We start from the raw sequence: 288,358 nt of genomic DNA on the forward strand, positions 1-288,358 counted from the left end.
TCAAACACACGGAATATTTAAGACGACATTGAATTAGGGAATACAACATAAGTAAGTCCTTTAACTTTCAATTAAGAATATAAAATTATTATCACTTGCGAAGGTAAAGAAAAACATCGTGAGAAAATGTACACGCCTGAGTTAAAAAAAAATTGTGTAAAGATTAACTATATATTTACGTTGGGACAGCGCGGTACACTATACCCCCTTACTCTGAGGTCTTCTACCTGCACCCAGCAGTGGAATAATAATGGGTTGACAACGGTTTTAATATTGCAATGGAAGCAACCGCTGATCTAACTATGTTGACTCCCTTATGAAATTGAAGTAAGAAATAGCACACATTTCAAATGATGTTAAGTAATCACTGCCATTTATGGAGATCTATAATCAACGTCTTTTAGAATTGGATTCGTAGGATATCTATTTGTCGGTTGACCACTGATAAGTTCCTATTACTTAGAAGTAAGTTGGAATGCCTCACATAAGCCTTACAACACTCTTCAAACTAAAAAAGTCCTATTCTTGTAAAAAGCAATAAACGCTTGTAGAATATTCGTTAAAAATTAATATACGTTACAAAACTCCGACGGACCCAAAAGGGCATTAGTGAAAATCTCATTAAGTTGGTTGAAGCGCGAACTGGGGCTGGAGCAAGTATCAGATGGTCGGGCGGAACGTATTGCTGTACCGAGGGCCTCGCCGGAAATTATACTCGACAGAACACCGCGATATCGGCGAATTAGCTTTGCCTAGTATTTGAGCGGTGGAAACTTGGTGTCAGACGGCAGTGGCAGCGGCTATTTCTGCGATATAACATCAACACGAACGAGGGGTTCAAATCCTAGGCACCGCACCTCTGATTATTCAAAGTTATGTGCATATTACAAATTCATTATCACTTACTTAAAACAGTGAAGGAAAACATCGTGAGGAAACCTGCATACCTGAGAGATTTATATTAAAAAAATCTGAGGTATGTGAAGTTTACGAATACGCGCTTTCGCCTATTTCTGTGGTGTGACAGCAACACACGAACACAGCTTTTCGAAGATGGCAGAACCATGTGTGGCTTGAAACCGACGGTACCACCACGCCTATTTCTGCCTAAATGCAGCAGCATTAAGCGCTACTGTGTTCTGGTTTGAAGGGTATGATAAGGTTTAGATTATTCCACAGGGGTAGCGGCGGAACTACAGCAGGAATCTCATCTTATCTGGGGTTGATTTTAGATGTCCGTGGGTTACTACCCAGTAGCCACTTACCATCAGGTGGACTGTATACTCGGCTGCTACGCATATTATAAAAAGGCGCACGAACTCAAACATACACACACTCTTTCTTACACACACTATTCAACACATTCCACACATTGCAATTACATAATGATTACACTTCTCCGGGAAACTTTATTTGTTTAATATTAAGTTTCACATTATTTAGGGAAATGTAAATATAGTTCAGCAGAAGTGTAATGTTGCTGAGTTGTGATTTACACAGTAATCCATTAAACTTCAAAGGATAGAGCTGAGATGCTGAGATAAGAGAGTAGGTATACGTTTACAATTTAACTAAGTAACTTAACTTCAATTTACAAATCCATGTGTAATAATTATCACTTATCATCGAGTAGGTTTAGGCGGGTATTTGCCTGTTTCGTACTACAGCGCATGGAGGATTGCAGACTTTCCAAAGCCATACTCTATTCTCAGCTATCTAGTGGTAAACGGAATCAAGGCGGGCAATACCTAAGCTATAAAGATATCATTAAGCGCCACTTAAATACGTGAAACGTTATTCCACCAGATGATTGGGTTAATATGGATAAGCGTAGACCAGAATGGCGCCGTGCAGTACAAAGGGGTGTGTGGAGACCTTTGAAAAAACTCGCATAAAAAATCTTGAAGATAAACGCCAAAAAAGAAAGGCGCAACCGAGACCAATATATGTTTATACTTATTTATAGTAGTTTATATTTATAATAGTTTATAATAGCTCTGGCCAGCTCTATTGTGAACAGTGTAATAGAGTTTTCAAAAACAAATTTGGCTTTGCGAGTCATCTTCGAGCACATGCTCGAGCAAACACATAGCAGGGGTCGCCGTCATCGGACACGATGAGGACATCATCACATTTCGGCGTTACTACATAATCAGCAAAAGAAATTAAATACGTATTGAACTTTCTCCTTTCTTCTTTACACATCTTTATCGTATGTTCGAATTTAATATAACGAATTACAGCCATCTGTTACATTAAATTACGAGTGTTAGATCCAATTTTCTCGTTGAATGCCTCTCAACGGTGCCAGTAAGCCAGTAAGATGTGTGCAAAAGCTATCGCAGACAGTCTGAACGAAATAGACGTACAAATATATTGACAATTGCTTTGAGATAAGAATTTTAGAAGTCGTAAAAGTCGAGCCAAGTTTTATGGTTTAACTCCGAGGACATCACGAACAAGTACAAAGCGCTGCTGTGTTCTGTACCCTTACCATGAGTTTTACATATGTATACAATTTCCTATCAGTGCCCCTAGCGGATGATATCAGAACTTGGCAATTGTATGGGCCAATACGTAAACAAATACCACAACAGTCATATTTGTCAAAACGTAAAAACTCATGGTAAGGGTACTGATTTGAAGTAGTAGAAGGTGTTGTAAGAGAGACACACTTGAACGAGACGTTCAAACTAACGTGTCGGACCTTAGATAAGGTTCTAATCCTATCTGTATTTATTACAGATGTCCATGTCCATGGGCGGCAGTTGCCACTTATAATTAGAGTTCATGCTCGTTTGTTAATTTTATATTATGAAAGATACGCCGTCGATGAGTCTTTATAATCAAAAAATACACGAATAGTTCACCTAAATACATGAAACATATTCCTTCTGTAAACGCTATTGTTTGAATCAAAACACAGCACAAACAAAACTTCTAATATAATATATGTATAAGGTATGCCGTCGCAGTAAAACCACAAAGAATTCCTTTAAATTATTATTCAAACCGTTTTCAGGCTGTTTTCAGTTTTCAGCTTTGAGACCTCACCTCACCGTACCTGTTGAACCGACGATTTACGCTTCGCAGTGTTTTCGACAGTTAGGCTTCGTTAAATACGTTGAAGGAAATTGCCAGGTTAAATATTTTTCCCAAAACAGACACTTAACGGACATTATAAAATATTGTCATAGATCTTTTAAACTTAACAGATATTATAAAATGGAAAAAAATAATTTGGCAAATTTTCTTTAGTAGCTTCGTAACTTTTTATTAAATATCAATTTTTACTTATTTCGGATGTATTTACATACAAGTTATAATTCATTCACTAAAAGTTTAATCTAAAAACGAAAAATCTTCTACCTACAAAATTTCTTTACGCATTTTTTTTAGTTTGATATTATCGCGCCTTATCAAAACCGAAATAGTACAATTAAATACGTATTTTACCCTACTATAAGTTACATTGTAACATTTTTCAAAAAATTAGCTTCTACTCTGAAAACACCATTTTAAACTGCCTCATAAGTTTAACAATATTACAGAACCATGTTTCAGAGTCAACACGCTTTCATAATCATAATGGTCCTTTTATTTTCCCCTTGTGGCTTTATTTTTGTAATAATGTAGTTATTACTTTAATAGGGTACTTAGAAACAGCGGTGGAGGTGATTTATACGCGTCCGCGGCGTACGAGTAAGACTTATATATTTAGAGTGACTCCTGTTTTCACTTACAAGTAAATGACGTTTGAAAGTGGGTCTCAACACTCATGGCTCTATACTATAATTTTGTTTATTGTGGAAAGGACACATGCTACTAGATAATTATTATAAAAAACAAAAAGCAGACAAAGCAGACAAAAGCAGATCAAACATATACTAGAACAGGGACCTACATTAGAAGCCCGCCTGGTCGATGATCGAATGTGTCAAACTCGTAAAATTTGCTACTCCAACCCGCCTATCGAAGCATTACGTGGAGTGCGCATTACATACTTTCTAAAAGTCAATACTCTTAAAAGTAGTTTTCACTACACTTTTTGTAGTTAAAGTAAAGGCTTAAATATATAAAAGAAATTCAGTGCGGGTATTTCTAAATCCATACGTTTTAAGACCGCAAGACGCTCGTTCATAGTCGATATTAAACGGGAATCCGACTTTTGTTGCCGGCCGTAAAGACTTCAGTTGCAAGATTGCAGCTTTGCAGCCCGGATCAAAGAAGACCGGTATATTCTGCAAAATATAGCGGTCTTCTTTGATCGCTATATTTTTATATTGTGGAAGAGATTAAATAGAATAGACATTGTCAAGAGTTTCATACAAAACCTTTCATACCGCATTACACTGACGCCATCTCGGTTTTTTTATACCTAATATAGAGGTAGCAAAAGATAGCCTGTTCTTACAGATAGTCTGTGACACTCCCACAATTTAGAGGAACCCTAATGACATTTTAAATGTTAAAATCTGTTAAGACGTTTTGTCTGTTGGGTATATCAAATAATGGGACATACATAAATAAGCTCGAAAAACATTGCATTCGTCATTCAAACGATCAAACAAGTACTAGAATAAAAACCTAAATTAGAAGTCCACTTGGTCAATGATCGAATATGGCAGACTCATAAAAGGCCTATTCCACCCAACCTATCACAGCATAACGTGGAGTGCACATTACATGCTTTCTAAAAGTCAATACTCCTAAAAGTCGTTTCCCTACACTATTCCCAGTTTCGTTAAAGTAAAGGCTTAAAAATGTAAAAGAAATCAGTGCGGGTATTTCTAAATCCATACGTTTTAAGACCGCAAGACGCTCGTTCATAGTCGATATTAAACGAGAATCCGACTTTTGTTGCCGGCCGTAAAGACTTCAGTTGCAAGATTGCAGCTTTGCAGCCCGGATCAAAGAAGACCGCTACTGCAAAATGTAGACTTAGGTTTTGTTAGTATTGTATATTGTAGACTATAGGGCTATGGAGACATTGTCATGATTTTAATACAAAAACTTTCATAGCGGACTACACTGACACCGTCTTGGTTTTGATGTGAAACATCTATAGCCGCACGTAAAAAAGATTTCTGGCGTGGCGACGCTTACCTTTAACTACATAGACAAATGTTCTATAAGGGACAGAGCTATTAGAACAATGTGATAAAAAAGACAACTAGTGTTTGACCTTGCGTTTCAAGTGTACGCAAACGTAAATATTGACAATGGAATATAGTGACCAATGATTACTTCAGTCAAAACAGGACATCGATTTTTATATGTCAAATACTTTTTACTTGAAAAAATATAGTTAAAAATAATAAAAAACACGATTTTATGATAAAATTAACTAAAAAGTAGAGAATAATTTTCAATCTAGGAATCATTTAAGGAAAAGTAAATAGTATAATTGTGCAAAAAATGTGGGGCGCTTTATGAAAACTGAAAAATGGAGCACCCCATGTTTTTTTCATAATTATAATATTTACTGTTACTTAATTGACAATGGCAACGGTTCATTTCGGAGACAACGGCACGAAGCATCGAAAAAAGGGACTGTCCCGTTAAAAACGGGACGTATGGTGGTTTTCCCATTGATACGCATGCTTGTCAAAGACAATGAAATAATGGAACAGAAGGTAAAAAATGTCCAAAACTGTCGATAATAGTTTTAGTACATCGTTTACGTAGAAATGTTATAGTACAGTTTAACTAAATAAATTATTATTATATAAATATATAATTTGAAAGAATGTATCTATACAGATGTATCGACTGGTTTAAAATATACGATTTAAAAATTGTTTATATTTATTATCATAGATTAGTAAAGATTACTCACTCCTAACAAGAAAATGTACCCAGTTTTGAGAATTGAAATAGTTGCGTAAAAAAGTTTTGCCACGTCTCCGTGCTAAAATGTCCCTAAAATATTTGAAATAATTATTTATTTATTATGTAAATTACGCAGTATTAGTTATTTATTTGTAAATTTTCTCTAAAAATGTTTTTATTTCTCAAGAATTAAAAAAAAGAACTTACTAATAAGCCGTTTGTGGCTTCATTCAATTTCAAGGCGGCGAAGTATCTTCACTAATTTATGTTTATTATTTTCAGTTTTATTTTACACACGACCATTAATTGCAAAGTTGTGTTGTGTTTTATAAATGTTATGTACTAGCTGACCCAGCAAACATTGTGTTGCCATATAAATAAAAAAAATGTTAAGGGTGAACAACCCTTATCACTTAAGAGATATGAAAAATAGATAGTAGCCAATTCTCAGACTTACTGAATATGCATATAAATTTTGATGAAAATCAGTAAAGCCGTTTCGCAGGAGTAAAGTAACTAACATCGTGACATGCGAATTTTATATATAAGATTCGAATCTTACCGTGGTCTTTTTGAGGATTAATTTCTGGCTATACAAAGATTGTTTATTAAATTATGTTTAGGTTAATTTATTCAATTAAAGAAATTTTAAAATACCGTATACTATCCTATATAAATTTTATGGTAATATTTTTTTATTATTTACCACAGGTATCGAAGAAAATTTAGAGATTAGGATACAGAATTTCCCATATATCGCTTTTATTTTATTAAAATAAACTATAAAAAGTTATATTTTGACTAAAAACACACTAATATAAAAATTAAGCAGTGGGATCTTAAACTATAACATACGACATATGAACATCGTGAGCTTCAATAAAATGTCACTTCTGTTCTGTTGATCTATGACCATGCATTTTGCGTCTTTATCACTTTCATTGACAAAAACATACTTTGTCTCTTTCTGGTTACTCACGTAATCATGGCGGATCGAACACGAAAAATAAACAAAATTTAATAATTTCTCTTTATTTACGTGTGATAGGTGATTCCATGAAGCTTGTTTCTTTTTCGAGCATAATTTTTGCATTTACGCATTGCACAAGAAGGCATTTTGAGGCTTAAAATTCAAAATAATGACGTTTAACGTGTTCAGTGACATTAGTGTGTATTACTACGCCGCGCGAGAGCGACTGGAGTCGTTTTAACTCGTTTTACACCACTTGACGTATTTTGTATGTTTCAAGTTTTGCCCGCTTGCGGCGTAACTTCAGGTTATAGATCAATGCTTGAAAACAAATTATTTTTCTAATAATAAAATGTCTGACCGTGATAATTTAGAGAGTGAAAGTGATCAGCCTCCTGCAAAGAAAGCAAAATCACACTATGACACACCATCAAGTCATCAGTAAGTTAATTATTTTTTTATAATTAAAGTATGCATTTATCTGTGCATTAAGCACGCGTATATTTGGTGTGTTTTGAGCGCCAGCAAATGTAAAATCTACTATCTTGGTAGATTAAAATTCACATAAATTTCATTGCATACAATGTTTTTAAATTATTAATTAATTTTAATTTCATTCTTCTCAGAGAATAAATTTATTAAGACTGACAGAATTGTATTTCAAAATCGATGGCGTGCAGCGCATGAAAGTTTTTTCTTATTTGTTATAAATATGAACATTAAAAAATTAATTAATTTTTCTAATCATAGTGGCATTTATTGTGAAACATTCATTATTGATACTTATAATTTACGATTTTAGTAATATATTGAAATAACTAGCTAAGATTCTTGAGTTTACTAATATATTGGAGCCAATTTAAATTTTTCTGTATATTTTAATAACATATTTTTTATAAATATTTCAGAACCCAACAATCATCACAGGGGTCACAAAATATTATTATTGAAACTGGACGTCACCAAGATCAACAATAGATGCTGTATTTATTAGATCTCTTGATAATGTTATGTCCAATACTTTTGTAACATACTTCAGTTACCATCGACCAATTGTCACAGTAATACCGTCCTCAGAGGCAACATCGAATATAACTATTACCGAAGTCACTGATTAAACGAATTAAGTAGTCACGATTTGAAATAAATTCGTAATTTTTTGTATTTAATGAAAATAAATGTCTATTCAAGAAATAGTCATCGTTATCTGGAAAAAAATCGTAATATTTTATTTTATCATTATGACATATTTAGTTCCTATCACAATATGTTCTTTTCTGCATATTACTTTTACAAAATAATGTCGATGTTTCACATCTGCCAGGCGTCCCGTGACGGCTCACATTTTTTTTTTTATAAGATACTGGTAGCAAACGGGCATGCAGTCCACCTAATAGTGTGTGGTCTCTACCGCTCATGAATTATCTTATCTGTAATTAACCCCAGATAATATTAAAGATCTACCTGAGGTAAGTAAGAACTAAGTTGGTATATCTCGAATATTGTCTCCCTCACCATACCTTTCAAACTGGCATTGCGTAACACTGCTATTTTTAGGCAGAAATAGGTATGGCGGTGGAGCTTCAGGAGACGAACCACAGACAGACGGCTCCACCCCTCAAGTTGATTTGATTGATTAACATTTGACATAATAATATTTTCCTAATAGCTCGGCCAGGTCTTTTCCTACTATATAATCGAATGTCTTTGGTCCCTACATATTAATCTACACAAAATATTTTCTTATTTCCTTTAAATTTGCATTCTCATTATTTAGATCTTTTTAAATACAGATAGATAAATATATTTCAATAATGTTATTATAGCAGCTAAATCGGTATAGATACTCGTAGTAGCTCTATATAGATAGATGTAGCTATCATAATAATATTAATTCCACTTGAGATACGCTAATAAGATACTAACTCGAGGAATTGATTGCATGCTAAATATAGTCACCGATTAAACGCAGATTGATAACTTCGATGAGATTCTAAGATCTACCTAACAACTATTAATTAAGAGAAATGCTCATTATATTTTTTTATTGATGATGAACCCGCGTAATAATATTTTATTTAGTAAAAAACATCATCCATAATCTAATTAGCTTTTAAGAACCAAATGGAGTGAGTGAGTGAAAAATGGAGTAAAGTAAATATAATAAAAAAATCCCTGGAGTCGTCATCTATACAATTATTTAACATCATCTTCATCGACATATTTTAATTTAATTTACATAATAGCTTTTTGGAAGAGGAAAATCTTACTAAAAGGACCACTAAAAGGACCTACAGATAATAACAATATATTCTGTCATTATTGTAATAAGTTGTTGTTGTTGTCATTGTTTTAATAAGCTTGAAAAATCGCCAAACCATGGAATCAAAATCTTTCAACCATCGGGGCGTAACATAGGTACATATACCCTATCAATGCGTTCAAGAAAAATATTATCACAAAATTTTGCGAGCTTATTTTCCTCCCAAAAGTTATAATTGACACCAGTCAAAGCCTGCTTGTGTGTGACACACAGGAAATATTTGACGACTTGCTCTATATATTTACTTGAGAGAGATGGTAAAAAATAGGTAAAAGTGAAAAATATTTGCATACGTGTTACTGTCACATTTTATCAAAGCTCGAATCTGATAAACTCGAATTTATCTCGAGATCAACCATACTTCAATAATTTATCGTGGGTAATAACTTTTAGGAATATATTTCACAAACTAGGAATAGCAAACGGTAGCTTCAAGGTTCCAGGTTCAAAATTAATTGCGGTGACGTCACCGCCACACCTATTTCTATTTTCTACCCAGCAGTGGTAAGTGCTGTTTCTGTTCTGTTTAAAAAGGTGTTAGTGACACGAGATGTTCTCCTGATTTTGTGACCAATTTCAGATAGAACATGATTCCCCCTAAAGAGAAACTTTTTCTTTTAGTAGTTTATTAATTAAGTAGGCAACGATGCGCCTGTCGAAGTCACTACACCGATCAGACATTTAAGGAGTTCTGGGTTCGATCACCGGCCAGCCAGATATATAAATGAAAAATTCAGATTTCTGTTATGTGTATGGGTATGTGTGCATTTTTATTTGTGTGTCTACAACAATAATCCAACAACAATCGTAGTGTGAAGTATATGTGTAGTGAGGGTTAATTACGTAGATTAGTAAAGATACTTCGCCGCCTTGAAATTGAATGAAGCCACAAACGGCTTATTATCGTAAGTTCTTTTTTTGAATTTTTGACAAATAAACACATTTTTAGAGACAATTTACGAATAAATAACTAATACTGCGTAATTTACATGAATTTACATAATAAATAAATAATTATATCGAATATTTTAGGGATATTTTAGCACGGAGACGTGGCAAAACTTTTTTACGCAAGTATTTCAATTATCAAAACTGGGTACATTTTCTTGTTAGGAGTGAGTAATCTTTACTAATCTATGGTTAATTATATTAAATTTATTACAACTCAATAGCTTAACAAAATTAGACACACGCGCGTAATCTTTCCCAAGTTCTATTTTTATATCCCTACAGTACAGTATAACAAAAGGTTCTATTCACTCAAAGGTCGTGTAGATATAAAAAGGACCTCATAAGAAACCCTTACTTCGACGTACTTACAACTAGCTGAATGACATAATGTTCATTGAGACCCTTAAGGAATCCCTTTTCTACGCACATTTGTTACTGAGAGATAGCAATTTTTCCCACATTACGGCCATGTACGACGACCTGTATCCCACGATTAGAATGGTAGTGTAATCTTTATATAAATCATATAGATAATATATTTTTTTTATAATATGGAAGTAGCAAAGGACCATGCAGTCTATCTATATGTGGCTCCTGCTCCCATGGACATCAAATAAACTAACAAAGCCACAGATGCGTTCTTATTCCTCACGACTAAGTTGGAACGTCTCGGATAAGTCTCCCTGGCAAGGGTCTACATCAAATTAAAAAAATATTACAAAAAAAAAAAAAACAAAAACCCGACGGCAAGCCATTTGGAATGCAAGGCGATCCAAAGAATGAAGCATACATACATACGGACGCCCGAAGAACATTATTCTTAAAAGTAAAAAAAAACCCTTAAGAACATGTGAGGCATACCTACACCTATTCTCTGTACAATAACATTATGTTCATTACTTACGAAACGTCGGATTCTTTCCACGTTTGCTTCAATTTCCACCTCCTTTGTGCTAATTACCGCACTCGTTAATCACTGTCTATTTGCTAATACTCAGTGTACTATTTAGTCTTACAAACTACTTAGGGTCTTACAAGAAATACTCGTACCCGTTAAGACCTCATCGAGGTACGTTTTATGACGTCGGGTAATGCTCTGAGTTTGTGGCTATGGCCGTTACCTCTGGTAATTACCATACTCACTAACATTACACATTATCCTTTATTCTAAGCATTAGTATTATACTGTAGTAGATTACGGTACATTCTACTTTAATGCCTTATTTTTTCCCGTAAAAGTATTGGTTGAATGTCGTGGATCAAACAATAGGGCAATTAATAGATTAAAATTTATGCTATTTACAGCGTAATTTGTCAAACTAGTAGTACCTCTGAGCTGTAATCTCGTAGCTCACATTACCCGCTTCAACTCCACTAGTATCGGATCCATTTGCGTCCCGTGGAGCACTGCACTGCGACCGAGACGAAGTAATAGCACTTCATAGACGTAGCGGTGCTTGTTTTTTTTTTATATAATATAAGAGTAGCAGACGAGCATGCAGTCCACCTGATGGTAAGTGGCTACTGCCGCCCATGGACATCTGTAATCAACCCCAGATAGGATTAGATATTCCTACCTGAGGTCGGCCACAGATGCGCCGCTACCCCTGAGGACTAAGCTGGAACGCCTCGGAAAAGTCTGTCTCCCTTACCACACAAATAATACCGCTTGTAATAAAATCGTACCTAGATGGGCTAAAGAAATAGTTCCATGCACAAATCAATCAAGCGAACTATCTTAAATAGTAACATATTTCATGCTATTTTCATGCTATTGCGTTATTTGTCAAACATGTGGTACATCTGAGCTATAATTGCGTAGCTCAAGTTACCCGCTTCAACTCCACTAATATCGGATCCATTTGCGTCCCGTGGAGCACTGCACTGCGACCGAGACGAAGTAATAGCACTTCATAGACGTAGCGGTGCTTGTAATAAAAGCGTACTCAGATGAACAAGAGAACCATTCTGTGCACAAATCAATAAATCGAGCTATCTTAAATAGTCATATATTTTATGCTATTTTCACGCTACTACACCGTTATTTGTTAAACTTGTGATACATCTGAACTATAATTGCGTAGCTCAAGTTACCCGCTTCAACTCCACTAATATCGAATCCATTTGCGTCCCGTGGAGCCCTGCACTGCGACCGAGACGAAGTAATAGCACTTCATAGACGTAGCGGTGCTTGTAATAAAAGCGTACTCAGATGAACAAGAGAACCATTCTGTGCACAAATCAATAAATCGAGCTATCTTAAATAGTCATATATTTTATGCTATTTTCACGCTACTACACCGTTATTTGTTAAATTTGTGGTACATCTGAGCTATAATTGCGTAGCTCAAGTTACCCGCTTCAACTCCACTAATATCGAATCCATTTGCGTCCCGTGGAGCACTGCACTGCGACCGAGACGAAGTAATAGCACTTCATAGACGTAGCGGTGCTTGTAATAAAAGCGTACCCAGATGGGCTAACGAGCAGTTCTATGCAGAGGCACTACACTGATTTAATTGAATTCGAGGAATGGAACGGATTTTGGTCGTGTTTCATTTACTACCATTATTTATAGCTCTCAGGGAGAGCTATTCAGTTAAGTGACAACCTAGTTACGCGTATATATTCGAATAAATGAAATTGAAGCTTCGGCCTGTGCCACGTATTTACACGATGCAAACCATATGTATTTGGATAAAGTTTTGAGTACGAGGTTTTCAGACAGTGTTCGCAAACAGAAGAATTGATTATAACGTGTTTAATTCCAGAAATTAAAAAATAAATAGAATGCCACTATTGAGCTGGATACGTTTTACCACGAAAATTTTTGGCAAATATTTGGCAAAAAAAATAACACTAAACGTGTTATTTTTTGCACACGAAATTCCATCCATGATACATATGATTGCTAATGTGACAATACTTAGGATATTTCTTATTTACGACATTATTTACAGTCTACCATCTCTTACGTAATACGCTTTATTACTACACGATAAGTATTGATTTCTTTCTCAATTATGTTTCTACGTTGAGATTAGGATTTATCTATCTATTTAAAATTCTTTAAAAAATAAGTTAATTTTGTTACGCTAACCCAGTCCACATACGTCCTACTACAAAATTTATTAAATCTGTACTTCAAGTAGCGAGCATCCACTCGGCAAGTTTTTTACCCCACTCTGAGGCAACTCGAGAGCCCTTTCCCTTAGCTTAACCTCAAATTCCAAGGTCAAAAGTTAAAAATGTGAGTGTCCACTCAAAGCATAAGATAAGAAATTTCGTGACAGCACCGTGTCTTTGAAGTAGTTCCGTTAAAAAGTTTTTATACCATACCGTTCTTATAAAGTTGAAGCTTTAAAATTTAATAAAGTTAAAAGGTACTGTGCTTTTCGGAATAGTTTACTTTAAAGAACATTTTATATATCATTATCGTCTTCATCATAATTATTCGACGTCTGGGCATGGACAGTTTCCTCTCAGAATAATAAAGAGTTACTTCTGAAAAATATTTTTAAACATTCTCCAGATATGTAGGTTCCTTTGACGTTTGTTTCATCATTGAAGTATGTGATAATTATTTTTAATACAAAAACAAATGCATGGCTTTGATAGGATCCCCTGGCGTGAAAAGCTGAAGCCCATATCACTAGGCTGTCATTGCTTTATTGTATCACTAACTGACCCGGCAAACTTTGTACCGCCTCAAAATCTATTTATCAAATATATTTCATATAAAATATAGCCTATGTTACTCGTGGATAATGTAGCTTTCGAATGGTGAAAGAATTTTAAAAATCGGTCCAGTAGTTTTTGAGCCTATTCATTACAACCAAACTAACAAACAAAGTTTTCCTCTTTATAATATTAGTATAGATATTATATTATAAGTGTAGATTATTATTTCATATTTACTCATGTTTCCTTTGTACCCAAAAAGGATAACATTGATTTATTTTTCCATTCCTTATGAAATAAAAACAAATAATTAAATACAAAGATGTGTATACAAAAACCAATAAACCAATAAATATGTAGCTTAAATGAATGTATTAAGACATCTATGATACCAATTACGGCTATAATTATTATGATACTAGTTCTCGAAGAAAATGTGACCCGACGGTGATTAACGATTACCGTAATTAGTTCCACAGAGGGCGCAGGATAAGGCTAAGGTAGAACGTCGACTTGTACAGAAAAGGATTAACTTTATCTTAACCTAAACATTAATGTAAGAAGGCTAATTCTCGCATCGTACATTAGTTTCAATTGGATAATTCTCGACGCGAAAATTGGCCTCCTTTTCTGCTACTTAACGAAACTTTATATCAGTTGAGTTCACAGTGAAGATAAAAAATATAGTGCGGAATTTATTATCAACTCCTTTGTTTTTTAATTAAAAGGGGGAAACCTTCAAAAGGTACCCTATGACGTGGGAGCGAAACGGGGGGTTATGTGGGATTCTTCCGCACTAAAACCCCCCCAGTGACCGTCCTCGGCGGTGTGTAGAGGACTCCGAGATCTCAAAAGGAACGCAACCGGAGTCCTCTTAGCGCGTTGCCCCGTCGGGCTCCGCCCAGGTGAGCGCTCGCCACTCCGTCTGGTGCTCACGACGGTATACGAACACACATACCGCCGTACTTCCCGGGGTCGCTGGCCGGGCGGTTAGAGCTAGAGTTACTGTCAGATATACATATGTGATATCTAATAGTCCTTCTGACAAGATTATGATTATTATAAGTGTAATGATTACAACTTGGGGCGACAAGACCAATTTGAAAAGTAAAAATATGTGTAATTAATTTTATTTAATTTTATCTCTTAGTACCATTAAGTAAAGGGTGTAATAACAAAGTTTCAATAAACATTATCCCGTTACTTAGCCGAGATCCACTTAATGTTAGTATGTCGGGCCAAAGCAGGCTTCTTGTTAAATCCATAATATATGTTAAGTAAGATAAATATTTTAGCTTCAAAGTAAACTGGCGCGGATAATAGAGATAATATATTGACGGCCTAAAGTAATGGTTGCTTAAATTAATATGGTATTTTGCAGCTATTTTTGCACCGTCCCTTTGCTGGACATGAGAACTGAACCTCACAAATGAAGGGAATAATAGTTAAATATGCAATTTGGAATATTCCTTAGTATCAAAAAATCTTTTTAAAATTTTACCACTAATACCTACTTTTAAAAAGATTGGTTAAAAAAGGTGTCTTCATTGATTTTCCTACACATACATTTTATGGTCATCTTCGACACACACATACACTAATAAAATAGCCAAAGCTTGGAAAAGATTTGATTCCGTTAGATCGAGTATAAAATCTAAGACTTCTAGCAATATGTCATGTATGAATTATTCCGGCAATACGAAAAATGGAATAGAATTTTGGTCGGTCATACATAACCGGCTTTCACAATACCCCGCTCGACCAAACATCAAAAATAAACGAACATTAAAAACTTCAAACCATTCTTCGATCGAAGCCGCAATCTTACAAGTGAAGATGTCGTCGAAAGCTCCGTAAGCTCGTAACAAAAGGCGGATCCGCGCTTAATATCGACTATGAACGAGCGCCCTTATAACGAAAGCTCTTTTAGTCCGCAGACACCGGAGTAAATCCGCTCTAATCCTGGACGGCCCATTTTAAGATGTTAGTTCCGTAATATCAAAGATATTATTATACTCATATAAAAAGTAATTATAGTTTAATGATGTGAATATCATGGTCCTAAGATACTAGAATCGGTTCTACGTGAAGCCAATTACAGTTACTTCCTAAGGACTAAAATGGTCACCTTAAAGGTATATACGCCCAGTATCTATAGTATGGATTCCATACCTTTCCACCGACACGTAAATGGTAGTACAGTAGCATGCGTAAGTTTACGTTTCACGTTTATTCCCCAATCAAACTATATTACAGAACCTTTGACACTTTAAGAGTACATAAAATATTAAAAAACATAAACCTAAACCTGAAGTAACTTAGTTAAGATTAAGAAGATCGAATTTCACTAGAATATTTTTAATTTAAGGGGAGTTCTGTGCCTAGCAGTGGGACAGTGATGGGATGAAGACGAGGTACTCGTACCTGACGAAGCATATCTAATTTATGATCATCGAAAATATTCACAAAAACGTAGTTCCTGTATAGTAAATTGATGCTTTCGTCGTCTCCGAAAAATTATTGAATTTTGGAACAACATGACAAAAGCGGACATAACAACTCTGTGAGTAATTTACATCCACTTACAAAGGTATCTTATCCAAGACAGTGTGTAATGGGATGAGAGCTTTTGTTGAAAACGTAAACAATAACAAACCAACGAGGGCGCTTTTAAATAATTAAACTGAAAGATATTGCTCAAGTTTCTTTGTGGTGCGTAGAAAAAGACGGGAAATACTAAGTGAAGGCAGAAGTCATTTTATTTACGCGGAACGGACGCTTATAAATCGTGCCGTACGCTGTTACTAAGCACCCTATTAAAAATAATAGCGTGAATGTATGGAGTCCACCTGGCGAGTGGCGATAGCTATTGGTATCAATTTCAGCTTGTCATGCCATCCTACGGACTGTGGGTCGAATACGACTTTTACTCTAAATAAAATTATGGTAAATCAGCTTGAACATTCTTTTTTTTAACTGCGTTAAGACCTCTAACCTGAATCAGACTAATATGTAGTGGACCATTATTTTAGTCCTTCTCTTTCACCGTAATAGTGTGGTCCTTGTGGAAGACGATGTATGGAGAATGGCTACGCTACTACTACTTCTATAATAGGACAAGGGATATAAAAGTAGTTACTTTGAAAAGAGACCAAACGCAGGATAGTAAAGAGTTAGTGATAGAGTCTACCTAGAGGAATTATGGACCTCTCATTGGGGCAACTACTCAAGGGACTTGATTGTAGATACTACTGAAACCTCAAAAGTTGAAACCTATGGGTAACTGGCATAGGATAGAATTCACAAAAAATATACATATTTGCCAAATTACAACACTACATAAAAATTATATTCTACGTGATTCTACCGAGAAAGGCTTCCAAAAATATCCACTTATCGTAATCCAAGATTCCCTTCACATAATTCTCGCAAGAAACAACCTAGATTCCTGTTTGCAAAACATCAAAGTTTGCAATTTCCTTAAGTATTTGAATAGGCTCACAATCCAAGCAACGCGGCGAGCGCTAGACACAAATCGTCCGTTCAACAGGTACGGTGAGCAAGCAAAAAGTTGTTGTCTCAAGCCGTACAGTCAGCAACCTTATTCTATTTGTACAATTACTCAGATTAGGGATGGTGATTTCAGACGGATTAATCGTATCGATTTTTTGGTTCGTTTTCAAAAAAGCTATATCTTTGCATCGATTCATCAATCAGCTTATTTAAACTACACAAGCAGTGAATCCATTTCAAATACTAAAAAAATATAGCAATCTTTGTTATAATAAAATGTATATTTAATTCCACACTGAGGACTGATGACTTTTTTGCCAATGTATTCCCACAGGAAAACAGAAAAATCGAAAATGTATACTTTTGAGTGTAAATTCTTCAAACTTCGAGTAGAATCGTTTTAAAAATCGATCTTTTTAGGACGTATCGCCTTCCCTATCCACCGCGCTCCAACGGATTGTCTCTGCGCTCTCACACACACCTTATCGGTTTCTTATTGGTTTTACCGTTGTAACGTAGCCGAGGAGAAAATTAGATCTTACGTTACGCTCGTTTGCGATCTCATGAGCCCACTCCGTTCGGATGTATATATAAAACACATTGTTAGGGAAAAGTATGCTATAAAGAAGGCTTCGTTTTACTCTAAATTCTTTGCTTCTAAATCATGGGTTTTTGTTCCAACTGAGCCATCCAAGCTGTTACACTTGATGAAGCTATAAAGTATGCTTGAGCCAAGAGCACAGATTTTAGTATTACTTTCACATAAGAATTGAATTTGTATACATGACTTTATTTACCTGTCTATATTTTTGGTTCAGTATTTTCAAAAGCAAATTCCTCTTGGAAACACATTATTATTTTTTCTGCTCAACAAAAAATTAAGGGATTATTATAAAAAAAACCAACTGCTTGAAAATAAAAACTTATGACACTTTGGAATTGGAATTTAATGGCACCTTACTTGTTAAAATCCGCCAAGCCGTTTAGGCTACAGGGTGTTCCAAACAATGAAACATTTATACATAAACGCTCGAAAAACATTACCCTCGGCAGTCGGGTAAAAACAATTGAAGATTGTTGAAGGAAAGTTCAATCTAGTAACAGAAATCTTTCACGTTACTTAATTCTAATTTTAGATACCTAATCATTAATCTAGAAACATCAACTCCGAAACTAATCCGTAAGGGATAATTTGTATTCTGCATATTTTATTAGGACGGATACAAAGGTAGGTACTGTTCTGGCAAGTACAAACGTTGCTTCTAAATGTTTAACGAGCCTCTTTTCCAGGGCGAAATGAGATGAATAAATAAAGCGTTGATCAACACAGATTTGTGTAAGTCCGTTCCTTACCCTCGTTGACCTTGCTTAACTGTGTTACGACAATCTGAGTATGGTCAATTAGCGTTAGTTTTACATTATTTTATATGTTATAAGTAGAGCTCGTTATAATTTTCCAAATGTAATAATGACTTGCATGTTTACATTTATAAACGTTAAATTAGTGATAAGCAACCCATACAACATTGTATGGACTCTTATCAAAGTGAAATGTAAAGAAAACTCATGCTGTTCCAAACTCGGAACATCGACGTGTATTCAATCAGCAATCTAAACAAGTTGTTGAAATGCTGCCTGCCTAGACTTCCTTATCTCACTTTAATATCGGACAGTTATTTCCGATACCTTTCACACTAAGTAGTGACGCTGTAAAAATGTTTTTTCACGTTAATTTCGTCTTTAATAAGTATGTAATTTACTACAGATTCCAGGAAATATAATTTAACATTTTGTGAAAAAATGTGTGCCTAATAAGTGAATTTAACTCAGTCTCGACTTTACGTCTAATATGTGTTTATTTTAGCAACATACATTTATAAGTATAATTTTTGTTTTTATACTATTTATAAGAATAAGGAAAACATTAAAATGTGTATCGTACTTCATTATTATTAGTTTAAGACATAGATACAAACAGCCAACTACATACCAATATATCAAATTCCATATAACCGATAACATAAAGTAAGAACAAGTAAAAACGTATATAATTTTTCTACACTTCCTAACCATTGTAAAGTATGACAAAAGACGATCAAAAGAATATTGCTCCCCGAGGACTACGTTTCATTAAATTTTTCAAAACTGCGCTACGTTGCATAAAGTTTTAAATTATCAAATATATTTTTCGTATTCGCATTTTACCGTGAGTTATAGACTGCTAGTGTGGTGCGGGGAACAAATGGTCTGTTCTCAGAAACACGTTGCAATTTTCTCGAAATATGAAGGAGTAAGTGGTTCATTTTTAAAATATCCTCGGTATGATTACTTTAGAAATTGAAATATTTCGTTTATTATAAAGAGTTGGTGTCTTCAATAAGAATCAAAAACGTGATGTTCAAGGACTAAATTTGTCTCATATTAAAAGGAGTTATCTCGTAATTCAATTTTAAAACTTATAAAGAATTATTTTGTTGGTAAGTATTTTCAAAACTGTTTTGTCTTTGGTTAGATTTTTCGGCTTTAGTTATTTGATAGATTTGTTACTTTGAAATGTTAGAAATCTATTCAAAAAATTCTATGATAGTATTATCATAATTAATTGTTTTGTGTTATTTTCATCAAGTGTTATTTTTATAATATTAAATTCTCATGTATATAGTTACTGGCTGGTACGATTGTCTGAGTTAACAAAAAAAAAGAACTCTCTTGACGTTGAGAATGTATTTTGCGCGGGAATTATAAAAGTTGTAAATTGAATGGATCAAGAAATATGTATAGTTCTATTCTTTTACAAACAATTGTAAAATATTTTAAATACTTGTTGTTGACTACATACTGTTCACTAAAAATGAAAATATTATTCATACTGTTACCGTAAAACGTGTCCCGCAAGGATTATAATATATGATGCTGTTTTCCCGCTACAAAAGAGCATTACCATAACAAATCTGTTCGGAGTTCAGAACAGTGAAGTTTTGGGTCGGATTTAAAAGGTGAAGAGGCCTTGACAAACATTGATCCACGCCAACTTGGAGGACTTTCGCAAACACTACTAATGGTCGGCAGATATCAGCGCGCTTTCTGAACTCTGACATATTCAATAATCCCATTTGATTTTTATTTGCAATTGAATAAAGGAAACAAACTACGGTAAAACATTTATTACTTTCGAAGGAGCATAAATTTATCATTAAATATTTTTGTATATAAATAATGCAAACTTTGTTTGACGCAATATTTTTCTTGCATTGCAAAATAGTCAATTAATTGAAACAATAATATAAGAAATAATAAAGCTTAAGGTAATATAAAAATTTAAATATAAAACAATAAGTTCAAATCAATTTCTTCTTGTATATTAATGGTATGGAAGTCTAGAAATATAAGAAAAAACAATACGCGACAGACATCAAATCTACCAGCCCTACAAAAATAAAGGTGTCAATGGATATTTCTAAGAATTTGTAATCTCCAACTTTTCCATTATGTAGATCAACTTTTCTGTTATTTCTCCTTTACCCGCGTTTCTTAAATTTATAAAGGTACGTAATAAAATATACGTAAACTTCCTTTATATCAAAAATAATATAACTTATAAAATACTACATGGAAATAAATGGCTATCTATCTAAGAAATTCCCATGGGTTTTCGCATTAAAAACAAAGAATAACCATTTCAGGCGATGTCACAAAATAATCAATAGACGCTAGCTGAAATAACGTGGAAAAGTGGAACATTGAAAATTACATAAAAGAGTTTTCTACAAAACGAACGCGTAATCGTTAGCTTGTTCGGTTTAATGGGAAAAATCGCACGGTACTTTAAACCTTACCCTTTATACATAGAGCTGAGAGTATAGAACCAACTGACTATGCAACTACGTAAGTTGGCCGTATTGTCCCGGCTCGTAGCTAGAACGTAGCCAATCACGTAGCGGGTCTACGTACGTAGCACTCAGGTAACGCTACAACAAAACGTAGAGCGTTACAAACTGCAAATTGAAACAACTCGAGGCCCGTATAAGTAATCAGGCATTTTGCAATCGAGCAAAAAGGATCGACAACTAGTAGGTGAAATAAATTTGTTAGTGAAATTTAGTAGAAAGGTTTCACACTACTTGTTGTCTATATTATTTAAATAAAGATGATAATGAGCCAATACTTTCCAGAATAATTACGTTACTAACTTTAAGTCCGGACGTAGTACTACGGTACCCATTTCTAGCTTATCAGCATTAAAGATATCGAATGCTACGCATAAAAGGTTTTTATAATAGAGAAGTAAAAAACAAGCATACATTCCACCTAATAGTAAATACCACGTAAAAGTCCTATCTGAGATCGGATACAGCTGTATTGCGCGGTAAGTATTTATTTCTAAAAATCCTCCCTTATACCTGCCAAGGTACAACAGCACATATCACTGCTGTTATTATTAAGTACCCATAGTGCCTCCGGAGTAGAGCTATAACGGGTTCTACCACCGTTACAAAAGGTAATCCTTATCCTTACTAATATTATAAATCCGAAAGTAACTCTGTCTGTCTGTCTGGTTGTCTTTTCTTTACGCCTAAACCACTGAACCGATTTTAATGAAATTTTGTACAAAGATAGTCGAAAACCCGAGAAAGGCCATAGGATAGTTTTTATCCCGGAAATCCCACGGGAACTAGGGATGGCGATCTAAGATCGATTAATCGGAGAATCGATCTTTTGGACCAAAAAGTCGATTATTTTAAAAAATATTAGTAAGGATTGAAACGTAAACTATGCATTTGATCAAGTGATGATCTTTAGCAAAGTTGTCCATGAGCCCACGAAGGTTTCAGAGTTGATACGACCAATTTTCGTCGGATGGCGCCACTGTCATTCCAATAAAGGTACGAATTTTCAGTTTTATGTATGTTAGTATGTCATATTATTTTCTTTTAAACGCGGGCGAAGCCGCGGGCAAAAACTAGTTTACCATAATTCACTTTCCGATGAAACGCATACGTACCTACTACGTTTATTCTATAAAAAGTGCAAATGTACAAGTCATCTACTCTGCATCTGATCTACAAACCTCGCTCGCGCATAAAACAATTATGTCAAGAAGCCTCGAAGAAGTACTGAAAAAATACTGTTGCTCGCAAAGCAGAGCAAACGACGGGTTAAGCCTCGAAACTTCCAGAGGTTTTGCAACGGGCTCAACAAGTTGCCTTTGAAGAGACTTCGCTATATGTTGGATTGCAACTTTGCTGTTCCACGGAGTAATTATATACCTCCAGCCTTCCACTTGTGAGAGTAAGAGAGTGTAATGCAACATACGTTGAGTGCAGAGTTTATGGCTATCGCAATCTGTCATATTATTATGATTTTGTAACATTATGAAATTGAATTGTATACAGAATTATTGTTATAAGACAATGTGTTTCAAATTGTTTGATTAGTCACTCATAATTTTTGCATCTAATATTTTATTAGATTAAATAAAAAAAAGATATCAATTATGGAAGAAGCACTGTTAATTTATTGAACTTATCAATTTCTATTGAATTAAAGTGCCAACACTGTAGTTCAAAGATGAAAAATAGTAATTTGTAACATCATAATCATAAAGTTAAGTGAAGTGGGTAATTTTTATCGTTTAAACGCTGCTTACATTTCAACGCTGTTTCATCATAATAATCATTGTATATTATAGTTTTACTTTTATAGCCAGCAGTAAATTATATACAAAAATAATGTTTTATATTTAGCTTTTGTACCTACAAAAAACCATCTGACATTATTTCTTTAACAACAGCAATGCGCTGCAATATTTCCTTTCACCATGACATTTCACTCATTATGCAGCAAACAATTCTCATATTCACATTTATTGAACCGAAAACTTTCAATTACATGCAACGATTACGGCCGGAACACAGGGATTATTGGAAAAATGAGAGCTGGCCGAGCAGCTTTGTTAAAATACATACTTTTTGCATTTAACGTGAAATTGTAAAAGATTTTGTGGTGAATTCTTACATTATATGATTTCAGAATTACGTTATCGCAGAACTCATACATTATTAAAATTAACATATTATTTTTTTTTATAATTATACCTAAACGATGAGGCAGGCGGGCTACCTGATGGAAAGTAGTCACCGTCGCCTATGGACATTTGCAACACCAGAGGAGTCGCCAATGCATCGCCGGCTTTGGAGGAGAGCTCTTTTTACACCTTACATATGCTAGAGATACGTTTAATTATCCGACTGCGGAGAGTAATGTTTTTCGAGCGTATGTATTCTTATTCTTTAGCACGCTCTGCAGCCTAACGGGTTGATAGATTTTAACATCCGAGGCGCCATTGGACTTGCTTAAGTCAATCAATTTTGTGAAATATAGAATATATTATTTATATAGAATATATTTTACAAAGGAACTAAAACTACCGGTCTTAATTACCCGTAACTACAAAATAAAATGTAATATATGTAATTTAATACAAGTAAAATTGCCAAAGTAGTAAAATTTTGGTTCACTGTTAGATCAGGATATAACGTTCATGTCGTAATACATATATTGTTTTGTGTCTCCTATGTTGGGTGTTCTAAAATTTATTGAATACGTAAATATGTAACACACATGGCGACTGCAATCAAATACAATTTATCCAACTATTTGAATTTATTGTTTTTACAGCTAAAACCAAATCTTATACGGACCATTACTGTGTTTTTAAAAAGTTGTTTCATATAACAAGGCATTGAAAATAAAAATTGGTGATTATAATGAAAAAGATAAAATGTAAAGATAAACCGCGTATAGTCGTAATCCGATACTTTAATAGTATAAGAAAAAATGTAACTGACAATTGGTACGTGCCTCCGTGCTTAAATAAACGAATTTAAATTCGAGATGTTTGGATGAAAGCATCGTAACATTATTGGAAATTATCGTAAAGAGCATATGCATTACTCGCCAACGGCAGTGTGCCGAGCTCTTATCGCCGATAGCGAAGCGGTCAAGCCTTTTCGAACAAGCCAAGTGTTTCCAAACGAGCTGCAGGAAACTCACATTGATTTCAGTATAGAATACTAATAATAATAAGTGTATAATAAGTACTTACGTATGATAAGTAAATAATAAAATTAGGGACCTCTTACATTAGGTGTTCGGATTTGGATTCCCAATGCAGTGGCCATTTTTCAATATCATAACATGCTTTCAAAATGTGAGAAAAACTTACTTTAAATCAGCTACAAAAAATGGCAAAATAGCGGAGGTTTGTTTAAAAACAATATTTATTAAAAGTATGTGAAGTCAGAAAAGAAGTTTAAAGTTTCGGCTTTTACTCCAAACTCATAATATTTTGACTTGGCACTTTGTTGAGATAATAATAAAAAAGGCTCTGTACACTGTAAGATTGTAAGCAACGCAAAATACAATACACTAGTGGACATAGGTCAATATAGAAATAGGTATTTAACAATAATTTCACGACCCGGAAGATTCGATAGATATGAACAATAATAATACTCTGTACAAATCGGATTTAAATAGAACGAACTTTATTCATACAATTAATATGAACCGCAGCACCGCCCAGGAAACCATATTCATTGAGACCTCAAATCAAAATTTTATCATAAAATGAATATCAAATTACAGTATAAATGATCGATAATAGCCTTCGTGTGGCTGTGCAAATGAACGATTTCCATTTTCTGAACCACTTTTCCGTTTAATAAAGTTTGAATAAAATTTATCTTCAAGCGACCATGGCGAGATTAACTGACACTCTGACAGTGACAATTCACTTTTTAAATTTCTTTTTTTAAGGACTGGATTTGATAGCACTGAAATCCTGAGTCTATAAAATTAAGTTATGGTAATAATCGTTTATGAAAATTTTAATCAAAGTAATAATTAATTTTATATTAATAAATTAAATTTTCAAATTGGTTTTAGTTATGTATATATGTGGTTTTAAAAACATTTCAGTCTTGGAAAAAGCAAGTGAAACGAAACTTTCGCACAGATTAAGATATTTAGAAAAAAATGGGAATGGGAATGGATTGGTTTTCATGGGAAAGTTGTTAGAAACTTTGCATGGGTATCAAAGACACTCGTTGGTGGTGCTGAAGTATATGTTCGATTAAAAAAAATAGAGGTTACGTATAAGATAATTCCCATAAAAATATTATGATTTTATTAAAATTTGATTTAACTGAAGTCGCTATTACAAATCCAACCAATTACAGAAGCATAGCACTAAAATCTGAATATTAATTAAAACACAATACTCATTTAAACTTTCCGAGCCTGGCTCGCCTCTGGCACTGTATAAATCTACTGAGTTTTGCTAGTTCGCGCTACACGAATATAAATCATTGCTAACATGAATACTTAATTATGCATTGTGACATTACGTTTCAACATAAATTTTTGATACTCTATTGCAGTGGTGTGTTTATGGGAGTTACAAAAAAGGGAAAACATTCGTGGATAGTCTTCGGAAACACAACCGCTACACCTAACAGCAGTGGTCAGTAACTATATTCTGATTTGATAATAATGGTAAGGGATGGATTCTTAAATGAAACTTAAATTATAGCTACGCATGTGTACATCTGTACGATTTCAAACTTACCTGAGATTGATTACATATGTCCAAGGGCGGCAGCTTTCACGTTCAGATGGACAACATACACAATTGCTAAGTAAATATATTATGAGAGAAAAAACGGATGAGAAAAATACGCTCTAGAGCAGATTCGGTTTACAAAATTTGAAATTTCCAATAAATCCGTTTGTGTACGAACTAAATCATAGTGTGAAAACAGACGTGCCCGACTTCACTTAAACCGGCTTTCCACACATTAACGAGCGTTTAAACTTCGCTAACTCACAGAGTAGAGATGTTCCACTGGTTATTCAGTTAGCGTTTGGACACGCTTTGTCGTTCCAATTTATTGAAACGAGCAACTTTAATCAACGATACTTATATGTACTTGTATGTTACTTATCGAATGTTGTACCTGCCAAACATCTACATTTAATAGTATTTTTTATAATATAGGAGTAGCAGACGAGCATGCGTCCACCACCCACGTACATCTGTAATCAACCCCAGATAGGAATAAATATTCCTACCTCAGGTCGGCCACAGATGCGCCGCTACCCTTGAGGACTAAGCTAGAACACCTCGGAAAAGTATGTCTCCCTTACCACACCCTTCAAAACGGAACACAGCGGCGCCTAACACTGCTGTTATTAGGCAGAAATAGGTGTGGCGGTGGTGCCGCCGGAGTCGAACCACAAAGGGTTCTACCACCTTCAAGATAGTCACTCCATACGCCCTTTTTTAGTTATCAATCTTACTTTTACCTGTATGAGATAAAAATGCGATCTCAGGTAGATAAAATTTGTATAGATTGAGTATTGATAACGGAAATTATCGTACACTTTTAAAAAAGACTGTTTATATATTTTCCTAAAAAACCAACCAACTATAGGTATAAGGAGTATACTTGGAGCCCAAATTATTTCATCCTAAAATAACAGTGACAGAACGTAGGTACGTTCTGTCACTGTTATTTTATCTGTAAGATAGGTATCTTATATATAAAATTCTCGTGTCACAATGTTAGTTGCCGTGCTCCTCCGAAACGGCTTTACCGATTTTCACCAAATTTTATATGCATATTCAGTAGGTCTGAGAATCGACTACTATCTATTTTTCATACCCCTTAGTGATAAGGGTTGTTCACCCAGCACACCAGCTAGTATTTTATAAATATAGACGGTGTGTTGAACTCAAAGGATGACATAACAAAAGGCCGAAAATACAAATATTTTTATAATATTGGAATAGCAAACGAGCTGGCAGTCTACCTGATGGTCAGTAATCACTGCCGGCTATGAACATTTATAATTAACCCCAGATAAGATTAGAGTTGCACCTGAGGTCGACCACAGTTACGTTACTATCTCTCAGAACCCTAAGTTGCTACTCTCTAAGTTATAAAAAGTGTATGACTTAGGAATCTGCTGGGTAGGTGATCAGATGGGCCACATACTCGTTTGCTATATACCTCATTTGCTATAAATACGAAAGCCAACAGTAAAAATGTACCACGAAAATCAATGACAACTGCTTTCAGTGTAGTAAAAGAATTGAATATTGCTTCGGGGAGAAAGATAACAGACTGCGGTGACATCTGGAGTGCGAATTGAACGCGAATAAATCAGAGATTCAACTTTTTTGAAAGTTACATAAACTTGACGTTTTTCTGCAATTTTCATTTTGTTTTAAATAAGTCTAGTGGAAATTCGACTTATTTATAGACAAGAATTGTCGTATTACGAATCCTATCTAGGCTAGAGGCTACGATCGCCATACTTTTCATATGCTATTTAGTACGGTGTACGTAACTTTGAGAACCTCATGGAGATTTCTTAGGCATGTTGGTTAGGCAGCGAAGAATAATTAATTTCCAAATACATAAACTATAAAATATTTCACACATTTTTTTTTCTTGCATATATAAAGTACCAAGGGAGTAGTAGTACGGTACTTTATATAAATTACAATCTAGCCTAATTTAAGACTAATGAGTAATTCTACGCTAACTTAAACTGCTAAATATTCATATAATGAAGGCAGCGTCTTCTGACACTGCACTTCTTTGTCTTATCAAATAAGGGAGTAGACACATTGTTCTTGTGTTCTATAGTATTTCAAACATGAAATCAAATTTAAATCTCTAGAGAATTATACTCTGATTCATAATTAGGTGTCCAAAATGTAAACAAAGGTGTTGACCTATCAAGAAAATACGTTAGAAATGGTAGTTTTTATTTTTGTCGATATTTAAGTAATACAACAATAATAAAATAATAATCTAAATAAATTAAGATTAATTCACATTTTCTAATATTTATATCACCTCAATTTCGTTTCATACTGTAATAATAATAAAAAACAAAGTTTATGGTAGAAAATTAAAATGTGATAATGGTAACACAATCGGAATCCAAGACATTTCTTGTGCTGTCATTTTTAGTTTCGTAACTGATATTATTCATTTACGTGATTGTGATCAAACTCTAATGTTTTCTCGTTTACATAATGCGTTTGTTAAATTGTGTATATTTGTTAAATTTTCGTTTTTTGTTGAGTTTGTTAAAGTTTGTGTTTCTTGTTAATTTTGACAGTGACATTTCTTTGTTTACATTTTGGACACCTAATTATGAATCAGACTATAGGTCAAATTTTGTAACATTTCGGCCAGTTATTATATCACTATCATCATGTAAACCACGATTGTAAATTAACATTGTAGGAACTGGCATTCCATTATCTAACTTTTGTGCGTGCCTTTTAAGTTTTGCTACTTTCGAAAAATGAGTAAATTTTCTTAATAGTGGAGCGCCTGGGGCTTTTTACCTCGGATTAGAGTTATAGTGAATGAATTAATATGATCGATGTTGGATATTGTTTTTAAAACTATAAATTGCAATGTTTACCCAAAATTTTTTTGTGCACTTCATTTTTTCATTGTTTAAAAAAATATTTAAAAAAAAACTATGTTTGACCATATATTTTCACTTTAAACAGTAATATTTTTTATTTATATGTTAAATATTACCTGAGTAGACATATAGGAACATTTTTCAAAGATACCTGTGTATAAAAATAGCCGAACCTAGGGATCTCGAACAGGTAGAAAAACGCGGAAGGGAGAGCGGAGCGACAGCTGCTATGTACAATGGAATTTCTCGGCCAGTTTAGTTGCAAGTAAGACGTGTTCTGTGAATATTGTGCTTCTATAACAGTGAAAATTTGGTTTATTAGTGAAAAAGTCTTGTATATTTTTGTACTGGAAGGTGTATTGAAGACGCCGTTTTTATATTGAACTATTACAAATTATTTTGTATTGCTTAATTTGTTAAGTGATTAGATTGAAAACTACAGTTCATTATTGAATTAATTAAATAATAAATAAATCGAAAATTCAAGATCAGTTTCAATAAAAAAATATATATGATTAAAAAAATGCATTTAAATATATGATAATAATGAATCAAATGCAATTAATTAATTAATAATTGTTTTTTATTAGATTTCAAACAATGGATAAACCAACGGCTAGCAGTATGGCTGATGAAAATAGCTACATAATATGTATACACCTGGGTTCATCTTCCCAAACAAATTCAAATTTAGGTGAAATTATAAAAATTAGTCGAGGAGTAACCTCTTTACAAGCTGCTTCAATCGAACGACAAGATGGATTGTTACCTTACCTACAAACTGAATTTGTTTATGCTCATTCAAATTGTCGACAAAAATATAGTAATAAAGAGTATTTTGGAATGTATAAAAATAAGTTACGTGAAAATCTCTAATTATCGCCTCCGAAAAAAAAACTTCGAAGTAGCATGAATTTCAATAACTTCAATTGGGAAAAAAACTGTTTTCTTTGCGGACAAGAAGCTGATAAAACAAAAAAGTATAATTAAATAAAGCTTGGCGTAGGCAGATTTCATACATCAACACTCCAACTTTAAATGAATCCGTCACGAATTTTATAGCTGTCCAGAAAACTGCTTATTATCAAGATATCCATAAAAGGATTTCTGATATACTTAACCGACTTACAGACACTTGCAGCAAAATATCATTCGGATTGTTATAATTTGCTGAAAAATTCAATTCACCTCAGTAATGTTGAAAAGAAAATTAATCCGAGAATTTCGATGGTAGATGCAGCAATGGAGTTAATATACAAGTACATAGAAGAGAATGATGATTGCCAATTTACCATGCAAGAGTTGAAAAACGTCATCACTACAGAGCATATCCCGGATGAAAAAACTATTAAAATAAGACTAATAGAACGCTTTCACGATATTATCATTTCACAAATCACATTTGACAAATCGAGTGTAAAATAATATTGAGAGCCTTTAATGCCTCTTCAAATAGCTTTATTTACATACATATTTGTAAACAAGTAAATATATGTATCCTATAAAACCCCTCAAACCAAAATTAATTATTTAACTACTGTTAAATAAAGGCAACGTGGTAGAAAAACTATAGGATTTAAAACATTTTCTTAAAAATAACTGTTATCTATTAATTTTAAGGTTTCAATTTCCTACTTAACATATTTGTAATTAAATTATCTATAGCGTACTAAATATATACAGGTAAAATGAGTTACAGAAAACTTACAGCAGAAGGACGTTAAAGAATGTAAGACGTTTATTAAAAATGTTATCGCTAGGTACGTGTTGTTTTCGTCGCCGTCTAAATTATTACCTCAGATAACTTAATTAAGACACAAGGTCCAAGAAAAAATTATCTGTTTTCGTTATAATTCTGATTATGTACGAAGTTCTTTGGTTGGCATTTATACAGCAGTTGGCAGTGATAGCCTAGTGGTTAAGAAACTCGGACTCTCGATCGAGGGGTCCGTGGTTCAAATCCCAGGCACACACCTCTGATTTCTAAGTTATGTGTGTATTAGAAATTAATTATTACTTGCTAAACGGTGAAGGAAAACATCGTGAGGAAACCTGCATACAAGAGAGATTTAAAAAAAATCTCAAAGGTATGTGAAGTCTACTAATACGCACTTGGCCAGCGCGGTGGACTATGGCCTAATCCTTCTCATTCTGAGAGGAGACTCGTGCCCAGCAGTGGGACAGTAATGGGTTGATGATGACGAAGTTCTTAACTGAAACAGGAAAAGAGGATCCATCTGATAGTAAATGGTCACTGACAACGGACATCTGTAATTAACCCGAAGCTCCAATTAGGATTAGAATCCTACATGAAATCGGGTGCCAAATTGTAACCCTAAGGACTACCTGAGAATACCTTACGCGAGTACTTTTCCTACGACCTTTAAACTAATACCCATTGGCTTATACTAGTGTTATAATGCAAAAGTACACGTGGTAAGAATAAAAAATCAGCAAATCGTCAGTTTTACGGATTCTCTGATGAAAACCTCAATCTTTACTAATATTATAAATCCGGAAGTAACTCTGTATGTCTGGTTGTCTTTTCTTCACGCCTAAACCACAGAACCGATTTTAATGAAATTTTGTACAAAGATAAACTAACATCCGAGAAAGGACACAGGATAGTTTTTATCCCGGAAATTCCACGGGAACTAGGAATGGCGATCTAAGATCAATTAATCGGAGAATCGATCTTTTGGACCAGAAAGTCGATTACTTTAATCGATATTAGTAAGGATTTAATCGTAAACTATGCATTTGATCAAGTGATGATCTTTAGTAAAGTTGATGTCCATGAGCCCACGAAGGTTTCAGAGTTAGTATGACCAATTTTCGCCAGATGGCGTCACTGTCATTCCAATGAAGGTAGGAATTTTCAGTTTAATGTATGTTAGTATGTCATATTATTTTCTTTTAAACGCGGGCGAAGCCGCGGGCAAAAAATAGTTACGTATATGATATAAAATAACTACAAATAATTATTAAATTCAATCGAATATGGAACTTTTTGTTTCATTAGTCTACTACCCTAATTACCATAACAAGCTCGTAGTTTTCTCAACTACTATTTATACAGGGACACGTATAATAAACTCACTGAACTACAACTTCCTGTTAATAATACGCACATAATATCATTATGATCTTATTCGTATGTGTTATACACGTCGACTCATCCACATGAAATAAAATTAAGACGAGCTGAGCTGGCGTAATTGAGAAAGGTCGCGCGACTATTACACACAGATATTTTCTTGTAATTTAACTAATTGGGTTGGGTCCGGGTTAATTAATATAATGATGTGTGTATGGCAACATAGATCCGGCTCCCGAATTAATTTGCTGAGATCACAAATACCTATCCGTTGGTTTTAACAAGTATACTCCATTCGCCTCTTATACTCGTATTTATTCAGTGCCGGATTATGCCTACTTGATCTAAGCAACCTATGCTTGTGAGCCCTCTGTCAATAAGTACTATATCAATAAGTAGTTTTGGAGGTGATAGAAGGTGGCTACTGCCACCCATGGACATTTGTAATCAAACCCAGGTAATATTAGATTATTTTTTTTTATAATATGGATTAGCAGACGAGCATGCAGTCCACCTGATGGTAAGTGGTTACTGCCGCCCATGGACAACTGTAATCGAGTCCAGATAGGACTAGATATTCGTACGTGAGGTCGGCCACAGATGCGCAGCTACCCCTGAGGACTAAGCTGGAACGCCTATTGCTGCTATTAGGCAGAATACGTGTAGCGAGGGTGCCGCCGGAGTCAAACCTTTGTGGTTTGACTCCGGCGGCACCCTCGCCCTTTGTGGGCTCTACCACGTTCAAAACGTTGTTATAAAGCGACGGATGCTAGTCACTATCTCCACACGACAGTACGACAATCTTCCAGTTGTCCGGCAGCAGAATCAAATCGGTGAAATTGAACGCCCTGGTAAGCAACCGCGTCGCCCTACGGACTTGTTGCTCCATCGATTCGCGCACTGTACCGCGCACTGAGTTACCTACTTACCCTAATGTTATGGAAATGCAAAGATGAGGACTTTCATTTACATCATTTACGGGAAACAAGAGCCTATCTAAAGGATGTATGAAAAATACACACGGTGTTTAACAACAAAATCGGGTAAGTAATTACATGACAAGCATAGATTAGTAAAGATTACTCATCTATGCTTGTCATGTAATTACTAACAAGAAAATGTAACCAGTTGAAATTGTCACTGTCATCTATTTTTTTGTTTGAAAAATATTAAAAAAATGTAGTTTTTAGATCATTTACGAATGAAACGATAATTTTCCGCACTTTTTCTTCGATTTCGTGTCTTAACAGCGCATGTTGGCATTGTTTCGCGTAAATTACACCATGACAGCCATTAAACGGCTGATAGAATTGTCAGCCGTTTAAGCCTTTTAAATGTCTTCCTTCAATTACAAGGCGGTGAGATATCTATACTTATCTATGTTGGTAAGCTAATTTAGTTTCGTATGTTATGGTTAATAAAGTTAAAGTGTATGTTTATAGGAATAAGTGTATTAATTAGTACCTACTTGTTTTAGGTAATATAATCTTTAGTTTGATTATATGTAATATTTTGGTCCCTGATGCTGTGTTTTTTTTTCTGTTTGTTCTTGTTTTATTTGCCGTGAATAAATTATTATTACATTCTAAGTGCGGTTGTAACCACGCTCCACCGCGATAATATTGATGAAGTAGGTATTCCTAACTCAATTTTGCTATCAATTTTTTATTTACATTCATTCCGTGGCATTCCCAAAGCGCTTTGGGAGTTTTTAATAAAGATGTAAATAGAACTCTTCCTGTTGCATTGAGCTGGCGAGGCATTGACAACTCTTGTATTGCAAATGTCCATCGACGACAGTGACTACATTCGATTAACAACTGCCTTGTCACTGGGTTTTTAAATCCATGTTTATAGCGTGCAATAGCGCTCTCTTTTGCTCACATAGTAAAAGGAGCATTATAGATCAATAAAACTAATATTAAACTTTGTAATTATAAACCTTCTAAAGTTGTACCTACTAACTACTGATATTACAGTAACACGTCAACTGCTGAAACTGGCAATAAGGAACTAAAAGTTATTACTGGCCGCAATTTTGGGACCTGTGATATAAGTTCCGAGGCAATTATCCTTCATCCCGCTCGTAACAAGGAAATCTGAGGGTCCAAAAATGGGATATTCTACGTTTTAAGTTTATATTGCGTGATATCTCGGTAATTTCAGTCAACGTAGTAACTTTGGTTTTGTGATCAGTACCCTTACCGTGAGTTTTTACGTTTTGACAAATATGACTGTTTTGGTATGTGTTATGTATTTGCCCATACAAATTCCAATCAGCGCCCCTAGCGGATTGTATCAGAAGTATAGTGTCAGTAACGTAACATTAAATGTCTAAATTGACAAAAGGGCGCTTTATGTTATGTCTCTCTTTTTTGCGAACATATAAGGCAGACAAAACGACTTGAGCACTTATTTACTCAGTATTCATTTAAATAAACTACTGTTTTTTTTTCACTAAATATAAACTCCTTGAATCTAATTTAATCAAGCCATCTGTGCTTACAGTACCTACCTACTGAGTAGACTACCTACCTACATAAATAAGATTCAATGTTATAAAAACTATTTTTATGTTTTTTTAATCATTATATGCATTGATATCAACGTATATTGAGCGTGAGTTAATATCGTTTCAAACCACTGCTCAGTAACGTTAATAAATAATTAGATTGTGACCTGTTAACTAGTTACTAAATTCTGACGTCACAGTTTAGATAATAATTTCAACACAAAATCCATTTCGATAACGTGCATATGACATTAATAGTAAATACATAACCATTGAATGCCTATAATGAAGTCATAACATAATAATATAAGGCGCTGCCTCACTATCGTTGCAAAATGTTTTGAATCATTATTATTGATCACTTACTAATATAATACGTTACGTTTAGATACGTTACTATATATTTTTTAAATATTTGCAACCCTGCCACTCTGATGAAAACGTTGTAACGTTGTTATTTACGCATTTTATCACCTGTAAATTTTATTGATCAAGTAAATATAGTTTATTTCACGAATGTTGCATAATATGAAAACATATTTTGAAATTATAGTAACGAATAAAAGATCACGCTAACGCACATTGGAACAAAAAACATATTATATCATACGAAAAAAATAATAAACAGCAACATAACATAAAATCACTTTGTATAAATTTGTTACAATATGCGATAAAATATCAAGTAAACGGTTTTTGTTGTATTGAAATATTTTGTAACTGCAGTGTGGCGGCACCATAAGAGCTTATAACCGGCAGATTCGGTCATATCAGCAGACACGGGCATATGGGCAGTATTAATTAATCACTCCGGTATGCAATTAGGCTTACAGTCCGCCTTTACTGCGTATTGACGTGCGTATTGAATAGGGGTAAATTACAGACAAAAACATGACAGATACTGCCGTTAGATATGTATAGACAACGATCATTTGACAGTCAAAAAAATTGATGTTTTTTATCTTATCACATAGATATATTATCCTACTGACATAAGCATAGTTGTATGTCATTGGACGTAAGTATAATAAATATATGACCTTTCAGCTACTTTTTAGTAGTAACATAAATTTCGTTTAATTTTGTGCCTACGTCCCTATAGCCATCTTTCCCTAATATTATCTTTCCACTTAAAATGCATACCTATAAGGTAATAAATATGAACTGTAAAAATGTAACATCCAAAACCATGCTGTACCTATGCCGGTCAACGGCATGAGACATATGAATGACGAATTTATTTATTCATAAAAATAAATAATTATTAGTCTAGGTACTTACCAGCGGCCCTCTTTTTCATTCTTCGTGAAAACTCCGATAGCCGGAAACAACGCCGGTCCCGGGGTAATGCGTAAGATGCGATCGCGCCTAAAAGCCTTACGAATAACATTTTTAAGTTAAAAAAGCTACTTTTTAGGTAGGTACCTATATTTTATATATTTAGACCCTAACTTTAGTCGAAATACATTTATTTAAAGTATCAAAAATATACATCAACCAAAGGGCGTGAAAATATTTTTTTACTTATTTTACTTTAATTTTACTAACCTATGGCCGGTGGCAGAGCTCACTGGAAAATTACTATTTCCTGATATACAAATTAACATTGCACTTACTGCACTGCACTGTAGAACACTGCATTTCACTGGCACTATTTTGCACTTTTTTTCCACGGCTTGTCTAAAATATTAACATATTAAACTTCACAAGACTAATAAATTTCCAGGCAGTTCTATCTTCTTCACGTCTTTTAAACGTACCCGTAACTTTATTAAGAAAATACAAATTAACTTTCGAAGGTAGGTACGAGTACGAACTCCACGTTTAAGGAGTTTACGTTTTGAACGAATTAAGTACCAAGTTCTCTTAGCTTATTGCTTCTTAAGGCTTTTAGTTGAAAGCTAAAGTACGAGCGTAGGCTTTTTGCAGTTTGCTCAGAATTTTTAAGTTAATATATTTTATATGTATGGTTGGCAATTTAGAGGCGCCAATTGCTCGGTAGTTACCGAGAATAATTAATTTTTGAATTTAAAAAATAAATTAACTATTTCACTTTTGCGCTTTAAACAGGCTCACAAAAGCTTATACTCAGGCCAAATTTTAATATTCAAATTTAGGAAACGGAAATCGAACCTGGAATCCTTAACACGGCAAACCAATATGTGACCACTAACAACAGACGCACGAGTTTTAATACAAAAAATGTATAAAAATAACCAATACTATCCATTTAAATATTTTTTAATCTTCTCTATTTTTGATACCGACACTCCAAACATCCATCATAAAATTTTCATCTCAACTGCATGCGGTTTTACCAAAAAAATCAATAACCAACCAGTAGGTACACAACTGTTTTAAGCCATCCGTTCGGTTATTTCACTGTCGCCCATCCATGTCGGAGCTTACGGCAAAATTGAAAAATGTTTGTGTTCCTGGCGGTCAGTTATCTGTATGAAACCCACATGTTTTTGTTTTTTACGAATACAGTATTTTGCAAACTGCGTGGTTTATTTTAGAGTATTTTGCGAGCGACTATAGAGTATTTTCCGGGATCAAACGAAATAGCTACCTACATTTTGTTTAAATAAGTAATTAAAAAAAAAACACTTGTGTGTGGAAGCCGACCTATGATAACATAAACTTATCAATCATGGTCAGGGCCGGATTTAAGGGAGGGCAACCGGGGTGGCAGCCCCGGGGCCTCCACAAAAGAGGGGCCCCACAATAGAGACGTCGGAATTTTTTTTTATTCCGACTAAGTAGTAAACACTAGTAAAAAAAAACTTTTCCTTTGATATTTTTTTGCTGCTTTACCTTTATCTACAGTACTTTGTACAAACATGAATACTAGAAGAATCTACATGCATTTCACAATAAAATATTTATTGAAAAACTCAACTGAAAAAATTGTTCATTTTATTCGGAATATAATTTGGGGCCAGGAGGCCTCCACTCCTTTGTTGCCCCAAGGCCTCTAGACCTGTAAATCCGGCCCTGATCATGGTTCCCCTGCGATAGTAGTATAACTAGCATTCTGTACCAATTATGTTCTTACAGATTAGTTCTAGGCTCTGTTGATTTAAACGAATAATTGAATGAGTTCCGATCTATAGATTCGGTGCGTTAAATATATCTGGGCAACAATTTCAATGCTACAGTAGTTAAGTATATAATAAAGTACATGCTATCGATACTTCTATTGTATACCAGTAGACACAAACGAAAATACCGATAATACCTGCCTACAGTACCTACGCAAGGTTTCGTACAAACCGTGGTGAATTTTTATTTATTTTTTCAATGGCTACTTTCGTTTCCTGTGCATTCATTTGTACGGGACAAACGGAAACAACGTTAGGACGTCGCCGCAACAATAGGAAATACCCATGTTTTTTTGTTTAAGGTCTCTATGAAGTAGATATCTAATCTACCTGCCATTTACCTACCTATTGTTTATTGTCGTACAAAAAAGGTACAAATATTTATTTATCTTTCAATACAACTATTACGTTAGGTACGCGTTCTTTAACAACTTACATGAAATAAGCCTGTCCTACATCCTACATTAGAACTATTATAATATATTATCACAGTATTACGCCTACTTCTAATAATTGGAGTTCGCTATTCGTAAGCCTTAACACACCTTAAGTAGGGTAAGGTACCTTTTAAAATCGATAGCACCTTAATTCCCAAGACTCTAATCTCCGCCTCTCTGCCACCTTTTTCCGATCCCATTCCGGTTCCCAGGCCCCTTGATTGAGCAGAAAAAATTCAATTAGAATGGACGGTCGTACGCACTCTGTCCCGGGATTACGAACTAATCTTGGCAGAACGAATGTGTGGATAATGGATTGTTATATGGGACGCAAAAAAGAAAGCTGCGACTTGAATATAACTTCAGCCTTTTGCTTGTACACTAGATCGTTATTTCCTTAGTTTAAATATGTAAAATTATGGTGTGTCGAATTGTCGACTTTGTGTCATGGCTTGTGGTCTAATAGTTAATTTCAAAAAGGTCTAAAGAAATCAGAGATGATATCTACTAACACTATAGGTACAGAGTCAACAAATCTATTTAATACTGACGTTAATACTTAGTTCACAGTGATATTAAAATATCTTTATGATAATCCTATGCGGCCTGTGCCCCTATGTACCTATTATAAGTAGTTAACTTACAAAAAAATCCAGTTTATCATAAAAATAAGCTATGACAGGACATTGTTATGTAAATAGCGAAATGCTAGTGTTCAAATCAAGCGAGCGATTTTCAGGCGTTTTAACAAATAAAAAAATATAGTTAAAAGGAACTTACAAACACCTTTAATAAAATCTTTAGTTAAATTATTTTCACTGTTCTGTTATTCAAACTATAATATTTTTTTTACAAATCAGTAATCAGTAAGCCACCCAGATAACAAAAAAATATTGAATTGTAAGATTCAGTTAAAAAATGAAATAATTATCTACAATTAAACAAATTACTTAAAAATGATATGTTTTAATCTTATATGACTTAAGGAACACATTTTTGCAAAATACAACAATTAGGGCAACAATACAGGATTATCAAACTGTATTGATAAAATGTCAGGAGTCCGGAGGAGAGCTGACTGCATGCAGATATTTGCCGGTGTCTTCAGATCCCGGACCAACACCTCGCTGCCGTCCGGTTTCCATCCAGCAAATGTAGCGTGTAACATTGTTTTCTCATATGTTAATATGTTACACGGTTGCCCTGTAATAATAAACACATTGTTCAATCTATGAATTCGAAGAAACAAGCTAGCATAATCATTGTGGTTTAAATCCGGTGGCGCCACCCGGACACCTCTTTCTGCCTAATAACAGCAATGTTAAGGACTGCTATATTCTGGTCTGAAGGACATTGTAAAGGAGACATACATTTCTGAGGTATTCCAGTTTAGTCCTCAGGGCTAGCGAGGCATCTGTGTCCAACCTGAAGTAGAAATCTAATCTTATCTAGGGTTGATTCCAGGTGTCCACGGGCAACAGTAGCCACTTACCATCAGGTTAAATGCTGATATATTATAAAAAAATGTTACTGTTCCTGATCATATCTAAATAAAGTATTGTAACACAGTCCACTTTGTAAATGCACATGTGATAATCTTCATGTGTTATCATTAATGCATCACATTGGTTTATTTAATGCAATAATCTCATAAGAAAAAAACTTTAAAATTGCTGATTTCCGTAAATTTTACTTTAGTTTTAAACATTTGAGTACCAGATTATCATCTTAAATAAAGAAATGCTATAAATTCATTTTAATTTTTTGTACATTATTATTAATTTTTATAAATTGTATTGTTTAAGTTTTAAAAGCCAATTTTAATGAAGAATTTGTTTTCAGCTTTTCTAAACGCTTATCGTTACTTTTTTATGTTGTTTAAATATAGGTTATATTTACTGTACTCTTGTACGCTGTATTCTTCATATTTAGTAAATGAAACATACCATTTAACTCATTCATTGCACTTAAGAAGGATTCCCGAAGTTTAGCTCTAGCTTCCTGCTGTGGTGTTGAAGTCTCCTGATCCATGTTTAATAGTTTCATGAGATAATTAAGTGCAATGAATAAATGTCTATAATAATGTTTTGAATACTGACACGATTTTTATAACATAGAATATCTTCTGGAGTTTTTTCAATAATATTCAATAACTTTAATGATCTGACTTTAATACATTTAACGAAGTTTTATTCATTACTTTATTTTATGAACTTAATAAACAAAACTCAAACCAAAACATGAAATAACTGTCAGTTGAATCAGTTCAATTTGACTTTGACTTCAAATTGACAATGACGTTGATATAACAATGACATAAAATCAGGTATATTCCACATGGCGCCTACAACGATTGATAACATCATTGGTATCGTAAATCGTTACTCTTAAGCCAGTGGAACTCGCGAGCGATCGCTGAATGTTATGGATGAAGTCACTGTTCGCGATATCAAAACGCACGCAACCTTTTTACGATATTAGAACAGGAATTTTAGCAGTAGCGGACGTGCGCATTAAGTGGAACGCACTAATCATAGACTAAAATAAGATGCCAAAAATTATCTGTGTGAACTCTATAATATTCTGTGCTTCGTATTTAAGTGCCTTGCACACATAAGAAATAACCTAAAATAAGCTAGTCCATAATACCTAGATAAGTTAGAGATCTATGAAGAAGGTCCAGATTACTTAGTCTTTATATTAAAATGCATCGTTATATAAAATAGAAATCCTTGAACAATCATGTACAAAATAATTTTAAGTTCCAGCGATTCACAATTAAAGTATAATATTGGAAAGGAAAGGATAAATAAAACGAAAACAACATTCCCGAAAGTCATATTAATTTATTAAATTATAATCCCTACCATAGGTACATATAAAATAAATCACATTAACATCATTACGGTGGAATAAAAAAGTGATAAATACCTGAATTACTCCTGTGGTATCTGGTTTACCTACAGTAATAACCTCCCTAGGGATAAAATATTTTCAGAGGTAGCTACACATTACAAGTGCTTTAATTCTAAACCAAATTAATAACAAAATTAAGTATGCGGACATACTACATGCATATTGAAATTTTTTTTAGAATTAGAAATATTATTATAAAATTGTTATGCGCGTTTATCCTAGGTCACCTCAAAACCGAAGGCGTTGTGACGTTGTTTTCCTGTAGTGCGGGACCAATCTCTTCCCGTTCCGGCCCAGGGGTGCCTTAATTCAAAAGTACCTCTTTTCTGGGGTCCCGATGATCCGCCATCTTCGTCTATGGGTTGCCAACTGAAAAGCCCATCCAGATGCTAATACCAAAACATAAAGAATTAACATGGAATAGACTGCAATGATTGAATTGGTTGTTGAAAAATGTTACTTTAAAAGTATATTGAATTATTTCATTAGGTAATACATACAAAACAGATAAACAATTTGACTATTCATTCTCAATCATTGTCAGTTGTCTTCCAGAACGGGAAACAGGGTTTTTATAAAGTGATATGGCAACAAGTGAATTTTTGTTTCGAATTATGTGATTTTGGAATGTAACACATAACTTGTTGCCATATGTGGGTACCTGGAAACACACGGAAGATGATGTGATATCGGCATCCTTTGACAAGGACATATGGCTCACGCTCCACGTTCACAACTCCGACACATGGCATCGTTTGTCATTTAAATATCATTTGAAAAAGTTGCTTCTCATTAACTCAAGGCAATTTGATATTCAATGTATGTCATGACCATTTATCCATCTAAACATATATAAAATGAAAACACCGATTTAAATACAGGAATTAAGCAATTACTAATTAAACATCAATTCTATTTCAGCCCCTATTCCCTGATCTATCTGAGTGTGTAGAAAAATAAAAACATCGATTTTAATGTTGGAATAAAATAATAAATAATTTAACATTAACGTTGTTTCATCGCCTATTCCTCCATCGAATCACAGTAACCTAACAAATACCTGGCATCATTTCACGATTGCGATCCACGAGAACGCCGACTCGACCGACTATTCGCGACTCCGAAACATACACATATTAGGTACCTCAAAACAACGACGCCGCGGACTGCTCATCTAAAAAGGCAGCTATCGGCCAATCTGCCTCTCCAACGAGCCAATATCTGAACAAATATTGGCCGCAAGAGAAGTTACGATCGCCCGATAACCCTTTTCATGCTGTCGGCTCCCAGCAGCTATTCAAAATACCAATCAAATACCTGCCAAGTCCGTCGGTGTGACGACAACTACCAAATCGAGAATGCAACTGGGTGAACATTCCCCATATGTTTGCCATATACCGAAGTTTTATTTTGGTATGTAACATATAGCTGTAAAACAACAGTGTTCACTTTATTACTGATCAATGTATGTACATTACATTTTCGGGTTGAGTTTAGTGTTAGGTAGTGGTAAGAAGCCGTCATCTAGTGTTGACTATGGTGACGTACAAGTCGTGTTATGTTGTAAAGTATTGGGTGTTGGTCATGTTGTGATGGAATGTAAAATATTTATGATAAAAGCTATTTACCGGTTCCAGGCGCATTTGTGATACCTCAGTGACTGCTAGTGGCGGTCGCGGGAACGCCGGCGAGACCGCTCGTGAGGGGATCCTGAAATATAATTAATATGATATACAGTCACTGCAGTTCAACTCAAGTGTGAAGAACTACATAGGGCGAAGTAAAAATATGTTTTAGAAAAAAATAGCTAATATAGTATGACGAAAACCTCGCATCATATAATATAAAATACGCATTCCATACTTCTATATTTATCCATTCCTCTATTCTGACATTAACGCATATATCGTTCATTTTCGACGACAACGTGATATTTGGAAATATGTAATATTTCGTTTTATAGAAATCTGAATCGCCTTATCGCGATCTTTTATCTGCAAAAACGTGGTATTTTATTCATACATATTACGTATTCATGTCATTTAGTAATCTCATATTAATAATGAAAATAACTCACTTCTATCCTTCCGGTGTCGCCTGTCGCGGTCGCGTTCCCGCTCCTTGTCACGGTCCCGTTCACGATCCCTGTCCCTGTCCCTGTCCCGCTCCTTGTCCCGATCCTTCTCCCGTTCCTTGTCCCGGTCCTTGTCCCGATCCCTTTCCCGTTCCTTGTCCCTGTCCTTGTCGCGGTCCTTATCGCGTTCCTTGTCGCGGTCCTTATCGCGTTCCTTATCGCGTTCCTTGTCGCGTTCCTTATCCCGGTCTTTCTCGCGTTCTTTATCGCGGTCCTTATCCCGATCCTTGTCCCGGTCCTTGTCGCGCTCCTTGTCACGATCGTGGTTACGGTCGTCGTGACGGTGGTTCTTCTCTTTATCATCCCGGCTGGATCTGTAGTAAATGAATAATAGTCATATACATGTGAACATTTAGTGCAGAAAATAGAAGTTATAATTTGGTAACAGTAATGACAGACAAACAGGCAGTTTAAATGGTTTCGGGAACAAAATCGGTCGTAACTAATTTAAATTAGAACTACTGTGCCACTCCAACCTCTCAAGGTCGGTGGTCGAAACAGCGTCGATAGGAATCTATTATTCTTAAAGACCTACTCACCGATGACGGTTCCGCTCTCGATCGCGCTCCCTATCCCTGTCGCTCTTGGTACCCTTGCCGTCCTTCTCTTTCTCCCGCTCCCGCTCCCTGTCCCGCTCCATCCGCTCAAGGTCCCATTATTCGCGAAGACCTACTCACCGATGGCGCTCCCGTTCTCGATCGCGCTCCCTATCCCTGTCGCTCTTGGTGTCCTTGCCGCCCTTCTCTTTCTCCCGCTCCCGCTCCCTGTCCCGCTCCATCCACTCGAGGTCCCGTTATTCGCAAAGATCTACTCACCGATGACGTTCCCGTTCGCGATCGCGCCCGCTATCCCTGTCGCTCTTGGTGTCCTTGCCGTCCTTCTCCTTCTCCCGCTCCCGCTCCCTGTCCCGCTCCATCCGCTCGCGGTCCCGGCGGTCGGAGCCGAGGCCGCCGCCGCGCATGGTGCGCTCCCGGTCGCGCTCCTCGCGCCGCCGCCGCTCCTTCTCCTGTTGCTCCTTCTCGCGGGCCTCGTTCATCTCCTCGTACGCTTGGCGTAGTTTGAAATAGCTAAAAAAATTGATAAATAATTAAAATGCAGTACGAAAAGTAAACATTGAAAGGGTGCTTTTATTGCGGTACTGTCCATAAATATTGACCACAGAGTAGAAGCTGCGACCTAGTTTAGTACACTGCTCTTTTGCAACATTGTGTAATTAGACATATGAAATTAAAAGATGTAACAATTTTATTTTATCAACAATAAAGTATCCATACATACTACTTACATTACATACTTTCCAAATTTTCCAACACTAAATTAATAAAGAACATATCAACATTGTAATTGTTTTATTACCTTTAATTTTATAGAGAAGCCTAAATAAACATATTTTATAACACCAAAAATTTGTCAGGATTAAAAAATATGAACCTTTTTAACTATTTTTATTTCTAATATGTATGTAGACTGGTAGATCTTACACTCACCCCACATGTTGCTTCCCAGATAGATGGTCATCAATTCTCTGCTGAGCATCTCCAACAATTAAAAAAGCCCCACACACTGGACACACTTCCATCTGCTTCTCTTGGGCCGCTGCTAACTCAGCTGTCATTGACCAGTGGCTGTGTTGATAAACAATATTGTAAATTAATTTAAAAATATGTCTTAAAACATAACTGAAAACAGCTTGAACAACAATGAAGAAAACATATGGACAAAACCTTCATGCCTGAATTCTTCTAAAATTTTTCAAGTCAAGTGCACTATGACCATGAAATATTGAAAATATCAGGACTTCAGGTGAAAATAGATCTACACAGCTGGGGATACAATGGAAGTATAATGAATGCTATGGACCCGCGTTTCCCAACCTGTGGTCCGCGGACCCCTGGGGGTCCGCGAGTATATGTATGGGGGTCCTCGGTGTCATCTCTGGACCGTACATAAATCGCTCATTAAATGCAAAAGGGCCGCTTTACTGCTTTTCCAACCACATAACTATGTGAAAAGGCATTCTCTACTCTTGTTTATACAAAAAACAAATACAGAAACAGATAACAAGTAGAATCTGATTTGAGATTACAGCTTAGTAGAAACATCAACCTGAATATCCCTGATTTAGTTGCAAAAAAGCAACACCCATCATCACATTAATTTTCTTTCTAATGTTTCATAATTAACAGTTATAATTACCTTTTGTATTTATTTTATTTTATATGTAAAAACTAAAATAAATACCTAATCCGTTTTTTTTTGCTGTTTATTTTATTAAGGGGGTCCGTGAAAACTGTGCTTGATTTCCTAAGGGTCCGTGGACTGAACGCTGGGAAACGCTGCTATAGACACAAATGTTGCATCTAAAACATAAAACTATTGTTCTTCAATAATTTTATACAAACCTATTCTCCTGTTGTTTAAGGAGTTGTTCTTTCTCTTCTTTAAGTCTATCACACAGTTTCATGAGTCCCTGAGCCTGTTCAACATTGCCGCAAGTGCCCGCCTCCTCTGCCTCTTGCACAAGTGATGATATCTTTTCAGATAACAGTTTTACCTAGAAAAAAATGTCAATTTAAATATGCCAGCACCATTGTACTTAAACTGGTTAGATATCACAGCCACAATTATTCTTAGGGTGACGGGTACTTGGTACAGTTCTTGCATTGCGATGGTAGTGTTGATACTAGTTGACTTACATATGAAGCAACCTGATAGTACTGTGTCCATCTGTGATAGGCTTCAGGTGGGATCAGAATTTGGTTAGAAATATATATAAACAGCAGTGACCACTTATGATCAGGTGGACTGCATTCTCTACCACTACTTGAATGTTATAAGAAAAAAGTTTATTGATATACATTATATCATATCAACTTGGGAATGGGCTTTTGGAATAGGTATTAAAAATTTTGTTACCTGTTCCTGATTTTTCTCTGTTTGAGCCTGAGTCATGGGTGGACCTTCAGGTTTGGAGTTCATTAGCTCCAATCTCTGTTTGCCTTTTAAGATTTTCCCTGGAACAATTACATTTGGAATAAATATTTTCCTTACCATTTTCCATGATACCTTATGTACATATAGACAAACTGCAAATGATATAAATATACAGCTCTCCCCAATTATGGGGAGAAACCAGTGCCCAACAATAGGGCATAAAGAGAATTCAAACAACAAATATACATATGAAACCATTCATGTTGCATGTTGTATAACCATAATCTTACTACTTTGCGAGACATTTACATCATATTGCAATAGAAATAAGATTACAATATATTATTCCTAAAGGTCACACATGATAATCCTATATATGCCACAAACAATAACTAAACTACAGCTTTTCTAGCAATACAGCATTCATTAACATTTGCATAAATTTGTATTCTATTTAGAATAAGTTGAATACATAAATAATTATGACCAATGACATTGCATAGTTCTGCCTAGGGTAGAAGTTGAATTTGTCATACCTTACAAGGAAATGGTCTGCAATAAAAATTACTCTGTACTGAAACCTACTTGTACAATATGTTGATATACCTTACTTAAAACTTCTCTTATAAAAAAAGTGACTTTACCTGCCTCCAAACCATACTACCCAGAACAGACTGCCCTCTCTGCCTCCGGCATGCTACACCACTTTCTGACCATTTAAATTACAGTCTCTTGATACCTCTACTACTTAAACGATATAATAAATAGAAGATACTTACTCTCAACATCACCGATCATGTGCCGGCAAAATCGCAGGAACTCTTCAACATATTGAGCCTTTTTGTAGGAAGTGTCAGCTTTCTCAAACAAGTCTTTAACCTCATCATCATGTACCTTCGGACACACGCCGAGGTCCGCCCGGGTGTTCACAAACAGGTCGTGAGGACAGAATTTCACCATGTAATATTTGCAGTACTGTAGGAAGAGCAAATTTGTATTATATTTAAGATGAATGTATTGTAAGTTGCGCATGTATGTGAATTGCATGAGTTTCGGCTTACAGGCTTGTTATTTTGGTGATTTAATTAAAAATATACACTTATACAGATGCTTGATGTAAGTGCATATTAAACATTGTGAAAATGAGGAAATGTGCTCTACTCCCTCAATTACAGGAAAAAAGTCGATCCTTTCCTAAAAGTGACATGCGGAAGCTATTCCTATAAAATACATTCAAACAACATATTAAAATTATACTAAAGCCTGGCGTACGTTAACTGTGATTGAGGTTATAATAAAAAAGTCATATTATACATTATTGCAATTATTATTTTAAACGCTTACCTCTGGATCCTCCCAGTTAGGTTTCTTTATTTTCTCATTTGGGTTTGTATTTCGATGTCTCCCCATCAACTCATCTAGCAACTGAGCGGCCGCTAGCACCGCCATGGTGTAAAACTACTATATCTACACCAAACCCGCAAACAGGCATATAATAAAATATCTTACAACTAAGTATAATTATCTGCAGAACAACTAATTTGCTACGCAATGCACAAGAAATTATTTAGTACAAACATTTGACGCCACCAACGCATAATTTCCAACATAAATGATGCATGCATGTGACATTGTGATGCATGTTTCATGCAAAGCATATTTCATGTCACAGTTTCAGTACTGTTATAACCCAAAGAGTATAGTAACATTAGTAACCTATATAGGTTATAACATTATTTGTATAAGGTATGGTCATAAGAGAATTTTAATTAAATATCTCAATAAAAATGTGTAATTTCGTAAAACATTTTAATCCAACAAATTGTCTTTGATAATGTTAGTCCGAAAAAAAAGGAATGCAAGGCCAAAACGATTTAAAAAAATATAACAATCAGCTGACTCAGCTGATAGTTTATCTGTCACTGTCATTGCTGTCAATAACTATTGACTGAGAGAAAGTATAATTCTTTTTTAATACGATAAAATTATGTTTATGTTATGGTATATAAATACATTATATTTTGATATTTGTAAGTAAGATTATCTAAAAAATAAAATCAGTCCGTAAAGAGGAATAGTAACAGAAATCACGATGGGTTCACTATTTAGTAAAAGTAAAAAGCCAGTCAGTAGAGTTACAGAACAAGATAAGGCTGTTTTACAACTGAAACAGCAGAGAGATAAGCTGAAGCAATACCAAAAGAAAATAGAATTAAATTTAGAAAGAGATCGACAACTAGCCAAGAAGCTTCTTGCTGAAAACAAACGTGAGAAAGCAAAATCTCTATTACAAAAGAAGAGATACCAAGAGAAACTTCTACAAAACACAGACGCGCAGTTAGATAAGTTAGAACAACTGACTCATGATCTTGAGTTTGCGCAGGTTGAAATACAGGTATGTTTCATTTTTTATATCAAAAAATATTAAATAAGTTATTTGTATACTCCTTTGTATCTTTAAATCTAAAATAGAAAGTTGTTACATTACTTTGTATAAAAACGTTAAAACATTGTATTTCTAGGTCCTTGATGGCTTGAAGAATGGTAATGCAGCTCTGAAAAAGGTCCATGATATTCTTAGTATAGACGAAATTGAGACCATAATGGAAGAGACGAAGGAAGGTATTGAGAAACAAAGGGAGATTGATGAGCTTATATCTGGTCAATTGACTGAAGAAGATGATGAAGCCATTGAAGCTGAGCTGGAAGCAATACTTGATGTCAAGGATCAACTTCCGGAGGTTCCTACTGATGAGCTCCCTACTCCAGTTGGAGAAGGAGCACCAGAAAAGCCACAAAGAACAAAGTCTGCTGCAAAGAAAATTGCCGTTGAAGCTTAATATTTTTCCATGCAATATATTGTATATACAAGTCTAAGCATATTATATTTTTACTTTTATTTTCGTATTTTATTACAATATTATATTGAATACTATGTAATTTTTATAAATAAGGCACTATTATTTTAACATAAGAATAAAGTTGCATGTATCATAACGTTAAAAAAATATCTTCGAACATTTGTTTTATTAGACATGTGGGAAGATCCTTTAGATTTAGATTTTTTATATAAACAATTATTATGTTAAACATTTCTCTAGATCATAATAAATTATTATTATGGAGAAGTTATATTCTGAGAAACATTAACAGACTGCTTATCATAGTCTGTTCTCAATTCCTTTGAGGAACTTTACAAACATCTATTTCATCTATTTTTAACTAACTTCGAAGAGGAGGTTTAATATATGGCTGCATAGATTATTTTTTACTAGGAAGTAATTAAGAAATTGTGCTACACAGTGACGTAGCATATTTTAGATTGACCCTGTATAAACAATTCTTGGGGGTGCCCAAAAAATGTTTCCTTCTTATTCATTTTTGAAGCTAAAACTTCTTTTTATCATGTGTTTCTCCCAATACGTACAGCCTACTAATCTATGATGCACCCTAAGAGTTTCAGAGTTAAATTGTGAATAACATCATTTAACACACTGGGGGGCCCCTATCGCTCGAGGGCCCTGTATCATTGATTCGGCGGTAGCTACGCCCCTGGTGCTAAATCTCACAGGATTTGTTATTACGCTGCTTCGCCACACATGTTCGTCACATTGGCACATCTCTATACTTGAGATTTGCCGCCCAGTCTCTTTGAGGCGTTGAGTTTTTATCAAGAAAGAGCAGAGATGTGCAGGGAACTTGGCAGGTGGACTTTCCAGCAGTGCGGAAGCGATGTGTTAGCGCAAAATTTAGTGGGTGAATGTGTGGTAGGCAAGGCAGGTATCAAGAATGGATACGCGCACCGCCCCCGTGGTCTCCGCCGCGACCCGCTTCTATTTCTGTTACACATAAGATGATGCAGTGAAGGCGACCGAATCAAGACACCGAGATTGGGCATTGTTTAAAAACGACTATATTTGAATGGTTATTTGAAACCATGTCTTCTCTGCTCGTGTTTTGGAAACCGGCCCTAATCCATGGCTCTAGATCACAGAGACCACGAAACATCATGGTCCACATGTTCTTTATAAATGTAATGTAATAACTTATTAAGTTAACATGCAATAATATATTGCAGGGATTATGGGTCAGAAAAAGGCTAAAAGAAATCAACACGAACTTTTGTCATATTTTAATCTCATTCATATCAAATTACTGAACATAACTTAATGTTTTAGTACATACTATATTGTGTCTAAGAATGATTTTCTATAAAATATAAATAAACGTGGCACCATTGAAGATAAAATATTATACCATTGGCCCTGTTATTAAGTTATCTCAATGATTAATCACACCTTAGAGAAATCTTAAAGACGATTTAAAATCGTACATCCCATCTTTTTAGTACTAGCATGTTCCTCCATTTTTCGCCAGTTAAGTTAACATAAATGATATATCTCATTACACTTAATTTAACTAAAGGATATAACTATGGGTTACAAACTAACTATATACATGTAAATACAAGCTATTTTATAAAGTTTTACAAGCTGTGTTAAAATAATCACAAAGTGATTACAACACCACTTCGTGTTCTGGTGATATAGCTAAGCTAAGCAATACAGTCACCAGTAAGACATTTACAATTATATTTAAACTTACAAATTTATCACACATTGTACTGTACATAAATGGCAAAGGACACCTATATATTCTTAAGTTGTGGTTAAAATGACGAAATAAACAAGAAAGTAAATAAGTTAACATTATTAGAGATGAAGCGAGGTACTTCTGTTTGAATGCAAATCTCGCCTTGTTATGGTTATAGTCCTTAGAAAAGTGTAAAAATAAAATGTTTACAATTCTACATTTTTACAATTATACATTAAATTATAAAACCAATAAAAGCATTATAAGGTACATAACAACGTAATCATAGTGATTATCGAAAATAAGATATGGTTAAAATCATTAAAAGCTATTAAATTTAAGTCACAAAATGAGGAAAATTTAAAGCAATAATGATTTGTGTAAAATATAACAGGTATCGTTATTTAATTAAGTAGAAATCTGACTATATTGTGATCGCAGGAAAGACCTAATTAAATTATGACGAACCTAAATAATTCAAAATCCTAGATTCGGAAACCTCAAGAATAACAAAGAGTGATTCCTTCTCGTAACGTAATTCTAGTATATTTAATACTGGCTATAGAATAAAAATCAACCTTTAAAGTGTCCCATAATTTTGTTAGTGACATACCTAACAATTTATCCAGAAGGAATGTATGATTTAACAACAAATAAAAAAAAAAACTAAAAGATAAGAAAAAAACATGATTTTGCTACAAATCTGAATTTTTGCCGCAACCCCTAAATAACTATAAAAATCTGTACATACATACAGGTAAGTAATGAATAATTGCAAAATATTGAAAAATACACATACAGTAATATAGCAAAATCTTATTACCGATACTGAAGAAAATAATGTAAAATATGTCGTTTATATTCATTTGAAAACGGATTTACTTTAAAAACGTTAATTATTTACAGTTATTATTACATATCATACAGGACTCTAGTAACATATTCTGCAATAACATTATTTACATTGGCCCTAAAGAATTTTAAAAGGTCACGGGGACTGAGGCTGCAGATTATAATGATGAGCTTAAAAGCTTAAGATTTTTGAGACATTTTTACGTTTTATGGGCTAATTTCAGTGGTCTCTGTGATATCATTTTATACTTTATTCTCTTTTTAGTGTGAAGACGAAACTATATAATTTTTAAAATCATAACTTTTGAATTGAGTTTGCTGTGTATTTGTGACATAAAAACATTCAGGAACGTTGAAATGCTTGTATACAAATTTAAACATATCTTATTGGCAGGTAATGAGATAGTTTCACCACCGCGACCTTTTCGTAATTATTTACAGAGTAAAGTGATGCCCATTTTCTTCTTTTAATAATTAACATAGAAACGACTTCTTATTACCAGTCTTCAAGAATAACACGATATTTGATATGAACTAATATTAGGACATAATTCATATTTTACGAGAATTTAATAAACCTTTCACCTATCAATATAAAATTACGACTATGGCAGCATCTAAGTCTTATTGCGTTAGTTTCAATCAACACTTGAGGACTTTATGTTTCACAGAAAATACTATACTATTATTGAACAAAAACATTTATCATAATGTTATATGTACTTTCGACCTAAATTAACAAAGGTAATATCATATTTCAACATGCATATGGTAGGTTTAAAACTAGAGTCAAAACTGTTAGTTTGTAGTCTATACATCCATAACGAAGTTTGTAGATATTTAAGGCAAACAGATTTAAGGCAAATTTTATAGAATTCAAAATCTCACTTTCTTGTAATACTTATTATGGTCTAAGATCCGAAGCTAAATCGAACTGGACCGAGCTGATAATAGAATGAAACTCATTTTATAATGAAATTAGTACATTGGGTAATACATTAAAAATGGGTTTGCTAAAAAAATCCTGGACAGGATAATTTTAATTATTTTTTGAAAAATTAAAATTTAATTGAAAATTAAATTTTGCAACATCAAGATAATAAGAAAATTCTATTCTGAGTGAATGTTAAAAACATACAGAATGTGCAGGCTTTGGGTTGCCTATTATTTACGTGGACGAACTACTGGGTTGTCAGGTATAAACAGGTATTTCGCTGGCAACTACTTTCACTCATGATGATAATAGATAAAATTTTATATCAGTAGAAGCGCTGTTTTATTGTGAACACGTTGATATAGGGTTGTCTGCAAAATGAAAATTAATTTTTCAAAAAATAATTAAAATTATCCTGTCCAGGATTTTTTTAGCAAACCCATTTTTAATGTATTACCCAATGTACTAATTTCGTTATAAAATGAGTTTCATTCTATTATCAGCTCGGTCCAGTTCGATTTAGCTTCGGATCTTCTACTATTAGTTGCAATGTACAGTTCTCTTACAGATTTACTTAAGATTGTAATCTGATGACAAATAATACAAGTATACATATGTTTCCACAGAAAATCAAATATAGACAAGATAAACTATGTAAATTGAAACCAAATGTGATTATAAGGCAGATTTGGTGAAATTCACTCTCACATAAGATTTTTGTAGTATCATAAGTATTCATCACAATGTGCGAAAATATATATTTACATTTAAATGTGATTTACAATAGATAGTTGACTGCGCCTGTATGGCATAATAATAATCAGGGCAAAAACAAGATTTCTCAACAAAAAAAGACATACCAGGTACAAAATACCTGGTACTGAGGTCCGTGCCAATGGAAGTCTTCGTGGTAGCCCTCTCAATCTGTCAACTGTCAATAAACAGTTGAAGGTCATGAGAGGAACTGTCTTCTGTGTATCCAGTTTGAGCAAGTGCTAGTAGTTGACCGTGACCGGATGGTGCGCTATCGCGGTGCTGGCGTGGTGTTGCGAGGTCGCCGTGTGTGTGAACGTGGCGGTGGCCTCACTTGCAGCGTTACTCGTTGTTCCCGTTCGGACTTGCTGTAATAAACAAATAAACGTTTTCTATACTCATTCTAAGATTCATATAGACAAAATTTATAATTTCCTAATGGTTGGTTATTAGATCCAGGTCTATGTTTAAAGGATTCATCGTTTTACGTTATGCTAAGTTTACACAAGTATAGTCCGCGTAAAACTGCTAGTCCGCTCTGAATGTAGAAACGAATCGCGTCGCCATAGCAAATTGTATGACTACACGTGCTCGCAACAATTTCAGAGCGGACTAGCAGTTTGGCACGGACTATATTTAATACAACGATAAAAAATGACACTCGCATAGCATCATTTAATAAAACTTTTGCATCATTGCTTGCATTACATGGATGGAAACTTAATTGCGTAAATTAGTGTTGATTTAACAATTACTTACTTGACTTGTTATTTGCATCACAGCTGTGTTCGTTTGTTGAGTTTGTGCTACATTGCTTTCTGGAGGTCTACTTTCGGATGTCGCCCTGTAAAGTAAAATAACGTTATATTTTCTAAAATGAAAAATAATAATTATCTTTGTTATTGGTATCTGAATTTAATTATTATTTCAATTTAACATTATAAATAAAAGAAGTATCTTTTATAAAGATAATATATGATAGTGTTGAACCCCGGAAGTATCCGGCTCAACACTATCATTACGCTGTTTGTCCACCGCAACCGTGACCGAGCCGATAACGATAAGTAATGACGGCGCCGAAGTAGCGTACATACATTTACTATAGCAGCTTGTCCACTGCACGCCAGTCACCCGAGCACCGTCATTCCGGCTGCCAATATTTCGAGTAGATCGGCGTGACCGCTAGATCGGCACCGAGTTTTTGTCGGACCGATGTGCCGGCAATATAAAACACGTTGAAACTTGTCCATACACTGCCTTCACACGCCGATATCGATCGAACAAAATAAACCGCCGATATCGATCGCGGTGGACAAATTATCGCCGTCACGACATAATTAAAATCGGCCTGAAATAATCTCGTTCTCGGTATCGGCTTGGTGATGGTGCAGTGGACAACCAGCCTTACTATGAAAAAGTGAGAAATGCATTTACGCCAAAATAGTCTTGGAGCCTCAAAAAGTCGTTAGTGTTCTATTCTGAATTATCTATGTTGTGAGTTGAAGCGTTCTCAACAAATTATTAGTCTCTTAATTATTACCGATTAAAATCTGACGATAATTTATGACAAAGCTTCGCAGACGGTCACTGTAGTTAAAGTGCGATTAGATGTTTTCATTAACAAGAAGAACATATTAACGTGTTGTCTTGTTAAGTTCTAAGTAAGATAAAGTATGTTTGGTACCTAGTGTCGTGTTTCCGTTCGGGCCGCTCGGGTGCTTCTTTCTCGCACTTATTGCAGTCCCCACAGTCTTCGCTCTCGGCCGCCGGCTCGGTGCTCGCTCCGCTGTCCGTCGCCTCCGTATGCGTCCGTCGGTGTGACACTAGGTGACCTGAAAATAATACATAAATAAATAATGTTAACTTGTTATAAAATCGAGATAATAGATTATCTCAATATGTTAACTTGTTATAACATCAATAAATTTGTTTAAACATGTAAATTAAAGAAATAAAAATGTTATGGTAATAAATTATTATCATGTAAAGTAAATTTATCGTGCGTATGCTTTATTTCAAATATTGCAAAATATCTTTGCTAATTAAAAGAAAAAATCAAGGTCTAGGGTGTTTCGCCTTTTGGACGATTAAAAAAAATCTTATGAAAACCCTACAAGTATTGCTAGAATATGATCATTAAATATCTATGTGGACAGCATCAAAACATTGCTGCTAAAAGCACAGTATTGAATTTACATAGTAATGGTCACAACCCTTATTATAATAGGGATACAAATAAGATGGAAGCATATATGTACCTAAAGAATAGAAAACGTTCGCATAATGTGCGACCTTTCTATATACATACTCACCTTTACACATAAAATCTTTCGAACAGACATCACATCGGAACGGTCTAGAACTACTTGACTTATTGTGTGATCTTTCATGGAAGAGTAAGTTGCCTTTCAATGGAAAAGATTTGCCACACTCCCCACAACTGAAAGGTCGTTCGCCACAACTGTGTGATCTGTAAGCGACACGTAATATACTTGTAATAAACATTTATATTAATCAAAGTCTACTTTCTTACTAATTTAAAGCTGTTGTTTGTCTGTTTAAACAAGTATAACGCCAAAACTACAGGACTGATTTGGAAAAAGAATTTAAAGCTTTTGATTATATTTTAACGGGAATTAATAAGTTAATGGAATCGGAGATATAGGAAAAAAATGCAAAGTCAAATAAATTCGTAACAAAATGTTTAATTGTAGTCACTACCCATAACACCATTAGTGTCATATGATGGCAACGCAGACAAATTGCGCAGATTAGCTAGTATAACATATTCTCAAATAAATAAATAAATATATATATATATATATATATATCTAAATATACATAACTCAAAGGTGACTGACTGACATAGTGATCTATCAACGCACAACCCAAACCACTGGACGGATCGGGCTGAAATTTGGCATGCAGGTAGATGTTATGACGTAGGCATCCGCTAAGAAAGGATTTTGATCAATTCTACCCCCAAGGGGATAAAACAGGGGATGAAAATATTACTTCGTAACGCGAGCGAAGCCGCGGGCAAAAGCTCGTGTTATATAAAACACCTATTACGGAATTAGTGATTGGATGATAAATAACAACACTTTATAATAAATGGTTGGTAGAACGGTTACACGCAGCGACTTCGTACAGCGATGCAGTCGCATCTTCCCAAGCTCTACCCCATATCATTCAAATCGGTCGCGCGTTAGTATCGATGCAGGCGCGTGTTTATAAAACGCAATACTGAATTGCTGCAGAAAGCCGCCGTATGTACCAACCCCACAGCCACCCTAAGAATTTAAAGGTTACCTTTGCTTCACATCAGTACTAAACAACTTACCTCATATGTGTACTAAGGTGTTCTTTTCTCGTAAACGGTTTCAAGCACACCTTACACGCGTGTGGCGTGTCACCTGTATGCTGTTTCATGTGATTTAATAGATGTTCCTTGCGCGTAAACGTCTTGTGGCAAAACTCACACCGATGAGGAGATTCCCCGGTATGTATCCTGTAAAAGAATAGCTAACTACATTATTGAGGCCCAATTTTCATTTTATTATTTATGAGTCCTCATGGTAAGAGGCCATGCCCCCGATGGACATCTGTAATCAATCCTAAATTAAATAACACCCTAAAGTTGATAATTTTGACAATTCTATAAACCATTAGGTAATCAGTAATTTGAGGCGGTTCTTAAAATTTAGCGCTTTTCTTTTGTTTGTCATAATTACTTTCCAAAATGCATCTATTATAGCGACATTATCGGATGGCTCATTAAAACAGGGCGAGCTTCACATATTCTAAAATAAATTTGTTACATTAAATCTTGTTTTTAATAAAATCCTCTGAGGATTTTTTACTACAAAATACTTGGCCACGCCAATTGAAAATCATGTATACAGCAACATCGTTTAGTTCCAGTTGAAAGTCGCATCAGCACAGATAATATAACAAACAACAGCTTTAAAATAGTATAGACATAAATTTCGATACTTACTTACCCATATCAATTTAATATATTTGAACCATAACTATACAAATAGCTGACCTGACATGATTGGTGAGATGTTCCTTCCTGGAGAAAGTTTTCGTACAGAACGGACACTTGTGCGGGGTTTCCCCCGTGTGCAAGTGTACGTGGTTCGTGAGGTGCTCCTTGCGCGAGAACGACTTCGTGCAGAACGTACACTTGAACGGAGTCTCGCCCGTGTGTTGCCTGTAGCGAAATCAATTTGAATTATTAAAATATTTACGATAGTTTGGTTTTATCTAAGCCTCAACCAATTAATCAACAAGACAAAAAATACATAATATGTTATACAAAGAGTTTGTATTCATTTTATTATTTTCAACAATACTTAGTTATATGATACAACAATAGATGGCGTTGGGGTGATGATTAATGATACGTAAATTTTCGATAATACCTAAGTATTACTTGCCCCAACGCCTTCTATTTTTGTGTGACATAACTATTTATGGTACAAAAGTATAGATGGCGTTGGGGTGATGATGAATGATACGTAAACAACGTATAATAAAATTAAATAAGTATATTAAGATATGTTTTATGGTTCTTACTTGTATTTATTATAATACCAGTTATAGTAGTAAACGGATTGTAAAAATCTCAACAGTCTTCCTAGCACGGTTTAACAGTTAGATCGAAAAATGCCGAAAAAATCTGGTTTGTTGTATGGAAACCCACTTTAATATTAAATATTTTATTTTTAGTATTTGTTGTTATAGCTGCCACCGTTATGCATCCTCTGTAATAATTTAATGTGTCTATCTATTACGGTTCCAGAGATATAGCCCTGTGACAGACGGACAGGCAGCGAAGTCTTAGTAATAGGGTTCCGTTTTTACCCTTTGGGTACGGAACCCTAGAAAATTACAACGCCCGGCGACAAGAACGCCGAGCGCCGCGCTAGAACGCCGCACGCATACGCGCTGTGTGTCCGCTCTCTACTAAGCGCGAGGCTAGAACGCGGCGTAAATTACGCCGTACGCTGCGCTAAAATACGCGTCCTGTTTGGCCGGGCCTTCATTGTTCATCGAACGTACCGCGTATGGTTGACGAGATGTTCCTTGCGCGTGAAACTCTTGTTGCAGTAGGTGCACGAGTGCGGCGTGTCGCCGGTGTGTTGCCGCACGTGGTTGTTGAGGTGCCCCTTGCGCGAGAACGCGCGCGGGCAGAACGTACACTTGTGCGGAGTTTCGCCCGTGTGCCGTCTGCGCAACAACATTACAGTACATTCCGATTGGATCCGTTGATTACATGTATACACGACAATCTCGCATGTTGCAATAATGTTATTTTGTAATTTTAAAGTCCAAATCGGAATGCACAATGCTGTGCTACAGATAGTACGGTGAAACTTCACACAAACGCTCATTTCTGTTTATTTCTTTATGGGGGACGGCCCTCTTTATTTTTTTTATTTAATTTAGAAATTTGTTTTACCTTACCTTGATTACGTTGTACGCAAGGAACATGCTATTCACATGCGAACCGAAAGAAAGACATGCCTCGGATATGTGAACAATCTACGATTTTTGAAACTTAGTTTATCGCGGTCGATTGTAGCACAGCATTGTCAAGTTATTGCAACATTGAATATTCAATATTATAAATAAGGCAAATACAATCAGTTTGAAGATATAATATGTTTTAATAAATGAAATAAAAGTTCCATACATGTATTATAAATTACACTACATGCACTATTTGCTCTATGCAATATTTTAAAATACAATACACAAAACTACTATTAAAATTAGAATTAGTATAAATGACTCAGAGGAATAATTCATAAAAAACCTTACAAACTTACCTGACTATACTGTAGTAAAATTGTAGAACCTACTATATTCGATATGTTAAAATATAACTAGAACTAATTGTACATACCACCTTCATATATACTAATATACTTTCAGATACACAAAACAACACTTTTTCAATAGGCAATACTGGTGACCCATATTTACCTATAGGCTGTAAGATGTATATCCATATGCTATCTGAAAATTCATTGAGGTAGAATCTCGTCCAACAATAATTGTTAGCATCCACATGCTGAAAGCAAACTTACCATCATTACCTATAACCATTAATCCTCGTATATCTCACCTGATATGGTTCGTAAGATGTTCTTTCCTGGTGAACGACTTCGCACAGTATGTACACCTGTGCGGCGACTCGCCCGTGTGTTGCCGCACGTGGTTCGTGAGGTGCTCCTTGCGCGTGAACGACTTCGTGCAGAACGAACACTTGTGCGGAGACTCGCCCGTGTGCTGGCGGACGTGGTTTACTGCAAATTCAATATACAACCGACTTTGATTGAGTCGATAATAGTGCTTGCCGTCTGATTCTATGTCTGTTTTATGTTTATAGCGATTTCGGTTTTCTTTACACTTATCCTGTGCAGTGTAAATTTTAAACAATAAATCAATAGGTTGTAAAAGGAATAAATAATGCGGATTAGGTGCTTCTTCTGTTATCTCTACCAGCTGATAACTTAAAGATTTTATTTGCTATATTTTATGTTACACAATAATTATCTTCTTTCAAAAGTTAAAGAGAAAATAAGCAGACCTGAGAAGGGCGAAAAATATTGTAATCAAAATGGTAATTCCTATTCCTATTGAAAGTGGTTTATGAGGTGTTCGCAGCATGTAATGATTTGGTACAGCAATTGTTCCAACGTCTTCATGGCTAGGTATATTAATGTGGCTGATCTTAGTTAGGATTCTAGTCCTATCTGAGGTTAATTAGATCCATGGGCAATATTTGTCATTTACCTTCATGGACTGACATGCTAGTTTGCTACTTCTATAACAAAGAATAAAATAAAACGGTAAACATAATCTCACCGAGATGATCTTTTCTGGTGAACGCCTTCGGACAGTAGCCACACTGGAAGGGCGTTTCGCCCGTGTGCTGGCGTACGTGGTTGACGAGATGTTCCCGACGCGTGAAAGACTTGGAACAGAAGTTGCAGCGGTGCGGCGATTCGCCAGTGTGTTGCCGCACGTGATTCAACAGGTGTTCCTTGCGCGTGAACGTCTTAGAACAGAAGTCGCATCTGTGCGGCGTTTCGCCTGGAATAAACAATCGCGTACGTAAGAAACGACTTGTTAACTTTTGTTTGTAAGTTACATAGTGCAGTGTTATAATTAACATTTCAAAATTTGTGACGTAAAAAATAACGTCAATCTTTGCATTATTTAGTCGATTTAAGGTGATATACTTGATAAGAAAGGACAGTTTACACACAGAAATTTAAAACTTCAATGCTTTCGTAAATTTTCTTATGTTCCTATTTTCTTTCGTATCATTCAACAATTTTTGTTTTTCCTTGCATACTGTATACATAGAATAGCAAAAAACATTCAAGAAAAATAACTGAAAGGCAGCACAATAATACAATTACAAAAGTAAATAAAATAATATTATCATAATATTAATACATGCATAGTATAAAATAAACCTAGACACAAACACAACACCAATGAAAATCCAAGCCTGACACCAAAAGCACTTCTCATTTGGAGTGCACAATCGGAGAAAAAAACAAATATATCAATAGTACTGCTTATTTGAGTGGACACACAATATGTTCAGATAGTCTTGACAGCAAACGCAGCATTTAATAAAATATGAGCATTCAAATGCACATCGTACATTGCGCCAAGTTCTTGTGGTGTACAAAATGAAAGCTATACTAACCCGTATGCCACAATATGTGATTGGAGAAGTGTTCCTTTCTCGTGAAGGACTTGCCACACAGTTCGCAGCGGAACGGGGAATCGTTTGTATGTGACCTCATATGGCTCACTAAATGCTCCCTCCTAGTATACTTCTTGCCGCATATTTGACAATGGTGCGGCGTTTCACCTATTTGTGTGGGGCAGAAAATAAAATGTTAACATTAAATGATGCAACTATGTCACTCGAGACAATGTTTGGCAGATCACTGGTTATTTAGTCTCCCAACACGTTTTTGAAAGATTAATTAGGTAAGTTACGAAACTTGAGTTACAAAGTGAGACTTTAGAGTCACACAGAATTGCTCTTTATACACATATTTTCGGATGTTAGGCTAATAGTTGAATCATTCAATTATTGTCTTTTTTTCTGCACCACTCGCATAATTTGTTTGTTTTGGTGCAGGCTTGGATATTTCATACAAACTGAACACTAACATTTTCACAATAAGACTTAATTTATAGTAAATCTAAAGAACAGGTAAACCTTACTACCAAAATTAGGTACAAAATAATATGAAAACCTAAATTATTAATAGCATTCATATTTGTTTAAAAAAGCAATAGTGTGAGACCTATTGATAAAAACATGTTAAATTAGAAACAAACTACATATATTAAGATGAAACTACATATATTAAACAAATGGTAGATAAAGTCACTATTTATTATTTGGATAAAGAAAGTTTGTACAAATTATCAATTTGCTCACATTTATTCATCCAAAAAGTAACGAATGACCTTTTTTACCTGGGTCATGAAAAAACACTAATGATATCTATTAAATAATTACTAAGTTTAAACTACTTTTGTTCTGTTTTAGACATTTACACTCTTACAGGACCAGGTGCAGGTAAAATGACCGACAGAGTGACAAAAAACAATAGCTGAAGTGCATGGACAACTAAGTTCACAGGAATCTACTACAGGAGTTCTACAGGTGAGATGCACAGGGTTGGTGAATGACTATGTCAAACCATGCTAAGTGAAATTGTATTAACAGTAACATACAATGAAAATAATAATAAAAATAAATCATAAGTTAAATAGGATTTGCCTTTACCATTGATCAATGGTATAGCGTTATTTGTAAAAATGTATAAGTTGCTGGGTCAAAAATACAATCCAAAATTTCTATTATCAAACTGCATTACTAAAGTAATAGTTTAATAATGTAGATGACATGACGCGAGTTACTTTAGTTAAAACAGATGAATGTTACAAAAAAAAGTTCAATTCATCAACTCCTACAACATTAAAATATTCCTGAAATAAACTTTGACGTTTATAAATAATATCAACCCCATTATTCATTATCTCATAATAATATTCTGTATTTGATCCATTAAGAATTAATAAGTAAAGCCATAAACTCACGCATGTGATGCTCATGACATTCATATATGTGAAGTATTATGGTGTTATATTACGTCAGTTCTGTTGACCTTGACACAATTTTTTGAATGCAATCATCATGTTAAAATAGTCAAAAACAATAGTTATTTATATAAGTTAATAACACATTATTGTGTTCTCTGTATAAAAATTAATAAACATGCAAAATCTCCATTCATAAAATATTTAAACTTTTAAATTACCATCAATATGCTACCAACACTATACAAAATTATGTAAATTTTATGAAAAGCAGGCTTATCTTGAATCTGGAATATGCAGTAACTAGAAGTTATTTATAGCACTTAATGTAAATGTAAAAATAATATTATTAGAATAGTAACTAAAGGCTATATCCGCATAGTGTAAAAGGGGGCCTTAAGCAACAAACATGACGCGATATTACGAATCCGACGAACCGGAACATAACAACGGCATTTATTATTTATGATGTATATAGCCTACAACCAGCCCACAATGAAATACGTCGTATACTTTTGTCGATTCGCGTGTCTTGTCACGTCACTCCCTTAGAACATCGTAACGTAAAACACCCCGTAAGTGATGAACGTGACGTGATGCATAAGAAAGAGATTTCCTAGGTGCTCTATGTCGCACGTTCGTATGGCTCGTCGTGTCCCACCACATCACATTACTTGCTTATGGCCCAAACAGACATGGTACTCTTAGCATCGGCAATTCGCGTTTTCGCCACTGCACTGATGCAGCTTCATGTTAACGAACACGTGTCCTGTAACGACTGCTTTAACATAACTGCGTCGCTTTTTTGTATACAATTACTGCGCCAAGGACCTAAAAGTAACAACGTCCAGTGCTGAAATGTGAGCGGACAGTAGCATTTGATGGCTACATCTAGCTTCCAGAAAGCAGCCCAATCGTCAAACGCCGGTGCTAAAAGCAGAATGTCTACTGAGGCCCTCAACTATTAATGTTCATTTACGTTTATGGACAAAGCATGTCAGGCGCGTGCTGCGGCGAACAAAGCATTAAGTACAATATTAACTGTAACACAACACTGGCTGTGCTTGTCAAAATACTGTATAGAAAAATTTGATGTTGTCTGCCAAGCCGTGTCTGACTGGTTAAAATTAATGTCCATAGATATAAATGTGACCTAACACGTCATAACGAAAGCATAGGCGGTATACGATGCGAGTGCGACATACCGGTATGCCACATGACGTGGTTCATGAAGTGCTCCTTGCGCGTGAAGCTCTTCTTGCAGATGTCGCAGCGGTGCGGCGTCTCGCCAGTGTGCTTGCGCACGTGGTTCACCATGTGCTCCTTGCGCGTGAACGTCTTCGCACAGTACTGGCATCTGGATATAGAATACGTTGCGTCAAGCTTAGTGTGGTGATGAGTTACAGTTGATGTTCAATGATGAAACTAACGTCAGTTGTAGTCCGCGTAAAACTGCTAGTCCGCTCTGAATATAGAAATGAATCGCGTCGCCATAGCAAATTGTATGTTTACACTTGCTCGCAACAACTTCAGAGCGGACTAGCAGTTTGGCGCGGACTGTACTAATAATCAATTTGTGTACCAGATATTGTAAATTTTCGTTCTTTGGTTTCGCCGGTCAATATTTCGGATATGTTGATTATTACATATATATTTTTAAGATGAAGGCGAAGAGGCAAATTTTGTTCCCTTCCGATTATAAGTATGGTATGGATTCAAAAACGAATACAACCTGATACTGCTTAAAGCAAACGTGATAACTAGGCTTTAATCTTCTTAAACTACATCATTAGACTTATTAGAAATATATATGGCTAATTGCTGGCCAATTACAAAATGATACACCTGGACGTTAAAAAATTGAGACAATTTCGTAAAAAGCTACACAAGGTTCTTTCACATTTTGCAACTAAAACATTCAAACTGCATGCAGTTTTTATGTCAGACATATGAAAATTACCTGTATGGTGTTTCGCCCGTATGACTCCGTACGTGGTTGTCGAGGTGTTCTTTCCGCGAGAATGTTTTATGACACGTTGTGCACGCATACGGCTTGTCTTGTGTTAACCTCTTCGTTTGTCTTTCGGCCGGATCACCCGCTGTCATGAAATAAACAAATTAATTTTAAACAATTGAATATTGTTATTTATATAATTGAAATCAAAAAGTGGTAGAGGTAGTACACTTAAACTGTTACCACCGACACACCTATTTCTACCATTAAGCAGTTGCGTTTCGGTGAAAGGGTGTGAACACTTGCTAATTATATTTGAGTTGACTAAAACTTAGTCCTCAGGAATATATGGTATTAAGTAAAGATAGAAACCGCTCTTCTAATTGAAGTTGATTACAGATTGTCATGGGCTACAGTGACCATTTACTATCAGGTCGTCTGTATACTTAATATCTTATCGATCTTAAAAAAACTCACCTAAATGACATTTCCCATGTTTTGATAACTCTGCAGGATTGGCAAATGCTGAGCCACAAACTTGACACATATATGGTTTGCTTTCTCCGTGATATCGCCTGTGAAACAATAAACATTCTATTTACTTTAAAAGAAAAAATACTCATTTTGCACGACTCATGATGCGAAGCATCAAAGAGTGCTTTACGATCGAAAAATTTTTTTCGCTTCATTTTGGCGGCTATTTTTATTACTATATCCTTGATAGTTCACGGAATCAAGATATTTTGCATACTATTGTCGAGATAATTTAATGGAGATTAATTCCATACTTTTTAAAAATCGATTTACTGCAATAGAATTGGAAAAAAACACCAAAATAGCTCAAAAAAAATTCCTGTCCGTCATGTGTGAAACCTGAAAACACTGTAACTTGTGAAAAAATCCATCATTTGAGTTAAATTTTTTTTTTAAAAAATTCTAATGGACGATTGTAGGTCACTGAATGCGAATGATTAATTAATTCAGTGTCGTTTAATTGCAATTAATAAAAAACGAAAACTACAAGACTGTATATCTATAGATATTATGTACATTTATTCCACCAGGGGCGCTTGTGCAGTACCTTCTTCCTACTACAGCTGTTTTTGCGGCAATTAATTTTGAACGACTTAAGTTTTTTTTTTTTTATATTTCATAATTAAATGAGCATTATGAGTCGTGCACTTTTGGATTTTCCAAACTTTAATTTAAACTTTACTAGCATACGTTCTGTTGCGTTTATGGATGTTCGGGCAAAAACGAAATAAATAACATTGTCTCACCTATGTACAATAAGTTGATAACGAAATTGAAATATTTTCCCGCATATATCACACGCGTGATGACCGGGCGACGAGTCCGCTTCTGACATCGCCGCGCTGGTACCAGCCTCCGCTTCCACCTCGCTAATGACCTGCTGTGGAATTTTAACATTGTAGTCACATTATATAAAATGTAACAAGATTATTTGTATTTTGATTGAATACAGGCATTTATCCAATATACATGAGGCAAACATGCACCAAATCTATAATATTCTGTCCTCTAGAATGTTAATAAACACAAAACTTAAGTTTAGGAGTAGTAAGAATAATAATGACCAATACTCAATACACATTGAACTTAATAAGGCTTTTTTACCCATAAATCTGACAGGGTCTATGCATAACGCGATATTAGAGATTAGATATTTCGGCGTGTATAAATCAGACATGTACTTAATACCTTAGCTTGTTGTTGACCCTCCGCGTTAAGTTTGCCGAACACTTCGTGATAGGCAAGCAGCTGCGAAAGATCCTCCACATTCACTTTGTACATCGCATGTAGATCGTGTTCACTTGCGCCCGCTGATATCTTAACTACCGCGCCTTCCATGCCCATGGCTCCAACACTCTATAACAAATATGGTTTTAAATTAATTATACAATCAACATATTTTTCATAGAATAATTAAGGCTCTGTAAACTTTGATGGTTTGTAAAATAATTACTGATTAAAGCAAGATCTAAAATTGAGTCAAGTTATGTTAAAAAATGTGAATAGGTCAAAATTTTCGACCAACTATCGATTTTGATCTGATCTGATGATCACTATATCTAAAATTCATTTATATTGATATGAAGTAAAAAACGGACGTATCAAAAGTATATTACACTATAATCAGTGAAATTCCCGACGATAGCTATTGTCAATCTTCCCATTACATAGAATCCCAACTGAATCTACACAAAAACAAACATGTAGTGATAATCGAAATAAAAACGGTCAGTTTAATACCTTAAGATCTTTGATCTCCTTGATCTCTGCGGGTATCGCAAACTGGGCGGCTTCGATCTTAGCTACGGCCTTTTCGTCTTTGACGATAGAGAGCGGGTCCGCTGCGCTCGTCTCTATCGAGGTGGTTCCGTCGGGGTTCTGCGTCACCAGGATGTTGGCGGGCTCGCCCGTCGCCTGCTCTATTCTTACTACGCTGTCTATCACCTGCGAAACAATTTCTAATTAGAATACACTTTTCAATGGACATCTGGGCAATTTTTTTAACCAACTTTAAAAAAAGGATGTTCTGTATTCGACTGCTATGTATGTTGTCCCATTTAAAACAACTTTCAATTGGAATACACTTTTCAAAGGACATTTTTTAAACAGACTTCAAAAAATGAGGTTCTGTGTTCAACCAACATTCAAATGTGTGTTATCATTGCCATTAATTTTAAAGGTGTCATAGTTACACAAGGTCATCTGAAACTGACTTCTAATAAGAAAGTAGGATGATCAAAGGACTGTAGGCAAATAACAAAATTGAGTGTTAAAAACAACAAAAAAAACCATCTAAGGTCAACAATATTGGCTTACAAACAGTGAAATAAATATTATTGTTTAAGTTGCTATAATTACCATCAAAAACTGCTCTGTGTTGAAAATTTAATAGTAATATTTTAAGTTATCACGATTTTAATTTTTCATATACCTGATGATGCCCAACAATCTGTTGCAACTGATGGACAGTCAAAGTATGGTCTGTCGGCATCTTGATGGTCTCATGAAGATCCTCCTTATCCACAAGCTTGCCCGCGCCGGGTTCCACCACCGTTACAATTCCATCTTCACTTACAGTCAATTGGATCTATAGATAAAGTAACATATGTACAGGATGTTATTTAGATAGAACTTGTTAAGCACATGGTACTTCAATTTGTGTAAAGTTGTTTGAGGGACACTTCTATAAAAAATAAAGCATTTTTGCAAATAATTGTCATGTATTTAATAGGTAAAATTAAAGAAAAAAATGCAACAAAAATTACTTAATAAGACATATAAGGAAAATATTGTCAAAATTCAAAAGCAAACTTGCAATGCATTTTAATCTACACATAACCTAACAACACAATAAATTATAAGTTCTACATTAAACTTTTTCCCAATTATCTAATATTGGTCTCAAACTCACCTCACTAACCTGCTGTATTAAGCAGCGTAAAGGCAAAGACATTTTTATATTACAATTTCAAACTTTCGATACTTAATTTCGGTTATAAAACAGTTTTCCAATACATATGACGTACACATATAATAAATAAAAAAAAAAGGGCAACAACCTGATTTTTCGTAAAATAAGACATAAACATGACACAAGATTATATCCAAGCATTTGTTTCAATTATAATTGGTAAATTAATTGTTTGACAACTTTTTTTCACAAATGGTTGTTGTTTTTTTAAACCTTCATTATTTATTAAACAATACAGTTGACAGAAGCTTAACATTTTCACTTTATTTATTTTATAACTGTCTTTACAGACACAGATTGTATACTGATAGTAAAGATAGGTTAAGATATCTACATACATAATTATCGCATTTCTATACATAATTATTTGTATTAACATCAAGTAATAAATGTCTATTTAACAAACCTGTTGATTGGCATGGTCTGCCCGGGTAGCTGCCAAAAGCTGTTGTTGAAGTAAGTGTTGTTGCTGTTGTTGTTGTGAATGATGACCCTAAACACACAAATCAATTGGTTTTACAGTTGCCCCACAAGTTCCTAAAAAGTATCAATACTAAAATATACTATAACGAAATATATAATAAGAATTTCACGAAATTATAGTGTAAGAACGAAAATGCTATATATAATAAACACTTACGTAATTTTCATATCTATTACAAAATTCATTTGCTGTTAATTTGCTTACCCACTGAATATACAGATGAAGTCCAAAATTTATCAAGTGTCATATATTTGACATAGTTAAATCTAGTAGTTTCTGAATTTCTTCAGGATCATTAAGATTAATAGCGTAATTTAAAAAGGATTTTAACAACATGCACTGAAGTATCTACCAAATTACTAATTAATAAAACCTCTGCATGCAACATGAAAGTTTTAAATCTTATCTCACCTACAGGAATTAAAGAAAGATTGTTAAGAGAGTAAAAAAATCCTACTAAATAGCCATTTTTAGTTTGACTATGTAATTGTTCATGCAGATGGACATATCTAACCACATATAGTTAAAAGTTAATATATTAGTTCTATCATCTACATAACAGCAACATGTCTTAGCATTCCCGCTAGTATCAGAGTGGGTTACCACATGATTTACCATGTCAATGTTATGGTGTTGTACAAACTCGACCCGATTATTGGGTACCTGCTGGTGGGTGGCTTGGCTTGCGCTCACTGTCACCTGTGCCCCACTAGAAGCCTGCTGTGTTGTAAGCTCCTGTTGTTGACCATGTGTCACAAGCGCTTCTAGAAAATTAATATAACAATTCAATTTAAATAAATCATTCAACTAAAAATGGATTTATTCAAAACAAGCTTTTATGCCATAACTAATACAACTAATAAGATTGGATATAAGAAATTAAATTTTCATAACATTGTCAAACTGAATTAATTAAGTAAAGCTTTGTAATAGTAGAATTTCATACCTGATGTCCATAGTAATTCTTGGATTTAAAATTTTAATTTCAGATTTTACTTCCATATTATAATGTTACACAATATAAAGTTCAGTAGGGACTACAAAAGTATTATGTGAAATAATAAACATGTTGTTAACAGATATACTAATATACATAAATAGCATTTGAAACATTTTTTTAAAACAGATCATATACTTTGTATAATGTAATGATGATTCTGGTCAGGCTAAAAATGAGGTGAATGCAAAATATAAGAACACTATACAGTGAATTTGTTCAAATTTGTGCCAAGCCCAAACCACTCAGTAAACTTTAAGTCAAGCATTATATGTAAAGAGATGACATCACTATTAAGTTTAGAACAATGAGCTATTTACAAAAAAAAGTTTAAACATTACTTTTCCTGGTAGTGCGACGATATTGTTAAACTATACAAGTGATAAAAACATTTATATGGTCATGTCCTTTCAATTTACAGATTACTCAACACACATACTTGCAGTTAAGTCAAACACACTAATTTTAGACATACCAACTTTGTTCGCACAATAGTCACACAATAGTGCACACATTTTTTTTGTGATAAATTACTTCATAACCAAAGCATTGTAATGAGTTAAGATGAGAAAAAAAATTGACAACAAAGGATCTATACTCTATCATTAACAAAACGTAATAAAATTAATAGTGGTTAAATACTCCACAATGATTTATACAAATAAAAGAAATAGCTAAACAAATGTATGATTACAATTAATCATTCACACTTCTTTTTTATCTTATTCTCATGGTATGAGTAACAAGTAGATAAGTATAAACTTTGTGTTGTATACTTTTTTTATGTATTTTGAGTTAACTTAGTTTTTAACAGTTTTATGAGTTCAAAATGTTCAATTTGAACAGTGGATAATTGAACTACAACACTGTTTATGACATTTGGCTAATAAACAATAACATAATTATTAATGTGAATATCCATTGATTAATTATCGTTAAACCCCTGAATATAAGCTGGCTAGTGAAGATGTTTAACAAAATCATATATTACTTTTAATTATTTTTGTAAATAATTGTTTAAAATCTTTGTAATTTGTTTTTCATTTTATTTCCCATTGCTGTCTTCTTACAAGTCTTTTTTACAGAACAATGAATAAAAGATGTTTTTTTTGCAATATCATAAATATATACAGCAAAAAAAATATTTACATCACTAGCATGTATGATAATGAACACACAATTCCAACACATACTTATATTACAAAAGATACATATAAACATATTAAACATACTATAAAGTATTTCTTACCGTGTGTTTGTCCAGACTGAGTTGCAATAATTTGTGGTACTGGTATCTGCTGACCTGCCGCAGAAACGGTAACCTGTGGTTGCCCTGCATGGTGTCCAAGTATGATATTTGGATCACCATTAAGAATACCATGAGTCTGACCGAGGTCCTGTAACAGCTTGCATAGTTAACACAACATCAGATTAGTTTCATTTGCCTGTTGCCATTATTACAATAACAATATAGTGACAATGACAAAAGCATGAATGAAACTGGTATGTTATGATGGTTATGAGATAGAATGAGGGTTAGATACCATGAACAAGGTTATGTATAAAAAATAATTAAGAAAATGGTAACAATTCTATTTGTTAGTGTAGTACTACTAATTTGTAAAATATTCAATTTTGTTTATATGAGATCTTGACGAAAATGGAAATGTTAGATGAATATGAAAATGGATTATTTGCAAACAAAACTATATCAGAATATGTTGTCATATATACCTGTACAGGTTTGCCATTTTCAATTCTTGCGTTTGTAGGCAAATTATATACAGAAACTTGTGGTAATGGTCCAGGGAATAAATTTGTAAACACCCAATACTTGGCAACGCTCGACAAAGCGACGTTCACGGCTGCCGAATTAACTCTCAAGTCAGTAGCTGACGTTGTAGGTGGCAGATTCGAGCCTTGCTGTTGTTGCTGCGTAGTTTGCACTCTTTGATTCTGGGACTGTAATTTATTACATTCAGGTATAAACACAAAGTATATCCGATAAACAATTCGCAAATAATTCTCTCAAAATCACTCGAACCTCCGAATTGCCAGGCGGTTGGCCACCACCCGTATTGATATTGTGGTGTTCTTGATTCATTTTCAGTCCTTACAAAACTATACACTTATAACTCTAGTAAAATTATTTACAAAAACATAACATATTTTAGAATTCTACGTATCGGCATTGTCATAATTTGACTGTCATCGAAATGGAGGCGCGGGGGACGCGACGGGCCGCCATTATGAAACTTATCACACAATAACATTTTTCGAACTGTCCTTGTAATCCTGTATTTTTCAACACAATGACCGATAATCTAAATAGTTATAAAAATAATTATTTTCTATACACTGATAAACACTTTTTACTACTTTTTATTAAACAGAATCAAAGTTTAAGCATATTTTCATCACATATCGCCATGGAAGAACGAAACGAACGAAAGTTTGTCAGAAGCAGGACTACCAACATTGATGAAAAAGTATTAGGTGAAGCGATAGAATAAAACTATTTTGTAAGAACACCTAAATGGATAAGTTATTTATACAGTGAACTTTGTAGAAGATAATAAATTAATAAAATTAAAAATATAAAAGACACGTACATTCTAGTTTTTGTATTTAAAATAATGTTAAAAACTTAAAATATTTAAAAAAGTTTTTACTACCCCAATAGATGGCGTGTTTATCAAGCAATATTAGCAAGTATGACAACTTACAGTTCGTAAATAATGCGTTCAAATTAACAAAAATTCATTTATTATGTAGTTATTATTATTTAACATTAATTATTATTTAAATCTTGTTTGGTGGTTACTTTGTATCTTATGTTTGCTTTTATTTTATATAAAAGAACTATACATTATTTTGGCGGGAATAATATATGTTATCTTATCTGTATTAGCCAAATATTTCAATTAAATATTGTTTTAATTCGTGAGTTTGACTAAAAGTAAAATGGCGGTGAATAAGTTTGTTATATTTCACCATATTTAACAAATAAATTCGTTCCTTTCTTGCTTTTATATGGTGATCTCAACGTAGAATAAGAATACCTATTATGGTCGTATTCAATACGTATTATGGTCTTAGTCTTATTTAGCGTATTTTTTTAACATCTGTAATCAACTTCGTTTGATTAATTTAGATCATAGAGTATTATTATTTAGATATACATGAGTCATGAGTGCATTAATGGGTTCCATGACCATATACAGGTCAGGTGGGTTACTATTCATTAACTGGGCACTGAGAAAAATGGTAAGTGTCTTCTACCAGTTCTACCCGTCTAACATAGACCGTCTAAATAGACAAAATAATTTCAAGAAGATTTGTGACTTCATCTCTAATCTATGCTTGATGTACAATTTATCACAAAAAAGAACGAACGGTAACCATCTACGTATAATCCATTTTTTTATAATATAATAGTTGCAGACGGGCATGCAGTCCACCTGATGGTAAGTGGCTACTGCCGCCCATGGACATCTGTAATCAACCCCAGATAGGATTAGAATTCCTACCTGAGGTCGGCCACAGATGCGCCACTAACCCTGAGGACTAAGCTGGAACGCCTCGGAAAAGTCTGTCTCCCTTACCACACCCTTCAAACCGGAACACAGCAGCGCCTAACACTGCTGTTTTTAGGTAGAAATAGGTGTGGCGGTGGTGCCGCCGGAGTCGAACCACATAGGGTTCTACCACCTTCATTTCAAGGTGTTTGTAAAAGCGATATTTTTGGTTTATGGTTGGAGAAAAATTTAGCATAGGTATATTATAAGTTTTGGCAACAAGGACACTCGCAACTTTTTGGCTTATAGTTCTGCAATCTGTATCGGTTCGGAGTGCTTTTACTTTTTACTACAACTCTTTTCGAGCATGCAGTTCAGTTCTTTCCTATTTCCTCTATCATTCGAAGAGCCTCATGGTTCGCGCGGTTCTCTCGCGACGCTAGATTTGCAAGCTCGACGCACGAGCGGAGCGTAAACAGAACGCGCTACATAATCCATACATGCAGTTGACGAGGTGTTCGTTGGATAATCCAACTTGGAATCCGCGTAAAACTGCTAGTCCGCTCTGAATACAGAAATGAATCGCGGCGCCGTAGCAAATTGTACGACTACACCTGCTCGCAACAACTTCAGAGCGTAGTGCGTACTAGTAGTTTGGCGCGGAGTATACCTAGTACATACGCACGAAAGACTTACGTAGATGTCCCTACTGTTATGTTCTATGTTGTTTAAGCTATTATATCGTAGTCAACAAATACGTATTTTTACATTCTTATATATACTTTTTTCTATATTTCACAATTCGTATATACGTTTGGGTTGTTGAATTACGTGCTTCTTTAGTCATATTATGAGAATGTATGAGAGTGAAAATATTTTCAGAAATGTACGTAATGTGGTACTAATTAGTAGGTACTTCTAACTCTCAATGTATTTAGGAACGTCAAAAAAGTCAAAAGTTCGTAAATATTAATTGATTCTCAGTTGAGGTTGCCTATGAGGATCATTTTCCAGTGTTTCTAAACAAACATTCCATTACGGAATATGCTATATTCTACGTATAGTCAAAATTACCTACATGCATAGCACACTTCGAAAATACCGCACAGTTTGAATTAACATACCACATTCACGTAGGTATTATGATTGACCTGTCCCTGAACTCTAACAAAAATCTTACGACTGCCAGTGATTGCATTAGTCACATTAATATTGGACAGAAACGTGTATATAGACCGTGGAATAGGTACAATCATATCTAAGCATGGTATCTGTAATAAAATACCTTTCCTGCAACACGTAGTTGCGCAATTAAAGTTCGCGTTGTTATAAAATATATAACTATCTTCTACGTCCTGTACGACTTAATTTTGTCACCGTTATTAATATTTTTAATATTTTGTCAAACATATAATAGAAGTACGTCACGCGACGATATATAATATTTCACATTTTACAGGATAATGCAATGTTTCTATGCACGAATCTATGCATATAAACACTCATGTTTAACTAGTAGGTCGGAACTTCATGCGAACTCCGCTTGGGCTATACTGTGTAGGTAGACTGCTGTGGTTCAGTAATAAACGTGAGGCTGCACGGGCCGCGCGCTCCGGAGGTCGCAAATCGCGTAAATATTTACGTAAACCCAACAAACTTTTTGAAGTAATCATAAATGTTTCTTAGGCCGTTCTGACGAAAGTGTGTATTATTAAATTACAAACTGTACCGATACCGTAATTAAGAACTATTATTCCGTTGCAAAAACAAACAAACGATTTAATCAGCCGCTGTCATTTGTTTAGAGTTTCGCCAACAGATCATTTTACCGGCGCGGTAAATCCACAGGTTTGTATGTTTGTTATTTACTTGCTATCTAAATATATTTGAATATGTTAACTAGACTAAGTCCATGACATGTCTGGTATTTTGCCAAATTTCTTCTAAGAACATTTTTACAACAATGTGTGCGGTGTCCAAATGAGGTTCTAAAACAAGCAAATTGTTGTGGGTTTTCAACCACAATGTTTCGAATATCTTTGACGTCGAGGAAAACATCTTACAAAATAAACTGAGACTATTATGATTAATTTGAGAATGTTCATGTTGTTATAAGCGCTAATAAACTACTGGAACTTTTTGATTTTTAATGGAATAATTATTATGAATATTAAACTGATTACAATTAAAATTTAATAGAGCATAAAGCATTAAACACAAATTTAATATGCGAATAGTTAGTAGCTTTTACCAAATAGATAGCTCATACTTGATTTGCAACTAGCACAACATACCACACACAAAGCGAACTTAATAATTTACACTACAATATACATGAAATATAAGTTTTGCACTTATAGGTATATACCTAGTTGCGTCATAATTATCAAAACTACATATTAGTTATTGTTTGTTTACAACGCGATTTTGCGGTATAGATAGGACACTTGGTATAAACATCAACATTGAAATACCTACTATTGGCGTAGAGTAACAAGAGAGCTTACTTTTTAGTATCACTATTAGTTGCTCATAGCATCGTCAAAATCGGTATTGTTTATTTTTATTCGCAAATAAGCAACAACGTATATTATTATTAAGAAAGTGAAAATAGTGAATTTGGAATCACATACATGTTCCTTTTTCATCTCATGTCCTAGTACCTACAGTAATCTAATTACAGAAATCTTAAATCATTGGGTCCGAAAAGTTTACTTTGAGGGTCAAAGAGTTTTATTACAATTATTTAGAGACTTATTGTCTTATCAATTGACACACTAATCCTAATTTAATTAGGTATTTAGAATTATCACTATATACGAATAATGCACGTAGATTGTAAATGCATAACTACACATATTTGGTAAGTACCTAATTTTTATAGTCCCCGAACTCTACAATTTACTTAAATAAATGATTGCTTTATGTATGACCTTATATTAACCTGAAACAGTATTCGCACTTTTATTTTGCACATTTTTATTTATTTAATTTACCGTTACTCTTTAATGTAGGCAAGAGATACTTTCGTACCCTGAGGGGTCCAAACGAAGGCGTCAAGTAAGTCTGTTCCTTATCACCCTTTCAAACCAAAATAAAGGAGCGTTTATAGTTTTAAATACGATTGGCGGTTATGCCTACATTCTGAGTCAATTTTAAAAAGAATTCTAACACCTTATAATTTATATGGATATTGCTAGGGACTTCTTACGAACGGACTCTGTTGGCTCTTATTTTTTAAATGTTTATTTTTTTTACATCTCCATTATTTTAATCTATCTAAGCCACTTGTATGTAGGTAGGTAGTTATTTTTTATTTAGTTTGTTATCATAATTTTTCCAAAACAATCCAAACAAGATTTCCTAAAACTTCCAAAAATTTAGTAACCGTTTTATTAACAATTTTAAAACGTGATAGTAGACTATAGAACAATAACTTTTGCTAACAAACTGAGTTATTTATAAACTTCGGACACTATTGCGCAAAAATCTATGTTGATTCTATTAAGTATCGCATTGCAAGATAACCACAACAAATTGTTCATTCTGGAATTTGCTTGCTTTTTTTCTTCCACTAATAGTTTCCATTGTCATTTAGACGATGAGCAAAGAGAATGAAAACATAATGCAAAAAGAGTTGATAAAGGACATTGCACTTCAGAAAATTACCGTTGCATGTTTCCTACTTTATTCATAATTTTAGTTGAATTTTTTAATGTCGTGTTTCAAAGGGAACATAAATTAGTAGGTACAATGTAATAGTCATTTTAATGCAGTTTTCGTCGCGTCGGGTCATTATGGTCATAGCAGAAACTATTGCTACGGCTTAAGCAAGCCGTTAGATAATCAAATTCACAAATTTCAAATTTAACCACAAAATTATAAACTTTCATCATTTACATCATAACGTTTTTGTCTTCGTTTAAATTGACTTCAAAAAGTTTAATACGATCAAATTTCTAAGCATGGTTTATAGGCGCTCGGCACGTTCCATTTTAAGCATACACAATTACATAATCAGAAGTATGAAACTGGTTACAATAGGCCTGAAGAACTGTTATAAACATAACGCGGGTATGTTTACAAATAGTTGCATTGCTGGCAATTTCACGATTGTTCAATAGCAATTGATTGTTCTAATTATTGAGAATATTTCTTTGTTATGTTACACGGTTTTCGTGTTTTCAGGATAGGGTTTTAAATACTCTTAGTTTCCGTATTTTTTTCACTTTGCCCTGCTACTTCTTTCTAACGAAATACTACTGAAGCAATGCCCCTTTCCAAAAAGGCGACGACATTAATAAGGTAACGGTCTCCAGCCTAACTTTATTTCACAAAACATTTAGTTATTTTTCAACATTGTAAATATTACTGATTCTTTAATAAATTAGTAGTATGAGTTATGCGCCAAAATATATTTATTATTTTTTCTGAGACGGCAAAATCGTACTAACGTACTACGGAGCTTACATAATTTATAAATTTTAAAATAACAGGATAAAAATCTCGAAGTAAGTATAATCATAATACCTATCAGCAAACACTTTATTATCCATAATATTATTATACTTTATACCGGAAATTTTGTTAAAACCAGTTTTATATCAGGAGCCGGCTATAAGATAAAGACATTAACGGTCTCGTGATTTAAAACTATTACATAGATATTATCTGGCCAGCTCCCAAGGTTCTGATTGAATATGTGAATATATGCTCTCGGAAGAGCAGTTCTTGGTGCTTGCTATATGTTACGAAAAATTCAGTTTGCTGTATTAAGATTAAAGTGTAAATCTGTAGTAAGTAATAGGTATACTTTAGTATTAAGTTTCTTTTTTTTATTTAAATGCTACTCTTCCTAAAAGATGCCGTTTATCATAATTATTAGAACGAAGATTCATTTATAGAAGTCAAAGCATTGAGAAAATTGTAACTGTCTGCCCAGTGAAAAATAACGGTGTTTTGTATGGCAACCCCCATTTATTTTCAAGTTATTCTTATTTTTAGTAATAATTGTTATAGCAACCACCGTTACACTTATTGTATAAATTTCAAGTCTCTACATATTACGATTTAAGAGATAAAGCCTTGTGACAGAAGGACAGACGGCCAGATGAACAGACGGACAAACAGCGGAGGCTTAGTAATAGGGTTCCGTTTTTACCCTTTGCGCACGGAACCCTAAAAGAGCAAGCAAGTGCTTAATCTATCTGGTACCAAAGTGATAACTCCCACCCATGGGCAGTTACAAGCAAGCTCTGATAGGATCTAAGTATTTTAAATCCTATCTAGAGTTTGTGAAAGACGTGTTGTTACTAACGAGGTCTAAGTGGTAATGCTTTGTATAAATGTCTCTCCCTTACCACATAGTTCAAACCATTACACATCACCATTTAACACTGTTACGTTCTAGGCAGATCTTGTGGGGTTGGTGTCCCCGAGTTAAACAACAAGGGTCCTGCCATCTTCTGTGTAAGTGAACAGTCATGTGAATAAGCTAGTGTTACATTAATTAAATTATTGTTCGACATTTTACGAAGCTCCACGTAACTTTTATGTATCTGAACTAGCAAAAGGAAATCTGAAAAGTCAAACCCACATGTCAACCTTGTAAGTTAAGTGGCCCCCTTTTATGCATAATAGTAGTGTTTGCATAGTGGACTAATTATATACTCGTACTTTAAGTATAGCTTGAAATAACATGGCTTAGAATAATAACTGTCTTAGAAACTTCTTTTACAAGTCATAATATGTTAGCTTTTTCCGCGTAACTGCGTGTAATATGGAGTAGCAGACGAGCATGCAGTCCACATGATGGTAAGTGGCTACTACCGGCCATGGACATATGTAATCAACCCTAAATAGGATTAAAAATTCCTACTAGAGGTCGGCTACACATGCGCCGCTACCCCTGAGGACTAAGCTGGAACGCCTCGGAAAAATATGTCTCCCTTACCACACCCTTCAAAACGGAACACGGCAGCACCTAACACTGCTCGAAAACGTATATCATCCTTACGACACACTTCAAACCAGAACACAGCAGCTTTTAACACTACTGTTATGAGGCAGAATTTGGTGTGGCGGTGGTGCCGCCGGAGTCGAACCCTAATGGGGTCGACCTTTAAAATATAGTAAGACGTTTATGAAAATGATATTCACTCTCGTGGTTAATTCTCATATCTAGAGCGTTCAGAAGCACAGCTTTGTTATAGGTATGCATATATTCATTTGTTTATAGTAACTGCTTATCAATTTGTGAAACACATCCTAAAATTTGTAAAATTTATTTATGTGGCCACAGATAAGTAAAGATTACTCACTCCTAACAAAAAAAAATGTACCCAGTTTTGAGAATTGAAATAGTTGCGTAAAAAAGTTTTGCCACGTCTCCGTGCTAAAATGTCCCTAAAATATTTGAAACAATTATTTATTTATTATGTAAATTACGTAATTATTACGTAAATTAGTTATTTGTTCGTAAATTTCCTCCAAAAATGTTTTTATTTGTCAAGGATTCAAAAAAAGAACTTACTAAAATAAGCCGTTTGTGGCTTCATTCAATTTCGAGGCGGCGAAGTATCTTTAGGTACTAATCTATGTATGTGGCATAATATGCAATAATATTAATTACGAATTTATTCACATAATTATGAAGCGTTACATCGCTTTGTGATATTGTTATAACATAGGTACACGTACATGAACAAACACGTGCATTTATTAATATGTATATTACACTAGGTATATTGTTACAATTTCAATGGAAACTAAAGATAGATAGGTATCCATTTATGCATGCTATTGATCTATGATTTCAAGGTATTGACTGGGTAAGATCAACATTTATAAAGTAGACATTACGAGTAAGTTTCGCTTTCACTGTTGAGTTTAAGTTTGAAACTAGAAAATTATCATTCTTAGCTTATTTTAGGGTTAGTTGGGAATTAAAATAATAAACAGACACGTAAATTATATCAACCATTAGTTCTAAAGTTTATTTATTGGTACACTTTTAGAGGTACTTTAAAATACGTGTATTTTAAAAGTCTTTTTAAAACTAAATAACCGTTTAGTCGTCATTTGTTAAATGAATAGGTTGCTATTAGATATTTCATAAAATTATTAGATCTTCTTCTTATCTTAGATTGATTTTGTCTGATGATGTTGGTATCACGGATTTTGTATTCCAAGACACTAAAAGTGAACTGAATATTTAAATTTGACATTTAAAACCTTTCGCGAACAAGGTTGTCTCCATTTTATTTCAAATATTATTAATTATAAAACAGTATAGTGTTAATGATGCATGTAAGTATGTTTTATAAAACGTTTTACCGTTTATAATAAAACCTCCATGTTATTATCAAGTATCTAGGTATAATTATCGATACCTGTTCAAATCATTTTACTTCATTGTATCGCGAATAATATTAAATTCCCACGTATGAAAATTCATTATAAATATGTATCCTTATATATGAAATCCTTACATAATTATGTCCATATATTAGCCTAAGAATTATAGACATAAATAAGTTTTCTATTGAATGCGATATTAAATTATGAGGATTCTCCCTGATTTACCAACGAAGTGATACTTCAAGATACATGGTTCTCAGGGGCTTTGCTCACTATACTAAATCTTAAATTCGCCTTAGAAACTAAGTACCTATTTTATTCATATAAAACTAATTAATCTTCAATTGAGATTTTATAGGGAGGAGATCCTTACCTTGAATACCATGAAAATTAATAATCAGACCCAAATTGTCTTGAAATTATGTATCTAAGTATCTAATTCAAACATTATTTTCATGCATATTTAACAATAATACCTAAACAGCCTTATAATCAAGAACTAAATAGGTACATTATTAAACTTGAATAATTTGATGAATGAATCTGATAAGGAAATGTTGATCACGCATATTACAGTTATAGGTAAATTGTAATTTATGCGGTCAATATAATGCAAATTATATTTTATGATTAATGAAAGAACAAGTCTTATCATAGAATAACATTAGTTGACATTAACACGTGGCAGTACGAGTTCCTTTATTTATTGTATAATAGATCTCATAAAAAGTAGAATGACTTTTTAATAAATGTCAATCTGAATAGTAAAAAGGCCCGTTATTAATAATCCGTCTACCCAATGTCCTAATCCGTTATTAATAATCAACCAAAGCCTAGAGAGGTACTAAAGATGGAAAGTTGATAATCTTACTTGAAATCGTCGAGTTTTGATCTATCGTAGGGAAAAATTGCATAGTTTGATTATTGAATGACCGGCGTAAGGCGCTACATATGTGCCTTTGTCCTTTATAAAATATGAATTTCACAATATACCAACAAATAACGATGAATTGAAGCTTTATTGATATTTGCCTTTTTTCCAAATTACATCGTGATTTATACTTGACATTATATTTGTAAAGTAGATAAATTGAAGATACTATCTAAATGTGACAAAATTATAAACATAATCGTACTTACAATATGTTTAAAAGTTTTGCTTAAATCGTAAAAGGCTTATATCTAGACTCCTTAATTGCTAGTCGTAATATTCTCGCCTCTGATGTAGCAACTCATAAACTGACATATACGAGTAGACGAATCGATTACAACAAATATTAAGTTTCAAAACAGATTGGATGCACTTAGCGCTAGTGCTATTTTTGTACACAATGTTGAATGCAAGATTAAACTAAGGCAAATAATAAAGATTTATATAAATAATTGCCTCGTAATAAGGTTAATACATTGAGTGTCAGATAGCGATTAAGTATTAAACGACTTGTAACCTGACATATGCGCAAATAATTTGTAGTGAAGTATTTATTATACGTTCTCTTCGATTGTTCATGCCAAGTAGACAATATACCTACATTATGTATTATATCTTCTGTTATGGGCATAGATTAGTAAAGATACTTCGCCGCCTTGAAATTGAATGAAGCCACAAACGGCTTATTAATAAGTTCTTTTTTTTTTAATTCTTGACAAATAAAAACATTTTTACATAAAATTTACGAATAAATAACTAATACTGCGTTATTTACATAATAAATAAATAATTATTTCAAATATTTTAGGCTCATTTTAGCACGGAGACGTGGCAAAACTTTTTTACGCAATTATTTCAATTCTCAAAACTGGGTACATTTTCTTGTTAGAAGTGAGTAATCTTTACTAATCTATGGTTATGGGGTGTAATTAGTTACTGACATTGTCCACCGTTACATTATATTTTCGCGTGGTTCTAATGACATGGTTTGATTTACAACAGCGCAACCTATTTTTTCATGTGCCACTTGAAACGGAAAATTTGTGGTGTCTATGGTGTAATTAGGCCCCCGTAGCGGCTGTTCAGTATACACATTAAATATCGGATGACACGGTGTAATGAGTTCGAGAGCTCGTAATTATACTAACGCTTTTTCAAGCATGCTTCAATTCACGTCATCAATGTACTCTGATAATAATACTGAAGACCTATATTTCATAAGAATACATATCTATAAAAAGAGTAGTTATCGTACCTAATGAGAAAATATTATAAATTACGATAATTGTCTATGTCCGTTATAATCTAATGAAGAATTTGTTCGTTCTGATTCATTTGTAAAATGCCTACGAACCTATGTAAGAGTAGGTATGTTTAAATGTATTTTTTCCATTGATATTTTTTACAATGAAACGAGACTCAATGGAAAACGAGATACCTAGTTAGGTAATAAAGATAAATTGATTGAATAACTTATTATTAACCCCATTTAAGTCATAAAATCTAGTCATAAAAGTATTTGAACAATTGTCTATTGTTCATAATGATGAATAAGTTTTAATTTAACGACTCTAGTAGATTATAAAGGCATCTGGAAATTAATTTAGCTCTTATAGAAGTACCCGACTAACAATAATTTTACGCATTCGTTTTAATTAAATTGAAGGAATGATTGCAATCTAGTGTTTAATTGTAATCATTCCATGATTAATCTAAGTTAATGAAATTGGCCAAGTAAGGTTTGAAATGTTAACAATGTTGTGACTTGCAATATAACGATTGTATAATGTTTGCTTGAGCAATAAAGAAACAAGAAGAAAGTAAATATTGTACTGGTTAAAATTAGGCACGATTATTACGATTATGTGGTCACGGTCGGCTGCTCGATTTCCTATTATGACAATATAATAAAGCATTAAAAATATTAACTCAATTGCGGTACAATAGCTGCGTTTGTATGCTGTAAAAAGTGTTGGTAGGTAAAAAACGTAGGATTGCCGTATAATATAATACGATTAGCCAGTTACCCACGTCTGTCTGTTCGTGGTGTAATAAAGTTGGTTCATTATTTTCTCAAGAGAAAAACTAAAAGTTTTAGTAGGGATATGAAATTTAACCTACCTATAATGCCCGTAAATAAAAAGCAATTTTAACCAATTTATCGTTAGCATAGTAGGTACAAATATCATTGTGTAATAATTGTTGTATATTACTTATTATTTTTTTAATATAAAACTATAAATTTTCTAATTACTAATTTTGTAATAACTAATTTAAGTTTGATATGTTCAATTGGTAAGATTGAATAATACACTTATGATGTTTAAATGGTAAAGTTTAAAGTTCGCATTGCAAATTTGATGCCGTGAATTTTTATGATTTACTAAACATAAGTAAAATATCTTAGTCGAATTATTTTTTGCAATATACGATTCTTGTAATAATACAATTGGGATTATAATTATTTGGTTAACCACATCCGGTTAAGCTTAAAATTAAAGGCAGAAAGGTATGTAAGACTTGTAGTTGATAAAATAACCTTTTTAAATATCCTATTTTTAACATCTTATTAAGCCATAAGTGCCTTATTAAGTAATAACTAATTTAAGTTTGATATGTTCAATTGGTAAGATTGAATAATACACTTATGATGTTTAAATGGTAAAGTTTAAAGTTCGCATTGCAAATTTGATGCCGTGAATTTTTAACATGTTTTATAACCGCAACAAAATTTATATATTTACTTAATAAAATTAATGACTTTTACAATTTTATTTATTACGACAGGGAAGTGTCATAAATTGTAATGTATACATTATACCCACGGACAATTGGTCAAAGATTAATTCCGAGTGATTTTACAGTTGACTTATACGATAAGATCGAATAACTGTTCGAATTCTAGTTTACCTTGTATGCATGCTTGATAACTTTTGAAAAACAAGAAATTAATTTTCATTTAATTCAGTGTGATAGATAACGGGAATTTTCCATAAAAAATAACATTCATTATTAAATATAAATTTGTTTTTTTAGAAAGAGCCATGATGATCAAACAAAAAAGTAGTTTCGAACCGTTGAAGGCACACCATTTGTTACGAATGTTATATTAGACATTTAATTTATATTTCTATTAATTTAAGTAATTAGAATACTTAGTAATGTAAATAATTGAATTAGTACACCTGAAATACACGGATCGCGTGTCGTTATGTTGGTACGAGTATTATTTTCGGCGCGTATTTCCTCTACACAACGGTAATTAGTTTTAAACCGACATATTTTATGATTTACTAAACATAAGTAAAATATCTTAGTCGTATTATTTTTTTGCAACATACGATTCTTGTAATAATACAATTGGGATTGTAATTATTTGGTAAACCACATCCGGTTAAGCTTAAAATTAAAGGCAGAACGGTATGTAAGACTTGTAGTTGATAAAATAACCTTTTTAAATATCCTATTTTTAACATCTTATTAAGCCATAAGTGCGGTATAAAATAGCTGCAAAAATAAATAATGATCGCATAATTCATGTTCTTATTTAAACATTTTTTTGTCATACTAATCTTATTTTCTGCGATTCTGTTTTCCCTTGGTTAGCTGTTTGCGGTCTGATTTTGTACAGTCGTAGAGAATTTTATCTGATTAGCCTCTAATGAGCTAGTAACAAAAAAATGTAGGCAAAATGAGGCGTGTACAAACCTTGCCGTTACGAATTATCCAATCAGCTGTGAGCTCGTTAAAGAAACGCATGCAGCATGTTTTTAATTCCTTATGGTCTTAAGGTGTTTCGAATTAATTGTTTACCGCGTAACGTAAAAGCCAATAATGCGCGGGACTGTACTTAATTAATTAGGTTTCAAATAATGAACTTGGTGTATGGTTCTTACGGTAACATTAATGAAAACTGAATAGCAATCTCGGTTATTACACAAAATATGTTTATGTGAAGTTATCCAAAGAGGTTTACTCGTATTTTAGCGTTTTTGAATTTCCCGAGTAACAAGTAACGTGCTTGAAAAAACGTGAAACACGAAGACGTAGATAAGACGCATTTATGCCGCCCGGAAAAAAGGAATAGAAAAAAGATATCTGAAATTATTGAAATTTAGATATATTCATTGTAACTCCAGAGCATTACAAGGAATCTAAGGACACTACGTCATACCTCAGTATAAGGATATATATATTTGTACCGTGGTCATACGTAAAATCCGTCAAGTCATTTGGGCTGTAGAAAGTACTAAATAATTAAGAAGACAAGTAGGTACATAATATTTCAAAATAATGTAAGTGTGACTTTTGTAAATCACTACCTGAAACTTGTTATTATGTTTGTAGTATGCGTACAAATTCGTATAATTATGTCACGATTAGCATCATGTCCTCCTTATTATTTTTATGTCAAGCCAAAAATAATGATCTATGTGCCTTCTTTTTGTCACACAAAAATGCCTATTCGGTAACTTGTAAATCACTTGATATTTTATTAGTGTAGCTTACTTTCAGAGTCCTTGATACGGGGGGATACAGGTGACTGAAGATAATGATATATGCGTATTTAAGCATTGAAGCTGAAAGTGTCTATGATGTAATAGCTATCGTTAGAAAAACGATAGCTTAAAAATATTTTACCTAAATGTGAATGATAAATAAGGTGGCACGCGAGTATCGGAGTGAGTTATGGAATATGCATTAGAAGTTCTCACGGCCATGTCGAAACGTGAGATCGTGAAATACGATGTAAACCTTTTTGTTGGACTTGTCTCTTAACGTACAATGAAAAAGGTGTGATTGTGTAACGCTTACAGAATTAATGTGTTATGAATATCTATTTATGCGGCGTCGTGCTAGCACGATAGGCTGTTGCTAGGGGTGCAACACAAGAACCGGAGGCGCAAAATTCAAATCTTGCCAGGGGTACTTATAACTCAAGTTACGAAATTTTACCTGCTTATGATTTCGATATTTTTGTCTATTACCCGTTTCTAAAATGCGTTTCTTTACAAGATTTCTTAAAGACACTTGACAGAAACCTTAAAAGAAACGCACGAAGAGTGGCATGCATATTTTTTGTACTAATTATCTTATTTCACTTCAAAGAAAAAACTCATCCTCCATTTCACCTAAAGTAAAGTTGCAATAGTCGAGTAAAATTACTGTGATACATAAAGAAGGAAAAGTTTAGGTTTCCGTTTTCTATCGTTTGAATACGGAATCATAAAAAGTAGTGTATTGATGCTTATTGTTCATACTGGTGGTAGTGTGGTACCTATGAGTTCTGTGAAATTACAAATCACTACTTCCTATGACTGATTTAACTAGTGTCTCCAACTCTATACATACTGAATGTAGGATTGTATGAAAAATAAGAATACTGCGATCGAAAATAGTGGAATAAAACTTATGTTTATTAATTTACTCTTTTGTATTCCATTGATCTTGTCCAAATACCTACGACTTAACTTTAAATACGAATTTTAACACGTCTTTATTAGCCAAACGTCGATATGTCGCAGCAATTCTAATTTATAAATGCGGTGTCCAAAATGTTGTTTACAACGTTTCAGTCATTTTTGTTTTCCTCTATTAGTATTCACTGTCTCAATACGCCGAGCCACCTGGTGACTCTACATTAACCCATCTATTTGTTAGTCCGGATGCGGGGTCACTGCGAGACAATTGATTCATCGAGACGCGACAAATGTCATGCGGTCCGACCGTACCCGCATGATATATGCGGAGGAAAAACTGCGGAATAAATTATAATATCTAGAAGTGGACGGTTGAGATTCATTGATGGAACTTTGTTTACGGGTTTCGTAAAAAAGTTCTGCGCACTTCGTACGTGAAAGCGGGAACGGCTCTACATTCGGTTGAAAAAAACCGCGATTTAACTATCATTTCCAGTAATTTTCTGAAATTATAAATAAATATCGTTGTATATTTTCGTAGCAGCTTTTCGTGTTGATTTTATTATCTCGATTCCTTTGGAAGAGCTGCTATAGAAGCTCCTCGATCAAGTACTTCTTGTCCCTTTGCTGGTCACTGAGCTCTTCGGAGGTTGAAGGTTTATTACTTGTTGATGTAAACCACTTAGGTGTAAATATAACATTATCTTTTATTTAAATGTATAAAACTTCTATTAAGTAGGTACAAAACAATACCTACTTACTACTAAATTACACTTCTTATAGCAAATTTTACTTTATTTGATATTTATTTTTGATTTAATTCTTCTTCTTCTGCTTCTTCTCCATAACGAAACACCTTTTGAAGTGGTGGTAGTTGTATTGACATTCAAAAAGTGCTCTGTAAAGAACCTATTTTGAATAAAAAAAATTGATTTGATTTGATTTGATTTAATACGGTGAACAAATAGTTTATGATCCTAAAGGCACTAAAATTATAAAATCATTTATATCACATTGCAAGAGTTCAGAAAAGGTCAGCTCTCATTTCAGAATAGTAATGCCCGTGCATTAAGATTGTATTACACTGTCTTTGCATAACGATTATTTAGTAGACCTGCAAGTAATGTATTAGGAAGAGCTTGAGTCAATTTCGACAATCATTCTAATATATGTAACTACATATATAAATTACGTAAATGATTACTTCTCATTATATACATATAATTATATACATCTGTATTTGTATACACTATTATCCGAAACCGATGAAAGTAACGAAATTTTGTTAATGTTGACGTTGTTGAAGTTGGTATCAGCTTGAGACATAGATTTCTGGCACGATAGGTGTCTGTTATCAAAATATTGTTTGTGGTAGATAACACTGCCCTGCCCTGCCCTAACATTGCAACTTCTGTGTTAAGAAAAGTCTGTATGCTCTTACGGTTGAACTTATACTTATATAGCGTGGTTGCCTTTAGCATTTGAGCAAAGTGCAGGCTTATGTAATACACGACGACCTATTAGTATTTGTACTGGCCGGCTAAGAAAGGAACATATTTCTTCCATTACGCTGATAACAGAAAGTGTGTAAGCAGACAACACACTACATGTGTGGGAAATAATGGACATTCAAAGGATTTCTAGTTAGACACATTAGCTTAGACATTTATAGCACTTTTCTTACTTAAATGATAGGTTTGGTCGAATAGTGCATATGTTCATTTGTTCAAGGTTTCTATTAATTATAATAAACGATTTGAAATGGATACGTTTTAAATATTAAGTACCTACGTATGAGTTAAGAAATCTAGTTCCGTTTGTCACTCTGTCATTTCATTCATTTATCACAAATGATTATAATATTTTTACTCCAATAAACAAGATTTTTTTACATTATTGAGACTTTCCTTATTTAATATAACTCACCTAAATTAATAATTAATTGGAAAGCATTCCATCCGATTAATAATGTATTGATTTCCAATTAAGTAATATTGATTTGTACATATAAAATTCAGTCACAACATACTATTTCGTCTATTAGCGTAGATACATCCAGATAAATAAAATAGAAAGCAACAGACAGTGAACATTCAATTATCTAAAAAACTTGTCAAGAAAAAATCCTGCACGAGTTATCTAACTCCACGTCCACGCTAACCCGGACGTAACCTATTTACGTCCATTTAATACACATCCGTTAAGGCGGTGGCTGATTGAGTATCAAAATCAACAAATTCTGTGACATCATGATGGTACGTCATTGAAACATTTTATTGCTAGTACCTATGAGTGATAATTTGGTAGTTTGGAGTAGGATTTCAATCTAGGGGTCCCGGATTAGAATTATTTGCACGCACTTATAATCTTTCATGGTGAGTAGTTTGCTTATTAGTAAGTAATTATCATTTGCTTTAACATTGAGGGACAACATCGTGAAAACATTACGCTTAAGGGTTTTTTAAAAAGTTCATAATTGTGTGTTAAGTCTACTTTTAAATACACACTTTAGGTACCTAAACTATGTTCACTTTGAGAGGAGACTCGTGTACAACAGTGGGACAACAGTGGGTTACACACACTTCACGATATTCCACATAAATGTAATTTTCTTTAAATAGATATGTAAAGTCTACGACTTCAAAGAGACAGACATTTGAAAAGGATGGTGATTTAAATAATTTTATCTTTACTATATGACAAGTTAGTACCTATCTATAATAAAATTATGAAGCAAAAACTTAAAATTCGAAAAAAATGGCACAATACTTTAGCTTTTGTAAATAGGCAAATAATATAACTTATCCATAGATAAGTTTAGATATCTCACCGCCTTGTAATTGAAGGGAGCCATTAAATGGCTTAAACGTCTGACAATTCTGTCAGCCATTTAATGGCTGTTATGGTGTATTTTACGCGGAACAATGCCAACATGCGCAGTTAAGACACGAAATCGAAGAAAAAGTGCGGAGAAATATCGTTTCATTCGTTAATTATCTAAAAACTATTGTTTTTAATATTGTTTAAACACGAAAATAGATGACAGTGACAATTCCAATTGTCAAAACTGGTTACATTTTCTTGTTAAGAGTGAGTAATCTTTACTAATCTATGACATTATCCAAAATTTTCAGCTCAACATTAGCATTAGAGTGCGAAATTGGAAATTCGCTACAAGCTACTTAACTCTATGTTTATTCATAATATTAGGTACTAATACATAAACATCTAATCATTTGGTTCTAATTTTATAAACGTTGCATGAAGTAATATTAAAGCGGAAACATTCTGTTATCATATCTAGATCAAATTGCCCTATCCTTTGCATTTCATGACTCTATTTTGTCCATGGCCTTTACGCTCGTGTCAGCGGTGACTGGCGAAACCATAGTATTACGTACTCGTAATGAGATTTTATTTTTAAAACCCACTTTAATCGCGCGTTGGCTGTCCTATCCACCTATAAGTGTCCACCTAGATAATACACGTAAACCCTTAGAAGGTACCTGGAGTAAAACCATTTTAGTAATTTCGAAATGTATTTTAGTTCAAATTTCTATCGCTTAATCTTTTTAGGTAGTAAACGCCTTTTAAACTGATATCAGCAGACCACAATATGATTGAGGAACCTCTAAGGAAGGATGCTAAGCTGTTTTATATGATGAAAACTGCGCCTGTTGTTGAGAATAACTTCGTATTTGCCCGCAAACACAAATTTACATACTATCTAATACACTTTTTCTCTATTTTTAGAAGAAGAATTATAGTAAAACTGCTAGTCCACTCTGAATATAGAAACGAATCGCGTCGACATAGCAAATTGTATGACTACACTTGCTCGGAACAACTTCAGAGCGAACTAGCAGTTTGGCGATAACTATACTTAATACATAACAAATAAATTATTACAGATAAACGAACATCTGATTTCATTTCAACTTCAATCTTATAATCAGCAAAGGATCAGCTCATATTATTCAATAATCAATTAATAGACTCTACTTTTTATATCCGAACAAAAAAACCGTATACTTGACTGTTATGATACATTATATCTTTTTTAATCTTTTTTAATAAGCGAAGGACCCAAAAACTTGCGAATTGCGAAGTAACCTGTTGAATTCAAGTAGAGTTGCATTGCGTTACCGGCTTGCATAAATACTGGCTTTGCTTTCAGTCGACCGCGCCAAAACCAGGACAATGTTCATAAATGCATCTACTTGTATGCCAAATAATGTCAGCGGTATTACGTAAAGGTTGTAAATTATTCCAATTTTTATACTATCACAGTGTAAATAAAGTATTTTACAGGATTATCGTATTTTTTATTATCGAGCGTAAATTATGTAACGATGGTTGGAATTCGTATTGGTAAGGATAAAAACCTGATTTAAAAGATTAAAGAATTTAGACAGAATGTGTTTCGGTCGATACGTCTATAAATACCGGTTTTATGCGTTTAATGACATTTTATCTATTCCTACGTCACATCTTGGATCACTATGCAAATAAATACCTAACTGGTATTTTGAGGAAAACGTCAAAGCATTTAGCATTAATCTAAATCTAATTAACTTTAGATTTCTTTGAACTGTAATTATCTGACTACTCGTGTAGTTTTATAAGAAATACACAATTGTTCGCGATATTGCTTGGTCTGGATTGTGGAATGCGGTTTTGTTATTTCGTGTGGTTTAAAAAAAGCGTTGGCCCGACAGCGTATTTGGAATTCGTGCTTTACCACACAAATATTTGTAATTTTAGCTACAGCATCAATATTTATAATGATATGACCCATAGAGCCATGTGATAGAAATGATGATAAACAGATGACATATTATTGTAATAGAAGAATGGAAGGAGTTTTACGTGTAATGCATGCATTGCATGTAATGTAGCGCAGGTATATTATACTTTTCAAACGCTTAATATGGGAAATAAATATAATTCGAAATTCATAATAAATCGCAATACTAACTCTCGGAGCCTTTGGAAAAAATGTTTCTTTCTTTGCAATAAAAATAAAACAACATTCACTAATAGGCTTATTGTCGGCAAAGTTCTCTATAATCAGTTATGCGGATCGATAGTTCGAACAGTTCTCGAAATGCGATCATTGCGTTGTTTCAATATCGCGGCTGTTGAGTGATGTTGAGCAATACCTATTATTGCGATAGTTTAAAAAATATCACAACAGGAGGCAAATCACGTGTCTAAAGTCGTGGCAATCAATTGTGGGTAGTGCAACGGTAATTAATGCAATCTGTCGGTCTTAGTCACAACTGCAAAGCATTTTTTGTAAAAAACAACACTGCATTATGATTAATGACAACTATATTCGAGTAAATAATTATCGTAGTTTCAACTAGTATGAGTAACGGGTGACCTCGATTGGGATTTATTAACGTTGAAACAAATGCCAGTTTATTGAAATGTTTATTAAAAGTCATGCTTAAACATAAGTACCAGCATATGTTGATTTTGAATAATCTGTAAGTATTTTTCTTAACAGTTTTAACTTTGGTTTCAATAAAGTGAATGATCGTTTTCACTATCCTAAGCTTCTGTATATATTTTTTATTTAAGAATAAATTTAGATTTAGAAAATTATAGAATATGATATGAATACCAGATATGAAAATGCTAGTGTAAATTTTAGCATACGTACGATTTGGCGAGTGAATCCCACATATCAGAGACTTTCCATAATAAAAATCTATCACATTCCTTAAGTTGTTTAAAGTATAACTTGTACTTGAGTCGCGAAGTAGACTATGGCCTAAAACTCCAAGAGCCGTTCTCAACGTGAGACGGTAATAGATAGGTAAACTAAACTCAAACCTAAAGCCTAATCCCTTTCATATCTTTTTTATTCTCTTCACTGTGTACAGTTTATTTGATTATTCAGAACTAGCGCAGTGTTTAGTAACCTCACAATGGTGGGTAGTGGGTGAGGTCGAGCGGCAATTACGTGCCTCGTTTAAACGAGCGAGGGGAGCGAATTCGAGCCCTCCAGATGCAACTGGTTTACTGATGAATTGAATGATCTTTGAGATTAAACATGTTAGTGTAACTGACTATTGTATTTTGTTATATCCATAGATTAGTAAAGATTACTCACTACTAACAAGAAAATGTACCCAGTTTTGAGAATTGAAATAGTTGCGTAAAAAAGTTTTTCCACGTCTCCGTGCTAAAATGTCCCTAAAATATTTGAAATAATTATTTATTAATTATGTAAATTACGCAGTATTAGTTATTTATTCGTAAATTTTCTCTAACAATGTTTTTATTTGTCAAGACTTCAAAAAAAAGAACTTACTATGATAAGCTGTTTGTGGCTTCATTCTATTGCAAGGCGGCGAAGTATCTTTACTAATCTATGGTTATATCATAGATATTTGTGTTATATCTTTAGGCGAATAGTGTTCTAAATTTAAACACTTTATTTATGATAGGAATGGCTATTATTATGGGTCGTTTAATTACGTGAAATATAGGTATTTTAAGCATAATAACAGGTAATTGTAGTAACAAAAAGTCGTGAAATTTGTATTTTTTTCTGCAGATAAAAATACAAATTTCACGGACAGAGTAAATTTTGTTAATATTAAATGTACTCGTATTAAACAATATACCACAAACTAAATTAGAAGTAATATAGTGCAAAATTAATAATAGCAGGTGAAGTAGAGTCCGCAAGGGGTAATCTGCGAACGTAATGCCGGTAAACGATTATTCCCGCTCAGTTCGCCTTGCTCCGATGACACAGTGGCCAATCAACTTTTATCAGCCGCGGGTTTATCAGGGCTGCCAATGAAAATAAGAATAAAAATAGGTATGCGTTTAATATGCGTTATAGTCACATAGTGCATAAATATGCATTTATGATTTATGGTATGTTACAGTTAGTCTGTATTTTTCAGATTGATTTAACGTGAACCTGTTGCGTTTCTGTTTGTTTTGTTAAATTCATCCAAAATATATGTCTATAATAAATAGGCAAGAAATTAGATAAAATATATTAAGTAATATTCATTTAAAAATCAGAGCATAAAAATATAGATAAATTAAAGACCTGTGTCATTTATTTTTTAATAAATAAAATCCACGTCATGTCATAAAATTTAATAATTACTATAGAGCTTTAAAAATAAGAGAAAATAAATTGAGTAAGTCATGTATAATTTCCTGTATTTTACACGATATGAATAATATCAATTTCAAATAAAATATTCTCATTAAATCCTCGTTTAAATTATGTGAACTGGCAGTTATGGTAGAAAAAAATTAGAAAGAAGCCATTAGACTGTAATAAAAAGAAAACTTATTTATTTTTAATTCGAATTTATGGCTACCGTTTTATGAGCACTTAAAGTAAAGTTGACAGTATCACGGCCCTTATTTTAAAACCTTTAATAAATTTAATTACGATACGATACCAATATGTTAAATATAAAATATAAAATAAAAATATTAACGATAAATAATGATAGAAAAAAATAATTTTATTTTATTAATGTATTATTTTTTTAAATTTTTCTAATAGGTGATAATGATAAAACTAGCAACAGCTTAGAAATTATAAAACCGGAGACAACCATGGAGGCGACGTCGCATCGGTCACAGCCAGACCGGCCGAACAACTTTCGCGGCTCGTCCCAATAATGAGCAAACTATTACATCAGACAGCGGTCCTTACGCAGAACGTTTGCTTTGTTACAGGCCGCTAAAAACTAGATACATCAGGTTACTTAATCACAAATTACATTATCAGTTGCATACGACTAAAATGTTGCTAATAGTAGTTGTATGTTCGAATACTTATGCAAATTATCTAATATATAAAATTCTCGTGTCACACTTTTCGTTGCCATACTCCTCCGAAACGGCTTGACCGATTTTGATGAATTTTTTTGTGCTTATCCGGTATCTATGAGAATCGGCCAACATCTATTTTTCATCCTCGTAAGTGATAAGGGTTGTTCACCATTAACATTTTTTTATTTATATGGCAATACAACGTTTGCCGGGCCAGCTAGTTTTACTATATAAGCTTAGAGCTGGTAGTCGAAAGCTACCGCCCAAATACTCTTATTATTATTATGGGATTGTGGTGATGAGTGGTTCTCCCGCTTTGCCAAGCTAAGAAAGTACAGTTTTCTTTTAAAGGAGGAACTTTAGCTCTACCAATGAAGAACAATCAGCAATATTTGTGTGTTCTAGATTGTTATCTTTTTTTTATAATATAGAAGTAGCAGACGAGCATGCAGTCCACCTGATGGTAAGGGGCTACTGCCGCCCATGGACATCTGTAATCAACCACAGATAGGATTAGATATCCTACCTGAGGTCGGCCACAGATGCGCCGCTACCCCTGAGGACTAAGCTGAAACATCTCGGAAAAGTCTATCTCCCTTGCCATACCTTACCCTTCAAAACGAAAAACAGCAGCGCCTAACGCTGCTGTAATTAGGTAGAAATAGGAGTCGCGGTGGTGCCACCGGAGTCGAACCACAAAGGGTTCTACCACCTTCAAATAAGAAATTGTAAATAAGAAAATGTAATAAATTCAAAATAACCAGATCTTCTTTTGTACCAATTGCTCCTAACTCTTTTTCTTTCATTCACAAATCATGATTTATGCGTCAGATAAAATATTTATGATAACATATTTTTTATTACTAGTTCAATGCCAGATAGGATATAAAAAACTTGTAAACTTCAACCATAGTCTAAATACTGCTTCTGTTTACATTTACTTTAGTCTGCTCCGGTTAGTGGTTTCAAATTATTCAAGAACTCGATCGGTAGATAAAGACAACTAATTTGAATTTCATAAATTATGGTCCTTGAGCGCATTGCACCTAAATAAGCAGGACGTTGCTTGTTCTATGTATATCTTTCACTTTTGACCTTTAGAAAAACCTTCTAAGTATAGTTATATAACTATAAATAAGTATACTATACATAACATTTTTACGATGAGTTGCATATGTACGGCCTAATCAAAAATAGTCCGTTTACGATTTAAGTTTATGCTCTCCCATTGCAAAATTGAAAATTAGACGAGCTTACCTGTAAGCGAAGTCTGATTATAATTTTATGAATGGTGATCTGAAATATAATTGAGAATTACAATGTAGTATCCTTCTTCCCACTCGTCGGCATCGCGATTGTTTAGCCTTTTAAAAACAAAAAAGTTTTAAGACCACTGACACTGCGTATGACAGTGACACTATTGACAGCTACCTCACTTAATTTAGAGTCTATCATTTCCAACTTAGTCTCCTTGATAATATGCATGCTGTCTATATCTAGGAGACTCTTTTGTTCTTATTGTTGCAGTATGGGTTTTGATTTTGGGAGGGTGGGTAATTATATTTCAGATCACCATTCATAAAATTATAATCAGACTTCGCTTACAGGTAAGCTCGTCTAATTTTCAATTTTATTTCATGGTGATCTGAAATATAATTGAGAATTACAATGTAGATGTTTAGAGACAACTGCAACAATGGAACATGTAATTAAATTAAAGATTTATTACCATACATATATATTATTATATGGATTTAATTACATTGCTGAATATTTATTCGTTCTGCATCATATGGATGAGATGTTGTGAAATCCATAGTGCTTAGTGAGATTTATTCTCAATAATAAAATATATATAAAATATATATAAAAATACAATATGAAAATATCATATTAATAAGATTTTTTCTCTTAATTAGGTATAATTATAAAATATACATAATTATTAGGATTGCTAACTGAATATTTACTCTTACTGTATAATATGGATGAAATGTTCTGAAACACATAGTACTAAGTGAGATTCCCTCTGAATTAGATGAAATAATATTCAGTGCAATAATAATGCAATATTTTTCTCTAAATATATTATTACTAATTTAGTCAACTTAGTAATTTAGTCAGTATTAATGATTATTCAATTCAAGCTTTTGCACCTTGCAAAAAATAAATAGATACAAGGTCGAAAATATGTTTTCTAGCCTCCATAGTATGTCATAATTATGTGTAGAATTAATTACTTGGTCAATTTTATTGACACAAATAATACTATTTCCTTTGCTATGTAGCAATATATGTATAAATATGTTTCATATGTGATGTGCATTATATAATAATGTACTTTTATGTAATACTATACTTATATGAACCAGTAGTACATTGTATGTATTCCAATATTATTAAAATAGGAAGCCATCCCATGTTGAATATTTAGGAATTAATACCATTATTTATTGACAAATTATGATTGGGTATTTGATTTGATCTTGGGATGATGTATGCCCCATGTGAGATAAATTTATATTTTATGTTGTAGGTATACCCGGTATAATATTGGGTGTTATACCTACTTTGTTTCTTTATATTAGTGTGCATGTTCAAGAGGGACATGATCATTCTTAGATCAATGAAACATTTTAGTTTTATATGACTTCCTGTTTTTGTAGGTATGTATCTGATTTGCAAAAGTTACTTATACTTATTGCTGTACCATGCTTATGCATGCCCTCTGTAAAGTTACATATCTATATGGTTGGTTGGAAAGCTTATGATGCGTTTCCTTTTGAAATCCAATCTGACTTTCGATCTAACATCTTTTCCTAAAAATGTGTGTAACTATCAGTTATGTGTATGTATAAGTTGATATCAGTTTTCATAACAGTATTTATGTATATGATTATTTCAAATTCATGACTAGACCAGAAAAGCTTATCTTTACTCAAAAGTATTTATGCTGAGCATTTCCAGGATTAATTCAGTTTTAATAAGTCAAATATTTTATAATTTCCATGGGGTTCTGGCTTACTTAGCCTGTAATGATTACTAACACAACTGGTTCTAGTTACAGCTCTGCCAATGATAAATTATAAAGTTATTACCCACATTTTTCTCCATCTTAATTCTTTAAGAAAAGGAAATTAGATAAATCTTCTATATATAATAATTATTTATATATATAATATAGTTTTCTTTGTTCCAGGTAAGATGTCTGCCATGTGTGTCGTATATAGTAATGTTAGAGTCCTATATAGTAACGTTCATAACACAAAAGGAATTCCTATTAATTCTAGGGATGCTAGATTTACATTTGAGAATTGATTGGACATGCAGCTTACTTTCTTTGTTTTATGTTTTATAAGAGCATCTAGGTATACACACTAGGCATAAAAGACCCAAAGAAGATATCATATTAATGGCTGGCCATTCACATGATATAATAATATTATTATTACTTTTATATCATTAATGTGTCACATGGTGGACATTATTAAATTTCATCATGAAATGATAACAATTTCAGTTTTAGTGTAACTAACATAGACATTATGAAGACTTAAGTGCAATAGCAATTCTCATATTATGCTTGTCTTTATTCCAGGATTAATGGGCTGCCGTGTTATTTGTTGACCTGATGACTGGTGTATAAATGTATGATGCATGTTTCTATATAAACCCGGTGTTGCTAAAGGAAATGTTTAAGCAACAATATAAATAATATATTATTATTTGATTGCATTTTGTAATGTTGGGAGTACCAGGCTTCTGTTGTAAAACATTACATAGGTACTACCAATCTTTAGTCAATTTTTTCATGATGATCAACCTCATATTTTAAGCAGTTATGTACAGTAAAAGTGAAAAATATGTGCAGATATTTAATAATTAACCGTATGTTTGTGGACTGAACTTCCAAACCTTTAATTATTACTGTATTTATTCCTATTGAGTCACTGAAAGATAAGTGTAACGAAATCCAAAATGTTAATTTTGTATAAATTCTCACATTTGTACATAAAGTTCACTCTTGACATTCACATATTTGCATTTATGTCACATATGCCACATAAATAAGTAATACTAAACAAGGTTTTTGAATTATTTACAAGTATGGACATTTATTATTTAGCACATTTGTATTGTTATAGTATTGCAGGTATTGTTATAGTACCTGGCCTTAGAATAAATCATAAAGGTATTTGTGCCCAAAGACAACTCCAGACTTCTGGATTGATTTTATCACTGTAAACCAGTGTATTAAATAGATAATTTAAAAACTTCAGTTCAAGTTACATCTATATATAATAGAGTTATATATATTATGTAAGCTCAATGACTTTAAGTAGGTACTCTGTACCAGTAGTTAAGTGGTGCATTATAGTTCTGATTGTACTCCTTGATACAAATCTCCTTAGAGTTATACCTTAATAATACGAGTATTTCCTGAAATCCGCAATATCTTGAAATACACCTAATCTGGATGTTAGGATATTCATATATACCTAGCCCAAAAGATATCAAATCAAACAGCTTTATATAGCTGGTAACTGATTAACTTTTATTATACATAATTTGTATATATGTGAGTAAGAGGTACTACAATATAACCCATGTAATATTGTTTACTTTGAGCCATGTATAGGTACCTGTTATTTGCTTATAAAACAGCTGAAATTGAGTAGGAACTATAGAGTATCCATAACAAATCAATGAACTCTGCTCAATTGTGTTGAGGTATTAACACAGAATGCTACTATCAAAGCTAGGACTTCAGACGCTGGATCCAATATATGGGATACTTATAGTATTCTTTCTTCATGTGACTAAAAATATATTGGACAGATATGTGTCAGTATCAATAAGCCGGAGTCTTGTTTGCTTAATCATTGTCATCTTGAGGTGGTTCTTTTGAGAGAACATGCCTTCTGTTCTATTCCAGGTTAACATGAAACAGTTGTCATGTATATACACCAGTGTGTATGTGATAATGTGCAGAGCACATCTATTACCATTTGAGATCGAGCATTGGATTAACTAGTATACCAAAATAATTTTGTCATCAATGTTGTAAGATTTTTATCTTGACGCCATATATTAAATTTTAATATCATATAACACAAACAATTTCAACCAATTTTGTGGTGTGGAACAACCAATCTCAACCAATTTCAAATTGGCAACGGGGTGCTGCATAAAACATTTATGTCACAAATGTCTATTTTAGACATTGTTTTCTGATAAGATAGCTAGTCTTCTATCATTTGTAATGCAGCTAAGTGAGTTTCAATGTCTTCAGTATGATTCCGTTACATGAGCTCATGAGCATCATGCTGTGCAGTGAATCCTGATAAGATTCTTATATGCACGGGGTTATATTTGTTTTGGGTTAGCGCACCAGCAATGTGATGATTCCTATTTTCTGTTCTCCACCATGTATTACATATATTTTTATCGTGTGTATTGTGGTGGAGCATAAATGACCTATTATGACCTTTATAGGTAGCACTAGTTAAAGTGTTATTCTGAGAAGAGCATCAAAATGTACCAGGTTGATTTCCTCAGTTCTCATTGGAATATGTCATTCATCCAGTTGCTTCACACATACCTCCCAATTTTAGAGAACTCTGATGATATTATTGTATTCACTCGTTGTCCCAGTATGTTGACATAATATTTTCCATTTCTGTTAGGACACTGTTTTGTCATATAGTTACAAATATGTTTTGCTATTTGCAATAACTCCATGAATGATTCCTGAAATTATAGCTGGTTCTGAAAATTATTTTGTCAGAGTTGGTATAACAGGGTTGGCATAACCTTGTGTTGTAACAGCTCTAGCTTGGTGCTTATAAATCATTCATGCTTTATACTGTGTATTGTTAGTGCAATAGCTAGTGATGGAAGCATTCAAGCCATTTGCCACATATAAATGTTAGCGCAGGTATCTCGTACTCAATGGCGAATGAGTGAAACGTTTAGTGTCAACAAAGTAACACTTGGAGTATCTCGTACTCGACGGTTCTGATGCTTTGTATATTCGACCACTTGCCACATAGAAATGTTAGCGCGAGTATCTCGTACTCAATGGCGAATGAGTGAAACGTTTAGTGTCAACAAAGTAACACTTGGAGTATCTCGTACTCGACGGTTCTGATGCTTTGTATATTCGACCACTTGCCACATAGAAATGTTAGCGCGAATATCTCGTACTCAATGGCGAATGAGTGAACCGTTTAGTGTCAACAAAGTAAAACTAGGAGTATCTCGTACTCGACGGTTGTAACTCTTTGAATATTCGAACATTTGTCACATATAAATGTTAGGCCAGCATCTCGTGCTTAATGGTGAACATGGGAACCATTTAGTGTCGACAAAGCGACGCCACGAGTATCTCGTACTCGGGTGGGTGGTACTCGTGGCTCGGGTGCATTTTATATTTGGACCATTAATTGCTAAATTATATGCATAAAAATGCAAGCATCTTACGGTTAATGGCGAATATGAGCACCGTTTGGTATCTGTAACGTGCAAGAGCGAGATTGGCGTGCGTGAATAGTTTTGAAGTTGTAGATACGAGAAAGTTTTTCAAACAATATAGTTTCTTTCTAAGCATATGTTAGTTATTTAGGCATTTTTATAGTTGTGCACACATAACTGTAAAAAATGAATACATTATTTTCTTACATACCTGGTAAGTGATTTGTACATAACCTATGAACCGGTGATGCAATCCGAGGAATTGCTTCGTAAATTCTTGCTACTGCGACCACAACTACGCGGACGTGATTCTTCATTCCTAGTTTCCATTTTTTCACTAGTTTTGCTTCACTATACACGTTTAACAAAACTTTGAAAAAATAATATCACGATGCCTTGGAAGCGCGAAAAAGAAGTGAGGTAGCTGTCAATAGTGTCACTGTCATACGCAGTGTCAGTGGTCTTAAAACTTTTTTGTTTTTAAAAGGCTAAACAATCGCGATGCCGACGAGTGGGAAGAAGGATACTACATTGTAATTCTCAATTATATTTCAGATCACCATGAAATAAAATTCAAATATAGTTTTGCGATAACATTTCTACTTTTAGATGGATGAAGCGATGTGGAACGCAGTAGCCTTTTTTCCGTGTAAACAATTACTTCTCTTTTCATTAACTATTTTTCAACGATTGATTTATTTTGAAGATTATTTCCATTCAACGGCAAGATTTGTTTTTATTGATGTTAAAATGCTACAAAGTAGGTTTTAAATAAGCTGCTAAATTGCACTTAAATTTAAATAATATTATGTACGATTCTTGAAAAAAAAACTATAAATTTTAAATAATACACTTAAGTATAATTGCACTATAATTTAGCTATTAATTGATTTTAGAGCACCAACATCACTCATCTTTCGACAAGCAACACGCACGTGATTTGAACGTTTGAAATATGTTAAGAATGCCAACCAACGTAAACGTGCAATTATGTAAGTTTTGCTAAAGAAGAGTCGCTAAATATTTGAATGGTTCTAAAAATAACGCCATTGCTAAAATTCTATGTTACCTACTTCCGAAAATAACAATAAAATGTTTTGCGTCGTTTGTTCAAATACCTTCGGAACGTAACTCGCAGTTATTTACGAAAGAAAAAGTGGTGAAATTTTTCATCGTTGCATTTTCCAGGCAACCTTGGCCGCAGGGCCGGCGACACCGAGTTCTAGTAATAGCTCGCTAATGCGTGGGCGCGAGATCTTTCTTTACAACAGATTTGCTCAAAACACGCGCGCACCCGCACCGGATCGTCTTTCAAACCCTTACCGCACTTGTTTACTATTAATTTCAACAAATATGAGTGGAACTGTGTTTTTTAGTGTATTGAAGTGAAGTGGTTGTTGATGTCTGTAACAGTGATCTTTATCTCAATATGAGATACATTCAGTATTGTTTAGTGTTATTATACAGGTAAATAAATCTCGCTTCTATTAACAAACGAATTAATAAAGTTTTCATAAAACGAAAAATGAAAGGAATGTTATATATTGTCATATTGATAAAAGCGTTTCATATTTTATGGATGGAAAAACGAATAAAGCATGGATAATTTAATTCCATCGATAGCGAACGGTCAGTTTTATGTGTCACATGCCGGCGAACATACTAATTGCAATACCTTGAATGGTTGATTGACTTGTAACTATTATAAGGCATTAGCCATACTGATAACCGTATTGTGGCCTGCAATAATAATTTAATGCTCAGATTTCTATAGGAATTATTCATGACGTGATAAATTGCATTGTATTGTATGAATAAAAAAAATAAAAAATAGGTTTTTAACTTGAAAATAGTAGGTATATGTAACTATTATGACATACTTATTTATAAGATATTATAAAGCGAGTTGATGAAAACACAGATAATAAAAAACGTGTATGAAAAATAAAAACTTTACATAGATAGGCTACTTAGTATTTCATCCTATAAAGATAAATTTACAAGTAAATAAATATATTGGTACAGAATTGAATCTTATGATATTTTTACTTTTATTTATTTATATTATATTTTGACTATATCGCAATAAAGTAATAACACTGAACTGCAATATCTTACATAAATTTTAGTCGTATTTAAACTATATCATTCAATATAGGTAATTTATTCCTGCAGCGTTTTCCCTAGCATAAAAATATCTAATAGAGACTTATAAAAAAATCATGTTAAGAAATAGCACTATTTTTTCGTCCGGAATTATTAATTAAATAATGTTTTTCTTATTATCACGTTTAAAACGTACTTTAACCTACGCTTAATAACATATTTCATATTATGCACACACGTAATTAACCACTTACACACACTTTATTGCATTTCTTATGAACAAGGTAGTGTTATGTATTATTTTACATGCCTGAATGCGCATGTTTTTCTTGTTAATCAGTCTTATATTTGGTAGACAATAATTCTGTTAAAATCTACTGGTATTCATGATAATGCAAATTTACAGATTGTATTATCATCTATAATAATATTTAACTCATATCAAATGCGTAAAAGTTTATATTTACATTCACTTGCATATATGACGATATACCTAATAGTTTTGCTTACATTGATATTATGATGAGGTTCTGGGTTTAATGTTGGTGTGTTTTACTATTAGAAAAATTACGTGAAATATATATAATGTCAATAATCACAGCCCATACACACTCATAACCAAGCCCTTATAGAACAAGTCTAGTCGAATATAAACATTAATGTGTTATTTCTTTAACATCTATTAAATGCCTCGTGTACGTGTGTAAGTATGCCCTATCACACCTTTGTAAGTCAGTGGCGAGCCATTAGGCAATGCACCGAACAACGGAGAGAACTACATATTTCATAGGTAGTTTAGCTCTGGTCTAGGTGTGAGACTGTGGTGAATTGTAACTTTATACTTAATATGAACTTTAAATGAAAATAACTTGGACACATAAAAAGAAGTCTCTATATTCATATATTATTAAAATAGGTAAGATTCTAATAAAGACTACAAATCAATGTTCAGCTCTTAATAATTGTAGAGATATGGAGAGACGGAGATGGTTGGTAAATGAGATTTTTGGGGAATAGTTCGCATATAGAGTGTGATATGACTATCTTATCCCCATTTTCATTACAGTAATCATATTATTGAAATATTTATGTAAGAGTCACATTGGATGGTATAGTCATTGAGAAAAGCTGAAAGTACTTCATTACACTTAAATTAATAATTTTAAATGCTGTTAATTAACTTAATATTCGCGTTTCTGCATATAAGTAATGAAAAATAGACTAAAACCAAAATGGAGTGCGGTACCTAGAATTTAAATGAATTTTGCATATGGTTTGGAGGTTTCGCTCTCGAGTTACGTGCCTGCCTATTTCGACGATTATACTATAGAACTATGCTATAATTATTTATCCAAAATAAAAACAAATATGGAAGTTGCTAAAATTAATATGTTTCGACCAGGAAAGTACCACCGCCCATATTTGTTGGTATATTATCATGTTTGATCTCTTACATTGTACGCAACCCTTAATTAATAAGTAAAGTATCGAAGACTAAATTTGTAACCAAATATTAAAATCCTGTTTAGGGCAGCCCGTATCAATTTGTGAGGGCCTTAAAACAGATTCTCTTTTATAAATCTATCTGTCAGCAAGCGATCCACAAAACAATTACGTGAAGAATGCAGATGCCCACCAACTTACATATCTATACTAATATTATAAAGAGGAAAACCTTGTTTGTTTGTTTGATTGTAATGAATAGGCTCAAAAACTACTGGACCGATTTTAAAAATTCTTTCACCATTCGAAAGCTACATTACCCACGACTAACTAGGCTATATTTTATATGAAATATATTTGATAAATAGATTTCGAGGCGGTACAAAGTTTGCCAGGTCAACTAGTAAGGAATATGTTAGTGTTCAGGAGTTACTACGCATCTGTGATAGGTTTCAGGAAAAACCTGTGTTCTAGATGGAATTAGTTGCATATATCCATTGACGACAGTGACTTATTATCAGGTGGAGTGCAAGCTCATTTGCTATTTCATTCTTATACAAAAATACCTACTTCGCAAATGTCACGTATTTTCTGGATCTTATAAACTTCAGTCTCGTAAAATGTGAATGTACGAATGCACATAACCGTTGAGGAGTACGTACCAAATGTTCTAACTAGCATCGTAAAAACACCATTAGTGGGTTTATTTAGAAGTGATCAAGCCATTTCCCGTCTTTAATGGTTTAATTCAGTTATCTTTCGAGACTCTTGGTTTTCAATTATAATAAAATGTTAAACGTGTTAATAGGTAACTATTAAACCTGTAAAACTTCATAGTTAAACTCTTTTAGGACTTGGTATGGCTGAGTGACTATTACTAGTACAATTATCAAGAGAAGGTGACAACTTCCTATTTGATAATTAACTGTCCATCTTCTAAATAATTCTGCAACGGAAAATTAAATTTAAATATGTATAAATTTAATGAATTCAAATTTATAATGTAACAAAGCACAAACTTTATTAAAAATAATTTTATCAAATTAGGATTTTTATAACAACATCTATGAATTGCTGGTTTTAGAGAAAACAAGGTACGATTCCACTTTTCATGAATATATGTGATGCGCCTAACCGTTCTAAGCAATGTCTCAAGCAAAAGTAAATCAAATGCCAAAAGCCGTTTAGCCACTCCAGTCGTATTGACGAAACGTTTTCATCACATTTTTTCTTTTTTCCTTATACTATAATATATCTAACTTTAAAATGTAGGTACCTAATTAAAATACAGTATAACTGTAAATACAAAAAAATACAAACAACACAATCATAAATTAATTAGTAATATTAGGTATTTTCAGTTAGTATAAACAAAAAATACCAATGAAAAAAATACCACAACAAAGTCATAAAACTACAGCTAAGTTGATGATGTCGCGAGCAAAACCTAGGATGCAAATTATCATATCAGAACGCGCTTCAAAGCAAGAAACATCATAGAATGTCAATAATGTACGCAATTTATATTATTCAGGCAGCTAAATGACGGATGCTAGTCAGCGCAAACCTGTCTCCGACCTTGGCTCTTAAATAACCGGCAACGCACCGGCTCTTGTGCAAACTGAGTGTGTACATATATCTACACTGTACAGTCCACGCGAGTAAGTTGTGTCCATCTGTAATTCTAAAGTAACTACAATTTAAGAAAACTTAAGTACTTAAGAAGATATACTTCTCTGACGTATAGAGTTACTAATCATACGGCACACAACATGACGTAGGTAGTAGCATCTTGCAATAATTATTAACCAATTTTGTGATGTTAACTTTTTTATCTGTCGATTTTGTAAATAAATCACTTTCTATTTATTCCCAAAAGCGCTAAATAAAATTAATTTTAAAATTCCGCGATAATTTTAGTCTAAAATCATACATTAAAGGAACAGTCTTAATAATATATACGTACTGTTAATTGTATAGTAAATAAATACAGTTATTTAACCTTTGCATCGTTTAAAATATAACAGACGAAGAAATAAAATTCTTCACTTACAAAAACGTACAAAAACTTACTATAAAAAATACTTGGCCCTTAAGTTTTATTTAAACCAGTTTGCACTACATGCCTAAATTTGTAGCGTAAATTCTTGTAAATATTTTGTTTTTTCGCATAAAATTTAATCTAGTACTTGCATTTTGAGCATCGTCACTAAACTTTTTTGCATACTTTGATTCGCAATAAAATGTAAAATGAAGTAGCGATATTTTGTTTCTTCAATTTTTTGCACCTTGATCTGAATTAACCAGCTTTTGCAACAGATGTTGTTGCAAATATGTAATTATATTTATTTTTTGCTTCGAGTACAACTTTCCTATTAAGGCAATTCGAAGAAATGATCATAGTAAGAATGTATGTACCCATGTCTACATAATTTTGTGTGTATCTTCTATCATACAAGTGTGAAGTATGTGTGATAAAACATTTTAACTGTTTTATTGCGCAAACTTTAGATACTCACCGAAGACAGAAAAACGTACGAATATGTAACTACCCGACTTGTCGTATAAGACGCTCGTTAGTTTTGCGCGTGGTGTAGTTTTTTTTAGCACGACAATCACATCAAAGGATTATCTTTTGTAGGTAATCTTTATTTCGTAGGTCATTATTTGTATATCTACACAACGGATTGCTCACGAGTATCTAAATATGACATTACAATTTTAAACCAAACTATTAAAACAATGTGAAAATGGACGAATTATAGAACACATACCAACAGCCGGAAAAATATCTCGGGAAGCTGCTTAAAAATTGTAAGGAGAGTACCGTAACACATATTGTATTTGTGTTACCAATATGTTTGCCAAAAAGTAGTTTTTTGATTCAATTATATGCCCGAATTATTAATCTTTTAAATATGATAAGTACAACAAATATAAACCCATAATAGACGTGATCGACTGGCTTTTTCAGTTTATTTAAATGAAGGTTTGTAATATTCTTGTACCTAAATAATTATTTCACCATAACCTTATTAACAAAGTGTCAATTTGGTCAGGTTGAAGACCTCGAGATACCGAATTGAATATAGAGAAAATATTAGTAGCTAATTATAGTGAGGTATTAATATTGGTTGCCTTGATGCGTTTCTTGTGAGAATAGAACGGTTTAATTTTATTGGGTCAGTGTCTCTACGTAGAGATATTTCAATTGATAATAGGTATACGCTACTGCATGTTGGATATACTCGTATTTACAAAGTGACAGTTTTTTATTGAAGTACCAAACAATGGTGATTTGTCACTCATGGCGTTTTGCAATAAGCTCCAAATAGTTGATTAAGTTAATATGCGCAATTCTTGTATTTTGACTCACATACATAAATTACGTACTTGTTTTTAAAAATATACATTACACATTAAAAAACGGGTTTATGTTATGTCAATATATAAGATTAAAAGCGTCAGTTGTTTTTAAATTACTGATAATTTGTATTATTTATGTTTATAAAAAATCTTAATTAAAAGTTTTTGTGCTGAATAATTCCTTAATAGGGTTATTGTTTTACCAAATAAATATTTATGAACTTCGTATTTAAGAGGTAATCCTTGGAAGAAATAAGCTTGTTTATTTGGGATCTTATTTCATTTATTTCTGATAGGTTCTGAGGTCATCCATAAAGATGTTTTAAGAAAATGTGAGAAAATAGCTTCATACAAAAAACTTAGTTAAGTATGACTCTCAAACGACATAATTAGTTATCTACTTCATCAATTCATTTCATTAATTGGTAAGGATTAAAAGATGGACTGAAATAAAAATGTCGTTGACAATATCTTCTACATTTATGACTAGAACATAACGTGCTCATTATTAACGCCATAGAACCATTTATTACAAATTTAGTTTAGTTTCGCGGTTAACCACTGAAAACGTTTTGTTTAAATACAATACCATTGTATTTTCGTAATTGTGTATTGGCTTGAAGAAAACAAAATACCATAAGGTTATTTTGTTGATATATTTCGCTAATTGAGTATGTCAGAAATCTAAGAACAATTTATACGGCCATTTAAATATTAGTTGCGTTTAATTATATAGTAACCGATAATGTCGACTAATTTTTTATTTTATAACTAGCTGTGCCCCGCGGTTTCACGTTAAAAAAACAGGGGCACAGTTAGTTCTAAAATATAAGTAGCCTGTAAATAACTCCAGCCATTTCAGAGATTAGCCAGAACAAACAGACAGACAGACAGACAAAAAATGTAAAAAGTGTTATTTTGGTGTGTGTACCGTATGTAGGTATATTCACATGCATGTAGTAAAAGGCGGTTATTTCAAAATAAAAAAAATGTTTTAACAAAAAAATACAACCGACTTCTATGTCACTACAAAGAAAAAAATAATTCAAATAAATGTTGGTTTAGTACATATTTCTGAAGTCGTAATATTGTGGCGGTGGTACATCTAAAATCGAACCAAGATGAATCCTACCGCTTTCAAATACTGCAATTATTTAATTTTAAAAAGAACGACAGACGAAGTCAACTAAAATATTAAGATAGAATAGGGATGACCGATCGATCGAAAGAATACGAAATTTTCGTGATGTAAATATGTAATATGTATTGTATTTTTATTTTTGTACTCATTCAATTGTAATCTGACCGTGTCGAATCCATACGTGTATTTAATTCTAAAGCTAAGCTCTCGCGCTGAATAGGAATGGTTATAATAATTTATTACGACTAATAATAAGCAAATATAGTTTGTCTCTATTTGAACAGATGTTTATGTATACATAGTAGAAATTATTCTTTACAAAACAAGTGGAAAATTTATGAAAAATATAAATAACATTGAATTGTAATAACTATGTTATTGATATTAGCATATTAAAATTCCGTGAATATGAAGTACATATGTGCATAATAGGTATTGCAAACAAACATAATATATGAATAATATTTGTATATACTTTGAGTATTGTAATGCGATATGTAGGTAAGTCTATACAAAATAAATAAATTTATTTTTTAACATCTGATGAAATTTTAATCGCAATAATTTCATTAGCGTTGTTTACATGTTAAAATAATGTTATACCTACAGAGCATACCTACTGTTACGAGCCGTTTTACATATTTATTAGACCGCTTACGTACTTACGTGTAAGTCCTATATTTCAATTACGAAAAGTAAGGATAATGTTTTTATGGATTACATACCTTTATGGGTTTCAATCATTGATACACCGTGCAGCCCAAAGATTGTTAGATTGTACTCGTCTATATTTTCAAGCAGTCAGTTTTTTATGTATGTAGTTCTCTCGTTAAGAAAATTTAGTTTTTCAGAATTCTGCATTGCATGCAGACACACTGTCTATTTTCACGTAGTCTTAATTCCGCGTGAATTTATCGTCAAAATCGTTGGAGTCATTTCCAAGATTAGCCATAATGGCTGGTAACATTTTGAAAACAAATTTAATATGTTTTGGTGTCGTGCAAATACACATACGGATTTAGTTGTGTATTTAAAATTATTATGAAATTTATTTTTATTTGATGTCAGTAAAATTGGTCTCTCGTTCAATCTGTGCTTTATTAGTTCTATGGTTTGTCTTAGAATGAGCAGGATCTATAATAGTAGCTTAATTAACATTTAGCTTTAATTTACACATTTTGTTTACACTGAAGACATATGACACAGTAAGTGAATATAATAGTTAATTATAGACATCTGTGAGAAAAAACACGCTTGTGTTATTCATTGTTTCAGAATGCAGTTTCTTGTTTTTGTATCTACGTCCCATGATATTCAAGATCATACGCGGAATTATATAAACAAAAAAACGCTTTCTACACTCACAGCCACAGACTAGGATTCCATCGTTGGCACATCTTGAGTTCCGTTGACACACACAAACACGAATACACAAACACCCAGACCCAGAACAGACATCTAAATTTATCATTCGGATATCTGTCTGGCCGGGGATCGAACCCGGAAACGGTTGCGGGGGACAGCTTCGCCACGCGAGTCGTCAATTATATAATCTAATCGGGAAGACTTTCGTCATATTCACCATATCCATTCGCTGTACAAAGCACTAATCAGTTAATGTTAAAATATGTCTTTGAAATATTTGAAGGGTGTAGTAAGGGAGACAGACTTTTCAGAGGCGTTCCAGCTTAGTCCTTAGGGGAAGCGGCGCATCTGTGGCCGACGTCAGGTAGGAATAACTAATCTTATCTGGGGTTGATTACAAATGTCCATGGGCGGCAGTAGCCACTTACCATTAGGTGAACTACCTGCTCGTCTGCTACTCCTATATTATAAAACAAAAGTATTTTAACATTAAGTTAACATAAGTTAAGTTATAGCCATTACCACATTATACCGACCCGATACGTCCGCGGCTCCCGTAGTGTGCGGGCTCCTTTACAAGCTCGCTTCTCGTCAATTAGTAGGAGTTTCGAGTTCTGTCAGCGAACCAAGTTGCTGTTTGATTTTGATGTTTTTCCTCTAATGACCGATTCGGTTTCCGTAACTTCGTCTCCTAATGGTGGCTGATGGCCGCTTATTTATTGACGTTTTCAGTACCCTTATTAAAATTTATTACAATTATTAAGTAGTACCTATCGCTATAAATATCTTTGGTAGCCATTTACGATAATTATGTTTACTTTTGAGGGTCGAAGTTACTAAGTTATAAGGTTGTAAGTACATATGTAGGTAGCTTTTATCAGCAGACTAGGAGCTTTGTGCCAACGATGCCCAATAAATAAATATTTAATGTTTACAATTTATGAACACAATTACATATTCTAATTTTATGGTGTTACAAGATTTTATCCTATCTCATTCATTTAGTCTCCTCATGGGTAGAATTTTCAAAATTTCATGTTTCTACATTTTGACCACTCAAATCTATCCGTCGCCTTTTAGTCACACAGTGTAAGACCTTTATTATGTCGATAAGAAGACATAGGACTTAATTATTTAGGCACAAGAGTCTTTTCTGCAAGGTTGAGCAGTATTTGTGCATTTACGTCATAAAATAAGTAATGAATTTCTCAAGTTGTCTCTTTAGGTATGTCTAGCACCCACATGGCTATTAGTGTGTGGTTGTGAATGTCACGCGTCTATTGGTTTATTGTATTTTACATAAATCAATTTGGATACTATAGTTTTAGTTCGTAAAACAACTGGATCACGGCAATAAATGCACTTGGCATATGGTCAGTTTTATATTGTTTTATGTGGTTTGTTCTTACATAGGCTTTTTTAAAAGTTAACTTGTACTCATAGGTTTGTTTTTTCACTGCTGACTATAACGCACTAAGCCAATTATTTTTTGGAAAAACAAAATTTCAGGTCAAATGTAGTCTAGAATAAAATAATGTGTCTCTGATCCGTCAGAGCCATGTTTGCTAATTGCTTAAAGTTAATAGCGTGTACTTAAGGGAGGTACTTAAAGTTTTACGGAGTCTCTCGTAAATGTTTCTAAGTTTAGCCCTGAGATTACACCTTTCATTAGAGTTTTTATTCGTTTTGTACTGTAGGCATAATGTTTTTCTAGGAGTGAGTGATAAGTTCTGAATGTCAGATAAATATGTCATTGTTTATACATTGTTGTTATGTGAAAGGAAAAACGTGGGTCTCGGCATAACCGAATTGGTCTCGGCAATGATAGTACCTACAAAAACTTATTGACTAAAACCAATTACGATGCAAATGCTGCTGGTGACTTTTTTATAATATAAGAGTAGCAGACGATCATGCAGTCCACCTGACGGTAAGTGGCTACTGCCGCCTATAGACATCTGTAATCAACCCCAGATAGGATTAGATATTCCTACCTGAGGTCGGCCACAGATGCGCCGCTACCCCTGAGGACTAAGCTGGAACGCCTCGGAAAAGTGTGCCTCCCTTACCACACCCTTCAAACCGAAACACAGCAGCGCCTAACTCTGCTGTTATTAGGTAGAAATAGGTGTGGCGGTGGTGCCGCCGGAGTCGAACCACAAAGGGTTCTACTACCTTCAAACTGAAGTGACTGGTGACTGCAGAGAAACAATCATTTCCATGCTGTACTGTTCCATGTTGTAGCATACATGTTCCATGTTTGCTACAACAAACTAAATTAAGGAGCGTTGCACTTTTTTTTTTTTTTTTGAAGAAAATAATAATAACTTTAAATACGTGACTTATTTATAGTTTTAAAATTAAATACAAGACACATAGTTAATGACGGATTTTACTTTAGTCTTCTTAAAGTAAATTATGTAACAAAAGTATATTAGTATAGATTACAGATTACATTTACATTTATTACGTTATATAAAGTAAGTCAAAGCTACATACCTTTGACTGCATGTAGGACATAGGTATTGGTATTGGACATAGGTATTGGTATTGAATGAAGCAAGCTTAAACTTTGTAGTTAATATTTTACATATGTAGTTCATCTGTAGTGGGTATTGGTTTCAATTTAAGTTACGAATTTAATATACCTTTTCTATTCTAAAATAGTTTCTATACACTTGTCAAACAAGTGTTTCAATGGCTATTTATCAGTACTTGTACAGTACATCCTTCGTGCGTTATTATTACGTACAATAACATTTAAATATTACCTGAATGTTTACAGCGTCACAAAGCAGCCGTGTAATCGTAAAACTGTTAACACAATATACGATTTTATTTCTTTGAGACAACAGCTTCTTAAACAATGTGATTGTTATTTTGTTATCTGCTTAAAGGTATTATAGTACAGCCTTACATTTTCCATCACATAATCTACATAATAAGCTAATGTTCAAGTATCGTTGCGTATATATTTTGTTTATTTAGTAAAAGTCTTAATTAACTTGTAATTTCATTCGCCGTCATTTGGTTCAACCTTTTTCCTGTAGCTTATCGGCCATACATGAAAACTTTTTTTTTGTTCATATATGGCCATAGATTAGTAAAGATTATTCACTCCTAACAAGAAAATGTACCTAGTTTTGAGAATTGAAATAGTTGCGTAAAAAAGTTTTGCCACGTCTCCGTGCTAAAATGTCCTTAAATATTTGAAATAATTATTTATTTATTACGTAAATTACGCAGTATTAGTTACTTATTCGTAAATTTTATTTAAAAATGTTTGTCAAGAATTAAAAAAAAGAACTTACTAAAATAAGCCGTTTGTGGCTTCATTCAATTTCAAGGCGGTGAAGTATCTTTACTAATCTATGTGTATGGCCGATAAGCTACTCATGTAAGTACTTTAAATATAATCAAACACAAACTTTACAGAATAAAAATATAATGAATTTAGAAGCTACTTCTAAATTTCTTAAACGTTTAATTAAATCATAATTTAAAAATAAATACCTTTTATTACGTGACATACATTATTCTGGTGTCCTCAAAAGTTTCCAACCCATTAGCAAATTAAAAAACAATAGCTTTTACTTAGTAATAGAAATAACAATGTCTAATCTTACATTAATTCCTACTTTCACAGTAAACTGATGAAATATACAGCGCTTTTAACTAAATTAGTCGCACGCTATTTAATTTCAAGAAATAAAGAAAACAGCTGAAGTGAAGCACTATGCATATACCTACATAAACGAAATATCAATTAATTAATTAATTTCAGTTATATATTCAGGTGTAAAATTATTTGTATTGAAAATAGAATAAAACTATCTCTTGAACCAATTTACAACTTTGTACTATTCCCGCGCAAAAATCTAACTCAAACGTTCAGAGCGTTCTTTTTCTTTTTTTCTTAACTCATACAATCGTACCAGCCAGCGACAATATAAATGGGCACTTATTATTATAACAATAACACATCATGAAAATAACACAAACTAATTAATTAAAATAATAGGTGCTATAATAAAATAATTTGAATATATTTCCAACAATATATAAGTACAACACTTCAGACAAAACGAGCATTAGGTAATTTGTATTCGTTGGTCACACACTGCGAACAACCATAATACACCCAATTTTATTAGTGCTATTATGAAGTAATTTACATTTTTACAATACAAATGTATTTTTATAGAATACCATATCTACATAGGTATGCACACTATTTTATTAAGGTATAACAAATAACTTACACTATTTACTACACTACACACAGTGCGTATGTATGTGTGTGCAATGTGCATGCGTGTATGGATATCATTAATAAGTTGTTATATCTTAAATCACTGACAGGTCAGTGACATAATATTATGAATTTTGACTTCCGACGCTAGATAATAAATATTAATTGCATAAATTAATTTAAATTTATTGATTCGTTTCATATTGAGGTCAAATCAGGCCACACTTAATTTTTTTTCAATAACTCCATTTTGAAAGTAACTAAATTTAAAATTAAGCAGTAAATAAGTTCTTAGTGACATCTTACGTCAAATTTTCTCCTTAATCATTATTCATTATTGATACATATTTGTATTTTTTTTCAGGAACCTGGGTGCAGCACTATATTTTTGTTTTGGGTAAGTATATAATTATGAAGCATATATGGAGTCAAAATCGCTAGACAGCAAAATCGGCGCCATAAGGTATGGACGACGGCAATAAAACCGAACAGCGTAATTAACTAAGTACCGATTGACGTCATCATTCCAACCCTGTAGCTGCACATTGACACATTGGTATTACGACCGTGAAGAAATACTATTAAATGGATATTACTTATTTTAATTTTTATTCTACGGTTTATATTCAAATACGATACTTGTTAACAATCCGATAATAATTTCAGAATTAATTATTTAATATAATTTACATATTAAATTAAAGTTTCTGTCACAACATACATGCCTATTTGATCCAATCCAATCTATTTAAGTAGTCTAATATATCGTAATGAAATACATCGAAACGGGTATTCATTGACTTCTTCCTAGTAACTTAGGTAGGTTTAATTTTATCATTTGTACTTAATTTCATCCATATGCGTCACAAGTGTGACCGTTTTTGTTTGAAGAAAATGTGTTCTAGCGCATTTTTTTAGCATTTTACTTCTTAACTTTTTTATATTGTTAATGGATGAAAGGTAATATAAAAAATCGTGTGTGTATTTATAAGTGAGAAATTATACTTCTCTAGCAGAATTAATAAATAATAGGGTGCATATTATATGTATGCGCACGAAGTGAATTTCTCAAAAACTAAAAAACAAAAAAAATAGTTTCATCAATACTTTTTGTCTCACATGGCGCGCCCAAAGAAGTTTAACTTCAAAAACCAATTACATTAAAAAAGGAGACCACTCACACATAATTCTGAGACAACAACTTAATAAGAACAACTTGTACGTCATTCCTCAGTCATCAGTACCGATTTAGTTATAAATATACCAAGTCATAAAATGTAAATCGTAGTATTGATACTGACGTCTAATGAGTATAGGTACTAGAGTTTTCTAGAAAACTGTGCAATCAGGTCACAAACGAGATCACAGGCGACAATAGCGAACAGTACACCACACGGTACCCCATAACGGAGATTGATTTGTCGCAATCATGTTTGAACGACAATTTTCCGAGAACCAGTAATAGAGGATGAGTCGAACAAACAATATATTGTGGAGTATTTCGCTCTACATTGCTGAGAATAGCGTGCATTATGGGTTTATGAACATAATGCTTTTACATTATATATAACTATATGTATATAATTATGTACTTACATTACACGTACTATATACGAAGGTGGTAGAACCCTTTGTGGTTCGACTCCGGCGGCACCACCGCCACACCTATTTCTACCTAATAACAACAGTGTTAGGCGCTGCTGTGTTCCGGTTTGAAGGGTGTGATAAGGGAGACAGACTTTTCCGAGGCGTTCCAGCTTAGTCCTCAGGGTAGCGGCGCATCTGTGGCAAACCTCAGGTAGGAATATCTAATCCTATCTGGGGTTGAATACAGATGTCCATGGGCGGCAGTAGCAATTACCATCAGGTGGACTGTATGCTCGTCTGCTACTCCTATATTAATTTACAATTTTCCGGCGCTTCTTATAATATCATAAACTCGTTGGCACTAAGAAAATAATATGATTTTTATCAGACTACTATCGCGTTAATTATAAATAGAAAATTCAATTCAAAACCATAGTTATAGAAGTCTAGAACTGTAGTTGTTATAGGATAAAACTATTGTTTACTTTAATGTCTATTTATTCAAAAACTTAGTTGGATTTTCAGTTTATTTGCGGAACATATTACTTACTTATTAGTCATTGACATGTTCATGTATTTTAAAAAGAGACCATTGTTGTGGTTTGAACTAAATTTTCATTTACTTTTAGGTTTTAATTGAACACATACTTATCCAAGACTCTCCAACTTGTCTTCAGGAAGCGCAACGCTGCGGCCGAAATCAGGTTAAACTCTAATCTATTCTAAAGTTGATTACAGTACCCTTAGTACAAGTTGTTACGTATGCTCGAAAACGTTCAACGTTTACGAATTCGCTCCTACAGCGCTCCCGTGGACCTTATCGGAACTAAAATTCCGCAGTAAAAGTTTAAAAAACAGAACTATAACGCTATCAACATTGAATTAAAAATGAAAAAAAAAATCATTATATTTATGTGTGTTAAATTAAATGTCGTTACAATTGACTATTCACTTTTTTAAAACTCATTATGCGAAATTTTAGTGTGAGCGAATTCTTAAACGTGGAACGTTTTCGAGCTAACGTAAAAACTCATGACAATGGGCGGTATTAGCCACTTGTTTTCAGATGAACTTCATGCTTGTTTACTCCTTTCATAATATAAAAAATAGAATCAGGATATAATTTTACGGTATTTTTTATTCTAAGTTGAATACAATGTCAACCACAAGTTCCCATACGCCGCCACAGCGCTTGCCTCGAAAGCTAGCAATTACACGTATGAGTGCTCTATGATAATCCTGCCACTTTCCACGACAAATTGGTTGTTGTTGCATCTTTATAACTGGTAAAGGGAAAATTGTTGCTATACCACAGTTGAAATCGAGAATTTTTACAAGTAAATGGTTCTTGATTCACATTTCTAATAATTTTAACCATTGACGTAGGATTTCGAGTTATTCGATCTATAAGGGTACGTGTCTAATTCTTATGACACAGTGCACGCGCATTTTGGTCTAAATTTTTCCTCGTAACTTTTCAATTGTGAATTCAATAATTGTGTTTGTTTCTTTCTTATTTATATCTAGTAGTCTAATCTTTGAAACTACTGACTACTACAATTTGGATTGGAAATTCAAGCATTAATTATAAAGTCAGAGTAGTAACCTTCTCTACTAACTCTGAAATATCTACGGTTCTACGTGAAAATTGAAAACCTGTGTAGTTGGAAAAATCATTATTAAATCAATACTGTCAAACAGTAGCTGCGTACGGCTCTTTCTCTAATACGAAAAGTGCCTTATATGGCCATAATTCACCACACTGGCCAAGCGTAGATGATTAGATATGAAAGACCATATTTTATATATTGTTAGTTAACATGTTACCTCACAGATTCGCACGCTCTAACCGCGTCGGAAGCGGAACTGCGTGCTACGCGGCGTTACGTATTGCTGGCTTCTTCGTTGCGTCAAACCGCGTTGTAAATTGAATAATACGGACTAATCTGCTTCACATGTTAGCTATTATTACTCATATATGAGGCGTACTTGCTTAGTGTCAAGGGTAGAGCCAAATGATCGTGAGCGGGATCTCTGTCTGGTGATGGATGTGAGTACGGATTGCCGTACGAGGCTGTGTTACATGGTTTAAAAATGAAAATAAATAATTTGGTGACTACATGCCAGCTTAATATTTGTGTATATATATGTCTTATTTCAATATTGATGAACAAGAAATCGTTAATTGATATATTTATTTCGGAACGAATTTAAATGCTTATGAAGTCATATATAAAAAATCTTTCATTTGTAAATTGTAATTTGTTGTTGCAAAAATATCATGCTTTAAGGTGATTGATTTCAACGTCAAAAGTACGTTACCTATTAAATTGGGTGTAGCAAAAGTCAGTTTAAAATACATAGTCTGGTAAACATTTGCGTTATTATCTATTATGATAAGATTCCATTTTAAATTAATGTTGTTTGTTAAAAGGATTTGTTTAAATATTAATGGGCGTTCGTGTTTTGGGAATTCGATAGATTTAAGAAACTTGATAACATTTTTTACTTCTGAATATCTATACAAAGAATCTATTAACTGAAACTAAAAAATGTTTAGAGATACATATATGTAATCAGTACTCCAGTAGGTACATGTATATTTTTAAATACATGAAAAGAATTAGTGGAGTAATAGAAGTATTATTTATTTTTTACTTTTTCTTCTCCGTTTCGCTATCAATTTTTAATTGTTATTTATTTTATTCCATTTACTTATATTTGGTGAACGAAAGATGCTACCATTATTGTTTATTTAAGTACATGTTTTCCGTCAAGAAGTTCCTATGGTTATTAACTTACTGTAAATCCAACGCTCGAGTAGTGTTTTATCGGAACTAATCAAATTTATATTACCGTATTGTTTGCCATATACCGTATAACTCAGGTTTCACGGTAACGCATAAAAATGCGAAATTTATTGCTTTAGCGAATGGCAGTGGCATGTTTGACTACATTTTAATGTGTATATTTCAATCTGTGTATGGGCAGGTTCTGGAATTATTTAAACATTGTTACGGCGCAATATGTTGTAAACAAAATAATAAAGTAGTACTTAACGAGTTGAACTGGTTAGAATTTTTTTATTTTATTACACAATTCATATTATGGGAGGAGTAAAATATACAAAATTACGTGTAAAAGTTACATTAAGTAGGTATTTCATTTTAGTTTCCACTAAGTAGCAATGTTTTTAATGTAACCAGTAGTAGTTATACCTATAAAATTCGGCTTGTCGATATCGATCATGGCAACTGGGTCCAAACTAACATTTTTAATGATTTCACGTGACATAGGGATTGCAAATGGGCTTGCCACGCCGAGGTTCTGGGTTCGATTCCGGACTATATTCCGTTTAATTTTTGATTTCTGTTTTTATCCTGGTTAAATCTTGGTATTTTCCCCTGTATATACGAGAATGACACCCATACAACAGGAAACGCTAAGGACTACAACTACAAACTGTCAGTTACATAGTACGCCTTAAAAAGTTATAAAAAGAACTCCCTTTACTGCCCTTCAATATCTATTCTATTTAATAAAACAGCTAAATTTAAAACAAATCAAACGCTAAATACAGATGATATATTTTAAATATAAGTCACGGGATATTTGGCGCGCTACTGGTTCAAATTACTTTTGTCACCTACAATATCATTTAGTATCGTACAATTATATCTTTTGACTAATTAGATCCCATCCATTTCTGTTCTGCATATTACATTGAATACGAATTATATTTGAATCCAATTCTTATGAGTTCATCGATATAATTACATACTTTTTGTTTGTGCTTTATCTATAAAGCTTTATTACATCTGACAAAGAATTATTATTTGCTATCGTAGCAGGGGTCTAATTAAATGAGTTTTAATTAGTATTACACAAAGAAGAACTAACCATCACTTTTGATTCATCAAAGTTAAATTTATAGAGCTCATCTACAAATTCAATGCCATTTACATTAACAGAAAAAAAAACAAAGTGCTGAATCCTACACAAAACAGTTTTTCGTGGTATTCTCAAATGTGTTGTGATAACAAAGAAGTTAGTAACAAAATAAACCAAAACTAGATAGATACTTAATATTTGTCCAAATCAGTATCGTTATTTGCGTCCTAAAATAACCGATACTATCCCAATGAAATACTTAGAATACGATACAGTACAATGTCTTGTATCGGAATGATATATCGTTAACGGTTGATATATTTCAGCCGGTTGGCGCGCTACAGGTGGCGTCGCCGCGTTGCCAGGTCAACGGGATTGTTGACTAAAATACGATCTGCTTATCGTCGACTATTGTTTAACTAGAAATTAATTATCACTTGTAATAAAGGAAAACGTCGTAAGGAAACCAACGTGTAAAAGTTTATTTTTATATAGGTAAACTCCGCGTAAAACTGTTAGTCGGCTCTGACTATAGAAATGAATCGCGTCGCCATAGCAAAATGACTACACCTGCTCGCAACAACTTCAGAGCGGTCTAGCAGTTTGGCGCGGACTATACCTAATATTATAGGAGCAGACGAGTATTCAGTTTACCCGTCCACGAATCTAACACACGTATTTCTGCCCAATAACAGCAGTATTAAGCGTTTCTGTGTTCCAATGGTAATGGAGAAATACTTATCCGAGACGATCTAAGGACTATCCTTAGGGGTAGCAACGCAACTGTGACAGTGCAGTGGCGTAGCATGCTCATTTGCCACTTTAACTAAAAAAACTCTTTGTCATTAAAAATATTTTCTAGTTCGATTAGCAATAAAAGCTTGTTTTTGTAGTTTTTTTTTAAGTATTATTTATTTTTAATTTTTTAGTCTTAACACAGTCATAAATTGGGAAATTTATTAATCTAATAAGGATAATCGGAAACTTTTATCAAATTATTGTATTGTCAGCAGTCCTTGATACGTGTGAAAAGTTTTAAATTTATCAGAGTTGTGAAAATTGGTTAAAATTGAGCTCAAAGATTCCGGTAAAAACTATGAGAGAAAACCTGTGTCCAGTGGTGGGACAAAAATGGGCTGACAATAAACGATATGAATATTTGTTTAACCAGCTGCTATACCTATTCTGGGCAAAGGTTAGGATAAGAAGGGTTAAGGCCGTCTCAGTGAGTTTTCCTGAATATTTCAATGTAATTAAGCCCAAGGGTACTATTCATGTAGGCGTGTTAAGTAATAATTCTCTAAATTACAGAGGTGTTACATTATCACGCGTATAAAGATATTATTTCAAGTACTTTACTGTGATTATAGCTAGCAGTGATAGCCTTGTGGTTAATAAACTCTGCCTCTTGATCGAGTTCGAAGTTCAAATCCCAGGCACGTTCCTCTGATTTTTCTTATATTAGAAATTAATTATCACTTGGAAACGTGCATACCTGAGAAATCTTTAAAATATATATAGTTTTCAAAGGTATGTGAGATCTACCAATACGCCCTTGGCCAGCGCGGTAGACTATGGCCTAATTCTTCTCATTCTGAGAGGAGACCCGTTCGCAGCACTGGGACAGTAATGAGTTAATGACGACTATTTTATCAATGCAGAAACATAAAATATTTTACTCTTGTTTATAAAAATCATAACCTTCTTTTGCATCTTTGCATTTAACCCTTAAGTAGTTAGTAAAATGTTTCTTAAGTCGTTTCGAAATATTAACTATAAACCCTTCTTATAAAGAAGAAGGAAAGTTAAAAAATAGTAATATGGTAGTATCTTAAGTCGTTTGTATAAGTATTTACCATTTAATATATTATACCTATTAATGTTGAGGATAAATTAGACCACATCAAGCATTCTTCTAAACATCGCAAAGTGGAAAAAATACTACACAAACAATTCAGTTCAGAAAATATCATGACAGAATATTATCCAAACTTTCATTACCCACGCGCCACTTCAATTTCCAATATCAAAATAAACTAAACGTGTGCTATGTTGAACAAGCCATTAACTCTTTGACTGAACATTTATCAGTCTTTGTTCTTTTTCTATTATTTCACTGGTAATGCCCGGAATGTTTTCGCGTAAATGTAGTTCTAGGTCAGAATCTCTACCACCATCCGCTGGATTGAAGCCAATTCATTCATACGTTTCTATCTCGATTCACGCATATCGTTTGTATCCACGAAGATTGTATGATAAATGTTTCAATAGTAAGAAATAAGGAAATTCATTTTATACTCGTGCGGTTAACGGCTTACCTTGATGACTATTTAATATTTCTATACCGCGAAAACTAACGTATAATAATAATTTACAATCGATTTACCAAGGATACACAATTAAAGAAATACTCAACAATAACGTGTGTATAATTCAAAATAAAGAATATAATAATTAATGAATACTAAAAATTCGCATCATTCTTCTTTGTTCAATATATTGTTACTTAAAATCAATTTATCAAACGTTGGTAGTTTGTCATTGTTGTGAAATATCTAAGTAATTTACTATTGTACACAAGCCGTGACTTCTATAGGCCCTTTTAGCATAAAATGAAAAATAACCATATTTCATTATAGTTGTTGAACTTCAAAAGCATCACCGCCACGCCTTTTCTGTTTTATAATAAAGCACCGCTGTGAGATTTGAAGAGTGATATATAAACGTGTCAGTCATGAGGACTAAATTACAAAGCCTTGTGTAAATGTCTCTCTCAAGGCAACCATAGGTTCTTCTTCAGATGGAAATTTTCTAATACTTCTAATTTCTTCTTTTAAATCCGAAGTGAATTCTTAAAAACTATGTATAAGTAATGTATGGGTATAAACGTTAAAAATATATTCATTAAATAAATTTCAAATATAGGTATAAGGTAAAATATTTGGTAGTGCTAAATGACGGAGTTGTGGTCCTTGGGTGAGTTCAGAGGTATAGTTAGTGCATTTCGCAAGAAATTAGCATGTTCTCAATAGCCGTAGATTGCTAACGAAACTTGTCTTCGAGTTTTACCTTCCAGACTCATTTTGTCAACTTAATTATTGTACTTAAATATTCAAATGTGGTATCTCGTTGCTCTATTGGCGTTTTACATTTACCGCGCTCGAAATAAATAATGCAAACATTTAAAAGTACGCTTTTATATAAGTGAGTTGTTATCCTCAATATACGATTAACATAAAATATATGCTGTAAACACGATAAATGTTATTACGTATGAAATTTATAAGTAACTTTGGCCACGCTTACGCCAATTATTACATAAAATACTTAACATAAATATTTGTGTACATAAATGTATAATTTATATGTTATGACTACCTAATAATTTACTTAAATGGTAAATTTGGCTCAACGATGTTAAATTTTTGTATTCGAATTCAAAGGATTTAAAAAAAACGAATCATCTTACAGGTAAGGCAAATTATTGTGGGTAAATCTACATAAAAATTCTTATAATACATAATATACCTATTTTAAAAAGTTTATAAAATCCATTGAAGATGTAAGATCATTGTGATCGATATGACCATTTCATTCCAAAAAGATCAAAAACGGATACTCGTATCTACATGATATATTTTTTAAGCGATCGGCAAAATGCGCCCCATCAGGACAGCCTCTAGATGATGAATGGAACACACGGATTAAAAGTTATTTTGTGATATCGGACAAATCAAAATAAAATATAAGTTTTCACCACAGTTTTAACATAGAAATAGTATGATGCTATTGCAGTTGAATAGGAAGATTCGATCGTGTAGGGAAAGTAGTCTGTTTGTTGTAACAATTGTACACGTTCACATTTTATATTTTAGGCTAATGTTAGTACCACAAGAAATCTTCAGATCTTCATGGATAATTAATTTCAATGAACGACTCATTGAATCTCAATCGCGTGTCAAAATATTTAAGTTCATGACTAGTCACGCTTGCAAGTGACATAATTATTTCGACATGCAGACTCCGTATTTTGTAGAAATGACAAATTCTAAAAACTAATACATGTTACACTTTCTATAATTTAAAACAAATTTATAGGATGATGTTGTGTCGTGATTTTACGATGCCCGTCGTAGAGTTTTACGACGCGACTTAGTTTTATAAAACATCGCAACGTGCCACGATATAGCGCCATGTCTTGCGTTTGTGTCTAACTGTCTAACACAAAATTCACTTCCGCAAATGAATTGGGTACTTGACAGTTATAGCAATAAAATATGAAATATGTTGGATATGATAGCTTATAAGTAAACATAAATTATGCAGTATTTCGTTTATTTTTTAATACGTTCTAAGTATTTTAATTTTTAAAAAGAATTTTTCGATTTTTTATCTGTGGATTTTAAATCCCAAAACGGCGACAGTGCTGCCTCAAATGTCATGTGACGTCACTACATCGAAACCAAACAAGACAAATAATAATTAAATCGTTTGCTGTTAGAGTTGGTTGAATTTATGTTGCGAACCGAAATGAAGCCATACTATATTAAAGCTGATAGCGTGAACCTGCTTAAAGAAGATCCATATATGCAGTGCAATAAATCAAAATGGATACATAAACTTCCGTGAGATAACCTATGGAAATATCAAATAAACAACGTAAGTAAAACATTCTTTATATTTACATTTAATCATATCGGACAATTAAAAACATTCTTAACTGACTTCAGACAGAAGAAAGGTTGTCTTCAAGTGATTATTAAGATTTTTTAAAATAAACTTATATGCTTATGTGAACTGTTTTAAGGTTATTAATTGGTTATATTTATATTTACAGATCTTCCCGACAATCGTATAGTGACGACGTTATAGAGTATGTGCAGTTTAAGAGGAAGGCAAGTTTGTGTTTCATGAAAAGTAAAAGTTGTCCTGAATACAAGGTACATCAATGAAAATGAAAATGTGATGACTGTCCTGCCTAGAAGAAGTGAGGAGCCAAAAGTCGAAAGTGGGCACCAGTCTGAAATACATAAAGTAAAGTACACGGGAAATAGTACTTCTTTACTTGCGTAACCTACCCAACAAGATGAAGAAAGAAAAGTGACCATACAGTTCCTATTATTGCATTGCAATTTAATTCTGAAAATGACAGTGATAAAAATATATATCCATTTGTTACGGAAAATAATTTTAGTACCTAATGAAGAAAAGCAGACACGCAAGCAGCACAAAAATTTAGCTTAGGTGATCTGTAGTAATTATTGTAACTGTAACATATGATAAATATATTCAAAAGTTCTACTGTGTGTACTTACTAATAGAACCATATAAACCAAATAAACAAAGAAATCGGTTAATAAAATACTAATATTAGCAAATCATGTATTTTTAATTATACAGTCCTGTAACTTAATCAGTGCACATGCACCATCAATAATAACACAGTCATGAAATATTTTAATTGTGTCCTATTAATTACAGAATGGGCCCTTAAAATAGAATTCTCATAGACGTCTTATAATTCTATTCTTATCATAGACATCTATATAATATATTAAATATATGAATACTTCCACTTGCTGTTTTGTTTTGATTACGTCCCGTTCCAATGATTTGGAATTGACGAATCACTCGAGAGTTACTAAATTTATTCCTTTTTTTTAATAATACTTCTCTTACATAGATAGTATAAAATGTCATTGCTTGAAAACAGAGGATTTAAACATATAAGAATCTGCAAGTTCTTTAACGTTTATGAGATTTGGGTTTAGGAACTTGTATAAGCAAATTTGTTAGGATATTTAGCGATCGTACTTGTACACATCGTCACTGCACACGTCTTATAACTTGTCATTTATTTAAATTTTAGTTATAATAGCTAAATAACTCTCAATTTTCTTCTAAGCGTTGTTTGTTTACAGTGTAATGACGTTCCGCCACAAAATGACACTTGACCGCCTGATTTAACGCGACGTTCCGTTCACCGTAAAGAAAGTTCGATTTTTATTAATGAATAGACCTTTTTTCGAAAAAGTGATCCATGAAAGGCATATATAATACGTATACTAATTCATTAAAACACTTTCCCAAAAAGTGTCAAGTAGCCAATTCCGCGAATATTTTTGACTTATAACAGGAATATAATGTAAATATCTAAGGCTCCTACTATTAAATCGTAAATAAATCTTATTTGTATTCCTTATTCTACTTGTGCGAGACGTGCCCTTTTCAAACATTTGATTACAGTTTGTTATGTCACCTAGCGCATTTCGTTTGTTTAAACAAAAAACTGCAGCACAGAACAGGAAATCAGTAAAACTGTCAATTTGTGAAGGGTATAACAATTAGGTAGGTACCTATATAGGTACCTACCTAATTGTTTTCTAGTCTGATCATATGATCAGACTAGAAAACTTTATAACACAAACAACATCAACATATCTTGCACACATTCTATTTTAAATATTCAATTCTGAATTTAGAAACAATGTAAACCGAATCTCCATTCAAATGTATGTGATTTTTCTAACAAAATTCCTGACTGCGTCTCTGTTTGATATTTGTTCTGTGGTGCTAGTGCGACTATTCGTTACGGACACGTACCGATTATCGTGTACATTTGGTGAATAGTTGAATGCTGAATGGAAATCCTTTCCTTCTTTAGTATTTGTTTCGCACAATAGATGCCGTGGAGCCGTGTAATGCATCTTGTGTCACGTTGTTTAAAACTCGTACTCTCAATTTGATGTGCGAAACCTAGTCACGATTTTTTTAAGTTATGTTCGTATGTTTTAAAACTTGTTATCATTTATTTTTAACGGTGAAGGAAAACATCGTTAGAAATCCCTTAGAGTTCTTAAAAAATCTTCTCAAAGGTATGTGATGTTCCCTATCTTCACTTGGCTATCGTGCTGGACTGTGGCCTAAAACTTTCCACTCTTAGAGGAGACAAGTGACCCGCAGTAATATAGTAATAGGTTGACGTTTACGAAATTGTTTAGTAAACAACATGCTACAAACGGTCGTAAATCCACCTGAAATGGTCGCTGACTCTCTTTTGTGTTTACAATATAAGAGTAGCAGACGAGCATGCAGTCCACCTGATGGTAAGTGGCTACTACCGCCCATGGACATCTAGATAGGATTAGATATTCCTACCTGAGGTCGGCCACAGATGCGCCGCTACCCCTGAGGACTAAGCTGGAACGCCTCGGTAAAGTCTGTCTCCCTTACCACATCCTTCAAACCGGAACACAGCAGCGCCTAACACTGCTGTTATTAGGCAGAAATAGGTGTGGCGGTTGTGCCGCCGGAGTCGAACCTCAAAGGGTTCTACCACCTTCCTACTCTACTTAACCCACTCCAATCTTCCCTGGTTTATACCAGTATGATGCTATTTTAGTCATATTAATTATAATAAACGTACTGCAAATTTTATGATCGAGTAGGAATTCGGATATTTGCATAACAATGAATCCTGGTAACTGGATAGGATTGGCTGTTGATTAAAATTTGATATGGCGTGCGAAGCCATGTAGATGAAATCTAGTGTTCTAATGTATATATTCTATCTGGGAACATTTAACGCGCATGGCAAGTTAAGATCATTATACACATATTTATCATTATGATCATTATACATTATATTTATACATTATACGATTAAAATATTACTTTAGATTCGTTAACTAGGGTTGAAAGTTAATACATTTTATAAGTAAACTTGCAACATATGCAAGTTTGTTTTGTTTTTTGTACTGAAATGTGTTTTTCAAATAGGCCTTCAGGGCCAAATCCGAAACCATAAGGATGATCGAAAAATGCTGAAAGTAGTTACTACGCCGATTTTGATAAAAACTAAAACTGCATCATTTGTTTTTTAAAATATCTTTTTCCCTAGCCGGGAATCGAACGAGTTCATTTCGAAACAAAAATACACCCTCTATATTATTCCACTATCTGAGAGTGTCGCTTATAAGGATCAAATTGTAATTGAAAAATTCACCCTGTATATTAGTTAGAAAAATAATTATGATAGATAGATAACAAACCATCAAATTATGGATTCTCTACCCATTTAATGGTTTGACTAAATAGTGAAATTCATTAGTCAGTGGTATACATACTGTTGAGATGAATTTTAAAACTTTATCTTAATCAACGTTCTACTCTCAATTTGACTAACAAAAACTATGTATAATATGTCTATACTCCGGCCTTACTCTATTAGTAGTTTTCCGTACATGACACGACAAAACTTTTGCACAAAAACAGCAAAAACTCCGCTACCGAGTCTGCAGCGCTAATTTGTAAACGTATATTTTACAGTGTATTAAAATTGTAAGTATATCATGATTCACCTCATTTTGTTTTTGTCCTAGTAACCCTTTGATTAGTAAAATAAATAGATTGATCACTCCTAATAAGAAAATGTAACCAGTTTTGGAATTGAAATTGTTGCGTAATTAAAGTGTTGCCACGTCTCCGTTCTAAAATGTCCCTTAAATGTTTGAAATACTTATTTATTTGTTACGTCAATTACGTAGTATTCGTTACTTATACCTTTTTTTATATGCAAATTTCCTCTAAAAATGTTTTTATTTCTCAAGAATTCAAACAATAAATGATAAAATCATCCTTTTGTGGCTTCATTCGACGCGATGAAGTATCTTTCTATTTACTTATCAGAGTAGGTATTAACCGTAGCGTTGCTGATGATTGAAAAAAGGGAAAGTGTTCCTGTACGGGTATTGCTCTGCTGCTTCCGTACATCGCGCATTCAGGAAACAATTACGACGTGCGGTAATCGGTTAACTGTCCTTGACATTATGTCCGTCAATGTACATGTTGCATATCAATGTAGTTTTATTCGTGTTTATTTAAGACTCATAGTTGAAAACGGACAATCGCCAAAGATACCTACTCGTACGCTAAGAAATACCAATTACGGTGTTGTTTTATTGTCGTAAGCTTTGGAGAAAAAATAGTTTTATATTTATTTGGCTACGATGCAATTTATCCGATGCAAAACCGCCTGTCCAGGAATCAATCACAAAAAACACAACTGTCTTTTTGTTGATCAAGGAGAAACCTTCAAATATTTGATAGAGCTGGGCTACATTGTAAAATTATCTGACGTAAAATCGCCTGTGAGTTCTGTGATCGACCTTGAAAACCACAGGAGCATTTTTGGTTAATGATGGAGAAACATTCAAAAGGTGTTACCGTGGTTACACCGGCTTATATAGGATTTTTCCCACTACCACTTTACCACTACCACTAACCACTTTCAAAATTAAATACCGTTGGTATTTTCAAATGACCATTCTTAAGATAATCGAATAACAATAGACATTCGACACGTATACTAGCGCCGCGCCAGTTAAATCGGATGTCCAAATTTTCTATTTCCATCCTCAGACCGCAAGAGCATCCTGTCCTCTGAATTTAAATCATTTGTGCTCATTCCGTGCGTTTACACCAAATTCCCTTAGCGTGACATTGATAAAGATCGGTGTTTTACATGTTCACATCCGTGAAACTAGAAGTGGCCGACCCGAAATTAGTATGCGCCGCACACCCACGCTTGCGGACGACTCCATGCCTTATTAAACCTGTGACATAGTTCAGATAAACAAACACTTAGGGTTTCACGCGAAAGTGTATTGTAATGAAGCACAATTTTCTCTGTGGATTACTTTTTCAAGTTTCGAATTTTTCTAGGAAGTCTTTTCCATAAAATATATGGTTTTGAGAGGATTGACGCTGAATCAACCAAAATACATTCTGATGAAATAAAAGAGAATTCTAAGACTAATCCAAGTACCTATTTTATATTATAAAAGTAGGAGAAGAAAATACAGGAGCGCTTTGCAATGTTGTTAGGCAGAAATAGGTGTAGTAGTGATGCATCCAAAGTCGAACCACGAAGGTTTCTATCACCTTTAAAGTCATATTAAGTTATTAACGCCAGAGTAGTGTTAACAAATGCTCAATTGGGATAAAGTAGGTGTCTAGTAACGTTTACAAATCGGTATACCTATCATAACTACTTTGATATCTCACTACTTTATTCAGACTGACGGAGTTAATTTGACTTTGATATTAGCTCACACGTGTGAATTTACACATCCAAATCTATTTGATTGAATAACACCTTTGGCGTCATAAGAATATTGTAAGTCAAGTTATTTATGCAAGGCTACAGCAAGACGCCATTTACGCAGAGATTTATTATTGCCTGTTCCCACCTGATGTTAAATGGCTCCAATTAAAGAGAATCTTCTAAGATTGATTACAGATGCGTTGATGTCCCTGAAGACTAAGTTAGAACGTCTTAGAACTTATTAGAAGGTATATACCTATAAAAGTCCATCATTAAAAAGTTGGCCAAATACGAGTCCCCATACAATTTACGCGCTCTATTCTAGTGCAAACCATTGCGCGATTTTTCGATTTCCATTGAAACCCTTTTTTTTTTCGAGTAAAAGCTACGTAATGTCACCATACTAGTTTAAAGATAAATTTGTTTACCTACAAATAGAAAACCCTTGTGAAACGTTTTATAACTATTTTGGAAATTCTGATACCATACTAATGAATGAATAATCATAATTATGCGTATAATTGCATATATTTGGAAATAACAGAATGTAATTTTAATTAATTGAGTAGGTGTCGTTTTGTTAGCTTAGCACATACTAAAAGTTACTGTACATTATAACAGTCTTATGCATAATATACAAATAAAGAAGAATACTCAGCAATAAGATATTTATGCAAACGTTTAATTAATTATTTCTTGCATTTATATAAGAACATGCAATGAGCGTCAGTACTACCTACCTACATATCCAGATGGTGTTTTCTTTGTCAAATTAACTAATAAATATTATAAGAACAAAAATCCGACGGTTTAAAAATATATGGTGTCTCCCACAAATGAGACAAACCTACTTCTAATCGACACTTTATATGTTGAAATCCGTCAAGTCGTTTGAGCTGTAGGCATGCCACAGAATGAGACATACATAGATACATACTTGAAAAACATTACCTTCCGTCGGGTAAATATTTTTCTGTATCAAAATTTAAATTAATTTCTGTCTTATGTTTGATCAGCCAATAGTTAAATAAGCGTCACGTGGTTCAATGACCGATTGTTTACATCAAGTTTAAACTTGCATATTGCCTATGTTGAATCTATTCCGAAGGTTAATGAACTTTTTTTGGCAAATAAGCGATTAATGAATTATAACGCTTTGGAAAAATAGGTTGTAAATAAAAAGTGCCCAATATTCAATGCCAAATTTTTGCTATGTTCCTTGAAAGTAATCACACTATATTTTACGTTTATGGATTAAAATAAACAGGTTTGTTATTGTTGTATTTCTTTTCTATATACATAATAGTGGTGCCCGCGGCTTCGCCCGCATTTTAAAGAAATAATAAGACATACATAAAACGGAAAATTTGTACTTGCATTGGAATGACAGTGGTGCCATCGAAAATTGGTCTTACCAACTCCCAAACCCTCGTGGGCTCTTGGACAACAACTTTGCTAAAGATCATCACTTGATCAAATGCATAGTTTCAGATTCTATAACTACTTACGAATTAAAAAATAATTAAAAAAACCTTTTCCCACGGACTAAATTGTGCATCTAAACCATTCTCAAGTCCCCTAGAATACACACAACATATTTAATCAAAATCAGTCCAGTCGTTTAGGAGGAGTTCAGTGACATACACACGCACATAAGAAATATATATATAAAGATTTTCTTACCACTTCACACTTCGTGACCCTGGTGGACTATGTTCTAAGTCCCTCTTGTGAGAGGACTCATATTCTAACACTCTTATGAGAGATGCAAAATAGTACCTAAAGATTTGACGTGAAATAAATAATATTTAGAAGTAGTAACGTATCTTATCTGCTCTCAATACAATCCCTATTTTACGTGGAGTTGATTACAGATGTCCATGGGTGACACGTATAGCCTGCGTGGTCGTTTGCTTCTTTCATCTAATAAAAAAAACATGGTTAAAACGGTAGTTTCTGCCATGTCGCTATATTATGACGTTCTTACGTTCTTTAAACTTACGTTAAGATATAAGAGTCATTCAAGGTTGATAACAAAAAACAAACAAGACATATAAATTACACCTCGTAGTACGCAATAGTAAAATTAGGACCTTGCCCTAGTATACGTGACACCTACATTGTCTCATTACTTTACCGTGAAGGTTTCCTCAATGTTAACTGATATGACTTTGATTTGTTACCGATATTTGAACTGGTCACCTTCGGTTTTGTCAACTTATCATAGTGTACCATGTCGCCGTAATTGCGTACATGTGTACTTGTGTAACTATGTGTAACTAATGACAAAGTGTAGGTATAGTTACTAGTTATTAAGTTAAGATTAAAACTACTTCGCAACAATCCGCTACAAATATGTATGATGGTATATACTCGTATTTTAACCCATGCAGAATGTACCACCCTCCTTCCCCCAAAGGATGCGTGCAGATATAAAATATTAAAAATATACACCACCATTCATACCACCACCACAGTGGTATACAATTAACTATAGTTACTAGCTTCTAATCCACTTGTTAGAAATGTAATCTACACATTTGAAGATCCAACTTAAAATTATCGACATTGACATGTATAGCCAATGTTTTGTTGCAAGATGAAACAATAGAATAATTTAGATGTTTTTAGTTCGCCACACATTTTTTTCTTTGAAGTTTGAAGAAGATCTGTTTCTTCTGATATTTGGACGAATATAGGGAAGTACGTAAAGTTAAGATTTAAAATGAGTACTTGGTATCAAATGGAAATCTTTAGCTAGTGTAACTAACATAGTTACGTTTGTATTCGTCTCCAAAAATCGTCATTAAAAGTTTTGTGGACTATATTTTTCCAAAGCTGTAGAAAGTTCCGTACTCAACATTGAAACATAAAAAATTACAGCCGTTTCTTCATTTATGTCCCAACTGTCTTTGTAACCAATCATGGTAATGTATTATACGTAGGTGTAAGAATACTATTTAAACTATTGCAGTGAGAGTGAATTACATAGAATCCTTATTACTGCAGACGCCTTTGATGTTATTTTTAAAGAAATTCGCATTGAGTACTTTAGAGGTAACTAGCTACTTTGAAGCGCGGTAAAGTGAACCAAATAAACGGTGGCAAAGCAACCAAAAAAATTACTTAGACTTCTAAAACAGTCACTCAAAAGTGGGAATGAGCTCGCTTTGAAAGAACCTCATTTCCGGCCGCGACTTTCTCAATACATTTCATTTAAATACTTTTTCCCGAGACTTCCAAATACTGAGGAGTTTTAATTTCTCCCATTGCCTCACGTGGTAAGACAAGGAAACGCTTTCACCCTATCTGGCACATTGCATCTTCACCCTGCCTGTTCAGTATTCAATCCCGTAAGGTTAGTAGGAGAGATTTCTTTGTGCAAATCTACCGACTTCACACGTTATTAAAAGCAATTGAATGTAAAGTGAATGAGTGACAATCTTTTTATTCATTCCATTTATTGCTGATTGACAAGATTCCATTTCTACTATTTAAACAATACTGTCACTATTCTGAGATCTATTGACGATGTAGAGACACACAATTGGGTAATTATTTCACATTATATAGAAAAAAGGGAGAACTGTTTGTGTGAAATAACAGCAGTGTTCAGCGTTGTTGTGATCTGGTCTGAAGGATGTGGTAGGGGAGCAACCTTGCCAACCTCAGATAGGATCTCATCTACATATAGGGTTGATTACAGATATCCATTGGCGGCACTAGCTACTTAAACAATCAATATCAATAGCGCTGTTATAAGATAAATAAGTTGTTGTTAATACTTTAGGCGTAATAAGACCTTTTAATGTTAATCGTTTTATATTTTGAAAACTGAAAAACACATTTTGTTTTCGAACCAAGATTGCGCATCTAAATGGCACAGAATTTCTCAAATCAAATACAATAATACGATTATGGACTCGCTAAGTTCCCTTCATTACCTAATCAATTCAAAATAGTTCGCCTCCGCTACTTGAAGTAGAGTGGGCAAATTACAATATGCATCGTTCAAGTTCCCAACAAGATAACTTTGCCGCTTCCCTGCCTCTCGACGACTTGGTGCGGCAGGTGGCCTGCAGATGTACTGACTAACGATGTAATATGCAGAAGCTATTTGAGAATTGAATAGATAAAGTTGGACTCTAAAGATGTGTGACTGTGTATGTATGGGTGGATATATGACCTACAACTGACGAGTATAATTTCGAAATAATATTGGACTAATATTGGGAATTTGTGGTCTCATTTAAACCATTCTTTACACAATATTACTTACTTACTTTTTAGTCGTCGACCAATCGAGCCGTCGACGTCGACATCGTCGAGCTACGTATTATTCTCCCATTGCATTCCTAGAGTGAGAAGGTTGTCGAATAGTGGGCTTGGTAGACTTCACACACTCTTGAGAAGTTTTTTTGTCAAATAGGTCTCAGGCAAGGAGTTATTCTGCTTGTGATTTCTGTCATCAGTAAAACATTTCATAATAAATCAGGGTTCAAGCCTGGGAGTTGACTCCCAAACCATCGGCGTGAACTGCCGAAGTTTATACCACTAACCTATCTGTATTTTCTTGAAAATATTGAAATCTAAAATTGTATCAAGCATATTTATATTTATTTTAATTGCTATAAATGTAAGTAATTTAAAAATCTTTCTACAATATTCTCGAGTTCCACAATGTTTGTGTCGTCTGTGCCTCAACCTGTTGATTAGCGGCAATTGTGTCATTACGCCGAAGGGTAGGTAGATAATTTCAGTCCTTCCTTCATACAACTCGTGAAGCAATTTTGTTATTAGATTGTAAGTGTTGAGGTTCTTATTTTAGAAGCTAGTATTAAGATTATAGTGCAGCGTATTCAATCCTCTAATATTATATTTGTTTTGAATGACGCTACGGATTCCATTTCATAAATTCTTTTTAACCGACTTCAAAAAAGGAGGAGGTTTCTCAATTCGACCATATATATATATATTTTTTTTTTTATGTTTGTTCGGCGATTTTTTCTCGATGCCGCGACCGATCGACATGATTCATACACCATTGTATGTGGCTAGTTTCACAGGGGGTCCCATTTCGAGGAAATTTGAAAATTTCCGCCAGTTTTCCCGGAAAATTGGAAAAACCCGATTTCATATAAACTTGAATAAGTCGAGTATTTCTTAACCAATTTTAATTTTCTTTTTTTCATATGAAAGGGAGTTTTGTTGCGGTACTTTCCTACCTTAACATTAGTAAGCTCTGATGATTAGAATTTAAGTTATGGGGTGGAACTCATCATCACTACCCCTGCTTTTTACATATTTTATGACAACTTACCTTCTGCCCACTCAATTCTCATGAAACTTAAAATGAACATTGAGTATCTAGGTTAACATGATATGATGGAAAATTTGATCTTCAACTCTTCAACCCTGGTAATGCAGAAGTGCCTCCTGCCTCAACCATACAAGTTAGGCATTTGGAACTTATGGATATTTAATAAAATCGATAAGTTGAGATATATGATGGAAAATTTGACCTTCTACTCTTCAACTCTGATAATGCAGAGTTGCCTCCTGCCACAACCATACAAGTTACCCATTTGATGCTTATGAATATTCAATAAGGTTGATAGGTAGAGATATATGATGGAAAATTTGACCTTCTACTCTTCAACTCTGATAATGCAGAAGTTCCTCCTGCCTCAATCATACAAGTTAGGCATTTGGAGCTTACGAATATATGATGAGGTCATGAGTCATATGATGGAAGATATGACCTTCAATTCTTCAATCCTGATGATGCAGATGTGCCTCCCATGTTATGTATATAGAATATACATTTGTTGTAATGAAGTTGCTAGACAGAGACATATGATGAAAAATTTGACCTTCAACTCCTTTTTCTTTTCTTAACTATTGAATTAAGGTAAATTGGACCGGTTCACTCGCAGAGTTTTACCACCTAGTTTGATTTATTTACTTATCTGTTCCTACTTAACCTAGCCAATAATTAGTATCTCATAAAGCCTCGCCTATAGTGTTTCGTATTGAATTGGTAAGGTTAGGTTGGAACATATAAGACAATATAAAACTAAGCGGGAAGGGCGCGGTAGCGCCCTGCGAGCGGGTGGGTCCAATCCGTATGAATTCAGACCTTACCTTTATTCATGATCACCTTTATACAATTTTACATAATATTAATACAAACGTTAGCATATCATCACTAAAAAAGGTGAAAAAAAAATTTAACAAACATTTATTTCAATTATTTTTTACTTTGTAGTGACATAGAAGTCGGTTTTATTTTTTTGTTAAATTTTTTTTGACAGTGACATAGAAGTCGGTTTTATTTTTTTGTTAATTTTTTTTATCCAGCCCGAAACAAGTCTTACGTAGGTGTGGTTTGTTCCGTAAACTATTTTTAAAATAAGGTTTTGCGATTGCCTATCGCAATTTTGTTGTTATTTTTATTGCTTCAATTGTTAACAGACATTCATGTCAACCCATATAATTCACTTGATATATCTGTGATGTACATGAAATAAACTACATTGAACTTCACATGATACTTCAATTGTACTTTGTTTTTCATTTTTACAGATATTTGTACAAACGTTTTCTACGTCATTAACAATGTATGCTTCGTGATAGTCTTCTTCTTTTACTATGGATGTCGTCTTAGATAACTGAGGGTTTAAATCCAGAACTTGAGCTGCAGCGTTTTCTTCAATTTACGTTTACTTTTATACGGTTATCGCCACATACAAAACGCACTAATCGCTATAAACTGTTCTAAAACAACGTATATCTATTAGGACAATATTAAGATATGGACGGACAAATAAACTTCTTTTATAACATTCTTCAACGCAACGCAAAACTGCAATATCCTTCGGCTCTGCCTTAAGAAAATAGGTCGTATCTTATGAGTCATAGCACAACAAAGCCAGGACATCTATACGTATTCATTGATGAATTGAAATTCATCGCACGGTGTCGTCCGCGACGCATCCGGTGGAGATTAGCGCGTAAATGGTTGTAAATAATAAGACATAATTGTCTTATTATTTAATAATCGATGGATAATGAATAGGATATATTTATTTTAAAGGTGGTAAACCCTCTGTGGTTCGACTGCGGCAGCACCACAGCTACCACACCTATTTCTGTGCTAAATGCTGCTGTGTCCTAGTTTGAAGGGTGTGGTAAGAGAGACGTACTTTTGCGAGGTGTTCCAGATTAATCCACAGGGGTAGTGGCGCATCTGTGACTGACCTCAGGTCAATTCTATATAAGGTTGATTACAGATATCCATGGGCGGTAGTAGCCACTTACCATCAGGTGGACTGCATGCTCGTCTGCTACTTGTATAAAGAATATACTTTTTGATTTAGGATAAATAATTAAGAATCAATCGAGTAGTTTTGTAGGATATATCGTTGTTAGATATTCTCTCCGGATGTCAAGGTTTTAGATGTACTTCACTAGATATGATTATGACAATAGGGGTATTTGTAGTGAATGCATAAGTACGTATAAAGAAATCTTACACAAATGGATGTATCGTATAAATATGTTATTTTAATTTTTTTTTTATATCTATTTTTTTTTTTTTTTTGACGAGGGGGAAACCTTCAAAAGGTACCCTATGCCGTGGAAGCGGCACGGGGTTATGTGGGATTCTTACCGCATTAAACCCCCCCCGGTGGCCGTCCTCGGCGCTGCGTAGAGGACTCCGGGATCTCCAACGGAACGCAACCGGAGTCTACTTGGCGCGTTGCCCCGTCGGGTTCCGCCCAGGTGAGCTTGAAACTCACCACACCATCTGGTGTTCACGACGGTATGCGACCACACCACGGTATGGTTTTTTTATATCTATAGTCACTGCTACAACTCTTCATAATATTCAATCGTACACGTGATATCAATTAAAAATGTTCTATATTTGTGGTTTAAAAATCTTTATAGGTACATAGTTAATCGGTGAAAGAATTAAGTGGACACACGAATGGTAAAGGCACTCATCAATATATTAATTAAGGCCAGCCCTTTTTGTCGCAAATAATTGAAACGTATGAGCATCTTAAGGACTTTTTGTAGATAGTAAGGACGCAATGCTTGCGTGAATGTATAATGTAAAGCACGTACTTACACATACCTGGCCTAATGGACAGTACTTATTGTAATTAAAAACCTTATGAAATTTTCATATGGCCATGTTGGTTTTTGCTATGGGTAGGGTTGGCACTTTCTGTAATTTACTATTCGAATCGTATTATATTATTATCATTGTTGATACTTTTTTATTAGGAAGAATTAAAGTCCTACTTGAGTTACTGAAAACTGTCATTAATATATAATATAAGGGCTCTACCGTCTTTAATTTGTAATTTGCTTTTCAACTTTACACTAAAGCTGTATGATGTTATGATGTTACTCTTGATGACTGTGAATCTTGTCTAAATAAATATATTTTGACATAAATTATAGGTTTTACATTATGATAAATTTAAAACATTACAAATATATATCATGATGCTTTTATTTTAAGTGTAACTTCCCGATTTTAAAATGTCTTTCTTTCTTTAAAACTTATGATTAAGAAACAAATTAATTAGAAAATTCCATTGAGATAAGTTAAACCCGCTACAAGGTTTCCCCGCACAGGCTTATAAGTGGACAAGGACAAAAATGAAAAATAAAAGGCTTACAAAGGTAGTATTTTCGTAAAGGCACTTATGAAATGACAGAGAGACAATTGAGGTCATGTTCCAACCCTGTAATAGTAGAGGAAAAAATATTAAATATAATCACTGGCCAATGTGTTCGTAACTTTATACCAATTGGTAGAATCCTTTGTAGTTCGACTTAGGCGGCTCCATCGCCACACCAATTTCTGTCTAATAACAACAGTGTTAGGCGCTGCTGTGTTTTGGTTGAAAGGATGTGGTAAGGGAGACGAACTTATTCAAGGCTTAGTCCTCAGAAGCAATGGCGCGTCAGTGGCTGTCGCTTACGACGGAACGGCGACGGTCGGCGACATGAAGTATTTTTCGTTTGCAGGTATCACAAGTATAAACGCAAAGTTACAACACTTACAAGGAATGAATAGTGAACTTAACACGTCACATTTAGACGTTGCTCCTGTTTCTATTCAGGAATGTTGCTCTTTTTGTACCAGCCGAGTAGCCGTGCAGGTTGTTCTGAAAGGACAAGAAAGCCCGAGTAATTATTTGCACAATGAAAGAGAAAAGAAAACCGGAAGGATTTTCGTCTGAGATTGTCGTATAGCGATGCCTTAAGCTATTTTGGTCCACCTTGAGTTGTGCAATGCATATAACAAGCATTTTTCACATGTCATTTTATGTATACTATTTCGATCGTGCAGAGGTCGAAATCTGCATAAATCTGAATTTATTGTTTATATTTTGTTACTCGTATATTTGTGTGGTGACCATCGTGTTTTTAAGTTAATAATAATAACAGGACTTACTGCTATAATCTTATTATTTAAAAATGATATAGGTAGGTAAATATTGGTTTAGGTAAATACTAAGCGACTAACCATACCTGTTTGTTCGATTCTTAGACTGACAGATATCTTAATAAAAAATTAGACTAAAAATACAAATATAAATATTAATAAAAAAAAATATTCCCAGAATAGATACATGACGTCATATTTTTTGTTAGAGGAATGATGTGATATATCTCAGTTATCATGTTATATTTTTTCAAGTAATAACATTTTATTTTATTAGTATAATTAAGTCGTAATAAAGCTTTTGTAGTTGTTGTTTATATACATGAGGTACTATTAATTTTTCTGTTTGCTTAATTAATGACTCACTCAGTAACCTTTACATTGAATGAATCATTTCTGAGAAGTCTCAATATAAAACAGAAAGCGCTTGCGTTATTAACAGTGCTTACAAAATATTAACTTTAATTACCATATTAGTCAAATGATTATCTTTTTTAAGCCAAAGATCCACAAGGCTAAATGGTATGAATTTTAAGCAGTGTTTACTACATCCTTACTAATATTATAAATCCGAAAGTAATTCTGTCTGTCTCTTTTTCACTAAACCACTGAACCGATTTTAATGAAATTTTGTATAAAGATAGTCTGATACCCGAAAAAAGACATAGGATAGTTTTTATCCTGTAAATCCCACAGGAACTAGGGATGGCGATATAAGATCGATTAATCGGAGAATCGATCTTTTGGACCATAAAGTCGATTATTTTAATCGATATTAGTAAGGATTGAATCGTAAACTATGCATTTAATCAAGTGATGATCTTTAGCAAAGTTGTTGCCCATGAGCCCACGAAGGTTTCAAAGTTGGTGAGACCAATTTTCGCCAGATGGTGCCACTGTCATTCCAATGAAGGTACGAATTTTTAGTTATGTATGTATATAGTATGTCATATTGTTTTCTTTTAAATGCGGGCGAAGCCGCGGGCAAAAACTAGTATAAATATAAAATTAAAGTGTTCCTTTGTGATTTCGAAATAACTTTTTCTTAAGCTTATAACATACTTATTTATTTATTCACTAAAACTCCGAAGCTATTATAAGTATGGTACCTATAAGTTAAACCAATATTATTAAATAGTCTTACGTTTTCCGGAAAACTGCAAAATCATATTGCAACATAGCAACTCCAAATTCTACAAAATAAATGTAATAAGCAAAATGGCATTTCTTATAGATCATTAAAGACAAATTTATGTTAGTATGACTTACCTATATAGATACTACCGCTACTTTAACAATGTAACAATAAGTCACATACAGCGTGAAAAAACGTCCTATTTCCCACCACAGATTTTCCATGTTATTGTTTAGAATAGACGCACTAAGGCTCGGAACACACGGAGCGGTTTGCAGCCGCTTCCACGCGCGGACACGGAAACAAAAAACGTAGCATATGTAAATGTAATAAGATGATAGGTGTCGTTTTCATTACGCGATTTATAGTCGCGGCGTGAGGTTTGTCTGCTGGTTCAGCTGCAACGACGGGTAAATTATATCGTACTTTTTATTATGTAACGGGTACTCACGATATGCGTTTTTATTTTGCCGATATTCGCCGTGACCAAGATCCATGCAACTGGGTCGAAATATCGGCAATATAAAAAACGCATATCGGGAGTACCCGTTACATACTAAAATGTCTCAATTCCGCGATAATTTTAGTCTAAAATCATATATATCGTACTTCTTTCGCTCGACTTGCGATCGTGTTCCGTCAAATTTTAGGACGTCTCCGTAGTCTCGACGGATGAATAACCGCACAAAACTGCGGTCAAATGAGTTTTTAAATTAAACGGCCATGCGTGAAGACGGCTTAAAACAGCTCCGTGAATTCGCTTATTATTGTTTAGAACAGCGTTAAAGCTGATTATGTGGCGTGTAATTGTATTTATGTAAGCTGGAAGCGGTAAGGTTCAAATTAAATAACGCACGAATACTTTTACGCCGCTTCTTGTATTAAACCGCAATTATTTAGTAAGGAGAGAAACGCCGTAGTGGTTACGCTTATGCGGTGCTATAAAGAATATTAAACTCGTATTAAAAGCGTTTTCTGTTTCGCACTAAGTATCTTATATCGTATGCTATTAGGAAGTCAATAAATTCATATAACTATGACTTGATATGTCTATAACTACGTTTAAGTGGACTTGCATGCATACTTTGCTTTGCTTTGTATAAACGCTATATGGGTTTACGTTACGTTATACCTGAGTTAAATTGTATTTTCATACATTTTGCGTTATCTTTCTAATATAGCTATCCTCTACAAAGTGCTATATAATATAGTGATGTATGTTTAATCTACGCGATTAGATGAAAGAATAAAATATTAACAAAAAGGTACAAGTTTCAATATTGAAAAAGGAAAAAAACTGCAATTATCTTAAGTTTTTAGTTACTCTTGCATCTATCTGAACTGATTCGCCTTAATTGATTGAGATGTTACTTACGTAGTGCTCTTGAAAAATAAATATAGATACATAAAAATATATTATACAAATCCTTTTTCTCTACTTGGTTAAAAATAGATACGTATATTCTTTAAAAACTTCTCACTCTTCACACTTATTCTCTTATTTTCCTATAAACAGTTTTCTTTTATAAAAACCGTATTTTTAACACATCACAATGTACGATTTATTAAATTGTACGAATGGCTACGATTGTCTATTGCACAATTATTTCCATAGTAAATTACTCTTATAACAAAATAATATGTTATTATTACTAGTTGTATGATTTCAGTACTAATCAAATGACTTCCTACAAACTGACCAATTGTCCATACGTGCGTCCGGTGCGGAATTACGCTCAATGATCGCAATTCTTGTGTATTACCTGGAAATCATGTTTTTGTCGGGAAATGTAAAGTAAGAAAGCTAAGCAAAATAACATGTAGCCCTTCTGATGTTTATTTATTTCTTTATTTATTTATTTAAATACACCACTAGACATTCCTTAAAATTAATATTACAATATGTTTGGTTCAGTGTGATTCGACATTACAGGTATATACAACACTCATCGTATTATAGCTTTACAACGAAGTGTAGGTTAGGTTAGAATTGTCCCTGTAGTTCCGGGACTAGAATAGGGCTACGGTATCCCCTGCCTGTCGTAAGAGGCGACTAAAAGGGGGCTTCCGGGGTTGCCGGCGGCAAGAGTGGGAGCTCGAACCGTCCGGAGAGCAACCCCGGGAAGAACGGCGGAATGTGTGGTCGCATGCCGTTGTAAACACCAGGTGTGCGGGAGGAGCGTAAAGTGCTCCCCCCAGGGCAGAGCCCCACCCGGGGCATCGCGCTCGGAGGACTCCGGTTGTGTTCCATCGGAGATCCCGGAGTTCTCCACCAAGCGCTGAGGACGGCCACCGGGGGGGTTTTAGTGCGGTAAAAATCCCACATAACCCGGCGTCGCTCCCACTTCGTCGGGTACCTTTTGAAGGTTTCCCCCTCGAAAACAAAAAAAAAAAAAAAGGTTAGGTTAGAATATAACGTAGAATAAAAAAATGAAAAAGAGAATATCAAATTAGTAATTTTGGTGATGATAACAAAGATCTGTATGCCTTAAATATTAACACTTTGTCCACTTCGACTCATGGCTATCAATAACCAATTCCAACAGGACAAGTGTCCTAGCATAGAACCATTGCAAACAACGCGGTGCTATTCTGTTCTATAAGAACACTTTAAATTAGAACATAGCAACCTGAATACCACTGCCTTGGAGCATACATGGGCTTTAATTTGATTAATTTATTCCAAACACCAGGAGTTCTGTCTAAGGTATGTTACAGATGGATCTTTATTCTTCAGGATCCACGTAGAGTATCGTCTGTAAGATGTATCTTTAGACCAAAACTACAATACAAGATACATATATGTGACAACAACCATTAACCAGTAGTTAGATTTTTGGCCATCAACGCTGGTTTTCAAAATAGGGTTTTACATATTTCATTCATATTTCAAAGTGTAATTCTTGTCCGGTCCTTTAAAGGGAATTCATAATATAATTTTTCATCCTTAATACGCCTAAAGAAATATAACTTAAATATAAAACAACTACATATTAAGAACGTTAATAAAATATAATGTCTTGCAACAAAAATTAGAGTTTGTAGGTATAACATGTGTATTGTTGTGCCAGTATATTACAAGAAAGTACATTCGGCTAATGGACTCAGTGATCAAGATGTTATCAGCAGAACGACTGTTGGTCTGCCATTGTCTATCTGCACGCTGGATGACTAAAGTGATCATTGCGTGCTCTTACCGCTTATGATCGCCTGGTACATTGTCTATTTGTTCCTATTTATTTATGTTCTTTATTCTTTACTTTAAACATTTGTTTTACATTTACACGAATGTCTTTCTCATTTATCTTGTAATATATTTAATTGTTTTGTTTTTGATTACACTTTTATTTATCTTACAAAAAATATTTTTTGTTTGATTTTTCATCAACTATAAGACCATTCTGTCTTTATATAAACTTTAAAGTAAACAAAATCACATAAATTATGTCGGTATTGATAAGAAATAACATGCTTCGCCATTTTATTGCCCATTCAGCATTATAGTGTTACATTACATGACTTCGATAAGAAATAATTTATAAAAATCGAGAGCACTTACGAAAAGGTTGGGGCCGATTATGCAACTGACTAACCCCATATTTCGATATGTTGAAAGGTGCATTGATGACAATGCTCAGTGCATGGGCATGCGAGCGGGTAATGAGGTGGTAACGCATGAACCATGCTCGTAATCATTGCTGCGGGCTCGATTGTGCAAAATCTTTGCCTAGAAACATCTACTCATGTTAAATGTTCTATTGACGGATGTGACATTATACTTACAATGCTTTTCCTATCTTTTATGATATTACCTTATATAAGTAATGTGAATAGATGGAAGTGATAACTGAACATTGGGTGAAATGCAAACAACCCACAAAAAATACGTCATGACATACTCGTACATCGTACATTTTTCGACGGATAGTGTACCCTATATTGTTGTTGATACCGCGTGGTTTTATGAATATACATTTTTGGACCCGACTCCATTCAAGTTCAGAAGATTTTCAAACCTTTGAATATGTATTAATTTAAATATTCAATAAATGTCACAGTAAAACACCAATATTTATATTGTAAATTAAATAGTAAGCACATACTGAAGTATAATATCGGGATTTGGTAGGGAATAGGACACTTACTAAACCGATCACCGTGATGACAGTGCTAAACCGAATCCCTATCACCATAATAGAAAGCCACTCACACTAACTATAAATAAACTTAAGAGGTACTTACAAATACGAATAAATTAGTTTCACCCCATACATTTATCGGTATTGTGTTCATGGCGTGCATTTTAGTTATAGTAGATTCCATTTTGTTTCAATGCTACTAATTAACGTAGTCCAAGTGGGGAACTTATAATAACGAAGGTTGTATTTGCACGCCGCAAATTGGATAATTGGATTCTTTTTGTTCCTCGTTATCACAGTCTGAAGTATCGTATGCATCGTACAAAAGTCGTATCAGTTTTTTGATGACACTGCTCTTTATTGTCATATTGTATCGCGATTTGAACAAAGGAACGCAAAACTGTTGTTCTATTTTCAACCAATCGCAGGACTATGGTTGGTTTTATTTGTATTTTTTTATATTTTTCGCTCTCATCCAGTGGACACTAGTAACGGATTGCTAGTAATTGTGGGCATTTAAGGGTTATTATAAATGAAACTTATTTATTCTATTATTAACTTGTATACCACAATTCAGCTTTAAATACCTTTACGCAAGAAAAGCAATTTGTTTTGGTGGAATTAATGAAACGTGGTACAGTCCGCGAGGTCTAAGCTGAGCTTTGCATTAGTGTGAGTGAACAAAAAAGTAGAGTCAGAAAAAAACTTTCAAAAATAAATTTTACCATTTTTAGTTAGGTATAAAAAGAGAGAGAGAGAGAGAGAGGTAGATAGAATTCGGATTTCTTTTATTTTAGAATTTAAGATAACTGACCACTACTTATGTTTTCTAATTATAGATGTTTTTAATTAAATATTATTGCGTACTTAAATAAATTTGTAGAACAAAACAAAAATAAATGAGGTTTCTATTACAAGCTATTTTAATACAATTCCAGTAACTTTTAGCTTACTTCCAGCATAGGTGGAACCTGCATAATAATAATAATAAATGGAATAAACTGTGAACTAATGCCTACAGTCAAATTGTTGCAATGGACAAATTACGTGATTTACTTTTATTAGTGCAAAAATTGATCGTTTGTAGCGCCCATTGGTGTGAGTGTTGAACGCTTTGAAAAATACCAATTTAAAAAATAATTTATATTTTTGTTACCTATGTATTATTTTTTGTAAAACAATTAGTTAACTTTTTCACTAATATTATAAAGAGGAATACTTTGTTTCTTTGTTTGGTTGTAATGAAGAGGCTCAAAAACTACTAGACGGATTTTAAAAATTCTTTCACCATTCGAAAGCTACATTATCCACAAGTAACATAGGCTATATTTTATATGAAATATATTTGATAAATAGATTTTGAGGCGGTACAAAGTTTGGGTCAGCTAGTTTATAATATAGGAGTAGCAGATGAGCATGTAGTCCACCTGATGGTAAGTGTCCACTGCCGCCCATTGACATATGTAATCAACCCCAGATAAGGCCACAGATGCGTTGCTACCCCTGAGGACTAAATTGTTTTAGACTCAATAAATAATAAAATATTTTAACGATAAATTTAATTCAAGTTATTTTTAACTTACTTTACCATTTTTTAAACCATAATGTATTTAGTACAATGGCGGCAAATTATGATCTTGTCAGCAAATTTAATTAACGATGCTTTGTATAACATGAGCAGTGTCTTCTGAGGATAGATTAGAATCTACTAATCTTTTGTTCTTTCATGGGAACCAGATAGTACAATGACATCGTGAAGGTTTTTATTCATACTGGCCTTTTTAGCTCCCATTCTTTATAAGCAATGACAATTTGAACAGGACGTAAACACAAATGTTATTATGCATTAAATAAATAAGTAAAACACGCATTTGTCTCGCATAAATTATTAATAAATTAAATATGACTCACAGAGGCTAGTCACCGTACGTATACATTCTAGAATTATCAGATAGGTACATATTTACATAAGGATTTAAAAATGAGTCTGTAACATCTATAATATTTTTAGGTTGAATAGATATCTTTATCATTTCTCCTTATTACTTGTAGTTTAGCATCTGAGTTTCACTACTTCTTATACTGATGTTAAACTATAGAAATATTGTGATACGCAAACTTGGATTACATACTACGTATCAAGTCATCAATATAATAGAATTTAAAAAGGGGGTTCATCTGTAAAACACTATAAAACACAAACCCAGCGAAATGAAAATTGAATACCATTATGAAAGCAGGACCCGCCCGTGTTTTGATTCTCCGTGAAAGAATGTAACAAAAACACGTTTAGGTTGGCGAGGTGAATAAAAACTGTTTTCTCTGGGATGGTGACTCAATAGAATCCACCCTTTCATCTTTTAGATGGTTGATGAAGTTAGCGTTATATGCAAACTCGTAGTCCCGCACAGGCTATGTCACAAGAAAATTGGTACGATAAAAATGTGCTGTGGTTAGAAATAACACAACGTAAGTAAAGACAAGAACGAAAGTAAACATAGTTCATGGTACGTTTTAAAACATCTGTGTTATGTTGTTTGTGTGTGTTAAGGCCTTTTTAGGGTTCCCTACTCATGGGGTAAGAACGGTACTTTATTACTAAGACTCCGCTCTCTGTTCGTTTGTCTGTCTGTCACAGGGCTCTATCTTCTGAATAATAGATATACGGTTCAAATTTTCACAATTCATATAGTACAATATCTGCTATAATAACTAATAATAAAAATAAAAAATATGGTGGTATGGAACCCTCTGGGTGCGAGTTTTACTTGTACTTTGCCAATTATTCCTGTCGCGCGTGCTTATAACGCGCGTGTTCAACCTGCAAGCGTGACACTTGCATCCTATCGTACATTACGCACGTGTACACGGCTCCCAAAGAGATTGCAGCTACTTTATTTCACCATCATCATCAACCCATTACTATCCCACTGCTGGCACGGGTCCTTCATAATGAAAAGGATTGGGCCATAGTCCACCGCGCTGGCCAAGTGCATATTGGTAGTCTTCACATACATATGAGATTTTTTATAAATCTCTCTGGTATGCAGGTTTCCCCACGATGTTTTCCTTCACCGTTTAGCAAGTGATAGTTAATTTCTAACACGCACATAACTTTGAAAAATCAGAGGTGCCTGGGAATTGAACCTCAGACCACTCGATCAAGAGGCCAAGTTTGTTAACCACTAGGCTATCACTGCAAGTTTATTTATCTGTGAGAAACCCGCGCGACAGGAAAAAGGTCCTTAGTGTTTATGTGACTGTAAGCAAGCACACAAACGTACAATTGACGCGCTTTATCCAAATTCGTTAAATACTTTGAAATGTAAATGATTACTGTATTTTCCGGTTAGTTATTTAGTCAAGCTTTTGGCCATATTTGCCTTTATTCATTAACGTACAGTGAAACGTTATCTCACTGTTATCTTGAGGCACGCAGCTGACATATGAGAGTAAATAGTCGTTGTTAATTAATAATTATTAAACAAGATAGTTTCATTGAACTTAGTTTATAACCTTAAAATTGCAGCGTTGGCCACTGGCTACACGAGTCCATTAGTGTCGATTCACACGTAACACAACCACACCCCAATCACTTCATATTTGCGTGGCTTTGTGCTACTTATTGTGAAAATGCATAGTTTTATTCACTCAGAGTTAGACCACATTATAATGATCATATCGCAATCACGACGCAACTAGAAACTGTGCATAAGGCGTTGGCTTCCTAAAGACATATTTTAGTAGGCAAATACATGGTTTGGTGGTACCTCACCACGATGTATTCTTTTTTTTATATAATGTAGGAGTAGCAGACGAGCATGCAGTCCATCTGATGGTAAGTGGCCACTACCGCCCATGGACATCTATAATCAACCCCAGATAGGATTAGATATTACTACATGAGGTCGGCCACAGATGCGCCGCTATCCCTGAGGATTAAGTTGGAACGCCTCGGTAAAGTATGACTTCCTTACCACACCCTTCATACCAGAACACAGCAGCGTTTAACACTGCTGTTATGAGGCAGAAATAAGTGTGGCGGTGGTGCTGCCGTAGTCGAACGACAAAGGGTTCTGCCTTCAAATGTAATCGCTACATGGCAATACTTTGTCGCTGTAGTAACGACCCGCGTGGCGGAGCGGTCACCATACCGGTCTGACGCGCAGAGGGTCCCGGGTTCGAACCCCGGCCAGACAGATATCTAAATGATGAATTTAGATTTCTGTTTCTGGGTCTGGGTGTTTGTGTATTTGTCTATATGTGTGTGTCCATGGCACCCACGACACAGGGAATCCTAGTGCGGGGCTGTGAGTGTAGAAGGTGTGTAGTGCGATGTGTGGTACGTGTGAATAGTCACACGTGACCTACGCGACACCGTTATTAGCGGTAATTTCAATGTTTAATGATGTTATGGAAAATTATTATAAGTACCTTTATATAACAGAAATATATATTGTATCATTTTACAAGACCCAGACTGGCTATCTAGAATATATTATCTTCCAAGGAAAAAAAACATAGATCTATTGACACAACAACACACACAAATTTAGTTCCGACGTTCAAATTTAGTCCTTAGCAACGCATCTGTGATCGATCTGAGATAGGAATTTAATATTATCTGGGGTTAATTATACAGGTTATTAGGCGATAATAGCAACAAATCAACAGGTGACGAGCATGCACCTTTGCTCTATATTATAAACTAGCTGACCCAGCAAACTTTGTACCGCCTCGAAATGTATTTATCAAATATATTTCATATAAAATATAGCCTATGTTACTCGTGGATAATGTAGCTTTCGAATGGTGAAAGAATTTTTAAAATCGGTCCAGTAGCTTTGAGCTTATTCATTACAATCAAAGAAACAAACAAAGATTTCCTCTTTATAATATTAGTATAGAAAAGGCATGCCATCTACGTTAGTCCTCGGTAAAAATCTATCACAAATTGGAAAAATCTTTCCCAAGAATCACAATACTTGTTGATTGCGCTCATAATAAAGATCACGTTTGCTTTTAAAATGAAACTTTTTTATTTAACTTTTCTCTGCATATTTTTCATCAATAGATATTGATAGTTAATTTTTCTATTCACATGTTATATTATTGTAGGAGTACAAAGTACAATTTTGAAGCGAATAATAACTTATTTACATTTATAATGCTTTTAATGATGATCTATCATTATCAACTAGGTCATTGCACTGTTGTTGGTAATTTTGAATCATGGAAAATTTATAATTGTTTCTATGCTATTAACACCCTATAAGAATACCTTGATTGTTTATCGATATTGGTATTTTCTATTAGGCAGGTACTTATCTTAGCGCTGACTAATTTGACCATACGTAAGAGACGTCAGCTGGGTAGAGCTAGTAAATCCATACAAGTTGATGAGTTTCGGAGAAGGCAATGTTCCTACGTGCCTTCTATGTGGCCTGCTTCGTCCATAAAATTGAATATACCGTTATATTATTATGTGGCTTGCTATATAATATGCCAATACATATAGCGCGCATAAAATATATTGTTTTTGTTTTTATTGCACTTACTGCACTTGTTATCTAGTACAAATGGACTCGTCTTATCTATGCGGGTATAGGTATAGATAGGAACTTTTAGTATATTTGCGCATTACATAATATATAATATCTTATTATTCTAAGTTAGAATGTAAAATGTTCGAAGAAAATACCGTGTGAGAACTTTTTGTACCAACAGTTCACATCTCACCTAACAAATAAGGAGACACGCCCCCTTATCAGTAGGTAGGTATAAGTAACGTACTTTATATGAGCTTCGGTGTGTGGCTCTAACCACTTGTAGGTAGATTTTATTTTCCTATAGTGTTAGGAAGATATTTTTTGCAGTGATAACGTAGTGTATGAAACAGGGCCTCTTCATCAAGGTGTCCGATGTTCAAGACTCAGCCACGCAACTGTGATCGTTGAAAATTAAGTGCATTTTACAGGAAAAAAATCCTTAGTTTGGTCTCTCCTATTAAGTGATATCGCGCTGTATTGCCAAAAGAAAAAGCATAATATTTTTTTTGCAATACAAAGTACTTCTAAAGATGGTTCCCTCGTCACAACTCTTTCTTGTACGAAGCAGCACTGCATTCGCATGTAAGGGTGCGGATGCCAGCTCTCTTACCTACGAGGAGATGCTTTTAGTCGTTTCGAGTGTCAACCTATCTGCGATTGGTTTGAGGTAAAATTGCTATTCTATATGGAGTTTGTAACAGATGCTTAAAGAAGGCAGTCACCAAATGACCATGTGGACTGTGGACTGCAAGATCTTTTTCCACAAAGAAATTATAAAAATAAAGAGCTATTGTTATTATCCATTTCGAATGCTTCAAATATATATATACTAATAAAAATACAATTGTGCAAAGTAAAACTTCTTTTAAAAGTATGATAAGTCATACAATATAAAATATTTTAAGGAGTGTAAAATAAGTGTTAAAACATAAAATAAAAATATTTTCATAAATCCGTTTATTTATCACACAAATATTCCCTATTGTGTTTTTAAAATCGTGTCCTTTTTCCAATCTCTTACATTTCTAGATATTTAAATGCATGCAAAGTTTTAAGACATTGCAACTGTATCTCGATATGTAAAATATCAGATTTCGGGATGAGATTCTATATTCCATATCAGTGTTCTTCAACGTGTGGGTCATGACCACCTGGGGGTTCACAAAACCTCTGTGAGGGGGATCACGAAACCTTAGTAGAAAATGTATAAAGTTCAAATAGATATTTTAAGAACATGTTAATAAAAAAATATAAATATCTGTGTAGGTACTTAATTGTGAAAATAAAGAAAAGAAATCAATGGCTTTCATATAAACTATAAAATTAATACAGATGAGAAAAATATGGGGAAGGAGTCGCGAAATATTATACCTTAACTAAGGGGGTCGTGCCGTGAAAAGATTGGGAAACACTGTTCTACAACAAACCAATACGAATATAAGCGAAATTGGAGCATGCTAAGTACACAATAGCATCATATTTCTAAAATATGCTTACGATATGACACTCCTAGGATCGTAACAGCGATGCTTACACTGCATTCCCATTTTTGTATTGTAGACTTGTTTTGTAATTCATATTGCGAAATTTACTAAAGTAATTGTTTTAATAATAAATGCTTAATAGAGGTAATGGAGTTGAATATAAATATTTTACATTTTAATTTGTGTCATCTTGTAGGTTTTTATTGTTTAAAATTTCAAATGAATAAATATGTTGATTCGAATAGCGTAGGTAGCGGTCACCTCACTTATTTGTATTGCTGGGAGGTCTGAGTTCGATTTCCGTTTTTAATTGAGGCAACAACGGCTCAACGATTTATTTTAAAAGAAAAAAGGACTGATTAGGATTTTTTTAACTTTTTAACAAATAATAGAAATTTTGTGCTTTATATAGCACATACTTTACTCTGGTTGTATTTTTAACCGTAAAATTTTGCTGGTTGAAATTAATCAATATTTTGGATTAAATAAATGCAACTTGTTGTGTTTTAAACTTTTGGTCTTCTCTATTGTAATAATGATAGATAATTTGAAATCCCAAAATTTCTGACTAAAGTAATTAACCATCTTTAAAAGTATCACATTAAGTTATAACATTTTACTTTTGTCTTACGTCCGTTATTAATAATCAATCTATCCAATGTTTTCCGTACTATTCGACATTTGACAATTTTTGGATACAAAAAGTCATATTTCGATCTTCGGTAGTTAAGGATAGATTGAGTATTTTTACGGTGTGATAGTAAAGCTATTGTTACCTAAAGACGATGATTATATGACTGACAAAACGGTGTGGTCCGAATTAGCTTGATTTGATTTGATTTGATGCTGACAAATTTTGCAGTAAGGAGAATCGCGAATCAGTGAATCAGACATCGTAGGCGGAGAGACACCCAAAACCGTCGACATAACACTAAAAAGTTTCATAGCAAAAGAATAATCTTGAAATAATATCACGTTTCTGACATTTAATCGACGTTTAGAATATGTAATGAGACTATTAATGCATTATTTTTGCATGTCAAAATGTCGCGACTACATTTTAATAAACAACATTCTGATATTTTATTGGTATTTCATGTTGACATATCGTATTGATACATTTATTTTTATGTGTAGATACTTATAGTTATGCGTACCTACGCAGACTTATTTATACTAAACAAATTAGAAATAATTTGGTCATTATAAAAATAATTTAAAGTTAACGTTCTCCATCAGTAGTAAATTAATATAATTGTTAATTGTATAACGCAAATTCTGAGCAATTTACTTACGAGTACGACCTACATACCTTATTTAGATTTTCAAATTTTAAACCTCAATTTATCGTTTAGTTTTGTAAGTGTGGGTTAAGTTCTACTTTATATTACTAAATGAAAACTTAAATCCTAACCCATTATAAAGTACTTATGAATATCTAGGTAACTTTATTTAGGTCGTTCACAATTCCCAGGAGTGAATTTAAAGCTAAAACCTTAATAGGGTTTTAAGCTGAATTTAGAAAAAAAATACCTTATTTTAATGTCTATAGAATTTTTGATACTGATATTAAGATTTTCATATAAAAAGAAGAGTAAGATAAAACATGTCAGTTTCATTTTCTCTTTTGATTATGAACCGATTATTATTTGTCTTTTTTCCTCTTGTGGCTGTAGTAGGTACATAATTAGGATCGAATTTCGACCTCTAGACTAACTTATTTTATGTTTAATAGAAAAACGTTACTTTATATATTTTTCGAGTATTATTGTTTTTTTCATAGATTAGTAAAGATACTTCGCCACCTTGCAATTGAATGAAGCCACAAACGGCTTATTTTAGTAAGTTCTTTTTTTGAATTCTTGACAAATAAAAACATTTTTAGAGAAAATTTACGAATAAATAACTAATACTGCGTAATTTACGTAATAAATAAATAATTATTTCAAATATTTTAGGGTCATTTTAGCACGGAGACGTGGCAAAACTTTTTTACGCAACTATTTCAATTCTCAAAACTGGTTACATTTTCTTGTTAGGAGTGAGTAATCTTTACTAATCTATGTTTAGTAGCTACTGACGAACTGTAGTAATTAAATTGTGACTGAATTTCGACCTCTACACTAACTTATTTTTATGTTTAATAGAAAAACGTTACTTTATATACTTTTCGAGTATTAGTTTTTTTATTATGATTAAAAAGTATTTTATCTTGTTCCAGGGTAAGCGGGTGGGCGCGCGCGCGCTGGCGGCGCCGGTGGCGGTGGCGCGGTGCGTACGCGCGCGATTGTAAGCGCTCGCCGACGCCCGAGGACCATGCGCGCAGTCCCACCGCGCCGCGCCGCCACTCCGCGCGCATCATGCTCAACATGAAGCTCAAGGAGCGCCTCGCGCTCGCCATCAGTGCCTTCCTCGTGCTCTTCACTCTGATGCTCGTCGTCGACATACAGATGGACTATGGCATCTCTGGCCACCGGGTCCCGCTGCACGGTCGCGTCAAAATAGGCGATGATGAGGATAAGGGACGCTCCGCGTACATTGAGTTCAGGAAGCGGTTCCTCCAGAAAAGGTGAGAGTGGTGTGCTAACTTTGAAATTTTTTTGCTATTTTGTTTTTGTTTTTGTGTGTGTGTGTGATTCTGGATTGTATTGGGATCAAAGTGGTATGTACCTATTTATATACATATTTATATACTGTATTACATTTTTATAACAAATTTTAAATGTTGCAATGTTTTATAAAATATTTTATTTTAAGACCAAGATTAAGGTGAATTGACTTAATAACATCCTATAAGAACAAATATAACTTACCTTATCAATTTTTACAGAGTGGACATGCGATAACATTCGAAATTGAACAGATCATATTATTTCCTAAGTCATATTAATTACTTATTAATGACTTGTCTACCTTTAATATCGTTACCTATTTAATTGCACTCTGATAAATGCGGCATTTTGTTTATTACACAAAGAGGAAATTTTTAATAATACTTAGTTAAATATCTTAGCTAATATACATAAGCTAATGAGAAATTATTATTGTGAATAAGTATATTGAATTTATTAGTGTGCATCTATTATCACGGCGTTATCACTCATGTTTACTGGTTTGACAGTGTCTCCACAGATAAGAGAACCTTGTTTTCTTATAGAATAAACGTAAGATCGGTTAAACTTGTAAATTTTATCGCTATATCTCGTCTCAGTCCTAACAACCTAATTTGTAAACTAAATAACCAGTGTCCTTAAACTAAAACGGTGACTTATTCGGAGTGTCAAACAAATAATGTCAGCATGGCATTTACAAATTATACTGTGATATTATTTAAAACAAATAATAAACATATATATACACTCTTAATTTAATAATAACGACTAATATCAATATATGCAATGTTTTATGTAACAAAGATTGACATTTGACAATATCTGTATTCTAGAAATTGACTAATTTCTATTTTGTATAGGCAGAAATTGGATAGATCGAATATTAATAATGGGGGATAATATAATTACTAATAAAGACAACAGTTTAGTGCTTGTTCTTTTTTGCCGATCGGTGTTCTTTTTAACTGACTTCATTTTTTTATGGAAATAATTGAATAAAAAATGGAAAATAAATGAAAGTTGAGTTTATTAATAGAGTTATGAATAGAGTTAGGTATCTTTTAAAGATATTCGCAGTAGGTATCAAAGAGGCATATTTGACTTTTAAGAAAAGCTCTTTAAAAAGCAACAGGTATACACTTAAAAGACTCATATGACACGCATATTTACGCAGCATCAGTAGCAAACATTTGGGTACAAAAAATGTGCAATTTCATTAATTATATGAAAGTGAACTTTGACTTTCATCATTAGTCTGATCTTGTTTCATAAATTGAAAGTCAGACGGAATACCTCCTGTATTCCGTAATGACGTCATATCATCTTAGTTTTGATTCATATCAAGGAAGTTTACAATATATTTGCGAATATGGGTATTTTTATCTAAATTCTAAATGATAAACCGCTATTGGGAAAATCCCTAAACTGTATGTTCCTGTTTATTTTGTTATTCGTTAATATATATTATTCTTTAATATATTTATTATGCCTAGTGCGTAGTGATGCGATATATGTACATACATATAAATATCACTCGCGTAAAATTCAAAGTATGTATATTGATTGGATAATACTTTGAAGTATGTGATTTACTAGGCATGTAGCGTAAAGCGTATGTAGCGAAAGGCATGTAATTATCGTTAAATAATATTTGTCATTCGTTGAATTACAACATAAAAGCCACCTTTATCATATTTATGGCTTTACGGTTATAAAATAAAAATATGCTACAAATAAGATTATCTACGGAATCTAACATATTTAAGTAACCTTGGTTAGCTAAATAAAAACAATGCTATTTCCGTTTTAAATCATTGTAGCATTAGTCATCGAAGGATATGCCAGAGAAAGAAAGTAGTTAGTGAATGTTAATTGTTATGGTATCAGCTATTCACTAATGTGAATCACTATTAAATATAAATGAAATCTTTTTAACCACGAGAATTAAGTGGATAAGGTGTCGTTGACAAATATTAAGATGAGTACCAGGTCCAGAATGTATCTTCTCGGCCGAGATGGGATCCAAAGCCCTTAAATTCTTCTGAACTTTCAATTTTATTTTGATATGTAAAATAAAATTGTCGTGGGGGAATCTTCATGTTTTCCAAAATGTTTACAATACACTAATCAATTCCCTATATTCAATCCTGTAGATTTAGAAATAAAAGGTTAATAGTTAACTAAGATGATTTATATATAAATAACATTATTTATGGGGTGAATTCTCATAACATAATAGCTATTTCCCTTGCTCTATGTATTTTAGAGACTCTTAGAGCAAGCAAACCCTGTGTGGACGCTTCATGAGCAAAAAAACATAATTAAAGTCAAAAAGAACACTTCATCAACACCTGCAACTAATTGGTGACTCCTCTACTGTTGCAACTGTCCATAGGCGACGAAGACGGAGAAAGACTTTTCCGAGGCGTTCCAGCTTAGTCCTCAGGGGTAGCGGCGCATCTGTGGCCGACCTCAGGCAAGAATATCTAATCCTATCTGCGGTTGATTACAGATGTCCATGGGCGGCAGTAGCCACTTACCATCAGGTGGACTGCATGCTCGTCTGCTACTCTTATATGGTAAAAAAAAAGACTACTTTCCATTGAGAGCCCGTCTGCATTATTATTCAGTTTATTTTTTAAAAAATAGGTCTAAACTACCTAGAGTCTGTAATGTAGAAATTGACGTCAACAATAAAATAATCCATTGATACGAGTATTATGATATTTTTATATATGACTTAAATGTTGATAAGACAGAGAAAGACATACTTTATAAGTTAATACGTATTTATGATACATAGTTTGTTGCGAATATAGTTCAGGGGGCACACGTGTCGGGGAAAAACACTTATTGATAACTTCATAGTTCCCACGTGTTTGACTCTACGACTCTAGACGCCCTTTACTTTGTGCTGTGTTTGGTCTTATTAGATCTTGTTTACAGATTTATTACTGAAGTAGTGACTGTCGTCCATGGACAATGAACATCTGTAATCAAACCCAAATAATACTGTTGTTCTATCTGAGATTGGCTGCTTGCAGATGCATTGCTTGAAACGCTTTGAAAATTAAGTTGAAATGCTTCGTGCCTTCAAATCAACACACAGATACGTTATGATCTACAGTTATGATATAAAAGTCCATATATTGACCGGTATAATATATGTTTTTCGAAGTTCATACATATTTGCGATTTGCGAATGCGACAGTAAACCTAAAAATAAGATTTAGTATTGTTACCCATTTGTATGCCTACGTGGATAAATATTGAATTCTACTGAACTACTTAAGACCCAATCTCGAGATATAAAGACTGTAGGAAGAAACATATATATTGTTTTCTTAATCTCAAAAATACAACTGATAGCAATCGAAAAAATTCAAAGTAGTCGTGATAAATCAGTTATTTTAACTATTTCCCTGTTCAAAGAAAGCAAGAGTCACTATCGATTCAAGTATCTGTTATCGAGCCGAACACAGTTATTGACCGCGATAAGCGACTAATTTTGGCCCTTTGAGTTATCAGTCATCCATACAATCTGCCGGTACACTATCAATACTTATCTCATCGTACATTATTTTATCAGGAACACGATTTTGTAATGGGTTGTGAGCTACATAATTACGTATAATTTGGATTAAAGGAAGCACTTTCTTATAATATAAACGTAGTTAAACATACAGTCCACCTGATAGTAAGTGGCTACTGCAGCTCATGGACAAATGAAAGAAAAGAAAGAAAGAAAGAAACATTTATTTCAAAGCGGCACTACAAAAAAAAAAAAAAAAATTCAAAGCGGCACTACAAAAAAAAAAAAAAAAAAAAAATATATATATATATATATATATATATACATGCATAATATATCTGCAATATACCAAATCAAATGCAATATATCAGTTAGTATTGAAGTCTTACCTGATACTTATCTGCTACAAATTTGTTGTTACATTTGAAGACTAAGTAGGAATGCCTCGCATAAGTGTTTTTTCCCATAATACTCGTAGTCCCTTCTGACTAAAAACGGCAGCACTTAACCCATCTTTACCCATCGTTGCGTTAACGCAACATTTTATGTTTGATTTTTTTTGGTATTAAAAGTAGGACAGTAAATCTTTGATATCTAATCCAGTCTGTACAAGAAGAGCTAAAATACAGGTTATATTTATTTTGGACACTAATTTCCATGAAAAATATATTTGATTTTTAATTTTGAAAAACAGCGAATTGAGTCTTCATCAGTTAGACAAATTCATAAAATAATAAAAAATATTAATTAATATAAATCAGAACTTTTTACACTGAACAAACTTTTAACGATACTTTATTTATGAGTTCAATAATTCTGTTGAAAAGAAAGACCTATATGTATAGTTTAATTTAGACTTCCACAAAATGTTGCGTATACGCAACGTTGGGAGAATTATTGAATGTTTATTATTATAATTTATAGCTAACAATGATTTCTTGGAGCTCAAGCGACACAAACGCTTTTGTTTCATAAGTTTGTCAGTTGTTGAAATTCAAGCTCTCTGGTTTATGTAGTAACCCACAAAGCAAGTGCATTTTCCCTACATAATAATGGCTTATAAAAACGCATTATCTTCAAACGAAATTATTGGCTTGTTGGAAAAAGAGGAGGATTTACAAAATGCTAAACAAATTATTGCTAACATGTAATCATTTGTAACGTATACATCCCCCCACCGGTTGAAAATGTTACCGATGTTACCGATAAAGAAGGTCTAGATGATGATATGTTGGCTGGTTTCGACTGCAATCTGCCCAGTGATATCGCTGGAACGTATGAAATCCACACCCACTGAGTCTGAAAATATGCTAGATGAGTCCAGTCCTTCAATTTCAAGAAAATAGAAAAGGCCAAATAATTCACCAAAATGTGTTCCAGGCCTGTTATCCCTAATTGGAGAACCTTGCAAACATTGCGTATTTTTTGATAATTTTTTTCTTCATATGTAAAATTAGATTTCAAATCTTTCGTTGATAGTATAAATGCACAGATGCCGAAAATTGCCAATCTTTGAATGTTTCAAATACAAATACCTATGGGAAGACCATCCAAGAACGCATTGCCTACTAATATTCGCAATGATAATGTTGGTCATGTCATAGAAAAACATGAAAATAAACGTCGAAGATGTCGACAATGTAGAAGTACAACAATTTACATATGTAAAAAACATCAGGTGCATCTTCATGCTGATTGTTTTAAAATGTTCCACTCCCGTTAGTACTTGAGTGTCCATCTGTATAAGGAAGCTGAGAGTAGTTTAAAGTTCATTTATCCCAACGTTGCGTAAACGCAACATTTTGTGGAATTTAAATGGAATGATCAAATTTTTTTCTGACCATGACTTTCTCCTTTCGAATGTATATGTAACTAATATGAATAATAAAATTTAAAAAAATCCTTTTATTTAAACCCTTGGGAATTAATGGGTTAAAACTATTGTTATAAGGTAGAATTCGGTGTGGAGGTGCATCCGGAGTTGGATCGTGAAGGGCTCTACCACCTTTAAACCGCTGTCAATATGTCAACCCTTTATAGTCCAAGTGCAGCGGCACCATCAGCTTACCACCATACTTATTTTGTATTTAATCGTAACGTAAAGATGCGGTTTAAACAATGTGTTAAGTCAAAATCCAATATAAGTCGATCCAAATGTAATGGTAGTAACGCATTTTTTTCAATGTAAGACTCTTCGCCCTAACCATAGATTAGTAAAGATACTTCGCCGCCTTGAAATCGAATGAAGCCACAAATGGCTTATTAGTAAGTTCTTTTTTTGAATTCTTGACAAATAAAAACATTTTTAGAGAAAATTTACGAATAAATAACTAATACTTTGTAATTTACATAATAAATAAATAATTATTTCAAATATTTTAGGGATATTTTAGCACGGAGACGTGGCAAAACTTTTTTACGCAACTATTTCAATCCTCAAAATTGGGTACATTTTCTTGTTAGGAGTGAGTAATCTTTACTAATAAATGACCCTAACCTGATATATCGGTAACGTAGCATTGCAGAACCATGAACACGCAATAAAATACTGTAAGCATAAAAATACAATAGTTTACGTTACCATCAAAACAATTCATTTAAAGAAATACGTAAGAAATAATCTTAAGCGTAAAAAGATAAAGAAAAACGTCAATGCTTAAAACACTATTAATTCTGTAAGCTGATTCAGAAAAAATACTAATAAACCAATGTCCTTAATAACATCTTCGACTTTTTATGAAATATGACACATTATGAACGCCAAAGAAACTTTTATTACAAATCTAATTTCGCGGTTAACCACTGAAAAGGTTTTATTTAAATACAATACCATTGTATAGCCTTAAGTGTATTGGCTTTAAGAAAACAAAATACCATAAAGTTATTTTGTTGTAATATCACGCTAATTGGGTATGTAATAAATGTAATAACAATTAATACGGTCATTTAAGAAATTAGTTTCGTTGGATATAATGACATTAGGAACCGATAAGGATTTATAAAGGTTTTTCCTTATTTTATAATGTTATACTTATTTTAAAGTAATGCTTGCATAACAACAAAGTGTGTCCATGGATTACAGTCAGATAATAACTAAACAAATATGAAAATTCCCTACATAATTAAACAATTAACGAATTATGTAATTTAAAAATATATATCTCATACTTCTGCAATTATTGCAAAGTAAAGTTCTCTAAAGTTTGTATAACGCACTATGTTGTGATATTACAGATAAGCTTTGAAGTATTGAAGTAATTGTATGTTATACCATATAAGGATTTGTAAAGAAATTTATCTTTAAAGTATAAAATAAAGTTGTAGAAAAGAATGTATGTGTTACAATAGCACGCGAACTTTGGCCTCACGCTAAAATACATTTCGATCTATTTTCCCAAACACTTACTATGACATAAAGTACTATGACATGACATGACTATGACATAAAAATATTCCACGTAATTATAAAAAGTAAATATAATCTTGTAAAAATTAAATCTTATATGCATTGATAAAATAACTTCCGTTTGTGGTCAGAAAAGCCAAAGAATTATCAATAGTAGGTACTGTTACACGTATACTTTGTCAAATATTTGTAATATTACGCATATGTTATGTACGCATATTTAGAACATGAGATTATTTACACAGCACATCATTGAGCAAAGACAAGCAATTTCTCGCAAAGTTAAGCTCTGTTATGTTCTACTTTAGTTATCACTACGCATAAAGATAGTTATAATTATGTTTCAGCGAAATGAATAAGAAACTAGGGGTTACTTTTTGTAGCTAACAATATATAGTGTAAACATTACAATATCATTAGAATAAAATCTTATCTGTTATTTAAAATGCCACCTAAAGATTATTTGTCAAACAAAAACACAGAAGTATAAATTCTACGTCAGCGATTTAGTTAAGATTAGTGTGACGGTAATGTTACGACATAAAAATAAATATAGTTAAAAAAACTAAAAAACACGCTTTTATGATAACACCAACTAAAAAGCTTTCGGTATTCTATTTCATTCTTTCATACGAGACATTTCGTACATGCAGGGTAAGATAAGGATGTACGAGTATGTTGATCTCTTTCTACTGAAAAACGGAGTTACTCACTGACAAACATACAAGTGAAGCTAATATAAAGCGTGTAAAAACACTATCATCTTTATCCAGGTTTATAAAGCAGTCAGATTTGTAATGATTTTAAGTATTTGTTGTAATGACAAACCGACTATCCCTAAGTGTGATATGAATGATTTTACAATGCTACGGGGACACTTAAAATTATCACTTACATGTTCAATCTACTTCGATACACGACCTCAACGTAGCATTACCATGAGTTGGCATAGAAACGCCACTATAGAAATGGTAAATAGAAAACTATTGTCATTTTGCTAGTGAATAACATAACTACTATCGCTACGGTATTTCTTGACAACGTCTGTCAAATTAATGACTCATGGGACCGAATTTGTATGGCAATAGATCATAATGACATTCGCTAGCGATTTGATTTCGATAGGTTTTTTACGTATCGAGTTACGTCACTACGGATTTTAGTTCTACGAGTAACCACCAGAGGCGCTGTACAATTTTTCATACATTTATTTTACGCAGTCGCTAGCGAGTAATACTTTTGTAAACTCATGGTAGTCCTACAGAGAAGATGCGGTAAGAAACTTACCTGACTCGTCTTTTATTTGTCTTCTCCTTACTTCAAAATCTCAAATGTGAAAACTATAGAATGACCTCCGAGATATCTCAAGTACGCAATCAATTTCTTTACTCCCCAAGGTCAATATCTGTTTACCAACATTGATAAAAAATGTTACGACAATGTTGCATCTTCAAATTTATTTATGCCGTTAGTTAAGTATAACTCATTTATATGTACTGGCTTATCTAACGGTATGTGGTATATTCATACATTAAAATTAAAAACAATTACCCAAATGCAAACAATAAATAACGGTGATTTTTAATTGGATCTTGTAAACATTTATTGCTTGCCGTGAGTCCAATTAAGTTTTTAAAATGAAAAAATAAAACAAAAAATCAATTATAGTTATATTACTTATATTAATACCTACATACGATATAATTAATATTGATAATGAAAATAAGTACAAGTTTATTATTTAAAATTTAATACATATAATAAAGTTGCATTGTTGTGAAATACACCTAATTATTGTAATTAATTGACCAACGTAGTAATCGATATTAAATCCTAATTAAACGCCAGAAAACAAGTTGAAAGTTGAAATTTACAGAAATATTATTTCATTTTTGGTAAGATATAAAATTTGTAAACATTGAAATTATCTTCAATACATTTTTGTCCAGATATTCATAATGTGTTAGTTGTCGAGTTATTAAAAAAGAAAATGCAACAGTAACGCCTACTAAAAATAGTATTAATAATATTATTTCTTACTTTATATAAATATAATTAGAGTTACTTCCTAGCCTTAAGTAGCAATCACATACAATATAAGAAATGTACCAAGTGATTACCCCTGGGGTCGCCGGAGCTAATTGATGAGATGACCTTTGAAGTAAAGGGAAAAGGAATAGAAAACTTGTGTACTGATGTGATGATTATGTTTAAACAACATATATTTGCACTTAATTTGAACACAGGGAATTCCTATAATACTATGAATTTATATTAGGGTTTAAGGTAGAGTACCTATTTACAAATTATTTATTACTATTTGTCTTTGACCCGACCGATACATTTTTATCTGTTTTCAGGGAAAATAATATATTATCTGTCTTCAGAGTAATATTTTGAAATTATAATAATACAATGTTTGACGTCATAGATCGGAAATGAAATTAAAATATAGATTCAATACTGTAGTGCAGCGATTCATTAAAATGATTTCTGGTTTTCTTATAGTAACAAGTTTTTGCAATATCATTTCAGGCAGAAATCTCTTTAGAAGAATTGCATAAAGAACAAAGACATCCATTACTTTTATTTGACAGTCCCAGCTACAGGATGTAAAGGTGAAAATATTGAAAGATGTGATTATAAAGAATCGGGTCATTTCCATGATTATTTGCCGAAAAATACTTCTCTATTGATGCAACGCGTACTATTTTATTAAGAATTTTCAATTCTTACAAGTTAACTACAAGAATAATAGTTGTGTACTGTATGCGCACAAACACAAACACGCACATACTCGTATGTATGTACGGAAATAGTAATGGAAACACAGAGTTAAACTTCTAAAGGAGTACTATAGGCGCACCCTACTGCTATTTATTAGTTAATGTCTCCAGACTAATGGGTCAATTTTCCTAGACAGAAAAAAAAGTTGTCAGTATGTTAAAATATTAATACGAGTATTTTAAGAGGCTATATAGAATGTATATAGGAAATAAGTTACCTTTTTTTTCTTATATTTAACCTAACGATAAGGCAGACGGGCTACCTGATGGAAAGCAGTCACCGTCGCCTATGGACATTTGCAACACCAGAGGAGTCGCCAATGCATCGCCAGCTTTGAAGGAGAGTTCTTTTTAACGTTCTTTTTAACTGGTGTAAATCTAAATAAGTATAAACAGCATACATTATTTCAGATGTACAGTTCTGTATCTATATATTTTTAATTTCCTTAAAGCTTTGAATTTTGAAATGCAATCTTATTTATATTTTCTTTTGCATCAATGCTTCGTTTATTTCCCGGAGCTCTATACCAATATTTGCATAGTGTCTATAGTGTCTACATTTCCCATTTGCATTATTATAAAACAACAGCTTTTGTGATAGAACAATGCGATAATTAAATTTGTCATCGCGTTTGTTGGACAAATATAGTAAGTAAACGTAATATGATTTTGGTACTCATTGCTTTGTCTTGGGAACAATGCGCATACAATCAAAACGTCATATCTACAAAAGTAGTAGAAAAGGAGAATATTAAGTTCTTTTTGTCAAGGATTGGTATTGTTCTCGGGTAAATGAATTTCTAGAATCTCGGTAGAATGTACGATTGCTAACCTAAGTGGCCATAAAATGGTTTGCTGACTTTGAATCTTTGCATATTGGCTTTTAAATCTCAATTTCTGCCATTTGTGGCGTAGACTGGGTAAACAATTATTTAACTAAGCAACAGTCACTTTTATATCTCCCAGTATTAAAAATTTTATGACATAAAATTTATTCATTAAAGCTTGTTATTTATGATGTTACTTAAAACTTTTATCGGTAATATTAATTTAAGTTATAAATCTACGTAGAATTGAAAACTTGGTAAAAATTATAAATATCTATTAAACAAAACCAGGCGGTTCTCATTCACATATGTTAAAATAATTAAAAAATGATGTAGGGTGATTTATATAGAAACGTATATCATTCTGTAAGTTATATTTTATTACTGTTCCAGTTCTTTTATTTTATTAATTAAATATGTAGGCCTTCATATTTATAGGCTGATACTCAGTTTCTAATAAAAACATACTTATAATATCCCACAAGAGTATATATGAATTGGCAGTCGGATTGCAAAAAAAGAATCAATCAAATCGTTCCAAGTTACGTAGAAATAAAGAAAATATAAGTAGAAGCTCGAGAACTTATAGAACGGTTTGGAAGGTAAATATCGGCATATCGGCCCAAATCCCACGTGAACGGAGAGGTTGTTGAATGGAGAAAAATGTTTTTTGTATTTTTACGCCGAAGAAGTAGGAAAACGGCGTACAGTTCACCTGTTTAATGGTCATTGGACATAAAACACCTTCAATGGTATACGTCTTAGCTGTGATCATTATAGATATTATATATATATTTTAAATAGAAATATTATAAAAAAATGAAGGCAGAATGCAGTCCACCTGACGATCAAGTCCAAGTGACCCTTGTCACTACCATTCATGAACATTGTAATCAACACCAGATGGGATTGGAGTCCTACCTGAGGTCCGTCACTGATGCCATGCTGATAGGTGACGTCAGAACGACTAACGTATGAGTTTCTTTATCTTACCACCAAATTCCAGAATACAGTCGCGCTTAGCACTGCTGTTATAAGACATGAATAGATGTGATGATGATGCTTAACGTGTGGAACTAAGAAGGGCTTTACCACTTTACCCTTTGTGTCTGCTATATCACGTCAGTCGTCAACTACAACTCACTTGTGAACTAAGTTAGAACGCTTCGTATACAACCGTGAAGGTGGTAGAACTGTCAGTGGTTCGACTCCTGCCTCATCAATCTTAAACGCTGTTGTATTTTGGTATGAAGTGTGTGGTAAAGAAGACATACTTTTTCGAGGCATTCCAGCTTAGACTTCAGGGGTAGCAGCGCATGTGTGGTCGACCTTGGGTAGGACTCTGATCGTATCTGGGGTTCATTACAGATGTCCATAGGCGGCAGTCTGTGAATCTGTAATATGCCTAATGCCGTAGACACTTACCATCAGGTGGACTGTATGCTCGTCTGCTCCTCTAATATTATTAAAAAAACTATGCCTCTCTACATAGTGGGTGTAACCATAGCAAAACTACAAATATATAACCGAAACACGATTGCAAGTTGTAAAACTGAAGCAGCGTGGCTTAATGGGCAACAGTTTGTACAATTTGTTCATGCACCTACGAGTATGTGACGTGCAAGCAAATCTGCTTCCTACCAATGTGTATTCTAAACTTGGGATTCGTTTGTTGTTTGTTTGTAAAACAGATTTATACTGTACCCTTACTTCTTCAATATGTAACAAAAAGATGTACTCGTAATAAGGCTAGTTGGGGTTATATCAAAATTAATTTGGCCATTTTTATAAATTTACATACATATACATGTAGATCATTTTCATATATAAAAAATGTCAATTCTACCGTCCAAGGCACACGCACATAAGCACATAATCTAATAACATAAATCCAACATCTATACAAATAAATAAAATTTAACTGTCTGTTTGAAGTATCAAAATAACAGCTTTTACTAAATGCGTATGTGTACGGTATTTATAACAACAAAACAATTATATTATATTTTTTGTCTGGCTCTTTGCCTATTTATTTCGGCTAATCTACAAAACGACATCATCATCGAAAATCATGAAGTTTCTTGAGTATTTACACTTAAACGCTGATAAAAGCTCGGGACACAGCTCGTTAACAACCAACAATAAAAATATCATCGATCAACAATAAGTTCCAAAGAATTATAGAACTCGTTATTTCGTTAAACAAAGTCTATCCTGTCTCACGGCTTAATTATTGTATCAAAATAAATCTGCTTTCGTTGTAAATGATTCGGTACTTACATATTTACTTATTGAGCTCATTGTTAAAGAGCCGAAGACGGTTGCTCGTTATTTTGCCAAATTAGTCAATCATCAAGTGATTTATTACTTCCAAGAATTGTATAATAATACTACTCGACTATTCAAGTACTCTTGATAAAATGTTTAAACAATTAAAGGGTTTACATTTCTGGCTTTGAATTGTTCATTAAAGAGCCTTAGATATTTGTTTCCAATTTGTTTTACGCATTCCTTGAATTGTTTTAACTCGATTATCTTATCTTTATGACGATGAAGTAGCTACGTTTAGTTTGAATGAATACTATTTATATTATTAAAATAATCAGCTCATTATATTATGTTTGAGTAGACTTTTAACGATGTTGAAGGATATTACGTAATAATCGCTGTACGAATTACAAGTCGATAAGGTATTAATATAAAGGATTATAGGTAGTTTCTTGTTATATGATGTATGTGACATTTTTATAACACGACATAAATAGAATTTACTCAAATAATCTAATCTTGCACCTTGTTCTAATTCCGTATTAACGACCGATTTGAATATAACGATTTTTAAAGATATTTATTATCATTATATTATATATTTTAATCATATATATAATACTAGCTGACCCGGCAAACTTTGTACCGCCTCAAAATCTATTTATCAAATATATTTCATATAAAATATAGCCTATGTTACTCGTGGATAATGTAGCTTTCGAATGGTGAAAGAATTTTTAAAATCGGTCCAGTAGTTTTTGAGCCTATTCATTACAATCAAACAAACAAAGTTTTGCTCTTTATAATATTAGTATAGATTTTATTTATATCCCAAAAGAAGTGGGAAAGTTTAAAAACTTTACTGAAGGTTCTTTTTTCCACAGTAACGGCAACAATTCCCGAGAGTACGAGCAGTCAGCACCGGCGGAGACGAGCGGTGGTGAAGCCGAGCCGCGCACCCCGGCGCCACCCGTCGACCACTACGACGACCTCCAGAACATCATCTTCGCGCAGATCCAGGGCAAGAGCGAAGACAACGCCGTCGTCATACCCCCACACCGGGACCTCAATGTGCTGAGATCAGAGAACCCCACTATCGGCGAAATGGAGGACTTAGAACCCAGGTATGTCTCATGAACTGTAAAGACTGTGTATGAAACATTTAATTATGTAACGGGTACTCACGATATCAAATCAAATCAAATCGATATGCGTTTTTTATTGCCGATATTTCGACCCAGTTGCATGGATCGTGGTCACGGCGAAACTGAGGTGGAGGGGAGAAACCGTTGACAAGTACTAGTAGTAGATTAATCTATATACCCTACGTCTAGTTCGTTTTACTTTTCTAGGTTTCATATTACGAGACACAATACTAACAATATCCTTACGCACCGTACTTTGCACTATTTGTGACTTCCATAAGCTGTGTATGAAGTTTCGCAGATTAAGATTGAGCTACTAATCTAAATTTGGGTTCGCCCTAAAACTCGCTCAGGAGCTCAGTGGGAAAATAATGAGTTGTAGATGATAAAAACGAATCCTTAAAATAAAACGTCCATTAACGGCTTGACTGGCAAAACTTTAATTATAAAGCTTTTTATAAAGTATTTTATGTTCTGATTGCGAGAAATACTTTCTTTGCCTTCCTTTCATAGAAACGTATCAAACAAAGTACAAATAAAGATTAAAGGAACATTACTTCCCGGAAGGAAGTCATTGGTACATTCAGCCGTTGCTTATAAATTAAATCACCAAGAACATTTACTGCGTTAAGAAATATTAATTAAAATTGTTCCGCGAAAAACGACGCGAAAAGGACATTACAAGGAAAATTTTGGAAAGTTGTCGACAGCTGACATCCACAAGTACGATTTATGTAGCGGCAGTCGCCGGATTAAATTGTTAGTTACTTCGTTATTGCTGCTATTAAACTTTTTGGTACGAATGTTGTGGAAATTGTGACAAATGTCCTTCTTATGCACATTAAATATTGTACTAAGTTTAACTTGCAAGGGTACTGATAATGTAAAGATGTGTGTATATGTAACTTTCTAAACTATGTTATGTAGTTAAATCAACATATAACTACATTCTACCTAATAACAGCAGTATTAGGCGCTGCTGTGTTCCGGTTTGAAGGGTGTGGTAAGGGAGACAGACTTTTCCGAGGCATTCCAGCTTAGTCCTCAGGGGTAGCGGCGCATCTGTGGGCGATCGCAGGTAGGAATATCTAACCCTATCTGGGGTTGATTACAGATGTCCATGGGCGGCAGTAGCCACTTACCATCGGGTGGACTGCATGAACGCCTCGGAAAAGTATGAAAAAATTTAATCTTTATTGTGAAAAGTAACCAAAAGCTTTTACATTAACTACGGGCCTCCTGTACGTATCAATAAGATTATGCTTAAAATGTATATCATGCACACGGTTACTGCTTTTATGTCCTTTAAATTTTTACTCATAACGTTTTGAATTTGGTAATGAATCTAATATGACGTCTATACAGACTAGAAGCGTGTACACGGATCCGTAGGCATAGCCGAAAACTCAGCTTTTCATCCGTAGCGAAACCCGCGCCGCGCTCTGAAGTATGCATCAAAACCAAACAGGTTGTTCGTTCTAGTGGTTGACGTAATTTCGCGAAAGTAAATATTAGAACGAATCTCATAGGAACATTGCGAGCACAACGAAAAAATACAGCGCTTACACAGCCCTGCCTGTACTCGAACATACCTACGTGTGTTCCTTTATACTATTTTATACTCTGGACACATTTTCCTTCGATACCGACTATAAAAAAAGGATCATAATATCATACTTCTATGACAAGCCGATTCTATATGTAACAGACGAGGCGACCCTTTTTTTATCTTGTAAAGCAAATTTCACAAGCTTTGCAGGGAATCTTATTTAAAATCCAGTTACGGGCCCGCCGAGATAGGCGCGGGTCTTTGACAATAAAACTAAATGGAATGAATGCATGAAGGCTTCCTCAAACGCTGCTTACGATATGACGGGACCTTATAGCTACAATCGTGTATCATATAAGTAGAAAGGGTTGCTGTGATATACGGATAATTTTTGGTGCTTCTGCCAAAATTGGCTCATCTGCGAAAATGTGGTGTGCGTTGAATACTTTTTTCTTTAACGAAAATTCATATTTAATAACGATTTCGCACAGTATTCCAGTGATATTTATTTTAAGATTAAATTTTTACCTCACTATACCAAGTTTGTAGAGACTGGTATCCGAAGAAGTTGATAATCAGTAGGTACTTTTAATACTTAAAAAATTGTTATGATTTTTTGTACTACTTTATTTTTACGACAATCAATCGTGAGTAAACAGTTTTATTATATTTAGAGATAAAAAGGAAATAAAATACGCCATAGCGGTCGCCACGGTCATGCAAATTGCCATTGGCATAGTACGCTTACCGCATTATAACTACGAAATCATTGCCATGTATACCTATAATCCTTCAGTGGCCTACCAACTAGGTCCGCTTAGTGAAACGTAAGCCAGACAGTGCATCGTTAGCTATTTAGAATGCCAACCGTCCATTAGTCCTAAAACGGAACAATCAGGCTTTTTGAATTCCCATTTGACGCCAACACAATTCACACCAAAAGAGAGTCAATAAATTTTATAGCATCTGGCGGCTTGATTTCTAAATGCAGGTTATCGGAGCATGCCACAAATCGAGAACGCTACAGGGGCTCCTTAGTATTCAGTTCCGTTGCGCGTCGTGTCGCCCGGAGTCTCGCACCTACCTCTAGCAGGCAAATCACGTCCACTTATGTGTTCCACGCAGCCAAAACCAACACGCCGCCGCTGGAAAATCTTCCATGTAAATCTCGACATTAACGATCAGGTTTAAGGGGGTGTGCTAAAATTTTAAAGCAGCCACGAAAATGTGGGTGTTTTGTGCACAAACGCTTTCTTTATACGCGATATGTTATTCCAGCTTGACCTATATGTTTGGGGTCCTATTGTGAGAGTGCGGCAGAATTCGCCCTTTTCAGGCTTCTAAGGCTAATGGATGGATGGATGTGAATAATTTTGAAAAATTGGAGATGCATGCCTTCACCTTCGGCGTAGGAGGTCGAAAATAGGACCGTTGGCTGATATTAGTGTTTCTATTAGCACTTACTATTTGAGCATTATTATTTAAAAGGGTCTCGTAAAATAAGTTCAATTTCTTGTAAGCGCGAAGACGGACTGTCTTACCTTCATCAACATCTTGTCTATATCGGCACCCGATAGTTAATCTCAAATAGTTTATTTTAACGCAATTTCTCTTACAAATGGGTAACATTTAATCCAGTGGCCATCACTGTCGTGTGCTGACCTATCGTGAAATAGACCGGCCGCTGACTGACAGGCTTGAAAGAGCACGTTCACATCGTTCTGAAAATTTAAACAGCGATAAAACGAATTTGGGCTCTATTCTTGAAGAAAATGTAATGCCTATTGTCTTTTTACAACTTTATATTTTGTTTTCTGGATGTTACATATAATGTTAACACATGTTAATGTTAAGACATGTCTTTAAATAAAACATGTTTTTATCATATAAAGCTAAATATATATCTTTTTGCATTTACTTGTTCAATATGAAAAAATGATTCTTAGAGCTCATGTTGGGATACAATGATGGGAGACATCTACGAATGGCATATAAAAGTAAATGTGAAAAATTTAGGTATTAATCAAGATTTTATTTAAATTGCATAATTTTGAGTAATTGTAATTAAAAAGAAAATCTGAGTGGAACTAATCAGGCATAATTTATTATATGAGTTATGTAACCATCATTACAATTGCAATAACCAACTCCATTGTTTCAGCGTGAACGCGTCCAACTTAGAGAAGTTTCAGTTGAAGATAGCCCAACACGAGCTTTACGAAGACAGCGAACCCTTGGTGGAAGCTGTGCTGAAGGACATGGCCACGGCGCCAGTGCTTCACGCTGGTAAGTCACCAACAAAATGATCATTATTATCTTTAGTAATGACTAGTTTTTGCTCGCGGCTTCGCCCGCGTTTAAAAGAAAATAATATGACATACTAACATACGTAAAACTGAAAATTCGTACCTTCATTGGAATGAAAGTGGCACCATCTGGCAAAAATAGGTCGTACCAACTCTGAAACCTTCGTGGGTTTATGGACAACAACTTTGCTAAATATCATCACTTGATCAAATGCATAGTTTACGATTACATTCCTTACAATCCTTACTAATATCGATTAAATTAATCGACTTTTTGGTCCAAAAGATCGATTCTCCGATTAATTGATCATAGATCGCCATCCCTAGTTCCCGTGGGATTTCCGGGATTAAAACTATCCTATGTCCTTTCTCGGGTCTCAAACTATATTTGTACAAAATTTCATTAAAATCGGTTCAGTGGTTTAGGCGTGAAGAAGAGACAAACAGATAGACAGACAGAGTTACTTTCGGATTTATAATATTATAGTAAGGAGTAAGGGTTTATTCCGAACAACAAGCCGGTATTTACTTATTTCTTTATTTTATTTATTATACCTATTTGTTTATTTAATACTTATTTTGTTAATTTATTTATTGTAAGACAAAGTTTAGGTACAAAAGGGCAAAATTCATGCCTGTTGGCATTGTCTGCAGGTGTTATGTTAATTATGTTTATGTTGCTTAGTTATTTATATAGTATTGGTAGATAAATCTGCACTGTCACTTAATAATTTGTGACTAAATTATCTGTTTTGTGTAGCCACGAAAACTGGTTACGTACTCGTAGTAAATCGGATGTTTAATGTTCACTGCATCCCACGGACAATTATGACCGATCACAAACAGAAGTAGGATCCTAATCCTAGTAATAGACGCATTGCTACTCACAAACAGTGATTTGCAATGCCTTATGTCTCTAGGCGTGTCAACAGGCCTTACACATGGGATAACTGTTGAGCATGAACTATGACAATCATACTTAGAGTCGAATGCTATACAAAGCGTAGCACCTAAGTTCCACATTGCATAACTCAAAATATTCAGTTCAAGTATTTTGAAACTACACTGTTATTATTCGATTTGCAAATAACATTAGAGTGGTACAATTTGCTGTAATAAATTACGAGAATTTGCAAAACGTCAAGAACTTCTGACCACAACAGGTTCTCTGGATTTAGACCAAATTTAATTGTATCATAAATACTGTCGATCAACACCCACGTTTATCTGTGCCCAAGTAATTCCTATTTAATTTATTAAGGACTTGATTAAACCCTTATTTTCCGAGGTCGTCAATTATACCTTAATTTAAGTGAACACGCAAATCCAATTTAAATATATCAAGTTCCATCCACTGGAGTTACGGCTAGTTGCGTGTAGAAAAGCTCAAGCAACCGAGGTATGTATATTAAATGAAGTCGGGTCTGCAATCAGTTTTAGGGTTAGCGGTCTAGCGGACAATAGTACCACAACAATCTCGCCCTTTCCTTTCAATTGGACTTAAATATTTAAACCACTTAAATGGATTTCATTGTTGAACCGCCTTCAAATATTACAATATTTATTTTCAGATCCCTTAATGATTAATATTTGACTAGTGGAATTAGTACGTAATTGATTTTGATAGACCACTTTTAGACTCGAATTAAATTGTTGCTTGGTACCCGTTTCTACCGTGAAGGTCGCAACCAAGTCGCCTTAATTATAATCTCACGAGATTATTCTCTTTTGACAGAACAAAAGGAGGGAGGCACGCAATTGAAGCTCATTATTGACTACCCTAACGGCGTGCAAGCTCTTTTTAAGCCTATGAGGTGAGTGAATTAACTTTTGTTTTATTTTATTTACAAATTTGTGTACACAGAAAACATAACAAAATACGGCATTAAAAAGAGATGTAGTACAGAGGACTACTTACTTCAACCTGAAATTTCTTCCAGCAGCCCCTATGGTCGGAAAGTTTAGTTAAGTTTAGTTTTTAGCATATTCGCTTAAGCAATTTAATAAAAAACGACCTTTTGTGTGTTTTCATTGTAATTTTATAGTCTGATATTAATAATGCCTTCACAGTTAGTAAATACAGGTATTATTGTGTATGATGTAGAAGTGCGATGCTTTGAGAACATATTATTTTATAAGCAAAGCAAAACTATTCATGTACCACACATTTGGAGAGGTGTAGTTTCAAGTGCTTTCTCGTAGAACAACTTAGAAACAAACTTCTGTCACCTTGTTCAGAATGTTATGCGTCGGTTCCATTCACCGAACTTCGAGTAGGTTCTTTCGCATGATCGGCTTAGAGGCTTGCCTGGTCTGTTCACAACAAGTGTTATTGAAAGAGTTTGCTAAAGTTCCACTCGTTCGCTATTGTTGGAACTGGACTATGCTTACTCTACGAAGAAATAATGTAATCACTTGAACTGTAGGCACTGCAACTTTTATACAAAGGTCTGCAATAATAAAACTATAACAGTAAATTCAACGTTTTATCTCGCAATGTTCGTAAAATATTATTTCGAAGAATTCGCAATGACGATGATGATGGCAAGATATTCGAAAATATCCCCTAAAGAATGTCGTGACATTCCCAAAGGCCTCGCATATCGAGTGTCAGGCGGTTCAGCACTCAGCTTTTACTCGTTTTACATTGTCTTCCCTTCTGTATTTATTGTATAATTGAAAGCTAAGTATAATTAAATTTGGGAGTACCGAATTATGTGCCTCCGCTTCTGAGAAATTCGTTCGCAGTTTTGCTCTTTTTATTTATAAGAAATTTGTATTAGCAAACGAGCATAGAGTCCATCTTGTTGGTCAAGGCCGCCCATGTACGAGTATTTACAAAAATTAGTATGAGTTTTTACAAAAGTGACTGTTTTTGTTTTTGTTTACGTATTTCCCACACATTTCCAATCAGTTCTGATACAATCCACTAGGGGCGCAGATTGGAAATGTATGGGCAAATACGTAAACAAAGACAAAAACAGTCATTTTTATAAAAACGTAAAAATTCATACTAAGGGACTCATACATAGAACAGAGGCAACCTGAAACTGATCACAGATGCGTTACCATTCCAAAGGACTAAGATGGTCGACCACAGAAGTAGGTTTGTGGTCGATTCATATGTGAATCAGCCATCCTCACTCCGTCCACCACGCAAGAACGGTTTCACGCTAGAAAAAGGTGTGGCGGTGGCACCACCCTAGAAGAGCCGTACTGCCTCCACCACCTTTTTTTTATTATATGGAAGTAGCAGACGAGCATGCAGTTCACCTGATGGTAAGTGGCTACTGCCGCCCATTGACATCTGTAATCAACCCCTGATAGGATTGATATTCCGTCAGCCACAGATGCGCTGTTACCCCTGAGGACTAAGGTGGTACGCCTCGGAAAAGTATGTCTCCCTTACCACACCTTTCAAACGGGAACACAGCAGTGCTTAACACTGCTGTTATGAGGCAGAAATAGGTGTGGCGGTGGTGCCGCCGGAGTCGAACCACAAAGGGTTCTACCACCTTAAAACTTACCTTTATAGTGTAAGACAATTCGATACTACAGTGCATGTCGAAGATTTATGTTTTTACTTGGCGAGTAGGGTTCACGGGAAAAATTATACACTCAAGGGGTTATCCGGGCGACATATCAAGAGGCCTGTGATTCCCACTATTCGCCCGGGGACGATAAATTTGCGACACTCGATAGTAACCCTTCCCTTCTTTCCGGCCGTGCGATAGCTTTATCGCTCTTACGTTAACTTTATTGTACGTATGCAATCATTTTGGAGGTATAGTTTCTCATTTGAATATATTGTTTTCGTTTGAAGATTTACATTTAGTGCTTTGCTAATAACGTAACTGTGTAAAGCAGTAATACTCATATAATCACTGGGTTTTCAAATATATGCCGGCACAAGGATTATAAATGGATATAAATGTATCCCATTCAAGTGGCTCTCAGATTGTCGTCAACCAAACGTCAACTAATCTGATATTAAAATGTCCCATTGCTGGGCACGGTCAAAATGAGGAGGTCGTCTTACACACTTTTAAGGTCATTTTTAACGAACTCTCAGGTAAGTAAGTTTCTTCACCAAGTTTTCTATAAAGTGATAATTAATTTCTAATACGCACATCGTTTGAAAAATTAGAGTCGCGTGCCTACGATTCGGACTTCGGAGTCCTCGATTGAGAGACTGAGTTTGAAGCACTAGGCTTCACTGGGCTCTCGGATGTATGACCATAAATACAAAGAGGCAATTTAATAGAAGACTCGATACTGGTAACTACATAGCTAGGCAAGTCCCACAAGGTGAAGTTACCACCAAGTAATGGCCTATAATAAGTCGGAAACCACACGACAATGTGATTGCAAACATTGTAGCATCGTAGGTAGATAGATAGATTATTACTCTCTCAGTACCTTTCGTGAGACACGTGTCCGGAATGTATTGTGAAAAACTACGGATACGTGAATATATAATCGCTTCCTGAAATGTGTTATATCAAAAAAAAAACGCTAGTTAGTCATAATCAATCTTAAGCAATTTTTGTCTATAAAAGTTTGAAATTTTGTCAATTTTTCAAAGTTATTTTTATAGGCAAAAATTGGTTAAGATTGATTATTACAAACGAGTGCAAGTAAGATAAGGTCGATGCGTAATTACATAAATTAGTGATAGCAGTAAGTTCGGTGATAAATAATCATGATAGCGGGTAGATAGTGGCTGGGAGGAATGCTAAATGAAAGCAAGATTGGATCAGATATGAAGAACAAGGGTTATCGGAGGGACTTAACCGATGCTCTGTTCAATAGTTATAGTATGACTGTGGCATTGTTCCCTCAGAGTTATGAGAATTTAATTAAAGTAGGTTGCATTTATAGAAAAACAGTGTTTTCGTTTTTACAGCCTAGAAAGGGCTATAAAAACGAAAACACTGTTTTTTGTGCAGGGTCTGTTTAACCCTTAGGCTAATTAGGCTGCAGCCTAGGGCGCGAGGAAGGGGGGAGGGGGGTAGGCGCCAAAATTGTGTCTTCGACACTTTTAATTTCATGCTAGTAAACAAAGTCAAAACTAATATATTAGTTTTGAGGTCTATCGTAACGGTGGGATCGCGTCTTCATAATTAGCCTAGGGCGGTCAGAACTCTTGATCCGTCGCTGTTTTTCTGCCTAAAATAAGTTGTATACGTAATATTTTGTAACGTAATATTTTGTTACGTAATTAATCTACTTGATATATTTATAGAAATATATCAAGTAGATTAATTTCCTTAATACTTAGCAGTGTTATCATACATGGATTTAAACTAGTAATTAATAAATCTACCCCTTTTCAAACATTTGCATGATTTTGGCCGCCGCCTGTATCTAATATCTGTAATTCTAATGCTAAAACTGGCTAACTACATTTGATATTTTTTGTTTTGAAAGGCTTTATACAGGGTGAATTCTTCAAATAGGCCTTCAGGGCCCAATCCGAAACTATAAGGATTAGCCATTGATTAGTAAAGATTACTCACTCCTAACAAGAAAATGTACCCAGTTTTGAGAATTGAAATAGTTGCGTAAAAAAGTTTTGCCACTTCTCCGTGCTAAAATGTCCCTAAAATATTTGAAATAATTATTTATTTATTATGTAAATTACGCAGTATTAGTTATTTATTCGTAAATTTTCTCTAAAAATGTTTTTATATCATGGCGTGCGTAAATGGACGTTTTACGCACGCTTCGCGTGCGCAAACCCCCATTTCCGACCCCGTAATATAAAATTTTATACAACACGCGGACGAAAAATGTTTTTCTGACTCGTGTGATTGCAGTCCTCGCCTGCGGCTCGGCCTGCAAACTCACACTTGTCAGAAAAAAATTTTTCGTCCTCGTATTGTAATGTACTATTATTTGTCAAGAATTCAAAAAAGAACTTACTAATAAGCCGTTTGTGGCTTCATTCAATTTCAAGGCGGCGAAGTATCTTTACTAATCTATGGGATTAGCAGATAATGGTAATATACATACATTGATCAATTATAAAATTTCATATTCAACTATATTTTTGCAAACATACAGCGTAGCTAACAGTGATCTTCTAAATTTTATTAACCCACTTACATAGCGATCATTGAGCGCTCCGACAATAAATCGAACGACACGGTGCCCATACATTACCGGGATTGCTCTATCTAACCAGATTCGATTTAAGTGCCACTTTAAACGTTTTGTTTCCCGGAAATTGATTAAGCACCGCGTTTGCGGACTAAAAGAAAATTGTGCTAGCTGCTTTTATTAGTTGGAATTTAATGGTTTATTCTGTTTCACTTAATTTAACGATGAAACACAAAAATAACTTATAATTTATACTGCATATTTTTTTACGATTCACAAATAAAAAAAAAACTTTAATAAGCAAACAATTAGATCTTAAAACCTTTTCTGGCGAAGTTAGATGCGTATTACTAATTAATTATCTCTTGCTTAATGGTTAACAGGGAAACGTGAAGACCTTCAGTGAGTTCTCTAAAATAAAAATAAAAATTTAGTCTGTGTAAAGTCTACCAATTCTCACATGAGATTCCCACTTTTATACGAGACCTGTGTCCAATTTAATAAAAATGAGTTGACGAAAAAAAATGTTATAGTTAGAAAAACAAACCTCCGATTTTCGAAATTACATGCGCTCTTAAAACATAAATACGTTTATTTAAAATAACGGTCTCTCCGCTTGTAAGAGAGGAAATTTGATATTTCACTTTATGGATTTATATCACTCGGTTTCAATTTTCGTCACGGATACCTGCAGAGAATTGGGTTTCATATTGTCTCCTTGGTGTAGTATAAAATTATTAGTATCGACGCGAACCGCGTTTGCGATCATTTTAGAAATATCTGTTGGGGTGTTTTTGTTGCTTTTTGCTTTTCTGTTACTTAATTGGCTGGTTCGTTTTTAGTAAATTTCATTAAAAATCTTTCGCTTGTACTTTTAAATACCTACGTTCTTTTTTTACTGAAACTTTTTATAATAAAAAATAGCAAGCACGCATGCCTGTAAGTGGCTACTGCTGGCCATGGACATCGGTAATCAACCCCAGATAAGATTAAAGTATTACCGGAACTTGGTTACAGAGGCGTGACTACCCTCGTGAAGTAAGTTGAAAACCTCCCGGATAAGTTAGTTTGTCTTACCACACTCATCCAACCAGAACAGTGTAGCATGTAACGCTGATGTTATTGGGTAGAAATAGGTGTAGTGTTAGTGCTTCCGGAGTCAATCACATAGGTTCTACCACCTTCATTATACCTCCTCGGATCCACTATAATGATGGATTGCATTATTATGATTCCCTTCAGTTGCTTGATATTCTTCCATCCTTTGTCTATCATTTTAATGCGTTTTTGCTCGATTGTGGAGGGTTATGTTTTTCTAAGTATTAATATCTATTTCTTTGGTTGCCGTTTTGAGGTGTCGTTGGATTATTCTAAATTGTTAGAGTCCCATGCGATATATTTTTAAGAATTCGCTATTTTGTATTTTTTTCTAATAAATCTTAAATTTTACGTATTCATTAGTACTCAAGTTTTAAGCATTATCCTTTTCCTTTAAAATTAACATAAAGGAAAAGTATAAAGCTTAGAACTCTATTTATTATCATCGGCTATACGAGTATTTATCGTTGCGTCCTCTTAAAATAAGATGCTTAGGTCACATAAGTTAAGTTATCTCATCGAGTGGGTTTAGAAGGTACTTGTTTCGACACCAGCATATTACGTGCTTATGGCGTAAAAGCTCTTTACAGTTTATCAGATGATCACCGCTGATGCGGGCCGCACGAGCCGCCTCCGTGCTCTATCGTCTTCGTACATCTTTGGAGTAGTCGTGACGATATTTTTTCTTCATGTGTTAATTTTTGTATGTGCTCGTAGATTTATTAACCTCACGTGATACTTACTCATTTAAAGGGATCGTTCTCTATGCGTATCTACCTATATGTATATCCTACGGAGTTATATGTCGGAAGCTGCTACATAGGTAACAATATCCACCGTCTAGTATCTATTATCCCGTAAATTAACATATTTTTAAATATTAATAACAAACTACATTAGTAATAGACAATTAGGATATTATAGGAATACTTATTATTTATTACATAAGAATATTTAAGTGCGGCCCCTGCCGCATTTAATAGTAACCACTTTACGTCAGATTAAATTTTTAATACTAAAGATTTATATAACAAAAATAAACGTTACTATGTCTACTTATTTATTTTATTGCCCCCAGATTTGCGCGAGACGTCCAAACGCTTCCCAATCACTTCTACTTCTCTGATTATGAACGACATAATGCTGAAATCGCCGCTTTCCATCTCGACAGGTAAGGATAATTGTTTTAACTATAAATAGAAATAAGAATATATGTAATCCCTAGCTAATATAAAAATAAAAATTGCGTAACCTTAAAATCTTCTTCCAAAATGTATGTATTCGTATAATATTTTATTGATACAGCTTTTTTATTAAAAAAAATCGTTTATAGAGACTCGTATTTTTTTATTATAGAAATACCGGTAACCAGTAGTTTAAGTCATTCGTAATTAAATCAATACAAAGGCAAAGTAATATAACTTCAAAAATATTAAATTTATCATCGAAAAAATATCTACTTTTTACAAAATTATCATATGACACAAGAATCATTAACTTTCCAATGTACCGTATTCTTTAATTTGGTTTCAAGTTAACTGAAATACGCTAGCTATTATATTTTATTTGCATTATAACTAACAAGCGTGGAAGAACATTTAGCTTCCATACGGTAATTTCACGGTAATTAAGAGATTTTCTTTGAATAAATATTATCCAATAGTAAAATAAGAAAAGCATTTTTATGTTAAGAATTCTAATCTAAACTAATATTATAAAGAGGAAAACTTTGTTTGTTTGTTTGATTGTAATGAATAGGCTCAAAAACTACTGGACCGATTTTAAAAATTCTTTCACCATTCGAATGCTATATTACCCACGAGTAACATAGGCTATATTTTATATGAAATATATTTGATAAATAGATTTTGAGGCGGTACAAAGTTTGCCGGGTCAGCTAGTATCTATATATAAATAGCCAAAGACTAACAGAAAAGTTCAGTACATTTTACTCTTTCATTTATTAACCGTATTTTAAATTTGTAATTGACCTAAAATATCCACAATATGCAACAATTATTTCGGTCGATTTCAATACCATACTTAATATTAGTTACCCTAATTATGTTCATTTTAGATTTAGGGCTATATTTTAGGTGACCGATAAAACGTTGAAACAAAAATGATAATACCAAAGCAAGCGTAACGTTCAATTGGGTGTAACCTAACCTGTTGATAAATAATTAGAATTGCCACACGGAAATGAGTGTTGTGTACTTATTTAGCATGTAAATAACAAATTATGAATGTAAAAAGCACCAAATTATATGCATCAAACAATTATGATTGCAACGCAATTATCTACATTTAAAATTCAATTTTATAGGACAGTTAAATCCATAGACTTGGGATTTTTTCTCATTTTTCAACTACATAATTATTTCGATAACTTAAAAGAGAAAATAATAAAATCCTATTAAGGTTTTCTTACTTAAATACGTATACCGCCTTATATTTCTTACAACTGAGTGAATGCTTCCCTTTTTCGGCTAGTAAGTTCCTATAAAAAGCTTCTGCTACGTATTTTTCTATCTCGTAATATTTGAGATCTTAAAAATTAATTTTATATAATTTTTTAACATAACCCCATTCACACAACTCAATTCTAATCCTGAGCTCGTGTCAATCTCGGTCTACTAACTAATGAGGCCGAAATGTGACTCTTTGAATGATGAGAAATGTTTCCTCACTTCTGTTAAAAGAGGCCTGTACATGCCGTGTTACCTTAGTACCGACATCTTTGTCAATGAAACCATTCTATAACAAAAATTCCTTTCAATTCAGGCTCTTAGGTTTTCGCCGAGCGATGCCAGTTGTAGGCAGAGTGCTCAATATGACCACAGAGATCTACGACGTGACCGAAGGCGATATCTTGAAGACGTTCTTCGTGTCGCCGGCAAACAACTTCTGCTTCCACGGCAAATGTTCGTACTACTGCGATACTGGGCACGCCATATGCGGCAACCCTGATATGCTGGAAGGGAGCTTCGCTGCGTTCTTGCCGTCTTCAGACTTAGCTGAGCGGAAGGTGAATATTTTCTTTGATTTTATCCTTTACGCAAAAAAAGACGTTGTTAGTTTAAAGTGCATCTGTGCATTTGTGTTTCCGTCCGTGGCATCGTAGCTCCTAAATGGATTAAACCTTTTGAATTATTGTTGTCCAAAAAATAACGTGATTATACCGTCAAAGCTATGATTACAGAAATTATGCTTAAGTGTTTGAAAATCATCAGCTCTTTTTTAGATTAATCTGTTTTTGTGTCATATCTTCACCTGTTTCTCATCATTCGAATATGAGTATAAACGCTGTGAAAGAAGCTGGATTTTCAATACAATTTCGAGTGAAATTTTAATGAATTCTTGGGACATTTTCCAGGTATGGCGTCATCCCTGGAGGAGATCATATCACAAGCGAAGAAAAGCTCAATGGGAGTTGCAATCTGATTATTGCGATACAGTAAGTGAAATGGGAAAGATATTCGAAAAAAATGCTAATTTGAACAACCTACGATACTAATTTAATTATTGTGTTTCAGGTGCGTACTACTCCACCGTACGACTCTGGTAGACGTCTACTGGATTTAATGGATATGTCCATTTTCGATTTCCTCACAGGAAATATGGACAGACATCATTACGAGACCTTTAAGTATGTTTAATCTTATCGTTATAATTTTGTTGGTTATTATTAATAGTTATTATTGTTAGTTAATCGTTGTCCAGAACCACCTTTTCTTACCACCTGAATTTTACAAATTACTTTCAATATTTTTTTTCTCATATAAACAGCGATCTGAGAGATAGTTATGTGAGCAAACTTAGAGCACAATATGTTGTTTTTAGGAAAATAGGAGATTTATCTTTGGATTCTATACTTTGATAGTGAATAGCAAATTTTATTGTAGATGAGATATTGTTCCGGATTTCCACATGATAGTTATAATTGACCACTGCCCTTTTCCACATGATAGGCAAACATCATAAGGGACCACTGCCCTCCAAATAAGTCTAATGTTTGCATCCCAGGATGTTCGGCAACGAGACGTTCACGCTGCACCTAGACCAGGGCCGCGCGTTCGGCAAGGCGTTCCACGACGAGCTGAGCATCCTCGCGCCGCTGCTGCAGTGCTGCCTCGTGCGGCACACCACGCTCGCTACGCTGCTCAAGTTAGTAGTTTATCAGCTTCCGTCCCCCGTATAACACCTTGGGTAATGATTTCTTCTTCTTAACACATATTTTGTACGTAAGGACCAAGGTTTGTAAGCATAAGAGGCCAGAAAATAATTGGCAGAACTTTTTTGGCGACATATTTCAGGGACTGTTTATTCTTTTTTTTAGCTGACCTACTCGTTTAAGTGGGCAAAATCAACTTCGTTCACGTGCAAAAATTAAATCTAGACAAGATTTCTTTAATCAATGAACTTAATTTTTTGTCCAATCTAGCTAAGATATTATTTTGACACTGGAATACCTATTATTATTTTTGGTCACAACACCGAGAGCTTTCTTCATACAAAACTTATGAGTGCCATATGTCGTGGCCACGCAAATTAATGGCTAAGTTCAGGACAACTCCTATCCAATTTAGATTCCAGGTCATGCGATCGTTTAGTTCTATTGCTAATATAAGTGCACAATCACTGCAATCAACATGAGTGACCTAACTACTTAAGCAACTATGATATTTAGTGCCTAGATAGGTTCTACCGTTGGCCTTTCCTTAGGTGCGATGAACTTTTCCGTGAAATATGATTTGTAGTTAATTTAATAAATAATATGTTTAGTATACATGTTAATATACGCTGCACGTTTATCTCTCCGTAGAAATACGATTTCAATAATGTTTTTCTATTAATACTAAGAAGGCTTATTGCTTTTTTTTTAATTTATTGCCCAAAAATCTTTACTATGATTCTCAAATTGTCTCGATTTATTTGTTTAAAATTAACTGCCCGAAAATCTTGTCTCTTGTTTTTTCATATAGATATAGTAAAGCAGTTGTCAACTTCAGAACTCGTTCTGACTTAACAAGTCTTTAAGGGTTATAGTTATAGCTACTTAACATGAAGTGGACACTGTGTAGTACCTACTTAAAAAAAAAACAAATTTTGAATAGACCGAGAACCGATTTTCTATTGCTCAAAATAAAACATTTCTTGCTTCAGCTAAAGAAGGGTTAAAAACTCGTAACAATAAAACATGCATTTTAAATATAAAGCAGAGACGTGAAAATTATTAAGTTGGACTTTAATATTACCCATTTCTTGTAACTCGTTTTACCTTGTGATAGATCACAAGGTAAAACTACGTAGACGTAGCTTTGAAATAGGTTCAAATAAAGCTCTCATTGAAAGATTCCAGTGGGTTTCCAGGAAGGATGTCAATAAATGTTATTGGTGAAGTTTGTCCTGAATTGTTTACAAGTATCTATTCTTAGTGTAAGATTAACTTAATTTCCAACTTCAGTGGAGGTTGCTTTGGACTTATTATAGTGAAGATTATGTTTAATACGGGAAGTATTGAACTACTTACTTTATTTATATAATACTTATAGTTGAATATGCTTTCACCCGCGTTGACTATATAAGAGTGTACTTAAAATTTAAATTCTGATCTAAAAGAAGGAAAAGTAGAGGAATATTTTTTCATTACGAGTTATTATTTTTAGGAGGAACTATAGAGTATAGAAACGACTCGTTAGTGACTCTTTAAGATATTGTTAAAAAATAGAAATTTCGGTATAACGATTTTTGACGTTATAAGTACGTATTTCTTTTGGCGAGTTTACGATAGCAGATCAAAGTGTATTTTAAGCGTGGGACGAAGTTGCCCGCCTACCACATACCTGTAATTTGTATATTTACCTTCGCGTTTCGGTCGTTTGATCAGTTAAAGTATACTCGTAACTTACATAAGTATGCATACACTTTTAAATATTTTTCGACTTTTTTAACAGTTATAACAATAAATGTATGTTTTTTCCCTATTCTTTCAATTTATCCTCTCTTTAACTCCTCTCCTTAACGTTGTCTGGAAGGAATCGCTGTTTAGCGATAAGACCACCTTCTGTATTGATTAAAATGGTATGTTTTATTATGTGTTCAATTTTTGCGTACAATAAAGAATATTGTTATATATGTCTGGGTTCTATTCCCTAGATTCCACAACGGCGTCCCGCTCTCTAAAGCCCTCCGAGAATCGATGAAGGTGGACCCCGTCGCGCCCATCCTGTGGGAGCCGCACCTAGCAGCCGTCGACCGGCGGATCGTCACTGTACTCGACGCTATCAGAAAATGCATTGACAAAGCAGAAAATCCCCTACAGAATGAAGTCAACGATTTCGTATGACCACTATAAAGAGCAGGACAATTGTGATAGAGATAGAAATGTATACACGTGATGTGATAAGGGGTTGGGGCGGTGCAATCGAAAATGACTTCCTAGTCGAACTCTCTCGTATATGTGACTTAAGCAAACATAGATCTAAGTATGTAATCAATGCAATGTAACTCTTTGGTTCCATAGACTAGTTTTAAGATTTTGGTGCCAAAGATTGTCCAAATAAACGTATGAATCGTTCAGCATAATGTCATTACCATTCCAGTAAACAAATTGCGGATGAGCCATCATGTATGCCAAATATAAGGACGAGTAAATTCATTAATATTACCTATTTTACAATTCGTTTGTACAAATCAGCATGACCAACAATAGTTTTGATTGAAGCTAATGAGTATTGAAATAGTGTTAGACGTTATAGATATTTTTGTGTATATTTTGAAGTTAGCTAAAAGTCTGAAGACACGTACCTATAAGAAGTGCAAATGACTGTACATAATTATATAAATGCAATTTACTATAGTTTTAAGTTTTAGGATATCTGGTTAGAATGATTTGCTAAAGGTCTACCCACACTACCGTTCAAATTTAGTTCGCTCATTTCGGTCACGCTAAGGTATAAAAGTCGAAAACTAATTTTCTTTTAATACTTTATCAATATTATCGTCACAAATTAATTGCTATAGCAATGAATTAAATTAAAATATAGAACTGATAGAATATCTTGAAAGAAAATTACATCAATCATGACAATACTAATTAAAATTTCTTCAAAAAATGTTTGTTATTCTAATGGTAGTATATGGAGGCACGGCAGTGCGTCTGCCAAGTCTATTTTTTTACAGTTGTATAGCAGAGTGGTTGATTAAGATCTGAATGAATCATACTGAAGCGATAATGCACTAATATATTTTTTATAAGAGTGATACTAAGCATGATTATAAAAAGTGCGGCCTGAACTTGAATTACAGTGGGAAAAGACCCTAAATGTATTTTCTGTTGTGAACTCTGTTACCGTAGCTTGAAGCTCAAGAAGCACATATCATAATTAAGCGGTTTCAGCTGCATGTGATATCTTTATGTATTTATAATAATATCGACGACGTTGATGTGTTAAGTTTTGTTACTTGTTTTGAGAATTTATATAGAATTCAATCGTGTATTTTTATCCATTTGTTTTCGCTTGTTATTATTTTAATATTGCTATGTAACGAATACTCACGATATGTGGTTTTTCGCCACGATCCATTCAACTGGGTCGACATATCGGTAATAAAGAAATTTAAAAACACGCATATCGTGAGTACCCGTTACATAGTAAAATGTCTCAATTCCGCGATAGGTTTAGTCTAAAATCATATATTATTTTGATAATCTCATATGTGGTGCGTCATAGACAGCCCACTTTTAAAACGCAACGCCCTTTTGCGAATAATTTTTCGTATCACCCGTATAACGTAATATGGCGTCTATAAAACGCACCCTTACTTGTATGTAAAATTTTGCTTTTGTAATAACAAATATAGGTATCTTCCCTACGTTTATACGTATATATATAGTTATAATATTATTATATGGTTAAATTATAATTCATTATTTTATCGCGCTTGTCGGCGTGTTAATAAAATGTTCTCATTAATGTTCACAAAACTTATAATTGTTTATTTATCTCGTTATCTTTTGTAATTACTTATTAATTTATTTTATTTGTCGTAATTCTCTGTACCAGAAGCTTATTTATCTACGACAATACCTACTGTTTGAGGCTAAATGGTCGATTTATTATTATATCGTTGTAACATTCAGTAACTTCATGGGTAGTTAATATTAATAAAATGATATATGCAAACCTATAATTTATAGTGTAGCTCGATAAGTAATTTACTGGTTTTATGGGTTATGAATGGGCTGAAATATCTACACGAAACGGAATCGCGTCGTATATCGTTGTGATGTCGCGTCGTGGGAATGTACGACGCGCTCCGTAAAAATCACGACGCAATCTTAACATCCTGCCATCACGATGAAAAGAAATGGTCATCCATTTCCCAGAATTTTGGGGAATTATGTAAAATTCTTAAGAAATAACGTAAAATTGCAGCACAAATTTTCACCACATCGAGATTTTTTATGACGCGCATTTTAAATTTCCACGACGCGACATCGCAAAACTGTACGACGTCAACGTGCCGCGATACGATGCCATATCGTGTGCGTGTTTTAGTCGAATGAATATTGATGACATAATGTTCCCTATTATATGTACCCTTTTAAACTATATAAGTAGATCTACTTAATTTTAAATGTACTGGCGGTCTTATTTTCTATACTTATTTATAAAAATCACGTATTATAAATTTATGAAAACCCTTTGTAATTATTGCGGCTATAATTAATATTGTAAAGAACGTTCATTTACAATCCGATTTTTACTCTAATTTACATAGATAAATCGGACTGTGTATAAACGTACCCATAAAATGCGACTTGCCAAAGATGTACCTACTTTCTGATAACGTATAAGATGCTGTGTGGAACAGAAGTATGCGTATTTCTGTTGATTGTTAATAAATTTTAAACAAACATAACGTTTTTTATTTCATCTTTGTATTGTATGGAAGTTGCTTAAAAGCTTCATAATACCCAGGAATGTGCATGGTAATTAAGGTATTGGAGTGTATCAAAGGCACCAATAGGATTTCCTGAAATTTATTGAACAAAATTTCTTTGAATTGACCAGATAGCACTACTTTCTAGTTAGAAGGGTCATAAAGCACACGTCCCTAGAGTAGAAATCGATCCGTAATCACCTGCGATACGATATTGTTTTGATTGGAGTTGTGGAGCTCAGATGCATCAGACTTGGCGGGATAACAATATATTTAGCAAAATTTTTATACAAAAAAATAAAAAGTTCATATAAATCCTCACTTAATGTTGAGCTAAGTTTTATCTTTATATTTTTAATCATTACCTTCATATTAATTAGTAATAGGTGTGGCGTTATAAAAGGTTTACTGTATGTGTACGTGCCTAGTACAGCTCGTATCAAGTTGCACATCGCAATAAAATTGTCTTCAAGGAAGCGAATTTCATACAAAACGAATTATTTATACGCGAAACAAAAAGGGACTGGGGTCAATGTGCCGTTGACGCAAAAAGGTCACATAAAATAAAGATACAAAGATATGTCCGCCCGCCGTAAAAACGGAATATGAATAGGTATGGATATTCGCCATCACGCTTTACGACTTTACAGTCATTTTGTCGTTTATTAATATCTAAACTATCTTTTAGCGTCGTTGCGTAAATCTTATTTTATGTGTGGAGGTATGGTAATACGTAAAAAAGAAGGTAGAAAGCTACGTACTTTATTAAAAGACGGTTTCACATTGGTTTCCGCCTGGATGCACCACGCATTTTATGACTTTTAGTAGGGTTAAAGTGAATTTGAAAATGAAGTTTCTATCACTTTGGCGCCAAAAAAGACAAAAGATATAGATTAAATATAGTTATGCTGACAGTAAAAAAATAACAATGTTTTGTTTTCTTTTTTGATGACATTGAGCAAAAGAAGAGAAAGAAGAAACTTTGAAACTATAAATAATTTGATTTCATTAGTATATTCATAAAAAAAAACATAAATCTCAAAGGTATGGGAAGTCTACAAGTTGTCAAAGTTACTACAGGCAACTTTGAGAACAGGTTAACTTTCGAGCATGTACGTCAGTTTCCGCGCAATGTTTTCCTTTGGGGTTAACGAAAATTTGGGGTTAACGAAAATGATCATTATGTTACAATATCTACATGACACCATATGAGTAGTACCTAATCCTCGATATCGCCTTGGAGCTTTTTGAAATTTACTATAGGTTTGGTTTCAATTTAGTGGAAGTGATAATTTTCCATCAGCTATTAATAATGAACTACACTTTACACATACCTACTGAAATTTTGTTAAAAAAAAACAAAATACCCTGCAAATATGTATTGTATTTCACGTTGAATGCCCCATTGGGAATAAACTGGCATAAAAGAAAGCATTTTTATGCACAATAGCGCTAAATTTTAGAAAACAAGCCGGAAGATGCGGCGGGATTCGTCCAATTTGCGGACAGGTATTGTTCTCGAGCCACGCGTCGCAATCTGCCAAATTGTATATTCACGAGATCATCTCAATCCCACACGAGAATCCGTCCATGAATAACAACAGGAGAAGAAAATTTACTTCGGCTGGATTGACAATTTTCAACGCACGTCAAAACAAGCCCTATAATTATCTAAGGTAATCTAAAATATTTTAATAACAAAAACATATATAAGAATTGCGAATTTGAGCTCGCAAAATACCAACATGTTAATGTCCATTATCTTGTTTGGACTTAGATAACGACAAAGATCTATTGACAAAAGGAATGTAAGTAATGTCTGTTCTTTGAACAATAATTAGCTATACAGTAAAAATTCCCACCTTGCTATCAATACAGCATTACAGCAATTCTGCTCTAAAGCTAATTGCTCTCCAACAATATCAGGTCTGAGTATTCTGGACCTGGAATATCCTAAATTCATGATCTATCGATGTCTTTGAAGCATGCTATTGTCATGACATTAATTTGTAATTTCAGGAAGCTGAGAACAATACGCCGAAGCGTCAATAGCTCGCTGGCCAAGTGAATCGCGGTGGCAGTGGCCGCTACATGGGCCGGTGATAAATAGCACACAAACAATAGCGGGAGCTTCTGCTATACACGCATAAATCATTTTACTAATCGTTTTACTAACGCGACCTGTATTGCATAGACATGCGGTACATCGTTTAGGCCTCGGCTATTACCCATTTCACATTGGAGGTTAGTTCTTTTTATTTAAGCATAAAGTTTAAATCGACATTATTGAGATTTTATGCTCAGGAGATATTCATAAAAATCGCAGCTTAATTTTAAATTTAAATTATTATTAAATAGGAATGAATTAAAAGAGAATTAGCATTGTCTACGCTTACAAACAATAAACAAGCCCCATCAATAGCTCACAGTCCAAGTGAATCGCAGTGCCAGTAGCCGCGGGCCGGTGATAAATTGCGCAGAAACAATAGCGCATAGCGTATAGCGGCTATACACGCATAAATCAGCCGTTTACTAACGCGGCCCATGTTGTATGGACAACCAACAACGGTTAGGCTTTGACGTGACGCTGAATTTGGAATAGTGCTCTTTTTGTAACAATACAACCAGGAACTTTTATGTAAAAACGCTTGGATTACAACTATGATATATTAACTATACGTATAACTATATTAATGCATTTTTATTTTCAATATTTGGGATATTTTTTCTTTCGATTAGATTTGCTACACAAAACAAGGTAACATCAGTTAATGTCATAAATGATATTCATACATATTTATTCGAGTTGGTAGTAAATTTACAAAACTTTTCTAGGTTATTATTACTAGTGCACCGGCACCACGGATATCATATAATATCAGGATCTAGACTATCCCAATTACTAATTACAAAAGTATTATAATTTTATTGGTAATCATCACTACAAGTTTGCTTAAAAATAACATTTTGCTACAATAAATCCATTCTATTATTGTAAAACCGACATAAGAGAAAGGACATTGTTGACATGTCACTCGCCACGTATCTCCTATTTGTAAAAAATATATCAATTCAATAGCTCCTGTAAAAAATAATTGCCTGGCTATATTTCATATAACGTAACAAAGAGCTTAGAAAATTGACCTTCATACGCCAGTAGCAAACGAAAGTAATAAAAAATAGTATTAGAAAGACAAACTTGAAAAAAAAAATATATCATGTATTAGGTAACATTTACTTGGTCACTTCAAATCAGTGTTTTTCTTGTGTCACTCATAATGTAATAAATACATGCATATCTGATTTTTTTTCATATAGGTGTAGCAGACGAGCAAGCAGTCCACCTGATGGTAAGTGGCTACTGCCGCCCATGGACATCTGTAATCAACCCCAGATAGGATTTGATAATCCTACCTGAAATCGGCCACTGATGCGCCACTACCCCTGAGGACTAAGCTGGAACACCTCGAAAGTCTGTCTCCCTTACCACATCCTTCAAAACGGAACACAGCAGCGCCTAACAAACTTATATTAAATGGTTTATTGTTTTCGTATGGAGAACTACTAGTTCTATAAATTATATTAAAAATAAATTTTAACCTGGATTATAACTGATCAAACATTCCCTTTTCATTTATTTTAAATATAAAAGATCTTAATTTGTTTTTATAGTACGACTTAAACCACTCGCTAAACTCAATAAGAAACAGTATAACATTTCTAATATTGGATACGAAAGCTTAACTTTATTTTATTCTGAACATGTAAAACGTTTGAATAAAGACACCTATAATAATTCCGTAATAGCATATGAATAGTCAGCGAGCACGAGTTAGCTGAAGTTAGCATCTGATTCTGATACTAACTCTTTATGATATGCTAGGAAGTAGCCCAGTTCGACAGTTTGCACTTGCTTGCACTCGGAAACGTGGAACGGATAGCTACTAGGTTTAACACTTGTTACATGTAGTACACATGTATATGTCTATGGTAGTCAGAAAACCAGAGTTTAAAGTTTATCTTTCGTTCCATTAATAATTTTTGACGCTAAATGTAATCATCATTTTTATTCTTAAATCAAAAAGCACGGTATGCGTTCCCAAATTCTGTATTATTTACGACAAAGTATGTGTTGCTTCATTAACTAATATTATTGTTCAAAACTTTGTAGCGAAATTACAATTATTTTCACGGCTTTTAGTGCTTTGTGGCGGCAGAACACGAAAAATAGAAACAAATTACCAATCTACTATTCAATTTTTGCTTATAAAACAAAAGATGGTAAGCAATTGAATTAAGTACAATTGTCGAAACAACATCAAACCAAGTTTGGTATTAAATAAATTTCTCTTCATTACGATAATGAACATTAATTAGAACTGTATCAAAAATAAAGCGGGCCTGTAATAGGGTTGTGTTGTGCGAAGTCCAAATCAGCAAATTGTAGGTAACTCCGAACAACTGTCGTCGAGTTTCACGATAATTCCCTTCGCTCACTCCCGATGGCGCCCTTCAATTATTAAAATATTCCTTTAATATAGCTCTTTCATCCAAAGAAATCCTTGAGACGGTAATGTTGTTCTTAATTAGAAAATCAGATTTATTTTGTTATGAGAAAGCTTTGTTTGAACAAGAAATAAGTGCAATCGTTTTATTGTTTTGTTTTAAAGTTTAGTTTTTAATTTCAATTATCTTGTTTCTTCGTACCTTAAGTAAAGTTAATTAAAATTCTTGAAATTTCGTTCTGTTATTTACTAATTCCAAATTTAGGTTACTTACTTTGAAGTTAATGATGATATCTGCTTGGATAGAAAAGAAATCTTGTAGAAGTGGCGTCTATGACTTATATTATTGGTATCTCGTAAGAAAGCTACGGACCTTCAAGTATTTCGATAGAAAGTTGCATAGTTGCCTTGCATATTAATAAACTGAACATTTTTTCTTCTATCAAAAACGTTACTAATCAACTCTTGTGGCATCTTAACTATTAGACGGAAAAATTTGAGTAGTCATCAAAACCTCATCAACGTAATCTTTTTATACTGATTGAAATTTAATTGGGTTGGTGTATCTTATACCTATGTATTTTTGTACGTGGTTAGGAAACATATGTCTGCCGAACTGAATCCCATATAAATATCGGATCACAAAATTGAAACTGCGGTTTTTTGGGCTATAAATAATTAAGCGGCTCGATTTGTAGATTTATGGTTATTAAAGATGACTTGTGGAGATAGCACGCAGCCACGAGTTTCATTTGTATGGAAATGTGTGCCTCCTGAATGAATTTGCAATTAAGTTTACCTAGAAATGTATCCCTGGTTCTGTTTTAGATCAAACTATTGAATGTATCTTGTAACTATTGTTAGATCTTTAATAATATAGAATTGTAGACCGCTTCATTTAAATGTTTTTGTTAAAAATTCATGGAATACCCTGATCTAAAGTCATCATTTTTAATCATAGAACCTTATTAGCTTATTGCCATATTGTTTAAAATTTGCCAAATTTTCCAACTTACTCCTAAGAGACAATAAAAATCTTGTAGCTTAGTTTATCTGGACAGGAGATAGGAGATGCTAACACAAAACCTTAAAATTTAAAAGTACTATTTTAACACACTCACAGGAAATTGAGAAATATGAAATTTTATGGTTATCAAACCTAAGCTCGAACGTAAGCTTATAGATGGCCGGTGTAAATGATGAGGCTGGCTTAAAGTTATGCCTCTGAAAGTTACTCCTAAAACTATGAAGCATGTCGTGCAAGTACGTAGGCAATTTTAATTTTATGTTAGCTCAGTTTAAGCTTTAATGTCATGATCGGCTTATTGGAGGATTTTCCAAATTGTCCAAACAATTTGTTAAACACAAGTAAAGTATAGATCCAAGATGCTATATTAATACAGTCGTTGTTTTAGGAATACATAATAGTTAGCTAAAATTCTTAAAAGCTTTCATTTTCTTTTAAAAATCTAAATGATTGCACTATATAAATATTAACAAAATAATTCCTATTATTCCAAGAATGGATATACCTACTTTAAAAGTCGTACCTTCACAGTACAGAAAGATATGCAAATATTTTGTGCTCAAAATCAAAATGTAAACTAGATATTTCCGTTGTATATCGATGACGCTGAATGGTTCGCATTGGTAGCATTTTAAATGTTACAGGTAAGATAATTTGTGAAATTCTATTTCTAATTATGTGTTGCTTCATTAACTAATATTATTGTTCAAAACTTTGTAGCGAAATTACAATTATTTTCACGGCAAGCAAGTGCAAGAAATTCTATTTCACAAATTATCTTTTATAATTTGTGAAATTCTATTTCACAAATTAAAAAAGCAAAAATATTAATGAATAATGTTTTTCATTAAAACATCATCAACCCATTAGTGTTCCACTGCCTGACATCACTCAGAATGAAAAGGATTAGGTAAAGTCCACTGCGCTGGCCAAGTGCGAATTGGTAGACTTCACATACTTTTGAGAACTGTTTTTTATGATTTCTTAGGCATGCAGGTTTCCTCGCGATGGTTTTCTTCACCGTTTAAGCAAGCGATAATTAATTTTTAATACCCACTTATATACACATTACTTCCAAAAATGAGAGATGCGTGCCTGGTTTGTGAATCGAACCTCGGACCCCTCGAGCGAGCGGCCATTTCTTAACCACTAGGCTATCACTATTTCTGCTTGCGCTTCATTATTAAATATATCTTGTATATATTTCATTAAAAGCGAAAAGTCAGAAAGTCAGTATACAAGATTTGTTCCAGAAATAATGGCATCGATTGTAGAGAGTAGAGTTTGAATGCGAACAATCTACGCGATCCGGGTATAGAATCCGACACTAAAACACACACATTAGTCATACTAAATAAGTCTTTAGAGGTAGTAGGTAAAGCAACTGATTGCAATTTTTTTATAAGAAATTTCACTTTTCAATTTTTATAAGAAAAGTGATATAGGAATATGGAACAAAATATGTGACGTAAATGTTACAAGTAGTACAACTTAAGAGCAGTTTGTCCAAATCTAAATGTTATAATTTGCCCGTGTGTTAGTAAATCCCAAGACGGTACAGTCGGTCAAAGATGGGTCACCAATGTTTGGATTTCATCGCGGGATAGCTCGGCAAAGTTTGCACATTTCCGCCAAAGGTATAGATGCAATTCACTTGATTGCATTGATTACGTATTTACTTTACTATTAGTATGTCCAATGAGATTGTTTATTATTCTCTCTAACTGTGAAACCTTTTACAGAAACGAGTAGTTTCGGTAAGGATTTACTAAATTGAAAAATTTATTCCTTAGATGATTATTTTCTAATGGCTATTATATAGATCGTAAAAATAGCTCATCATATAAATTAAGATTTTTTTATACCAATAGCTAATTTTAGCAGAAAATAAATTTCTTTCGTTCAGTGTCGTATTGTACAATAGATACCTACTTCAATCAAATATATTGTGTCTACGACGTAGGTGTGCTTATGTCTAGACTGTAGGTAAAACGAAGCTAAAGAAATATTATTAATATATCCTGTCAGCGCTTAAGACATACCTACGCCTTAAAAATAAATAAAGAAATCTAGACATAACTTTTTCAACAAGCTTCAATTTCTTAAAATATATAAAAATGTTTCAACTTATTGACTTCACTTTTATAAAATTACTTATAATATACGCTCTTTTATATAGACTTTTATAATAAATATTTCGCTAAAAGTGTCCCTATTTCAAAATCCGCCCCGAGCATATGAAAACCGCAAAACAGGCTCAAAGGCGCGTCATAAATATTAATACACACTAAGGATCATACGTAAAAGGTAATATGTATATCGTAATAAAATACTAGTGTCATAGGTTTTTTATAAAATGTCAGTTACAAAAGTAAAGGAATATCATCGTTTATATTAGTTATCGAAAAGATACATATACTTATTATGATTTGGAGACATACTTTTTCGAGGCGTTCCAGCATGATCTAGTCATGATAGGCTCTTTGCTCTGTTGCTGTTCCTTATTTAGTGTCATGAATTACACAGACGCTCTGTCTTACTTTTTTTTAACATCATGAAGTAGTGGTTCAATCCTGGTAATTCGGATTCAAATCGCTGACCGTAGCAAGTCGCCAAAAATTACAATCGCCAATCGCGATGCGGCGATTCCAAAAACTTAACTCATATTAGTAATCATGATTACAAATTTTAGCATTACTATGAAAAAATACTTTATTTTAAATTAACAATTTTTTGTTCTTGTATCATAAAAGGCGTGACAAATTAAATAGCGTTTTTTAGCTATTTCCGTCATAATACCTAATATAATTTACTTCTTAGCCAACATCTAATTAATAATGAATAAAACATTACAACAGGAATATAACACTAAAAAAATGGATTCATTTTTAAGTTCTGCCCCTTTTTAAATCATGATTGATGCCTATTTAGTTACTAAATCAATTATTTCACGAATTTTAATCCTTTAAGCCTTTTAATTTTTACGAGAATCTGTGAAATTGTTTGTCTTCACTTAACACATGGTTCCACATATGAGCGGCTCTAGTATCGCTTTAATATTTATCAGTCGGTAGTCCCAGGTGATCTAGCAAGCGACGGGCGGAGACAGCAGGCATTACCGTCTCATTACCGGATGACAGCGGTAATTATACCCTGATCTATTATTACAACTACGAAGCTTAGCGTACCAATGCTCGTACCAGCTCTGTGATGATAGTTACGTATTCATGGGCAAGTTGCATCCAAAAATAGTTTAATTAAAAATATTTGATAAGTTTTTGTACAGTTTATTAATATTTGCATTTTTGTTTTATGCGAGATATGCAGTTTGCCATATCTGCGTAAAGGAATTCACAATGCAAAAATATGTGAACTATTTTTTTACATTTGTGTTTTTCGTTTATTAGTACGACTGTACAATAAAATTTAAGCTATTTTTAATATGAATACATTTTACATGAATAAATAATGTAATTCCGCCAAGTATACGAAGTATACAAATACTACTTTTTGCTCGCGGCTTCGCCCGCGCTTAAAAGAAAATAATGTAACATACTAACATATATAAAACTGTAAATTCGTACCCTCAACTTTGCTAAAGATGATCACTTGATCAAATGCATAGTTTACGATTCAATCCTTACTAATATCGAATAAATAATAGATGTTTTGGGTCCAAAAGATCGATTCTGCGATTAATCGATCTTAGATCGCCATCCCTAGTTCCCGTGGGATTTCCGGGATATAAACTATCCTACGAGTATGTCCTTTCTCGGGTCTCAGACTATAATTGTACAAAATTTCATTCAAATCGGTTCAGTGGCTTAGGCGTGAAGAAGAGACAACCAGACAGACAGACAGAGCTACTTTCGGATTTATAATATTAGTAAGGATGAAGAGGATAAAAGTCACTTCGCAACTGACAACGAGACAGAAACTAACAGAATTGCTACTCGTACGTGTGTAATGTGTGCTAACCTTTACTCATCTTGTCAATTCAATGCACTTAGACCGGCCAAAGGCAGCATCAGCACGTCTTTGCACAAGGATCTTCAATACATTAGCCTTGTGTATTTCCTACAGCTCGGAATAATTAATTAGTTGCAATCAGATTGCTTCGGCGCCATCAGCCTAATTGCGTTCGTCTGTCTATCGCAAACAAAGGCTATTTCCGTAACCAGCCTGCCTAAACCTTTACCCTTTACACAATCAAACAGTGGTTGCATTTAGCCAGGTTGCTTTAATCTATGTTTCATTAGCATTTATTTTTAAATAATGTACCTCTTAGCAAAATGCTAGTGAAAAAATGTGATGAGATAGACATTTAAGTATGTTATTTATATAACGCACAAATCTCGACACCACAGTATAGAGGAGGAGGAAACCAACCCTTAGATTTAGTACGGGAATACCATAACATAATGTAAGTAATATTTTTTTCTTTGAATTTATTAAATAAGGTACCTACTGTAGATTTTTCAATATTTCTAACAAAAAAAAAACAAATACTTACCTTCATAGAACTTACTTCAAAATTAGTATTTTTTTACACAAACTCTAAACTCCTATATTAGTGATGGAATATCAAAAGAATTGCCGTAGTTTTCATACTTTAAATTTTACGTTTCTCGCTTCAATAGTTTGGACTCTGAGATGATGAATCAGGAGACAAGGTTAAGTATAGATAATTTTGGCAGTATAGCGTCTCTACATTTTAGGTTCACGGATGTCTTGAAGCAGGGAATGTCTGATATCAATGCGTTGTAACTTTAATCCCTTAGGATATGTGTAGCATTGCTGTCCGGTGTGCAACCCATTTGATATTACATAGTAACAACCTCCAAGAACATTCGTAATCGTCCTCAAGTACAGGGTTCTGCGTTGGTCCTTCGGGACAGCAAAGCTACACATACATACACGCATACACACATAGATACACATGCATCGTTTTTCCGAATGACTGACCTGGAACCCTGTACCCTTCATCATCATCATCAACCCATTACTGTCCCACTGCTGGGCACGGGTCTCCTCTCAGAATGAGAAGGATTAGGCCATAGTCCACCGCGCTGGCCAAGTGCGTATTGGTAGACTTCACATACTTTTAAGATTTTTTATAAATCTCTCAGGTATGCAGGTTTCCTCACGATGTTTTCCTTCATCGGTTAAGCAAGTGATAATTAATTTCTAATACGCACATAAATTTGAAAATCAGAGGTGCGGGGCCTGGGATTTGAATCTCGGACCCCTCGATCGAGAGGCCGCGTTTCTTAACCACTAGGCTATCACTGCTGGCCCTTAGTATAAGATTTTACGTTTTTAAAAAAATGACTGTTTTTGTATTTGTTTACGTATTTCCCATACATTTCCATCAATTCTGACACAGTCCGCTAGGGGCGCTGACTTGCTGCTTTCAGCGCTTTTATATTAATGTAACTACATTTATTGGTTCTATAAGTAATTTCATATGACACATTACAAGAAATTGATCAATTTTATGTTTAGACTTGCGTACCTACTTTATGAAAAAGCAATAACCAAAAAATATAATATTACGTCGCTGATGTAGACAATAAAACAAATCTAAAATTATTACAGTTTTATTCAATAGTCAAAACGTGTAAGTATAAAAATGCAAATGAATATATTATTACACTGTAAGTTTAACTGTGTAAAATACAAACTGCAAATACAAGTAGTAAGTATATATTTATCATTTTGATAATATTAAACATTAACTCTATACTACAATATTATTGAATATCAAAATATTAATGCATTTTTCTTTGTAATTTGAGAATTGTAAAGTAGTATAAAATATTTGCATTTATACGATTATCGACTAGGAATATCTTTTGCGTAAACTTAACTTTAACAGAACTTGTTCAACATCAAAAATTAACTTAAACATAACAATGTGGACGATTTTATGAAGTAAAAAAAATATTTTAATTGTATGAATAGACTATATTTTTGGTTCTGTAATCTGGAATGGACAATTTAAATAAGTAAATGATCTTAGCCTAATGAGGTACCTACAATGTCCACTTTGTGTGTCCTTAACGTAACGAAGCGATGGTTTAACTTAACTTTGTTAATAAATATTTTCGAAACAACTACTAATCTATGGAGACAACATGTAAAAGTCAAAAACTTCACAATAATTTAAGATAGGTACTATTAAAACTTTAAAGTTATTCAGTTTTGATACAGTGGTGTATGCTGAAGTCTTAAATATATTATTTTCTAAAAAAGCTTCACATAAACCTACAAAATTGTTGAAAGCAGTTTCATTTGACCGCCTTCTGTCAAAAGTTCAAGACTGGTACAGCGCCATCTAGCCGCCGCGTTGTGTCAACACGGCGTCGATGAGCAGAACAGCGCCGTTGATGATTGCAAGAGATGCCTTCGCCAAGTTTTTGTCTCGGAACTCGCTCTTACCGCTGTTCTGGAATCTGGATACATTGAAATGTAAGTTTTATTATTATCAACCCATTATTGTCCCACTGCTAGGCACAGATCTCCTCTTAGAATGAGAAGGATTAGGCCATAGTCCACCGCTAGCCAAGTGTAGCCTATTGGTAGAATTCCCACACCTTTGAGATTATCCTTATCCTTACTAATATTATAAATCCGAAAGTAACTCTGTCTGTCTGTCTGTCTGTCTGTCTGGTTGTCTTTTCTTCACGCCTAAACCACTGAACCGATTTTAATGAAATTTTGTACAAAGATAGTCTGAGACCCCAGAAAGGACATAGGATAGTTTTTATTCCGGAAATCCCACGGGAACTAGGGATGGCGATATAAGATCGATTAATCGGAGAATCGATCTTTTGAACCCAAAACATCGATTATTTTAATCGATATTAGTAAGGACTGAATCGTAAACTATGCATTTGATCAAGTGATGATCTTTAGCAAAGTTGATGTCCATGAGTCCACGAAGGTTTCAGAGTTGGTACGACCAATTTTCGCCAGATGGCGCTACTGGTATTCCAATGAAAGTACGAATTTTCAGTTTTATGTATGTTATAATGTCATATTATTTTCTTTTAAACGCGGGCGAAGCCGCGGGCAAAAACTAATTTTCTATAAATCTCTAACCTTCCTTCTTTCCTTCACCGTTTAAGCTAATGATAATAAATTTCTAATATGCACATCATTTTGAAAAATCAGAGATGCGTGAGATTTGAACCTCGGACCCCTCGATCGAAAGGCCGAGTTTCTTAACCACTATGCTATTACTGAAATTGTAAGCTTAAATTGTATTCAATACAACTAAAAATGTAAAATTAATTTAAGATAAGTCTTAAGTACCTGTCGATTAGCACAGCACCGCTCGCCACAAACAGCGCCACGCCGACAAGAGAGTAGAAGATGTCAATGCGTTTGTGGGCAGGAGTCTGCATAAGGTATCCTGGAAAACAATTAATGCATGTAATTTATTAATTGAAACAGGGCAATCCCCATCTGGAGCAGGGAGCTGCTTAACCGTACCTAAGTAGCCAGATTTTATGCGCGTTTCCGTGCTTCGGAATAAACGTTAAGCTTACAATCTTAGTTACTACTACTGGGTAGTGTAATCAAACCATGTCGGAACTTTATGAAAAGTGAAAATATTCGGGTAGTCGCTAAACAGTATCCCCCTAACCGTAATCCAATTCATATTGAACTAGCCTAGTAACAAATGCTAATGCCGGAAAGTACATTTTCCCGCCCTTTTTGCTTAGATAATTGATATCTATCAATAACTCAAATTATCTACGTTTTATGGACGTATGTACCTACCTACTTTATTATAACTTCCGGGCACACCTAGCGAGTTGTTATGATCATATTATACTCGTAGCTTTGAAATGAACTCACCAGCGGCAGCTCCCGCGAAGATAATGAGGTAGCCAACGAAGGTCCCGGTGACCAGCATCCCTGGATCGGCGCCAGCGTTGTAGCTGTGGTAGTGGAGAGCGACGCACGAGCATGTCAGCGCCTGGAAAGTAATATATAAAATATATTGATAACATTGTATGAAGCTAATCGTAATACCGATGGTTCATAAATATTTTGGTAGAACCCTTGTGGTACGACTCCGGCGGCACCACCGTCACACCTATTTCTGCCTCATAACAGCAGTGTTAAACGCTACTGTGTTCTGATTTGAAGGATGTTGTAAGATAGACATACTTATCCGAGGCGTTCCAGCTTAGTCCTCAGTATTAGCGGAGTATCTGTGGCCGACCTCAGGTAGGAATATCTAATCCTATCTGGCGTTGATTACAGATGTCCATGGGCGGCAGTGCCACTTACACATACTTACTCGTACTTATTTAGGCATAATGCATATGTATAAAATATGTATATTATTTATTTATCCTTAATGTATTATATTGTTTATTTATTTAACACCTGCCGCAACATCTCTCCAATCACCAAAGGTTGACTGGTAGATAATGCCATTAGGCATTAAGTCTGCCCTGTTGTAATATAACTTTGTGTTAGTTTTACAATAAATAAATAAATAAATAAATAATAAAAATCTTCCTCTATTAACACGTTAGCTGCGGAACGCGGCTTAAAACACCTCGTCCATGTCTGGTCGTTATAGCGGTAAGAAAAAACTTTAACTTCTCTGTGGTGCGAGAGGCATAACTTCCGTCTGGTTCAGTGTAGGAGAGTGATAACTATATGTTTGTGATGTGCTACTGATTCCTAGTTCTATGGTACACCAACCTAATGTCGGGTTTGTTAGACCTCGTACCGCACTGAACAAATAATAATGCTAACACAGTGCGGAACGAGGTTGGGAACGCCTCGTTTCCCCACGCACCTCGTACCGCACCCCACGCTAGCTTCACGTGGTTAGTGTTGTGCAACGCAGTCGAGGCTGCGTAGCGACGAAGTAGGACCGCTGTCTTTATGTTGAAAATTATCATGTCGAAACGTTGCCGAAAAAAGTTGATCATGGAGGAAGATGAAGAAAAACCGGTTGAAAAATCTGAGCCAGAATCAGAATACAGGAAGATATTTCAAAAACAGGTAAGTCACAAATATACTCTGTCTAGGTGAAAGTCCAGTAGTGAGACTTGGCAGGCAAGGCGTATATAGTAAGAAATTACATTATAGATAATTACGTTTCCTGTTATGGTTCAAACAAAAGTTAAGTAGCTACATTATTGATATAGGAAACGTAGGCAAAATCGTTACCGAGTATTCCGATTACTCTTTACCCTAATCTACTCGCTCCTACTTTTCAGAATCCACTGCAAAGAAAGCACATCATCTCGATAAGGGTCCAAAGAAGAAGAGATGTGTCGGATGCTACGAAAAACTCCGCACATTCTTGACATGTCGTGAGGCAGACAAAAAAAACAAAAAAAAAATCTCACGGAATGCACTGTTTGCAAAAAACCTTATTGTCTGAAATGTTTCAATGAAAAACATCCATAACTTTTCCCCTTTTTGTATTCATTCTGTCCATAACGTTGATAAATAAAAACAATAAAATAAAATCGATATTTATTTTCCCATCACTAAATTATATGGAAACCTGCCATTTTTCAGTGCGGTCCGAGGTGCATTAGACCCACATTTTATTTTACCCATAGAATCTAAAGTAACGAATTTAACCAAGGGCGGCGGCAGTTTTAGGTTAATCAACTCATTGTTAATAATAATCAAGACAAAAGCCGTCGATTTTGTCTTATTTGGCGCCAAAAAAAGGATTTTAGTCTCCTTCGGGCGGTGGGATTTAACACGCCTCGTGCCGCCACAATGTCGGATATAGGACGAGGTTTAAAACAACTCGTAACGCAGTAATGGAAAGTACAGAAAAATCTGTGCCGCAGGGAACGTGTTAAAAAACGTAAACATATGGTAGAATATAGACACCGTCTGTTTACATTTACATATATGACATCATTATTGAGGCATGGACGAATGCGAATAGTTTCTAGGTCAATGCATCAAGCGAAAAAATTCTTATCCAATTAGGGTATCTACATACATACGTATGAAAGCCGAAATAAAACCGAGAGGCTGATAATATGAATGGAATAAGGATATACAGAAGGCTAAAGCCGGATCTACGTTATTAAACGTGAAACGGGTAAATGTATAATCGCTAACAGTTATGTCTCGTTTCTAAATCGTTACGTTTTTACGTAAAAATGTTGTCTTACCGATTTTGTAGTGGAATTAACTCTATAGGTACAATTGTTTTTGTACAGCTATCATTCACGAATATGTGACGTACTAATTATGATGATTAATTTGATTCTACAGTCAAGAGGTTTAAAATTCAATAATACATGAGTAAATGAATCGTCGAATTCCTGTGATTATATTGTCACTCATTATATATAACATTTTATATATATAGATTATCATGTTTGTCACAATGTTTGTCACCCTATATGCGTGATGCGCACAAGCAAATAAGTATTCATATCATAATATAAATCCAGTTGGTGCGTTGACGTAACCGTGGTCATTCAACGTTTAAGTCACTCGCTGACTGAATAGGAAGGGTGATGTCATAAAACCGGTATAAAATGCAGGTCGCGCTTTACCGAGGTCAGCTGGCCACGGGACCTTGGGTTATGTTAATACCAACTTTTGACGAGCACTCCCGTCGAGCTCCGTTAGCAACCCTATGTGTAGTTTTTTTTTTTAAACGAGGATCCTAAATATTCTCAAAGTAAAAAATATATTACCCTCTTTTAAGTTCTTTGCTTATTTATGCAGTTCCCGTTTTGATTTTTATGACCGTATCAAAACTAAAACATTAAAAGCGGTTTTTATTTTTTTATTTTACTCGATTATGAAGGGCAATGTTCTTGGACCGTGTGTTTGAATGTACATATATCTCATCATTTGGCACGCCGTAAAGCCCAAACAGGTATTCCCAGAGCGCTATGACATCGGGCTCTTCAAAAAAGGTGCAAAAAGAGCGCACCTTCAAAGCCGGCGGTGCATTGGCGACTCCTCTGGTGTTGCAAATGTTCATAGGCGACGTTGACTACTTTCCATCAGGTATCACGTCCGCTTTATCGTTAAGCTCATATATAAAAAAAAAGCTTTCGAGTCGTCTTAATTGTGGAAGGACATAGGCTTTATTCTTAAGCAGTCGGGTTTCTATGGTTTTACTAAGTAGTCCTATAATTTTACTACGCAAATAAACAAATTAGCTTAACAATGCCTTTGGACATACTTTTCCGAGGCGTTCAGCTTAGTCCTCAGAGGATGGCGGCGCATCTGTGGTCGAACTCAGGTAGGAATACCTAATCCTCTTTGAGATTGATTATAGATGTCCGTGGGCGGCAGTAGCCACTTACCAATCAGGTGGACTGCATGGTCGTCTGCTACTCTTATATTATAAAATAGGCGGCATCGTTTATTCCTTAACAATGTCGTTCTAAAAGCGCAATCATAAGTGCATCAGGAAAAAAATGTTCGAAATTTCTGTTTTTTATAATATTAACTTACCCAAATCCTAAGTTCTCACACGATAGTTTTACTAATCAATATCGACCGCTTATTAATATATAAAATTTATTTTTGTTTTTATAAACATTGATCATGCAATGCGAGTCATGTCGGTTAAGGTCGCTGTACCACTCATGGTCTCACCTACTCGAATACCAACACCCAACGGTATTAGGCAACTTTGTTACAAGGATTGAATCGCAAATCGATTGCGGTTTTACACCTGCCTTTGCGAATTTTTAGCATAACATTGAAATAGTTTTACGCTACTTGTATATACTTGTACCTATAGCATGTACATGTGTATGTGTGTACAAGGAGGTACAAGTATGTATAATGTATAGGTACCTACAGGTAGTATACAAAAATAAAAGTAAACGCAATAAAGACATTGTTCCACAAAGAAAACCTACTAAGACATTCAAAGGAGAGAGTTGTCTTGAAAATATTGTTTGAGCAGTATTTTTGTAAAAATGTTTATCGGTCGTGGTTTGTGCATGTGTGTAATCTATATTTAAAAGCTTCCTACACTAATATGTACATTGTAGGTACATATAGATATTCTTCGTAATGTGGCCACAAACCACACCTATGTTACCTTATCAGCAGTATCACCCCTCAGTATACAATTTGGGTATTTGATAACGCATACATTCCGTTGAAACATTTTAGCTTAGGCATCAGAGTTAGCAACCAGTCTGTATAACTTTAAGTTTTGTTATGATAGTGGCAGGTGTCCATGAGCGTGTCCCTGTAGTTCCGGGACCAGAATAGGGCTACGGTATCCCCTGCCTGCCGTAAGAGGCGACTAAAAGGGCGCTTCCGGGGTTGCGGAGGGCAAGAGTGGGAGCTCGAACCGCCCGGCCAGCAATCCCGGGATGGACGGCGGTATGTGTGGTCGCATACCGTCGTGAACACCAGATGGTGTGGTGAGTTTCAAGCTCACCTGGGTGGAGCCCGACGGGACAACGCGCCATGTGGACTCCGGTTGCGTTCCTTTGGAGATCCCGGAGTCCTCTACGCAGCGCCGAGGACGGCCACCGGGGGGGTTTTAGTGCGGTAAGAATCCCACATAACCCCGTGCCACTCCCACGGCATAGGGTACCTTTTGAAGGTTTCCCCCTCGTCAACAAAAAGAAAAAAAACGGTGTCCATGAGCGGAAATAGCCACTTAAAATGATCTCAGCTAAATATGTACGCTAATTGTAATACCGCTTCATCTATTTCAAAGATACATATTATTGTAAGCTTAGCAATTCGCTAATTACTTCAGGACAATTCTCTAGTGATCTCATTGTATCGAAACGAACAATTAATTTATTAGTCATTATGTAGATTATTTATGTACTCGATTAATTGTTTTTTATGTCGCTCATGCGTTGTAGGTGTGGCGGTTAACAATAGATAGCGTTTTGCTAATCACACTATAGGTTCATTTTAAAGCTTTTATATCAAATAATATCTATGCGAATGCGAAGAACTTAAATATAAAAATTATCAGTAAAATATTTATTTATTAAATATTTTAGTAAGTTTTTGTGGTTAATGAATCAACTAAAAATTACGTTTTATGTATAGAATTTTAAAGTCATATAAGGTTATTTTTATACATCAAATATTATCAAGAGTTATTATACCAAAGTATTACAATTGGTAGTACTATCATCTACTACCAATTGCTTACAAAACCTTTCAGCTTATAAGCGAAAAGACTGTATAAACAGTGTTCATCTACAAATTTAGATCAGAAGGTACCAGCGTGATGTAAACACACTCGGGGTCATGCACTCGCCTTGACAAGGCGATTGTAACAACAATCAACAAACAATAATCAATTAAAGTAAACAAATCAGAATAGAATTCGACATTCGTAAATACATACTCGTACGTACATATCAAAGACTTGGATTTTTTTCTATTATATATTAATATCATATCTTACTTAAAAGTATGGTATCTTACTTAAAAGTATGGTATCGTTTGACAAAATAAAATTATTTATTACTACATTAATATTGCACACTACCAACCAAAGTTTTAATTTAAGCTAGCCATAAGGTCAGGCTTACATACTCGCCGAGTACAGACCAATAGGCGCTTTTTTCGGATGTCGTAGATATTTTCTGGGTAAAAAGTAGCCAATGTACGTGTACAATAGATGCTTGAGTTAAATGCTTAATCATTGGTTCCATAGTTTTAAAAATTATTCGGTATAAGTACTTATTTATTTATTTGCTTAAAAATTAAATTTTACATATTGCTTTTTCATATGTGTATCACTATCTTGTATTCACGTTTTTTTAAACCCAAAGATTTACCTATCTGTAAAAATACTAGAGATAAACGATCACTTGAAAACTATTTTTAGAGTTGGCGTGAAGTTTGTGTAAATCACAAAATAGTAACTCCTAATAGTTTTTTAAATCAGTTACTTCAATTAGTTAAATACGGGTTATAGAGGCTAAATGGTTAATGAGTAATAACATAGCTAACAACAATGTTGTCATGTTACAAGTACACAGTAGCAGCGACTCATTTACAACCAGTTTCATAATTATAAAACATCTACTTTATATGGAGCTGGTTAGAAAGCGCGACAATCTGCAGGAATTACTTAGCACGATATGGAGTCACTGGTCATTCAAGTGACTAAGATGGCATATGATTAGCCGTCGGATTGTCGAAGATTAGAATTAGTAAAGGAAAACGTAGGAAGAGACCGGAAGTGACTCGTTGTTTTGTAGGTCTGCATGGTTAGGTGTGCTACCTCCATTACAAGATTATTGTGGGCGTTGCCGTCTTCCACAGCGATAAGCTTATAGTCCGCGTAAAACTGCTAGTCCGCTCTGAATATAGAAATGTATCGCGTCGCCATAGCAAATTGTATGACTACACCTGCTCGCAACAACTTCAGAGCGCACTAGCATTTTGGCGCGGGCTATAGATACATATATTCTGGTTCATATTCAAAAAATTGGCATGGTGTAAAAGTGATTGATAGGATTTGTTTACCAAATTGTGGGATCATAGTTACGTACATGTGGAATGAAATTCCTTTCGAGTTATTCCCGGACTGCTATCACATGGGACTCTTCAAGGAATGTTCAAAAAAGCAAGTAGTCAGTGAATTTACTTTACGTCAAGTTACCTGTCTAACTTATTTATCGTTAAAATATATTTGCAATATTTTATGGGACCTCATAGATTTTACAAATGTTTTGTGCAAATAAATAAAGCTTAAGGTTTTTCTCTATACTCAAAGAACTTACTTATCGGGTAATTTTGAAATTACCTAACCGATTTTAATTAATCTTTTATCACGCGAAAGAAGACAACTTCATACGAAGTAACATACCTCGTACTATATATAACTTGTGTCCCTAAGGTATTAAGGATCTCTCACGTAAAATTTTCCATGCTGGTTGTGTACCTACATGAACGGAATTGATGGGTAGGTAAGTTTGTTTTTAGATAAAAAAGAATTATCGAAAGTAATCCGTGAATATAGCAGATAAAACACGTGTCGAATCCACGATGTGTGACATGAAGCCCTTCTTTAATTTTTAAATTATTGAAGCTACTTGACCGCCAGAAATATTATCAAAGCATTGATAGCTAGGTACTAATCCTGTGTGAGAATTGAATGATAACACGTTGTAATGACCATAAATTACGAATACGTGCCTTCATATCTTGATCTAGTCATGTAGATAAGTAATTGGAACAAAGTGTTGACCAGACCATAAAACACCGTCTAATCTTGTACTAAACCCACGATTAATGATACTAGTTCATATATTATCTACTTATGTATTGAGAAGTATGTTTTGCAAAACTTATAATAAAGATAATCGCCAGAAATCGTAATGAAGAAATAACCATTAATAACTACTTCTCAAGCATCTTAAAATTTAGAGTTAACTAATGATTTGATTGTGACTAATCCATTCGTGTTTGAGTTATATCTATTATTGGTAATAAAATCGATGATACATTACATTCGAAAAACAGACATTATATCTTAAAGTTATCAGATATTACATCAGTTCTTCGAAAAACAGACATGCCCTTTAGAATATCAGTATTTCATTTTTTTATTTGTTTTATAACTCATTGTGAGTATCAACAGCCTACACATTTTATACGTGTTTTTATAATATGTATTGTGATTTGCATTATGACACACGTACTACTTGGAAATATATATTTTTATATCACGGCGTGCGTAAATTGACGTTTTACGCACGCTTCGCGTGCGCAAAACCCCCATTTCCGACCCCGTAATATAAAATTTTATACAACACGCGGACGAAAAATGTTTTTCTGACTCGTGTGATTGCAGTCCTCGCCTGCGGCTCGGCCTGCAAACTCACACTTGTCAGAAAAAAAATTTTCGTCCTCGTATTGTAATGTACTATTTTATTACAATGGAAATATAAACAAGGTTAAATGACGAAATGAACTTAAATGAATCATTTTGTTTATCTTTGGTACAAATAGTAATAAATGCAGTTAGTAGTTGGTATGTACTTTTTTATGAAAGCGATAAAACAGTTTTTACCGATAAAACATTTATATCAGTAAAGTCAATGCTCGCTTTCCACGCTATTTTTACCACTACCATGTTGCGTTATATTAAGGTACCTACTAGTTAGTTTTTATTGAAACTTCTTATTTTATGCGTGATTTTTTATGTAAATAACACAGTACATGATGTTGATAGATATCATCATTAAAAATATATTTAAAAAATAAAAACATGTGTTCACAAAGGTGCGTGGTTATGTTGCATGCTCAATATATTTCGGAAAATTGGTTTCATTCTTTAAGTTCCGCGTTAAAATTTAATTATAAGTTTTTCTTTATAATGTACAGTAAAAGAATAATATATTGAGTGGTTATGGAGTACAATATGAAGAAAATAACATACTTTAACGCACACCTGCCACAACAAAATGCGTCGTATTTTGGATCGCAATCCGGCCGTTGCAAAACAATAACATTCAACTTGGCAGAATATTAGCGTTTACCTTGCTAAAAAAAACTTACCAGCTCCAAAAACTTGACAATAGACAATCTGCTAATCGCCATTTCTCACTTATTATTTCCAAAATACAACACGAATTTTTTGTTTACACCGGCGACGCACTGGCGGCTCGGGTGGGGTTACACTGAGACTGCGCGCGCATCGTAAAATTGTAAGCGATGACGAAGAATGAGATCATAGCTGGTGGGGCCACGATAGCTTGGTTTGGGACGCAGGACCTGTTTAGTACGTAATACAAGAAATTAAATGACAATGACAATTGGTTTGTAAATTTGTTTGAGATTTGCATATTTTTGATATTGCATGATTTAGTTTTAAATGGATAGTGCTTGTAAATAACAAAACACACTTACGTTTCTCCAAAATGTGAAGGTTATGAATAATTGGTGGATGACGCTACTCTTCGAGGTCTTTTGGTAATCGAGGTTTTAAAGGCCTCGATTACCTATAGGTATAGAGTTACAATATTTATTTCGTGTGTAATAAGTAGAGAACCATCCGGTGTTTTTTTTAATTTACCATATTTTACAGTATTCAATCAAAACTCAATGAACCCTCAATATATGCAAATCATAATCCTTAGTGGACAAGACCAGAACTTCCATTTAAGCGTGTGGCGGATATCCATATTGATTATGAATAGCATTGACCACTTGAACACTAGATCTATTGTAGGTACATCCTTTTGCCTATACATTAAATTCACAGTTTAAACGCTCAGGTGACCATATATTTAGTAACTAGTTTTTGCCCGCGGCTTCGTCCGCGTTTAAAAGAAAATAATATAACATACTAACATACATAAAACTGAAAATTCGTACCTTCAACTTTGCTAAAGATCATCACTTGATCAAATTCATAGTTTACGACTGAGTCCTTACTAATATCGATTAAAATAATCGATGTTTTGGGTCCAAAAGATCGATTCTCCGATTAATGTATCTTAGATCGCCATCCGTAGTTCCCGTGGGATTTCTGGGATTAAAACTATCCTATGTCCTTTCTCGGATCTCAGACTATCTTTGTACAAAATTTCATTAAAATCGGTTCAGTGGTTTAGGCGTGAAGAAGAGACAACCAGACAGACAGACAGACAGAGTTACTTTCGGATTTATAATATAAGTAAGGAAGTAAGGATCAATGTTTTTCGCGCTAATGTTTGGTTTACCTTTATTATTTACCGTGGACAAATTAAAACAAGTACGGAATATCCATACTAAGAAATGTATAAATTTATTATTTAAATATTTACCGCGAGATCCTGTACACGTCAGCCCAGTAAAGTGGCCAACATACAGGCCGTCTGATAATGTCCTGGTCATGTCCTGGTAAATCCAAAACTTCGTGATTTTATGGACATATTAAGGGAAGCGGGTATCACTGGCCGTTCTGTTTGTGGATGACATCATCACGAGGATCTATTAAACGGTGAATAATTTTAGCCCAATTGTTTGCATGTTATTATTGTAATGTTATATTTTGTTGATTATTGTTTTATAAGACTTCAAACACAATGATTCATACCAGGGAAACTTGCATGAGAAATTTCATAATATACAATATAAATGCACAGATAATGAAGGTTCATCACACTACGATGACCTGTATTTATGTACAAGTTATAATAAAATTAATAAATGTAACATTTCATTTCTTCGTTTATATATTTTGTTAATACGTTGAAAGTTTTCGTAAATGGTAGTGGTTTTACCGGATACATAACTCAACAATTTCTATGTAAAACGTCCAACCAAAAAATAAATAGCGTAATCCGAAACTTTATCAATTAACGAAATAAATATGAAACTTAAATTTTATTACTTACTTTGTTCTATACTTATATTGTTAGAATAATGTGCTTATTCAATGTTTACATGAGTGTCATGGAACCCAAAATAACAATGACGCTACGTTATGTAGGTTGAACGAGGCGAGTAAACGTAACCTTGATAATTATACAGCTTTTTGCGTCAACTTTACCCGCTTTATATACGTGGTGACTCTTTTACCTCAATGTTACGATGAGAACATGACTATTTATTTTATCTGCGACGAATGACGTTACAAATAGTGAGCAAGTAAAACAAATATGAAGTCATTGCTATTAAACTAGAGGTCTGTGTTGTGGTCATTCCTCGGAATATTTTGAGTGCTATGTAATATTTGAAGGTTTGTATTATTCACACTGATGTATTTTATTTGAAGAAAAACAAAAATTGGATAGGAATGTTCCTCTCTATCAGATATATCTCTTGTTAAGTATATCTTTGTCAAGTAACAAATACTCACTCATAGAGGATAATGATTTCTTCTGAATATACGTTTGCTACTGACTACAAAATTGTTTGTGACGATAACAAGCGATTTTTGTAAATGCCGTTTTTTAAAAAACGTACTTAGTAAGAACAGTCTTGTATTCAAAAACTTCCAAATTGTAAGGCGTTGGTCGGCTCTGCGATACAATTGACTCGTGCCGAATATGCTATGATTAGAAGTGACGGAGTACTTTTAATGGAGCTTTTCGAATTGCTATTTATAACTAAGTACCTATACTTGTAAGTACACAATTCATTTTTAAAGGTCGTGGAGCACTTCCCACGCCTATTTTAGTCTTATCCATATCATAAATGTAATGCTATCCGCTACTGTATTTTCCTAATTGGTAAGTTTGAAGAACCCTTTGTGATTCGTCCCCGGCGGCACCACCGCCACACCTATTTCTGCCTCATAACAGCAGTGTTAAGCGCTGCTGTGTTCTGTACCCTTACCATGAGTTTTTACGTTTTACAATCAGCGCCCCTAGCGGATTATATCAGAACTTGGAATTTGTATTTGTTGTTGTATGTTGGGCAATACGTAAACAAATACCAAAATAGTCATATTTGTCAAAACGTAAAAACTCATGGTAAGGGTACTCATGGTAAGGGTTTGAAGGGTGTATTAAGGGAAACGTACTTTTCCGAGCTTAGTCCTCAGGGGTAGCGGCGCATCTATGGGCGACCTCAGGAATATCTCATCCTTTGTGTTGATTGATTGCAGATGCCCATGGGCGGCAGTGGGTACATACCATCAGGTGGACTACACGCTCGTCTGACACTCCTATATTATAAAAAAGGTTAAATAAGATTACTATTAAATAAAGTGTTGTAACTTTGATCGCTAGTACAGTCACGCATTTGTTATTAGCTTCCGGTATAACCCTTGTCATATTTGGATTTAGTTAGGTACCCGTTGACTATGACTGACAGTATCAGTTGTTGAATAGACATAATAGAGTACGGTTTTTAATATTAACATTATCGCTGATAAATAAGAACCTACTGCAATCTATTGGGTAACGACCCAAAATTTTGAATCAGTAAAATCAAACACGAATTATTGGAGCCTTACTATTATAACAATTATAGTATCTGTTTAGAGTAATATAGTATCTAATACTTTTTATTTGTTGATAGTATTTTTTTATTCTCTTAACTACAATTATCGGCTCATTCTCGCAGTCGATGACTCGCGAGTCGTGACCATTAATTAGATGCATATTAATTGTAGAGGATAAACGTGTAAAGTACATCTTTTTACACAAATATTGGTATTTGAAATAAATTAAGGAAAATTTGGTGACAAAATGTCTGGAAAATAAATATATTATATCCAAAATATGATTATGGTTATGGAATGAAGACGTACATTTAAAAAAACAAACAATTACAGCAAAGCTTACGTAACGCGCTAAAAGAATTGTCCTTCTCGTTTCTCCGAGCTCGAATACTGGGCTAAATAAGATGTGTGTTGTCTAATTAACATCGTCCTATTAGTACAATGATAGGGTTGCCCGAACCGTAATGAAAATGTTAGAAGGAAAACGCGTAGAGCGTTTTTCTTCCTTCTCCGAGCGCAAAACGTCTGCTACCACAGATTTTTTTTATTGAAAAACGCGCACATGTTGTATGAAAATATAGGAAAAAGATTCTTTTATAAAACCAAAGACAGTTATTCCGCATCTGCACATCGAGGCAGTTAAAAACGCTCCATGAGATGTAAAAATACCACCATACCGCACACCATGAGAATCGCTCCATGAGTTCTGAGCCTTACAGATTTTTTTTATTCTCTTAAATGATATGTAGTGAGAAAATTACTTTTTAATTACATTTACATTCATATTGTCTAATAGCAATAATTATCAAGGATTGTATTCTAAACGATAACATACACAAATATGTCTACTTCATATTATGTAGGTATGAATTAAATTGCGCTAAGTAAGTATGCATATATTGCACATATCTTACATAGGTACCTTAAGAAGTATGGATACCAACAAGTAGGTAGGTATAGTGTACATTTTACCATTAACATGTGCTTGATAATGTCCATGACGATAAAAAAGTTACTTTATAATAACTTTATTTCATCAAGTGTCGTTGCACATTCAAGGTACTTAAAAAATTAAGTAACAATTAATTGTCTATAATTTTAAAATATATCTACTTCGTTTGGATGTTAAAAGCGACATCTCGTAAGTAAGACACGAACTACTATAATATCATGCGTAGACTAGTCATCGCGTCTGGTCCATGTAGTCATAAAAGTTAAGTTCACTAAATTCCTTACAGATGGAGCTGTTTTCAATTCTGAGCATACGTGAAAAATGCAGAGTTCGCCTACTTTGGAGTACCTAAGCTAAAAAGTACAAAATTGATACAAGGTATCTGCGAATTATTTATTCATTTATAAATTTTACATTTAATACATAAAACAATGATAACACAAAATAACGTCTGATACATTTAGACAAATAAATAAAACACATGAAATTACATTTCCAAATAGCTGCTTCCATAACTTTGTTACAATTTGAAACATACCAAAAAAGCTTTAAAATTCGCCTTCCTCTACACTCAAATAAATTAACCACCATTCTTTGCATTAAAATTACCAATACAGCAACCAAAATAAAACGATATATTTACAGGAGCTTACTACGCATATTAGTGCACATCCCTATCTGAACATTACTTAGCAGATTGACAACCTAACTTTTGAGAGCTATTTTCTTCTCTATTAGCAGAACAGAATGCTAGCAAGGCGTCTATAGTGAAGAGCGCGGCGACCGCCAACGCGCATATGGCGGCTGAATGTGCATGGCTCTTCCGGAGACTTTCTGGTACATCCTTCCAGGAGTTTAATGTTAGAAAACCACTGGCCCCGAAGAGCACACCACCTGAGCCTGACCACCACGCGTCGATGTAGGCGTCCGCCGGCGCTGATATTGTTTCACCTGGAACAAAAAACTTTTTAGAAGAATAATGTTGGAAGACAGGTTAGTGCAGAATAAGCAACAACTATTAGTATGTTCTGGCTTATGTGAGTTGTGTAAAAAGTAAAAAGTAGATACGAGTACATAAAAATAATTGTAAATAGTGAAGAAAGAGTTAGAACGATGTAGAAATATAGAACTTACATGTCCTCAGTAGTGACACCGTCATGTGTATTTAGGTTAAGGTGGAATTCCTATTTTATAAAGAGGCGCTTACAGATGTCCTGGGCAGCTGTGACCGCTTACCTTCAGGTGGGCTGCATGCTTGTTTGCTTCCTTCGTTTTATAAAAATAAATATATTAGTATCGTATTATAAAATACGAGTATATATAGTTAGATATATAGTTATACAAGGATTGCCATAAGAATAGAAGGTTTATGCCATAAAAACGGTGTAATCAAAGATTATTTACCTCTTTGCTCTACATTTTTTTAATCGATCGAATTTATTTAACCTAAGACAGTTATTTTAGAAAACTAAGAACACCAGATTTTAAATTAACGCTACAAGTCCTGTTGTCCTTAACAAAAACCCTATCATTTTAATAACAATAAGGCACAAAGTTCAATGTTCCTTTAAAAATACAAAGGTCAAAAGAAAAAGTCGCATTTAAACACATATTTATAAACGACTATTGCCATTTTCTGCAAATAAACTGCCATAAACAGAATCCTGGTGTGGAGACGCCAGACATTCACTTGCAAATAGGTACTTAGTTTAAAGTGCGTACGATCCACTGAGGTCACATTCATAATTATAACATGCGAGTCATTAATACACTGAGAACGAATGCTAACACAGTTTGTCTTTGCCTAGCTATAGACAAAGTAAACGAATAGACTATGTACACAGGGTGAATTTTTCAAATAGGCCTTCAGAGCCAAATCCGAAACTATAATGATTAGCGAAAAATGCTGAAAGGAGTTACGAGTTAATTTTGAAAAAAAATATCCCCCTCTATATTATTCCACTATCTGATATAATCGTTCGTATCCCTGCTAGGGAAAAATATATTTTGAAAAAGTAATGATGTAGTTCAGTTCAAAATTTCACCCTCTATAATTCAGGAAATTATTAAGCCTTAAATCGGCCCAGGTAGGTACAACGCGAATCTTAATAGGTTTTGTGTGGCCAAGTTCCAACCGAAAGATGTTGATAGAAATCACGACACCAATTATAAATAAACTTATATCTTACTGAACGGGAACCAACGAGTTATTAATGAAAAAAATATTCCCTGTATTATTGTACGAATAGAAAGTAATGTATGTAAAATCTTCCTTTTTTGAAATTCGCGTAAAAATTGATTCAACCGTTTCCAAGCTCAGACAGTAAAAAATAAAATACTACGTTTTTATGTTTTGACTACATAAAATTAATATATGGATTTTGAAAATTAAAATTAGGCATGGTGTTGCTAGTTAGATTGTATTTGTTTGTGCAAATCTACATGTATATAAAGAAGTTAATATAAAAAGCTCTGCACCTTTTTGGTAACTACTGATGAACGAATTCAAAGTACGAAATTATCTACCTTCGTCAAACGCTGGCCTCCTCAAATTCCTCAGAATCCAAGTACGCCAGACTCAAATCAAAAAGCATGACAAAGGCATTGATGACCGCCAAGGAGCCCAATATCATCGCAATGTAGTAATCTCCAGTCCTCACGTACTCTGAACCGCGGGTCCTCCCGGAGAGTATGAGGCCACCGCTCACAGAGAACAGTCCGACTCCTAGTATCCCGAAATACATGTCCTGTACTAGATCCAGCGGAGCGAAAAGCATCTCCCCTAAAAAGATGTAAAGAGATTGAAAAGTGTTTCTTATTCCTTTAATAATTTTAACGTTTTAAGGTAAAGATGGTTTTTGGTTTGCATAGATCGTTTTTTTTTACTATCCATGCGGGAAAATATTGGAAACTGTTGAATCAATTTGTATGGAGGTATCACTAAAAGGTAGATAATTTGTATCAAGGAATCTACGCTTTGTTATATCAAATTTTAACAAGCATGGCAGTGAAAAAAGAAATGAAATGTATGCAATGTTATGTTTTGTATTAAGTGAAATACACGAACATCATGAAAGGCAAAAAAAATCTGACATTACACTTTAACAGATCGTTACCTTTCAGAACAATCTTTACGACTATTTCGGTTATGTATTTTTGTTAAAAGCGCCTGTTATAAACAATTACCTTGTATTTTATTATATTGATAACATTAACGTACTTTTTATACGGAACATTATCTGTGCAAGATTATTTAAAACAATGTCAAGTTTAAAAACAAGAGTGGATCTTTATACTTGCGTTTATATGAGTATATAGAGTATATTGAGTTTATAGAGTTTTTTGTCATTATTTGTCTATGGACTCTCTTTATTATACGTTCTAGTAGAGACCTTTGTCTTATATTACTATATATGTATTTTAAAGGTGGTAGGTATAACTCTTCGTGGTTCGACTCCGGCGGCACCACCGCCACTCCTATTTTTGCCTAATAACAGCAGTTTAGTAAGGGCTGTTGTGTTCTGGTTTGAAGAGTGTGGTAAGAGAGACATACATCTCTGGCCGACCTCAGATAGGAATATCTACTCATAATCCTATCTGAGGTTGATTATAGATGTTATGATATGGGCGGCAGTAACCACTTACCATCTGGTGGACTGCATGCTCGTCTGCTACACCTATATAATAAAAAATCTCTTCTTAATTTTACTCACTGCTACTTAAAAAATCATACACACATATTTTGAGTATTTGTCTGTGGAGGCTTTAATGTACATACTACCTGCAGAAGCTCAACAACATTGGTACAATGTCATTTATATGAAAATTAAATCGAATTCTAATATTAACCCGCTCTTACTCCACCTTTGACCTCTCGTTAAGAAACAGTTCTAAAGCATTTTGCATAACATTTAATACAGTAATAAGTTCAATCGGTATAGATGCGACTTTCATTTCAACCTTTGGGTTTCAAAACAAGCATTATTAACTGCTAAGTGCTACAGAGATTACATGGCCGACATTGCACAGTGCGAAATATTGATGCATTCGTTGCTTCATGTCATTAGTTTGATGTTTCCTTTTTTATTCGTCCCTAAATATTATTTTACGTATATAAGGTAAAGGAATTTATTAATGGGAGACACAGAAAGGTAATTATATTATTTTGTAGACTGAAGGTCCGTAACGCAGTCAACTATGTCAACTATATATTTTTTTATTTGTCATCATTTGATATAATTTATTTTAAATAGTTAATTTTACAGTCTGAAAATATGGATCAGCTTTTTGATTACACAAGTTTTTATTAGGGTAGTTTACAAACATAGAAAAGAAAATATGATAAGACATAAATATTAACATGAACTGTTTCCTTATCAGACTGTTATTAACTACAACTCCCTTCATATTTTTTATATCAAGTTTCCATGGACAGCAGTGATTAGTTAAGATCAGTTGGACTTCATGTTTGTTACTTATATGATTATAGAATATATCGAGACCCTCCTACATTTTGAAAGTCGATTAATAGCGTTAAATTAAAAATAAATCCGAAGAATAAATCAACTGGCATTCCGCGACCGGAAATGTCGAAATAAATTTAAGGCTACAGCGGCCAGTGATAACAGATCTGCATGATTCATTCAATTCATCTTAATGTTCCACATGTTACTCATGCTTATGACCTTAGAAACTCATATGATAAAAAAATCAAGTGATTCATTGTTAATCTTAATTCATATTCAATACAAATACTTATGAACGATCTAAGAAGAAACTGTCAGTCACAAAAAAAGAAGCTTGGTAGATACGAAGATTTTAGTTAAAAAAAATACGCGTCGAATAGATAACCTGTCTTCTTTATTAAGTCGGTTAAAAATGTGAATGGATTGTTCCTAAGTAAATATTGACACTTGTACACTTAGATTAAATGAAAAGTATAATGACCATAAATTTAACGAAAGTTATAACAAGATATAAATAATAATAATTCGATACGATATATTTCTTAAATAAACTAAATTAGTGGTGTTTTTATAATCAGTTACTTAAATTACTCTGTTTCCTAAAAATAAATTTTAGTTAGTAACATTTAATTATCTCTATTTTAAACGTGTGTCTGTAGCCTACAGGAACGGCGTTGCAAAGAAAAGGGCAAGTTATGCAACATTAAACTATATTATATAACAAAGATAGTGGCAGGTCCACAAGCTTTAAGATAAGGGGTATAACTATAGTTACGAATATAACAGCGTCTCTATTCGCGCACTGTTTTCCGAATTTTACATAGGAACTCTACATACCTATATTGGTTAGTAGTACATTAGTAACTTCCATGTACGAGTACATTTATATGTTAAAGTGATGCATGTATATGTTAAACTGAGGTATTGAGATAAGTTGCGCACATACCGGTTCAATAATTTAAAAGTTCAACTCGCAAGATAACAAAACAACAACACTACACATTTTGTTATGTAATGGGTAGGTAACCACAATAGCGTATTTTCATTTCTTTATTGCCGATATTTCGACACAGTTCCATAGATCTTGGTCACATGAGTTTCGCCGTAACTATAACAAATTGTATCAATTCCGCGATAATATTTATCGATATTTCGCGATATTATTCATTTATAATAATTTAACACCAATACACAATAATTTTATCATGCTTTGTCTATTTTGGTGTCATCAAAAAACGACATGAGCTCAGAAAATGATGATTATCTAAAAATTAAGATTAACCATTTCAACAACAAGAGCTCAAAATAATATCTTACCTATGATTTCCCCAGAAAGTACTATGGCATATCCCACGTATGTGCCGGAACAGAGCATTAGTGTTGGAATATCTGTTAGATCGTAACTGTAGTGGTGTAGCGCGAGACACGCTATTGTTAGCATCTGAAACAAGTTTGTCCTGTCTATATTTCTTTCTATGTCTGTACCAATTACAATAGTTTTATTTAAAGGTGGTTAATCTCTTCGTGGTTCGATACCAACGGTAATAACTCCTGTTTCTGTTCATAACAAAACTGTTTGTACTTCTGTATTCTATTTTCTACTTCCTTTATGAGGAGTTACAACTTTTTCAACTTAGTAATTATTACTACTAAAAATCTGTGATAAACTTCCAGTAAGACTCCTATAACCTTGTAAATTTTATTTCGTATGTAAATGTAGATGGCGATAAGAGGATAAAAATAACTTCCGTAGTTCGTCTGCGGTGTCTGTCATATTTCTGTTACAAAGCTCCTCCTCATTGATAGCAGTACAAAATAGTATATCCGTATATACGAATTGAATTCTGTTTAGGGCACTCTAAGAATTAAATCGGCTGCGGATGGACCAGTTCCTACTTCCATCATCATCATAATTTCCACCACTTTGATATTCTACTAATGGCCACGAAGTTTCCTTTTAAAATCAATAATCCATTTTATATGTTTATTAAAAACAAATATATTACACTGAAGCTTACTCGAAAAAGTAATATCTATGAGAAACATAAATAAATTAATATGTAAAATGTATTTACCAATTCCAGAAGTTTAATAACACACGTCGGTAACAACATATTTATGTATTTTAAATACAAAAGAAATTTTAAGAGGAAATTTGTAAACAATAATTACATCCAAATGTGACAGTAAAACGTCACAGTAAACATTTATACTTTTTAAATTTTAGTTTACAATCTTTAGACTAAGGAAAATTGAATTTAGAACCAATTATTTTATAAATATTTATTTTTAACGTGCCGGCGAGCTACCCCTTTGATTGAGATATGTTCAAAAGACTATGAATCCAATCAGTATGAACCGCAAAAAAAAACTGTAATATATTATAATATTTGCAACTCTGAAACAATTTAGGAAGTGTAAAGTGGAAGATAGTATTTGGCAAAGCGTTTTTTAGTTACTTTATTTCTAAATGAAAGAAAAATATAATAAAAAAACCCAAGTACATTTTAAAAACTGCTAATTTAATTAGTATCCATTACTTGTCCTTAGAGAAATAATTACGGAGTAAAACTTGATAATTAATGGCAAAAAGGTTTCGTGTTTTTGCTACAAGGTCGTCCTATACTTTCGTTTTTCACTTGAAATTTTAGTAATCCTCTGGGGAGGTTTCCCTTTTCTATGCCATATCCTGAATCCGGTTTCAACTTCTCAACTGCGATCTTCTATTTATTTTTATATAGACTTAACATACACGTTACAAACAAACAAAACGATTTATTATGTGTACCACACACACTTTTTAAATTTTATTTTACATAGAAATCAATTTAATGTTATATAAAACTGCGAAATTATTAATGAAAGTAATAGGTATAATAATTTAATTTAAAATTTGTCGGAAAATTAATTAAAAAGTTTCCAACAAATTAATGCATTTAAATCCTATAATTGTAGCGTAGACATGACTGAGATAGTGTTTTATTACTTTAATGACTTTAGTAATGGTATTATTTGGTATCATTTATTTAACAAGTTTTGTTTGATGTTTAAACAAAAGCTCCGATGGAATGACAAATACGAGCTAGAACAAGCTAGACTACGATAATTTTAAAAACTGTTAACACAATAATAAATTTACTTTGGTTGTCCGTGAAATACATATTATTTTGATTATAGTATAAAGTAAAAGTTAAAAGACATATATCATTTTCATATTCATAATTAAAAATCTAATTTTACGTTTTAAATGGTGCTTATTTAAAACTTATATACTTATTATAAAAACCTTCTCAAAAATATCTTTGAGAAGTCCCAAGCAAAAAATCGACTATGAAATTAACCTTTCTACATATGAAAAGGTTATGTTATAAGGTTTTATAAAATAAAAATTATAAGTAAACCCATACGTGACGAGTTACAAATTAAGGCTTTTTTCATATCACGCGAGTAAAAGGGTCCCGTCGAATAAAGGGGTAAACACACTCGACAGGAAAAGCTCCCAGTCTGCAAATAATCAACAAAACCGTAACCATTTAATAAACCGTAACAAAAAATAACTTAACTGCTCACTTGACATAACTAACATATTCGAAATAACAATACATTAGGACTCTATATAACATTTTCTTCTTACTCTAAGAGCAGTGTTGAGTTTGAACAAAGGAGCCTAGCGTTCCGTGACTGTCGAAAGTTCAAGGCGCTCTGCGGTGAGATGTTTTAATCTTCTTTTTGATAAAGCTTTATTTATAAGAAAAACGACACGTGAGATTCTGTGAGAACGCAACGTTAATGCTAATTGTATCAGCGTATTTTTTTAATCATTATCTACATTAACCCCCTACTGAGGATGGATCTAATATTGCAATGAAAAAATATGCGATATTGTTTTAATGTAGAAACGTTAGAGTGAAAGGCCAAATGTTATGCCATTGAGCTATAACTGGCCTTGAGACAAATATTGATGAGGCTAAGAGGTTAAGACAATCATACCTGCTTACATACCACAGTGTCGTCATTACTCTCTCACTAATGGGCATAAGTCTCCTCTCCGAATGGGAGGAACTTTAGTCATAGTCCACCATGCTGGTCCAACGCAAACTTCACACACCCTTAAGAACTCTTAGACGAGAAAGTTTTCTCGTTACATTTTCCTTCACCGGTAGAGCAAGTGCTATTTCTTGTACGCAAGTTCCGGACTTTGAAAATTTTAAGGTTTGATTAAGATTCGAACCTCGGACTCTTCGATTGAGAGTTCGAGCTGTAGTAGAGTTCCTCGTACACATCTAACATTGAACATTTTGAGTTGTGTGGCCGGGAATCGAACCTCTGATTCTTCGATTGCGAAGTCGAATTTTAAACCACTACATAATTACTTCACTTACTACAGAGGGTAAACTACAGGAATATAGGAATATTCATGTAGTTCACAGAGTCAGTGACGCATCGTATGGCATTTTACAACATCTATAAAATAAAGATGTCAGAAATATTTACTCGTGTCTTCGACATGAGCAAATTGAATGCCTTGTCAGATTTGCAGAACGGGGCAGTAGGTCGCTAAACTGTTAGAACCTTTTTTTGCGTCTCCATACAAGTAATGTATGATAATAGATACAAATCAGCTGTATTATCTCATTCTGTTTTTTATTTCTCTACATAATATAATATCTTTGTAAGCTGTGTTCACTGTTTTTAGAATGGACACTGTATTGTTATTTATGTGTTATATATATTTTTATATTGAATGAGTAGTGTTACATTCAATTTGTGAACCAAATAAATAATTAAAAAAATCTTTTATTTTGTAAGATTGTATAATAATAGAGTATTATGATTTAGGATCGCTTTTGGAAATTTAATTTATGTGTCATTTTTTTATTATTTATTTTATGCACACATACTAAAAGTTGAATTAAAATTCAAATTTTAATGCGTCACTGTTTTCAAGGGTATTTAATGTACCAAAATGCCTTTTATAATGTGATACGCCAAATATTGCAAATAGACATGACTGATTCATAGGTAACATTTATTGCTGTCAATATTAAAACAGGCGCTCCTACCACGAATTCATCATAATAAAACGTACCCAAATGAAGCACTTTTAGAAGATTGAAGTAGCCAATAAAGGTGCAGTCTACCTGATAGTAAGTTGTCGCTGCTACCCATGAACATCTGGGCATAATCAACAGGCCATATAGAACAGGATCTGCCCGAAACAGGTATACGTGCATTGCAATTCCTGAGGACTAAAAAGATCGCCTTTTTTATAATATAGGAGTAGCAGACGAGCATGCAGTCCACCTGATGGTAAGTGGCTACTGCCGCCCATGGACATATGTAATCAACCCCAGATAGGATTAGGTATTCCTACCTGAGGTCGGCCACAGATGCGCCGCTTTCCCTGAGGACTAAGCTGGAACGCCTCGGAAAAGTATGTCTCCCTTGCCACACCCTTCAAAACGGAACACAGCAGCGGTTAACACTGCTGTTATTAGTAACTGTCTCATAAATAACTTAACCGGCATCCACACCCTTCCACCAAATCGCACCCCTGCATCACGATAAATAATTAGTTTGGTACCTCTCCGGTGAAACATACGGACTCTACCTACCATTCACAGCTTTATCGAAAAGGCTTTTGTTTATACGAAATTGTGCACTAAAATGTGATAATACCTACACTAAGGTATACTTGTAGTAATTGTAATAGGCACATTCTAAATGAAGGACGCTACTGTTTAATTTTGTCGCCTACACAGCATACGTTGATAGTACTATTTCCTAATTTTCAATTAATCCTTTCCAAAGTAGATTTAAATATAGTACTTATATCTAGAATTATGTACGGTTTTCCTTAGAAAACACTATAAAATATAAAAAATGCCGACGTGCTTCTAAAAATCGAGACACTTTCATATATCGTTGCCTCCGATACAATACAAATTAAAATTAAATTCTTTTTAAAATTATTTTACGCAAGCAAAACATAATCGAGTTCATCTCTTTCATAAATGCAGATCCGATAACGGTTATGATACAGCTACGATACGATACTGTTGACGTATCAGTGTCATAACATATCATCATTAGCAACTAGGACGCTATATACGAAAATGTGATGATGTTTATTGTGTACGTTATAATATTTGAAAGGTGTAGCTACAAAAACATTTGAAACAACATAGATTTAGAAATTATAATTACAATCGACTCCAAAGACTAACGTGAAATAATAATCGATTTAAATATTATGTTAGTAATATATTCAAATTATTTAATTATAGTATTATTTTAATTAATTATTTTGTGTTATATTCATGATGTGTTATTTTTATAATAATAAGTGCCCATTTATATAGTCATTGGCCGTATGGGTTATACGATTGTGTGCATTAGCATAAAAAAGAAAGAGAACGCGGTTGGCGCGAGACTTGTATTTTACGCGGGAATAATAAAAGTTGTAAATTGGACCAATAAAATAGTTTGTGTTATTAATTACAATAATCTAAAACATAATTATCAAATCTAAAGATTGACAACAAATAATTACCGATTACTAAATCGAATCAAAACAACGACCACTTAAACTTTTAAGACAATAAAACCATTTTAACGATTTAAACTATTAGGCGATAAGGCAGTATGCGAGCTCTAGCATGGTATAAGTCAACATATTCCTCGCACGATAAGCATGCAACCATGTCGCGAGTCAGCGATCACACTTGTATGTGACCCGGCGACCCGTTCTGTCAATATGCGCCGAGCTTTAAATATCACGCCGAAGCCACGCCCACCGTAACCTGACAACAATGCTCATGCTTAATCGTTTGATTAAAGGGGCGGGATTCCTGGTAGATGCTCTCTTTCTTGATAACTGTTGATGATGCTAATTTTAAGTTTATTGACATTATTGTTGTTAATAAAGTGTTTGCTTTAATTGCCATACAGGTCTGTGTATGTTGTGTGGTTGGCCTATTATGATTTGACTTCTCTATGAATTATTTCTAGTTAAGATGAACCCCACGGTGTTCCTCTGGACGCCTTTTCTCTAGACCACGGGTACGCTAATAGTACTCGACGCGATCCCGTTCGTTATATGACCCGTTCGTTCGTTATATGACCGTTATATGGTCCCCTAGTTTTTGATCATAATAATAATTTCAGTTAGTAGTAGTAATTTGTTAAAACCTATTACTAGCAAATTATACCAAGTTGGTGTGCTTAATGATGTAATTAAAACTCTTAATTAAGTAAATACAAAATGTCGATGGCAGGAAACTAAGGAATTAAAAGTCTAGGATAACATTTTTCTGCGCAGATAAAACGCTGATTAAAATGAAGAAAGCTTATTAAGGTTATCTTAATATTAAGGTACAAGTATTCACATAAATATTAGATATTAAAAATATTAAATATTATAAATATTTGCGCCGTTTCGAAACAGACAAAAAATAAAATTAAAAACAATTTATATAGTTCCATAGACATATGAATAAGAAAAATACGGGTCCTTCGCAGACTATCTAGATTTACAGACAAATTTAAAAGATACGTGTGTTTAATCGCTATAAATGATACATCAAAAATACAAAAATAATAGGGGTAGCTATCCACATCCACAAGCATTGGTTGAAAATTAAAAAAATCGAGTGCAATATTTTTGTATTGAAATCAAAGTAGCTATACAAAATATTGTCGAAGTATAGTTTTACAGACAGACTTGCAGGTTCTGTTTTTTCACAATCTGAGACATAATAAGATTCATAAATTCATCCTCCTACGTTTATAGAGAAATTTATTTTTTTATTTTTTGAACAACAAGTCTCGTCCGAGATTAGATGAGAAATTACATTTTTAATGCTTCATTTTGCCACAGATTAAATTTGACGACAGGGAGTTGGGAGACCGCTACAGGTAATAAAATTTACATATTAAATGATTTTTTCGAAAGCACATACAAACAATGTGTTTGTTGTTCGTTTTTCTATAACACAGACTATTAATAAAAATCATAGTGTTCTGAGAACGTGCCTCACAATTTCATAGTTACAAAGGTAAGTATAGTCCTTTTTATTTCGTAGTTTTTGCAAAACAGTTTTTTTTTTTATTTTAATATTTTATAGTTTTAACAAAAAGTAGTTTATAACATAGTGGGTAGTAGTAATAATACAGCGCTACACCAAGATTCTATAGACATTATTTTTTCTTGTGGCATAATTTTTATTACACGCTTTTTATTAGCTTCACCTGTATGTTTGTTTGTATGTTTGTAACCGACTTCTTTGGGCGCGATTTTGACCCACTTTAAACGGCCAGATTTCGTTCAAACTTTGTAGATTTATTTCACAATTATACTATTTACTGTTCCTTAATTGATTCCTAGATTCATTTAGATTTTCTACTTTTTAGTTAATTTTATCATAAAAGCGTGTTTTTTAGTTTTTTGAACTATATTTATTTTTATTTAAAACACGTAAATCAAGATACTTATAAATTCATGTTTAGAAATTGACACAAAAATGCAGTCATTTTTTAGCCTTTTTTGTTAAAGAAAATCTCCAAAAAGTGACTCCAGTTATTAGCAAAATCTGACAAACTTTTGATTAAATTCTTCAACAAACCAATAAACTCACTAAAGTGCAAAAACAGAAAACGAGAAACCATTTTGATTGACTACACCTTCGCTTCGCTACACTTACCTATCGGCTCTACAAATGTAACAAAGGCATTTACACAACGAAAGGTTCACTTCTATCTAACCTTTTCATTTTTTCTCAATATCCCTATTGTGTTGTTACTTTGCATAAAGAATCCAATATCATACACACCTGAACAGTTTTTTCCTATTCCCTTAAATCTATGAATCGAAAAACAAATAGGTATTGCAAAAATATAGAAACAAGAATATGTGTACATATAAATGGAATAAATTTTCGTAACAGTAAGGCCCACAGCAACCAAAGGGCAACCCGAAACAATCAAATTTGTCCGAAATTTCAATAGAGGCACAAAAGATTCTAGATAGTTCAAATTTACCCGACAGATTGATATTTGGCGCGGCGCAAATATACAACGGAAATTTAGAACACAATTTGAATGACGCGATGGGATTTCAAATATTTAGACCTGTGTTTGTTCATGTGACTATGTTTGCGCGAATACATTATTTATTTTTATTGGCAATAGTTAATTCGTTTTAGTAGTACATTGAATAAAGTATCGGTATAGAATGTAGACGAGCAACAGGGGCTCTAAATAGGTACCTAAGTGTTCTTTTAAAAATTCGAACATGAATACAAACACAAAGGAAATATATTTTGTCGTAAACAAGTATTTATTATTTTATTATTCTTATAAAAACAGAAGTAGCAGAAATATTTTAATTCATTTTTAAGTCAATGGAAAATGTAATTAAATATAGACAGGATTTTGGCGCCTCATGTCGTATATAGGGATACAAACAAATCATCATTTATTTTATTACTAATTTATGTAACTACCCATTTTATTATTTATTTCCTTCCATTTAGACTTTGAAGAAGACCTTTTTAGACTTAGACTTTGAAGAAGACCTTTTTAGACCTGAAGAAGACGGCGGGAAACCGCTGGATTCAAAGGGCACGGGACCGGTTGGAGTGGCGCCAATTAGGGGAGGCCTATGTCCAGCAGTGGACCTCAAAAGGCTGATGGATGGATGGATGGATTTAGACTTTAATTAAAGAGGAAAGAGACTAGTGCAGTATGTTATTTAAACTCGCAATTCTGAATTTAAATTGCGACATTCAATACAATAGCCCGAAGGTACGTAACCGCCTTACCTGATAGCTTGCTTTAGGCTACATCTGTTCCTGGCAGCTTCAATCTGTGTCATCAATAGACAGTATCAGATGAAATCTAATCCTGCCGGAGACCTGCAGCACTGATTGCAGTCTTAAGGAGCGATTGATTGAATTGGCCACGAGGAAAGGTTAGATTGCCCTTTTATTTTCATTTATACTCCGTCCACTGTATACTTAATACTATTTCATAAAAATGCAAATGCATTGCCTATGAATATCCGTATGATACCAACGTTCAGATTTATCTAAATCACAGATTATATCAATAGTCAAAACATTGTTTGTATAGGTTTTAAAATTTTTAAATAAAGGTATATATAAAGTAAGAATTAGGTTAGCGTAAAAATTCTAAGTATATGGTGCCTATATAGTATATTTGTGTATTTGTCTTTGTGTGTGTCCATGGCACCCACGATACAGGGAATCCTAGTGTGGGGCGGTGAGTGTAGAAAGCGTTTAAAAAAAGCGTTTAAGCTAGTGGTTAAAACTCGACCCTTCGGCCGGGTGATCCGTGATTCGAATCCCTTTGATTTTATGTACTCAAAGAGTGTACGTATGTAAGACAACTGACTTTCACACACTTCAAATGAAACCCAGGACTGCTTCAATAATAGGCCTGGCAGTGTTACATCCCCGGTCAACCATATTGATTCTACCACCTAGCCCATTATAACTTTTACCTTTAAAGCAAGACACCAAAATGTTATCATTCACCTTACACTATCATTTCCTTCCATTGAAATGTAAAAATATAATGCCTTCAATAATTCACGTATTTATTTATTAGTAAAGTAATCACTTTAACTAGATTCACGTATTAAACACATAGTAACTTACTAAATAAATTAGCTTGCTCATCGCACAAACAATATAATAACAATAAGGAATAAAATGTTAAAAATGTAAAAGTGGCATACCATGGCGTTTCGTGGCTGCAATTTACGCGTGATCGTGATACTCCGTGCAGGGAGCGCGGGTTCGAGGCCGGCATGCCATTGTTAACAGCAAACAACTGATATTATGGGAAATAATAGCTTGTGAATTATTGCTCTCATGAAAGTGATTAGGAAATCATTTATCGGGATACGTACTATTGGTATGGGGGCAGATTAGCTGATTTTTGTCCTGGGAATCATGTCAATGCTTTTGAGATATACTTATATCAAGAGCAAATAACTTTTTTTTAACAATAATAGAAATCTTACATTATAATTCCATATTTCGTAGGAGTAATAGTTACATATATTTGCACGCAAAGATAAATATCTAAATAATCAGTTCTAAGACAAAAGTCTATATTCCCCATTTATCTAAATCACCGCTTAAGCAGATATTTATCTGGTTTTGTCACCACCATGCTACGTGGATCGTCGATTATGTCAATCGAGTTATGCACGTGTTTGTAACATCACGTAAATTACAAATTGATATAGGGAAGATGCCTGATTTCAGTGCGATCACTTAAGTAGTTCCATAAAAATAAATTCGGTAGAATTACCAAAGCCTTTTTTTTTTTTGTTCCCGATGGGGAAACCTTCAAAAGGTACCCGATGCCGTGGGAGCGACACAGGGTTATGTGGGACTCTTACCGCACTAAAACCCCCCTGGTGACCGTCCTCCTACCAAATAACCAAAGGCCTACCTGTGAATCAGGCCTATCTTCTCGTAAGAAAAAAACAGTAAAATCTAAGCATGTGTTACTATAATAAAACACAACCTTTAATCTATGATTTTCAATCATTCACCTCTTCAATATTTTTCTGTTCATAATTTTGGCAGATCTTGTTTTGATCGCTTTTATCCTAACTAGAGCAGACATTTTGCACATTCTGTGTTACAATTTTTCTGATGTTTTGTATCCCAAATCCTACGTCGGGGTTAGAGAAATAGTAAAAGAAAATTCCATGCGTGCGGTCCTAACAAGTGCTTAGAAATTGTAATAGCTACTATTACACACATTTCTATCACGCATCTAATATTATCAGGGAAGCGCCAGTTGCTCAAGTCGACTACTTAGCAACAACATAAAAACAAGCTTCATTACATACAAAAAGATATTAGCTAATATTAAGAGCACAGCGATGGTAAGTACTAAGTGGTTACTTTTACATGCATGTACTCGTAATTTATGCAGAATCTTCAAGGCAATCTATTTACGTTCTGTTATTAAAATTGGCAAAGACTAATTATGGTTTAGTTATTAGGAATAAGATCGTTTTGTTAATGGCACATGGCGTGATGAGTTGTCGAAATATTTTTGAAAAGTCATGTTCTAAAGTAGCGTAGGTAGTACGTTTTTATCAAATGCGATTTAAAATGCTATTGATTGGGTATTTTTTCCTTTAGTCTGTTGCTGCCAGTGATAGGCTAATGATTTGTAAAGCGGGCTCTCAATCTGAGAGTCCAATGTTCGAATCCCAGGCTGTAATATTCGAAGTTCTGTCCGTATTATTTAAATATATTTTTAATGATGAACAAAAACATCATAAGAAAAGCTACATGCCTGAGAATTTTTTTTTCAACGATGTATGCAGTTTACCTATTTACACTAGATCTGCTTTGAGGCAAGACCCATGCCCAGCAGTAGGACAGTAGTTGACAGGTAAAATAGAACAAGTTTAATATAATTGTTATAAATAAATATAAAAAATTATATCCATTTACTTTTGACTCCAACAACGAGGCATTCTAATATCTAGCATTGAATCTGTAGCTGTAAAGGTATTTTCATATAATAATAATACTTTCAACAAAATACAATCTTCATTGCAGCGAGCGGACGAAGAGCCTTCAAAATAATTCCTAAATATTAAAATTCCACCGTAGTACCAATGATCGGAATAAAATCACTTCGCTGATGACATGAGGAGCGGCATTCACTTCGATCACGGACGTGAACTTCGCTTTGGTATTTAATGGTTTATTGGAAATAAACCTGTTTTCCTTTATCAAAAACTGAAATAATTGAATATTTAAAAAAAAAACAAAATTTTATTTTTAAATTATACGTTACAATTTACCCATTGGCATTATAGACTTCATACACAAATTTTATTATCATCTACTGTAGTAAATGCGTATAAAATATTATAATATTAATATCAAAATGAGGGAAACGATTGTATTTGAATGTGAATAAAAGGAGGCAATTGTATGGAACTAGATAAATAATTGTGGTTTTATTAGCACTAAAATCAATTACAAAGATACTCGCACCATTGTAAATTTGCACACATAATCATGTTAGTATTATATTATATAGTTATATATGAACTACTACTTTCATATAAATACCCTTCGTCTGTCCATTATTTTAATGAAACTATAAAACGGCAATAATTACGATGAAGATATTTTGTATTAAATGTGAGAAACATCATTAGTACAACGTAGTCAATCAAAACAGCAATATTTCGTACGTGCTAACGATTTTAACGGCGGTTCATTAATGCTCAACAAAATGCAAGCTTTTATATATAACGTACAAGCCTTCAGATACTTTCAAAAATACCTAGATATTCAAATTCCCAGCGTAAGTGTAAGTTATCAAACAGGATCATTTCCAGCAAACGATGACACGAGGTGCGCCGGCATCCGTTTCGGTCACGGACGTGAACTTCGGAGCGACGTGACATTTCACACAATTGCACATTTACTCACTGGGAAACTTAGGATAAGGAGTGCTTCTTGTCTTTCGAAATGTAGGATCTGGACGAGATGCCCAATTTAAATTAGAACTGAGGCCGTCCAACTAAACGCCTGATTTTTAGCGCCATGTATTTTTTCTAATTTATCTTATTCTGACGTTGTGCTATGAATTGCGTTCATATTATATTGTAGACTTTACGAGGTCGAACTGAGTAGTTACTCGTTAAAACTATTTTTTTTAGTTAATTAATGTGATACAAGTCGTTTAATTTTCATTATGTTACCAAATTTAAGCTACTTGTATTATTGTCGAAAGCGTAAAGGATTTAATAACATAAGTCGTAAGAAAGCGGAATTTCAATTTAAGTGAACACTAAAAGAATTTTGTAATCAATTTCAATCCGAAATACGTTACTTCTGAGGATTAATTTTAACAGTTTCATCAGAAACACAACAATATAGCTAATCCCTGTTAAGGAAGAAATAGTTTAGCTGAGGCGAGCTGCCGCTACAATGAAGTCACGAAGAGTTTAACAACTTTAATAAAGGTCCGACACCCATTTATTCTATAAACTCACGTGTATAACTTTTACACTTGAAATAATGACCATAGGTATATAATTAATAGGTTTTCTTACTTACGTCTACGGCTGCTATGATAACAAATTAAAAAAAAAGAAAAAGCAAGAAAATTTGGTAGTACAGTCTCACACTTGGCCAATTATTATTTCATACAATACTGTTGAGACAAATTGAGTCCGGAAAGTTACTATTTATAAAAGAGAAATTAAAGCAATTATAATAAAGAGCCTTCAAAGTAAATTACTCAGCTTCATTATCTTTCGAGAAGTTTGAATGAGGTGTTAACTTTTCACCGTTTGCAGTCTGTATTGTAAAAGTTACGTCTTCAAATTGTTTGAATTGCTTGCTTGTTTTAGCAATAAAACATGAAACAACATTATTTTAACTGGACATGAGCAAGTAAAAAAAATACATTATTGATTTTTTTTCTACTTAAAAACACAAGGTAAACTCAACAACAATATAAAGATGTGTTGTTTTATAATATACAAGTAGCAAAACGAGCATGAGTCCACCTGATGGTAAGTGACTACCCTTTGACATCTATAATAAACCACAGATGTGATTAAAAGTCGTATCTAAGCTACTACTCGTACTAAGGATTAAGTTCCGCAGTGGATAAGTATGTCCTTTATTACACCCTCTAAACCGGAACACAGCAGCACATAATGCACCTGTACCTATTCCGGAATCGATCCACAAAGAGTTCTTCTACCATCATTAAATACTTTTGTAAATAATCTACCATTTTTGATTCTGATTAACTTCCAATAATAATCGTATCTAACAACAAAATTGAATCTATTGAAAGGTTCAATTGGACCTCATATTATTATATCATTATCTAATTCGATTCCTATTGAATTAGAGTACAATGTTCTACTATACCGAATGTACAGCTCGGTAATCAGAAGCCTGCAAATTACAGGTCTATTATATGGGAGTAATTTTTCTATAATTCGAATAGACTTGTATAAGTTTTATACCAATAACAATAGCACAATAGATATACATATATGTACAGGAAAAATCCCCGTGAGGAACGTAATCAGTATATATTTTAAAGAAATATCCAAGCGTTCCGTATAAAAGTTTTAGATCCAGTCGCGCATGATGCTTCTCTCAATCTCAATCATCGCGCGTACACATACAAACTTATAGTAAACGGAGAAAGAACGGACGGAGAAAGTAGTACAGAGGGTACATAACGCTTTTTCCTTACGTAACAATTTCCACCACTCAACACCTATCGCAAGTCTCATTACATAGCTTAATTTTAATAACAAACATTTTAGAAAAAATAAAAAGGGTTTAAGTCTATAAAGATGGGTAGATTGCGTTAAAATACCCTTAAAGGGATTCCATGTAAGCTCGAGGCGGACTGAAGCTCGGATTCATTCGCCGATATCGGCATAGCACGCACAAGGTGAAGCAACCGCGAAAGGGCAAATCGGAGCAATATAAAACGAAGCACATCCTCGCTAACAGTATTCCACAAACCGCAACAACGGACATAGCCTGCCTGCCAGTACTATATTTAACAATATGTCCACTGCTCTGGTAAGCTAATTAGCTCATCTTCTAAATTTAAAATTGTTAGTACTACTTTTTTATTAAACGTAAAGAAGTCTCTTTTTTTCTAAGTTTCTTAAACCATATAGAAATATTCTAATAAGCTCCTTTTTAATTCAAAAATAATAATTTTGTAAACTTACGTAACTACTCTTATTTTTAACACGCTACCTATCAAACGCATTTCCACTAATTCAAAACGTAAAATCCGTTTTAAAAAAATATTTTTTATTTCTAATCTTATAGTATTTATTACCAAAAAAAGATGTAGACTATTTACGGATTATTTGGAAGACCCTCGATGAGGATATAAGGATTGGAGCTTAAAGCTCTTTCTGCCTACAAACTAAAAGTCTTATATACTCAAATACCGTTCTTCAAATATTAAAGCAAGTCTGGTCCAAACATCCCTGCAGTGTTCTAGACGTACACGTGTATTTAATATTTGCTCAACCGTACTTTCCAAGTATAGTTACGATATTGGACACGTGCTCACGGCACACTGTTCGAACTTACCTACTTTCTTTGTATTCTGTTTCCAGTAATAGAATATTGACATAGACGTAAATTTATTTCATTTCAAACTTTGTAGCACTCTTAGAAAGTTTCAGTATAAGTTCAGTATAACCTTACGTGATTTCCCTGGACTATTTACAATTTTCTTTATATTTTATTGTAAAAGCGTATAAATATACATGAAAATGTATTTTATTTTAGTTTAATATTTATTTAAATATTTTTGTTTATATTTAAGCTTAACAAACGAATTGATGTTGATTCTAATATTAGGTTTTGATAAATTATAACAACATAAACAATTGTAACCAATTAAAAATTAAAAACAAAGTATAAAATTTCGTTGTACAAAAATATTAACGTAATGTTTTTTTCCAGTTCTTGTGCCTGTCGGCGGTGGTAGTAATAGTATCATCAGGCCGCTTAGAACCTCAATACTTACCACCCCGTCCGGGTGGTTTCGGAGGTGGCGCGGGGGGCGGTGGTGGAGCTGGATCCGGACCTTTCGGTGGTTCTGGAAGCCCAGGATCGGCCAGTGCGTTCAACAGCCAAGGAGGCTTCGGCGGCGGCTCGGGCGGCGGCAACGGCGCTAACATTCCTATCCTGAAGTTCGAGAATGTCAACAATGGAGACGGCACATACCACTTCAGGTAACCTTTCAAAAAGCTGTACTATTAACTGCGTGGCGGAGCGGTCTGACACGCGAAGGATTCCGGGTGCGATCTCCGGCCAGACGTATCTAAATAATGAATTTAGATCTCTGTTCTGGGTCTAAGTATTACTTTTTGTGTGTGTCCCTGGTACCCACGGAACAGGAAATTATAATTTCTTCAAGTGATTCTATTACTTATCTTCTGAGCTTTAATCACTTTTCTTCATACTAAGGACTGCTAAGTATAAATTGAAGAAACTCGTTAATGAATAATTTCTCTGTTAATATTTAAAGTTAAATGTTTTCTTTTCAAAATTGTAAGCCATCGAGCGCTTTTGGTCTCAGTTCTCGAGTTACTTAATAGGCGATAAGGGTGGAATATAATAGCTTTATATCTTGATAAAACGGCGACGAAGGAATATAGTCTAAAGTACTGCAATCACCATATTTGTGAGTGTTACTTGAAATATACATAATTATATTCAATCTACACACTAACATTATTTAAGATATTTATTTCATAATAAATAAATTTCACGGTTTAATATTAAGTGTCATAAAGAAAAAGTCCGCAAAACGACCGTTTTAAAAGGCAAAAGGATACAATGCAAGACATATACAATTTAACTATTTTTTTTCCTATCTTAAAACCCATTTCCCGCCAAAACTAACGAAATAAAAATAACTAACACTTTTACTTTTATCGAAATGGTAAAAAAATTGCGGTATCATGGAAACAAGCAATATCAAGTAAATATCGATACATAGGCCAAGAACAGATATATCGTTTGTATAATTTAGATTTTCCTATTTGCATTAAACAACGATGACGCAAATCGTCAAGAATGAAGCATTAAATGTACATTGTTCCTCATATTTCCAGCTACGAAACCGGCAACGGTATATCAGCGCAAGAAAGCGGCGCTCCCCGCGCGCCGGGCCCTGAAGGGCCTGCCGTGACCGCCGAGGGCGGCTTCTCGTACCGCGCGCCCGACGGCCAGCAGATCTCCCTCACGTACACCGCGGACGAGAACGGCTTCCACCCCGTCGGATCCCACATCCCCACCCCACCCCCCATCCCAGAAGAAATCCTCCGATCCATCGAATTCAACAAGCGCAATCCGTCTTCGTAAGTACTTTGTCATTACTAATCCCTGTCAGTAATTAAGACGTAGAAGACTGAGCGACGATATTAGCAGTCGTAATTATTATAATAGGTACTTATCCCAAACATTTATTTCAATACTTTGATCCTTTTTAAATATTCCTTTGATGATTCCCAAAAAAAACTTGTTGACCCAAATGTATTCGATTATTATACTGACTTCAATTAACTTGATTATGGTTTGCTAGAATTAGAACGTTCGAAAATCGTTAAAGGACAGAAATAGCCCCTGAGGACAAAGTGTTTTTTGTAAAGTTTATTTCAGTTTAGTCAAAAGAAAACAGTTGTTTGTCTGCTATAACTTAATACTGTTATGAGGAAGAAACAGGTGATTGAACATCCCGAATCGAACGTAGAACTTTACCATCTGTACAGTAACTACTATTTCTTAATAATAACAAACTTTCCAGTGAGGGTTCTTACAACGGTGGTTCTGGATCGGGGAACGGCTTCGGCGGCGGCAGCGGCAACGGCGGCTCCAACGGTTACCACTACTGATCTCTATACCACCACTATGGACCCAACTATCGGACATAATTTCAAAGCCCTCTCAATTCCTGCTATCCTGGTACTTTATACCCATACATCCTCATGTATTAATCTCTGGAAGTCCACTAGATATGGGCGTCATCTTTTAGCGCATCTTTTTCTGTGCCTGTAATTTCAGTTTTTCTCTGTCATTCTAAAGTAATACGTCAATATTATTAATGCAAAATTTATTTCGTAGCGAAATACTGAAATCTTCAGATGACGCACAGAATCAATAAGCTTTTAGATGAGTCCCACAGAAACGGACATCTTGACTCCACGACTAGAAACACATTTATATTAATTTTATATTTTATTTTTTTAACAATTCCTCTTTTAATCTTCTTTGCACTCGTTTACATTTTAGCACCATCTTTTTACTTATGATTTTATTTATTTATTTATTTACTTAGTTTTGATTATGTTGATAGTTGGACAACGATACTCTGATAAGTTAAGGCATTATTGTACCTTTATACCTAATATCGCGCTTTTTATCTAAGTTTTATATCATTTGTAAGGGTGTCTTTAGATCAAACGAATAAAAGGACTGTTCTAGTGCCTACCAAAAAAAAATGAAAATCTTTTGAATTTCTTATGGGAATTGTGAAGCCATACCTAAACATCGGTATCAACCCATTACTGTCCCACTGCTAGGCTGTTTAGGCCATAGTTCACCATGCCGACCAAATCCAAATTGATAAAAAAATGTCCAAAGCATGTATAGTGGAGATTTTTTCCAAGAGTTCTAAGGCATATAGGTTTCCTCGCGATATTTCTTTTGAAAAAAATCAGAGGTACGTGGGATCATAATCTAGTACCCCTCGATCGAGAGGTGTAATTTCAACCACAAGGCAAGTTACATAAGAAACATTCGTTTGATCTAAACTCCAAATCATTTATGTTCATCGTGATATGTAAATGTGTAATTTAGGATAAGAATTCGTAATGATGCTTGTATGAGTTTCGAGCTTGTTCGAGTTTCATTGACACCCGGACTGTGATACCACGATGTACGCGAGCACTCATTAATTTATTCCACTAAATGTATCATACCAATGTAAATATGCATGTTAAATAAACGAGAATGAATGTATAATACACGTTCTATTTTAATTAACTTGCTCTACTCCTTAAATCTGGGGGCACGACCGTGTGCCAAGTCGAAAAAAAAGAAAAAAAAATGGCATGGCCGTATCTTTCTTTTTTAAATTTATCTGCCACCATATACGGCTCTTATGATTGTGCTCCTGTTTCGGCCTAAAAGATGATTTGGTGTACCATTTTGCCCTTAAGGGTAACGTGAGGATAGGATAGGACAGGACAAGACATGGTAGACATGTTATTAGTATTTAAGTCTATTTCGGTGTTAGTGATCATTTACCATAGTAACTGGTAAAATTACCAGTTTAAATTATAAATTAGGTAAAACTTGTAACGTGTGCTACCTAAAATCACTGCAGCCAACTGCACTAACTTAAAGCAGAACTTGCGACCTAAAATTTGACATAAAAACTTTGAAACCCGTAAAGTCGAAACTGCTACCATAGACGAAACTGCTATTTACATACCTACAGTAATGTTCATTTAATCTGGACTGCACATAATAAATACTTGTCCAATCCTATATATACAAACTTTAATAATAATTTCTTTTATGCAATAAAGTTACGAACGAAAATACAATCCAATTAATTTTAAGAGACTAAAGGCCCCAACGCAAATTACAGAAGTCGATCACATTTGTAATCGCATGGATTAACATTTACATCAAGTAGATATCCTATTTTAATAATAATTATCATTGTATGTGATCTTCAACACCCGTTATTTATCATTCTATTAAATATCGTGTAGTACAGTTAGTAATGATTTTTGGTAAGCAAAAAGTGGTCAAATAAATTATTAATGACACGGGCAAAAATAGCAAATTTCAATCTGCACTTGGCAAAAACTGATTGATATAGGTACTTATTACTTACGCACGTAAGTGGACTGCATGCTCGTTTGTTAATCAATTGCATTACATGAAAAATCCTTATATAACGATGTCCACATATTAATTTTCATATCAATCTCGCATGTTAATACATATAAGTAGCTTACATTGCCTAAGTCATAATCGAGCTCGCGGTAGGTCAACTGTAGCATTACCATGAGTTGGCATAGAAACGCCACTATAGAAATGGTAAATAGAAAACTATTGTCATTTTGCTAGTGAATAACATAACTACTATCGTTACGGTATTTCTTGACAACGTCTGTCAAATTAATGACTCATGGGACCGAATTTGTATGGCAATAGATCATAATGACATTCGCTAGCGATTTGATTTCGATAGGTTTTTTACGTATCGAGTTACGTCACTACGGATTTTAGTTCTACCAGAGGCGCTGTACAATTTTTCATACATTTATTTTACGCAGTCGCTAGCGAGTAATACTTTTGTAAACTCATGGTAGTCCTACAGATGTCAAATTGATTTACATAGGCGAGAACGTAATTTCGCTGTAGTAATTTATTATACTTGAATGAAACCTCTATAAAGCCAATATCAAAGTAAGACTTGTTACAGACTTGACATAAGGGGATAGGTCATGCCAAAATAATAATAAATCTTGTATACGAAATATTTATTTATCTGCATTATACATTTTATTTTCAAAAGAAGTGTTTCGACTCCGGAGGTCCACCGATACACCTAAGCGCTGCTGTAATTTTATTTGAAGAAGTAAAGAAGACATACCGAGAGTTTCCAACATAGTACTCTAGACCGCAAGTAGAAATGATTTCGTGTTAGTTACAGATGTACATGCATGGCAGTATAGTGCGCGCCAAACTGTTAATCCGCTCTGAAGTTGTTGCGAGCAGGTGTAGTCATACAATTTACTATGGCGACGCGTTTCATTTCTATATTCAGAGCGGACTAGCAGTTTTACGCGGACTAAACCCCCTTAACATGCCTGCATGACTGCATGCCCCTTTGCTCCTTCAATCCTTTTAATTAACAACAGCGCGGTAAAAATATACTGTTGTGCTAAACGTCTGTGTTTAAAAAAATCCGCTGAAGCCATATTTTGATTAAAGTTCTAGGTGACCGTGTCAGTCTGTTGTGTACGAATTATTCCCAACATAGACGGACATTTCGATAATAAATTCAGGTATGTATTATGGGTCTGGGTGTTTATATTTACCACTGTGTGTGTCAAACAAGAAACAGAGTGAGTATACTAGTAAGAATTATATTGGGGTTTTAAAGGAAGTCATTTATTTATTCATTTACCTCCACTACACTTAACCTCTTTACTAGACTACCCTTTTCGATTACCTACTTGGATCTTCCAGTATCTGAAATTCTCGGGCAGTGGTCGGGTTATATCGCCAAAGGAGTTGTTATTGGAATTCTTCATACATTTTAAAACCAGTGCAACCGATATCAAATACGTTGACCCTTATAATCATAACATAATCTACAAGTTTATGAAAAAAGGCTAAAACTAGTTTTCATCTTGCAGCCGATCTCTCCCCGTAGTTTTGAGAATTTTGAAAATACTCCGCCATGTTGCTCCATATCATTCCACCACAATAAGCAGATATGCAGAAATACTCAAATAAAGGAAATAAACATAGTGATCTTATATTAAGTGCTTACTGTCGCACCATAGATTAGTAAAGATTACTCACTCCTAACAAGAAAATGTAACCAGTTTTGACAATCGAAATAGTTGCGTAAAAAAGTTTTGCCACGTCTCCGTGCTAAAATGTCCCTAAAATATTTGAAACAATTATTCATTTATTATGTAAATTACGCAGAATTCGTTATTTATTCGTAACTTTTCTCTTAAAAATGTTTTTATTTGTCAAGAATTCCAAAAAAAGAACTTACAAATAAGCCGTTTGTGGCTTCATTCAATTTCAAGGCGGCGAAGTATCTTTACTAATCTATGTGCCGCACATGGATATTTGTAATAATTTGCATAAAGAACTAAAGTCCTACGTAAAAGCGATCACAATTACTTCAGTATCTGGGAACTGAGAAACAATTCACATAATGTCTAGCATACCATCATTCAAACCAAACAACAGCGCAAATTCCATAATACCTTTACTAACAAACCTTTAACCTTTTCAACTAGACCAGCATTGCGTAATCTGACAGTAAATATACACTAACCTAAGTTAACGACTCGACGTGTCGTCGAGATGTCAAGATGTACCCGATACCGCGAGATACTAGGGTGGGTTCCACCGTAGTAACGATTAAAGTTATCGTTAAAGTTAAGTATGTTATGATTTCCGTATTTAATTTAATGTGCCGTTGGAATTAAAATGATGTCGAGCGCTGAATAAATATGTTCTAAAAATATTTCATTAAAAAAAGTACAGCAATAACATTGACGATAGCATGTAATGTAATAATTCTGTCATTAACCATGTTTTGTCACTGTCGGCATAATTTTTAGTCGACGTTGACAGATACGGAAGTTAACAAAAGCAATAACTTTAACAAACCAAAATCGATGGGTAACTTACGGCATCATTTTAACCGTAGCTTAAATGGTGCAACCCATGAATTGTTTAATAGATATATAAGATTATATACTATAGGTTGGACGGCTGGTTAGGCTTTTGAAACGGTGCAACCCACCCTAAACAATCGTCTATTGATGTCGCTCCGTTACTGAGGCTCAATCGATATTAGATAACAGATAAGTCTATGAGAACTTCAACAGCTATAAGGTTAGAGGCAATCAAAGAAATATTTGTATAATTCCGCTGTTTACCATATAGATTTATATTTAACACATTCCAATTGATTCTTTTCAATAAATGAATATTTATGATTGTTTATAAATTAGATGTATACTTTAAGTAAAGAGGCAAATAAAGCATTATGAGTAAACCTACACGCCTGGGAGTTCTTAAATAAAAGTTCTCAAAGGTGTGTGAAGTCTATTAATTCCAGGAGCTTCAGCCCAGCCGTTTCACAGTTATGGGCTGACGGCCGTACACTGTACCCTTACCATTGTATATTATAATAATTATGCCACGGACGTGCAAGATACGGAATGAACTTTCTCCTGAAGTATTCCCGGAGTGCTATGACATGGGGCTCAAAGCCGATGCATTGGCGACTTCTCTGGTGTTGCAATGTCCATTAGCGAGGGTGACTGTTATCCATCAGGTAGCCCGTCTGCCTCATCGTTTGATTAAGAATATAAAAAAAATATCAACAAACTCTAGGTAGCAACAAACTATACCCATGAAAAAATCAATATCACTACTTGATGAGACTTCGACGTGATAAATAGAAACTGCGAATTCGCCTACAAACACCGCTTTATCTAAATGTTTTATTTAAATGACGCTGAAAGAAAGAAACCAAGTATTATTGCAAAGTCTGTTACAAGGTGATAGACAAGTGGCAATACATAAACAGATTGTGGGATTAGTTATAAGTGCTTTTAACTACAATTGTCTATTCACACGTAACTATGACCACATTATATGGTAACGACAAAATGTCGACAAGCTCTGGTTGCGTTGTGGTTAAGTTGTGGTTGCGTTGTGGTTGTAATGTGGTTGTGTTATGGTTTGTGTCTTTGATATAGGGAGCTCACACGTGTGCGGTGTCGCTTGAGTTGTGTTGTGGTATAGATCTCACCAAACTGCTAGTCCGCTCTGAAGTTGTTGCGAGCAGTATCATACAATTTACTATGTCGACGCGATTCATTTCTATATTCAGAGCGGACTAGGAGTTTTACGTGGACTATAACGATGTTACACACATTGAAAAAAAAAAAGATACCGGCCGAATTGAGAACCACCTCCTTTTTGATGTCGGTTAAAAATCGGCCGGCAAAATGTGGTCCGTGTAGATTAAACTAAATTTCCATACTTTACGCCCGGCTATGGAGTTTCGTTGCTGTGTGGTTGTGGTTTAGTGTGAATAGGCGCTTAGTGTAATCTACACAATATTTACAACTACCACGCTTATATGAATATCCCAATACCATGATATATAATAATATTTACTCATATCGTTATTCAAGGAAATAATGAAAATTCAATGAGCAACAATCATTATATTAATCAAAATGCATTATACGAATTGGATTCATCTGCATTTAAATTTTAGGTTGTAAGTATGATGTGATGATAATTATGTAACATAAATAAAGACTGTCTTATTTATTTTGTTTTATGACAAGTATTTTAGTATTTACCTCAAAAGAAATTGGGTCGCGAAATAAATTAAATGCACACAGCAATTATGAAACAACCTAAAAATATTTTTGGAAGTGGAAAACAGTCGTGTTTCGGATAGAATAATTTATGTTTATTTAGCGTTCGTATACATGCTTGTCTACATAAACCGCAAGTGTGACAAATACTTTTTTTTTATCTAATGGAAACGAAACCAGCCTTATATGCAAAGTTTTATTATCTTCTGCTAAGTTTTAAGTACTTTTATCTTAAGAGATCTGTAACCATCAATGGGACAGAAATAAATATTGATGATTCAATCTGTATTCGAGAAAATAAGACCAAATTGTCGTCAGACAATTACTGTCCCACTGCTGGGCACGGGTCCCCTCTGAGAGCGTGAAAGGTGTATGCCAGGGTTCAATTCTTGGACTCTTTTTTTGAATTGTCGAGTTTCAACCACCGCTATCACAGAAAGTATAACAAATAATATTTACTTAAATTTTTCTTAGCTCTGTATTCTTAGCTTTTACATTTTACAAATAATTTAAAAATCAAACCTATTTTTGTTAGCGCTTAATTTGCATCAAGTACTAAACAAAAAGGATTAGATGTAATGTAATTCGAGTATAGCGTGTCATTTTGCACGTCTTGTGAGAAAATCGCAAATAAATATTTCAAGACACGAACAAAAATACAGCGAGATAAGGCACTTGTACCTAAATTTTATTCATGTACAGATTTTCAAGATTACACAAAGCAAGGTCAAACTGTTCCCCTCGTCTGTGAAAATAACTCGAAACCTTATCTTTATCTGTTTACATTATCGATGGGTTGTTGAGTGCTCCCTGTGTAATCTGTTTCCGGTTTCTGAAACGCACCGAAATTTCCCATGTAAATTGATTTTTTAAAAGAGCAACTCGGAAAATCTGAAGTAATCATTTTTGCAAGGATTGAGATCTATTTTATTTTACAAATTTCAATTTATTTTCATTTTGACTACATCTACTACTACATCATTCAATGTGTAAGACACGAGCAGTCTAAACCATATTTTTGGTATACAATATTTTCACGGGCACAGTCTAATATAGGAAAATGTTATTTTGTCTGCCATGACACGCGTTTGACACGCTTTGTCCGTAAACGTAATTAAATCTCGCTAAAACTTGGCTACAAAATTAAATTAAGTTTAAAAACAATGTCAAATAGTAAATCAAGGAGAGGACATATTTTTTAAACTTTAACAATTGTGACATAAAAATAAAATAGACGGATACTTTGAATGAAAGTTTTTAAAATAACAGCCGATAATATTACATTCAAACTACCCTATTTAATTTACCTACTACAGATAGTATTTCAACTAAAAGATAAATTAGATTTACGGCTTAAAATGTACTAAGCCAGCAGTCAAAATATAAAAGAACATGAAACGTGTGGTAAGTAATTTGAAATTTAGTATCTTTAAGTCACTCTGATTCATGTATTGACCACATAATTGCTGGTTGTTGGTAATTTACGTCACTTTCAAATACTTGTTCTATTTTGATATTTTTGGAATATTCAGTCTTGCTTTGATTTGAATTGTCAACTGATTTTTGCAATGTCTTTTATAACCGATGTGATACATTAGTGGATAAAGATGTGTTACTATAAATGTTGATGATTATGAAAGAATATATCTGTATTTCTGTAATCCCTTCTGAGCGTTTTCATACGTATCACTAACAGCGTGTAAGCGTACCACTTGCGGTAATGAGAGTTTATTGTTCTCTCAAGTTGGGGTATGATTGTTAATTACACGGAAATTCATATGGAAAACTTCATATACAGAGTATGGTGTGGGTACGTCGTATTTTCTTCAACCAGGTTAACTACATAAAGCTTATACTGTGCTTATACCGCGTAGGTACCAACGCATTATACCTATCGCTCATATTAGATTTAATATTGCCGCCGCCATACCGGTAAATTAATTAAGTAAACACGTAACTAAAAGCTGAAAGGTGAGAGCATCGTGGTATCGATGCGGTCACATCAGAGTTCCAGGTTCAATGTAGTCCAATGAACAATGAATTAGACTATTACAAATGATTAACTTTTAAACATAAAGGAAATTATAGTAAGAAAGTGGAAATCAAACCAACTTCCCCTTTACTAGCGTGTTACATTTAAATCATGTCATTCTAAAAGAATTGACTTAGCCCCATAGATTAGTAAAGATACTTCGCCGCCTTGAAATTGAATGAAGCCACAAACGGCTTATTAGTAAGTTCTTTTTTTGAATTATTGACAAATAAAAACATTTTTAAAGAAAATTTACGAATAAATAACTAATATTGTGTAATTTACAAAAAATAAATAATTATTTCAAATATTTTAGGGACATTTTAGCACGGAGACGTAGCAAAACTTTTTTACGCAACTATTTTAATTCTCAAAACTGGGTACATTTTCTTGTTAGGAGTGAGTAATCTTTACTTATCTATGCTTAGCCCTATAATTAATATATCATGATAACATTGATGAACAGGAATCTGTAATTCTAAACATGACCTAGTTCATATAGAAATAGGATCATTATTCTATAACATACTGGGTACACTGGTCATTTGAATTCCAGGTTCGCTGGGTTAATTAATTAACTGGCTTCAACTCATCCACTGCTGGACTATATACCTGTACACGAAGGAATATGAGGGACACGAGGAGGATTAAAGATTCATAAAGTAAGTACAATTAAATTTATAACGGACAACCCGGGTTCGGCACGCGGCTAAGCAAATCTCAATCATTAATCTAGAGTTCGACTTGGTATCATAAGATCTTATCTTTTTGTGTAATCATAGCATTCATAACATATGTGGTATTTAATTGACTTTAATTAACGATGGAAATAAGATCTTTATATTAAGTATCAAAGGTAATAAATATAAAATAAAACAGTACAATTATCCAGACGGACAGATCATTTCAATAAGTTTATTCATAAGCTACGCGTATTAAATAATGGTAACACAGCAATCCTTGTCGATATCACAGTCCTTGCTTCATGAGGTACAGATTACATATCAAACAGAACATAAAACAGCTTAGTAATAGTTGTTGCGACCTCCGTTGCTTCTGTAATTAAAAAAGATATATTTAATTAGTTTATACATAATTTTTGAATTAGCAATTAATAAATAACTTAGAAACTTTATTCTGGCTGGAAGGCAGATTTAATCTGACTTAGTCCTCAGAAGAGTGACTATGTGACAATGACTCCTTAAATAATGAAAATGATGAAATAATGAAATATTCGTTCATCAAGTATCGCAGGACTCCTGCAGTATTTGAAGAAAGTTACAGATGTCCATTGTCCATGGACGGCAGTAAATTTGTAAATTAATGAACGAAAATAATTGATTATAGATACAGATACCTACTACTTAAAACTAAGCAACTAGTTATAAAAACAAAACCTAACTATTTAAAAAAACAGTTATGAAAACGAAAATCTGACTGCTCAAAAATGTAGCTGATTTCTCCCAAACAATTTAGACTACCTAACTTCACCTACCACCTAACTTACCTTTTTTTTTCTTAACGAGGGGGAAACCTTCAAAAGGTACCAGACGACGTGGGAGCGACGCCGGGTTATGTGGGATTCTTACCGCACTAAAACCCACCCGGTGGCCGTCCTCAACGCTTGTTGGAGAACTCCGGGATCTCCGACGGAACGCAACCGGAGTCCTCCAAGCGCGATGCCCCGATCGGGTTCTGCCCTGGGGGATCAGTTTTCGCCCCTCCCGCACCATTTTGGTGTACACGACGCTATGCGACCACACATACCGCCGTCCTTCCCGGGATCGCTTACTGGACGGCTAGAGCTCCCACTCTTGCCGCCTGCAACCCCGGAAGCTCCCTTTTAGTCGCCTCTTACGACAGGCAGGAGTTACCGTAGCCCTATTCTAGTCCCGGAACTATAGGGACAACCACCTAACTTACCTACCGTAACTTAACCTACAACACCTCATGTGTTAAAATAAGCGTTTTGATACGTAAGCCGTGCAAAGAATGAGACATTGATCACAAATGCCCACAGGCAAGAGGACAAACTGATATACCGTTTATCTCTTTTAAAAGAAAAAAATATATATTTCAATAAAAAAGAAGTAATAATAAAAATACAAAAAGCAATAAAATACTTTATACTTTAATTTTATAGCGTGTAAAAGTAAGGGAACTTTTGCCACGCCACTTAAAAACTTCAGTGCATGTATATAACTTGAGTTTTACTGCGAAAGTTTTGAAAACCAGCAGTTCTTACCTTTTTTCGTTCAGTTGTAATATTTTAGACACGTTTTAAATAATTATAAATCCGTTCGTAATCATGCAATTTGCTTCCTATAAATTCTAATAACTCGGTGGCATAAAGCCCTAGTCGTAGTAACCCATTTCAAAAATCATGACCCTATACAGCAGTGATAGAGCCTAGTGGTTAAGAAACTTAACCTCTCGATCGAGGGGTCCGAGTTTCAAATCCCAGGCATTCTGATTTAAAAGTTATGTGTGTATTAGAAAATAATTATCACTTGCTTAAACGGCGAAGGAAACATCGTGAGGAAACCTGCATATCTGACAGATTGATAAAAAAAAATATCAATGGTCTGTGAAATCTGCCAATACGCACTTGACCAACGCGTTAGAATATGACCTAATCCTTCTCATTCTGAGAGGAGACCCGTTCCCAGCAGTGGGACAATAATGGGTTGCTGATGATGATGATGATGACAGCCGTTATCCCAAATACACGTAGTTGGGAGTTCTTTTATGTTACAAATGTCCACCACGTAATTAAGAAGAACGAATTGTTGCAATAGACTATCTTATTTAAGTAATTATTTAAATTAAATAGTATCCTATAGAAATGCAAAGTTTATTCATGATGCATGCAAAGTTTTAAAATTGTTAGGAGTTATAAATAAAAAAGCACAACTAGATTAACAATTACTCCGCGCTGTCTACAATGTCTACCGGTTACGAGCTAAAAATGCAATCTGTCTGCAAACTTTATAAATAATTTTGTAATGCTTTGTGAACTTACGAGGGATTTTGCTTGTTATATTCGATGGAGCGGAGGATAGCCTCTGGGATTGGGGGTGGGGTGGGGATGTGAGAGCCGACGGGGTGGAAGCCGTTCTCGTCCGCGGTGTACGTGAGGGAGATCTGCTGGCCGTCGGGCGCGCGGTATGAGAAGCCGCCCTCGGCGGTCACGGCAGGCCCTTCAGGCCCTTGCGCGCGGGGAGCACCGCTCTCGTGGGCGGATATGCCGGTTGGAGTATCGTAGCTGGAACATGTTAGTTAGATTGTTAAATAATGACGACCCATATCATGTAAGGATTTCAGAGAGTTCCGGAATTAAACTACCTAATATCTGAACATTAATTAAAATCTAAAAGATTAATTTAAAAATTACTATTTAATAAGTATCGTTTAATTAATAAGACGATTAGTTCGTCCAATGGTCAAATTCGACCAAAATACAAAAATAAATGAAATCATATATTTTTTTTATGTTTCAACAAACTTAGCCTATACAAAGATAAAAGCTATCTAAAGATATCTAAGGATAATAAACATCTCAGATGATCCTCTAAGAATGTTGGCACAGTTAATTTCCACGTCGTCGCTGGCGGCAGTAATTTAAACTTATTTTGTACATCGTTAGCTTTGCAAACTTCTATTAACTTCTGCCTTCACGAAATAAACTCAGTTAGACAGTTACGATACATGGAATTCTACAAAATCTAGTTTTGTTCAATTGTACAAAGTTACGTAAAAAATAATTAAATAAAACAAATGACTAGATATTATTTAAATTTAACTTAATTCGTTCATTTAAAAAATACATTTAGATATACTTAATGCTTATTTTTTCTGATATATGGTAAACTGGGATAATAGATATAGAAGAAATATTCTTTGGTTTAAAGGTTTTGGTTTTATAATACACCAGACGAAGTTACATGAAACATTTTACAATGTATTCCTGTGTCCTTAGAGCGGGCAATTTAGTCCTGTGTAATTTGTGATCGACAATAATTCGACTCATATTTTTGGACTCCTCAATTAGTTACTATTTGCTTTTAATTACATAAAACCAATTCGTATTTACCCTTACACATATAAAAGACCTTAAATACTAACCTAAACCGATAAGTTCCGTCGCCATTGTTGACATTTTCGAAGTGGAAAGGCACCTCGTTGCCCCCGCTGTACCCCTGCGTCAGGTGCTCTAGCCTGGCGCCTGCTGCCGCCGCCACCACCATCATGAACATGAACACCTGGAAATATACAAGTCAATGTGTTATCGAAGGGCAAATTCTTATGTACTAACCAAATCTATGGACTGTAAAAAAAATTGGTCTGAAATAAAGAAATATTATTATTATTATTTATATAGGTTTCCATATGGAGAGGCACCTGACATTTAGTTCTTGCTGGTTGATTTTCATTAACGAGAGATACGAATATATGTTGTGAATTTCGGTTGTCATGGAATCATTCCTAGATAGGATTCGTTAAATATTGTATAGTAATGAATAAACGCTTTCAACACTCACAGCCCCACACTAGGATTCCCTGTGTCGTGGGTGCCATGGACACACACATAGACAAATACACAAACACCCAGACCCAGAAACAGAAATCTAAATTCATCATTTAGATATCTGTCTGGCCGGGGATCGAACCCGGGACCCTTTGCGCGTCAGACCGGTATGGTGACCGCTCCGCCATGCGGGTCGTCATGAAAAGACATTTCAGTGATTGTAAGATTATTAATTCAAAGGGTATTAAGACATAATATTCTGGTATTATGCAACTGAAAGTATACGACTTACGACAATAATATGAAACTAATTGATGCGTTTTAGCATGGAACTAGAATTTAAAACTTCTATTCTGTTTTTTTTTTTTGCCCATTTATTTTAATTCTTATAATAAAAAGATAAAAAAATCGTATTACGTATACTTCAACATGATCCATGAATCAATTTTGAAACAAAGCTTTGCAATTTATTACAATCAAATTCAAAAGCGCTGAAAATTCAATTATTTAAACCGAAATGTCTATGATTACCTTATAAGCATTAGATTAGATAATAAAAAAGCAATTTATAACAAAGCCATTATTTATCAAATCGACCTGGATCGCCAGTTTGTCTTACCGATGTCGACATGTTAGTCAAATTTGGTTGCCGAATGGATAGGTGTGCAGATAGTGCTGTGAGCAACTCCGGCGCCGGAATACAATCTGCAGGGATGTACACGTTTTATATCCATCGAATTTGCCCTTTCGACGGGTTACCTCACCTTGCGTGGATGTCGATCCGTTTAGAATCGGCACCGCCCATGCGACGAGAGTTCAACGGATGTTTTGTGTACGACATGGCGGTATGCCAAGGTTTTTATGGCCCAATTTTTATATGATTTTGCACACAAACATAAAATATTTTATATTTCTATGAATATCTAAACCATATACCAGTTTCCTTTAATATACGTATCGAATTTAGTTGACAACAAATATATTTTTAAATAATACTGTATTTCTAAAACTGTCGTTAGATTACTGTAACAAAATCGACTCCGTAACAAGCATTCCAAAAAACAAAAGTTGAGACTAAAAAAAACGAAAAATAAGACTCATTAGATTCAAATCCCCATACGAATATAACAAATATTGACAATACAAATAAATATTGATAAAAATATTAAATATTGATATAAATAAATATTAATATAAATATAATATTAAATAAATATTGATATAAATATTGATAATATAATAAATATTGAACATACGAATATTGACAATCTTACACCTATTCTTCAAATACTCACGAACTAGTTAACACATCCAAAACCAATAGCTGTAAAGGCTAAGATAATCATAAGACATATATACTGCCGTTGTAAAACCCGCTTCCGCTCATGCCTTGTGCACATATCTCACAGGGTGCTCCGATGCCCCGCCGCGTTCCGCTCGTGGCGCGCCCGCGCAAGGTGAAGTTGTAAATCACCAACAAGAATGTTACATATTATTCTATAACACCACTCATCTTAATAGCTTTATCCTTAACGTCAAATACGAGTGCAATTTTGCAGTGTTATGAAATATTTATTAGTATTTTCCGCCGATATGCATAGGAGTAACACGGTGGAATTTATAAGCTTGGGTTATGGATGGAGACGTATGCCGAGCAGCAGGACATAAAAAAATTGTAGCCGATCACATGTGTAGCGTTGTTCTTAACTAAAGATTTATTATAGAAACAAAGCGTTTATTATATTATTATTATATACGTTAGTTAAGTACATGTGCTGGAAAAACATTACCCTCCACACTCTGGTAAGATTTAATGTATACCGTCATTATTATTGTAACCGTTAAAATTATGAACTTTTGTCAAAAAGCTACAAATTTCAGTTTAGGCGTAGACTTTTTTTGTGATATTCAATCATCAAAACTATTTAATCTGACACTAGATAGAGCGGGAGCCACGTATTCCTTGTGTATTAAATTCTCACGAGAAATAATGCCTAATAAAATCTGATTACCTATTTGCCTATTTAAATGCTTACAAACTGACATTTGGGTAAATAACAGAACCGTACGATGGTAGCCATGTCTGACTGCGCACGCATTGTTCGCGCAAATTCCCCGATACTGCCACACCTCACTTAATAATGACTAATTTATTGATATCGTATATTGTAGTGGGAAACACTAAGCTACAAATATTATTTAATATATATATGTTTTTTTATAATATAGGAGTAGCAGATGAGCATGCAGTCCACCTGATGGTAACTACTGCCATCCTATCTGGGGTAATAACCCCAGATAGGATTAGATATTCCTACCTGAGGTTGGCCACAGATGCGCCGCTACCCTTGAGGAATAAGCTGGAACGCCTCGGAAAAGTATGTCTCCCTTACCACACCCTTCAGAACGGAACACAGCAGCGCCTAACACTGCTGTTATTAGGCAGAAATAGGTGTGGCGGTGGTGCCACCGGAGTCGAACCACAAAGTTCAACCACCTTCAAATATATAAGTAGTAACGTAGTAGACGACTAAGCAGTCCACCTGATGGTATGTAGTTACTGCGCCCATGGATATCTGTAATCAACCCCGAATGAGACTACAGATAGTTGGCAACAGACACTTTGCTCCCCTAAGGAACGTTGGAACGCCTCAGATAAGTACGAGAATGTCTTTCTTATCACCTTCGTTCTACCTTCAAAAATAAAGATAAAGATTAAAGATAACACATCATGTAAGATATCATGTACAACATAGATATAATCATTAAAGAACATGCAATCCAGCTGGATTTAAACGGCCCACAGGCTACATGGCACCTTTAATTTACTGTAAGTCCTCGCCTAACTTATTGCAATCCATACCTATATGCCTTATACATACTTATATATTTATATACCATCTATAAAATACTAAAGACATTATCATACACATCCTACCCAAGAGATCCTGTGAGATTTTGCACAGGCAAAGATTCTTAATTGTGTATAAGTGGATCGAACAGAAATAAAATAATATAGCTTTAACTCTAGCATACTTCTTAATGCACAAAATCACAAGCGAATGTACAAATACTTACGGGGAAGATTTAACTCGTAGGACCGTGTCTATTCAATCTAGGATATCCTTATTAACATCTGTACGTCGACAGAATAATATAATCCCTCAGCGAAACAAAATTTAAGTGAACAAAAATACGTTAAAAGATTTGTTCCAAAACAGATCACTCATTTAGAGAATTAATCGTATCGGGGAAATCGAACCCTGTACTTTACACATAGCCCTTTAGAGAGTGGAAATTGAACCAGTTCACTCGTATACCTAAACTATTTAATTGAAAAATTAATAAACACTCCTATCGAGCATGTGAACCGCCGCGATTAATTCAGAGGTACTTGATCTATACCGAACAGGAACACAACATAGGCATTTAACATGATTTAAGACGAATATTATCGCGGAATTGAGACATTTTATCTGTAAGAGATACTCACGATACGCGGTTTTTAATTTCTTTTTTCGATTATTGCCGATATTTCCACGCAGTTGCATAGATTATGGTCACGGCGAAACCGCGGTGGGGAGAAATCGTTGACAAGTAGGTACTAGTCATAGATAAACCTATCTAGCTTTTTTATGTAGGATTCTTACCGCACTAAAACCCTCCCGGTGGCCGTCCTCGGCGCTGCTTAGAGGACTCCGGGATATCCAACGGAACGCAACGGGAGTCCTCTTGGCGCGTTGCCCCATCGGACTCCGCCCAGGTGAGATTGACGCTCACCACACCGTCTGATGTGCACGACGGTATGCGACCACACATACCGCGTCCATCCCGGGGTTGCTGTCCGGGCGGTTCGAGCTCCCACTCTTGCCGTCCACAACCCCGGAAGCCCCCTTTTAGTCACCTGTTACGACAGGTAGATATACCGTAGCCCTATTCTGGTCCCGGAACTACAGGGACAAGTCGGGTTCTACCCTGGTGAGTATACAGCCCGCCAAACCATATAATGTGTACCTTGTCACCCGTGACCCCAGAAGCCCCCTTTTAGTCGCCTCTTACGACAGGCAAGAGATACCGTAGTCCTATCCTGGTCCCGGAAGTACAGGGACAAACCTATCTACCCATTTTTTTTTTGTTGACGAGGGGGAAACCTTCAAAAGGTACCCTATGCCGTGGGAGCGGCACGGGGTTATGTGGGATTCTTACCGCACTAAAACCCCCCCGGTGGCCGTCCTCGGCGCTGCGTAGAGGACTCCGCGATCTCCAACGGAACGCAACCGAAGTCCACTTGGCGCGTTGCCCCGTCGGGCTCCGCCCAGGTGAGCTTGAAACTCACCACACTATCTGGTATTCACGACGGTATGCGACCACACATACCGCCGTCCATCCCAGGGTTGCTGGCCGGGCGGTTCGAGCTCCCACTCTTACCACCCGCGACCCGAGAAGCCTCTTTATAGTCGCCTCTTACGACAGACAGGAGATACCGTAGTCCTATTCTGGTCTCAGAACTACAGGGACAAACCTATCTACCCTACGTCTAGTATAACCCTAATATCGACAAAAAATAAATTAAAAACCGCGTATCGTGAGTACCCGTTACATACTAAAAAAAAGATAGACATTCCTGTTATATAGTAAGGACATGAAGATAACAACTAAACAAATGTCACATAGCAGTTGAATAACAAAATCAGCATACAATTAGCATTTGAAATATAAGAAAATGTATTTGCTGTTACAAATATTATTTACATATTATGGGATCTTATCCTTAGATGAAGCGTAAGAAATGTAAGATATCCGCATAGCATATCAACACTGTATTATAATTTTTGGGGAGGGATAAATTGCTTAAACGACTATTTTGTAAAAAAAACCGGTTATCTATTACGGTACAAAAAGTAGAACCATGTAACTTAAGACAGACAGAGTTTTTACCCAGTGAGTAACGATCCCTAAAAACTGATTTGGAATATTTTATCCTATGTGTCGTCTTTATGCTATGGTCACTTCTGAATTGTGGCTCCTAATTTGCATAACCAAGCTGCAAAATGTCACTAGCTTATAGCCTGCCACATTAAATTTAAGGCTATGTTCGGCAAACTGTCCATTAGTATGGCATGTTAGCAAATTACTGATCTTACTACAAATGTTGACACACTCATTTTGTACTTTGACATATAGTGTTGGCGCCACCTAGGTTGAGCTACCATCGCTTTTGGGAAAAGGTTAACTTTGTTCTATCTACAAATACCCATATAATTATATGAATAACTATTTACGATCAGACATATAACTGAACAATACCCGTATCGTCGTCAACCTATTACTGTCCCACTGCTGGGCACGTGTCTCTACTCAAAGTAAGAATGTCCACCACGTTGGCCAAGTGCGTATTTTTAGACTTCACATACCTATGAGAACTTTTTTTTTCAAAGATTCTGAGGTATGCTGGTTTCCTCCCGATATTTTCCTGCACCGTTAAATCAAGTGCTAATTAATTCTGAAACTTCATTCTTCGTTCATAACATCGAAAAATCAGAGGTGGCTGGGATTTGAACCTCGGACACCTCGATAGAGCGGTCGAGTTAGAAACCACTAGGTTATCACTGCTATATACAATTATAAACATTATAAACTCTACAACTACAGCTACCTCTGCGTTACAATCAACTTCAACTGTACTAATATATCAATACTAATAATATTATAATAGGTTGTAGCATAACATTGAAAACAGAATGTCTACCTGTAGCACATCGTAAATACTTGTGGAGTCAAAGATCGAGAGCTGAATTCCAAATGCAACATTATGCGTTATCCGTGCCAAAGGCGCTTCGCGAATCCACATTCATGGAATTCATCTAGGTTATATTCCAATATATTTGGATTTATATTAAACTAGCTGTTACATACGGCTTCATGACGTCCAATAACTTTATATGGCCCTGCACCAATCACACATCAGTCAAAAGTGACGAAATTTTACCCAAAATTATATTTTAAGCTAAAAAAGGAAATACACTTTTACTCGCTCTTCCCACTTTGTCCTTAGCAATCCTGTAGCCGACTTCAGGTAGAACTTTATACTAACTTGACTATAATATTATCTGGAGTTGATTATTGTCTATGAACTACAGTCACTTACCACCAGAGGAACTACATGTTTAAGTCTTCGTAAAATTTCTATCTACATGTTATACAAAGTCTTTTGGAACCAGCTTACAATAGATTAAGATCGTACCTGTAATTATGTGCTATATTTACTCTTTATAAACGCTAACATAATAATTATTAACGAGCAATACTTACCCAATTAACGTCACATTCTCTCATTGTAGAGATTGAGTACGCTTAACGTCTCAACCTATTACAATAATGAACACATGATTGTTAACGTTTACCTACTTTTTTTTTTCTTTTTTTTATAATATAAGAGTAGCAGACGAGCATGCAGTCCACCTGATGGTAAGTGGCTACTGCCACTCGTGGACATCTGTTATCAACCCCAGATAGGATTAGATATTCCTACCTGACGTCGGCCACAGATGCGCCGCTACCCCTGAGGACTAAGCTGGAACGCCTCGGAAAAGTCTGTCTCCCTTCAAACCGGAACACAGCAGCGCCTAACACTGCTCTTATTAGGTAGAAATAGGTAGGCTACTTATCTAAGCCCACACTCAAACAAGTAAAAAAAAATATCCGGGTGCGGGTTTCCTGAGAGAGTGAGGAGTGATGGCAATAGTCCATCGCACTGGCCAGTTTTTTTATAACATAGGAGTAACAGACGAGCATGATCAAACCTCGATAGGATTAGATATTCCTACGTGAGGTTGGCCTCAGATGCTCTTCTACCCCTGAGGACTAATCTAAAACGCCTCTGAAAAATATGTCTACCCTACCACACCCTTCAAACTAGAACAGCAGCGGTTAACACTGCTGTTATTAGGCAGAAGTACGTGTGGCGGTGGTGCCGACGGAGTCGTCCCACAAAAGGTTCTACCTTACCTTCAATCGGTGCGAATGGCAAGCCAGACCGTCTTTAACTGTTTTTAAAGAACTCTAAGGTGTATTTATATTAGGCATATCTGTTTTGTTTTCCCATATGCACATAACTTAAAAGTAAAAGGAGTGTACCAGGGATTTGAAAGAGCCAAGTTTCTAACCACTAAACCACTGCTATTAAACGTAATATTTTTCCTTCTTCTCTTTTATAATTTTCGTAAAAAACATTATGTTTGCTATTTTATATTAACAGAACAAGTTAATTAGTTTCTTATATAGAATGCAATTACTTACTTCTTCATAGTACTGGGGTAATGTGGCATTTACTTTGTGTTGCTCGGCTCATGCATAGCTCTACTTCTAATTGAAATAATTGGCCAAGTGCAAGTCGAACCCGCACCCGGAGGGTTCCGTACCACCATTTTTTTTTTAATTTCTAGTATTTGTTGTACATAGGTACATTGTAAAAATAGAAACTGTCTATTTATAACGATTCAATAGTTCGAAAAATACACGTTTATAAAAAGTGGTCCACATACAAGAAACCCTCATACAAGAATTTTATTTTATATTCAAAATAAAAAAGTTGTATAAAATTTCAACTTTTTTATTTTTAGTATTTTTTGTTATACCGACCAACGTTATACATTCTCTGTAAAAAAATCAAGTGTCTATCAATTACGGTTCCAGACATAGAGCCCTGTGACAGACGGACAGCCGGACAGGCAGCGGAGTCTTACTAATAGGGTTCCATTTTTACCCTTTGGGTACGAAACCCTAAAAATACAAGGTAATGAGCAGGAATAAATCAATCCTTTCTACAGTTGTTTGTTATGTAGTGTTAGCACTACCTATTTTGTTTTCGGTCTAAGTAACAAGTCTAATATTTACAGGAAAATTCGAGTAAGCCTAGACTAACTGATCTTTCTTGAACTTGTTATATATCAACAGGTACAGTTAAGCTGGGCTTGGCCTATAGTGTAAATATCAATAGGTGATTTCACAAAATATTGAAATAATTGAGAACCAGTACCATAGCTTCACTTATTTCGCACTCCTGCTTTGTGAATCTAAGTTTGAAAATATACACTTCTAGTTTTTAAAAAAGCACCTTACGAGAATAAAAATTGAATTAAAGAATTACAATTAAATTAAGATTGTAAGCGGATTAAAAAGGCGAAACAAAAAGCCTTAATTCGTCACATAACAAATCTAATAGTGTTTGTTATTAATTAAAAATTGCCTGTACCCGTAGAATCTTTGAAACAAAATATGTCCAAGAATTACTCGAAAACTTTAACAACATCGTCACGAACTCACTCGGAGAAACTTGTTTGTAATGGAATAACAAGTCAGCATGAGCCGAAGCTAATGTGAATCGCTACTTATGTGGATACCGTGTTCACATTAGCTTTTATTGATTGCAAATACGATTCAAAGACTTTATATGTGTCTAGATTCCACGTGGTGTTTATAGCCGACACGCAAAAACGGTACCGTTTTTAATAATTAACATTTATTTGTCAGGCGGATACTATACGTATATATATATAATATATTCTCTAGTAGTGTAGTAGTACGTGAGACACTTTTTATACAAAAATGTAGATACATGTTTCATGTGAACTTAGTGAGTACACCATATATTGTCCGTTGCTGTTATCTGTTATATTATTATATCCGTTATGTTATTATATCCATAATAGGTATATTAAGTTGCCATTTCAGCAAAATCCGTTATAGTGTCTATCATAAATCCGGCTCCTATGAAAACTAAATTCTCAGTGAAAACTAAATATGAACTATTTTACGAACGAGAATATCACAGCTTCACTCACTCACAGCTATCACTTGTACTAAAAAGCAACATTTAATGTGAAAATATGAAGTTAAGTGATAACACTGCACTGAAATTATATACTTCCACTAACTTTACCTGCCATTTTCCGATTTCAAAGCTCCATCTAAATGTTCTAAATCTTTGACAGGAGCTTACAAATTTGTATGGAATTAACAAACAATACTGCGGTAATTACAAACGAATTGTAAACACACCAATTAAACATCGAACTAGTGTAATGAAATGATTTCCATAATTATATTTACCGATCTCGTTGAAGTTAATTCGGTACGTGCAATATGATTTGATATTTAAACTGCATTTTGAAATATAATTGTTTTCGTGTTGTATTGTGTTCGTATCGTTTATACTTTTGTATGTGTACATCTGAATAATAAATGAGTTGGGAATGTGTTTCAAAATAGGTGTCATGTTGCAAACTTAACCTGCAATCCTGCAAATACCTTTTGTAGTAAAAGGTATTTGCAGGATTGCAGGTTAAGTTAATCCTGTTAAGGTTAATCCTGCAAATACCTTTTGTAGTAAAAGGTATTTGCAGGATAGAATAACACGTTAGAAACATTTCTAGAAAGGAGAATGCCCATTCTTGGTACTGATTTTTCTCATGCGTCAAATTGAAAGTAATATTAAAATTAATTTTTGATTTTTTTACATAATTTGTCGATCAGAATAGTTTCTTTGAACAGGGGATTCCATTTAAGATAAAATAAGACGAAATGTTGATTGTTGTTCTTAAAAATTAAAATGGCGGAATTGTGTACTCGGAATTCAATAAGATCTATTAGTGTTTTGATTAATGATTTTTCTCATTCATCAAAATTAAAGTAATATTAAAATTATTTTTTGTTTTTTTTACATAGTTTGTAGATCAGAATAGTTTCTTTGAACAAGGGGGTTCCATTTAAGATAAAATAAGACGAAATGTTAATTGTTGTTCTGAAAAATTAAAATGGCGGTATTTTATACTCGGAATTCATTATTTTAGGTTTTTAGGATTATTTTAGGTTTTTTTACCTGCTACCTTTAAAAGTAAATGGAATATGTTAATCGAACTACATTATAGGTACCTACTATTAGTTAAAACCGACCATCAATCTATCGTCGGATATTTTCGATTTTAAGGTTATGTAACATTTTGGTAAATAACTTCAGAACCCGGGTGCTGATCTAAAAAATAATTATTGTTGGTAGTATTTGGTTCATTATACATCGTCCACAATAAGTTTCAATTTGATGCAACTCTGGACGGCGGTCCATACTTTCATGGGCATTGTCCTTTAAAGAAATTGAAGGAGTAAAATTGCGTGCATTTCGACTGCTACCACTACTCACTCCTGCTTACCGTCATTTGTAATCCACTTATCTAATGAAATTAGGGTACTACGTAAGAGCGACATTGCACACATGTATTGCTACTGCTTACGACTAAGGTGGAACGCTTATGTGAGCGTCTCTACCTTATCGCACCCTGTTAAGAAGACATCAACATTTAAGATTTCCACTAAGAATAAGACAAAAATTAATTAGTCGGTACTATAACGGTACTACCATTATAGTCGAACGAAGGGTCACAAGTAACTCGAAAACTACTCAACGGATTTTTGGATACTTTCACGGGAACACAAAGTATCGTATGTAACCGCATTAATGCACAATTTCAAATGTCATCACATGTAACGATTATGTTTTAATATATAACTAGTTATGTCACAAACTAGGATGTTCCGGGTGGAAGGGCAAGATGACTCAAGGTCTTGGACATTTCCAATTGATTTCTTAGAGAGGCTAAGGTCATTTAAGCTCCTATAAATACTGAATAGTCCATAATGTGCGTACGTGAGACGAGTTTGCTAAGAGCACAGTTCTACTTAATAAGTTATTATTTTTTATACTAGAATGAACATAGTAAGAACGGAGTTGCTTATTACCACGCTTTTATTAGCTTCACCTGTATGAAGATGGGTATGTAACGGAATCTTTGAACTGATTTTTACCCACTTTGGAAGGTCAGATTGATTCAATATTATTAACAATTACCAAGAACCGAAAACAATACACAATTTTAATAATTTTGTCCCATTCTCCTCAACATGATCGCCAGGATTAACGACTTTCCTTGAGCGATTTTAGCGTAGTTTTTAGTTTTGCTACTAAGATGATAGACCCTTCATAGTTCGGTGCGATGGCAAAATTATCACACATATTGCTATCTGGTACAGAAATGCTTAACATAATGCTAGCTAAGCTAAACCATATGTAAATGCATTAACATACCATACCTATATTTTTCGCTGGAACGCCTGGTCTAGATGTCTATTTACACAAGGCGTTCCAAATTGGGTTTTAGGGGTTGTAACATTTCAGTAGCCAATTTCAGATAGGAATCCAATCCCATTTAATATACATTGCATATATTTATGTCCAGTAGGAAACGCTTGCTATCAGGTGTAATGCTAATTACACTACTTGTATGGTTATAAGAAAACATATTGTTAAACAAATAGTTTATATTATAAATTAAGTAAGTTTAATACGAGTACACGCTGTGGAACAAGAATTTGACAAAAATCTTACAAATTATTATCATTTAATGTTATGCTATATATCTGTATCAACACTTCCTTAATATGAAAAAGGTTCAGATGCCTTTTCCCATTGAGTTAGAGCAGCTCATTCAACATGATATGTGATCTATCTGTGTACATGCCCCAAATCGCAAGTCACAAGGAGTTTACTACGTTTTGCACAGTATACCTAAGTTGGGTTAATTTTCTCTCAAGATTTTATACCATAATAGAACGCTATTATTTGAACTCTGAGCACAATAAAAAAAATGTAGTTTTAATGTCTAAAATTCGCTTGTGTCACCGTTTTCGTTTCAACTAGGATTTGTGCAAAGTCTATTCAAAGTTCCCTGAGTTAAATTTCGACTCCCGAAAACCCAATAACATTGTAACGTACATCGAGAAGAGGATTATATAAGAAACCTATTTTTATATTTTATTTAATCTCTAAATAATGTAAGCTTAGGCTTTCGACTTGTTTACACAGGACTTTCTAGTTGATTTGAATATTGAATGCTTCAGTGACCAAACGCAAAGTGTTTGTACAGCAATATTTTTGTACAGAAGGTATCTTGCCCGAGTCCTTTTACTACCAAATATCGTTTTGAAGTCCAGTCAACCGTTTGGGACACAAAGGGAAATCTTTATAAGGACGAACTATAACATTGTGTTTCGTTAGTGAAACATTGTCACCTATGAGAAAATAGAAAACATATTTTATATTTTCATATCTGATGTTAAAAATAACATTTACAATCGTATTTATGAGATATAGTATAACAGCTCACTAAGAACACTTAGGACTGAAAAATAAAAATATAATCCGTTAATAAAATTAATACGAAATTAGTATGATATTATAGAATAAAATATTTTGATAATTTTTATTAACACAGAAATTAAAAATCTGTATTTAATAAATAACAAAAATTAATTAAACTATTTACTTCTTAGTTAAGGACAAATACCGAAAATTAAGCTGCACGCACGCCTTTAACCGTTATTCCGTTTTTTCATCTTTACAGACAACCTCTTCAAGGCTTACTTATTCTTAATCTATCTAATTTAATAGACTTTGTGTCCCTAAATAAACCCATCTACTTACTATTACAATTAATCAGTACTACTCGTATAGACGTATGCTGGTATAGTTCGCGCAAAACTGCTAGTCCGCTCTGAAGTTGTTGCGAACAGGTGTAGACATACAATTTGGTATAGTGACGCGATTCGTTTCTATATTCAGAGCGGACTAGCAGTTTTACGCGGACTATACGTATGACAATTCAATACAATGGAAAACAGCTAATTAAAACTAGTGCGTATATAATTCCTACGTCTTAAGTAGTCCTTGGTAGACCTAATCATGACAAAGGATACTAAATGATTACACTTTTTAGTCCCATTTATAACAATGCACAATCGTCATTATGTATTATGAAACGAATCATAGCAAGTGTACTTCAATCATGCTCCATTTCCGACTGAATGTACATAAAGGAACCCTATTTGCCTTAATAGGGTTGAGGCACCGAATAGCGCCTTTTGTACACCTGCCTCTCGAATACACGTGTAGGACTTGTACTAAACTTATAATATATAGACGCTATTTATTGGGAATAGGAATAAAGAATCATTTCTTTATTATGTGCTTTCTATTAATCATAAAATATATATAAATAAAATAATCATCATGTTTGTATTCAACTCTTTTGATTGTCTACGTCTCGAAAGGATTTTTCTATTTATACACAATAAAAATCACCAGAATAATGAAGAAGCATAATTGGGGCTGTTAGAACCAGAGTAGCCTAACTACAAAAACCATGATTTACAATATGGAGAAAAGTAAAAGTGTACAGTCCGCTCTGAAGTTGTTGCGAGGAATTGTAGTCATACAATTTATTATGGTGATTCATTTCTATATTCAGAGCGGACTAGCAGTTTTACGCAGACTATACAACATTTTTCATTCAACATCAAGAATCAATAAAATGCAGTTAAGCCATTCAACATCAAGAATCAATAAAATGCAGTTAAGCCACTCTAGCATCCTCAATTATAAAAAGATTATATTACTTACGAGTTATTAATAAGTTCAGAGTTTGTAAGATTTTAGAATCCCGAAAAGTATGAAGAAACAAAGCAACAATGGTTGGCAATGAATAAACACACATTAAAATCTAGTTACAAATAATTTCATCGCATTTCTTGAGTCATATGATCTACTTAACTTTTTTGTAATATGTAATTGAAACCTAAATTGATAATAAGTTTTGCACTTTATTTCACAAAGTGTCTATTCACACGTGCGACCACCATACGGCAACGACACATTTTATTGGTTAAGTGTGAATAGTTTCGTGTCGATACGTTGTAGTTAACACAAAGCAGGTACAAAAATATGTCTGCGATGCATTAGCAGGAGTCTCGTGCTCATTGTCGCTTATGTGGTCTGTATCATATGCACTGTATACTTTAACGGCAAACTGTGCTTCCTTATAAATAAAACTATGCGTTTCATACAAATATCCGAACAGCCTGCGGTAGTGTCGTTATTTTTTGTAATATAGAAGTAGCAAACGAATATGCAGTCCGCCTCTTGGTAATCAAATCCAGAGATGATAAGATTCTTGAGGTTCACCACAGATGTGTTGCTACCCCTGAGGAAGGAGCTCTTCGGAAAAATATCCCTTACCACACCCGTCACTTCGTTGTGTTGTTGCCATTGTAGTTACATGTGAACAGGCGCTCAGACCTGATCAATTGACATACTTTTCCATACATAATTTAGCGAAGCAACCCGTTGTGAGATACGTATTCAATCATCGTATTCGACAGTTTGAACACACCGTGTTCTTTGATGAACACAAGGCGATCGGCACAGTGCCAAATCTAGGCGATAAAATAAAATTACAATATTACAATTACGCGGGTGGAAATTTTTCCTGTCTATCATATGAAGCGACGCAGTCGTTCAATTTGTAAAATTGTGTTTATAATTTGTAAAACCCCAATCATCATACTGTTACAGATATGTTCGAATTATTTTATTATTGTATTATTTAATTTATTCATCATCAACCCATTAATGTCCCACTGTTGCAGATTTCCTCACGATGTTTTCCTTCACTGTTTAGCAAGTGATAATTAATTTCTAATACGCACAAAACAACAACACTTTGAAAAATCAGAGGTGCGTGCAACCCTCGATCGAGAGGCCGAGTTTCTTAACCACTAGGCTGCTCACTGCTTTTACTTTTTGTATTATTTTCATGCTGTGCTATTTTAATAATAATACATTCCAATTTATATAGTTACTGGCTGGTACGATTGTATGAGTTAGCCTAATAAATATAGTTCAAAAAACTAAAAACCACGCTTTTATGATAAAATCAACTAAAAAGTAGAAAAAAAAAATCATTCTAGGAATCAATTAAGGAACAGTAAATTGTATAATTGTAAAAAAAAAGCGTGGAGTGCTCCACTTATCAATTTTCGAAAAGCACCCTTATGCATATAAAAGCATCATTATGCATCGTCTGTAAAAAAATCAAGTGTCTATCTATTACGACTATTATTAGTGACTCACGAACAGACAGCGGAGGGTTTCGTTTTATCCTTTGAGTACGGAATTCTAAAAATCGTTCTACAAGATGGCATTATAGATATGTTTCAGTACATTTGAGTTATAGGGAAATAACATTATTATTTTAATAAATTTAAAAAATCAATCTAGTAACTTTGCCTGAACGCTCCATAAGGCGCTTTCTCTCGCCCCGAAAATCGTTAATCCTGAGGATATTGTTAAGGACAATGGTACAAAATTATTAAAACCGTGTATTGTCATGGGTTTTTGATAATTCTTCAAAATTTTGAATTAAACTGAACGATCAAAGTGGATAGAAATCGGGCTCAAAGATTCCGTTACTATTACGTACATACATACATACAAACGTACAACCCAAACTAATAAAAGCGTGTTAAAAAAGAAAAATAATGCTCTTGACGTTTGAGTTGTATTTTGCGCGGGAATAATAAAAGTTGTAAATTGGTTAAAGAAATAGTGTTATTCTTCAATACTAAATACAAAATGAATATCGTCAGCGAATATAAAGTGCTAGTGTTAATAAATTTGGAAAAAAATACAAATACATAATTATTTATAATTATAAAGATTAAAATGCTACAACAAATCGAAATATAGATAGGTACCGTTTCCGAACTTTTCACATCTTTTCTTCTTAACTGATTAATTTTTACTCGTCGATGAGCTTTTATAAGGAAAATGTGTAAATCTTTTCCTATTGTGATATAATTTTTCCTAATTTTCTTTTCATTCAACGTAATTTGTATCGTATTGTATTATCTTGCATTGAGTTACAGATTTTACATTATATATTTTATGTCATTATTTAAAATTGTAACATTTTGCTTCCCTTTGATAATGCTATTTTTTAAGTAAGTGCGTTTTACGATTTTTGGATAGAAGTTCTTTAACCCAACGTGCAATAAGACTTGAATGATAGAAGTCACCACGTAAGGAAATATGGTTATGTTCCAAATATCGTTATCATGCGATGCACTTTCTTTGTGTCTTTCAACATCAAATGGAAATATACTTTTTGTACTCTAATACAGCGACACATTTCGCTACTTCTAGCCGTAGCAAAGAAGGTAGGTAAAGGTGTACCCACTTGCACAAAAACTAATGCGTAGTAAAAGTTCTCTATTTATTTCTTATCTACCGCTAAATATTTATTCTAACAATCATCAGTGCCCGCTGAAACATTTACAAATGAGCTGAGGTGAGGGGCGCGGTGAATCATGGGTGAGTACCTGAACTAATGTTTTTATTAGCGTTATTCAACAGATAAACAATCTGCCGTCACGCAGTCCAGACGCCTGTGGCTCAGAGTACGTAGGCTGCTTGCACACGAAGCGTTTGCATGTATTTCCAAATTAAATATAATTAAATTAATATAATTAATGTAGTCAGTGATAGCCTAGTGGTTAAAACTCGGCTGCTCGATCGATGGTTCGAACACCTCTGATTTTACGAAGTTATTTGCCTATTACATTTTTTTATATAATATAGGAGTAGCAGACGAGCATGCAGTCCACCTGATGGTAAGTGGCTACTGCCGCCCATGGACATCTGTAATCAATGCCAGATAGGATTAGATATTCCTACCTGAGGTCGGCCACAGATGCGCCGCTACCCCTGAGGACTAAGCTGGAACGCCTCGGAAAAGTCTTTCTCCCTTACCACACCCTTCAAAACGGAACACAGTAGCGCCTAACACTGCTGATATTAGGTAGAAATAGGTGTGGCGGTGGTGCCGCCGGAGTCGAACCACAAAGGGTTCTTCAAACCTGAGAGATCTTAAAAAAAGTTCTCAACCGCATGAGAAGACTACCGACTATGTAATGTTGACGATACTCACTAACTCTGCTAGGGTTAACTAACTGTCTGGGTTAACTTACATCGACAGATTTGTGTCGCATAAACACAATTAACAATTACATAACAGTTCAAAAAAAATCAAGCAATTATTGTACAACGCAGTAGTGTACATCGCACTAGTTGTAACATACATATATGACGACATGAGTCAGTTCCTAAATAAGTTGTAATTCCCACAGTTGTAATGCCACAAAACGCTGAGTGCGTAGCGTCTCTACGTCTGCCAACGCTACGATACGTACTACACTCAATTCTTGGAAGTAAAACATCAATACACAATCGAGCTACCTCCAGATAAAAACAAATCGTAAATTCATTTGTGGGTTTTAACAACAGCTTCACCGTCGAATATTGATACATATTGATATCGTATGTTTACGTTGACTGTTGCTAAATGCTTGCGTCTAAAAATATATGTTGTGTGATAGAAGTATAAGTCATAGTCGAAGAACAAAGACGGATTTGACAAAAATGCGAAATTAAATTTTTATCATATTTGGTTAACATATTGTCTAAATGTTATTACTGCATTACAGAAAAAAATCTATGTATTTTAGTTTTCAAAATCAGTCGGTATAACGACGGACTTGAAATGCGCTCATAGTAAATGACGTTTGTGAATAACTTGAAATGGCTGCCCTGTAAAGTTTGGTATTTGTTAAATCCGACTTTGTTATACGACTATGATGGCGTCATAATTCGACGAATTCGACGAGAATGCAGTCAGTCTAATGTTAATTCACTGTAATTCAATTAAGGTACCATCAAGTCGAAATAGGATAGCTAAAGTACCTTTAATTAAACACCCGTGAGTTCCTACTCCGAAAAGTAAATGTGAATTCCCTAGAGAATTCACATGTGTGTGAATATCCCATTGCCTCTAAATTGTTTAGATGAAAATATAGCAACGCCACTCGCTATACTGAGAGGCTATATGAAAATAAATCCGGCATATAAATATTTCTGGTATTTCCAACGTGAAACTTCGAAAAGTTACCAATTTAAATAGAATGCGTTTGTCTGGCGAACTGCAGTACCTGCAGTACCTTATTCTTAGAGGAATATTACAATTTTACTAAAAATTGTCATTTTAAACGGTCGCCACAAAACCAACATGTCTTTAATTTATATATCCTTCTGTTACCTATATGTCTACGAATGTGACAAATGTTAATGACCATTCACCGATATAATTATTATATGTGTATCGTGTTTCATTCATGAAATAACATAAATTAGACTAATTGGTCTAGCCCGTCCAATTATATCACGTACTGTGGTTTGGTAAACCAAAAATATTGTTATTGTAATACCAATGATGATAGCTACCGACCACAGCAGTGTTGAAACAAACTGACCCACTTTTCATTACACTTTGACCTCAATGAGCTAAACAATATGCAAGAAATAAGGACATCATCAAGAACAATAGATATTGTAATTGATTGAATAAACAAATGTAATGCGTTATTTTTTGCAAAGTTGCATCCGCTTGCAAGTACTAATTGTCATCAATGCCTACAAAAGGGAAGTTTATAATTGTTACAACCATTATGCTACACTTTATTACTAATGGAACAATCTAGAAGGTAATAGATACCCTATTTACGGATCTCCTTTCAAAGTTAAAAGCTCTTAGATCACAGTCCATCCCGCTGGCCAAGTGCGGATTGGGAGATCAAGTTTTTAAGATTTTTTAGGCGTTTTCTAAAAATGCTTTCCTTCGTTGTTACAACATGTGATAATTAAGTTTTAATACGCACATAACTTTAAAAATTCAAACAGTACCGGTGGCTTACCTGGGTTTGAACCTGAGACTCTCCGATTGAATGCCTAAATTTGAAACAGCTATGCTCTCACTGCTGCACGGCATTTGTAATTAAACCACGTTAAAGCCATAATTGCTTATTAAATGATTGATTACCCGCATGGCGTAGTTGAAACCATACTGATTTGCCATGCCGAGAATACATAGTTCCTAGCCAATATTAATAATCAATATGGGATATATTTGAACACTTATCTTTCAGAGTGTATATAGCATCCACGAAACGATGCATAGTAATAGGCCATAAACGTAGAAAACATCATTTCTTTTATTTATCTTTCAAAGATTTATACATGTAGTTGACGTGTGTGCTGACGCTACTCACGTGAGCGGGGGCGTACCATTTAAATGAAAGTGTTGGAAAAATACTACAATTTTTAACAATCGTAGAATCACTCTTTTAACTAGAAAACCTTTATTGAGTACATTTTACATACGCATACTATTAACTAACTTTGTTAATATAATATTGATAATCAGCTGCAATTAGCGAGACTTAGTACTCGGGTAGGTACTCGTAGAATTGTCCCAAAAATACATGAATTAATTGGTTTAAGCGGTAAAGAGGGTTTAAACTAGAAAGTTTGGAGAACTTTGGAGAACCAAAGTTGATTGCTTCGCGTATGGCCTAAGCGTAGTAAAACAACACGGAACACTATTTCTATTACAAAAGGCAATACAAACAAAGAATCAAGCATATCCATAATGGACTTAACCTAGCACACTTCCGTACCAATATACTTCATGTACCGAGCCGTACTATATCGAATGTATCCAGCTTTTTGGCCGGCCTCCAATAAAACAATCAGGCGTAACGTATTTAAGTACACAAACTCGGATAAAATTTATTGAAGCCCATCCAGACTTGCTTTTTAAGCTCTTATTTCATTAAACATATAAACATTAAACTCGTTTCGTTTGTTTGCGTTCTATGAACTTACTGAACGTGATATATTAGTGTGTTTGCCAGTAAGTACTGAAATGTTCTTTTCACCTGACAACAGTTCGCTAAGCATTTACTATGTAGATTCTACATCCACTACTAGTTGTACGCAATTTCATCTCTGGTAAAATATAGGTACAATATGGTTTTAAATTTTATAGCGTTCTAACAGTTCGGAAAATATATGATTCGCTACAGTAGTCGAGATTGACTCCACCTATTTAATACTGGTGCTATAAGCAATGCTTATGAGTTAATAATCGCAGTATTAAAGTATATTCATATGTATTCTAAGCTAATATAGGGTTTTAGTAACGACAGCGTTGTGATGCAAACGGCCACCAACGAAAACTTCGAATTCCTATTTAGGATATGTGTTAATTTGTCTGTCTGCTAGTACCTACTTGACCCGGAGCGCGGATTAAACCCATTATTCCTTCTCATTACAGACAATAAGAGATTAATAATAAAGTATTCACATATTATGTTAAGATTTATTACTAATGCCTCAACAAGTCAACACATTGATTGGGAAATTCGAAAACATATATTTTTAATTCAAAAACTTCACTTGGCATATCTTTGGGAGAATATTTTAACCTTTTCTCTACTTTAACGTGGTTGTTTTGAATTAATTAAAATTGCCGTATCTCTTCACAGACACATTAAATGGCTTATCAGAGCATCATTTCATGCAGTTTCATCTACTTTTGCGATGTAAAATTAACACAGCGAAAATTCACACAGAGATAACTTCACGCGTCATAAAGATTTAATAAACATAACTGCAAATTCAAATTAAATATTTCATATTCATATGTAATTTGTAAGTAATTAGTAGATGCAATAAAGATGCCTCTTTTATTACAACTACTATATTATTATTTAAAATAGATGAAAGATATCTTGTTACGCATAAAAATTAAGTTGGAACGCCTTATACGTTGTCTTGTTAAATTTTTGACGGTATCACAACTTTTCTGTCCAATAACAGCAGTGTTCAGTGCTACTGTGTTTTGGTTTAAATGGTGTGATGAGAGACTTATCTTAACTTAATCTTCAGGGATAGCCTATCTGGGTTTATTTAGATATACTGCAGTAGCCACTTACCATCTAATTACCTGATAGGCTACTTAATATAAAATAAGTGCTATGAAGTGTTCTACAACATTTTTCGCCTATCATATGTCGTTATCGTTAAGCTAATATAATATACTATGAAAAAGAGCCCACATATTTTTCTTACACGTTTAAAAAACATAGAAACGTGCTCCTCGTGAAACTGTAGACATCTTTTCCGAGTAATGGTTTTTAAACAAACGTTCGTTTTAATAAAAACCGCGTACACCTTACACGAGGAAATATTTTATCGTTTTTAAGAGAAAAATGTAAGAGTACATAGTGTTTTCTTTAGAGAAATAGGAAATTTTGTATATAAAAAACCTGTATAAATACAATAGGGAGTGCATAGTACCCCATTCAACTTAGTACGAGTATTTGTTGATATTTACTGTAGTAAATGGACTAGTAAGAGTTTTGTATATTAATCTCACAAAGGTTTTTGGCCGTAGTCACCGCATTAACTGTACGTATTGATAATCGTAATAGATTTATAACTTTACAGAAAGGAACTTCTTCCTATATTCTACATTTAATAATCTCATAACTCACATAAGAGGTATAATATCGGTGTTGGATTTGCTTTAGTCCTCAAGTTATAAAGAGATAAAGTTATGTACTTTCCTAATAAATATCAGAACTTTCTATCAAGTATCGATGTGGGCACCCACAACAATACTTGATGGAATGCCTACTTGTACTTTTGGTTAGGAATCTTGGATATTTTTCAGCTTAAATTTGACTAAGTATTTTATTCACTAAGTCGTTTATTTGTAAACGAAAGGAACACATCAAATCATTTTTTAAAGGTAAACCCTTTTAAACAAAATACAAACTAAAAAAGAGACAGTAAATATTATTTAGTACCTACGTTGTACATAAAATCGTACGCTCTAAGTAAATTTTATTAATACAGATTTAATTCAGGACAGGCATATCATTTCACCTAAATACGTTTTCCTTGGCACATGTCTGTTAACAATAATCGACAGAATAATCTGGCGCCGACGGTATCACAACACTGCCATTCATGTAATATTTCACTCGTGTAATATTGTGAAAGTATCGGTAAAGCTTAGTGCAACGGCCAAATTGTAATGAAATTAAATAACTTTGCTGCAATGTGGTTACAATTTGATGTTAGTTACAATAATTACAATTCATAATGATCAGAATCTCACATTTGACACATTGTTACGTACAAACTAAACCAATTAAAATTATATAGACATTAAAATTAGAAAAGACATTAGAAACTGTTAGACTATATTATCATTATTTATATGAGTCAAATTACATAATAAATAAGTATGGATATAGGAGAAACATTAGTAAAATAAATACATATCTATTGGATGAATTCTTCTAGTGTATAAAAGTATTTATCAATTAGCCTGTTACGTAGTTTTCTTTTATGCATACAATGTTCTATTTAAGTATTTACGCAGAAGACTGAGTGGGTTATTAAACTTGAAGTTTATGTGAGTAGGTATGAAATTATATCCAATACCCATATGGCATTATAGTTAGCAAATTAGTAACATTCGCATTGTGCCGTGGGCGTCGGTGCCTTACCTACCTACTACCAACCGCTACCCCTGAAAACTAAGCTGGAACCCCTCGGAAAAGTCTGTCTCCCTTACCACACCCTTCAAACCGGAACACAGCAGCACCTAACACTGCTACACTGCTGAAATAGGTGATAGCTACCGACCACAGCAGTGTTGAAACAAACTGACCCACTTTTCATTACACTTTGACCTCAATGAGCTAAACAATATGCAAGAAATAAGGACATCATCAAGAACAATAGATATTGTAATTGATTGAATAAACAAATGTAATGCGTTATTTTTTGCAAAGTTGCATCCGCTTGCAAGTACTAATTGTCATCAATGCCTACAAAAGGGAAGTTTATAACAATCTAGAAGGTAATAGATACCCTATTTACGGATCTCCTTTCAAAGTTAAAAGCTCTTAGATCACAGTCCATCCCGCTGGCCAAGTGCGGATTGGGAGATCAAGTTTTTAAGATTTTTTAGGCGTTTTCTAAAAATGCTTTCCTTCGTTGTTACAACATGTGATAATTAAGTTTTAATACGCACATAACTTTAAAAATTCAAACAGTACCGGTGGCTTACCTGGGTTTGAACCTGAGACTCTCCGATTGAATGCCTAAATTTGAAACAGCTATGCTCTCACTGCTGCACGGCATTTGTAATTAAACCACGTTAAAGCCATAATTGCTTATTAAATGATTGATTACCCGCATGGCGTAGTTGAAACCATACTGATTTGCCATGCCGAGAATACATAGTTCCTAGCCAATATTAATAATCAATATGGGATATATTTGAACACTTATCTTTCAGAGTGTATATAGCATCCACGAAACGATGCATAGTAATAGGCCATAAACGTAGAAAACATCATTTCTTTTATTTATCTTTCAAAGATTTATACATGTAGTTGACGTGTGTGCTGACGCTACTCACGTGAGCGGGGGCGTACCATTTAAATGAAAGTGTTGGAAAAATACTACAATTTTTAACAATCGTAGAATCACTCTTTTAACTAGAAAACCTTTATTGAGTACATTTTACATACGCATACTATTAACTAACTTTGTTAATATAATATTGATAATCAGCTGCAATTAGCGAGACTTAGTACTCGGGTAGGTACTCGTAGAATTGTCCCAAAAATACATGAATTAATTGGTTTAAGCGGTAAAGAGGGTTTAAACTAGAAAGTTTGGAGAACTTTGGAGAACCAAAGTTGATTGCTTCGCGTATGGCCTAAGCGTAGTAAAACAACACGGAACACTATTTCTATTACAAAAGGCAATACAAACAAAGAATCAAGCATATCCATAATGGACTTAACCTAGCACACTTCCGTACCAATATACTTCATGTACCGAGCCGTACTATATCGAATGTATCCAGCTTTTTGGCCGGCCTCCAATAAAACAATCAGGCGTAACGTATTTAAGTACACAAACTCGGATAAAATTTATTGAAGCCCATCCAGACTTGCTTTTTAAGCTCTTATTTCATTAAACATATAAACATTAAACTCGTTTCGTTTGTTTGCGTTCTATGAACTTACTGAACGTGATATATTAGTGTGTTTGCCAGTAAGTACTGAAATGTTCTTTTCACCTGACAACAGTTCGCTAAGCATTTACTATGTAGATTCTACATCCACTACTAGTTGTACGCAATTTCATCTCTGGTAAAATATAGGTACAATATGGTTTTAAATTTTATAGCGTTCTAACAGTTCGGAAAATATATGATTCGCTACAGTAGTCGAGATTGACTCCACCTATTTAATACTGGTGCTATAAGCAATGCTTATGAGTTAATAATCGCAGTATTAAAGTATATTCATATGTATTCTAAGCTAATATAGGGTTTTAGTAACGACAGCGTTGTGATGCAAACGGCCACCAACGAAAACTTCGAATTCCTATTTAGGATATGTGTTAATTTGTCTGTCTGCTAGTACCTACTTGACCCGGAGCGCGGATTAAACCCATTATTCCTTCTCATTACAGACAATAAGAGATTAATAATAAAGTATTCACATATTATGTTAAGATTTATTACTAATGCCTCAACAAGTCAACACATTGATTGGGAAATTCGAAAACATATATTTTTAATTCAAAAACTTCACTTGGCATATCTTTGGGAGAATATTTTAACCTTTTCTCTACTTTAACGTGGTTGTTTTGAATTAATTAAAATTGCCGTATCTCTTCACAGACACATTAAATGGCTTATCAGAGCATCATTTCATGCAGTTTCATCTACTTTTGCGATGTAAAATTAACACAGCGAAAATTCACACAGAGATAACTTCACGCGTCATAAAGATTTAATAAACATAACTGCAAATTCAAATTAAATATTTCATATTCATATGTAATTTGTAAGTAATTAGTAGATGCAATAAAGATGCCTCTTTTATTACAACTACTATATTATTATTTAAAATAGATGAAAGATATCTTGTTACGCATAAAAATTAAGTTGGAACGCCTTATACGTTGTCTTGTTAAATTTTTGACGGTATCACAACTTTTCTGTCCAATAACAGCAGTGTTCAGTGCTACTGTGTTTTGGTTTAAATGGTGTGATGAGAGACTTATCTTAACTTAATCTTCAGGGATAGCCTATCTGGGTTTATTTAGATATACTGCAGTAGCCACTTACCATCTAATTACCTGATAGGCTACTTAATATAAAATAAGTGCTATGAAGTGTTCTACAACATTTTTCGCCTATCATATGTCGTTATCGTTAAGCTAATATAATATACTATGAAAAAGAGCCCACATATTTTTCTTACACGTTTAAAAAACATAGAAACGTGCTCCTCGTGAAACTGTAGACATCTTTTCCGAGTAATGGTTTTTAAACAAACGTTCGTTTTAATAAAAACCGCGTACACCTTACACGAGGAAATATTTTATCGTTTTTAAGAGAAAAATGTAAGAGTACATAGTGTTTTCTTTAGAGAAATAGGAAATTTTGTATATAAAAAACCTGTATAAATACAATAGGGAGTGCATAGTACCCCATTCAACTTAGTACGAGTATTTGTTGATATTTACTGTAGTAAATGGACTAGTAAGAGTTTTGTATATTAATCTCACAAAGGTTTTTGGCCGTAGTCACCGCATTAACTGTACGTATTGATAATCGTAATAGATTTATAACTTTACAGAAAGGAACTTCTTCCTATATTCTACATTTAATAATCTCATAACTCACATAAGAGGTATAATATCGGTGTTGGATTTGCTTTAGTCCTCAAGTTATAAAGAGATAAAGTTATGTACTTTCCTAATAAATATCAGAACTTTCTATCAAGTATCGATGTGGGCACCCACAACAATACTTGATGGAATGCCTACTTGTACTTTTGGTTAGGAATCTTGGATATTTTTCAGCTTAAATTTGACTAAGTATTTTATTCACTAAGTCGTTTATTTGTAAACGAAAGGAACACATCAAATCATTTTTTAAAGGTAAACCCTTTTAAACAAAATACAAACTAAAAAAGAGACAGTAAATATTATTTAGTACCTACGTTGTACATAAAATCGTACGCTCTAAGTAAATTTTATTAATACAGATTTAATTCAGGACAGGCATATCATTTCACCTAAATACGTTTTCCTTGGCACATGTCTGTTAACAATAATCGACAGAATAATCTGGCGCCGACGGTATCACAACACTGCCATTCATGTAATATTTCACTCGTGTAATATTGTGAAAGTATCGGTAAAGCTTAGTGCAACGGCCAAATTGTAATGAAATTAAATAACTTTGCTGCAATGTGGTTACAATTTGATGTTAGTTACAATAATTACAATTCATAATGATCAGAATCTCACATTTGACACATTGTTACGTACAAACTAAACCAATTAAAATTATATAGACATTAAAATTAGAAAAGACATTAGAAACTGTTAGACTATATTATCATTATTTATATGAGTCAAATTACATAATAAATAAGTATGGATATAGGAGAAACATTAGTAAAATAAATACATATCTATTGGATGAATTCTTCTAGTGTATAAAAGTATTTATCAATTAGCCTGTTACGTAGTTTTCTTTTATGCATACAATGTTCTATTTAAGTATTTACGCAGAAGACTGAGTGGGTTATTAAACTTGAAGTTTATGTGAGTAGGTATGAAATTATATCCAATACCCATATGGCATTATAGTTAGCAAATTAGTAACATTCGCATTGTGCCGTGGGCGTCGGTGCCTTACCTACCTACTACCAACCGCTACCCCTGAAAACTAAGCTGGAACCCCTCGGAAAAGTCTGTCTCCCTTACCACACCCTTCAAACCGGAACACAGCAGCACCTAACACTGCTACACTGCTGAAATAGGTGTGGCGGTGGTGCCGCCGGAGTCGAACCACAAGGGGTTCTACCACCTTGAAACATGCAATTACGGCAAAAAATGATTAAATAATCGATTTCAATGAAATATAACGAAAACCATTCTTTCAGAATGGGTATTGAATGTATTGAGTGTGAACAAACATATTGAGTGTGTTTTCTATATGCAATATAGAAAACACACTCAAATCAATTATTTTACATTTTTATAACGTTTACTTACAAAAATACTAATTATATGCAGTCAGATAAAATTCTAAAAAACATTGATCATGTTCTTACATCTTCCTCCAAAAACGATGGGTATTTAAATCCAAAGTATTCGAAACAGAATTGTTGGGTTGTGAGGTCGTAAAAATATCTCCTGATATATTGTATGATAATGGTAGTATTGTATGATAACGGCTTATTAATAGCTGGTAATAGTACAAATTTATACATTGTTGATGATTTAATTTTTAGTAGTCATACATTTAACTGTAAGAAACAAAATGCAAGTTACAACAAACTCAGGGCCCTTATGATAGAGCAAAAAAAATAGTAAAACTTTTAGTAGTATCAAAATATTGCAAGTAGGTATATAAAAGTGCAAAAGCCGCTGCAATACATTTTAAAATTAATAACAAACAGAAGAGAATAGTTTAGGGATAGACAGATAGGTAAGTAAAGTGCAAGCTTTATGAGACTGAAAAAAGTCAAGTTAAGCTAAATGCATCTCTACATTGATACTTTCACGCATAAATATTCTATAAGGCGATAAATATTTGACTAATAAAAGTTTTACGGCTACGCTACTTAAAATATTTTATTGGCTATTAAACAATATTCATCACGAGTAAGGTTGTATAAGTGTGACGAGTCCCCGGCCGCTGGTGCCGCGCTGCCGAATCGACATTGTCAAGGCCGTTGGAGGCCGCGGAGCCTCCGCTGCGCCGCTGTGCATCGCTCACCAACCGACCTACACTATGTGCGTTTGTTTTTCTATTAATTGTATCAAAACAAAAATGCATAGTATACGCATATTTTTTTTACATTTTTAGGTTTACATACTTCTTTTGGAGCGTTTGAAACAATTATGAAACTGATTTTTTTAAAACCGACACTTAAAGGAGACAAAACAAACTTGACTAGTAGATGCACGTAATGCACAAGTTTTCCACTTTTACTAGCCAACCAATATTTGTAGTTATGACATCTTTAGGCGCGTTGGGCATTTATTGAGATGGGAAGAGCGTTGAACGAATAAAGTTGTATACGTGTGAAGAATCCCCGGACGCTGGCGCCGCGCTGCCGAATCGACATTGTCAAGGCCGTTGGAGGCCGCGGAGCCTCCGCTGCGCCGCTATGCAACACTCCACCACTCGGCCTACACTATGTGTGTTTTTTTTGGAGTTTACTCCTTAAGAAACGATTTGGGTTATAAGGCCCGGTACGGAAATTTTATGAGGAGTAAAATCAAGTGTAACACGAAAAGTTGAGGCGTAACGTAGAAAGAGACAAACATATATATCCACACTGTTCGAATTCGGAGAGAGATGAGGGGGCTGAGGGGTTGTTACTAACCACACTTGAATAAAAAACACACATATGTTCCACTGAATATATATTAATAAATTTACAAGGGGCCTCTTATAATTATTATATAATTATTAATTTTAAGTTATAAAACGTTTAACATTGTTTTAAATATAAATAATTATATTATATTAAAATTTACTTTAATATAAACAATTATATTAAGTTACCATTATAATATTTGGAACCAAAATACATAGATTGATAAACTTGCAAACTTACAATTTATAAAACTTGCCACTAGATGGCGCTATTATACCCATGCGCCCATATATACATCTATATACAACGTACATAAACAGCAACCTAACCATCAAGTTTTAATGTTTTGATTTTAAAGTTTTCTTGTACTTCTATGCATTGATACGTGTATTTTTATGTACTATTAAACAAATCATCAAGTGATTAAAGTTGAAAAAATATTTGAAAATTGCAAGAAATTGATTTAGATGATAATGAAGAAGAATCCAAAAAACACATGGATGCGGTTAATTGGTATTTTCTATTCGATATATATCATAATTATCGTTCGTAAGGAGTAAACTCCAATCGTGCGTCGTAGCTGACACACACACACTTTTTTTTCTTTTTTATTGTATTTAGGATATGTGTAGTACGCAATTGCCGTATTTCTTTCAATCATACAATTACCTACATAAATCATTTACGATTGTGAAATTCTTTTTTTTTATAATTTTAATTATTTGGAAATAGATACATATATCAAATATGGAACTAGAACCTTTTTTTTTTCATTATGAATCTACGAATATATCATTAACTTTATGCAAATGCGCATTAAATATTTATAAATTACTCACGACTTACTTACGACATACACATAAAGCACCAAGTTTTGAAACTAAATTTCAGTACCAATTATAATGTAGAGTGTAGTAGCGTTTCATGACCAAGTCATGAATTCATTCTTTATTATTGTCTTTTCAGCTTAAATCTTCTATCTTCTTTTGAGGATTTATTAAATTAAACGGTTTTGTTTTGGCAATATAAAGTTCCAAAACCACCTCGTGTGCACCGCTTCGTGTTACATAACTGAATGCGCTGTGTTGCGCAAGCGCAGGTCCGGGTAGCGTAACGGTGCGCTCTCCGGAATGCGCCTACGGTTGCTTCATCATACTCCAAAATTTATATTCCATCATCATTACCACTTGGTGTCACTTTAATCATTTTAACGGGTTAAATACTTAATGGCATAGAAATAATTGTAGCTAACATTTGAAATATTAAGATTTAATTGGGTACATTTATAAGTCAAGCAAAGAGCATAATAGACGCGTGCCGTAGCAGTCAAATAGTATTTTCCTATCGTGGGTATAACGTTATAACGTAAATATGTACCGCATGTATGTTGATACCTTAATTCGCAAATCAGCCAACTCCACTTTTTGTCAAAATGTTTTTTTATTTATTTTGATTTCATTCAACGCCATTTACTATCAAAATAAATAAAAAGATCTGATTCAAATGCGTATTAAAATATTGTATTTTTTATATCTACGACCCATGTCTGTAGTAGTAGTATGACTTTTAATGTCTTTTGGTGTAAACGGAATGAAATACACCTGTGACTCACTTTTACCTAATACTATTCTTAAGTCATCCAGATAATCGTACTTACCATTAACCCTTAATCGAACCTAACATTAAAAAATACCAATATTGAAGTATATAATACGCTCGTGAGTCACTTTTTCCTGAGATTCCTATGTCATCGAGTTCAAGTCCTTGATAACATAAAACTAATCGTAGCAGACATTAAGGAATTTCAAAATTAAATTGCTTAATACCCCAATGAATCACTACTATTCTGATTTTACTGGTCCGAATTACGGAACTAAAGATATATTTTATGACAAAATGCTAATTTCTCAATTTATTCTTATCATTATTTTTGTCGTTCAATCTGTAAAATATTTCAAAAAGAAGTAAACTGTAAACATCACCATATTGCTATTATTACTATGTTATTTATATACTTTCAAATTAATGTACCAAGTATTCCCGTTTTCCTATTATACTACAATCTAATATCGTCAAATCGCATCGCTTAAGTTTACACTAACTTTACAGCAAGTACCTACTCATGGACAAAGATCACCACTGATGCCTCTTACTTGTAGACAAAGACTAGATAAGATAATTATGTCAAGGTCGCGTCCACAACATGTAATCATAAATGTTATCCACTTTCGCGTATGACTAAACACAGAGCTTCCGATACAACTGTACGCGGAATCATAGATTTAAATCAGTTGATAATTGTTATTTCCGTAATGCAAGACTAGATGAAGTTTTGATAATTAAATCAAGTATTCTAAAGAGATATAGGTAATATGTGTCGCATTTTTTGCTTAACCCTAGTGATAAGACAGACGGGCTAGTTGATGAAAAGTAATTACTGTCATCTATGGACATCAGAGGAGTCGCCATTACATTGTCTGTTTTGGAGGAGAACTCTCTTTACACCATTTTTGAAGAGCCACATGTCATAGCGCTCAGGGAAAACTGTAGAAGGAAGTTCCACATTCTGCATGTTCTTCACTGGCATGGTTCGTCCTATATCCAAAATTCGACTACTATCATTCAATTTACTTAATTTTCATTTATAACACTACAGCTCATCAATACTTCATAAGAAAATCAGCTACAAACAATAAAAAAGTAAAAACTATTTTGTCTACCTGTTTAAACATAGACTTATTTAAAAAAGCCACTATCCAACAACGAATTTACTCCGTTACGTACATTAAAAAGAATATGTGTGCGTACATACATTGTAAAAATCACACACACACTATATTACGATGGCACAGATTTCCATCTCGAGGGCATATCTATTGATTTAAATCTATGCTTGGAATGGCATCTTATCAATTTGACCGCAATAAGTGTAAAGATATTTTGTAATCAACATACTTTTACTCGTGGTATTTCCCACGTAATTTTTAATATTTAAATATGTTGTGTCATACAACCACATGTTGGATGTGTCATTAATGTTTTTCTGTATACTTGAGAAACTCAATATAATCATAATACACCATGTGATGCAAATAAAATCCTAAAAATGTAATGATTTTTATAGTACAGTTTTACAATTAATTAATTAGTTATTTGGACGTGATTCTTGGGTAAATTTAAAGGGTATGGCAGATCTTTACATTTTCTTGCCGATAAGTCTTACATTGAAAACCATATTTTTTGGCTCGATTTTGGATAAGTTCGCCCAAATAGTGGATTTTGCAAAAAAACAAAAGACTATCGAAAACAACAATTAATTTCACATTGTTATACATACCACTGTGCTAACATCTATTATGTTATAACGGTTATTGTTATGGCAATTTGTTAGATTCAATACATTCGCAATCAATTTCCGCGATGCATTAAACAGTCCATATGAATCAGAGTTATTTTGACTCGCGCCAAACTATTGCAGATCGGAATGACGTGTTAAGGTACAAACGTTGAGTGCGTAATGTGCAGCGAATATTGGGATAACGCGCGTGATGACGTAAGCGGTGATAACACAGTAGCGGGAATTTAGGTCTCTCATGCTGAAGGTCCAGGTTGAAATCCGATTATTATTTTTCGAAGTAAATTCAACAGCTCCAACGGCACACAGCTCTCCCAAAAAGTTCCAAGTTCAAATAAAAGTATCTTTGTTATATGTTGTTCTATGTTTGATGTATGTATGGTGTTGTTATGTTAGTTATCTACGTTAATTGTAAAAAATATCAATTTTCGATTTTATTTAAATTTAGATGTCCGAACATATTTAAATCAAGGAAATAAATGACGCTTTTTCGTTACAAGCTTTACGAAATACGCGGCGCATCCAGCGCGGGCGTTCCTTATTAAAAACAATGATAAAAAAAAAACGTTTTAATAGTACCTATCATTTTACTTTTATATATTTTTATATAGCGGTACATTTTTATTGCCTTTTAAAAATGACATCTTGAAGTTCACCTGTCTGCTCAACATATTAGAAGTGTTGATCTCTGGAGTTTTGGTCCACATTGTCCAGCATGTCCGTGACAATCCTGGTGATAACTTTATAAATATTGTTCTTCAGTTCGTCGAGAGTTTTGAAACGACTAAAATACACGAAGGATTTAAGATAAATTCCCAAAAAAAGACAGAGTGCTAAAAATTATTTACCTCTTAACTCTTAAAGCTCTTTCTTTTTATCTCTATAAAGCGTCACGCGCTCGTTTTCATATAACAAAACTTCTTGAATTAATTTTTAGGTTTCCCGTCAGCTTATATATTTCCACTTATGGGACAAGGAAATGACAGCTGCTGTGTGGCGCGCAATTGAAATAAGGAAGTTCCCGCGCCGCACCCCTATGTTTGATGGATTGTATCTAACTGAAGAACAAATAGGCATGCTGTCTACACAATACTTACTAAAAGGGATTTGTATATCGTAACCAACTTTTGAAGGTGGTAGAACCCTTTGTGGTTCGACTCCGGCGGCAGCACCGCCACACCTATTTCTACCTAATAACAGCAGTGTTAGGCGCTGCTGTGTTTCGGTTTGAAGGGTAGGTGGTAACGGAGACAGACTTTTCCGAGGCGTTCCAGCTTAGTCCTCAGGGGTAGCGGCGCATCTGTGGCCGACCTCAGGTAGGAATATCTAATCCTATCTGGGGTTGATTACAGATGTCCACTATACCTAGGAAGTTAAGACTTTTACCTGGAATAACTGCTAAATCTAACTTAACTCTACGTTTAATAGGCCATTAAAGCCCATTTAACGACTAACTAGCACGTTATGATACATCTATGCAAATAGAAACTGTGCCCATATATTAGTATAACTTACGGGATCACTCCATTGCAACGAAGTCCCGTTAATAGAATCCCAAGCATAATGATCGAATTAGTCAGCGTTCGTCACGGTATTAACGTACTGTTATTGAAAGATGACGAGATAACCAAAGGTGTATAATACCTAATCGCATTGTGTGGAAACGAAATATAGAAAAATTTGACCCCGATCACGGACCTAAATACTAGATGTGCTTATTGATGATATCGCTAATGCCCCGGCTATTACCTGCTGTCGGATTTAAACTATCTATCTATTTTTGTTGACGAAGGGGAAACCTTCAAAAGGTACCCGGTACCGTGGGAGTGACACTGGGTTATGTGGGATTCATACCACACTGAAACCCAAGGTGACCGTCCTTGACGCTACGTTAATCTTCAAAGGAACCGGAGTTCTCTAAGCGTGTTGTCCCGTCGGGCTCCACCCTGGTGAGCTTAAACTATCTACCTAATTGCCTTTTATAGTTTACTGTTGGTCATAGTCCCGCAGTAAATGAAGCGGTGTAAACTAGTGTTCGTATAGTTATGAGAACAACTGTAGTTCGATTCCGGTGACACCACCGCCACACCTATCTCTTTTTAATAACATATATATAATGGCTATTGTGTATTGATTTGAAGAATCTTACCACACCCTGAAGATAAATGTGTAATACTTGACTGCCACAACGAATACATTACGCTCATCCAGAAAAAAGAAACCTAGTAAAAGCATCAGTTATTTTCATAATTTAATTTCTATTGCAATGAGGATCGAACCTCCTACATAATAGATCGGTAGAACAACAAGTGCGGGTAATCAAAGTAAGAAAACAAACGATACATAATTACGTACTCTCCAGGGTTATAGAAATGCACGGCAGTGTATGTCGGCGAGCTAATGAGCACGGGGCTCGGACGTGATCCGCCAACGAACATAAAACATCAATGAACTATCGATTTATTCAAACATACAACACACTACGACAATGAGGCAACATGTAGTGCGTGGCGCCATTCAGTATATTATTCTGTTAGTTAAAAAAATTGCGAGAATGACTGTGTGATGATATTGATCTTCTACAAGTCGCTTGCGAGTTTTTTATTTATATGAATTGAATCACAGATTTTTATTTTCACTTTATATTTTACGAGCTTTTGCCCGCGGCTTCGCTCGCGTTACGAAGTAATATTTTCATCCCCTATTTTATCCCCTTGGGGGTAGAATTGATCAAAATCCTCTTAGCGGATTCTTAGCGGATGCCTACGTCATAACATCTACCTGCATGCCAAATTTCAGCCCGATCCGTCCAGTGGTTTGAGCTGTGCGTTGATAGATCACTATGTCAGTCAGTCACCTTTGAGTTACATATATTTAGATTGTTTGCTCTGTGGGGGTAGCGTTTACTTCAACATCGAGTATTTAAATGTATTATAAAACTGCCAATGAATGTGGTCACTCAATTCCGACAGTGTATGTGTGTATGGTCATTGTTGATGTCGATATGACATAGTCTTATAGTGAATTAGTAGGCCAAGAGACATACAAAAATAAAAGCGACAAAAATAATTTTTCGATACTTCTAAACTTAGAAGAACACAAGCCTGTGAGACATTACAGGACACGTATGAGTAGGCGTGGTTTGCCCAAGTATGTAGGTGAACTAGGACTCTTTTATACATTTGGCGTCCAGACTTATTTGACATTTATTGGGCTTCTAGCCATTTAATTAAAACTTTAAAAAACATAGTAAACGTATTTGAGACCCAAGAGCAACTCTTTTTTTTTTTAAGAGAATTTACCAAAAGTATCCTGCTCTTTTAATGGATGTTTATTTATATTCTATCTATTTCTCCTACTTACCTAAGGTCCTTAAAAGGTATAATTCCTCGAAAGATGTATTTTTCGTTATCTAGCAGCTCTTAAGTTAACCACTAAAACAGTGTACAAAAATGAGAATTTAACTTCTTTAAGCAATAAGTAAGTTTACACGGTAGAGAGCTACAAACGAAAGCTCGTATAGATACAATCCCAAGCGTATTACTAACTAAAACTTTCTGAACACACAAAACATAACGTGACACCACTCAATTAACATGATATAAATAATCTTAGCTCCTGCATATTATTTAACACAACACTTAAATTATATCATTATAAATTATATAACTTATCGAATCTGTTGATTTAATACGGCTTAATCGGCGGAAACGGATTAAAATACACAATTTTATAATACTATAAGTTTACTTAATAATAAATGTTTATCGAAAGAAAATACGTCGTTTCCTGCTCAAAACCGAGTTGCAGCGGAATAAACTAATTACGTATTCAAAATAGTTCCTAACTCCGCACGCGAGTGGAAGTAGCAGATTGTTGCATGAACGATTTGGTACAAACTGCTACCTTGTTGGAATACGCCACCTACTGGTGTATAAAATTAAGGGCATATTTCCATTATACGTTTAGAGTTGGAGTTTTAAAGAAAATTAAATTAATGTGCGCGACTCTACATTTAATTTTGTGTTTTGTATGACTGTAAGGGTTCGGTTACAGTTGTTATTAAAAAGTCCACATTTTTCTGATAAATATTTTTTTAAGTAACTAAACTATAATATATTTATACGCATAATTTATATATAAGGCGGTCATGTTAATCCTCATATCGACTTCGGGACCCCTATTTTATAGTTGGTTTCAGATATGCATTGATGGCACCTACATCACATAGACCACTTGCTCTTATACTCCTTCAATCTTTTATAGAAATCACTGTACTTATAAAAATAGAGCTACCTCAACTTGTTGTTGCTTAAAGAGACTAAGAAAACCTTGCGTGGATAAAGCGGACGGCCACCTGCTATTATAAAGCAAAGATAAATTAAAAGAGGTAATCTCCGAGCTTCAACCCCAAGAATTCCTTTTGCGCGACTTTCTACAAAGAATTCTAACGCGATTCCTCCACACATCTCATAGTCATAAATACGCTATAGATTTAACGGAAGTACGTGGTATTATATATAATAATAGTCAATATTAGTGGTATAGTAATAATAGTCAATATTTATATAGTAATAATAGTCTTAAAAGAAACACCTGTACCCTTACCAGGAGTTTTTACGTTTTGACAAATATGACTGCTTTGGTATTTGTTTACGTATTTGCTCATACAAATTCCAATCAGCGCCCCTAGCGGATTATGTCAGAACTAGGAAATCCTATGGGCCAATACGTAAACAAATACCAAAACAGTTATATTTGTCGAAACGTAAAAACTCCTGGTAAGGGTACTGAATGCTTCTGCGCTTAATGCTTTGCAGAACCTTCCCAGTCGCATGTGCCGCGACACGCGACAAGGCGATATCGTGTAATTGCAAGGTCGTTACACCGCATGTGAATGTGTACATATCAGTAAATACCACACTTTTACTCGTATGCGATATAACCTTCGTTATAAATGTAGTATATCGAATTGTTTGCTATGCTTAGTGTTTTGAGTCTTGACTTCCTACGATAGGAATGTTTGAATGCATTGTTATTGTTGATTTCTAAACTTTTACTTGAAATAGTAGAAGAATAGGTGTATCCCGGTAATTACCTTAAATTTCCTTTTCACTTAAAATATATTTTCTTTTGAAGTTATTCTCGAATATAATGTATCTACTAACATAATTAATAATAAGTGTAAATTTAGAACATAAAGAACAAAAAAACCATACTTAGCAAAACACTTCAGTAGTGATAACTTTCCTAAACTATCTTATTGTTTTGACTCGTAAGTTACAAATAAAGACAGCGAAGGTGCTAATCGAAAAAAGCCAGAAGCTAATAGCTAGCGATAAGGCTACCAGAGGGAGCAGTGACCTAGCGTCGCTTATGGACATTTGCAACACCAGAGGAATCACCATTAAATCACCTGCTTTAAATAATAATTCTTTAAAATAGTACCTACCTCGGAAAATCCCAAAATAGTACCAAGTAATCTTGGAAAATTGCGCTCTGGATACTATGTTTGTGGGAGTACGTAAATGTGATGAAACATTCTTGATTTTGTCAATATTTTAAGAGGCGGTAGTCCTCGTAAATGTGGTATAAAATTTTACTTTACTGCTTAACATTGTATTTAGTGGGGATTTAATTCACTTTCTTCATTTTATGCAAGTAAGAAACAAATTAAAAATGTCTTAAAATAATAATCTTATGATATTAATATTAAATAAGTAACGTTAAGAAGTAACAGTTACATTGCGCAGATAAGCTATTGACACAAACAAGATTAAAAGGTTCACATAATAATTTGATTACCTACCTACAAACTCCTTTTTTTTAATTACCACACCTAACTACAACATTTTTTTAACTACATTACACTATCAATATCTGTGTACCTACGAGTATAGTTTCCATAGCATTGGCCAAATTATATTATTCATAGCTACGAAAATCTTACAAATAAACTCAAGAAATTCAAATATATTTCTTTAAATGGCCTTATATTGGAGCATGTGCCTTAAATGCGTAAGATCAAAATTCATACCATTTTTAATGTATTTCCTAAATTAATAATGAGGTGTCATTGTCACAGACAGAAATACCTCAACCTTACTAGTTTAATCTACAGATTACCAGCCTCCGCGCTATTATAATATTACCCAATAAGTAAAGTATGTAAAAAAATAAAAATAAGTAAACAAGATCGAGTCTGGCTGTGAAAGTTGCAAACAGAAAAAATAAGAGTCGTTGTATTAAACGTCACGACAAACGCGAAAGTACA

General features: G+C 34.0%; 8 protein-coding genes and 1 long non-coding RNA gene across 26 annotated transcripts; 4 read left to right on the top strand and 5 right to left on the bottom strand.

Annotated features, from left to right (window-relative positions):
* Positions 1-40,757: 40,757 nt before the first annotated feature.
* Positions 40,758-47,571, bottom strand: LOC140744220 (luc7-like protein 3). Of its 3 annotated transcripts, none has more exons than XM_073075735.1 (9): positions 47,263-47,571; positions 46,698-46,893; positions 45,901-45,998; positions 45,387-45,538; positions 44,472-44,609; positions 43,800-44,051; positions 42,928-43,298; positions 42,479-42,560; positions 40,758-41,219 (listed from the first exon to the last, which is right to left on the bottom strand). In XM_073075735.1, exons 1-8 carry the CDS (start codon positions 47,365-47,367, stop codon positions 42,514-42,516), a joined length of 1,359 nt encoding a protein of 452 aa, XP_072931836.1. In that variant the 5' UTR covers positions 47,368-47,571; the 3' UTR covers positions 40,758-41,219; positions 42,479-42,513. The 3 variants fall into 3 exon arrangements, with proteins under 3 accessions (XP_072931836.1, XP_072931837.1, XP_072931835.1); XM_073075736.1 differs by having other exon boundaries at positions 40,758-42,278; XM_073075734.1 differs by having other exon boundaries at positions 40,758-42,560.
* A 263-nt stretch (positions 47,572-47,834) lies between these two features.
* Positions 47,835-48,817, top strand: Vps20 (vacuolar protein sorting 20). Its single transcript, XM_073075737.1, has 2 exons — positions 47,835-48,313; positions 48,441-48,817. Exons 1-2 carry the CDS (start codon positions 48,011-48,013, stop codon positions 48,756-48,758), a joined length of 621 nt encoding a protein of 206 aa, XP_072931838.1. The 5' UTR covers positions 47,835-48,010; the 3' UTR covers positions 48,759-48,817.
* A 4,024-nt stretch (positions 48,818-52,841) lies between these two features.
* Positions 52,842-71,605, bottom strand: LOC140744223 (uncharacterized). Of its 14 annotated transcripts, none has more exons than XM_073075740.1 (23): positions 71,188-71,605; positions 70,878-71,105; positions 70,393-70,540; positions 68,762-68,910; positions 68,069-68,155; positions 67,603-67,614; positions 67,123-67,278; positions 66,432-66,635; positions 65,880-66,047; positions 65,438-65,571; positions 64,635-64,732; positions 64,164-64,302; positions 63,409-63,560; positions 60,789-60,956; positions 59,933-60,160; positions 59,190-59,370; positions 58,121-58,288; positions 57,102-57,269; positions 56,394-56,561; positions 55,363-55,520; positions 54,735-54,882; positions 53,810-53,894; positions 52,842-53,418 (listed from the first exon to the last, which is right to left on the bottom strand). In XM_073075740.1, the coding sequence occupies exons 1-23, from the start codon at positions 71,245-71,247 to the stop codon at positions 53,293-53,295; spliced, it is 3,333 nt and encodes a 1,110-aa protein (XP_072931841.1). In that variant the 5' UTR covers positions 71,248-71,605; the 3' UTR covers positions 52,842-53,292. The 14 variants fall into 14 exon arrangements, with proteins under 14 accessions (XP_072931841.1, XP_072931848.1, XP_072931840.1 ...); XM_073075747.1 differs by having other exon boundaries at positions 68,810-68,910; positions 70,393-70,549; XM_073075739.1 differs by having other exon boundaries at positions 65,438-65,568; positions 70,393-70,549.
* Positions 71,606-74,219: 2,614 nt separating this feature from the next.
* LOC140744225 (extracellular serine/threonine protein CG31145) lies at positions 74,220-187,458 on the top strand. The gene is made up of 12 exons (XM_073075754.1): positions 74,220-74,509; positions 114,704-114,736; positions 153,920-154,267; positions 168,014-168,253; positions 171,985-172,109; positions 173,865-173,943; positions 180,408-180,500; positions 182,114-182,357; positions 182,706-182,786; positions 182,866-182,978; positions 183,356-183,496; positions 185,489-187,458. Exons 3-12 carry the CDS (start codon positions 154,059-154,061, stop codon positions 185,676-185,678), a joined length of 1,515 nt encoding a protein of 504 aa, XP_072931855.1. The 5' UTR covers positions 74,220-74,509; positions 114,704-114,736; positions 153,920-154,058; the 3' UTR covers positions 185,679-187,458.
* Positions 124,065-125,395, top strand: LOC140744222 (uncharacterized). The gene is made up of 2 exons (XR_012102534.1): positions 124,065-124,476; positions 124,655-125,395. It is a non-coding gene; the product is annotated as an uncharacterized LOC140744222 (long non-coding RNA).
* On the bottom strand, positions 178,032-210,497 carry LOC140744226 (protein snakeskin). 2 transcript variants are annotated; one of them, XR_012102535.1, is made up of 5 exons: positions 210,341-210,497; positions 201,677-201,797; positions 201,128-201,227; positions 199,925-200,265; positions 178,032-178,100 (listed from the first exon to the last, which is right to left on the bottom strand). XR_012102535.1 is itself a non-coding variant. In XM_073075755.1 (4 exons), exons 1-4 carry the CDS (start codon positions 210,380-210,382, stop codon positions 200,148-200,150), a joined length of 381 nt encoding a protein of 126 aa, XP_072931856.1. In that variant the 5' UTR covers positions 210,383-210,497; the 3' UTR covers positions 199,395-200,147. The 2 variants fall into 2 exon arrangements, 1 of the variants encoding a protein (XP_072931856.1); XM_073075755.1 differs by lacking the exon at positions 178,032-178,100 and having other exon boundaries at positions 199,395-200,265.
* A 4,550-nt stretch (positions 210,498-215,047) lies between these two features.
* Positions 215,048-221,332, bottom strand: LOC140744229 (uncharacterized). 2 transcript variants are annotated; one of them, XM_073075759.1, is made up of 3 exons: positions 221,210-221,332; positions 220,452-220,575; positions 215,048-215,619 (listed from the first exon to the last, which is right to left on the bottom strand). In XM_073075759.1, exons 1-3 carry the CDS (start codon positions 221,246-221,248, stop codon positions 215,354-215,356), a joined length of 429 nt encoding a protein of 142 aa, XP_072931860.1. In that variant the 5' UTR covers positions 221,249-221,332; the 3' UTR covers positions 215,048-215,353. The 2 variants fall into 2 exon arrangements, with proteins under 2 accessions (XP_072931860.1, XP_072931861.1); XM_073075760.1 differs by lacking the exon at positions 215,048-215,619 and adding an exon at positions 217,199-217,450.
* A 13,346-nt stretch (positions 221,333-234,678) lies between these two features.
* On the top strand, positions 234,679-237,781 carry LOC140744227 (pupal cuticle protein 20-like). The gene is made up of 4 exons (XM_073075757.1): positions 234,679-234,766; positions 235,673-235,944; positions 236,830-237,075; positions 237,522-237,781. Exons 1-4 carry the CDS (start codon positions 234,752-234,754, stop codon positions 237,607-237,609), a joined length of 621 nt encoding a protein of 206 aa, XP_072931858.1. The 5' UTR covers positions 234,679-234,751; the 3' UTR covers positions 237,610-237,781.
* Positions 237,782-246,801: 9,020 nt separating this feature from the next.
* On the bottom strand, positions 246,802-251,329 carry CPR7 (cuticular protein RR-1 motif 7). The gene is made up of 4 exons (XM_073075436.1): positions 251,065-251,329; positions 250,043-250,179; positions 248,940-249,182; positions 246,802-246,973 (listed from the first exon to the last, which is right to left on the bottom strand). The coding sequence occupies exons 1-4, from the start codon at positions 251,074-251,076 to the stop codon at positions 246,943-246,945; spliced, it is 423 nt and encodes a 140-aa protein (XP_072931537.1). The 5' UTR covers positions 251,077-251,329; the 3' UTR covers positions 246,802-246,942.
* Positions 251,330-288,358: the final 37,029 nt, after the last annotated feature.

This window comes from Epargyreus clarus, unplaced genomic scaffold (genome assembly GCF_041222505.1).
Source record: "Epargyreus clarus isolate Ecla_fem2 unplaced genomic scaffold, WU_Ecla_fem_2.2 ptg000008l, whole genome shotgun sequence".
In the NCBI taxonomy this organism is placed as follows: domain Eukaryota; kingdom Metazoa; phylum Arthropoda; class Insecta; order Lepidoptera; family Hesperiidae; genus Epargyreus; species Epargyreus clarus.

Excerpts from the sequence above, each read along its gene's own strand:
- LOC140744220 (XM_073075735.1), bottom strand. The coding sequence starts at position 47,367 with ATGGCGGTGCTAGCGGCCGCTCAGTTGCTAGATGAGTTGATGGGGAGA. Across the intron at positions 46,894-47,262 it reads CTAACTGGGAGGATCCAGAG|TACTGCAAATATTACATGGT; the intron begins GTAAGCGTTTAA and ends CTCTTCCTACAG. Across the intron at positions 44,610-45,386 it reads CTTAAACAACAGGAGAATAG|CCACTGGTCAATGACAGCTG; the intron begins GTTTGTATAAAA and ends TTATCAACACAG.
- Vps20 (XM_073075737.1), top strand. The coding sequence starts at position 48,011 with ATGGGTTCACTATTTAGTAAAAGTAAAAAGCCAGTCAGTAGAGTTACA. Across the intron at positions 48,314-48,440 it reads TTGCGCAGGTTGAAATACAG|GTCCTTGATGGCTTGAAGAA; the intron begins GTATGTTTCATT and ends TTGTATTTCTAG.
- LOC140744223 (XM_073075738.1), bottom strand. The coding sequence starts at position 71,247 with ATGAATCAAGAACACCACAATATCAATACGGGTGGTGGCCAACCGCCT. Across the intron at positions 70,550-70,877 it reads AAAATGGCAAACCTGTACAG|CTGTTACAGGACCTCGGTCA; the intron begins GTATATATGACA and ends TAACTATGCAAG. Across the intron at positions 66,048-66,431 it reads AGGAGATCAAAGATCTTAAG|AGTGTTGGAGCCATGGGCAT; the intron begins GTATTAAACTGA and ends TATTTGTTATAG.
- LOC140744225 (XM_073075754.1), top strand. The coding sequence starts at position 154,059 with ATGCTCAACATGAAGCTCAAGGAGCGCCTCGCGCTCGCCATCAGTGCC. Across the intron at positions 182,979-183,355 it reads CATCATTACGAGACCTTTAA|GATGTTCGGCAACGAGACGT; the intron begins GTATGTTTAATC and ends TTTGCATCCCAG. Across the intron at positions 183,497-185,488 it reads ACGCTCGCTACGCTGCTCAA|ATTCCACAACGGCGTCCCGC; the intron begins GTTAGTAGTTTA and ends TCTATTCCCTAG.
- LOC140744226 (XM_073075755.1), bottom strand. The coding sequence starts at position 210,382 with ATGGCGATTAGCAGATTGTCTATTGTCAAGTTTTTGGAGCTG. Across the intron at positions 201,798-210,340 it reads TTGTCAAGTTTTTGGAGCTG|GCGCTGACATGCTCGTGCGT; the intron begins GTAAGTTTTTTT and ends ATTACTTTCCAG. Across the intron at positions 201,228-201,676 it reads CTTCGCGGGAGCTGCCGCTG|GATACCTTATGCAGACTCCT; the intron begins GTGAGTTCATTT and ends ATTGTTTTCCAG.
- LOC140744229 (XM_073075759.1), bottom strand. The coding sequence starts at position 221,248 with ATGTTGTTACCGACGTGTGTTATTAAACTTCTGGAATTG. Across the intron at positions 220,576-221,209 it reads TTATTAAACTTCTGGAATTG|ATGCTAACAATAGCGTGTCT; the intron begins GTAAATACATTT and ends AACTTGTTTCAG. Across the intron at positions 215,620-220,451 it reads ACTTTCTGGGGAAATCATAG|GTGAAACAATATCAGCGCCG; the intron begins GTAAGATATTAT and ends TTTTTGTTCCAG.
- LOC140744227 (XM_073075757.1), top strand. Across the intron at positions 235,945-236,829 it reads GACGGCACATACCACTTCAG|CTACGAAACCGGCAACGGTA; the intron begins GTAACCTTTCAA and ends TCATATTTCCAG. Across the intron at positions 237,076-237,521 it reads AACAAGCGCAATCCGTCTTC|TGAGGGTTCTTACAACGGTG; the intron begins GTAAGTACTTTG and ends CAAACTTTCCAG.
- CPR7 (XM_073075436.1), bottom strand. Across the intron at positions 249,183-250,042 it reads GACGGAACTTATCGGTTTAG|CTACGATACTCCAACCGGCA; the intron begins GTTAGTATTTAA and ends AACATGTTCCAG. Across the intron at positions 246,974-248,939 it reads TATAACAAGCAAAATCCCTC|AAGCAACGGAGGTCGCAACA; the intron begins GTAAGTTCACAA and ends TTTTAATTACAG.